At 39.3% G+C, this 222,295-nt stretch overlaps 4 protein-coding genes and 1 pseudogene across 12 annotated transcripts; 3 read left to right on the top strand and 2 right to left on the bottom strand.

The window, feature by feature from the left end:
• Positions 1-34,512: 34,512 nt before the first annotated feature.
• Positions 34,513-36,167, top strand: LOC103562714 (ferritin light chain pseudogene; annotated as a pseudogene).
• Positions 36,168-84,044: 47,877 nt separating this feature from the next.
• OTC (ornithine transcarbamylase) lies at positions 84,045-167,062 on the bottom strand. Of its 3 annotated transcripts, XM_070604720.1 has the most exons (11): positions 166,850-167,059; positions 151,002-151,119; positions 130,789-130,927; positions 129,243-129,324; positions 118,801-118,888; positions 100,873-101,026; positions 98,608-98,730; positions 92,973-93,026; positions 92,743-92,892; positions 90,111-90,248; positions 84,045-84,469 (listed from the first exon to the last, which is right to left on the bottom strand). In XM_070604720.1, exons 3-11 carry the CDS (start codon positions 130,837-130,839, stop codon positions 84,410-84,412), a joined length of 900 nt encoding a protein of 299 aa, XP_070460821.1. In that variant the 5' UTR covers positions 130,840-130,927; positions 151,002-151,119; positions 166,850-167,059; the 3' UTR covers positions 84,045-84,409. The 3 variants fall into 3 exon arrangements, with proteins under 3 accessions (XP_070460821.1, XP_070460820.1, XP_008536076.1); XM_070604719.1 differs by lacking the exon at positions 151,002-151,119 and having other exon boundaries at positions 166,850-167,062; XM_008537854.2 differs by lacking the exons at positions 151,002-151,119; positions 166,850-167,059 and adding an exon at positions 143,027-143,302.
• On the bottom strand, positions 114,881-117,436 carry LOC139081030 (thymosin beta-4-like). The gene has a single exon (XM_070604722.1). The coding sequence runs from the start codon at positions 115,126-115,128 to the stop codon at positions 115,009-115,011; it is 120 nt and encodes a 39-aa protein (XP_070460823.1). The 5' UTR covers positions 115,129-117,436; the 3' UTR covers positions 114,881-115,008.
• Positions 166,857-220,824, top strand: LOC103562717 (X-linked retinitis pigmentosa GTPase regulator). Of its 7 annotated transcripts, none has more exons than XM_070604715.1 (18): positions 166,857-167,067; positions 168,809-168,934; positions 169,398-169,490; positions 170,922-170,984; positions 173,035-173,193; positions 174,549-174,698; positions 177,612-177,770; positions 182,075-182,230; positions 185,231-185,355; positions 186,353-186,538; positions 187,461-187,632; positions 192,474-192,574; positions 192,911-192,976; positions 195,578-196,516; positions 206,420-206,566; positions 208,058-208,115; positions 209,518-209,606; positions 220,652-220,824. In XM_070604715.1, the coding sequence occupies exons 1-18, from the start codon at positions 167,040-167,042 to the stop codon at positions 220,676-220,678; spliced, it is 2,844 nt and encodes a 947-aa protein (XP_070460816.1). In that variant the 5' UTR covers positions 166,857-167,039; the 3' UTR covers positions 220,679-220,824. The 7 variants fall into 7 exon arrangements, with proteins under 7 accessions (XP_070460816.1, XP_070460813.1, XP_070460818.1 ...); XM_070604712.1 differs by lacking the exon at positions 220,652-220,824 and adding an exon at positions 217,909-218,588; XM_070604717.1 differs by lacking the exons at positions 195,578-196,516; positions 220,652-220,824 and adding an exon at positions 217,909-218,588.
• On the top strand, positions 196,523-198,763 carry LOC103562716 (cilia- and flagella-associated protein 251-like). The gene has a single exon (XM_070604721.1). It carries the CDS (start codon positions 196,742-196,744, stop codon positions 197,663-197,665), a length of 924 nt encoding a protein of 307 aa, XP_070460822.1. The 5' UTR covers positions 196,523-196,741; the 3' UTR covers positions 197,666-198,763.
• Positions 220,825-222,295: the final 1,471 nt, after the last annotated feature.

The following is a 222,295-nucleotide window of genomic DNA, read 5'->3' as shown; positions in this document are numbered from 1 at the left end:
TCTTTGTATCGCTCATTGATTGTATGAATATACCACAAAGCTTTTTGTGTATTCATTTTCCTGTTGATGGACATTTGGGATATTTCCAGTTAATGCCTAGTGTGAAGAAAGCTGCTCTGAACATACTTGTACAAATCTTTCTATGCATTCATTGTATGCATTCATTTCTTTTGGTTAATATATATTTAGAAATGGAATTGCTGGGTCATAAGGAAGGAATATATTACATTTTACTGGAAGCAACAAGGGTATACAATTTTACATTCCTATCAGCAATGTTTGAAAGTTCTGGCTACTCCACAGCTTCACCCACACTTGGTGTTTTTGATATTTTCCATTCTGGTGGGTATATAGTTTTATCTCATTGTGGTTTTAACTTGTACGTCTCTCATGACTAATGATGTTGAGCACCTTTTAATATGCTTATTGGCAATTTGGATATCTTTTGTGAAGTGCCTGTTCACCTGTTCAAGTCTTTTGTTTACTTTTTTATTATTGTTAGCTGAGTAGGAAAGCATGCGACACAACACTTGGCCAACCACACAGACAATCTGCATTCTGTACACATGACAGAGATCATAACCACCAACTCAACGACACTCAATATTTACCCAAAGCTGAGTTTTGGTTTTGCTCAGCCTGTGTTTTGCTCAGCCTGTATCTTAACTAATATGACTGCTAATATATTGTCAGGAAATAACTCCTACAAATCTGACTTTACAGCCTTTCTTAAGAAATTGGAAACACTGGGCCTACTTTTCCATCTTGGTAGTATCACCTAAAGCTGAGTAGTGGCTGCTCTCTTAGATGGTACACGTGTTTTGCAGTTTAGCACAGCCCCAGCTCCTCGCACTCCCACTCCTTATTGTCTTATTTCCAATCTGCTTCACTCATTTACATTACCTGCGTAGCCTCTGAAGGTATGGGGGAATTTTCACTCTGGTATCAGAATCAGGCTGGCCTTTTATGAGCAACTGGTTTACTATTTGCTTATGAGTGTTGTGAATTAGATAATTCTTTACATTTCCCTTTTAACTCTACAAATGCACAAATTCGTAACTCAATAGCAAGAGACATGCATTTTCTATTTAATCTTATTCCAGATTTAATCTTTTCCCTATCCTTATCTTTCTTGATCTTGAGTTCCTCATTTACTTAAAATATCTTATTGTAGACAACTTTATTTAAACATTTTTTGGGGCAAAGCAATGAATTCTGCCTCTGCATATCTATTAGAAATGATTTCTAAGAAAGTAAAGCTAGCCATTAGCTACAGACCCCAAGTAACACATTCTCTTCTCCATTTCAGAGATGGTCAAGGGAGAAGAGGTGGTAATGAAAAAAAAAAGAGGCCCCCTCATCATTTGACATGGGTGAGAAGATTCTCAGCAGGCCCTAGGCCTAGAGCCCCTGAAGAAAATAAAACCTCTGGTGTAAAAAAGAAGGTACAGAGTTCATGCACATCTGGTCAAATCATATTACAAAATACATTTTATCTCACTATATCACAGCTATCAGAATGGCTGAAATTCAAAATAGTCATAACACTAGCGAGGATGCAGAGAAACTTGATCATTCATACATTGCTCATGGGGATGTATGGTACAGCCACTCTAGAAAAGAGCATGGCCGTTTCTTAAAAAACTAACCTGTGCCTACCATGCAACCCACTAATTTCACTCCTATGCGTTCGTTCCAGAGAAGTGAAAATTTACACTCACACAAAAAACTGTACATGAATGTTCATAAAGCTTAATCGTAATATCCCCAAACAGGAAACAACCCAATTGTTCTTTAATGAGTGGATGTTTAAACAACTATGGGACATCCATACCGTGAAATACTACTCAGCTAGAAAAAGGAACAAGCTAATGGTATGCACAACTTGGATGGATTTCCAGGGAATTATGCTGAGTAAAAACCATAATCTCAGAAGTTTACATACTGTATAATTTCATTTATATAACATTCTTGAAATGACAAAAGCATAGAATTGGGGAACAGATAAATGGCTGCCAGGGATTGGGGGTAGTGGTGGTGATAGGAGGGAGGTGGGTGGAGCTCTGAAGGGTGCATAAGAGATCCTTGGGATGGAATTGTTCTGTATCTTGACTATAGTAGTTGTCACATGAAACTACACGTGATAAAATTGCATAGAACTAAATACACACACACAAATTATGTAAAAACTGGAGAAACCTGAATTAAATTGGTGAATTGTATCAATGTCAATTTCCTGGTTGTGATACTGTGCTCTAGTTAGACAAGACGTTACCATTGGAGGTGAAGAAACTAGGTGAAGAATATATGTGATCTATTATTTCTTATAATTGCACGCAAATCTACAATTACTTCAAGGAAAGAAGTTGAAAACGTACCATTGTTTATACAAAAGTATTGATTAAAACCATAGCTTCAAGCCTGTGGATCTAATATTACAGCAAAAGGATTTAGGTAATTATGTAGAGTTCAATATAATAATATATATCAGTCATTATATCCCCTATCAGTCTGGCAAAGAGCCTGTTTCAGTTGCTATGGCTGTGTAACAAATTACTCCAACACTTGGTGGCTTGAAATAATGACAACACTTATTTTGCTCACGAATCTGTACTTTGAGCAAGAATCAGTGGGGATGGGTCATCTCTCTGCTCCATTTTGGCATCAATTTTGAGGGTAATACTTGAAGACAGGCATCGTTCTGTCTTCAAGGGGCAGGAATCATTCACAAACTCATTCATATATTTAGTGACTGATGCTATCTGGTTGATGCTGAGTTCTCAGCTGGACATGTCAACTAGAACATGTATATGTGATCTCTCCTTGATGGCTGTGCTTCCTTATAAGATGGGGACTGAGTCAATGATGAGAGTCTCCAGAGAGATAGAGAGCCTGATGGAAATTCAATAACCTTGATAACCTGGCCTCAGAAGTCATGCAGTGTCACTTTTGCCACAGTCATAGTCCTGCCCAGATTTAAGGGGAGTGAACATAGACCACATCTCTTGATACAGGAGTTTCAACGTCACAGTGTAAGATGAACACGCTGGAAGGGATATATTGGTGTGGCTGTCTTTGAAAAATACAATTTAGTACAGGGCCTGACACAGAGTAAATGCTTAATAAACATTTTTAATGAATGAAAGGAGGGAGGGACACTAATCCAATACACACCTTCTTACCTCTCCTTGCAGTACCCTTGCCCTCTTCTCTGCCCTACTGGGCAAAGACCTTCAGTCCCATTTTTTGCGACTCAGAAATCTGTTCACATTTCCCTCCTCTCCCTGAGTATAGTGACTAGTATGGTGGCTTTGCAATGTGTCAGCTTGGCGAGGCTGAACTACATACTCCAGGAATCTCTTCCTTAAATGTTTCTGGTTACAGTGGGCCACAAGAGAGATTCTTCTGTGAGATTTGGAGGGAAGAAGAAAACAGCAGCCATTTTGTAGCTCACACATACTGTCACCAATCTGCTAACTCACCTCCTTGGAGTGAGACAGCAGCTGGACTTTCAACTCTTCCACCTTCCCCTGGCTCCTCCTTCAGCTGCTTCTACTCCTGGGCTAGGTGTGTGGGTTTAGCTATATGATGAAGGGTCCCCAGCTAATACAGGACAACCATTCTACTACGGTCAGAGGCAACAGGAACTCTCATAGGTTTCAGCCCAACCTTGTGGTCTTCAGCTTGTGCTTGTGGGTTCCAACTCATTTTTGCTTTCCCTCACTTCATATTCATCTTCCCTTCCCCCACTGCTTGCTCTGTGGACTTTAACCTCCAGCATCAGAGACAAAGACAGCAACCTTACAGAGAGTGCTTAACTAGCTTTCACAATTGTGTAAGGTCAAATCCCTGTAACAAATCCCTTTTGTGTGTGCGTGTGTGTGTGTGTGTGTGTGTGTGTGTGTGTGTGTGTAGTGGTTTTGCTTCTCTGATTGAACCCTATATGATACAGAATTTGACATCAGAAGTTTCCAGATCAAATATGCAAATTCCTATGAATTTTTTAAACAATTTATTGAGGTTTAATTGACATACATATCAATTTTTCATTCATCCAACATTCAACAAATATTATGTCAAGCCTCTTCGATACCTCTATTCATCTAGTCTTTTTATTTTCAATAAAGACTATTTCTTTAAAAGTATGACTAAGTGTGGTTTAACTTTTGATATTTTTGAAAGACCTTTAAATAAATAGATGTGAAACTAAATTTTTCTGAGAACCTAGATCCCATTTTTCTGTAGGGGGAAAGGTTACCAGAGACATAAGATTTATGTCAGGAATAGTCTTGTTTATCTGGGGACTCTTAAAGACAGAATGGAATGCTGGAATTTCAAGCTGTGGGAGAGCTGTTTTGATCTCAGGTAGGGGCGGGGGAGGAACATTTCTGTACATCCTATTATTTAGCTTTCATGTATGCTGTGTCTCATGTAGTGCCTCCTGAGGAGCTGGAGAGAGGAAAACAGAATGAGAGAACAAAGGGCCTCTTCACACCTCCCTCCCACATTTCTGGGGTTGGGTATTCCTTAGTCCTCTGCTCTGAGGAAGCGGAATTGAGCTGATTAGGTAACTCGTACAAAGTGGTCTCCATCAAACAATCTCGTGATAGTCTTATTGACAAGGGCTACTTAGCTGCTTTTAAACTGAGTAAATCACAATTTAAAATCTGTTGCACAGAGGGAAACATTACTGTGACTCATTTTTCCTTGAAGGTGGATAAGTGTCAGCTCATGCATTTTTAGGGAGCTCACATTTCTGCGTAGATGTGTCTATTTTGCAATTTAAATATTTCATTTATGTGACTGATATTAAAAGGCTGCAGTACTCTAACGCCACTGGATGTGTGAGACCCCTAGACTTTGGTTAATAATGTATAACATTCACAGTACCTGGAAGTTATTTTCTTGAAGCCTAAATTTTGAAAGAAAGCATATCACTTTGCCAGGGACTCTTTCTGACTCTTCACACATCAAAGCATTCCAGTGAAGAAAAAAAAATACCTAAGTGTTGTCTAAATTAGACCAACAACTATATAGACACAAGTTCTAGACAACTGGGACACGCTGGGATGACTGTCCCAGTTGTTAATGTATTGAAATACTTTCCTATTGGTTGGTGAAGAGATGTTGCTCTGAGCTCCACAAGCCCGCCTACCTGCAACCGCAGTCACCTCTGTCCACCCCCCAGAACCCCAAACACCCCTCCTTGACCCAGCAAATAGAGAGCTATTGTTCATCTCAGCAGGGTGCCCTCAGGAGCTACCCCAATACTCTGGTAAGTCTTTAGTCTCGTGCCTGGAGTATATATAGCCATTAAATAGTTTTAATATCTCTCCTGCACACAGATGAAATGGAAAGGGGGCTGGCATGGAAGGTGGGAGATTTAAGTTGCAGTCCTTGCTTAGTCTGAGTCTCAGTTCCCCCATTTATGAAATGGGGGGGGGGGTTGGACAAGATTATATCTAATGACCCTTTGAGTTCTCTTCTGGGATTCTATGATTTAGAAACATCTGAATGTTTTCCATTTTCATCTTGGAAGTCTGGTGTCTTGCAGAAGGAAAAGAATGGCTAAAAGGAGTTGCATAGCTTGTTCTTTAGAACAAGCTATGAGGAAGGGGAATTGAGCTGATTAGGTAACTCGTACAAAGTGGTCTCCATCAACCAATCTCGTGATAGTCTTTTAAGGCTGGCCAAGCAGTGGGACTTGTCAAGAAAGAAAGGCAGTGGAAACACAACAGGGAACGCTGTAGAAAATCCCTGCATAACCATGCTGAGAAAAGCATTTGCAATTCTGATTCTGAAGCCTCTCGAAAAATTCATATTGGCTCTGGAAAGTGCTCAGAGAATGACAGCTAAAACGGCTGGAAAAACAGGGGGTCTCTCTGTTGGAAGGCAGATGAAAAGATTTCATATTCTTCTACCTGGAAGGCAAGGTCGAGTAGGAGATAGAGTCAAAGACTATACATTTTTGAAAGACTTAGAGGGATGAACACCAACTTATTCATCAAATCTTAAAAGCAGCTCTTAAAGATTGAAGGGACTAAATTTACAGGCCTCTCCCCTCTGCATCCCTAACAGGGGTGTGAAGTGGGGATGACAAGCTTATGAAACTTGTTATCCCCAATAAGTACTATGAGCTATTTATGCTGATTCAAATAAGATAGATATTATTTCATGGTGACAAATCCATAACATATGCAGAAACACTGACATTCAGGGCACATGAGGGAAGACAAGTCTGACTTCTTCTGAGTACGGCCACTGTCAACAAGAGGCTCAAATGACACGTTGGTATGCTTCCACAGGGACAATTCATTTTTCTCTTTTTTCTCTTTTTTTGTTTTGAGGAAGATTAGCCCTGAGCTAACATCTGCTGCCAATCCCCCTCTTTTTGCTGAGAAAGACTGGCCCTGAGCTCGCATCCGTGCCCACCTTCCTCTACTTTATATGTGGGATACCTACCACAGCGTGGCTTGCCAAGTGGTGCCATGTCCACACCCGGGATCCAAACCAGCAAACCCCGGGCCGCCGAAGGGGAACTTGCGAACTTAACCACTGTGCCACCAGGCTGGCCCCTCTTTTTTCTCTTTATTTTTCTTTATTTTATTATTATTTTTTTTTTTGAGGAAGATTAGCCCTGAGCTAACTACTGCCAGTCCTCCTCTTTTTGCTGAGGAAGCCTGGCCCTGAGCTAACATCCGTGCCCATCTTCCTCTACTTTATATGTGGGACGCCTACCGCAGTATGGCGTGCCTAGCAGTGCCACGTCCACACCCGGGATCCAAACCAGCAAACCCCAGGCCACCAAGAAGCGGAATGTGCGAACTTAACCACTGTGCCACCAGGCTTGCCCCTGTTATTATTATTTTATAGAAGTAATGAATGGTCACTTCCAAAAGGAATATTTGAACAGTCCATAAGACTATGAAATGAAAAGTAAAATTTTACCCTGCCAACATCCTTCTCCCTGGAGGTAACCACACAAATAGGTGCCTGTCCATTTCTCCTTATAAAAAATATGTGTATCATAGTATACATACAGTTTACTTAATATCTTGAGTACCCTTCTAAATCAATACATATAAATTTACTTAATTCTTTTTAGTGGCTGCATAATATTCCTTTGTATGAATAAGCCACAATTTACTTAACCTACTAATAAATATTTAGGATGTTTCCAGCATTTTTCACTTTTGCAAGGTCACAATGAATATTTTGGTATCTTGCATATATCTTATACCTTGGTTCACTTGTTTGTTAGGGTGCTTCTATACAGTAACTTTCTGGTAAAAGTACTTGCTAGATTAAATTATATCACATGATACATTTTGATAAAATGGCCAAATTTGTCCTCCAAGTTATGCTCTAACCAACTATTTATAAGTGTTCCATTTTCCCTACACTATCACAATATTCTTACATTTCTATGTTTTCATGCATCTTCTCCCAGCCAAACAGAAAAGGATTCAGTTAAATATATTCCTACTCTCCTAAGAGCACAGATGTTATGAGGATAGCAAAGTGATATAAATAAGCTTGGGGACTTGGAGAAATGCCATATAACAATATCTCTACTAGCCAAATGGATAAAATCATGAAGAGTTTGCTGATGAATTTCATTTCCAAGTTCCCAAACAGGGTATTTAATCTGAATCTTATTTTTAAAATTTATTTTATTATCTATCTTATTCTATTATCTATTTAAAAGAGTATACCTTAGAAGGTATAAAGAATGAACAGCTGTGTAGAATCCTCTTTCTTTATGGCAAGGAGAGGTTGGGTTGAATAGAATAATGGCAGTTTTCATTTCCATTGATCTGATCATTATGGAGATCACACACTCTCCCCTTTTGGTATCCTTCTTTGCCTAATCCTCCCCCTACCTGTATTCAGTAAAGTGATTAATAGAGCGCATCCATTTTAATTTTGTGACTGTTTTGAAGGAGTTAATTTCAGTGAACATTGTGGGTTTGTTTGAATTCAAAAGCTAAGGGGTTACAGTTTTATACTTCCCAGGATTATATGCATATTACTAAGAAACAAGGCCTTACATCCAAGGAATAAATTCCTAGTTGTGAACTTTTCAGCATTACAAAGCAGATGGGAATGCATATGATAGAGTGGGCCTGCAGGGAGACCCGGGTGAAGGTGTGTGTGTGTTGGGGAGGTGGGGCAGTGGTCCATATGCTTCTGAAATCCACCTGCTGTTCCAAGTTATGCAAATTGATGAAAAAATGCCAGAGCTAGGAAGCTGGCTGATGGTAAGAAATAGCTCCTTTCTTACCTTCGCCGCAGCCTGCAGCATATGGCCCCAGAAACTGTTATAGGCAGGAAGAAAAGCGGGATGTCCCATACTCGAGCCAGTTCTCTCTCTACTCTACCCTAGCTGCATCCTACTACACCATAGAAACACAGGCCTTCACGGGTCTCATCAAGAAGGGGATGTTTTTCAAGCAAGAATGTGGAGCCTAGGGGAGAAATTTCATCTGGCTTATAGATCTGGGCATTGGTTCGACACTCTTTGGCACTTTGGGTTTTATTACCATGGCTACACTTCCCACACCCTGTGACTGTGAGCATTCACTGGCTTCATGTTGCCTTTTCATTTGAACACCATACAGCATTTTTAAGCCCCAGTAGTCAGAGGCATTTGTTTGCAGAACCTAATTCCCATGCTATATAAATAAATAAGTAAATAAATAAATAAATAAACATCACTTCCTTTTTTGCAAGGCTGCCAATTTTGTTTTCTTCAAGGAGCAATTATGTCACTGCCAAAACCACACTGATAAATAATCTCCCTGTATTTGAATTTCAAAATGAAGCCCTCCAGAGGGTCAGGCTCAGAAAGAACCAGTGATAGCTTACTTTGCTGGACTTGAGCTCAATTTAAAATTCACATCTTAATAAAGAGAACTTCTTTGTTTCTATTTTGGAGTGAAAAAGAGAAAATAATGATGAAAGGGAGTTAAGACTTACCTTAGTAATTAGGGAGTCCCAATAGATTAGACTTGCTAATGGAAACCCAATTAAAACACATTTTTGAAGGATTTTGTTAGAACTTGTAAAGACCCCAGAGCTAGTTCTAGAATGTCAGCCTTTTTTTCCTTTCAAGTTTACAATTATATTTTTGTTGTATGTTGCATACCAAGTAGGACTAGAGGAAATCAGTCCCTATTAACCAATTTTTAGACAATGTTCAAGTACCTAGCACTTTAGAGCCAGATATGGCCTCAAAATTTCCTTGTAGTCCACATGGCATGGCCCATCCTTTTATTAGAGAAAACTATCATTAATAAAAGAATCTACATCGCTTCATTTATGTCTGAAGATCTGAAAATGCTGTACTTAGTAAGTTCACAGCCTCACTGCCAACAGGCAGGCACCTGCCAGGTTGGGAGGGTACAGCCATCTGGAACAGCATAGAACAGGGTGAGGAAAGTTTTTTCAATTTGCTGAGAAAGAAATTACTGAATAAAATGTGCGAGATGGAACTAAAAAATGAAGGCCCCGTCTATCTACCTGCTGTTCTTGAACAAGAAATAATTTAGTCCTTCGGTTATTTTCAGGGAGCTTTGGGAAGGAAACTCATTTCATAAATCCCCATAGCTACAGAGATTGCTGCAATGGTTCTCATCACACCCAATGCCCCTGGATTCCTGTGGACCATCACATGGCTCGGTTGACTCTGACTCACTGATACATGCTGCTGTGAAGCACCTTGATGTCCTCACTGCTGCTAAGCCCAGTGTGTGAGTTTGAGAATGATGGATCCAAGACGAAATGGCTGCCTTGGGCTCATTACAGGTATTAACACTCTCAGTTTTACCTGTGGCGCAAGTCAGAAGACTGGAGTGGTAAAGGTTACACACTGGACCCAGTGTACTGTCAGTCTGAGAATATAATGGCAAGAGCCTTTCATTGAATCTACTCTTAGGATCCTGGATTCTCTATGGGGTCTTCATGATGCCAAAGCAACAAATGTTCAGTTCAGTGATTAATCCGCCAAGCTGGTTGTCTTAGTTTTGCTTCCCCCAGAAGCAGAACTCAAGACAAGTATCCAAGTACAAGTAGCTTATTTGGGAGGTGATTCCCAAGAATACCATTAGGTGAACGGGGAAGCGAGTCAGGGAAGATAAGGAAAGCAGTAAAGGGTGAATTTTCCAGCAAGATACCACTGTGGAATCCCAAGGGAAACTTCGAGAGATAATGTAGAACATGGGTCAGCAAACTACAACTCGTGGGCTGTCTAGTCTGCTTTCATACAGCCCATGAGCTAAGCATGTTTTTTATATTTTTAATAGTTAAAAAAATCAAAAGAAGACTAATATTTCATGACACCTAAAAATTATATGAAATTCAAATTTCAGTGTCCGTAAATAAAATTTATCGGAACACAGTCATGCTCATTCATTTATGAATTGTTTATGGCTGCCTTCACTCTACAACAGCAGAGTCGAATGGCTGCAACAGAGATCATGTGGCCCACAAAGCCTAAAATATTTACTATCTGGCCCTTTACAGAAATAGTTTGCTGACCTGCGATGTAGACATGCACCTCAGAGTTATCCCACTTGAAAGGTTTGAGAGCTGGAGTTCTTATCCAGCAATTTCCATCCATCAGTGTATGAGGGCTGCTCCTGCAGGGCCTTAACTTCCCAGCCCTCACAGCCTGCCCTGCAGAATATTCAAATATTTTGAATCTATGAAAATTCATTCTCAACTCCAAATGATACAATTTCACGTTTTTCCTAATTAAACATGAAAACACACATTTTGTAAATTTCTAGTTTTCTAAAATCCTGAGAAAACTCAGTGCCATTCTGGGCCCAAGAACACAGAATGAATTAAGTGTTTTTGCCCATGTGCCAGTTACGGATTGAATTAAGCAATCTAACAAGTTATATAGAAGAGCATTAGGTTCAAAATACGCTGCCTCTGTGGAGCGGGGCTGGTATGAAGTACATTTTCTCAATCAACAACAATCCATGATAATGGGTAAGTTGAAGCTGAGAATGTCTTAATTTCACATAACTTTACCAAATAGATAGTGAGTTATTTCAGTTAGAATGATATCAAAACCTAAATGGAGATTAAGTGACATATTTAATTCCATAATTAACAATATTTTGCTTTTAAATAACTGAAATTGATGAAACATAAAAGACAGAAGCATTGTCCAAGTAATTATAAAGCAACATTGTCATCTGCCAAGGCAAAACTTGTTCTGGTTCTGGATTTTAGACCCCACTCATTCCCAAGGTTGTATATCTTCTGCACAGGTGCTTTTTAAATGAAGCCTGAATTTAGCCAATTTCATACAGCCTTATGCACTAATTTACTTAAATGGTCAAACACCAGGAAACTCTCTCTCTTTAAAAGTGACAATAGCAGCATAGCTTAAAATTCAAAATGAACAATTCAGAAAAGATTAAATTGCAAACGAAATCATTTTTATATTCAGAAACTATTTCAAGTTCATCTCTGGTCACTAAAACTAAGTACAATTGTTTCCTCCAATAAAGTTGTTAAAGGTTCTGGAGTTTTAGATGTTGTTTATCTCCCAACACACCAGTATATCGTTAAAGAGAAAGAAATCTATTTATCTAAGCCCAGATTCAATGTTAGAACAAACTGTATACTTTCATGATTGTGTGCATGACCCTCTTATTTCATACTGTACATGATAGAGAATTCCAAGATTAAGTGCTGCCAAATTTCATCCTGCCTGCATAAACTTTCCCCGCTAATTTGAAGTTTAGCCTTTCTGTCTTGCGATTCTCCCACCAAAAGACAAGCCTTCTGTGCAAAGCTATCCCAGTTTTCCTGTCTTAGGAGGAGGATGGTTGGTGACAGCAGGATAGGAAACCACTAATCTTATCTACAGAGGCCTGCTTCTATTTTCCTGGCTTGCTATATCTGTTTTTGCAAGCTCAGAAGGCACTTTTCCTCCCACTATTTAAGGTGGTTCCCGAAATTCCACTAATTCATTCAGCTATTTATTCATTTCATGAATCTTTGAGCTCCAATAATATGTCAGGCAATATCCCCCCAAATCCTCCTGCCACTTCCCCCCAACTACCACACACACACACCCCTTTGACTCACCTCAGGTAAAGCAGATAGGAGGCTGGAGGAATACATGCACTGTGCTGGGGTCTGCCACATTACCACAGCCACCAGACCACAGGACAGATCTCCACAACTTAAGATGGTAGAACGGGGATGTGGGTGTTGACTTCAGCCTTGAGAAATTCGGGGTTGAATCCCCTGAAAGAGTTCTTCAGGAAACCAAAGTGATTTTACCAGAATTCTTTACCTTCTGGACCCTGAAGGTGATTAGGCAGTTGAGTAGGCTTGTCAAAAGAAATAAAAGTTATTAAGCATAGCGATGGGTTGGAGTTCCAGCTAAGATTTAGGCAACATGGCTTTATGGTTAACGAGATGGTTCTGGGAATGGATGACAATTGCAGTTCAGCTCTATCCTATAAAATCAGTTTTGTAATCAATATTAGGAGAATATTATCTGTGTCCTCCATTAGCCCAAGCAGTGTGGTATGTGGCCATAACAGTATCGGTTCTGTTTCTTCTCCCCTTTAAATCATACCTAAATATTTTCCTTGGGGTTCTATCTTAGGCTAGTGGATTTGCAAAAAAGTTTCTCTTTTCTTAGTGTACCAGTATTATGTTTTTTCCTCTTCTATTAGATCTTTTTCTTTTGAACAATAACTAGCCCTTTATTTCCGTATTCTTGGAAGGAGTCCATTATATTATGCACCAAATCTCACTGATACCTGTGAGATCATACATACCTCAGAATATTAAAATATTAGATTGCCTTTTTATTGCCTTTAATTATGACTACTCCTTGGGTTGTTATATAGCAGGAGTAGCAAACACCTGGTAAGCAACTCTAATCTCTCCTCCCTGCACAAGGAAGGCATTGCTAATCAGACACAGCCCTCTGAACGTGGCGTCGGAATATTTCTCAACACAAGTTCAGGAAGCCTCTATCAAGATGAAGTGTATTTGCTATTCTTCGTATATTAAGCTATGAATCCTGTTCTTAGGGGTTAATATCAAGAAAATTACTTTGGAGATAGGTTTGAGCTAGTTTTTAATTTAGAAGGGATGAAAAGAAAGAAAGAGAAGAGCAAATAGAGCATTACTCATATAAAGCAATGTTTTTCCGAGGAGAATGCTTATCGGATTTAATTTCCATTCCGGCAGATGGATTCTAACGTTTAAACAGAATCTCTTGGGTTTGAAGAGACCTCTTGTGGGTCATTTAGCTTATATCTCAGTACTACCACAAGATAGATCTCATTATTTTCCTTAAATCCTGTCTTAAAAATAAATGGGTGCCTAATGAGTCTTTAAATAGTGATTTTACTACCTCCTCTGGATGCATGTGCCATAACTTCTGTATTCTAATAGCTTCATTGCTTCCGTATTTTAATAGCTACCAATTATTCTCTAATATTTATCTAAAATTTCCCTGTAGCATCACAAGTCCATTGCTGCATCCTCTATACTCACGCTGCCTTTAAGATTTTAAATGAATCTAGCAGGCAGTCACAACCAGCAGCCATTGAATAAAAAACATGAGCTATGGATGTTATGCATGAACTGGTCACCATAACCCCTTTGGACTTAACAGTTGTTCCTGAACAGTTCCCATTTTGAGCCCCATCTCCCCTAACTCCAAAAGCTTGGAAGATGATTGGCAACCATGCATCTGGCCCTTTGGACTTAATATTGCTATTTTGGGTCTTGGCTTTTCTCACTTGTTTGCTCCTCCATTTCTCCATTTGTTTGCTTCAACCAGGAACCCCTCCAGTGCTTCTCCCTATTATTCAACCCTGACACTCGCCTAGGGGTAATTCAGACAAATTCTTCTAGGCTCTATTTAGAATGTTGACATTAGAGCATGATTATGTCTAGACTGTGCATGCCTGTCTATTAATTAGAGTCCTTATCACCCATAGATGGAGTGGGAAGTTATCTTCATGGTATGATTTGAGTGGGTAGCCTCCATAATCAAAAATTTCTTCCCTACTCAGGAGAAGTGCTGGAAATTCAATCACTAGAGAGCTTTTCTCTTGATTAATCATAAGGCAATCCAAGATTCTCTTTTAAAATGCTGATGACCTAGAAGGGTTAACCCATCAGGTCAAAAACTCTTTAGTATGAATTAGATATTTTTTAGCCCACTTTCTTCCGAAATAGGTGATAGTTGAGCATAAGTAGTATAATAGAGTCCTTGGAAGACGCGGTCCTGAAAAGGAAGAAAAGAGAGCAAAGTCATGTTAGAAAAGCACCAAAAGAAAATTTTGCCTACTTCACCATGTGGTCATGGGCTACCCTGCAGTCAACTCTCATACCCACACAAGTAAGACTTTCTCATTGTGTTTCTTAAGGCTAGGTTCCACATCAATCTCTCTCTTACTTATCAAGTGTTCTTTATTCATTAATCCTACCTTTGGCTGCCATCTTCATGCCATCTTATTATCACGACCTGGGAGGCCTTTCTTCTTTTCCACTGTCCATCAAATCTCAGCTTCTCCTCAAGGCCAAGATCATTAAATAATTTCCATAGAGCCTTCTCCCAGACTTCAAAGCTGACATGCTATCTCCTTACTCTCAATTTCTTTAGCAAAAATTACTCTAGGGAGTGAAAATAAAGAGGAAGCAAACTATGTTCACTGAGTATCCAGTATGTGCCAGGCACTATGCTAAGCATATCTCATAAGGTATTTCATCTTAATATTCACAACAACCATATGACATAGGTGTTATCTCCATTACATAATGTAAGCTGAAATCAGAAAGGATCCGTAACTTTCTAAAATTTAGGAAACCAGATCCAAAATCCCTATCATTTCTTTGCCTGTCATTCTCATGGGAAGTTAGCCTACAAATATAGCTTTGTAGTGATATTTTTTTATGTGTGAGGAAATCCCTCTGTAATAGTATTTCCTACTCTCTTTTACTTAAAAAATGTAAAGTGTTTAAAAAGTGGAAAGGATTAAATACAATTAAGCTGAGGATTATAGAAACTCAAAAGGGAAAGGCACAGGGATTGCTATAGCCCAAAACTTGCATTTTATGCTAAAATAGTTCCCGCCTTCTGATTGGCACACTGTAACTCATTTGTGGAAAGCTATGATGTATGGGTTCCCTACAGCCTTCAGAGTAGCTCAGTGTAGCCTAGAGGAACTAAACCCCTCTGGCCAATTGCCTCTGGCCATGAGAACTTTCCTCTATTTATCCCAGAACGTCATATAAATATTATCACTTTCTACGTGTGCTATGATATAGAAAAGGGATAAAATTATCTTTCTAAAGAACTATTCTTATAGAGAAGGGTTTCAGAGTAGTATCTCCTTACTTGTGGTGGCCATGCATGACTTTCTCAACTGACAAAGGAGACTTAAGGCAAGTGACATTAGTTATATGGCCACCTTGTTTTCTTGTAGCATAAGCTTTGGACTACAGAGGGGCTAAAATGAAAATGGGAAAAAAAGATCCGTTTTTGTTAAAGGAAACTGAGATCTTCCTAGAAAATTGCCCTGCACCTAACTGGGCAAGTTAAGGAGAAAGATGTTATGCCTTGTGTTCTTAAAGTAAACTATTAGACTAGAGCAGTCTGCAAGATTCTATTTCCAAAACTGTCAACATTCACAAAATCTGTCCAGCTAATGCCACTCAGCTTTTTACTATCTGGATGCCTGGAAGGTCTATGGATAAGATGGAGTAAAACTTTCCTGAGAAAAGAATATAAATAATTTATTAAGGAATTATTGGTGACAAGTAGCTTAGATTTAGCATTGTGACACTTTGCCATAGTGTCTATTTTTTTTACTAGAGTCATTCCAGCTTTCCTTTTATTAATATTTGCATAAAAATATCTTTTTTACTTTTATTTTATTTATTTACTTTTTTGAGGAAGATTAGCCCTGAGCTAACTACTACCAATCCTCCTCTTTTTCTTTTGCTGAGGAAGACTGGCCCTGAGCTAACATCCATGCCCATCTTTCTCTACTTTATATGTGGGACGCCTACCACAGCATGGCTTTTGCCAAGCGTTGCCATGTCCACACCTGGGATCCGAACCGGCGAACCCTGGGCCACCAAGAAGTGGAACGTGCGAACTTAACCGCTGCGCCACTGGGCCAGCTCCCTCTTTTTTACTTTTAATATACCCGTATCACTATATTTGAAGTGAGTCTCTCATGGACAGCATATAGTTGGGTCATGTTTTTTTAAATCTATTCCAACAATCTCTGATTTCAACATTTACATTTAATGTAATTACTGATGTTTGTATTTAGCCTTACTATTTAATTATTTGTCTTGTGATCATTCCTTCTTTTTTCTGTTTCCTTTTTTCTACCTCCTTATGGATTATTTGAACATGTTTTAATATTCCATTTTATTTTTCCTATTGTGTTTTTTACTGCCTCTTTGGTATTTTTAGTGTTTGTTTTAGGGATTATAATATACATACTCAACTTTTCAGTCTACTCAGAATTAATGTTTCACTACTATAAGTGGAAAAATATTCCACCATATAGGTCCCTTTCCCCTTCCCCCTTTATATTGTACTTGATTTTTATATAGTAATCTACATAGATCAAAAACTTCATCGGAAAATGTCACAAGTTTTGCTTTCAATAATCAAACATATTTTAAAGAACTCAACAGGAGAGAATATTCTATTTACTCATTTATCTACCATTTTGTTGCTCTTCTTTAATTCCTAATGTTCCAGGTTTCTTTCTGATAACACTTCCCTCCTGTCTGAAGAACTTCCTTTAGCAATTATTTCAGAAAAGTCTGCTGACGAGGGACTTCTGGTTTTCAGTTCTGCATGTAAGGACCTTGGAAGTCACCTACCTGTCCTAACAAGTAAAAAGCTGAACAGACTGAAATATCAACTCTTCTTGGATCCATAAGAAAGAGGAGGACAAAAGGCAAACCATTGTCCTCAAGATTGCAGAGAAAGACAGGTGAATAAAGGGATTCACAGCTTAATGGAGCAGAAACCCACCAGTGGAAATCACTGCGGGAACCAGTGCTGGGGTAGAGAAGCCTGAGCTGTAATTGACAAATTGCTGGAGGCTCAGTGCTGAAAACTGTGAGAGTTAAAAACTCCAGGGGGACCCACTCATAAGGGGGCCCCTACAATATTGTGAGATTTACCTCCAGGACCTCAACCAGGTTCCCACAGTAAATATCAGAGAAAAATCCCTTTGAGTTTCTAGCAGGGGAAGGGAAAAGGAACCATTTTTAAATATATATACCAGAGCACTCTGTTCTTCTTAATAAGGCCTGCTCTCAAGGGAAACTAGTTAACCAGAGCCTAATTTTCTAGAGTATTATCAGAGCCTATCTGACCTGGAGAAGTAAAATACCCAATTCCAGCCCACTCCAGCCATCATGTCCCACCTAAGAGGGGAGGAAAAAAACTGAGAATCACTTGTGAAGTTTATAGTCCAGAGACCTAGGGTCACTAAAACACTGAGACCTAATCAATCATAGGACCATAGTATGCTTCCCCTCCCCCCACACCTCACCACCACATTACTAAAGGCCTATTTACAGCAGTTTCTTTCACCTGGTACATCATATCTGGCTATCAAGAAAAAGTTAGAAGGCATACCAAAAGGCAAAACACATAATTTGAAGAGACAAAGCAAGCATCAGAACCAGACATGGCAGGGATTTGGAATTATCAGACTGGGAATTTAAAACAACTGGGATTAATATGCTAAGGGCCCTAATGGGTAAGGCAGACAGCATGCAAGAACAGATGGGCAATGTAAGCAGAGAAATGGGAATCCTAAGAAGGAACCAAAAATAAATGCAACAGATAAAAGACACCGTGACAGAAATGAAGAAGGCCTTTGATGGGCCTATTAGTAGAATGGACACAATTGAAGAAAGAAATCTCTCATCTAGAGGATATATCAATAGAATGTTTGAAAACTGAAAACCAAACGGAACAAAGACTGAAAAACACAGCAGAATATCCAGAGACTGTGGGACAACTACAAAAAGTGTAACATATGCATAATGGTAATATCAGAAAGAAACAGAAGAAATATTTGAAACAATACTGACTGAGAATTTTCCCAAATTAATGTCAGACACCAAACCACAGATTCAGAAAGCTCAGAGGACACCAAGTAGGACATAAAAAATCCATACAACTTGGCATATCATTTTCAAATTGCAAAAAATCAAAGATAAAGACAAAGGCCTGGAAGAAGCCAGAGGAACAAAATACCTTACCTATAGAGGAACAAAGGTAAGAATTACATCGACTTCTATTCAGAAACCATGCAGCAAGAAGATAGTGGAATGAAATATTTAAAGTGTTGAGAGAAAGAAAACCCCACCAACCTAGAATTCTGTACCCTGCAAAATTACCTTTCAAAAGTGAAGGAGAAATAAAGACTTTCTCAGACAAACAAAAATTGAGGGACTTTGTTGCCAGTAGACCTGCCTTTCAAGAAATATTAAAAGAAGTTCTTTGAAAGAAGGAAAATAATATGAGTCAGAAACTGAGATCTACATAAAGATAGGAAGAGCATTGAAGCAGGAATAAATGAAGGTAAAATGAAAATTTTTATTTTTCTTATTCTTAATTTATCTGACAGATAAGTTTGTTCAAAATAATAACAGCAACACTTTATTTGATTATACATGCTTGTGTGTGTGTGTATATATATATGCATGCTATGTGTGCTTATATATAAGTAAAATGAATGACAGCAATGCTACAAGGTATGAGAGAAAGGAATTAGGATTATTTTTCTTATTATAAGGTATTCCCACTACCAGTGTAGTGGTATAGTGTTATTTGAAAGATTTGGATTAGATGTAAATGTATTAAAAAAAAAAAAAAAGAAAGATCTAAAGTCAATTATCTAAGTTTCTACCTTAGGAAACTGGAAAAAGGAGAGCAAGTTAAATTCAAAGTAAGAAGAAGAAAAGAAATAAGAATTAGAGTTGAAATCAATGATATTGAAAACAGGAAATCAATAGAGAACATTAACAAAACCCAAAGCTAGTTCTTTGAAAAAAAATCAATAAAATCGATAAGACTCTACCAGGCTAACTAAGAGAAAAAGAGAGTGGACACAGATTACTAATATCAGAAATGAAAGAGGGACATTACTACAGATCCCATGGAAATTAAAAGGATAATATGGTAATAATATGAACAACTCTATGCCCACAAATTTGATAACCTAGATGAAATGGACCAATTCCTTGCAAGACACAATCTGCCAAAACTCACACAGGAAGAAACAGATTATCTGAATAGGCCTATACCTGTTAAAGAAATTGAATCAACAATTAACAACCTTCCAAAACATAAAGCACCAGGCCCAGATGGGTTTACTGGTGAGTTCCACCCAAGATTTAAGGAAGAAATAATGTCAATTCTCTACAATCTCTTTCACAGGATAAAAACAGAAGAATTATTTCCTAACTTACTCTATGAGGCCACATTACCCTAACACCAAAACCAGACAAAGACATTACAAGAAAAGAAAACTACAGACTAATCTCTCTCATGAACATAGATGCAAAAATCCTCAACAAAATATTAATAAATCAAATCCAAAAATGCATTTATAGATTCTACACCACAACTAAGTGGGACTTATCCCTGGTATCGAAGGCTGGATCAACATTTGAAAATCTATTAATGTAATCCATCACAACAACAGAATAAAAAAGGAAAGGGCAGATGATTACATCAATAGATAAAGAAAAAGCATTTGACAAAATCTAACACCCATTTATGACTAAAATTCTCAGCAAACTAGGAATAGAGAGGAACTTTCTCAACTTGATAAAGACTCTGTACATAAAATCTACAGCAAACATACATAATGGTGAGAAACTCAAAGCTTTCCCACTAAGATCAGGTACAAGGCAAGGATGTCCCCTCTTACTGTTCCTTTTCAACATCATACTGGAAGTTCTAGCTATGCAATAACACAAGAAAGTGAAATAAAAGGTATGCAGATTGAGAAGGAAAAATAAAACTGTCTTTGTTCACAGATGACATGATCATCTAGGTAGAAAATCCAAAAGAATCAACAAAGAAACTCCTGGAATGAATAAGCAATTACAGCAAGGTTGCAGGATAAAAGGTTAATATATAAAAGTCAATCACCTCCCTATATACCAGCAATGAATAAGTGGAATTTGAAATTAAAAACACAATACCATTTACATTAGCACCCCTCCAAATGAAATACATATAACGCTAATAAAATACGTATATGATCTATATGAGGAAAACTACAAAACTCTGATAAATGAAATTGAAGAAAAACTAAATAAATGGAGAGAGATTCCATGTTCATGAATAGGAACATTCAATATTGTCATGATGTCAGTTCTTCCCAAACTTGATCTATAGATTCAGTGCAATCCCAATCAAAATCCCAGCAAGTTGTTTCATGGATATTGACAAACTGATTCTAAAGTTTATACAGAGAGGCAAAAAACCCAGAATATCCAACAGTATTAAAGTAGAAGAAAGTTGGAGGACTGAGGCTACTCAACTTCAAGACTTACTATAGAGCTACAGTAATCAAGACAGTGCGGTATTGGCTAAAAAATAGACAGATCAATGGAACAGAATAGAGAGCTCAGAAATAGACCCCCACCCATATAGTCAGTTGTTCTTTGACAAAGGAGCAGAGGTAATACAATGGAGCAAAGATAGTCTATTTAACAAATGGTGCTGGAACAACTGAACATCCACATGCAAAAAAAAAAAAAGAATCTAGACACAGACCTTATGCTTGTCACAAAAATCAACTAAAATGGATCACAGACCTACATGTAAAACAAAACTATAAATCTCCTCGAAGATAACATAGGAGAAAATCTAGATGAGCTTGGGTATGGTGATGCTTTTTTAGATAGAACACAAAAGACATGATCTATGAAAGAAATAATTGGTAAGATGGACTTCACCAAAATTAAGAAACTTCTGTGAGAGACAATATCAAGAGAATTAGAAGACAAGCCACAGACTGGGAGAAAATATTTGCAAAAGACACATCTGATGAAGGACTATTATCCAGAATACACAAAGAACTCTTAACAATAACAAACACTCCAATTGGAAACTGGGCCAAAGACCTTAACAGACACCTCACCACAAAAGATATACAGAAGGCAAATAAGCCTATGAAAAGATGCTCCACATAATATGTCATCATGGAAATGCAAATTAAAACAACAATAAGCTACCACAACACACCTATTAGAATGGCCAAAATTGGAACACTGACATCAGATACTGGTGAGGATGTGGAGCAACAGGAATTCTCATACATTGCTGGTGGGAATGCAAAATGGTTCAGCCACCTTGGAAGACAGTTTGGCAGTTTCTCACAAAACGAAGTATATTCTTACCGTACGATCCAGCAGTTGTGCTCCTTAGTATTTATTCAAAGGAGCTGAAAAGTTATATCCACAGAAAAGCCTGCATGTGGATGTTTATAGAAGCTTTGTTCATAATTGCCAAAACTTGGAAGCAACCGGTTTGGTAGCACTGTGGATTCTGGTCTGTCTTTGCCAATCTGCGTGCTACCATCTACTTTGCAGTCCTCAAATGGCTGCTCTCTGCATTCTCTCCAGGTTTTATAGCTGCATCAAGTGGGATAAACAGGGCATAGTTACCCCATTTTACTTAAAACCAGAACCTCTTATTTCTTTTATATCTTGCTAAAAATATATCTCTGTATTTATTTACAGAGTCTCTTTTGTTATTTTTACAACTGTTTTCCTTGAAAAAGCCTCCTCAACTGCTGAGTAACAGTATTACCTTAGGTAGAGTGACCCAGAAGCAGAGAACGAGGCAGGGATTCTTACTGAGGAGTGTTCTCAGGAGGAACCTCAAAGGAAGGAAGTGAAGCGAGCGGGAAAGGCAGGAGAAGCAGCTAAGCAAAGAGGTGGTGTCAGCAGAAGGCTCCCATCAGCTTGATTCCACCGAGAGCTCTAGAGCAAAGATGGCACCACAGAGTTGTCTCCCTTGAGGCAAAGGAGTTGGTCTTTTGCTCTTTCATACCAATCAGTCATTGGCTGTGTTGGCGGGTACATAACCTCTTAGGCATCGCTGGATGAGGTGGCTCCCGTCAGCTGAGAACAATTCTCTAGAGAAGAGTGCAGCTGTGAGCTGTTAGCAGCCAACACTCACAACTGCTAAATAGAAGATAAATAGAGCTGATCTTGGTTCTGGGCAAGATGGAGCCAGCAGCTGGGGGATGGGTGCACTAGACTGGTAAAGAAGCTCCGGGTGGGGCATCAGCACCATCATTATAAGGATTAATCACACATTTCAGTAGTGATAGTCACTGAATGACACCATTTCCTTCCAAAACACAGAGAACCACTAACTAGTGGCGGCATTGCAGGAACCATGCCTAAGCTGAAATAATTAGCCTCTAGAGCAATTGTTCTCAACATTTAGTGTGCATGAGAATCGCTTGGGGAACTTGTTACAGATGCAGATTCCAACACCAATCAGAGATTATTACTCAACAGATCTGCGACGGGAACTGCATTTTAACAAGCACCTCCTCGATTCACTTTGAGATTATGTAAGTGGTCATACAACCCAACCCACTTCAATGATGGCAAACATCACTTTGTTTTAATTTTGTCTCCCCCAATAAATGTGAAGCTCCTGCGTGCAGAGGTTAAACTGCAGTAGTTTCCCCTATAGTGATGTTCCCAACCATAATTTTTTTGTGCTGAATGTTTTTAAAAAGGTCTTATCAATTCACTGTTCCAGTGATCCAAGTAACTATTTAATGGGGGGCCTGAAATGAGATGGTTTTGCACAAAAGCAAAATATCAGAGCATGAGCCGTACAAGTTGTGGAATCCTAGGAGGCAATAGAGGCAGCTAGCCCCGTTAGCAGTGAATCATAATTTTTTAAAAATAATCTTCAGATAGCCCAGGGGTATCAGAGACTGACTGACACAAAATGCCCATCTCTGCCAAGTGCCTAGCACCACAAAGCAAAACATATGGTCAGGATGGGCCTGGGAGAGTAGCATCTGTTTGTACAGCTGTAATTGTCCATACAGATTGGGGTCAGCATCAATCATATCATCTTTCACTATAAAGGACAGAATATTGATCAGTACCTGTGCCTGTCTAACAATACCAGGTTCACTTTGGATGCCGAGACAGTCTAAGATCAGAAATGAAACCATATTTCCAAAGGGACATAATAAAACAAAAATTAAGATGAGAAACCAGCAGACTATCAAGTGTTCTTTTAATTCCTTTGTAAGAATTAGGCTGCATGCTGTGAGAGGAAAGGATTTACTAAGAATATCTACTTAATAAGATAAAGTATCTTCCCACAGAAAATCTTAAAAAATAAGCAGTTATGCTCTTCTGCATTTTTGTTCTTCATGATTTTATTAGCTTATCAAACACACAGTACTGCACACTTAAATAGGGCAGCTATTTTATCTATTCTTGAAGATCAAATGAAAGCTATGAGGTTTGTTCAGTTGCAATTTAGGAAATCTGACATGTAAGGAAGCATGTTCAAATTTTATGGGCCATTAAAAGTACAGATGTTTTAACGATTACTCAGATCAAAATGTCATTTATGGTCATGACAAATAATAAGTGGTTTGGGATTTGTTATTCTGAAAGAGGGTATCATTGAGGCTGACTCTTAGCCAAGGGCATGTTTATAAATATTTCAGCTTTACAAAACGGGTGAAGCACCTAGTTGTTTATATTCCCTTAATGACTGACTCTTTGTCTGCTTCTGACATATAGTTAAATGAGCGTGTTGTTTGCTGATAAATCCTCCCAGGACTCAGGAGGTCAAAGTAAAGAACCAGTGTTGTGTGGCAACCAATGATCATCTGTCTTACTTCCTTGAGGAAAGAGAAGCCCTGAGCTGAGACGATGAACAGTAGGCAAGAAATTGATCACTGGCATTAGGGAAGATAATTTTTCTGGCTTTATTTATGCACTTGTGTAAGCAGGCAGACTAGACTAGTCATGCCTCTGAGAAGAGGTAAAAAATGATTGGGGATGAGTTAGAGAACTGGCCAAGGAACTGTAATCCCGGGAGGCCATTTTGTCTCCTGGATTTAATAGTTTCTGGAGGACTCCAGAGACCATGACAATGAGTGTGAGTGAATTGGACTAGGCCTTGTGTTGTAGGCTTTCTGGGAAACTGACTCTGAGATAGAGCATAGGAGGCAGGATGCTTACTAGAGTGTGCCCTTGGGATCAACACCTGGGGAAAGGAGGGGAAGGAAGTAGGAGTGGGCAATGGGACCTAGGATGCAGACCCAATAACAGCTTCAGCTGACCCACAGGGAGCTCTGGAGCTACAATGGCCCATCAGAGTTGTCCACAGTTGGGCCAAAATGGCTGGGAGTTTATATTCCTGCATTGATCTGTCATTCAACATGGATGACCTCAGCAGGTCATCAAGGAAACCACCTTTTGGTCAAGATGGCTCTCTGCAGCTGAGACAATCTCTGAAGGGGCTAAGAGCTGAGGGTTGTCTACCACCAGGATTCCTAGCAGCTGGGAAAACAAGCACTTCATTGAAGAGGGATCTGAAAGTGGCCACTACACCTGGTCAAATTTGGGCTGTGGCTTATCTGAGTGATTACACCAGGTAATGGGAACCCAAAAGAACTGCAAAGCTAGCTGTCAAAGGCAAGTCATGCCACCTGAATTTTGTTGCTTCTGCCTCTAAAAATCATTTTATTTTGAGATGTGACAGGGAAGGGCAGAAGTGAAGAGTTCTGGACCTGGCCCTAAGTCTGTCTACAGGGGTGAAGCAAGCTAGAGTGTAGTCAAGGGTAGAAGTGACTCAGGCTGAGGCTGTCCATGGAGCATCAGAATGATGAGTGGGTATGTCATCCAAGTCCTTCAGCAAGAGTCAAGCAGTCAATATAGGGCATCTAAAATGAACCAAATGTCAGGTGGGGGTAACATTTGGAAGCCATGCAGTCTGTTGGGCTGTAGGGAAGGCAAGGCACTAGGACACAAATGATAACAACTACCCTTTATTAAGTGCCTATGTGGACCAGGAACCCTGCTAAACACTTTACACACATCACCTCATTTCACGCTTACAACTCTGTGTGGTAGGCATTATTATCTCCTTTTTTATGGGCAAAGAAACCAGTTCAGAGAGAAACATGCTCAAAATTATACAGCTGATAAGTGGCAGAGATTATGGAGACAGACTGCCTGGGTTCAAATTCTGGCTCTTACTAGATGTGTGACCTGGGGAAAATTACTTAAGCTTTCTGCTGCTCAGTATCTTCATCTTTAAAATGGGAATAATAATAATACCTACCTCTTACAGCTGTTATGACCATTAAATGCATTAAGATCATTAAAGTACCAAGAGCAATGCTTAACACAGCTTAAGAGCTATGTAATTGCGAACTAAGTGAATAGTGGGCCTAACTCTAAAGCCTGTGTTCTTGACTATTATGCTACCCTGGCAGGACTCTCATTCTTGGGATGTGCAAGGAGACAGCTAGGCAGCCTAAGTGCTAGGGAGTAGCTAAGATATTAGGCAACTAATCATTCATTCACTTATTCACAAATATTTACTGGGCACCTCTATATACGTGCTAGGCATTTTTCTAGGTACTAGAGATAAAGCAATGAACAAAACAGCTAAAGTGTAAGCCGTCATAGAGCCTATACTCTAGTGGGGAGACAGGCAATAAAGTAAATAATAGATAAAAAATAATGTCAGGTAGTGGCAAGAGCTATGAAGGAAATGAAAACAGGGTAAGGACACAGGGAGCTGTGGGGGTGGGGCTGGAGGGAAGGAGGAGACTGTGTTCTTTCAGAAAATGAGATCAGGAAAGGCCGCTCTGATGAATTGCCATTTGGGCAGAGACCTGAATGAAGTGGGGGAAAGAGTCGGGCAGTAATCTGGAAGACAAGGACAGACAGAGAAAATAGCGAGAAAAGCAGGCCCCCCCGAATTGTCCTGAGTTGGGAGTGGTGTGCTGCCCTTAGGAGATGAGAGCTCGAGGGAGGCGGTCTTCTTCAACGGAGGCAATCTCCAAAGTGGGCTGACAGCTGAAGGCCATTGCAACAGCACTCCCGACAGCTGGGGGAATAAATGTTTCTTTCCCGGAAGGCCATCTGGGTGGCACATCCAGCTTCTACCACCCTGTACGTGCTTCAGTTGCTTGTTCTACTATTTGGCTTACTTGTGGAAAAACATATCTTTGCCACTAACAAATATATGCTAAATATTTTGAAAATTTCATCAAAGTTCTCATACAAAAGCACAAAGGTTGAAATGTGACACTGGGTGAAAGTAGCTAGAAAGACAATGTAAATATTGGAACACTGATTCCTGAATAACACAGGGGAAAGGAGCAAAAGATTAAATCTGAAAGTTCTTTGGAAAGGAGTACTTGGCAGATGGGTGATTTGAAAATGTGATACCGTGGATTCTTCTGCAACTTGATAGCATATCAGCACTGCCCACATGCTCTAGAAACCAAGTGAATGAAGAAGGCTGTCATTAGAGCTGGATATTGCTTTGTGATTCTGGCAACGGTTTGTTCTTAGGCCACGTTCCGATTTCCCGGTTTCTGAATTCTAACCAGTAATTGCCATTACAGTGTGTTTGGGGGGATGGTTACCAGAGATTGTGGCAAGAAGATAGACTTCTCTGCCTTTTAAGGCATCTTAGTCATGATTTTGGCAGCATAGGAGCCTTCAACTTAGTAAAGTGAGCAGCCATTTCCATGGCAGAGAAATAAGCTACTGTTTGACCCAGAGAGGGAGCTTTCGGCTGTTTTTCGTTGACCTGAGCCAAGGGAAACAAGATGACAGATTGGACAAGCAGCATACCATGCAATTTATGCCCTTCACGGACTGTCAAACATTAATTTAATTTAATTTTAATCATTACCATCTGGTGCTTATATAGAGAGGCCCAGATAGATATTTCCTTATCTTGAGCTGGTGAACAGTGCTGTGTTTTGGCCTGCGGCCATGTCCATATACCCTGAGGAGGGGGTAGGGAGACTGTGGGAGGGGACATCTGTACTGACGTCAGACATGCAGCCATCACCAGCCCCAGAGGTTGTAAATGGGACCTGTTGTTCGTGCTGGTCCCACCATGGGTCAGTGGCCCTTTCTCCTGCCCCACTCATGGAGGCATCAATGCCGAGCCGTGTCTTTGTATCCCTGGACACTGGCAAAGAGGACTGGCTGGGGATGGTGTCTGGATGAATTGGGGCATCGGACTCTGTGGCTTAAACCTCTTGAGCAGATAAAGTGACCAGTAGCCACATTTAATCTGTTCATCAGGTAATTGTTAAGCATTGACAATGGGGATAAGGACTGGAATCAAATGACCTTTGAGGTTTCAGCACCCCCGAGCATCTGTGATTCTTTGTGTCGATCACAGTGCCAGGCCCAGCAGGGAATAAAGAAAAGGATAAGGAAGCATCCCTTCCCTATGAGCTAACTTAGTCCTGGAAGGGATTTTCCCTTCTTCCCAGTCCCCAGACTGAAGCTCAGATTATTGGTGGCTGGTAGTGGGTAGAAGGATTGCCAATGAAATCCCAAGGGAGTAAGGGAGGCGGCCTGGAGAGAGAAGCCCTTCATTTTCCTGAATTTTAATTTCTTAATTGCAAAGTAGCTTGGTGCCTACCAGGCTGGAGAATGCCATTCATCAAGCCAGTTCTGGCTTCAGGAGACAAACACTGAGCCATGTTTGTTGCTTTGTGGACCAAGATCATATGACCTACTGGAGAGGAGAGAGCAAGTTTTCCCCTTTTCTTAGAAAATAGAAACAGTTCTCTTTTTTTCCTGATTTTTCCGCAGTAATTTTAGATACATGCTCATTGCCCCCAAAAATTCAGATAATACAGAAAAGTAAAAAGTAACAAATTGGTCAGGCAAAGATACAGACCAATGTTAACTTTTGGTATATGTCTTTGCACACACACGCATACACATATATATTTACAAAAATGGGATCATGTTATAGGTAATGAAAAGCAAAATATCTTGCTGGGTGATTCTCTTCTCCAGCCAGATGTCAGCATGACCAGAAGGAGCATTCAGGGCCTTCAAGCAGGGAAGGGAGAGCGGCGTTGCAAAAGTTGCCACTTCAAATTTCAAGGCTGGATGTTCTTTCCAGCTCAAGCTGTGTCTGTCCAACCCACGTCTTGGCAACCACTAAGGGCAGACTTGCCAGCCCTTCTGAAACATGAGGCCACCTCTATTCAGAATGTGAATCTTGTTTCTTTCTATGAAACATTACATTTTTCCTTTTAAAAAGTAACAGAAAGCACTTTTCATCATGGAGGGCTAAAGGGCAAGTGCGGGTTGGAAGAAACATTTGCAAGAGTTAAAATGGAGTATGGTAAGTAAAAATTATTTTTTGTCTTCTTTTCCTAACTAGACAGATTTTTTCTTTATGTCAAAAGAGAACACTATTCCACACAGAATCCATTTTGATCCACATGCATCAAAATTCACAGGATGTGATCCCCAAGTGTATTTTGTCCCAGGTAACCATGTGGCGGAAGCTGTCTCCTTGGGGGGGACTCCACTTCTGGAGAGTGACCAGAGAGTAGAGGCCCAAAGAGCCAGGCCATGTGAGGAGTGGTGGAGGAAGCCAGGCTCATTTCAGGGAAGATGGGGAGTCTTAGATCAGTGGGAAGGTGGGCTAGGCTTATTTTATATTCTTCTGGAAGTTAGAACCAGAATGAAAGGATCAAACTTATTATGAGGCAGAGAGCTGATACATGAGATTTGGGAGGATGGGGAAGGAAAAAGAGCGAAGGCAACTAATATTTATTTAGCACCTACTATGTGTCAGAAGTTGTGCTAAATTCCTTATACTACTTTATTTAATCTTCACAGTAATCTTAAGAAGTAGATAATATTATTCGTATTTTATAGCTAAAAAAAGTAAGACTCAGAGAGGTTAGGTAACTTGCCCAAAGTTACACAGCCATTAAGTGGAAGAGTCCGGTTCAAACTGAGGTCTGCTTGGCTCCCAAGTGCCTTTCTTTCCCCACATCACACTCTCTGAAAATGGAATGGGTAGCCCTCATGAGCTAATGTGTTCCTGGGAACCTGGGTGTATTTAAGCAAAGACTAGATGATTACTTGTCAGAGATGTGCTTAAGGGGATTGGTGCATTTGTCCGGAGCTGGAACACATGGTTTCTAAGAATCCTTACAACTGCATGTTCTAACAAGGTCTCTCTAACTAAAACATGTCACTTTTGCTTGTCTGCTAGGACACCCACTGTAGTCATGATTAGAATTATGCTTTTGGCTAAGGCACCATCCTCAGGAAAAGCAACTGAAGATATATTCCCATGAATGTTTCCTTGGAGGACCAACTCCAGCACAGATTGTTGGTGCCCTATCTGTACGACCTCAGCACTCATCATTCCCATACATGCCCAGGGGGTCCTGCCACAAGCACCAAAACTCTCCACCTGAGGGGGCTTTCTTTTGGTTCTCAAAGAGCAGGCCAGAAGTGCCAGAAAGTTAACATCCTTGGGAGCAGTCCTCAGCCAATGACAGATGGGATTTGAAGATAAGTATTCCAGCTTCCTTGTCCTTGTTTAGGATAACCCTAAGGCACACCTCATAGTCTCCCAGGGTCCCCTAGTAAGATTGCGTCCTAGTTGCCCATAGGGGTAAGCTGCTCTTTAACACACCCTTTATTGGTTTTCTTCCTCTTCCTTGTCTCATTTACCCTCATGCCTACTGGTTCTTTCAGGGATCACCTCTTAAACTAATTGTACTCAAATGCTTGTCTCAGGGTCTGCCTTTGGGAGAACCCAAACTAAGACACCAACATTATTTACCCATCAGCACAGGGTTTCTCAACCTCAGAACTATTGGCATTTTGGGCTGGAGAATTCTTTGTTTGGGGTGGGGGACACTGTCCTGCACACTGTGGGCTGTTTAGTAGCATCCTTGGCCTCTACTCACGAGACGCCAGTGGTGCCATCCCCCTGTTATGACAACCAGAAATGTCTCTAGGCATTGCCAAACGTCTTCTGGGGAATGAAGTCAGCCCTCATCGAGAACTACTGCCTGTTTGAGGCGCCATGGGAAGCACAGGAATGGTAGGTTTTGCAAGGCAGACCTGTTGGGGTTGGCTGTGGACAAGCTTCTCAGTGAGCCCTGGAGTTTAGTGGACATCACAGGGGGAATGAGGAGACTGCGTGTATGTGTGTGTGTGTGTGTTTTGGGAAAGAGAAATGATGAACCAACTCTTTCTGTTTCATAACTGTGCCTGGTGCCAGGCTGTCCATTGTCCAATACAGTTGAACAGCTCAGAACTAAATTGTACCCCTTACAGTTCCTTCTAGAAAAATGACAAACACACAGAGACCATTTCGCTGTTTGTGTAATATCGGTTTTCAGGTGAGTTCGGTTTGGATGACTGGTCCTTAAGCAGCCATTTCACAGCCTGTCAGTTTCTGGGTTGCTAGAGATGTTTTGACTTTTAAGTACTTGTGTGCAGCTATTAAAAAAAATCAATACTGGGGCCGGCCCGGTGGCACAGCGGTTAAGTGTGCACATTCCGCTTTGGCGGCCCGGGGTTCGCCAGTTCGGATCCCAGGTGGGGACACGGCACCGCTTGGCAAGCCATGCTATGGCAGGCGTCCCACATATAGAGTAGAGGAAGATGGGCACGGATGTTAGCTCAGGGCCAGTCTTCCTCAGCAAAAAGAGGAGGATTGGCAGCAGATGTTAGCTCAGGGCTAATCTTCCTCCGGAAAAAAAAAATCAATACTGTATGTGGTTCCAATATGGGGAATGTGGTCAGAGTAGAGGGTCTGATAAAAGATGCAAATACTTTCTCAGCTGGAGCTTTGGGGCTGATTTGGCTTGGTATATGTGCACATGAGACCCCTGAAGAGAGTTACAGATTTTCAGGGCTGGTAAACGAGATTACAGACGTGGGCTCCAAAACCCCTCTATTCCCTGTAAATAGAAGTAGCAAAGAGGTATAAATATAGGTTAACATCCATGATAAAGTCTTCATTTTATCCCTCGGATTCCTGTTAAGAAGGTACTAATTGAGGTTTCTCATTTCCACTGTACTCCAATACTTTGCGAGGTCAAGTAGGGAAGCAAGCTGCTGATGGATACTGTTCATGCCCCGCTCAAATCCTATCAGATCCCTTTTACCTGTTTGGTGTGCTCAGTACCCAGTTTCAGTGTGCTTTTCTGCTAATGACTAGTACCTGAGACCTTCTTCGGCTTTCCCTTGGGCTGTTGGAGCTGCCACCTGTACACAGAACCTGTGAATTTATATCCCCTGGGGAGGCCCACGGCCAATAGGCGGGAATATGAAAGTCCAGTTCTCTTGCGTCATGTTGAAATAAACTCTAGGTGGTGTCATTTACACTCCAGAGCTACACCTTGGGATGATTATGAAGCTGAGACTTTTCCTGAAATCGCAACTTTGTTTCTTGGTTTCCTCTTTCTCTGTGCTGCTTTCCCCACTCTCTTTTGGTCTTTCCTGGGAGCGCTTTCCCAATAAATCACTTGCACAGGAATCCTTATCTCAGGGTCTCCTTGTGGGGAATCGGATCCAAGATATAAGCATTTCAAAGTCTACATTTGAGTTGGAGAGGAGGTGAATTCTACCATTTACATGGGTTGTTCTGTAATGTTACCCTCTCCTATAAGATAGACATTCATTAGAAGTTTCTTGCTCTAGTGGATGATGATCTTGGGCTGGAGAACTGAGAAAACAAATAGACCCCTGCCACCTATGGACTGCTCCTTCTGCCTCCATAGCCCACAGGGCCACAACGGACCTCAGGAGGTGTTGTTGAATCTCACTTAGCCAAGGGAAGTAGGAGAAGCTGGCTTTGCTCATGTTTTAAACGAATTAGATCTTAGATACCCAAAGCTGTGCCTCTGTGCTTTCCTACTTGAAAGGACATTGTCACAGAGGATACGTGATTCAGCAAAACAGGTCTGCAGTGAGGACACTTGGATTAAAAACATATTGGGGGGGGCCGACTCAGTGGCATAGTGGTTAAGTTCACACATTGGCAGCCCAGGGTTCACAGGCTCGGATCCCAGGAGCGGACCTAGCACCACTCATCAAGCCCCTGAAGCATATTAATTTTAACCAACTTTATTGAGGTGTAATTTACATGCAACAACACACACAGATTTTTAAGTGTATGGTTCAATGCGGCGTCCCACATAAAGTAGAGGAAGTTTGGCACAGATGTTAGCTCAGCAACAATCTTCCTCAAGCAAAAAGAGGAAGATTGGCAACAGATGTTAGCTCGGGGCCAATCTTCCTCACAAAAGAAAAAAGAAAAAAGGAAAACATTGGGCTAAGTCTCTGATACTTACTAGGGTTTGAGAGGGTCTCCACAATTTTATTGCCAAACTGATTGATGATACAGCACTATTTTTTGAGTGCTTTCTACTTGTTTGGCAGTGTTTTCTCATGCATTATATTATTTAATCCTTGTGGTATACTTGTTAGATATTAACATTCCCATTTCACAGGCACGAAAGCTGAGGCTCATGAGGTTATTTAGGCTACCCGCCTAAAGTCACACTCATAGTAAGTGGCAAAGCTGGGATTTGAGCCCACATCGGTCTGATTCCGACAACTATGTACTTAACCACTCACCAGAGTATAGTTAGAACACTGGCTCTCTTCTCTCCAAAGTGATGAGGGAAATATTTGTCAAAAAGGCAGAAAACTATCTCATCTGAGGTTTATATAGACCTTTTTCTTTTCCAAGAAGACTAAGTAAACGTATAGGAAATTGAAATATATTAAATGGGCCTGGCATGCTGCAATACAGATAGTATGTTATATGGTGAAGTTTTCTCTAAGCTTAGCATTTTCTTATTACAAGGTCAATATGATGATTAATGGTTTAGGCACAAGGTAAAAAAATGATCATTTTCTTTGCAGTCATTGGAGGGTATCGCATCTAGTGTAATTTCTCTATTTGGGTATGTGCTAGGATTGTTCTTGGGTTTGAATTTTTGTTTCTGCCCCTCCTCCCCACCCCCAGCCTCTCTTTTGCCCTAGAATCAAGGCCAGAACGGCTGCAGAACTACTCCTGTTTTACCCAATTAATTCCCTCCAGGATTGAAAAATGTGCTATTCCTGAATTCTAATAGTTTTTGCAAAGCTCAGATGCAATATGAGAACACTTTTGGACGACAATCTTCCACGAAAAAAAATTAACAATATATCCTGTATTTAGATACAGGATATGTATTCATATTTTAGCTAATGCAGTGAAGGGAAACTGCAGATCTCTTTGAAATTTTTAAGATGTCAATTTTCAGCAACAGAGAAAATAAAATTTGAAAGTAGCTGCAAAAGAATGGATTTTTATTTTCATTTACAATTAGGTCCAAAGTTTAGAGCAAAACTCTCCTCTCTGGGGTTTCAAATATTGTTTACCCTGAATAGACTATGCCTTCCTGTTTGATAGAAAACACATGAAAGCGTTCTAATTGTGAAGCAGCCCCAGGCAAGTGGTATTTAGAAAAATAAAATGCTAAGCATGGAATCACAAAGCTGGAAGAGACCCTACGAGAACATCTAGTTCTGCCCTCATCTTCCAACTGAGAATGGTTAACTCATCCTGTATGGGTTATTTTTTATTTTGGCAGGATTTATAAATCTACGTTTTAATGTTTAGTGCTTACTCACATGACATGTTTCAGTTAACAGTGGAATATCTGGGTAATCACAAGAAGCCACTAGTACCTAACAAAGCACTTGGCATGTAAACAGTATTCAAGAGAACTTTTATTAGAAGGAATAAATGCATCAACAAATGAAAAAATGAAGGCTGAATAGTCGAAAATTTATGGTGGGATTCTAACTGGTACGATTAATGGAAACGAATTATGTGCGAGTTCTGTGTCTTGCAAACTCTACCCATTTCACATTCCACAGCGTGGATTTTGTCCTTCTCAGTGAGCAAGGTGACCATGTAATGTATATTCCAAACAAAGACCCTTTTGAGCATGAAAGGGGGTGCTATTTTTTAATTGATTAAATTTAGGGGGCACTATTAATAATTACACCAAGACAACAGGACTGCTCTGGGCAAATTGGAATAGTCACCGTCTCAAAGAGGGATTAGGAGCAGGGAAAAACATATTTATACAGGCTCCAAAATAAGAAACAAGGGAGTTTTAAACCGAAATGAAGGTTGGAAGAGTTTCACTCTCAACACTTGACATTCTTACCTTGGACGTTCTTACCTCAGTTTGGCATTATGCTGAGAAGTGGGGCAAAATGACAGATAAAGACTCCTTTCCAATACTTAGGAAAGAGAGAAGAATTAGACTCTTATCAAAAGCTAGACTGAGAGGGAGTGCACCCTGCAGACTCCCAGATCTCTTTCTTGCTTCAACAGTGTTGGAAAGGAACAGACCGGATGCTCCCTCCCTTACCCGTCACTCACCACCCTCTAACCCCACCCCTTCCGCGGCAACTTCCGGCGCCATCTACTTGCCTTCCTCCTGCTTCCGGGACCAGCTCAGGCACCTTATTTTGTGGTGAGCTCCTCATTGCTGACCAGCCATGGGCACCAGAATCCGCCAGACCTATTGTGCCAACGTGGAGGCCGCCGTCAACAGCCTGGTTAACCTGCATCTGCGGGCCTCGCAGACCTACCTCTCTCTGGGCTTTTATTTCGAAGGCGACGATGTGGCTGTGGAGGGCGTGGGCCACTTCTTCCGCAAGTTGGCTGAAGAGAAGCGTGAGGGCGCGCAGCGTCTCTTGAAGTTTCAAAACCAGTGGAGCAGCCTCGCCCTCGTCCAGGATGGGGAGAAGTCGTCCCAAGATCAGTGGAGTGGCAGCGTGGATGCCATGGAAGCCGCCCTCGTCCTGGAGAAGAAGGTGAACGAGGGCATTTTAGATCTGCATGCTCTGGGTTCTGCCAACGCAGACCCCCATCTCTGTGAGTTTCTGAAGAGCCACTTCCTGGAGGAGGAGATGAAAGTCATCAAGAAGATGGGCGACCACCTGACCAACCTCCGTAGGCTGGCCGGCCCGGAGGCCGGGCTGGGCGAGTATCTCTTCCGCCGGCTCACCCACAAGCACAACTAGCAGCTTCCAGAGCCCAGCAGCCTTTGAGTGACTCCTCTGCATTCCCCCGACATCGGGAGTTCTGCCTGAGCCTCTTTCTCCAGCCAGGAGGCAACTTTCTAACCACCTTGAAACCCTCGCCCAAGGCCTGGGACCAAATGGAAACAAATAAGGTTCTTTTCGCAGAGGGGATAAAGGTTCTTTTGCAAAGGTTGCGAGGGGGAAAAAAAAGTATGCAGAATAGCATGAAGCATTTGTAGTCTGTTTAATTCTCTAGATTTTCTAAAGAAGCTGTTCCTGACTTTTGTGAATCACCTGTGTATGTTGAGAATCTGGTAAACTGTGTTTTGTCTGTCACAAAAACTCACGTATTCATAAAATGTTGCGTTCAATTTTAGGGATTTCATAATTTCTCTGAAACCATCCTGGGTACTGGATCAAACTCTATTGTTCTAAAATTTAACTTTGGTTTTGCCTAGCAGAGCAGAGAGCCGAGTACCTTGACCATGTGATGTTGTGTCCCCCCCATCCCGACATTAATGACAAAATTGCTTTTCCTGACTTTCAAGTTGGTGTGATGTCATCTGCCTATGTTAAATATAATAAGAAAGAGCCCTGTGAAATCCATCTTTGTGTCTCCCATTAGGTTACAACTGAGAACACTGATTATTACACCATACACTGACCTCTTTGTGAATCCTCTTGAGAAATTTCTTTCTGGTCTTAGGAATAACAGTGCTTCACTTGGGTAATTGGTTTGCTTTTGTTTCATGGACACCATAAATGATGTAACTAATTAAGTTTCCTTTTCTAACTGCCTGATACAGAGTTTCGAGCGAAATATGTGGTCCACCCAGAGTAAACGAGTAGAATTGTATAAGCATTTTTGTGTAAGCTTCATTCCTGATTCTTCTGTTACTGATTTCTTGGTGTGTTTTGTGGATTCTTTTAAGCCACCTTAAACCCTTTCTGGAACAAGGTTGTGTATAAAGAGATAAATAAAGTAAACTTTAAAAAAATGGCTCTGCAATTCATTTTAGAGAAAAGAGAAGATAACTTTAAGGAAGTGCTAAGGGAGCCGAAGTGATTAGAATGGAGGTGGGTCAGATGGAGGTTAAATTCCAGAAGCCAAGAGGAGAAGCAGTCAAATGTAGCATTCTTTTAAAAATATGCTTCATTTTTCTGGTGAGTTGTTTTCTGCTAAATCCATACGTTTTTGTCCCACAGATATCCTCTTAATAATTGTGTATTCCTTGCACTTTGAAAAGCTGGAGTTATAACTTGTTTTCAAACCACAGAAGTGGAAAAAATCAATTCTTTTCCTACAGCAGCTTTCCTTCCCCGAGCAGGAAGACCAAAAGCATGCTATCATTTCTTTTATCCTACAAGGGTCAGAGGTGTACGAATATTTTACAGAGATTTGGACAACGGTTTTGCTCAGTTAAGCAGGGAAGTTTATCTTCCTGTTTTCATGCAAAGTCTTTTGATAATAAAAAATAATATAGTGGAAAAGTTATTCCTAGAGAAAGAAGTTTTGCCTATTTGCTGGTAGTTGGCAGTAAGAGATAGAAGAAAGCAGTTAACCATGCTGAGATTTGGATTAAAACTCAGATCTCTGTACTTAAATGTATACTTCAAATCAAACTTATTTTCAAATTAGCACTCAAATATAAACATAGAAATCTGAGAAAAAAATCACTTAAAACTATGAGATCAATTGGAAGACTATAATTTGGAGTAGATTATTTGGGAAGAAGGATGCTAACATTTGTTCCCAAGTAATGACATTGTATTTGTCAAACCATTACTAATTAACATCTTTTAATGTCAAGAATGAGCCTGTAGGAGAAAGCTTTATTAAAGTCTCCCAAATAGGCTGAAATGTTCTTTGGTCATCAAATAATTTCTGAAAAACAGCAACTTGCTGGGCATACAATAAATGATTCAAAGACGTGTGGATAAAATATTCGTTTGGCTTTTAAAAACAACTTAAGGTTCTTGGCAAATTTATTTGTGGAAAAAATGGAGATTTGATGACATTAAAATTCTAGAGATTAATTTGGAAACAAGTCCCACAGTGATTTCCTCTATGGCTAACCACTCTGTGTGTGTGTGTGTGTGTGTGTGTGTGTGTGTGTGTGTGCTGTGTCTGTGTCTGTTTGCAAAGAGAATTATGATTAATGATTCCTGTAGGCTATGACTAAATTCTTTATACCAGCCTTCAAGCCTCTCCTTGGTCTACCATGTCTAGTCTACCTTTTAAATTCAATTTCCTACTACTTCCCTATTGTTGGAAGTTTTAGGGGGTACCAATTGCTCATCTTTCCTTTCGTCCAAGTTCAAATCAGAACAGACACAAGAAGCCAAATGGAAATCAAGATAACCTTTATTGGTGGTAAAACCAAATTGGAGAATGTGTTAGGGCTTCCTATTGCCACATCCTGAGTTAAATTCAACCACTCAGTTCCAGGAAGAGAAGCTGAAACAGAGCAGAAACCAGGCTGGGCTGGCCAGAGGCAGGCTCAGCCTTTCCTGGTGGCCCAAGGGAAGTGGGGAGGACACGGCAGGCCCCATTGCCTTGTCATTGCAGTGACCCTGTACTATGGCTAATGTGCACCAAAAGACATCAGGCTCTCAGAATTCTCCACATTCACTCCAATGCCCTCCTGTTAGGGACTAGAGTGGAAGTTTCTTCTCTTTTATATAAGTGTGAGGCCTAGGAGATAAAGGTCTCCTGCAAAAGACCGCAGGAGCCCTCTGCCATAGCCAAAGTGCTCAGTTTGCCGTCCCAGTACCTGCAATTTTCATGTGATTCCTTTCACCTGGAAGGCTCGTTATACTCCTCTTCACCAAATCACTTTTCAGCCTAGTTTCAATCTGCTTGCTTCTGTGAAATCTTCCCTGACCAACCCAACTCAGTCATCTGGCATGGATTCATCTTCTTTTAGTTGTCTTATGGTACCCACTAGACTATAGGCAAGTTGGACTCTGGAAGGCAGTGCAGTAGTTGAATGATGGGCTCTGAGCCAGACTGCCTGTGTTCAAATCCTGCCTCTAACTCATCTTGGTCCAGTCTTTCCACCTTTGTTGGTCCCGGCTTCCTTATCTGAAAAACTGAACACGAGCATAATAAAGATAATACTATCCAACTCATAGATTTTAGGGAGGATTAAATGGGATAAGCCATGTAAAATCCCTAAGTCATGGCCCAGTCAGTACATGCTAAATGCACAATAAATATTAGCTATTTTTATCAACTGACCTTGTATCCAAGCAGAGCTTAATAAAGAGCTATGATGGTAGCATCTCAAAATAAGCTTACTTCTCAGTTTCAGGAAAATAGGTAACTTTAGATTCTAGAATCTTTCTTAATGATCGTTCCTCCCTCTAAACAGGCCCTAGGTATGGAAGTGAAATGCAGGAATTTGCTCATTTCTTGGATGTGATGGTCAGTGAGTAGGAGAAGAAAAAAAAAATGAAGGAGAAACACTCTCTCTTCAGCCAAATAAGTGGAGCCATCTTATTTAGGACCTGGGATTAATTGTTTTAATTACCACACTGCTAAAAGCGGGCATGACGACATTTTAACCTCTCTCAGGAAGGACAAGCCACACAAAGGGGTCATTTCAGAGCCGAAGCTAATTAGCTACTAGCTGCTACTCTTACATAGTTTCCAATTCTTGGGAGTCTTCTCTGCCCACTCTTTTCGCCCACGTGTCCTCCTCCTTCCACTTCGTGGTAGCCTTGGATATGGCAGCGTGAGGGAGCAAGGACTGAATAGGCACAGTGAAGACTCCAGGCATCACTGAGGCCTTGAACTTCTCTTTCACTGTAGGGCCTGTTTAAAGCTCTTGCTTTTGGGGTACTATGTAGTTGGTTTTCCATCTCCAGAAAGATGGACAGTCTTAGAGGGTCGGGTTAAAAATGCTACTTATTTAGAAGAGGGAAATGTTTTTACTACATTCACGTCATGTCATTTATCTCCATAAGCCATTTATCCACCTTGATGAACAATTTATTTTTCACGATAATAATGAAGGAGGTACTAATCCATGGGGGAGTGGCAGGGGGGACACATTAGGAAAGAGTTTTGAATTAATGTAAGGTTTCAGCTGAGTATAAACTCCACAAGAAGCAGCCGTCCTCCTCAGGATTTTAGAAATTCTGATGGCTAAATTAGGGATCATAAGCGGAAGCAGAGAAAAGTCTGGTTTTCACCAGGAGACCTCAAAGGCCCCTGAAGTGCACAAGGTGTCAGGTCAAAGTCAGGGGGACACGGGTAGAGGCAGCTATTCTGGGATTTAAAATCAAGTACATATTCCTGCTAAAAAGTCATACCATGAATCTAATAATAAGAAAACCCCAGACAGATCCAAATTGAGGGCATTCTACAAAATAACTGGCCTGCAATTTTCAAAAGTGCAAAGGTCGAGAAAGGGAGAGGAAGACTAAGGAATTGTCCCAGGTTAAAGAAGACTAAAAGGCATGACAACTAAATGCGTGATCCTGGATTGGACCTGTGTAGCAGGAAAAAAAAAACTTATAAAGGACATTGCAACAATTTATAAAATTTCGACCTGAACCATGGATTGGATAATGGTATTGTATCAACATTAAATTTCCTGATTTGGATAATAACATGGTAGGTAGGTGGGAAAATGTCCTTGCTTTTGGAAGACACACGTTAAAGTATTTAGGAGTAGCTGGGCACAATTTCTCTAACTTGCAAATAGTTAAGAAAAACAATTAGTGAATCTCTATGAAGGGTATACTATTATCGCAACTTTTCTGTAAATTTGAAATTATATCCTAAATAAAATGTTGTCCCCCAGAAATCAATCACAGATAATTTAGACCTGTAATTACTGCAGCTAGTATAATACCTAATTTATACTAAGAGCTCAAAAATAATTTGTTGAATAAGTATTGTAATAGCTTTCAAATGACCCTGTGGACTTGGATTTCCAGTCACAGGGCTTCATAAACAATTTAACTACCAGAAAATTCCAAAGTCTTTGTTTTTTTCCTCAATATAAATTACATGCTTTCAAATTTATCTAACCCTCATCCCCACAAAGGATGTCAACAATTTTTTTTTAAAAAGAGAGGGGCCAGAACAGGGAGGCAAGGAAAAGGAAATCCTATTATTTTATCACTACACAAGTGATACTGCTGCTGGACTAAGTATTTTAATTTTCCAGACTTTATGGTTTTATATCTTCAAAGGAGAATCTGTGCTACTTGCTTTCCTGGTGAAAAACATTCTTTCTTTCACCATTGTATCCTTTTAGTACTATGCAGACCTTTAGGGTTTAAAACTCCTGTCAACCTGAAACATCACAGAGCAGAATAGAAGATCCAGTTTTATTTTCACTTTTATTCCCTTCTTTTCAGCTCTCATTCCACACTCGTGAATGCTATCAGCACCTGTACATATAACCTTTCTTTGGGGCCTTCCTCTCCTCTCATCGTCACAGGAAAAAATCATTCCCTGAGATTCAGAACTTATCTAATGTTCACAACCAGACCTCGATGTTATTACAGACTGGTCAAACCTTCACAGCCAGCCCATTTTGATCTGTTGGACATAAGCCATCTCACAGAACACCAAAGTCAGATAAAGCTACTCTGAGACCATGATACAATGAAACAAAACAAGGTCACTTAATAATTTTGTCTAAGCACAGGCAAAAATCAAAGTCACCGTGCCTCTCACAAAATACCCAATCATAGGATTGCCCCGCTTTCTGATAGCATCTAATCTAGAGCAAATCTCTGCTTCCTTGGTCCCTCCCCCAAATCGTCTATCCAAAGCCCAAATCCTATAATAGTTTCTTTCTAACATACTCTTACTGAGACACCCCACAGTCCCTCATGATGTGTGTTCCTCTCTGCAATGAGTAAAATTCCAACTTGTTTAACTACAAGTGTGTCTTTGGTCATCTTTGGCTGAAGGGCAATGGCACACTATTCTGGGGAATATTCTCCGTTCTATCTACAGATATTTGAGAGGTATTATTAGGGGTATCCAAATCAAGTATGCACAGCCTCTTGTTTCATCTAATCAGGTAGTATTTATTGGTCATGTTCATTTATTCATTCAAAAAATATTTATTGAGCATGTACTCTAAATCAGGCACTGAGCTAAGTGCTGTGGATATAAGACACAGTTTACGTTCTCTGGTGGGCAGGACTAACATATAAAAGTGTAACTTCTGTACAGTATGAAAAATTGTATAGTAGAGGTAAGAGGCAAGTAGTGGTTTGCAAAAGAGGGCAGGATTACTCTGCTTGGAACGTGAAATGCTTTTATGAAAGAAAATTTGCTTAGCTGATCTTGAAAGATGATCAGTGTTGATCAGTTGGACAGGAGAAGACGAGGTATTCTAGGCAGAGAGGCGGCACTTGAGGTAAATGGAATGACTGAAGTGCTTGGAATGAGAAAGTGGACTGGAAAGAAGTCTGGAGGGGAAGTCTGGGCAAGGCCCAGATCACGGTGGGCTTAGTGGATTTAATCTCCCAGCAGCAAGGAACTTGCCAGAATTTATGGAGGAAGCAACACAAATATAAGCTGTGGCCCATGCATTCAAAGAGTTTACATTCCTGTTGGTGATGTGAAACTTACACTAAAAAACAACCAGAAAATAACACAAGCAATATAGAATTATAGCACCCACATCCTCTTCATCTACCCTGGCAATTGCTTGTAAATAGTGCCCATACAACTCTTTGCCAGAGGGCACTCTGGCCAAAGGAGCATGCTTGGTCTGCATGTGGGAGAGTTCAGAAGTGTTAACTTTCGACCTTTCCCTCACGGTGACCTTGAACCAATAAGGGATGGAAATTCATGTATAAATATCTCAGTGTCCTCAGCTCTCAGCAGGACAATTCTGAGGCACGTTTCACACAGCATCTCAGAAAGTGCCCAATGAAATTGAGCCCCAGTTTCCCATAGCAGTAACCCTTTCATTTACACACATTGTACTGATTTTCCTTCCTGCTCTAGGAACTTCTGGAAGAAGCCATTCTTCTCCCTTTTCTCCTCCGTCCAGTATGCCTCACCCTTCTGTCCCCACCACCTTGCTCCATTTATTGCTTATTCCCTTGCCCCTACATAGGTACCAGTCTACCCTCATGGTGTTGATGGCCCCAGGAGAGACCCAGCCTGGAATGCCCGGCTCCCAGGCAAAGCTACTGCTCTTATTCCAGTCTCAGTTAAGCGAGTAAATTGGCTGCTTGTCAACTTTCAAACAAAATCATCACATTTTGGGGGCACTGAGACCGCTGCCAGTCACTGTAGCTTCCTAAATATTCATAAATACAACAGCTGGGGCTTGGTAAACACATTTTTCCAGACAGTGGTCACTTGGAATTCTGTGAGTAATGACAGCCTTAGTACTGGGCTTGGCTGTAAATTTCTTCATCTAGACATCCAGGTCATGGACCCTCTGAGACTTGAGAAGAACATTTGAGCCTATTTCTCTGAAGCGAATCTTAACGAGCCGGATGTCTATTCTTGAGTCAGCTCACATTCCAATTAATATTAGCTGCTTACGTCAGTAAACCTGTATTTAGCATGACACCTGTTGCAAAGAGGATCATGTTTCTTTATGCCTGTAATAACAATTTAAATCTCTGAGTGCAGTCAGAATTTGACATTGACTCTATTCCTCCAGCAGTGTTGACTGGAAAATCTTTTTGGCATGGTGGGATAGGGTGGGAAATAAAACCAGAAAAAGAAAATGGAGTACGATACTTTTTTTTTTTTGGTGAGGAAGGTTGGTCCTGAGCTAATATCTGTTGCCAATCTTCCTCTTATTGATTGAGGAAGATTGTCCCTAAGCTAACATCTATGCCAATCTTCCTCTATTTTGTATGTGGGACACCATCTCAGCATGGCTAGATGAGCAGTGTGTAGGTCCACACCCAGGATCTGAACCAATGAACCCTGGGCCGCCGAAGCAGAGTATGTGCGAACTTAACCACTACACCACTGGGCCACCCCAGAATGTGAGACCTTTTTAAATGACTGGCCAAAAGTTAGTAAGATGTTGAAAGTATATATTAAAAAATAGAATTTAGTAAATAAGCATGCTATAAAATCAACATATAAAAATCAATAATGGAGATTGTGATTAAATGAATATATATTTTTATTAAAATTCATTGAACTGTACACTTAAAAATCTGTGCGTGCTGTTGCATGTAAATTACACCTCAAGAAAGTTGATTAAAATTAATATACTTCAGGGGCCAGCCCTGTGGCCAAGTGGTTACGTTCTTGCACTCAGCTTTGGCAGCCCAGGGTTTCACTGGTTTGGATCCTGGGTGCAGACCTAGCGCCGCTCATCAAGCCATGCTGAGGCAGTGTCCCACATAGCAGAACTAGAAGGACCTTCAACTAGAATACATAACTATGTCCTGGGGGGCCTTGGGGAGAAGAAAAAAAGAAAAGAGGAAGATTGCCAACAGACATTAGCTCAGGGCCAATCTTTAGGAAAAAAAATTAATATACTTCATATACACAAGCAATAACAAGTTAGAAAATATAATGGAAGAGAAGACCTCATTTAAAACAGCAAAGAATAAGCCAAAATAAATAAAATATAATACCTAGGTGAAACTTACTTTTAAAAAGCCCAAAAGCTATGTGAGAAAAACTGTAGCACACTTCTGAAATACGCAAAAATACACATGAACAAATTAAAAGACATACCATGTTCTAGGTTAGGAAAATTTATTATCATTAAGGTGTCAGTTCATCTTAAGTTAATTTTTATGTTTGCATAATGATGAAATATTTAATAGTAATAAACAATTATTGTTAATTTATGATGTGATAATGGTATTGCAATTATATTAAAAAGAATTCTTTTAGAAAAACATTTTGAAATATTTATGAATAAAATAATACAATTATCTGGGATTTGCTTCCAAAAAAAAATCCAGTGGTGGGGAGAGGAGAGAAGTCGTTAAGGGTATAGATGAGTCAAGATTGCCATATGTTGATAACTGTTGAAACTGGGTCATGGTATAAGGGGGTTCATTATACTACTCTCCTTGCTTTTCTATATGTTTTAAATTTTTCATATTAAAGAGTTAAATAAGCAAAGTGTAAAGTGATCTGTTTTTAAATTCTATTTACAGATACCATAGTAATTTTCTATTTTCTCCCCTTATAACAATTGATCAAAGAAACAAAATCTCAAAATGTAAATCAGTATTTCCCAAAACCAAAATGAAAAGAAAGAGATGAAGGAAGGAAGGAAGAGTAAGGAAGGTAGGGAGGCAGGGAGGGAAGAAAGAAGAAAAAAGATATATATGATCAAATAAGGTTAGAAAATATTGCAGAGATTTTCCCAGTCTTGTAAATTCACAGCGCACATTAGCCAGTGATTCTTAACCAGGTGAACATCAGAACTAGCGAGAGAGTGACATTTTTCCTCTTATTCCCTAGATCTGGGTGGGGCCCAGTCATCTGTAGGTTTTAAAACTTCCCCAGGTGATTCTAATGTACATTTTTGAATGAGAGTCACTGGGAGCATATAAAATGCCCAGAAAACGCCTGCAGTCAAGAAACTTGTTTGCTATTGCTTGCCTTGGTACTTCCCAAACTTCTGTGACCAAGGAACCCTTTTATCATATACCACCTTTTAAGATCTCCCCCAAACCAGTGTTCTGTAACAGGCAGCAAAAGGCAAGCTTAAACTTCCTTGAAAGCTGTCTATACAGTAGAGTTTGGATTAGATTACCTCCAAGGTATCTGCTAGCTGTAAAATTTGCAAATTGTAAGGCCCAGATCGCCAGGGATGAAAAGTGATTGCCGACATAATTAACTTGCACCTTTGTATTCAGCCAAATGAGTCCATCAATCAATAACATACCAATAAGAACAATAAATAATAAAATAAAAAATAAAAAACAATAAACAATAATAATAATAATATAAATGTGCTCTTAGTCCATATTTTTGATAATTTTCTGTCTTCCCAACTCACTCCTCTATCTTATCTTCCACCTTTCAGCTCAAATATATCATCTGAGTAACAGCAGTAAAATCTTTCCAATGTATTTTTTACTTTTAATGGAAGAGATAGAATTTATGGCACTACCTTACAAATGAAGCTCCGCCGATAGAGTATTTATAGCTTTCAAAGAGAAAAATTTAAGAAAATACCTATTAATTGACCCCTCCAATTAAAAAGCAAGTCAAAGGGAGCTGAGCCCTTTAGGAGTTAACGGTTGTTGCTAGAGTGACCAACCATTCTGGTTTGCCAGGGACTGAGCTGTTTCCTGGGACACAGGACTTTCAGTGCTAAAACGAGAACAATCTCAGACAAATCAGGACAGTTGTTGCCAACCAGTGTTTGAAAGGGATAAAACAAGGTGTGCGTTTTTCCCTGTGGGTCATCATTAAATTACCTTTATCTTCTGGACTTTCTCTCCTCCTATCATAATAGTGGATGTCTCAATGACCATGGCTCAATGTAATCCATTCCATTATTACCTTTTCTTGCTGTGGAAGTTGGAGGGCTGCATATTTTTTAATATTGCTTCTACCTTCTCTGAGTTTTAATCTGTCATCGCATGGCAACAAGAGGAATAAAGAGTTGTAGAAAGCACTCTTGGCTGATTTCCATTTACATGACAACTGTGCTATATGTGGGTGGGGATACAGGGACAGGGAGAGGCACACGTTGGAAAACATGATGTTAACTGCAAGGCACTGAACATGACTATGCTTATCATTGCGCAATAAGCCAGCTGGTGCCCAATTTGCGTTGTCCCTTATTGATTAATTAATTGATTGAAACAAGCGCAAAGCCAAAGGCTTATTTTGGATGCGTTAAAAAATTCTTTACCCAATCCTCACTCATAATTTATTTATTGTTTACGTGGTTCTAAGGGCACCAAGTACAAATCACGCTGGAAATTTAATGCTTTTCGAGCGGTTTATTGCCATCATTCCAGTTAAGTTTATTGGGCTATAAAATCACTAGAGGTGATAGATTATTGATTAGCATTTCTATTGGTAAGTCACTGAGCCAGAAGTTGCCAGTGTCATACAGAATAACAAGACTGACTCCTTCCTTGCTTTCTGGGCAGCAGTTTTGTTTTTTTTTTAATACCACAAATTTATTACCTCCCAGTTTCTGTGGATCGGGAATCCAGGCACAGCTCAGCTCAGCCCTCTGGCTCAGGATCTCTTCTGGGCTGCAGTCAAGACGTGGACCGTGCCTGTAGTCTCACTGGGGAAGGATTCACTTCCAAGCTCACCCCCGTGGTTGTTGACAGGATTCGGTTTCTTGTAGGTGTTTGGACTGAGGGCCTCAGTTCCTTGCTGGCTCTTGACCGAGGGCCACCCTGAATTCCTTGCCACACAGGCCTCCTCAGCATGGCAGCTTGCTTCCTCAAAGCCAGCAAGATGGTCTGCTAGCAACAGGGAAGCCAGAGTCTTGTATAACTAATCATCGAAGTGTCATCTCATCACTTTTGCCATATTCTATTTGTTAGAGGCAAATCACTAGGTGCAGTTCACACTTAAGGGGAGGAGATTATGTATGGGCGTGAATACCTGGAGGCAGGGAGCATGGGAGGCCATCTGAGATGTCCACCTTCCATTTAGCAGTTTTGGAAGAAGCTTAGCAAAGCGGTTGGCTGAGATGCCTCTGAAGCCTTGTTTGGATCTCTGGCATTGCCACCTACTAGTTATATAGCCTTGAGAAAGTTACTTAACCTCTCTAAACTTCGGTTTCCTCATCAGTTAATTCAGAATAATAATAGTACCTAGCTCTCAGGGTGGTTGTGAGGGTTAAATTTAAATGAAATTAATAATGTGCACATTTAGCATGATGCCTGGCATGTGGTTGGTACTCAAAACTATTACTTTCTTAGCCAGGATTCCCTAGTAGCACGCTGAGAGACGGGCAGATGGGCTAGGGAGCAGGGAAGTAGAGGAAGGCAAGCAAGGGTGGAATCTTGGCAAAAATCCTACAAGGGGTAATGTCAGCCTGATCCTGCAGGGGGCTCTCAGTGTGTTAGCCTTCCAAGTTATCATCTTGAGCTCAGGCAGCTGTGCTTTACACCCCCACACTCTATATCCTCTGGATAACAACCGTCCACCTCAAGGCAGAGTGGGGGGATGGAAACTCCCGGCACTAGCCCTCTGACCTTGTGGGCAAAGCAGCTCCAGTAGCCTGAGGGCAGCTCTCTGAAGAAAAGCCACCACAGGGGCTGGCCTGGCAATTCAAAGGACACTGACATTGGTGGAGGGAGGGCACATATTAGTAGAATGCCAAAAAGGGATCTGAGTGGAGCACTGATATTATCCAATATATTACCCAATTAAAAGATGAAAGTTTCAGGCTGAGTAGTGGGATAAAACAAATTCACATAAAACTGCAATTGGATGCAAAATGTAATAATAGCTGTCACTGAAGTTTCAGATGGGGACTAGGCAGAAGTTTCAACCAGGTCTTTACAGGAGAAGATAGAAGGCATCCAAAACGATACTGAGTATTGGTCAGGATTTTAACAAGCAGAGTGAGGGAAGTGGTACGGAAAAAGACAAGGAGATAGGGGATCTGGGGACAGGTTTAGGGAACAACAAATAATTCAGTTTTCTTGTAGGGTATGGTAAGAGCAGAGGGAGAAAAGCCGAGCATAGATGTGTTGAGGACAGATCACAAAGAAGCTTGAATGTAGGGATGATAAATTTGCACTTAACTGAGAAGGAACTGGGAAGCTAGTGAAGGTTTTTGAGCAAGTAAGAGATCATTGCTCTACTTTAGGAAATTAATTTGACTTTGATAAATTTGATTGTTTGGAATAAGAAAGGAAGTGTAGGGGAAGAGAAATTAGAAGCTTATTACAAAAGACAATATGAGTAATCGTGAGGGTTGGGAGTAGGGCAGCAGTAGTGAGAATGGAATATGGGAGAAGATACAGATGTCGCAAAAGCAGAGAGTTTACAAATTTGGCAATTAATTAGATAGAGTGAGGAACAAAGAAGAGCCTTCCAGCCTCTGAGAAAGGAGATAATTTGTGGAAAAACATAATGAATTTACCTTTGGACCTGTTGAGTTTGAGATGTTGTTGGATTATCCAGGGAGTAATTTCCATCAGGAAGTTGTAAACACAGGAATAGAGCTTGAGAAAATAATTTAATTGTGAGACATAAGTTTGGTAGATGAAATTATGGAATTGATGAACTCACCAAGGTCCAAGTGTGGGAAACATGTAACGACCAATGACAAAGTCTTGGAAAGCCTTTAGGAGCAAGAGGAGGAAGATCAGTGGAGAAGACAGAGAAGGAGCATCCAGAAGTCGAATGAGGAGGCTTCGGTGTCATAAAAGTCAGGAGAAGAGAAAGGCTCAAGGAAAACGACATGAAAAGATGGAGATAGACGAAGAGGAATAGGTAGAAAGGGACAGAATGGGACTGACCATTAGCAGATCATCTGTGACACTGGTGCGTGGTTTCAGTAGGGCAGCAAAAATGGAATCCACACTTTGAGGGAATCAGCAATGAGCAGGTTATAAGACTTTTTTCAAGAAGTTTGCAGTGAGTTTGGCAGCTTGTGGGAGGTAGGATATAATTATTTTTAATACAGAATAGACCTAAAAGGGGGAAGGGACAGTAAAACAGGAGTAATTAAAAATATGAATGGATAGAGTCAGATCTAGAGTGTCACTAGAAGAGCCTGAGGTAAAGAGAATATACGTATTCTTCCTGGCCCTGCTGGCGCTGATCAGGGAAATAAACTCATTCATTACAGCTTCCTGTGGTTGATGTAGCTATCATCCCCCCTTCTTCCCTTTAAGCTTAGAATCTTTCAAATTGTTACTCAAATAGTGTCTTTAGTGAAGTGTCTAATTTCGGATGAAGCTTGGCATTTGAGAGAGTAATTTGCAAAAGATGACTACATCAGGGTGTGGAATAGCGGATGCCTGACGAGCAGTGAAAGCTCGCAAATCCACCCACCACACTCATCATCATGGAGGAGAGCAATCACCCTGAACCAGAATGCAATTTCCACATCTAATTTTTGGTTTCTGTGTTAACTAAAGGTTACAGTAACCAGCACGCAGATAAAATATCCTTCAACTGAACTTCATGTGCCCGGTCACTCTTTATACCTCTAAAGGTAAGGATTTGGGGACAAGTTTGTTAGTCAAAGGCTCTAAATAGAACCAGAAATGAAAGAATCTTAAAACCACTCACTATATTATTTTTATCTTCAGTATATTTTTGTTGTCGTTGTTTGGATTTCTTTTCTCAGACATCAGGAGAAGGGATGTGGGGTTCTAAAGTGGGCCTGGGAATGAAGAAAGTAAAACTATCCCTGTGACATTATTAGTGTTTGCTCAGACTATCATCTCAGATTACAAACAGGCGTTAAGCTTCTTAGATGCAGCAAGACCCTACCTTGTGCAGACAATGACAACGGCAGCTGTGTTCCTGTTAAGGGCTTAGTGGTGGTGCTGGTGACCTTTAAAAGCTGTGCAGAGCCATGCTACCTGTGCAGCCGCTTTCCTGCTGTTAGATTTGTATATGCCATGGTTAAGAAACTGGGAATTAATTTAACCATATGGTATGTGCACGAGGTGGTTTCTTTTCACCAATCTGTAGCCCACAAGAAAAAAACCTAAGGACCAAATGATGGAACAGAAAAAAAGTTCAAAAATACAAATCAAGAAAACATTGCTGAAGTGATAGGAGGCTTGAATCTACAGATGGGAACGGCATACTGTATCCCAGGAAAATCTGATACTGAATGAGCATGCCAATTATTACCCTCTCAGCTTCAAACGTACTTTTCTATACTCTACTTGGTGATGCTGGGCCTGAGACTCTGCAAGTGACGTTTTTCGTTTGCCAGCTGGTTCCTTGTTAGGCTCTGCCAATAGGGGGCACTAGAGAGATGTCAGAAGCCAGGAGGAGAGACCATCCTTTCTTCTGTTTGCTTGATACTCCCCATCAGCATAGACCCAGCAAAAGTACTTTGTTGGTTCCTGTCTCCAGCTTCTTTTGGTATTTGCATAACTGACTGATCTTGCCCCTTCAAGATACAGCAGCAGCCAGAAGTGCACACTCTTCAGAGGTCTGAAGTTCAGCTCTGCAGCATCTCTTCAAGCTTCTAAGGTGACAGCACCAGCCAGGTAGCACCCCTTCCTTGGGAATTGGAGTCCCCTCCTCCAAGCTTCTAGGTTCTGATCATCTCTTCCCTTTGTTTTCCCAGTCTTAGAAGTGATAGATGTTTCCTGCAGGTATTATCTCTGGGTTCCCCTAGTGTTCTCCTTTTGTTTTTCAGTCTTCTCACACCTATGCAAAATTCCCTATATTAAATCTCCTCTGCTGAAAGACCTAGTACATCCATTTTAATGATTGGACCCTGACTGATAGAATGAGCAAGAACAAAACATATCCTAGTAAACTTTCTAGGCTTCAGAAATAAAGAAGGTACCCTGTGGGCATTAAAACATAAAGATAGAGCCACCTACAAGGAAAAAAATCAGGTTGACTTCTGACTTCTACACAGTAATATTCAAATCTCGAAGATAGTAAGTATAGCAATGCCTATAAACTTCTAAGGGAAAAAGAGTCCTAAGAATATTATAACCATCTAAAATGTTGTTCAAGTATTGAGTCAACAGATAAATATTTTCAGATATTCAAGAATTCAGGAAATACATTTCTCTGAAATCTTCTTGATGAAACTAAAATAAGAAATGTTTTCAAACAAAAGATGAATGGAGACTATGGCAAGTGACTTGGCAATAGTCATTAACTTCACTTAAGTATATGCCTAAAGGTAAAGTAAGATGGTAGACTGCAAATGTAAAATATGGCAATGAAACAATAAAATTACTAACAAAACTCAAGAAGTAGAGGAAATACATCTTCTTACAGATTGTTGATCATTTGTAGAAATGCAAGTAACTTTTATACATTGTTTTTTTTAGTTAAGGAAGTCTGCTAAACTCTTCTTAACTCTGATAAGTTATAAACTCTGTGAGATTTTTCTACACAGATAATCACATCATTTGCCATAATGACAATTTTTCTGCTTTTTCAATTCCTATACATTAAAAATGTTTTTCTTGCTTTATTGCACTGGCTAGGAGTCCATACAATGTTGAATAGAAGTGGTTATAGGAGGTCCCCTTGTCTTTTTTTTCTGATCTTAATAGTAATCCTTTCATTTTGTCACCATCAAGTATAATAATTGCTATCAATATTCATAGACGTCCTTTATCAGGTTAGAGAAGGCCTTTTTTATACCTAGTTTGCTGAGTGTTATGATCATGAGTATATATTAAGTTTATCAGACCCATTTTCTGTATCCATATAGATTTTCATCTTTAAATTGTCAATGTAGTGAATTTCATTGATCAATTTTCTAATATTAAATTAATCTTGCATTCCATGGCTAAACATGGCCATATTTTTAAACATTGCTAAATTCAGTTTGTTAATATAGTGTTCAGTGTTCCTATATCTATATTCATCAGTGAGAACAGCCTGTAATTTTTCTTTCTTGTACTATCCTTGATTGGTTTTGGAATCAAGGTTGTGCTAGCCTCATCAAATGAGTTGAGGTATATCTCGTCTTTCTCTGCTTACCTTATGGTCTATCAGATAATTTTTTATAAATGTTCCCTATGTGCTTGAAAAAATGTGTTTTCTCCAGCTTGGGCATGCAGTGTTCCATGGATATGCATTGGACCAAACTTATTGATTGTCATATTCAAATCTTCCATATCTTTGCTGATTTTTCTGCTTAACCTAATTCCTGAGAGAGATGTGTTAAAATTTCCCCATCAAGGTAGTGGATTTGTTTATTTCACCTTGTTTCATATTCTTATATATATTAGGTACATACGAATTTAAAAGTTTTATATTATCTTGATGATATAAAATATGGAAGAAGATAAAAACATCTTTACCTGTCTCCTGAACAACACAAGGGCTCTAGCGTTATCTCTAATGGCCACTCTCCATACTTACATGGTTGTCCAGTATTTTAGTTCCATATTATTTTCACTTTAAATATTAAACACTACTATCTATATATTCACTTGTTTTATTGTTTTATATACTCACTTTGGATTTTATCTATTGTCTTTTCTTCTTGCATTTCACATATTACATCTGAGATTATTTTCTCCTGCTTGAATAACAGCCTTTTAGGATTTACTTTAATGAGTATCTGTTGATAAAGATCTTTAATTTTTGTTTGTCTAAAAAAGTTTTTTATTTCATTTTCGTCCTTGAAATATAGCTTCTGTCGGTAAAAATTTCTAAGTTGACTCAGAATATTAAAGATATTCTGAGATTCTGGCTTCAATTGTGGCTATTGATCTAATAGCCATTCCTTTATAAGCAATTGTTGGTTTCTTCTCTCTGGCTGATTTTGTTATTTTCTCTGTCTTTGTTAATCCACAGTTTCTTTAGGCTATATGAAGGTGTGGATTTCTAATTATTTATCCTGTTTGGGATTCATTACGATTTCATAATGAGATTTAGTGTCTGTTAACAATTCTGGAAAATTCTCATTCATGAGCTCTTTAAATTGTTCCTTTCCTCCATGTCTTTCATAGCTTTTATCTCCTGTCTCTGGACTACATTTTAGGTAGTTTCTTTAGATCTCCCAGCTGGTGCTGCCCCAACACATTCTTCTGATGGCTAAGCCTCTTTCCTCCCATGCTGCAGTGGTGCAGCAGGACTGGAGCTCCCAATTGCATCTTCTCTCTGTTCATGTGGGACCCATCTTCTGTCCCTCTCAGGAAACATGAACCTAACTGAGGTTTGTTCCTGGAACCCTCTCAGCCTGGTAGTCCACCACCTTACCATCGCCTCCCAATTCTCATTTCCCTCCTACACCAGTACAGGGACAGTCCAGCAAGTCTTCCAGCTAAGGAGACATCTAATAAGAGAGTGAAATTACAGTCTCCTTTTCTAGTAGGTGTCCATAACTTTATGAGGAATTCTCTTGAAACCCTCTTCTTCGCTTTGAAAAAGGGGAGCATCCTCCCCAAACCCAATCAGAGAAAGCGTGTATAGTAATGGCGAAGGGTCAAAACAGCTCACTTTACAGATCCTAAAGGGCCATGAGCTGTTCCCTAGTTCTCCCTTTATATTTACTAGGAACAGAATGGAGTAGGGTGGGTGGCAGTGGTGTCTGTCTTTTTGACCTCTGATTCATCTTCCTTGCAGGGAGGCAGCTAGCTCCAACTCTAGCAGGCTTGATGAACTTAGATTTAGGGTACTAATTAGTCTTTTGTCATCAACTTTGGGCCTTAACTGCAATTCCAGGACAACAAGAAAATCCCGCTCAACATCAAAGCATTATTTTTTGAGAAAAGTTGATCAGTCATTGGGCTACTCGACTGATATTGTCAATTGTATTCCTAACCATACTTGTTAGTGCACCGTGCTTAACTCAAATAACTAAATGAGTATGTGTTTAGAAGAATCATAAAATCTTTCTGAGCTCCTAGTTCTGATATAGGAATTTATCTCTCAATTTCTAAAATTAGATCTGCTCTAAAGAATAGTTCGTTGAACACTTTAGGATGTATGAAACTTACAGAACTCAGTACACCCTAGGCTCCTCTTGGGTATTCCCCCCAAACAATAGCAAACAAACAAAAACTTCAACTTCTGGTTAGCTTTTCAAATTAGAGTGAGTACAAGCACAGTCTATCGATTGTCTGGGATGAACACACACTGCCATCATCCATTAACAGCTCTAATTAGGGGAGCCATCAATTAAAGTAAAGCAGGCCTTGGGCTAAGAATAAACATGACAGAAAACAGTCATGATCTGCTAATTATCTATCACTAATGGACGTTAGTGAGTTGAAGGACATTATGACTCTCATAAAAACAATGAAATATTTAAATAAAAAGATACGTGCTTATTGTAAAGCAAGTTAAACAAGGCAGAAAATGATAAAAAAGAATGTAAAAATCTCCACAAATCCCCTGACCTGGGGATAAATGCTATTAACATTTTGGTGAACATCCTTATAGCCATATAGTAACATCCCTTTAAAAGAATTACATTTTGTCATTGTTTGCAGTCTCTGTAAGATACATTTTAGATGCTTCTCCATATTCTTCATGACCTCTTCACATCCTTTCACTTTATAGAAGTAAGATAAATGATTAGCCAGTGTCGTTTGTGGATACATGCTGAGGAGTGGTAGTGGGGGCAATCTCCGGAAACCTGGGATGTGAAAAAGTTGTGGAGAATATTGACAAGCATCCAAAAATTTCGAGAGTTGCCCATAATTTTAGGGAAATTCCCCAACTTTGATAAGGAAGACCATATTTAAAGGCACAACATTAGCAAGTCAGTTTTGCCCTGTTGATCTGATGCTGGTGTTAAATCAGTGGTAACTTCTTTTTGGATTTCATCGGTGTGGATCTTCATGTAATTGTCTTTATGGTGTCTCCTTTAATTGCCTAAGCAGGACTGCCACCTAGCTTCAGTTGCTAAGTTTTCAGAATGTCAGAGCTTCCATCAGATAATAATGAGTGGCCAACTTGAAGGTTCCTTCAATTGCCTTGATCGCTTATCACTTCAAGTGCCTTTATCCCAGGGCAAAGGAGCTCTTCATTTGGACTATTATAGTCCGAGCATTATTATATCATCACTGCAGGCATTGAAGATTTCAGAGGAAAAAGTAGAATGATTTAGAATAGATTAGAGGATAACAAGAATGAGAAGGCCCTTTGGCCACCCAGAGGATGGAGCAAGCGGAAGTATGCCATGGTCCTTGGTTAAGGTGGCAGGCAAGGGCATCCTTCTTCCCCAAGGAGATACTGAGTTTCATACATCACTCAGAACATCAGGTGCCTTGTAGCAGAAATAATTGTTTGATGACTATCAGAATCAGTGGTTCTCCATCCTGGCCGCACATTAGAATTACCCGGGAATCTTTGAGACAATATCAATGACTAGGCCCAACCTCAGAGATACGGATTTAATTAATTGTTCCAAGATGTTTCTCAGGCATCAGTACTTTTAAACTTTTTAATGACTCTCATGAACACGCAGGGTTGCAAATCCTTGGTCAAAATAAATAGAAGGGAGAGAAAGTCTCATTATATCTGTAGTTTAGTTTGTGCAAGATGTCAGTATGAGCATCTTTTGGGGAAGGAGAAATGAAAAAAAAAAGGTAGGAAATTTTCTTATTTTGGTCATTTGTACTTTAGTGCTGTTTTCTTATGTCTAGGATACCCATACAATTTATCATCCAAATCAGGACTCTTGTGAAAGTGAAAGGGGTAGCTATTAACAATTATGCCAGGACAACAGTTGTTAACTGTAACCGTCTAGGCAAACTGGGACCAATTGTCACTGCTTATAGCTATGGCCTGCCTCTCCTCTTGGTCTCAGTAACAGCCCAAAGTTAAGCTATGCGGTTGTTGATGTTTTAATATTTGCCCATTGGAAGACTTTCAAGTTAGTTTTTAAAAACATGTTTTTATTGTGTCAAGTTTTGGCAACTGGTTTTTGGAAAGCCACTTTTTGAGGGATTTAAAAAATCGACTTTCTCGAGATTCTTAGTTCACTTCTTCACCACCACTTTGCAGGAGAGACAGGAAATGAAACCCACATACGTTGCCTCTTTTTTTTTTTGCCACTGTGAATACTTTATAGGACCTCAAGTCAAAGTTTAATGAGAGAAAAGTTAGAAACTACTTGCTCTAATTAAGTTTTTAGTTTGTGTGTGGATTTTGCGTGTACATACCGGGTCCATTTCCCATTAATAAGGATAATTAAATGTTAACTGGACTTACCACATTTGTGAATGCATAGTCTTAATTAATTGCCTTTATTGATTAACTTTGTTCTTCTGGCCAAATGAAATGTCTATGAAAGCTCTCTAAAGAAGTAGAAGTGTCGTATAAGCGGAAGGTACTATTATATCGCTGAAAGTTTGGAAGTTTGTATTTTAAAACAGAGAGAATCCTCGCTTTCCAGGAATGATTTGGCTCCATGGGTTTTCAATGTGTTTTTTAACCTGAGAACCATTTTAGCAAATGAAATGTTACGGGGAAATTCAATAGATAAAACAAATTAAAGACCAGCTGCTTGGTTGAAGTGAGAAGAGGCGATGGGGATGGGATGAGGGGAGGGGCCTGGGCCTCTCCCGTTCAGTCCACCCTCCCCCCTTTTCAGGATAAGGGCACAAGAAGAGAGGAGTAACTTTGGGCTTGGGAAATCTATATTATAGTCCTAGTTTCAGTCCCAGATTTATGCTGCAGTCCAAAATTTAGTTTACTTCCAGAAGTTTCCCTTTCAATTGAGGGAGGATAATTGATTCTGCCATCTGCCTGCCACTCAGGGATGATATGTGAGCCAAAGGTGATAAATATGACATGCTTTGATTTCTGCCAATGACAATTTACATAAATCTAAAGTATTTTATGTTTGTATAGTAAAATTATTACTCATTTAAAAAGCAACAGGCCCAGAGAAAGAAAAGGAGATAGAAGTTTAGCTGTTGAGTTAGACTAAAGAATATTTTAGCAAGAATTCTGCTCCCTTTATATCTTTTGTTATTCATAAAGCCTAAGTGACAGGTCTACAGTTTTTTGGGTTTTTTTTAAAGATTTAATTTTTTTCCTTTTTCTCCCCAAAGCCCTCCAGTACATAGTTGTATATTCTTCGTTGTGGGTCCTTCTAGTTGTGGCATGTGGGACGCTGCCTCAGCATGGTTTGATGAGCAGTGCCATGTCCACGCCCAGGATTTGAACCAATGAAACACTGGGCTGCCTGCAGCAGAGTGTGTGAACTTAACCGCTCGGCCATGGGGCTGGCCCCAACAGGTCTACAGTTTTGTTTTGTTTGTTTCTTTCAAATTTCCTTCTCTTACAGCCATTTGTCCATTAACTGTGAATGGATTAACAAATTGTGGAACATCCACACAGTGGAATATTATCCAGCAATAAAAATAAATGGACTTTGGATACACACAAGAACAGAGCTGAATCTCAACAACGTTATGCTGAAGGAAAGAAGCCTGACACAAAAGACCACACACTCTATGATTCCACTTATGTGACATTTTAGAAAAGACAATCTAATCCATTGTGACAGAAAGCAGATCAGTGGTTGCCTGGGGCTGGAGGTGGGGGGGGGTCAACTAGAATGAGGTGCAAGGGAACATTTAGGGGTTTTGGAAATGTTTGGCATCTTGATTGTGGTAGTTACACAGGTTTTTGAATTTGTAGAAACTCATCAAAATATACACTTAAAATAGATGCATTTTAGTGTATGTAAACAGCATGTCGATTTAGTTGACTAAAAAGTTTTATTTTCTTAGGGCAAACAGTTTTTTCTTGGCACTGATGCCAGTGGAACAAGATGAAATATTATATTGAACTAGTCCTGTGCAAGACGTAGATCAGTTGGTCTGCTTTTATCTCTGAGACACTGTTGTATCTGATTCTAAAAGCTTAAAATCTAGATGTAAATATTATCATTGTATCTACTTCTATGTTTACTCCTTGTTTCACTTTATCTTCCGATTTATTTTATTTTCCCCCATTTTTAATGCTTGCTATATTTTTATGTTGAGTTGCATCCATGCAAGTTATGTGAAATCTTTCTAGTACAGAGTTTAAATTTTTAAAATAAAATAAACTTATTTGGGTTTCTTTTATTATAGACAAAAGTAATGTGTATTTTCCCCTCACTATATTTATACACATACTAGTACACTCACACACAATTACTAACCATTAATATATTTAGAAATCCAATGAAGTTAGTGGATTTGAGAGGCTCTCTCTTAACTGTGATAGGACTAATAAGTGAAATGTTTGTTGTTTTCTATGAATCCTCCCTAAAATAGATATAAACATGATCGAATATGACTAAGAGTAGACACCCGTAGTGGAGAAAGCTGGCAAGAGATAATTCTAGACAACTCACTAGAAAAGTATGGTGTGGATTTAGCTATTGTTTACCATGTTAATGGCGATGGACATTAAGCTCTGCTGTGGTATTTAGAAATACTCAAAATCAGCTGTTCTTTCCTAGAAGCAAAGCTGTCTCATGGCATCAATGAAGTGTGTTGTTCAAAGGAGATTTGCTATTGGGAAATGCGCCCAAAGAAAAGTAAATAAATAAAGTTTTAGATGGGGAGTTGATGAAATAAATCTAGGAAGAAACTTTATTCAGCACTTTCATATCTTATATATGAAATACGTAAGATTTATAAAGAAATATGTACCTGTAAACCAAGAATAAGGAAATCAGGCTAAAAAACACATGATTCCATTCGAAGGTACAGATGGTGCCCATATGTTACTGTAATAGGAAAGGGAAATGCAGATATGTTAATGAAATTAAAATTACCTAAAATATCGAGTTCAAAATTTGTTCAAAATCCAAAAAACAGAGCTAAATAAAAGGCGAATAGTAAAATACAAAAATCTGAATCTAAATCTAAAATGGTATAATATAAAGACAACCATCATCTATAATTTCCGTATCAATTAAAATGTGCTTTGTTGTAAGTTGAGTACTCTTCCTTTAAACTGTTTTTCATAGACACAAATGCACTATTGGCAAGTAAATTAATTTCTTTCTCTTCACTACAGATATTCATAAAGGAATAATATTATCACACAAACACCTTTCTTTCCTTAAGTTAAAAGTAGAGATGAACTAAAATTGTTTCAAATGTTGAAAATTTGCAGCAAAACTATGGCATCAATATTATGCCTGCCCTTGGCCTTGGCCCTTCAAAGTGTGGTCTGTGGAAGCAGCATCAGCATCACCTGGGAAAAGAAATGCAGACCCACAGGCCAATCCTACACCTCTTGAATAGGAATCAGTATGTTAACAAGATATCCAGGGAATTTAGATGACTTTAGTTTGAGGAGACCTGTCCTAAACCATCAATGTCGCCAGAATTATTCAAGAAATTGCTAGGGTGGCCAACCATCCCAATTTGCCCTGGACTGAGAGATTACCCTGAATTTAGGACTTTCAGTGCTAAAAACCAAGAAAGTCCCAGGCAAATCAAGCTGAGTTGGTCACCCTAAAATTGACCAAAGTTCAACTTTAGCATTGAGGAGGAAAAAAATATAAATGTGGGGAAATTACACTCTGGGTCAACGTCCATTAGCGTTAGCTCTTCTCTCATAGTCTGTTTCCACTCACTAATTTTAAGCATTAAGAAAGTAATCAAATGAGGAACAGCTCTCTGCTCCCTGAGATGTTGAGATCTTACTGCACTTTAGGTCCTCCTATGAATCAAAACATGGAGTCCAGGTTCAAAGGCCTGAGAGGTAAAATCTGTTCGCTTTCTCAGTAAACTTCTTGCCACAGGGTTAATACGCTGGATAGTTTCAAGCAAGATATTTTGTTCTATTTCTTTCTTGGTTTCTCATTCAGGATTGTTGAACTGCACCTCTTGCCTGCATGTGATTATCTTATAGTTGCAAAACCTCTAAGGAAGGCCACCTGGGATAAAACTGTTTGCTCTCATTAGCTGGGAAAACAAGGCTCTGTTTATTCCTCATGCTAGTGTCAGGGGGATGCTGGTTTAATTCCAACACAGGTCTAGGTGTTGATTTCACACAAAGGGATTAGCTTAGGCGTCTGTGAAAGTTCCAAGGCAGCCTCGTAGGAGACATCGGACTCAAGACTGTGTGACTAGGGAAAACTGGGTGTACAAAATACGTCGTAATTTTCTTTTAACACACGTGATTAGCAAATACTTATGAAATCAAATCAAGTAAATAAAATGCTGGTGATGCCCTCTAATTTACTATAGACGCTGGTGTTTATTTTGAACTCATGTCTGATAAACGTCCCTTTTGTACAGTGCTCACCTCCGTGAACGTGGGGTGGGTAGTCATTCGCTGAGGCAGATGCTGCCAGTGCTCTGCCCGTAACCCCTCTGATCTCTTTACCATTTTTCTGCTTCCTGGATCTGTGTGGATTTTCATGCCCAACAGCCAGCAGCTACATCTCTTAGTTGGCTGACTGCCCTCAGGTAGTTGGAAGCTTATTTGCCTGGAGACATGGAAAGCTAGAAATGCCTGGGTATATACATCCCCTGAGAACAGCCCTTAACCAGTGACTGACAATGAAGAGAATTAATATTCCTGCTCCTTTGCCCCCTGATGGGGACAATTCTTAGATGTGTTTTACACTGTCTCCATAACTCCCCTATGAGATTGACCCAAAGCAACATTCCTTGGAACTTGGCTTGCTTACACACTTTGGCTTGGCCTCCTTTCTTTCCTTGTCCCATTTCTCCATTTGCCTGCTGCTTTTTCAGGAAATACCTTTAATAACTCACTTTCACCTGAATCCTTGTTTCAAGGTCTGCCTCTTGGGCAACCTAACCTAAGATACTCATGTTACATGATTTGAAGAGAAGCCAACTCTTTTCTGTCTCAAAAACACAGAGGTTTATACAAATAGATATGCAAATATCCCTCAAGCATATGCAAAGATGTTCTGCCTTGATCGTGATAAGAGAAATGAAAATTAAACTTACACTGAGATACTATTTCTCATCTGTCAAAGGGGCAAAAATTTCAAGGTTTGACAACATACTGCATTGGGGAGGCTATGGGGAAACAGGCACTCTCATTCCAGAGCTCCTGGAACTGCAACTCCTTTGGAGAAGAAATTGTAACATCTTTTAAAAATTACGTATGCATTTACCCTTTGAACAAGCAATCCCACTTCTAGAAATCTAGCAAAAATACAAGATGACATATATTTAAAAAAACTACGTGTAATGACTAAAGATTGGAAATAACCCAAATGTCCCTCAATGGGAAACTGCTTGAACAAACTATGGTGTATCTAACCAATGAAGAACTAGTTAGGGTTAGAAAGAAAGAGGAAGATCTCTACGTACTGCTAGAGAATAAACTCCAGGATAAATTGTTAAAAGCAAAATAAAAAAGCAGGGTGAAGTAAAATGTGTATACCTCACTACATTTGGTATAAAAAAGGTCTTGGGAGACACACACACACACACACACACACACATTTGCTTCTCTTTTCAAAAAGAAACAATGAAAGAAAACAAAAAACTAATGAAGAGTATTACTTACAGGAGGAAGGAGGGGATATGTGGGCAGGAAAAATGATGGAAGCTGGAACTCTGAATGTGCCTTTTTCTACAATTTTGACTTTTGAATCACAAATTGTTTTACACAAATCAGAGGCAAAATTAAATTAGAATAAAAAGCAAAGCAACCTTTAAGATATAAAACAAACTTTAATGATGGAGCCTAATTATAGATCAATATAGTGGCATAACCACGGAAGAATTACTTCAAATGAATTTAAAATGCATCCCTTCTATATCCCTTTACATTCTTGGAGGAATATGTGCTAAAGATGAAATAATCTCAAAGAAAGCTTACGCTGCACTCGATAGTCTTATTTTTAATAACAATATTATTCTTGAGACTATGATATGTGAAGTAGGCTACATCACATTATTAATTATGTTAATTTAATTAGGAATAAGTATTTTCACTGTAAGAGAAAAAATATACAAATATAAAATCAAATAAGATTCCCGTAAGCTTAAGTTTGCCTTAGAAATACCAGTATAAAATCATGATTTGTTTTTTCATTTTCTAAAAATGTACATATTTCCTAATTCTGTTCACCAAAAAAATATAGAAGCAATGAAAACCCAGTAGGAACAAGGACTCTTAACATCCCAATTATGGTCTCTGTATAGCATTTGCTACAAAAAGGAATCAGAGCTCCTTAGAGTAATGTTTAGTTCCAAGCCTGGAGCAGGAAATGTATAAAAAGAATTTGAGCTATCATGTTGTTCTAGAAAGCAAGGAAGCTATCAAAGTCTATAGGGTCATAACAAAAAGTTTCCTGCTGGTGAAAGATGGGACAATTTGAGCATCAAAAGGAATAATGAAGCACACCAAATATATAAATATCCATGATTTCACAATATTTGAAAAAAAAAGTGAGTTTCTTTGGAAGTTACTAGAACATTAATTCATTATTCTAAAATTGAAAGAATCAAATATTTATTGTTTCTTGTACAAGCTACATTTTAGAGTAACTACATAGCTGATGTACATTTCTAGCAGCAATCATCAAAAGTTGTCAAAATTATTAGGTGGACGTCAATGGGGACCTTTATAATGGAAAGATCAGGCTGACAATACCTGAACCCCCTGTCATCAGTCAAGTCACAGAAGGAAACAATATGACCTTATTGTCATATAAGCCAAATAAGATAATTGAGGACAATTTAATGAAAGGACTGTTTACCAAAGTATGGGCATGGTTAAGGAAAACCAACATGGAATGATGAAGTAGCCTAGGATTTGCATGAGCTGGGGCCATTAACCCTAGGCCTGAAGGGGTAAAGAGAAGGAGCAGTTATTGGAAGCTAAGAAGAAAACTGTAGCTGTAAGAGAAGGTCCCCTAATGAAAGCTGTGGCCTGTGATAGAGAAATGTAACCACTGACAACCTGTGGCAACCCAGCAGGGAGCAGCCAGGGGAATAAATGCCTTGACTTCACTCTCTTCCCATGGCCCTATGATCCTAGGCTAGGTGTCTACCATTGGATAACCAGGAGCCAGAAGACAAAGGAGTCTGTTGGTGCAGTCTATAAAAGTCAGCTCCTGGGGCAGAGAGCAGGATGGAGAACAGTGGAGAATAGAACTGGAGGGATAAACAAAGAATGTCTGACGCACAGTCTGGATCTTTAGTAGACCTGAACAAGAGACCAGACTTCATAAGGATGCTCCCAGCATTCAGGATTTCTCAATTTCTCCCTTATGTTGAAAACCAATAAGAAGCAGGCTACCGTGGCAATAAATTCCAACAGCGTCCTCAGGAGGAAGGCTGCAGTGACGCTGTTCGTTCGGCCCATTTACCAGCTGGCACTCTAAAACACCTACAGTGAGATTCAAGATTTGGTTAGAATTCGGAGCTCCAGGGACTCTAGAGAAAGATAAAAACTGTAACAAATTCAATCTGTCTGGCCCCCTGCAATTCCTTTCAGTTGATTTTAAACATTAATCCTCTCTGACAAAATCTTGCCAAAACTCCAAATCTTCCTTCCTCTCCAGGAATTATCTTCCAGAGCTCCTGTGCCTTCTAACCATGAAAGGACATAATGATTTTTGTCACTTAATAACTAAGGTGACCATAACATACAGTTGATCCGCATAATTCACAGGTACCGTATTTGTGAATTTGCTTACTCGCTAAAATGTATTTGTAACACCAAAATCAGTGTTAGTGGTTCTTTTGCTGTCATTCACATACACATGTGGAGTGGGGAAAAATTTTAGTTGCTGGCTTGATGTGCCTATTCCTAGCTAAGGTTGAACATGACGATCTTCTGCCTTCTTGTTTCAGCTTTCATACCATAAACAAGTGTCCTTTTGTGGTCTATTTAGTGCCGTGTTTTCCCTGTTTCTGTGGGGTTTTGTTGGTGATTTTGCTGTTTAAAATGACCCTCAAACATGTAGCACTGAAGTGCTCTCTAGTGTTCCTAAGCACGAGAAGGCTGTGATGTGCTTTATGGAGAAAATACCTGTGTTAGATAAGCTTCATTCAGGCGTGAGTTATAATGCTTTTGGCCATTAGTTCAATGTTAATGAACCAACAGTGTATGTGAAATCAGGTATCCTTAAACAGAAACACAAATAAAACAAAGTTACATATTGATCAGTTGATGCAAATATTTTAACTAAAGCCTTGCAGGAACCTAACCTTGTATTTTCCCTAGGAGGGCTGTTTCATTATTTACTAATTCAATGTTTGTGGTGACTTTACAGAACATAACTACTATGAATAACAAGAATAGACTGTATTAAATGAAAGAAAATATAATACGAAGTGAAAGATGGAATGCCTAGTCAACAGGTGAAAACTGGGACTAGTAACACTGTAGTGTGTTGCAGCCAGCTTCCATTAACCAACTCCACATTCATTGACGCCATTTTGGTAGCTTGAAATTGGCCATTGTGGTAGTATTTACACCATGAAAAATGGCAGACTCTACCAATCAGAAAGCCAGTTGTTGAACATTTACTAGCATACCACCGAATATAACTCTTCCTTTCTGTAAATTTCCCCTCAAATGCCTTTTGTTGAAGTATAGGAATCACAGAAAAGCTGCCACCAATGATCTCACCTGCCTGTAGCACTGGAGAGACCAATTCTCAGGTGGATGACTGGAAGTGTGTGGCAAAAATCCTATGATTACTACCTTTGTCTGCTGATACCCATGTGCCTGCCACTGAGGAGTAATAGCTCTCCTTCATTCCACCTTCAATTTCTCTCATAGCAAAATCTAACTGGAACCTTGATGACAAAGGAATCTGGGAAATACGGTTTCCAGGATTTCAGTCCTTGTGGTACAAGAAAGAACTTAGAAGGTAGAGTTGATACTGAGTATCAGTTAACCCTATATGACATGAAGGGAAAATAACTCTGGTATTAGTAAATATCAGTAAACTATTCAATAAATATTTCCTATGTACCAGGCACTGTGCCAGGGGATTTTGAGCAGTATTTTCAAACTATGGGTAAAAATCGATCATAGGTTGTAATATTAATTTATTATGTTGTGTCTAATGTTATTTTTTAATAAAATTGAGCAAAGAAGGATAGATCAGAAATATTGAGGGCACCACACGTAGTGTGAGTAAATACTGTTTGTTAAACTTTTGTCTCAGATGGATACATATGTGTCTACTTGTTTGCAAAGTAAGATGCATTTCTTACTGTTGACTACAGTCTAATCAACTTTAAAAAAGCATAGCTTTAGAGCAAGGATCAGCAAACCTTTTCTTTAAAGGATCAGACAGTAAGTATTTTAAGCTTTGAAAGCCATATGGTCTGCGCTGCAACTACTCAGCTCTGCCTCTGTAGGGTGAAAGCAGCAGAGGTAATAAGTAAATGAGTGGACATGGCTTGTTCCAATAAAACTTTATACACAACAACAGGTAGATGGCCTGTAGGATTTGACTCACAGACCATAGTCTGCCAACTCCTGATTTAGAGCAGTGCTTCTTAAATTATATGTGGTAAAGCACCCGCTTTTTGTTTCTGTTTATTGCTGCACAGGATGTGTATACAGCTCATACCATATGCAAATCATCCAAATGAGTTCAACACCACCCAATCTGGCCTATGCCTTGCTCAAGAAGGTGAGTACAATGATCATGCACTTAATATGGCAATGTTAAATTTCTAGAAAATATTGTAAATACATACTCTCTGTTCGTGTGCTCATCTTGTTGCAGACTGGTAACAAAGAGTTCACAGACCAGAGACCAGCTCCATTCCACGAACTACTTTTTGAGTAGTACTGCTTTGGAGAATACAAAGACATAAAAGACACTGCCGTTGTATTCAAGAAGTTTATGAGCTAATGGAAGCAGACCTGTTAACAAACAATAATACAATGTAGAATACAATATGTGCTCTAATACAAAAACTAGCTCACAGCACATGAACATATTTTTCCCAAACTTGACCTACCTATCTGAAATGGCCAATTGTGCTTGATATATGTGTGTGTGTATATATATGTATACCGTGTCCAAAGAAATTATTTAATGCATACCGACCCTTATTAAGACTTTTCTATTTGATAATAATCTGCATGTATGTATATATAGAGAATTTTCTATCTTTTTGTTTTGAAAGCTGCTCTGTGAAATTTAGAAGGAAAAAGTCGTCTTAGAGACATTATTATGAACAATCCTTGGTGAATGAAGACTTGGGAAACATTCAACTCAATTACTGCTGTAGTGTGGCTGACCAACTAAAGACAGAGGCTATTGTTATTTTCATGTCAAATGGCTTGCTTCTCTCTCCAATGAGAACCATTACTTTTTATATGCTAGTAGTGAAAATCATTAGGAAATATTTTAAGATTTATAAATATGTATTATGGTAGATGAGAGTCAGAGGGAGTGTGATGGAGTAAAAATTCTTGACACTTGAGAGTTTCTGGACATTACTTTTCCCATGCCCTTCAAAATGAACTGTTATATCGCTCTTTCCTTTTTCTGCCCTCCAAGGAGGGACTTCTAATGACAAACTGGTTTGAGAGCTTCTGTGGTGAGAGTCAGAGTAAAATGGTGAAGCAGAGTGTGTTGACAGGTGTTTCATGGGATCATGAGATGCTAGATGTGGACAAGACATCCATGCAAGCATGAGTTGCTAATGTTGAGGTGTTGGTTGGAAGGAGAGAGATGGGGGAGCACCTGTGGTGTGTGATGGGAGTGTGTGGGAGAGAGATAAAAAAGGGAGTTTTAGGGCTTAGTGCTGAAGACTGTGTTTCCCATCATGGATTTGCTAAAATATAAGTAAAAAATGTAACTGATTTAAAATTTACCTTTGGTTGTATGAAATATGCTCTTTTGAAAACAACACATGTGACAATGATTTTACAACACTAATATTGTCATCTTCAAACTACTAATATTAACTAGTAACATTTTATTTTGTCCCTTTCATCCTGAAGATACTCAAAGAATGTTTGAAGCTGCATCTTCAGAGTCTGTCAGAGGTACTAAGTTTTCTTTCGGTGAATGCAAAACCAACATGGATAATATTGAAAGATTCCTGTGAATCAGATTTGACACTTTATTTTGGCCATTATAACCTGATTCAGTTAAAATTGGGAGATATTTATCCTTCATAAGAATCTATGGAATGAGGAAAAGATAAATAACATCATCGTAATTTTACAAATGGGTGAATTGAGGTGCAAGACATTAGATGCTTACTCAAGGGTCACTTGGTGAATTGGACCTTCTGATTAATTAAATTGTAGATCTGGCATGAATGTACAGTATCTTCTTGTCCCTAAGAGAATGCCCAGATGATTTTGGTAACTGGATCAGCTACGGATGTAAGGCTGAGGGGAGGATCCAATCAGCCTACCGCTGTCCCAGCAGTCTCTTCAGCCTAACATCCTGCCATGAACGCCAGGATGCTCCCCAGAGACATCACTCTCTAGGAAGGATCACTTGAGACTTTTTGTGCTTTGAAATAGGCTTCACTCCTACCTATATCCTGGACCTTACCTCCAGGTTCTCCTCTCCCCGCACATTACCCTAGAAGAATCATACCCTCAGCTTTAAGTTGGGCCGACATCGGGGGGATTTCAGACGGTGAAATTTTAGGAAATAAGATTTTTATTTTGCTGTTTTGAGGAGCAAAGGCCCAGGACATATTCTAGGACAAGAGTGGGCCAGAAAGAGAACCGAGTATGAATTTTTCTTGAGTTTACTTGTTTTTTATTATGATGTGAAATAGAAAGCTTAAGATTATTCTTGGTAACATACTCATGAATAAATGGGTCAGGGAGGAATCAGCTCTGCCACTCATAAGAGAGGAGGATATCGCCAGCCTCTGAAACCCTCCCCCATGGGTCACAAATCTGTTAGGTAGATATTGTCCCTCTCCTCGCCCGCAGAACATGATAAATGTCACGGAGAAAGTTCAAGGTGGTTGGGGAGTGCACATTTTATAGAAAAAGTCTGTCTAAAACCTGAAATGTATGTATTTAATTTTCTCCAGAAATGATTTGCAATTGTCTTCCCTCATCACTGCATTTTTCAGGATGGGGAAAGCCATTGTGTTTGTGGTACACTTTTTCTTGGAGTGACTGATAGCATTGCAACTTGGGTGATTCAGGAAGGGTTTTTATTCTCTTTAATATATTATTTTAATAAGTAAATTTAAATCAGACTGTTTCTCCAGCTTAATTGCTTTTATGACATTCTACTGAGCCCCCGCAGTTTATATAATAAGGCTGACTCTCTTGGAAGGGTGACCTGCCTGGCCAGAGGGAAGAGAAATCACTGTTGAGCCTAAACTTGTTCCCAGTGTTGATTCATCTTTCCGGATGCATCAGCACAATCTTATTCGCCTTAATCAAGCATATGGCAAGAATGAGACCATTAATCTGTGTCAAGAGCTCTTCCAAATTCTGTTCCTGGTTCTTCCAAGGCGGGAATGCAAACTCAGCATCTGGTAAATGGGTCACAGGCTTTTTTAGGTCACAGGCCTTTTGAGTGTCTGTTGAAAGCTCTCTTGATCCAGGTCCTCTAAGACAGGATTAGCCGTGCAAGAGAGTTATTGAGAGAAAGGTTTGTGAGGGAAAATGAACGGGGAGGGCAGAATTGGGGAGGCTAGGGAAGCTGTCAGACTGAGAAGGGTATCTGATGTGACCCCCTGTAGAAGAGAGAGGGAAGAAAGGAGGGTTAGGTGGAGTGTCTTAGACTTCAGTGCAGATTTAATAGAGCTTGACAAGGCTCTCGGGGAGTCCTCAAGCCAAAGTTGCCTGTCAGAGGAGTCCCACATCACCCAGGAACACGCCTGCCTTAGTATCCCTGCCATATCGAGTCAGCTGGGAGCTGCTGGAGGTATTGGTTAATTACACTCCCGACAGTCAAAGGTCTAAGAGGGGCACCCCCATGGCCACCAGTTTACTCCTTGCACTGCACAGATCTACTTCACACAAATTCAGGGAACGGATACTCCATGGTTCCCACAGGCCTCTCTTCCTCAGAAAAGGCGGATTAGTGGGACAAATTACACTTGCTACAGTCAGTCTTGGAGCTACAATTGGTACTCATCCTCTGCCTCCTCCACTACCCATTCTAAATTTCTCTCGCCCTTTGTTAGTGTTACTGGCTTTACCTGGTGGTCTAACCCAAACCTTCATTCCTGAGAGGTCCGAGCCCTTGGAAATCATACCCTTCTGAAGCTTGGGGTTGCTACACTCGCCCATGCAGTCATAATTGGGTAAGTGAGTACCAAGAGGTGCCCGAGTGTATCACCTGAGTAACACACACATTTCTCCCTGCTGCCATTATAAAGCAGCCCTACTTCCTTCTGATGATCAGTGTCAATTACTCTTGCCACGATTGTGACTCCTCTTCTTGCCTGCTGGTCCCTAGGCACAAGGAGTCCAAAGTGTCCTGGTGGTAGCCATAGCTTATAGTTCAATGGGACCCTTCCTGTATCACCTGGCAAAAGCGTGCCTTCATTGAGGACCATGACCACCAACCCTGTTGAGCCCAGAGTTAATGGAACTGGAAGCAGAGAGTCCTTCGGTAGTAAGTGGGGCTACCCATGCTTCCACCCCTTGATCCCTGGATCCACATATTATTCCTATTGGGGACACAGCACCAGATAGAGGTTTCTGATTTAATATACACACCATGTCCTGAAGGCCACCCCCTTCTTTCAGAGTGTTGCCTCAAAACCGGCACTTTAGTTACTCCTTTCAAAATTCATTACAGTGTTCTATGAGGCTGGCTGCTCCTGGTTATTGTGGTGTGTGATATGACCGGTGGATCTCGCGGGCATTGGCTCATTCCTCCTTTGCTGTAAAATGGGTCACCTGTTCAGTTGCTATGTTGCACAGGATTCCATGCTTGCGGATCAGGTCTTTCCCTGGATAGTGGTACTGGCTGAGGCTCTACAGGCAAGAGAGGTGAACTCATGCCTAGAATAGGTATGTATCCTTTTGAGGACAAACTGCTGGCCCTGGACACCAAGTGACCAAGAGATAGTGCCATATCTGGGAGTTCAGTATAGGTCTCTGTTGCCAACAGGTTGGACATTCAGAGGCAGCAGTAGCTAGATCAGCTTTCTAAGTGGGAGTCCATTTTATTGGCCTAAATCTAGGCCACTATGGCCACTTCATGAATATTCCCATCGTGATAGTTCTGGGGTGACTGATGACAAAGGCTAGCTGATGTCAACTAGCTGAGTAATTTTGCCTACTTGGTTGTTTGGTGCCTCTTCTGTAGCAGACATTTACACATGATGCAAAGATTTTCACATTTCGTACCCACTCTCATATTTCCATCTGCATGCCTCTACCCCAGAACCCCTTGTTTCTGATCTTCTAGTCTTCCCTTCCAGGCCATTGGCCCATGAATCTAAATATTCTATAAATCTAAATATTCTCACCTCAGACCACTGTTCCTTCCACACAAAGTGGATGACCAGATGCACCACTTCAGCTCCACCCCTTGGGAAGATTTTCCCTCTCATTGTCATTCAGGGCCACTCCTGACTGTGGTGTAATGTAGCCACCATCCATCTTCAGCTTTCACACACACACACACTGAGCCAAGTCATCTGTAAACCAAATAAGAACTTTATTCTCCTCCTTCAACTGTTTGTATGAGAACCCTCCTCCATATGGCTATAGGTTCAAGCCTTGGTGGGGCACTGGTACAACTCTTATGGGTGACATGGGAATCTGGGCTGCCTGCTCTTGCATTTTAAATGTGTCCTCTCGTCTTGTTTGGGTCCTATCCTGGATGTGCCATTTCCATGTTATTATGGACTGATGCTAGTTCTGTCTGATTTTATGACGTGATGATTCAGAAAGAACCCAACTCAGAATGGGTAACTCCAGTTGTATGGCTACTTGGTGCCCATGGTCAAATGTTTTATCTTTGCAAGGGCCCAGTAACATACCAGGATCTATTTCTCAAAAAGCATATCATTTTCAGCTGTGGATGGCTTGCCCTTGCTCCAGAATCCCAAGGCCTACAATGTTTCTCTTCCTCTGGAGCTTGCCACAAGCTCCATACTATATCTTTTTCCATCACTGACATTTGTAACACCATGAGGTCTGCTGGATTGTATGCCTTAAGTGGCAAGGTTGCTTGTGTCATACCCTGGACCTGCTGCAGAACTCTTTCCTGCTTTGACCCTACTTAAAGCTGGCAATCTTCTATGCCAGAGTAATATTCCTGGGAGTGGAATGTGCTGCCTCCAGAACCCAAAGAGGTCTACCACATGCCATGCTTCCTTGTCTGTGGTAGGAGATATAAGACTCAGCACTGCTTCTTATTTTGGAGCGGGTATTCCGGCATGCCCCTGACCCCTAGACTCCTCCAATAGAATCACCACTAATGAAATCTTTAGCAATTAAATCACCACTTTGTGCCGGGGACTATCTGTGCCCCACCTACCAACCAAGACAGTGTCATCTTCACCTGAAGGGCAGTGAATGACCACGTTCCAACTCCACATCTTACTGCCCATATTCTCAGACCACTCCTGGTACCACTTATGTAGTCCAGCTCCTACGAGAAGTAGATGCTATAATGGAACTAGCCATGCAAGAAATTTATTAGGGACAGTGCCAATGAGGGAAAATGGGGAGGGAACTGGAGGAAGCTGGAGACCTCAAAGGAGATCTGACTCTGGGTGAAGGAGAAAGAGAAGGGAGGAAGAAGGTAGGAAGGTTGGGTGGAAGCATCTTAGACTGCAGTGCAGTTCTGAAGGAGTTCTGCAAGGCTGTCAGGGAGTCCTTGAGCCAGAGGTGCTGTCAGAGAAATCCTGTGTCCTTGGCTTGGAGCAGGCTGTGGGAAGCATGGCCTTGGCATCAACACAATGATGGATTTCAGAGTGCAGGAGCTGGGACCATCAGTCATTTATGGTCCTTGCAGTAGGAGATCTGAGACGTCTGTTTTTGTGGCTGCCACAAAAGCTTTGTTTCCCTTCACAGAAAAAATACTAACATACACATGTAAAAATGTGTCACTTCATGGGGTTCATGGACCTTCTCAAGTCCTTTCATTGGATCCCACGGGTGGTTAAGAATACCTGTTTCTGGAATTTATTGCCGATGCCATTTAATGAGAATAGACTGCTCTGGGCTTTTGTCTGAAAGATAACACCTCTTCAAAGGACACTATAAATTCCTTAAGGATGTATTATAGCCTCTTTGTTAAAAAGGAGGGAGCCTATATCCTCTTAATATAATGCACAGTACTATATTCGTTGTAGATCATCTGAATATGTTGGATGGGTACCCAATAAGGATTCCAGCCAAAATAGTCTCATTTGGGGAACAGTTTTAGCAGTAGGATTGGGAAGCAGCCATGGCTTTTCAATCTTGAAGCCCTCTCTTGTTTTGTAGATTCGCAGAGATTTGGTGAGTCTACCAATTGCAGAAGGCCCAGACCTTCATTCTAATAAAGAAGATGCCCAATTTCTTTAATGAAATAAAATGTTTTCAAAATGTAAGCCCTCTTTGGTAAGCAGCGAGGTTAAAGCTGTGCAGTGGAATATATTCCAAATCCAGACAAAGGATGACCTTGGGCAACTCACTTAATGCTGGTGCTTTGGATTCCCTTGCGTTTCTAATGTTTAAACATATCAATACATTTATTTATTTATCATTTTAATTGAGATAAAATTTACATACTTCAAAGTGCACATATATTAAAAGAACAGCTCAATGAATTTTTACATACAGCTATGTGACTGCCAATCATATCAAGATATACAACATTTCCAGGACCCTCAGAAGCCTCCCTCATGCTTCTTCCAGTTAGTACCCACCCACATAAAAGAAACCACTGTTCTGACTTCTATAACTATAGATTAATTTTGCCTGTCTTTGAACTTCGTGAGCTCCTTTGTGTCTTCTTCCGCTCTGCATTATGTCTGTGAGATGCAACCATGTTTTTGTGCATGACTATACTTCATTCATTTTCATTGCTGCATAGTATTCCATTGTGTGACTATATTATCATTTACTGACCCATTTTACTGTTGATGGATATTACGGTTGTTGCCAGTTTGGGGCTATTATGAAAAAGCTGCATGGATTCTTGAACATGTTTTTTGATGGACACAAGCGCTCATTTATCTTGAGTGCATATCCAAGAGTGAAATTGCTGGGTTATGGGACATAGGTATGTTCAGCTTTGCTGGATATTGCCAGTTAGTTCCATAACATGGTTGCACCAGTTTACGCTCCCATCAGCAAAGTGTGAGAGTTTTAGTTGTTCCTTATTCTATCCTAGCCTCACAAACAGTAGGTATTGTAATTCCTTTAAATTTTAGCCATTCTGGTGGAGATTCTCCACTTTTAAGTAAGACTAACTGAGCTATTGTCAATCAGGAAAAAGGCACATCAGTACTCTCAGAACCTCTTAGAGAGCTTGGGATGGTTTTACCCTGCTAGATACACAGGATTGTGACATGGGTTTATTTTACTGACTATTTATTACAGCACTCCCAGTTCTTTGGAAGTGGACCTATAAAAATAACAGAAGAGTTTTATAATTACAAAGGCCCTTAGAAAAGCCACTGGAAATGATTCCTGGAAACTGCAAATCGAGTCTATGGCCTAAATTAAAGTGGTACTAGGAGGGAAATGACCACTTCAGGGACCAGAGAAGTGGCCAGCCTCAGAGGAAGGAATGGATCATTTATTTTACTACTGAGAATAACTATCCACTCTTACTTAAATATGTGTAACTTCTCAATGGCATTTAAAGGATTAATTTAATTATCAAAGAACTTGGACTTAGGTCAGAGAAACAGAGATGTTTACATTCATGAGGCTCTGCTGTTATTGAGCTTTCACTGATGAAAGAGGAAGGACAGGGAGGCCATTTATAATTATAACGAAGAAGTTTCCCCACTTTATTCTACTCTCAGACCCATGAGCAGGAAATATGTCTGTCTGATCTATTAATCTGCAAATCAAGATCTGAAGACAAGAAATATAGATCCAACATCTCCCTTAATCCTTTCCTTTAGCTATTCTTACCCTATAAAACTGCCATGATTTGTCTATGGGGCTCCATTTCTAAAGGCATCAAAAGAATTTAAAATGAACAAGCATTTATTAATTGCTTTCTTTGCACTAGGTAAGGGACTAGGGATCCTTGTATCTGTTATCGTAGTCATGCTTCACACCAAGTATCTTGCTTACGTTCTGCTCATCCCTGGGAAGCTGAGAGATTATATTTATATGCTTTAAAGATAGAAGTATGGAGCAAAGAGGTTAAGTCACTTGCTTTTACATGTTTCCTGATAATTTCAGGTTCAAAGTTTATCCTTTCTCTTTGACTTTTAGATTCAACTGCCAAGTCCTGTCAGTTTTCTCTTGGATCAAGTCTTCCACTTCCACAACTGCTGCTCTAGATCAGGGAACAAGATAGTCACAAGATTTGTTTCTCAAATAAATCTACACAGTATATCACCAGATCAATCTTGATGAAACACTGCTTTCATTATGTCCCTCCCTCACGCCAAAATATTCAACGGCTCCCCAAAGCCTGCAGGAAAAATTGCAAACTTAGTAGCTTATTGCTGAAGGAGCTCCTCAGTTTTGCACCAACATACTTTTCCAAATACCCCTACACACAAATCCTCCATTTCAAACAATATAGACGACTCACTACCGGCCATCCAACAAGATTTCCCATCTCACACTTTTGCTTCCAGTCCTGCCAACCTGAATGCTCTTCTCCTTTTTCCTTGTGTATCCAAATGTTGCCAGTCCTTCGTTGCTGGAGTCATATCATCCACTGACCGGAAGGGTTTCCTTATCAGTCCTACAGGAAATGTTTTCTCCCTTCTCTGAAGTCTTGTGACATTTCACAGTTGTATTAAGCAGACAGCAAATTTCTTACAGAGTAACAACAGAATGAAAGGTGGCATGGTAGATTTGAAAATAAATTATATACTCCTTGAACTGAAAGAACTCAAAATGTGAGATGACAATATAAATGGAAAATTTAATTAGGAAATTAAAGATACATTAGTAACATTTTTGAGTGTGTACTATATAGCAGGCTATGCACTATTTTCCCTGGACTTGCACTTTTATTTCTATAAATAGGCACTATCATTATCTTCTTTTTACAGATGAGGAATCTGAGGCTTAGAGATGCTATGAGAGTTAACCAAGGTCATCCAGCTAATAAGAGGAGAGGTGGGATTTGAATAGGCCATATTCTTATCCCTTAGGTTATAGTGCACTTAAGATGTGATCTCATGTTCCAGTTGCCCCAGGAGGAAGACAGGGAGATTGGGGGCGTGGGGTGTGTGTGTGTGTGTGTGTGTGTGTAACACTTTGAAGGACTAATAGGAAAGTGAATACAAAGAAGCAGAGGAGGGCAGGAATTCACAATGGAGGAATAAAAAGATGGAGTGAAGCCCAAGCCAATAAAATAGAGCTTAGGATCCTGGAGCTAGTTCTGTCAACATTTGTCTCCCAAGTCTTCCTTTCATAAACAGATCTGTTGTACATTCTTTCTTTGTTTTTTTAAGATTTTATTTTTCCTTTTTCTCCCCAAAGCCCCCAGGTACATAGTTACATATATTTTAGCTGTGGGTCTTTCTAGTTGTGGCATGTGGGATGCCTCCTCAGCATGGCTTGATGAGCAGTGCCTTGTCCGCACCCAGGATTCGAACCGGCAAAACCCTGGGCCGCCGAAGCAGAGCGTGAGAACGTAACCACTCAGCCACAGGGCCGGCCCCTGTTATAGATTCTTAAATGGCTCAAATTCAGTCAGATATTTGGTTCTCAGCTTTAAAGCTATGGAAATGCCATTTTATTGGTTTGTCAACAGTTGAGTAGACTTTAAGGACGAACTCATACCAACCAAATATCTAAGATTGTTGGATAAACCAGGTAACTGTATTTACGTATAATGATACTGTTTTACCATACACTCAACTTATAGCTGTCTTACAAAACACTCCTAATGGATATGTCCTATCAATGGCTTCCCATCGCATTTAGAATAAAAACCAAAATTCTTGCCTTGGCCTGAAAGGGCTACATGGGCTAACTCCTGTTGAACTTTCCAGACTTGTCTTATGTGCCTCTTTCGCTTGCTCACTACACTCTAGCTATACTCATCTTCTTCCAGTTCCTTGAAGAAGCCAAGAGCTTTTTCACCTCAGGGACAACCTGTACACTATCCCCTCTAGCCGGAATACTCTTCTCCATTCTTCACTTAATTATATGGAGATCAGAAATTAAATACCTTAATTTCTTTTACTGACCTTAGTTAAAGAAATGTAATTTTTACAATTATATTTAATGAAAAGCCTTGAGGGGAGATAATCTTATTAGCATAAGTACTTTGAGAATTAATTCAAAGTGTCATGTTGTACCAGTTTCAGGAAGATAACGAAGAGAAGTGAGAGGACATTGACATTCCAGTGACCACCTAAAAAGGCACTGTTGAAAAAATACCCAGTAGGGGCAAATGTTTTTAAAGATAAAGATATGTACTCTGTACCTTGTTCATGGGATAAGAAATTCAGAGAGATGCTCTATGACAAGGCTTGTAAATACAAAATGTCTAGGGTAACCACTTCTGCTTATAAAACATGTTTGTTCTAGGAACTTGTAGTAGTTCGCTTAAGTGATAAAATATTTTTGTAATAAGAAAGAGAATGGGCTCACTAAGCAGTAAATGAATTTACCAGCCCTACAGCTCAACCTACAGCTGTTGAAGAACTGGCATCACCTGAGACAAATCTGACCCAAATCCAGTAAAGGCCTGGGTCCCCAGTTATGCTCATCAGTCAGGACTCAGTTTTAAGCTCACCTTCTCTGAGAGGCTTTCTCTGGGCACTGTATTTAAAGCAGCACTACTCAAATTTTGGAAAATCACTTGGTAAAACTACAAAGGCCCAGGCCCTCCCTACTTCAATAAGCCAGGGCCTCTGTAGTCTTTATTAGCTCTCCAGGTGATTCTGATACTCACCAAGGTTTGAGAACAACTGATCCAAATGTGTAGGCTTCCTTTAGTCCCTTTATTCGCTATCAGAGCATCCCATTGGTTTCCTTCACAGCTCTTACCACAATATCTATTTACATGTGGTTATCTGTCTCCACTCCTAGACTATAAGCACCATGAGGACAGGAATCATGCCTTTCTTGTCAATTACGGTATCCTCAGTGCCCAACACAGTGCCTGGCACCACGCTGCGGCTCAAACAATAGATGGCTTGGTTCACATTGAATGAATAAAAAGAGATTTCAAGACGGATTTTAACCACAGTTAGTGCAGCCAAGACTTGCTTTATAGAAGTGAGTCATTAACTTTTTATTTTCTATCAGAATCTTTTTGAGGAATGCTACTAAATATTACACATATAATCAGAGTAGAGTCAGCTGTGCTGGTGTAACCAGGAATGAGTGTTCCAGATTTCTTTCCACTTGGTCTCCCTTGGATCCCTGAAGGCAGTATAGGACCTTGCTTCACAATGGGTGGTCCCTGGACCAGCAGCAGCAGCAGCTGGTACAAGAGGAATGGTGGGTAAAAGTGCTGACACCTTAGCACTAATCAAGGCAGTAGAAGCAAAAGTCATTTTATTCCTCACTGTCACATACAGGCAGTTGTTTAAAAAAGCCAGATTCATTTATGAATATCCTTGATGAAGCAGTAAAAATAATTAACATTACATTTCAACCCTTGAGAACGTTTCTTTAATATTCTGTGTGATGACATGAGAAGTAAGCATTAAGTATTTCTGTTGAATAACGAAATATGATGATTGTCTTGAAGAAAAGCACTTGTGCAATTCTTTGAGTCGTATGTTGAACTAGCTGCCTTTTGCATCGTACCCCTATTTCAATTGAAAACAAAAGGCAACAACTGACAAACTATGGTCATTAGAACTTGGGTATTTGCCAGATATCTTCTTGAAAATGAACAAGAACCTGTCACTTCAAGGAAACTAACTGACAGTATTTGTTGCCAAAGATAAAATTTGAGCTTTCAAGAGAAAATGAGAATTGTATAAAATTTGTATCTGCTTCACAATACTTAAAGATTTTTCTAATGAGATAGGTGGTTATCTAAGTCCATTCGGGCTGCTATAAATGCCACAGGCTGGGTAGCTTATAAACAGCAGACATTTACTTCTCACAGTCCTGGAGGTTGGGAAGTCGAAGACCAAGGTGTCAGCATGGTCGTATTCTGGTGATGACGCCCATCTGGTTTGTAGCCCGCGCTTTCTCACTGTGTCCTTACATGGTGAAGGGGCTGAAGAGCTCTGTGGGATCTCTTTTATAAGGCACTAATCCCATTAATGAGGGCTTCACCCTCATGACTTATGCACTTCCAAAGGCCCTACCTTCTAATGCTATGATCTTTGAGGTTAGGATTTCAACATATGAACTTTGAGAGGGACACAAACATGCAACCAAAGCAGTGGTGATATTAACAAATGTGATTTTTAAATTTTACATAATGTAATGTGCCATCATTTGGAAGATCTGCATAATTCAGTGAACTAATATTTTCCAAATGAGCAATGTGGAATCACATATGGGTAAATGACCTATTCAAATTACAAGATAGACATGAAGTTTAATGTAACAGTGTAGAAAAGCTCATTGCTGTGGTTTCAGGTTTCACATTGCAACTAATCTTTAAGGAACTATCGCTTGTGGAGTTTCAGTGCAACATCAAAGAATATCCAGGATTATTTGAAAAGGCTATTAAAATAGCCCTCCCCTTTCAGCTACTACTTATCTGTGTGAGGCTGGATATTCTTCCTATACTTTCTATACTTCAATATCCTACATAGTGCCACAGATGGAATGCAGAAGCAGATATGAGAATTCAGCTGTCTTCTATCAAGGCAGGCATCAAAGACATGTAAAAATATAAAACAATGTCAGCCACTCTATTCATTAACTTTGTTTTGGAAAATATATCATTTACATTAACCTGTAATAGGTTTACTATTGTTATTTTTAAATGAATGAATCAATCAATATTTCTAAAATTTCTCCGTTTTAATTTCTAATGTGGCATATGCTGATAGATATATCCCACATGAACAAAAGCTCTTTGAGATCTTCATAATTTATGAGAGTATAATGAGGTCCTGAAACCAAATGTTCGAGAACTGCTGCCTTAAGAACAGTTCGAAAACTTCCTTTGGGCAGTTCTAGCCTTAGTCAAAGATGGATAAACCCTGGCAAGTTCTTCCTAATTCCTTTCCCCTTTTATCAGCTAGACACCAAGTTTGACAATTGCCAAATGCCTCTGGTTCATTTCACGTAAATATACATTCTCGTCATGCTTTCCTAAGCAAAGAGTTTATTCAACTTGATTAGATTTTTGCACCTTGGCATCCATGATTTGGTTTGGCAGAGAACCAGGTCACTCACCTGTAGTATATTCACAAACCAGCTCCCAGAGAGGGAGAGCGCAACTGAAGTATCAGCAGCTGGGTTCTGCCAACTGCAGAAGACAAGCTCATTCCTTGCACTCTTTTGGACACCAATTATTCGACTCAATATATTTCTGATGACGAGATATAATTTTGTTATAAAAGGCCAAAGAAAAATATAAAGTGTTAGAAACAACTGATCAAATGAAAGGGGACTAATATTTATTTAGCACTTGGTCTAAGCCAAATACTCTTACATGTTACTTCTTTTAATCCTCCCAACAATGCTATGAGATAGGCATTGTTATTCCCATTTTACAGATGAGGAGAGCAGCGTTAGATAGCTGTTATGCAGCAGAGGAGGGATGAAACCCAGGCCTCAGTGACTCCAAAGACAGATTAATAGTCAGAGGATCTGGGTTGTGTCAAATGCGTTATGATGGTGCTTCACGGATGTGGTGATAAAAACACCTCGAGTAAGTCTTTAGAATTGCCTCAGTCTAATGATTCTCAACGTGTGGCCCCTGGACCAGCAGCATCAGCATCCCTGGAAACTTGTTAAAAATGCAGATTCTCAGGCCCCGATCTAGACCTGCAGAATAAGAAGCTTTGGGAGAAGCCAGGAAGCCAACCAAAAGGGCAGAACAACTAAACGGCTGCCAGGATTGCCAATGTATAAAGGTGCTAAAATATCACAGAAATATATCGGAAATGTTGTGTCAGTTAACTCAGGTCTGCTCTTCTCTGGGGGAAAGTTGATTTCCTATTCCACGCAGCTAATAAATTCCTTGTTACGAATTTGGACATGTGACGGGAAAATAATATTTATGTATAATGTTCTGCTTCCTTCCAAGAAAGGCTAATCCTGGTAACTGGAAATGTTTTTGCTTGCAAAGCACGAGCTCTTCACTATTTGTCTAATGGCCTCTTACCTCCCTACTCCTCCCTTGACTCCTGAAGGATGATCAGTACAGTACAGATCTCCGAAGAATCCTATTCACGGATCATCTTAGAGCAGATCCCCTAGAAGCGGAGCCTGACGTGGGGATTCTTGTGCTAATGATTTATTGAGGAAGCACTCCCGGGAAAAGGGAAGCTGGTTAAGCAGCAGGGGGAGCTAACCAAGAACGTGGTTCAAACAGATATCTGCTCAGTCTGATCCCATGGGCAACTCTGGAACATGAATTTCACCAGAGTCGGTCCTGTCTGGAGGGAAGGGAGCCAAGTTTTTGTAAACCTCTCTACTAGTCACTCACTGGCTGAGGACTGTGGGTGGTGGGGTGAGGATGAGAGTCTAACCTCCTGGGCTAAGTGGTTTCAGGTGGCTGAGCGTAGCTTTTCAGAAAAAGGGACAGCTGTGAGCCATAAGCAGCCAACCCCAACACAGCTGGGGGATGGGCAAACCCAGGTAAAAGGGATCTGAATGGGGCACCAACAGCATCTACTACATGGATGTTTTTTGCATCTCTGTTCATGTCCCTGGATTTCTGTATCCTTCCCTGCCTCAAGTGTGAACTTCCTTCTCTATCCTTTGGCCTCACACAACTATAGTCCTGGATCATCCAGCTTCCTAGTCCTCACTCAGACTAGAAGGTAAATCAAATCAAGTGGCTACATTTGTAGGATCCCAGATGGTTTGCAGAGGGGTGTTGAACACATGCATTATCTCTCCCTATAGAATATATTTCTATCCTAGGAACATTTTGTTGCTATTTCCTATTTTCTTCTTTTGTAAAATGAAGGATAGTCTGGATTACTTCTAAACCTCGTTCTAGTTTAAAAGTTCATTTGCCTAATGATTTTGCTCCAGAAGGCAGTTGCGCTTACATTTCCTCTGGGAATGGGTTTCACCAAAACGTTGATTAGAAAGTGAGCCTGGAGTCATTGATGTAACTCAGACACTATTAAAACTATGAAAAGATTTAGTCCATATCAGAGAATTCACTTTCATTTGCTCTGACCAAGATTCTTTTATCAATACTCGATGTTAAATTTTCTGGACAATTATTAGGGATGAATTTCTTTTTTTTTTAACTTGATTTTTTTTTTTAAAGATTTTATTTTTTTCCTTTTTCTTCCCAAAGCCCCCAGGTAAATAGTTGTATATTCTTCGTTGTGGGTGCTTCTGGTTGTGGCATGTGGGACGCTGCCTCAGCATGGTTTGATGAGCAGTGCCATGTCCGTGCCCAAGATTCAAACCAACGAAACACTGGGCCGCCTGCTGCGGAGCATGCAAACTTAACCACTTGGCCACGGGGCCAGCCCCGGGATGAATTTCTTTAACATATTAAAGAACTTCAGAGTTAATCTCAAATTCCTGCTTCAATGATCTGTGTCGTGTCTTTGCCACACAAAGACGGACAGATACTATCATTTCCATTGTGGAGTCTTAATGAAACTGTGGCAGAAACGCAGGCAAGACACCAAAACCACCACTGAAGTAGCCCTATGTGTCTTATTTTAATCAAGGACAAGGTGATATTGAAAAAACTTCCTGAGTTAAATAGTTGATGGTAGGGCCACCCCTATCAGATACTGGCCCTTTGTGTGACTTAAAACAGAGCACCTATTCAGGTTTATGAAATACTGAAAAGTGTCCCCTCTAGGTGGACAACTTACAAAGAAGTCGTTCTTTCTTCCTGACCGGGAGGCCTGTGAGGAGGCACAAGTGTTGGTTAGTGAAGTGCAGCAGGTTTCAACCCTCACTCACACCTTTCACCTGAGACCTTTGCAGAGAGCACAACTTGCATGTCAGTATATGGTGGCCCTGGTTGTAGGAGTCTGATCATCGTGACTTGACTGGTTTTCCATTCTTTGATATGACCTCTCATGTTTGTCAAAAGACATCAATCCTACAAAATTGATGAGGGGTGCCATGTCTCAAGATGTGCCTCAACCACCTCCATAATCTAGACATTGATGAGTGCTTCCAAGACAAAGAGGCCCAAAAGGATGTATTCTGGATAGCCTCTCTGTCTGTATTCTTCTTTCATTCTTATCACATGAGAAGACTTGCCTTGGAACTTTGGCACTGAACCAAGGGGCCCCTGCCATTTTAACTGAGGTTCTAGGATCACTTGCTTGTGTAGGAGGTCTAAGGTGGCATTACTATGCTAATCTGTGCAAATCTTTCTGCCTGGGGATTTTACAATAGTCAACCCATTAGCACAACATCCGTTAGAAACATCTGACATTGAATTCTGTTTCTAAAATTCCTGGAAACTTATCACTGGAAAAAAAAAACCCAACAACTGATGATTCTTCCCCGACATTGAAATCATTGCAGTGTAATCAGTTAATGTGTTTACTTCCAATGTTATAGTGGAGAAAGCCTGGAAGAAAGGAACTCTTTGGCTAGTTATATTAATTAAGTGGATAGGGTCTGTTATGTACACCAGAGACCCAAGGGTCATAGTTGAAGCTCTTGTTAATCTTTGTCGTTGCAATAATTACATTGGAAAGGGAAGAGGGGGGGGCTAAAAAAAAACCAGGAAAAGATAGAAATAGCTTTGGAAAAATTAGGGCTAAATTTTCCTTCCCTGTTTTCTTTATTCCTGATAATATAAATAATGTCTTCTTAAGATGAAATGCTAAGAAAGCAAATAAATTCCTACAGGTTTGGGTTGAGAAGGACATTAAATGGTGTGTACATAAAAAAGAAAGCTTTGGGCCTTTTTGAGGTAAGGTGACTACATTTTGGCAAGAAAATGATTACACGATCTTTCTGATTGAGGGAAGAAGATTATACCTTCCGGTTGGTTCAAAAAATAACCAGTAAAGAAATGAGAGCTCATTGCCATGGGGGACCATTTAGAAAGTCGGAGGATCCTCAGGATCACGTCCTTTGTGTGTAGGCAGTCTGAGGGACAGCCTCCACAATCCACATGGCACCTCTGGTTGAATTGTTCCTATACTCTCTGATGAAAGAAGAAAGATAATCCACTAAACTCCACTCTTTCTTTCTTAAGTGCTCCCCCAAAATTACCATAGACATGAAAGTCACCTTTGATATTTACTAGAAAAATTATTTTCCTGTAACACTCTGAAACTCTTTTTCCCTACAAAATATGTTTTATTGCATCTTCATTGCAAATCTAACTTGTAATTCATCTCTTACTCACCATTCAAGTCATAGCTATCTGCTGAAGAATATGTCAACCGGCCCGGAAGCATTCTTCTAACAGTAGTGGTGGAATTAAAGGTAATTCCCTATTTTGTCCTCTGTAAAATACATTCTTTTTTTTAAAACTCCACTTATGGGATTTAACATTTTAACCAAAAAATTTCAAATTATACCATAATAATTCAACAATACAAATTTTGGTCACCCACGAGAGACATCTAGCTTTCATTTACATGATAATAATCCAATAACGCAAATTTTTATTATTCTGAAGAAAAATTGGAGGAAAAAATGGGCTAAAATGTGTCCAGTAGTGGATTTATGGAAATATCCAGTGTGCAGTATAAGTAGATGCATGATAAGTACAAACATGGAAAAAGGAAATTGCTCCTGCTGGGGTATTTGAACCTATGAAAATGTCACTCTCTAATGGAGCTTACATTCCTAGCCAGGTGTCTGTGGTTTTACCATTTGCTCACAAAGACTTCTTTAGGCTTGTAACATTAAGTATTCATCACAGAGAAGAGATGTGTGCTTTTGAAGGACCCTTCTTCCCACAAGTGACTGGAAAAACTCTAGAGTTTGGGCGCAGTTAGAGCTATTGTCTAAGAATTTCATCACTTGCCTCCATAGGTGAATGTCTGTCTACCTCATTTGCCTGAAAATTGTACTACATCAGCAAGATGGATCATTTGGCTTCCTTGTTGGTCCTGGGGGATATGAACACAGCCCGCAGATCTACCAGCAGCTGACTGCCTGGTAAATGTTTACTTATAAATTAGCATGGGTGATAATTTATTAAGGTAATAAGCATAGATTACATTTAATGGCTTAGACATTATGCATTATGAACACAGTATTTTATGTTTAGTTGAAGCAAATTTATATGATTATTAATATGATACCCAAATGTAACTCAGAATTATGAATTAGAGAGTTTAAACCAAGTCAAGCCATGAATTACAGTGCATCAGCACTTAAATTAAGGGCTTCAGGAAGGTTTCACGATGGCAAAGTAATATCATATTGTTCACCTATACCATGTATTAGGATGTGTTCATTTCTTAGATTTTCTTCTCCTTCCCCAACAAACTGACTCATTCTGTTACTGAAGAACATCGCTTCTCGACAAGCATCGCAGCATCAAAACTTTGGCTTCTGGAGCTGAGGTGAGTAATCTGTCAGCAGGGACACCATGATAGCCTAGGATGACACAACAAAGAGAGAGAAAGAAAGAAAGAAGTGGACATTAGCAAGAGTCTGCTTAGGGACCTAAGGAAGGGGAACTGGGCTGCAGCTTTGAAGGCCTATGGTTAAAATGTGTTTTCCCAAGGAAATGATAAGGGGACAGTTCCAAACTAATATTTATTTTTATTTGGATAAAGGAAGGTCAGGAGGAATCAGGCTGACCCCAAAACATACACAAACATCTTGCTTACTTGGGCCATGTTCCAGGACTAGTGGGCGAGAGAGTTGAAATGAGACACCACGGTGGTAGCCATGATTGGATTTTCCAGTCATGAGTGAAACCTAGGTATTGGCTGGTTTTAGAGAAATATAATCCCTCCCGTCCTCATGTTTATACTGTGGTTTAGTCACTTGTAACCTAGAGAAGTTTAGAATAAATCAGATGTAGAGTAATGAAAGTAAATTATTTGGGCTAATGAATAATGTCTATTTGAATCTGGGTCGTCGTGAAAGAATATTTATAACCTAGAGTACAACTTCCCATTAGGCTGTCAGCCTCAAATGGTAATTTTCACTTTTACTCTTCCCAACTTCCACAACATGACAATAGTAATTATATCACAAACAATGACGATAAATGTTTATTGAGTGCTTACTATGTACCAGACTAAGTGCCTTATCATGTGTTAGTCAGTTAAGAAATATTTGCCAGGCACTGGGATAGGTAGCGTGGTGAGCTAGAGAGAAATGTTTATGTATTATGTCATTTAATGCAAGAACCTTCTAAGGTAGCTTCTGTTGTTATCATTTATAAATGAAGAAATCAATCCTGGAAACAACAGATAGTACAAAAGTGAGTTTGGACCCAGGTTCCTCCGACTCCATTCGAGAGGTAGTTTTGCTGCCTTTCAGGTGCTTGCTCCTTCCTTTCGACTGTGAAGTACACGCGTTCCTTGCCTGTAGAAGTGCCAGGCTTACATTTCAAAAGTGTTCATTGAATGTATTCATTGAATGTTTACCATGTGCTGGGCCCTGTGCTCAACGCCTTATGTGCATAATAGTGTTTGCTATCCTTTCCTACTGTGTGAGGTGGCAAGAGCTGTAAAATACAGATGAGGAAACTGAGGCAGAGGGATTTCCCTGAGTGCTGCTAGGAAGGGGCGCCTCTGCACCTGCCTGTCCTAGACCTTGACCGCTATGCTCTGATGACTCTCACCTTATTTAATCCTCCCAACCTTATGAAGTTGTTTCTATTTTCATCCCCATTTTCATACGAATAAATTGGGTTTAGAGAAGTTACAGTACTTGCCCAAGATCACAGAGAGAGCCAGAATTTTAATCTTATTTCCAAAGCCTATTTTCTACAACCAATACCCTATATTGCCTTCAGGCTACAAAAATGCATCGAGCACATATTTAGAGTATTTGTCAGGCACCATTCCACTTAAAGCGAAGAACATTATAGACGAGATCAATGCTCTTATGAAGGAGTTTTTAATTATAGTGAGGGAAACAGGCAACAGACAAAAAAGAAAATATCAAGTAGTGATAAATGTCCTTAGAAAAATAAAATATGGGATAAAGGAAGCTGGGGAACTACTTAAGAGTGAGTGGCCAGGGAAGACCTTTCGAACGGAATGACATTTAAGTTGAGATCTGAATGACAAGAAGAAACTAGAAAGGCCAAACTCTGGGATGAGAACATCTTCCAGGTAAAATATTTTAAGCTTTTTATGGGTTCCTGAGACCACATCTCAGGTTTGGTTTTGATTTTAATGGTCATTGCATGTGTCAAATTTATTTTCAAATGTAAAAATCTCAAAAAATCAGCGTGGTGTGAAGTTGCCAGATTTAGTTAAATAAATAAATACAGACAGACAGTTAAATTGGCATTTCAGATCAACAACAATTTTTTTAACTCTAAGTATGTCCTAAATATTGCATGAGACATACCTAAACTAAACAATTACTTGTTGTTTATCCGAAATGCCAATTTAACTGGGTGTCCTGGATCTTATCTGGCACCCCTAACTTGGAGAGAAGAGACAGTAAAATACTGCGAATTGCATTTGTAATTATGTTGTGTCTCTAAAGGTTATCCTGATAGCAGTACTTTTTTCAGGGTCCCTTTCGGTTACTTTCAGTCCACTGTAAAATTTGTAGGCAGAAGCAGAAACCCACTTGACTTTTTGAGTCCTACTGCCTTACTGATTATTGAAAAATACAAAAGCAAGCTTTGTGGAGAGGAGAGGGTATATTTTTTTTTAAACCAAGGGATCCAAAGGTCTGTGCACTATGGAGAGAGTGATGTGATTACTAGAGTGTTCTGAACAGCATTCCTGGAAATCACCAAGCATAGAAGCCTTAAAAAGCTACTCTGAGAGCTAAAAGAATATGCTTTTGCTTTAAAATGTTAAATACTTTTAGAACAAGCCCTTCATCTTATTTAGTTATATACCTTACATCCATCAGTCATTACAGGCATCTCAGAACTTGAGGATAGATTTTTTCCTTTTTAGCCTTCTTCCATCCTAATTTTAAATTAAATTGTGTGTGTGGAAATCATTCCCTAGACAGTGGCACTGTCCAATAGAGCTTTCTGCAATGATGGAAATAATCTATGTATGTGATGTCAAATGCAAATAGTGTAGCTACCAGCCATATGTGGCAACTGAGCACTTAAAATGTGCTTAGTATGTCTGAGGAATTGAGTCTTAAATGTTCTTATATTTTAATTAGTTTAAGTTTACATTGAAATAGCCACATGCGCCTGAAAACAAGCATTGTGCCATGAGGACATCCCAGAAAAATTTATCACAGCGGTGCCGAACCTAAATGCCATTCTAAATAAGCTGTTAAGAAGAATTTATTTGCCTGTAAAATAGGAATTTAGACTGGACAATCTCTAGGGTCTCATCCCACTTGAAACTGCTATGCTTCTATGAATTGTACAGGCCGTGGGGGGACTGCACAATACTCATTTTTTTCATCTCCAATGCCTGGCAGAGGGCCTGGCATACAGTAGATGCTCAGTATACGATGGGTGACATGAACTTAACTCAATGGGACCACCAAATCATCTAGCTCAGGGCCATAAAGAGTGTGGCATGTGTGTCACCACCTCCCTTCCAGAATCCATGTCGGGTATTACTAGTCAATTATGCCACTCTTTCTATCCAAGACCACAGGCAGGCTTAGAACCTTCAGAACATAGGACTCCAAATAGCCTGTTGAGGAGATTGAGGACCTAAGATTAAAACTCATTTGCCATCTATGTAGCTTGATCTGCTTATTTTACATGTGAGCAAACTGGGACCTAGAGAGGTAATGCTTATCCAAGATGACACAGCTGACTAGTATTAAGGACAGTTCTAGAATTCAAGTCTCCTCACTCCCAGCTGAGTATTCTTTTTATTTTAGACTCTTTACCTTCATTTTAACATGGCTACATCTCTTGCTTTCTTTAAAATATATTTTCCCCTAAGAACAGTGAGTACCTGGGGAAGGTGGAAGATAGAGAGATGATGGTAGGACTTAGATGAATGGAAAATGGATGGGCATAAGATTTCACTGAGTGTATGCATGTATATATATATATATATATATATATTTATCATTGTAAACATTTCAACCATGTGAATACATTATGTATTTAATGTTTTAAAGTAAATTCAATTTAAGATATTGTCTAAAAAACTCTTTAAAAATTCATAAATGCAGAACATCTCCATAAATAATATTTTAGAAAGCGTTCTTTTAGCTTTTCCCTCCTGAGTTTCTACAAAGGGCCTATTGTAACAGATTTAGGTTGATTTGTCTTTGTAACTTCAACCGTCTTCTGATAAAGAATAGAGCTCAAGGAAAAGTTTTTGCTGTGGCTTTTCCTGAGGTATATGGTTGGCGAGCTCACATATTCTTTTTTGTCATCTAGATCTTTGCTCTCAAAATGTGGTCCACAGGACAGCAGCATCTGCATGACGTGGGTGCTTATTAGAAATGCCAAATCCTGTGCCCCATCTCAGGCCTACTGAATCTGAATCTGCACTTTAACAAGATCCCTAGGTGATTCAAATGGACATTAAAGCTTCAGGAGCACTGGTCTAAATGACATGGCAACTGCCATTTTGGCCAAAATGAGTGTCCTCAGGTGGCAAGCTGAAAGGTACAGTAAAAAAAAAAAATCATCCCTCTTATTAGGTATGACAAATTTAGGCCTGATATACAACTTTCCATTACAAAGGGAGTCATGATTGGTTTCCAAGCAGTCATAGTGGAGCTCGAACCTCTGCTGGTCACTGTATTAGACCAACAGTGAAGATGATGGTGGTGACAATAATTATAATAACAATATTTACAGTGATTAGATACCACACTAAATGCTTTACATGTATTATTTTAATGCTCACCATGACACTATCTATCCCCACTTATAGATTAATAATTAGCAGATAGTTCTTTCCAGCTTGTTTTTCTCTACTCCAGAGGCTGAAAACTATAAACTACATTTCCCAGACTCCTTTGCAGCTAGGATGCTGGCATGCCACTCAGCTGCCCCTACTCAAGATTTGGAGCCATAAGTGAACAACATGCAGTGGAAGCCATCCTCTGGGAGATTGGATCTTCTGGTCCATATGCAGGTGGCAGTATCGAGTTCAGCTGGAGCAGCTATAATGGAGTATCTGGCATTTAGTTTCAACAACCCTAGGTACAAGGCTATGAGTGGCTGTGTCACTGGTGTTTCAGCTACAAAAGAACCACAGTGTTGTTGGGCAATCTTCCTGCCTGTGTTGTTTCTGAACATGTGGGATCCAAGAATGATTCACTGCACCCTCTTTCCCCGGAGATTCTGGGACCTGCTTAATACCTTTTAATAAATTCCTTTCCATTTATCTACCTAGAGTGGATTCTATTGTTTGCCAGTACCCTGGCTGGTATAGTAATTGAGATCAGTTAAATCACTAAAAGCTAAAAAATGGTGGTACTAACTTAGGGTACTTGAGTATTCAGTTTTCCAAAGGAGAAGGTGACGTTTGAGATATTGTAAAACAGAGACGTGAGGTTAATATTTCCTAAAATAGCAATGATAAAGCTGAAACCAGTGGCATTATATTAAAGGGACCAACAGTCTTTAAGGTTAGTTTTGCTGCAATTCTGGAAATGTTCTACACCTAAAAACAAAGGTGTCTGTATGGCCAAAGTCAAGTAGAGAACCAAAACAATTATCTAGGCAAGTCATGAAAGGAAGAAAGAGAGTAGGAAGGAAATAAGATTTCTGTAAATGCCCATTTTGTGCCAGGCACTAAATTAGGGGCTTCTATAAACATTAGCAATGGGATTGCAAAATAAGAATTATACAACTTAAAATGGCCGGCAGGCAATGGCAGCTGGTGCTCAGGCTGACCGAGAGCAGTAAGAATTTTTATTAAAATGGGTATATTTGGAAGGAGATCAGTTTTACCCCATTAAAAATATATTATAAATGCTAATAAGCAATAATAATCTAGTATGAAGTTTCTGGGAGAAAATAGATGTCATATGAGCAAGTAATGCAGGTGGGTAATCTTGATTGCTTATTACTTACCAAAAGCCATGAATGACCAAGTTGAGGCCACACAGAGAACTCCTTATTATCCTCCATTCCCCATTTCTTGCTTACCATGATTGTCCACTTTCTGTTTTCAGCCTCTGGGAATACTAGTGACCGTGGAGAATAAAATACTTCATCGTCCACTTCTTCCGGCTTTCTGGGCAAGCAGTGTAAAAATGTCCAGTCAGAGGCAGCAAGTTTAGCAGTCTAAAGAAGAGATGGGGATAAGGCTGTGTTTTGACTATTGTATATGGCTATCACATCTGTCTTCTTCAATATTTAAAAATATACATATGGCCTGGAGTGAGAGATCCATGCAAAGGAAGAGACAAAGGGGCAGAGTGAGCATTTAAGGTCAAGGCGCCCAGGGAAAATGTATGTGATACTTTCAACCTACAAAACTTTAGTCATTTTTTTAATTTGAGAGATCATCACTCTAAATTAAGCCACTAACTCAGTTTTCTGGTACTCTGTCTAGTGGGATAGTGGGCATTTCAGTAAAGAACTCTACTAGCATAATATATGGCTGACAGCAAAAGTCACCAATTGTACCTCAATATACTTTAAAAGTCGCTTTTATGTGATTGTGTTATATTTTGAGTTTATCTCCAAATTATGGTTTTTAGCACTTGAAGCATACTTCTTCACTAGTTAAAACCATTTTGAAAAAGAGCACTGAGATAGGAGTGCATTAAATAGGATTATGGGCACTACGCACTAGATGTTTCATTCTTAATGCAAATGTGCTAATGGTTTTAATTTTCTCCAGCAGGTAAGTCCTGAAAGTTACATTTGTCCATCTATTTCCATCATTCACTTACAGATTCAAAACTACATTCCCTCATAATTTCTTACCTCAAAATCACTGCCTTTGTACTAAAATTTTGTTTTACCACCCACCCTAGTTCTCCGTTCAGAACATTTTGAGTTTCTAAAATACTGGCAAAGTGACATAGGAAAGGAATAACATTTGGACCAGTCATGCGTCAGTGAGGTGACCATTCTTCAAGCATACAGCCCCAGCACCAGAAAAACGTCTAAAGTTGTTCAAGGTGAGTAGGAGGTAAGCCACAGGGAATTGAAAATTTCTCCATGCAAATATTGGCCATATATATGACAATGGATTAGCCAAAATAAATAAATAACTCCTATAACCAATAATAAAAGGGCAAAAAATAGAAAATGGGCAAAGGTTATGATAGTGATTTGTAGAAAAAGACATGGAAATGGCCAATAAACATGAAAAGACATTTCATTTCATTAGTAATCAGGGAAATGTAAATTTTAAAAAGCACAAGATACAGATTTTTAAAAATTCAAAATGTAAATAGCAACTAAGAATGGAGAGAGTGTGGAGGGAGTATGAATTGTCAATCCTTTTCGGATGGGCACTTTAGCAGCATTTCCCATATTTTAAAAAGTATATACCATTTCACCCAGAAATAATTCTTCTTGTGATCTATTCTCCAGTAATACTTGCACAAAGAAATATGTATTATAAGGATGTTCATTGCAGCATTGTTTGTAATTGAGATAGTTGGAAATAGCCTAATTTATGAACAGGAAACATTTTAACTATATTATGGTCCACTCATACTTTGGAATTCTATGCAGCCATTAAAAGAATGAAAAATATCTAAGTGAATGGACAAGAAAATCTAAGATTTGTAAAGTGAAAAAAGTAAATCAGAATAATATGTCGAATATACCATTTATGATAAATCAGTAGTTGTGTATATGTGCAGGCATATGTAAATACACAGAAAAGGTCTGCAAAGAGACACATCAAATTGTTAAACAGCGGCTACCCCTGGGAATAATCATCGTTAAGGGGATGGGGTGAAGACATTTTTACTTTTCCCTTTTCAAACTTCATTCTATTGACACGTACGAATAAGGAGCTTGTATTTATATAATACCTTATCAATAAAATATCTATTGCAATCACTTAATTCCTTTCTCCACCAACACAGATTAGTTGCTCTGCTGATGAAATCCCAATGTACACCTGACTTTTAGGGTATTCCTCCAGAACGGTGGTCCTCAAAGTGTGACCCGGGAGCAGCAGCATTGTGTCACTCGGGAACTTGGTAGTATGCAAATTGTTGGGTCTCACCCCTCACCTACTGATTCAGAATCCCTGGGGGTCCGGGGTCCTGCCAGCTGTGTGTTAATAACTCCTCCAGGCAATTCTAAGACCTGCTCAAGATTGAGAAGCACCGCTTCAGATTTTAATTAACGGCATCAGATTAGATGGCACTCCCCTGGGAACGCCCTGGAGGCAGTTAGCAAAACCAAACTGGATTTGAGAGTACTTAGAAGACAGAGGCAAAGACTAGCTAAGGAATGTAATTATGGGGCTTTTCTTAGAGGAGAAATCAGAACAAATTGCATGCAATAGAAGTAACCTAAAGTCCTACACCCACAAAGAGGAAAGCATTCCAATGCCTCCATTGCTGTGAGAGCGAAAAGCTTGCTTCTCTCTTCTGCCTGGGTTTCAAATTCCTTCATCCAGGACAAAAGTGTCTTTCCAAAGGACGCAGCTAATCTTCAGGAGGAGAGAAATCCCTGGGGGATAATCAGCGAGTCCTTTATAGGGAATGAAAGGACAGTCTGCTCTCCCCAAAGTGAATGAGTGATTAGATGGTTCTGGCCTTTCTAAATGGAATTAATGAACCTTCAGAGAGGCATCAATTGGTACCTTCATCGTAACCTGGTAACCTTGGAAAGCCTGGAGCCGCTTTTTCTTCTCCTCTTCTTGTCCCATGCTTATCCAAGTGTCTGTAATTAACACATTGCCTCCACGAGCCGCTTCCAGTGGATCATTCGTCAGCGACAGCTGGGTATTGTTCTGGCATATACAAGCACGCAGGTTAAACAGCTTCATGGGACAGAGAAAGGCAATTATCTCTTTACATACAAAGAGCATACCTCCTTGGCATACTGCTCTGCCAGCTTGGTTATATTGGGATCCGGCTCATAACCCTGGAGGGGGAAGAATTTAACTGTTATTTAGGTAAATTTTATTATATATGCTTTCTTATATATGTATTATTTTCCTTTCAACAATATTCCTGCTCTCCTTCCCTTTTTTGCTTTAAGTTGTAGTCCAACCATACTCAGCAGAATATAATATTTACAGTTAGAATTTCAAACCTTAATAGTGTGTTTTGGAATTTAAGAAGGTAATCAATTGCCCCATTATTCTTTTATTATCTTTGATCTCTAGCCATAAAGACAAACAGGATGTGGTGCTTTCTAGCTGTTGCTGGCACCTCTTCTTGTTTCTCTAAGAGCTTAAGAGGACTACATACATAATTCTATAACCTAATGCATTTTTGTCTCCGAGTTTTTTCACGAGCTTTTTTTTTGTAATGCTTTTGTGTCTGAAACGCTTTTCCCCAGCCACTCTATATGAATAACACTTTCAGGTCTCGGCTTAAATGTTTCCTCCTCAGAAAAACCTTCCTTGACCACCCCAGCTAATTACTACCAGTTCACATGCACACATCTTATTCTTTTGCACACACCAGCAAGTGTTCTGAGTGCAGGGCGCTTGCTTTGAAATGGCATTTACACAGCAAGGACACTGTTTTTGCTAAAATATATTTGTTTGGGATGCTTTGGGGAGGGCAGGGTCGGGACTTGAGTGAGGCAAGCGAGGTGCCTAGGGCACAAAACCTAAGCTGACGCTCACTGTCAGAGTCGTGCAAGCACAAATTTTGCACCACAGTCGCCTTGCTTGCTCCCCCTAGTCTCAACTCTAGGTGAGGAGACGTTATGAGAACAGCTAAAGCTGGCCAAGCTATTCCAGACCCCAGGTAGTCCCTCTGCCTCCATCCTCACCCTCCAATCTGTTCTGTACCCAGCAGCAAGAATTGTTTTCTCTGAAGCCTTCAATGTTTACTACTTGTTTCTTGAGTCGAAGCTAATTAAGAGCATCAAGGCTCCCCGCCGACAGCCCCTGCTTCTGTCTCTTTTAATTCTTCTCAACATCTTGCTGCAGGAAAGCCAATCTTATTATCAGCCCTGTACATGTCTTGCCCTTTTCTGCCATCACAGCCTTTCACTCTTGAACACCTCCCCCTCTGTCCCCTCCTGGGCGTCTTCATTGGAACATGTCAGCTCCTCCTTTGTCAAAACTCTAGCCCAGCCTCGCCTCCAGACCCTCCATATGGAAGTCTTGTCAGTCCAAACGCCATAATTATTCTCACCTTCCTCCATCCTTCTCATTGTCCTGAATTCTTAGCGTTTATTATGAGTTGGTTTTTATAAATTCTCAGCAGGGCATTGTGGTGGACACTGTGATGTGCCACTCAGATCCCCCTTCATGAACAAAGGACTTATTCCCCAGCTGCTGGGCGTGCTCCTGGAAGATGGCTTTCGGCTGTCAGCCCTCTTCGGGCACTGCCTCAGCTGCAGAGAGCCGACTCACGGAAGGTCACGGACCCTTCCATAGTGACCTACATTTAATGACTGATTCACAGGAGGGTATGAAAACCTGACTCCCTCCTCTCAACTCTGGACAGATCTGAATGGCCCTCTCAGATCTAGAACTCTAGAAGGTCAGCCAAGGCAGTTGTTGGGCCTACGTCACAGCTTGGCTTCTCCCTCTGCCCCTCTGCTCTCTCCTGCTTCCGTCTTCTCCCTTCCACAGGTGTTGATCTCAAGGGCATGCCTTAATAAACATCCCGCATGCTAAGCTCTGTCTCAGAGTCGGCTTCCCAGTAAACTCAACCCACAACAGACATGTTCAGGGTTATTCATTTAATATTGTTTATTTGCACATGATTATCTACCATGGGTCCTTTTCTCATTACACAATTCTTAAGGAAAGAAACTCCTCAGATGTTGATGATGATGGCTGCAGACATTTTAGCACAATTACCACCCTCAAATAGCCATAAATTCTGGAGCTTTGTTTATTGGGACTTGGGGAAGGTGGTTAATAAAGGCTTGATAATTTAGTAACTAATGTTGTGACTATTCATCCCGGTAAACATAAATGAAGAGACTTGGCTATTACCCACTGTGCTTCCTGCTCGGAAAATGTAACCTTCCCTTTGGAGAGCAGGCTTTATACTCGCCAGGTATAATCATTCCTAGAGAAGGAATCAATACATACTTAGAGAACCAAGCGAGAGGTTGGGAAATTAGAAAATCATCCGACCTTGCATGCACTGGGCCATGACTGAGCATACAAAGAGGAATTTTTCACTCACAGCTCAGCTTTCCATACTAAATCACTCATTGGCTTTTACGTAAATCTTCAAACCAGACAATAAGGTGATTAACAAACCCAGTTCAGTCTAAATATTCACTTAGAACAATGTTAAAATTATTACCATCAGTAGTTTATGGGGCAATTTTACAATCAAAAACAAAATTATGTTTTCTTGAACATGTAAGTGTTTCTTGGGTAAAGAATGGGGAAATAGATTAATTATGGCCTTGGAAACTTTTCAGTGCTTTTTAAATTTACAATAAATCTCCGAGCTTTATCTTTAAAGGAAATGGGTCTACTTATAAATTTATGGAAAACTTCTGCACTATCAGACTTTCCAGAAGACTTTTTAAAACTTCCTCCCACCAAGATTTAACCAGGTTTTAGTACTCTTTATCATTTAAATGAGTTTCTGCATAAGAACAATAGTGAAATTACTCTGTAATATTGGAATTTTTTCCTTTGACATTAACAAAACATCTTTGACGTGCAATAAAATGTTTAAATCATATATTTTTCCAACAGAATAAAGCCTTACCAAAAATACCTTATAGTAGGGAACAATTATTGTTAATGTATGTTTTATCTGTAAAAACTAAATGCGATAATTGTTTGCATTAATATGGAGCCTTTCATCAAACTAGATTTGTAGTGAGAGTGTGCTAACTCTTTCCATAAAGTGCAAAAGAACCACCTAAAGCACATGTCAGATCCCACACTTTATTTCAGTCCATGTTGAATGAAAGAGAATTATCCGTTGTAAGAATTATCTTGCCGTTGCCGAGTCCCCAAAATTTACATAATAGGGTGGCTTCCAATACATGCTGTTGCCTGTGCCTGCCATTGCTTCTATGACAAATGTATTAGGTAGACTAGTGCTCTCCAAAAATTCCTTCCCAACCAGAACTTCAGATTGTGACCTTATTTAGAAGTAGAGTCTTTGCAGATGTAATTAGTTAAGATAAGGTCATAGTGGATTAGAGTGGGCCTAAATTTAATATGACTGGTGTCCTCATAAGAAGAGGGACGTTCATACTGAGGAACACAGACATAAAGGGAAGAAGATGGAGGCGGAGATTGGAGTGATGCAGCCACGAGCCAAGGAACACCTGGAGCTACCAGAAGTGGGAAGAGACAAGGAAGGATTCTCCCCTAGAACCCTCAGAGGGAGTGTGGCCCTGCCAACACCTTGATTTTGGCCTGCCAGTCTTCGGAACCGTGAAACTATAACTTTCTGTTGTTTTAAGCCACCCACTTGGTGGTAATTTGTTATGGCAGCTGTCGCAAACTCAGGCAGCAAGGTGCATTGACTCAAACTGGTTCAGTGAGAACACTAGGGAAAAGCATTTTGGTTGGTTTGGTTTTGGCAGGATGCAGCAGACAATGCTGCTGCTCTACCCAGATGCCATCAGAGGATCTCCTTCTACAGCTTTGGCTCCCTCTCCCCATTTCAGTGTGCTTTCAACACCTAGCACTCGCAGCTCTTCTTCAGAAGACTCCCCTCTGGCTCCCCTGCTGCTTTCCCTGCCAAAAGTGCCAGGGGGGCCACCACCCCCTTCCCTTTCTGTCCTTGATCAATAACTGGTTCAAAGGATGAAAGCCAACCTTCCTTGCCTCAGGTTGGGACAACTCTGGGGCATAACTTACACTCCAGAGCTTGCCTGTGGGATCAGGCTGAAGCTCCCTTCCATGGGACTGTGCCTGACTTGGCACTATGGTGACAAAGTCATCCTGGTTTGCCTGGGACTCTCCCAGTTTTACCACTGATAGCCCCGTGTCCCGGGCAATCCCTCAGTCCCGGGCAAGCCTGGATGGGCTGGCCCCTGTAAATGGCACTCTTGCTTGGATTCTTCCCTTTCTCTTTCCTGCTCCCCCTATTCCTCTACAGGTCTCCTTTTGGAGTACTTCCTTGATAAATCACTTGTACTCGAATCCTCCTCGAGGGGTCTCTTCGTGGGGAACCTGTCCCAAGACACTGGTGGGATCGGGAGTGAAGAGTGCATGAGAGTCTCAAGGATGTGGTATTTCCTATTGGAGAAATTCATCTATGAAGACACATTGTGTAATTCACGTTCCCAGTGATTGGCAAATAAACATCTCAAACTCAAGAAGTAGAAGCAGGGAGGAAGTTGTAGGCCTCACGTACTCACCTCTGGATGCCTAAGTATATCAGAGTGAACCAAAGCAGTGACTGTTGAGATACATTAAACACACGCTTGGTCAGAAACACACTGGTGCACAATAATTGTGAATAGCTGTCTCTTAATGAGAGGGTCAGTACTATCTTTTACTTTGCTTCTGAAACAGTTTCTATTTAGGGGAGTTTTCTCTTCAAAAGACTCCTGATAGGATATAGTAGCCAATGAGAAACATAAAGGGGAAAATAATTCAGTAGAGATGGGGTATTTAAAAGATTCTGTGGGTATCCTTCAGGACTGGTTAGTGTATGAGTCTCTTGTAGGGTTGATTTTTATCCTCTAAAAGGCCTATTTATTTTGTATGAGCCTGGGGGTATCTTAACTTAGGGCTTCTCCTCAGGGGATCTGCACTTTTCTATTTTGATGTATTTATTTATGTATTTATGTTATTATGTAGGTAAAACATTTACGTCTTAAGAAATTCAAACCACACAAAAGCATATATCATGAAAATAAAGTCTCCCTCCTACCTCTCTCCTTGAACACCCCAGTTCCCCTTCTCAGAGGCAACAGCTATTACCAGTTTCTTGTGTATCAAAAGAGTTGCTGTGGACCTATGAAAGAAGTCATGCTTCTCGTACATTCTGTGAGAGATTAGCAGCAGGGTAGGAAATATGCAGGGTCATCTTCACAGCCATGTGGGACTCAGGTTGAAAAGCTGAAGAGCCCCTGGAGTTGAGTTTTGAAACACTAAGCTGGTGTAGATGCCATCACTGTGACCTTCACATTAGATTATTTTTCTACCAAATTGCAATCTTAGAAAAATGACAGCATCTTCCCCATGCTTTGGGAATTCTATGCTGTCTGGATTTCATTGCTTTCTTCAACCTTGGTGGTAGCAATGCACAAGGATGCCAGTCATCATAATGGCTGGTTTCAGGGCATTCAAAGGGATAATTTAGACATACTTTTAACACAGACTCACAGGATGAAGGCATCAGCCAAGACTATCTCTTATTGTAGAGGTGGGAAATTGGGCACTGAATAGGCCAGACAGCTATAATAGTAGGGCTTGTATCATAACCTAAATTTTTTGGCTTCACCTGTGCTCTCCTTGAATGGAAGAGAGATTTGTTCTCACTGGGTAATTGCATGTGGGGATGATTTAAGAGGGGGTTAGTTTCAAGGCAGAAAGTTTCCCTACCTTTGGAGTAGCCACCTGAAGGTGCATTCCGACTTTTGCTGCACTCATCATGATGGAGTGCAGGATGTTGTTCCCATCCCCAATCCAGCTGAGGGTAAGGCCTTTCAGAGAACCATAATGTTCCTAAAAGGCAAGGGAGGGAGAAGATTACAGCCGGGAGGAAATCCACTTACATGAAACAATTAGTAGGGTTAAAATAAAGGAAACAATGTTCACCTCAATCTTAACGCTTTGTTGGAATGAATAAACTACTGATTTTTTTTTTTTTTTGCATTATACAGAGCAATTCAATAACATGAATGTACAATAAAAAAATAGCAAGATGTCCTAATATCTTAAACCAAGACATCATATGAACTCATACAGAGATTCATATTTTCATATATTTCAAGTCCAAATCTTTGTTGTATTCATTCATTCATTCAACGAATGGAGCACTATTGATGTTCAGACACTTTCCTTGGCCCTGGAGATATGGCAACAAACAAAAGAGACAAAAAGTCACCACGTTTATGGAGCTTACATTCATTGGTATAAGAAAGGGGAAATACAATGCATCTAGAACAGTGTAGCACGGTAGTTGACTATGTTCTCACTTATATAAAGTTGAAAAACATGCCCACTAGTACTCTTGTTTGTTTATGGATATAGAGATGTGTAGTTAAAGTATGAACACATGCCTGAGAATTATAAATTCAAACATCAGGATAATAATTTCTTTGTGGGGTAGGAGGAAATTGGATCAGGGAGAGTTACACGGTGAACTCCAGCTCTATCTGTAATATTGTATTTAAAAACAATAAAACATTCTAAAGTAAGATTTGACAAAACTGTGTACAGGGCACATAGGTGTTTATTTTTCTTGAAGTGTCTATAGATTTCATACATTTTATATATTTATAAAGATAAAATTAAAAAAGAGAAAGGCTAAGCAATTTTGGAACTACTAGGTGGCTAAGCTAGGATTTAAATCCAGGTCCATCTGATTTAGATTCCATACTCTTAATAAACTGCTCTTTATTCACCCATCTCCTACTTTGAGTATTTCCTATATGAAGGCATTGCACCATGTCCTGCAGGGGACAGTATGGTGAATAGGACATTTCGCTGTCCCTCAATGAATTTATAATCCAGTAATGATAAAGCCCGAGGGGGGAGTATTAAAAGATCTGGTGTTTATGTAAAGCCACACCCACAAACAGCCAGTTGGTATCAAACATCGTTGTATCATCCTCTCTGCATGCATCTTATCCTCATCACCAAAGAGTTTCATTTTGAATTTAACCTCATATTTACATATGTGTAGCTTATTCAAATGAGGAGGAATACTGGACCTATCCAGTTTGCCCTGTCTCCCCAGAATAGTCCATAGACACAGAAACCATGGTTGTCAGGATTCCCAGTGGCAAGACCATGTACATTGGCTGTGGCAAACCAAACAAGATGAATTTTCCGAAGTTATTCAAGTTCCTGATTTGGGGGGACATAGCTAAATTTGAGCCTCAATCCTATAAATTCTGCATGTTCCTTTTTTTTTTTTGGAGGAAGCTTAGCCCTGAGCTAACTGCTGCTAATCCTCCTCTTTTTGCTGAGGAAGACTGGCCCTGAGCTAACACCCGTGCCCATCTTCCTCTACTTTATACATGGGACGCCTACCACAGCATGGCTTGCCAAGCAGTGCCATGTCCGCACCCGGGATCTGAACCATTGAACCCCGGGCCACCAAAGCAGAACGTGCGCACTTAACCGCTGCGCCACTGGGCTGGCCCCAAATTCTGCATGTTCTTAACTCCAGTCTTAAACAGTTTATTAAAATGATAGAAAATGGCCTCTTTCTCAGAAAGTGATTTAGTAATTGGCCATTTTGAATATTCAGAGCTCATTCCGCCAGTCTTCATTCCCAAGCCACAGAGCCTGATGTATGTAGGATTACATAAAGCTTTTCCATCCTGTATGCTCCAGCATTCCCTGTTAATCCATGTGTTAAATATGGCACCAAAAAGCAAAGCGATTGAAAGAACGGGGCATGAGAGAGGGCCTAAAAGAGGTTGGGAATAGAGTTGAGAATAGAAGGATCTTATAATCTGTTTTTAACAATGCCCCCTCTTCCTTGAATATCTAGTATGCACACATATGCTATAATTCTTTGCCAAGATGATATTTGAAAACAAAACACCAATATCTTGATTTAAATTGTTCCATTTAGAGCTACCCAGGAACTATTTATTGATTTTGCTCTTGTGTAAGGCAAAGAAATAAGCCAACCTGGAGCGTGAGGTAATCAGCCAGGATCTGAATAGGATGATACAAATCTGACAGCCCGTTGATGATTGGAATGGATGCTTCTTTAGCCAAGACGTCCAGATCTGATTGTTTGTACACTCGAGCCAACACTGCATCTGTCATGCTAGACAACACACTGCAGCAAACCAAGAAAAGATCATCGAATTACGCTTAATAATTCCTTCTTTAATACAAGATCTTAAACAGTAATAAGAAATGCTAATGAATTAAAATTTTTACTGTTACAACTACTATCAACGTGACAGATTTAAATGCTAATATTAAACATATAGTCATTACAGAAACCAGATATTGTTCTACTGATGTCTTATCCAGTGACCACTGATATTACTATTTTTTACAGAGACAAGAAATCAATTGTGGGCCTCACAGTCGCACTGATGAATTATAAGTGATAAGGGGCAGTTGGCAAAGTTCAAATGGACAAGACCAAAAACAAGATATACAGAGAAACATTAATGACCTGGCATGTGGCTAATTTTCTTTTGCATCATCCCACAGACAAATATACAAAATATACACTTCACTATAGAATTGAAAGTACCCATGTGGCAGCCATGGAGGTGCACGCACAGATTGCCTAACAAAAGAGAACCTTCTGGGAGGAGTGCTATTAGTTGACAGCCCCCAGCTGCTATACCACTGGGATCAGCTGCAGTGTTCCCACTGCGGTCACACTCTCCCCAGGCTTTTCCCATCAGTGACTGACCACGGTACCAGAGCTGGGCCATTCTGCCTGAAGTGGTACTTCTCTGATGGGTGGTGTTTGCCATGGAGATCCCCATTGGCCTGGCCAAGACTTGCTCAGAGCTCTGCTGCAGACTGAGGTTCTTTCTATCCTGGCCCTTCCTTCCTCCTCTCCTTTCCCTGGGGTCAGACCTGCACTGTGGTCTGAAGGCTTTCCCTGCCTGCTCTTGCTTCCTCTCTCCTTAATCCTTCACAGTTGTTGCCCCTAATATATATCTTGCATGTCTAACTCCATCTTGGAGTCTGCTTCTCAGTGAACTTGAACTGACAGAGTCAGCAATGAACTCTTTCAGGAGCTGAGCCTGAGAAGGCATTTGGCCCTTGTCCCTGCACTCTGCATAGCTATCAGCATCTCTGAAAAAGACAGGAAGTGCTCAACACCATGCAACAGAAAAAAATCCACCAAGAAAACAAGGCAAATCAAATCACGGCCATGAATTCAAACAACACACAGAAGGAGGAATAGTATTATTCTCGTTTTATGGCTGAAGGACCTAAGACACAGAGAGGTTAATTAACTTGCTCCACATCACACAGCTAATTAAGTGGAGGACCTTATACTCAATTCACAGTCAGTTTAATTCAAAAGTGCATGTTCTTACCATTACAACACATTGTCTCAAATTCACAGATGATAAAAATCTGGAAGGAGAGCCTGGGATCCAGATTTTCAGTTCTCTCCACGTGTCAGAGTGATAGTGGTCCACCAGCTAAAGCTTCAGCTTTACAAAAATAGTAAGGATGGGCTTTTGTTTACAATCTTGGTTTATTCTTGTTATTTAAAAGGAAACCCCCACAGCAGAGGCTTCTAACCATTTCAGTTTTTTTTTTTTTTTAAAGATTTTTTTTATTTTTTCCTTTTTCTCCCCAAAGCCCCCCCGGTACATAGTTGTATATTCTTCGTTGTGGGTCCTTCTAGTTGTGGTATGTGGGACGCTGCCTCAGCGTGGTTTGATGAGCAGTGTCATGTCCGCGCCCAGGATTCGAACCAACGAAACACTGGGCCGCCTGCAGCGGAGCGCGCGAACTTAACCACTCGGCCACGGGGCCAGCCCCATAACCATTTCAGTTTTAAGGAACTCATTTAATAGCAAAAATGTTTGGAAAGCCTCTCATGATAGTAGTATCAAATATATAGTCATGATTATAAGGTATCCAGTTAGTCTTGAGTTCTGATTCTGGCTCTGTAACTTACTACCTCTGCGACCTTGGGCATGTTATTTAATTTCTGTATGACTTAGTTTCGTTATCTGTAAAACAGTAATAGTAATATCCATCCCATTAGATTATTGTGAGGATTACACGAGATAACCTATATAAAATGCATAGTATGGTATCTTGTTTGTAGTAAGAGATCAAAAGGTAGTAGATATTATTACCATGTCAAAAGAGAAAGCACAAAAACTAAAGCTAGTATGTATTCAGTAAGGTCTTCATAAATTTGTATTTTAATCATGTGTATTTGGAAAATTAGTCCCTCTTATATGTCTAAGACATATTATTTACTCAGTCTATAGAAAAGTGTTGGTGCTTATAAAATTGAAGGGCCACTAAAAAAATCTCCTTGCCCCCAGGGATTAGAGGATCAAAGATTGAAAACCATATTTCTATAACAGTATTTTCTAGACTCAGATTTTTTTCAAATTTTCTTAGATTTCTCATTCCCATAGTTCTCAGATTTCCAGATTTCATGGATCAGGAAAATTTCCAAAAGCATGTGGAGATCAACATAAGATTCCCAACTTTTTGTTGAACAAATTAAGGGCATGAGAAACAAGCAAATAAATACATATAATACGTTAATATCTTTATTTAATGAAAGAAAGGACATTTTAACACCAGAAAAGGTGTGAAAGACCTAATCTCAGAGAATGATCCTTGAAATGGAATTAATTTAGCTTTATGAAATTCACTCTATTGTCTTTATTTTTCTTATTTTACCACTTCTGCTGAAAAGTTCTCATGGCAGGGCAACAGTGGAGAGTCAAGATTTGGGAACCAGTGCTCTGAGCTATCTATGCACATTGTATATTATAGCGTGCAAGAGGTGAAGAAGAGAGTCACGTTAGATTTTCTCTTACAAAACAGGTGATGTTTGATGGTTGACTGAGAGGGGTTTTCAAATTTTGCTGCACACGAAAGTCACCTGGGGAGTTTTAAAAACTCTTGCTGCCTACGCCATGATCTCTAACAATTACATCAGAAAAATAGAATCTTTACAGGTGGGACTTAGGGATCAGTAATTTTAAAAACTTTCCAGGAGATTCCAATGTGCAGCCAAGGTTGAGAACCAAAGCTAGCACCTCGCTCCTCAGATCAACAGCATCAGCATCACCTGGGAGCTTGTTAGAACTCCACAATCACAGGTCCCACCTGTATTTTCTGAATCAGAGTCTGCTTTTTTTTTTAGGAAGATTAGCTCTGAGCTAACATCTGCCACGAATCCTCCTCTTTTTGCTGAGGAACCTGGCCCTGAGCTAATATCTGTGCCCATCTTCCTCTACTTTATATGTGGGATGCCTGCCACAGCATGGCTTGCCAAGTGGTGTGTAGGTCTGCACCCAGGATCCGAACCGGCAAACCCCAGGACGCCGAAGCGGAACATGCAAACTTGATCACTGCACCACTGGGCAGGCCCCAAAATCTGCATTTTTAACAAGGTTGCCAGGTGATCTATTTGCCTATTAAAGCTTGAGAGTCCTAATAAAGAGAGAATTGAGGCCACCATATTTTTGAAAGCACCATCCATTCTTTTCTGAGCACCCTAACCAGGCCAAAAAAAGAAAGAAAATCAAGAGACGGCAGCCCACAAGGAGGACCTTGTCCACGATGTCATTGGCAGGGAGTGCTTTCTAGTTCAATTGAAGGAAAAAGGCACCACAAATCTGAGAAATGAATAATAAGGCCCCCTCATTAGAGTGAGCAGCTCCCCTGACCTGTCTGATGCCCTAAGGCAATGGTTCCCAGACTTGAGTGTGTATCACAGCTAAGTGAAAAACCAATAAACTGCAGAGGCCCAGGCTCCTGAAATAGGGTTGAATCTGCGTCATTGTATTTTCACCGCGTTTTCCAAGTAGCTCAGATAACTTTCCAAAGTTTGAAAACCACCGTCCTAAGGCATAGGCTATCATGTTGAAAGAATTTTAAATCTTCTCCCCTTTCTTCAAGATCTTAATACAAGTTCCATTCCCGGTACAGATATACGGATGCTTCATACTACAGAATGCAGGATTTTAACTCTATCACAGGAAAGTAACTTAGATGGAGGTTTTTGTTGCTAGTGCTGTTGAGTCGATTCCAGCTCCTAGCTACACTGTGTACAGCAGACAAGAACCCTGCCGGGTCCTTTTGCCCCATCCTCTGACCTTCTGGTGCTGTATCAGACAATGCTCTGCTGCTATTCACAGGGTTTTCACGGCTAATTTTTTGGGAAGTGGGTGGCCAAGTCCTTGTTCCTAGTCTTAGTCTGGAAGCTCTGCTGAAACCTGTCCACTATGGGTGACCCTACTGGTATTTGAAATACTAGTGGCATAGCTTTCAGCATCACAGCAACACACAGCTGCCACAGTACGACAACTAACAGACAGGTGGTGTGGTTCCCTGACCAGGAAACAACACCAGGCCATGGCACTGAGAGCACTGAATCTTAACCACTAGATCACCAGGGCTGGCTTAGATGGAGGTAGATATCCCAATAAGGTCTAGAATTATAATCAATTATCAATTCCCTATTTCAGGAGAATTGGTTAATTTTATGATACCAAAAATCCTATGAGAGAGAGGTAGAGGGGTTTGACCCCAAAGGACTTCTTTAAATATGTATCATTTCCTAAAGTTTGTACAGATAGGATAAAAAACCTAGATTAACCATTGCAGTTGGCCTTCTGGAATCTCATAGTCAGAAAAACAGATTTGACTTCTTTTGTACCCTCTCAAATAATTTTAGGGAGCCAGGACAATGTGCTGCCAACTTTGTAGGGTTTTCGTGAACTTTACAACGTGTTGTTGAATTTTACTAGATTTCGTGTGTATCACATGTAAATGTTATCTTAACCTCATCGATGAGGAAGCCAAGGCCTTTGAAAACCTTGAAGAAATTAGAGCAAAGTTAGGAGAGAATAAAGAAAGATAAAGCTGAAAGAGGGAAACACTAGGGGAATGAATGGAGAAGTCAATGCCCTATACACACGAGTATCTCAAAAAGATTGAAAAAGGGCAATTGCTGAGGTTCCCTCCCTTCAACAATCCCGAGAGCTCTCGAAGCAAAGCAGTCAAAAGGCAAGCGTACATTTACTTGCCCTGTTTACAATGTGGAGCTGGTATCCCTGAACCTCTATGGTGTAACCTCATGGAACAGTGCCTGGTCTTCTCCACTGAGGTTGCCCAGCATCTCGTAGAACAGAGGTTCTCAGCCTTGGCTGCACATTAGTATCACCTATGGAGCTGTAACAAATCCCGATGCCATATTCTGCCCTTTGGAAGGTTAAATTAGAAGCTATGGTGGGGGATCCACATCCATATTTTTAAAGCTCCCCAAGTTATTCCAATATGAAGACAAGGCTGAGGACCACTGTCCTAGAAAATATAGAGAGAGAAGAGGTGGGAGGGGAGTGAGATACTCTGCTGCTGGGTGGAACAATGGATCAATGTAGGGGAGGAAAGTCTCAGTACTTGTTGGAATCCCATCCTCTAAGAAAAGTTGGGATAACAATATGACATGTTATACTGGGAAAAACGAGCTCTTATCCACTTCTAAAGGAATCATTTTCCTTTCAGCTCAGTCACTATCAAGAGCAGTCCCATGGCAGCAGCAGTAGCTATAATCCACCCCCTCCCAACACTTGTAAGCATCCTTAGTGCCCGTATTTTGATCTTAATATTGTTCTATACAAAAAGGAAACTGGAAACCATTAGAGGAGAGTCAATTCCATGCCCTTGGGCAGGGTAAAAGCAATCTAGGTCTGTAACACCCCGGTGTTGGCAGGAAGCAAAAGTGCTTTTAAAAATGGCAGGGGCAGTGCTAAAAGGAAAAAAAAAAAAAACAACTTAAAGGAGCTCCTATTTGTCAAGTTGTGATGATTTATAGTAATCAAAATCATTAAATTAAACAAGTTGTGTTTGTACAAGGCCATGATGCTTGTAAAAGAAGAGTTAATATAAAGAAAATGTACAAAAATATGATTGTGATGTCAAAGAAGAATGACTATTACCAGTACATTGAAATTTATTTACTTAAGTAGGAAAGTGTTTATATATAACTATAGATACAGATCGAAATTTTGTGGGTTTTTGTTAAATACATTCCTGTTCATAAAGTACAGGCATGTACCACTTTTCATGTGTTTAAACCACAAAGAATTAACATAACTTATAAGCCAAATATCCTAGAAGTAGCAGAAACTATAATATAAATGGAATGGACAGGCCTCATCAGCTTTCATGGTCTTATATAAGGTGAAGTCCAGGAGGAGTCCAGCAGTGAACTAGCCACCAGTTGCCACACACGGTTTCCAATTAGAAAAACAAGACAACCATTTATTCCAAAATAATAACATAGCTACCTGTCCTGAAGAAGAAATCTAAGTTTTCAGATTCACTTTCCTGTCTCTCTGGGAATGAAACCCAGCACTTGATAATCCAACTAATTATAAAACAATGCCAAGAAGAAAGTCATGTATTTTAAAATCTTGAAATCAGGCCAGGTTAATACACCATGAAAATATTACAATGGATCTTGTACTCCTAGAGATTAAAAACAAACAAATAAAACTTAAAGAACACTTCATGTTTTAATTTCCTTAAAATATCAGAATTTATATGAAAAACAGAAATAAAGTTGATATGGTAGACAGAATAATGCCCCCCAAAAGATATCCATGTCCTAATATCCAGAAGCTATGAATACGTTACATTACGTGGCAAAAGGAATTTTTCACATATGATTAAATTAAGCATCTTGAAATAGGCATATTATCTTGGGGTGAGCCTGACGTAATTACAAGAATCCTTATAAGAGAGAGGCAGGAAGTCAGAAATGAGAGAAGATGCTAGCTATGCTGCTGGCTTTGAAGATGTAGGAAGGGAACCCTGAGCCAAAGGATATAGGCAGCCTCTGGAAGCTGAAAAGGGCAAGGAATTGGGTTGTACCCTGGAGCCTCCAGAAGGAACACACCCTGTGGACTCATTTTAGACCTCTGACATCCACAAGTGTGAGATAATGAATTTGCGTTGTCACTAAATTTGTGGTAATTTGTAAAAGCAGCAATAGAAAACCAATATAGACCCCGTGATAAAAAGTGAGACGATGTGATAAAAATATATTCAGCCTAGTGGCCAGCAGCTGTAATTCATCCTGAATTTAGCAACCGTTCCCGTAACTCAACCAAAATTAAATGGTCAGCAATCCAATTAACCCGAATTCCTAGCCTCCTGAGACGATATCTTTTTTTCTTTCCAGTCTGGTGGAATTACTACATAAACCCTGAAAAGGTATAAAAATGGTCTCTTGTCAAATTCCTGACAACCCAGCAATGTACAGAAGTTAAATCCCAGGACCAGGTAAAGATAAGAATAAAACTAGGGATAAGAATGTGAAACCAAAGTAAATCTATGGTATGAACAGCATCGTGCCCAGTTTTGTTGTTAAAATATTAAACAGCTGTGTATCAGTGTGCTATTTTATGCGTATCTTTTCCATCTTAAAATGTTTAGAGCGTTCAAGGAAATCGGAAATGCTAATACTAGGCTTGTGATTACCTTAAATGTTTAAAAGCATTTGATTAAGTTTGCAATCAATGTTTAAGCGGTTGAGGAGACTTGTTTTGTTCATTTGATATGCATTTGATTTATTGGCTGTATAAGTAGTATGTGAATATTTAAAGCAATCGTTCTGAAACTTGAACACGCATCAGAATCACCAGGAGGGCTTGTAAAACACAGCCAGTTGTGTTTCTGATCCAATAGGTCTGGGCTGGGGCCCCAAAGAATTTGCATTGCTAACAGTTCCCAGGTACTGTTTATGCTGCTGGCTTGGAAATCACACTTTGAGACCCACTGAAGAATGTTTGCTATTTTATGTTTAAATATACGCTAAATGTCTGATAAATTCATAAGATTAATATATTGGACTGTAAATAAAGTACAAAGAGTAGGAAATATTTCTATAGGCACAAAAAGCCCCTTGGACATTAAAGCATCTACGGGCTAAAGGGAAGACAACAAAGCTTGATAGAAATGCCGCTTCAATCCTTCAGCCACAAAAGCCAAAGGTGAAGTGGAATCAATGATATGGGGGAAGAAGAGCAGCTCCCAGGTCGTTTTCACACTGGAACCACTTGAGGAAACAAAAAGATATTAAAGACTTTTAAATGGACAATTAGTTCATATTATTTTGTCAATGATGTTGCTTTCTACTTTATGTTTAAAGTTGCTGTAAATCTTAGAGAAATCTCCATTCTTACTTTTCCTCTTCTAGGCTCCTAAAAACCTTTTTAAGAAAAACCTTTTCACTGGCAAACTTGTAACTAGAGCTGGACTTATAGGCCCATTAGCAGTAAACTGGGCTTTGTATAGCTCTCCATCAATTTAAAACCCCAGCTTTAAACACTGTAAGAGCTTTGTTGTATGTGCTGCAAATGAAAGGTTGACAAGTTAAAAATACTCTCTGGCTGTGTAATGACTTTTCATTTTAGTTTCTTTTCATTTCCATTGAATATATAAGAGTTCTGGTTGCCTTCCGGTGGATTCCTGAGGCTTTGCAGACAATCTTAGGCATCTGTCAACAATGGTGGAAAAACAGCTTTTGCAAAATTCAGATTACCTACATTTAAAGTTTCTCACACATATCAGTTTCTTCTGGATATTTAATAGCCAATATTAGGATTTTTAAAAATAATTAACAAGTTAAAATATTCATTCAACATGATTTCGCCTAAATGTTTAAAACGTGGTCTATTTTTCCCTGTCATCTCTTTTCGTACGGTTTAGAAAAAGGAGAAGCATGGCATAGGACTTTAAATGGAAAGATGGTTCGGGAGATAAAATGTTAACACTGATTATTTCTGGATGACAGCAGTATTGGTGATTCTATCTATTTTTTAAATCTCTTTTAGTATTTCCTAGCGTTTTCCACCAAAAGGAGTATTACTGTAATAACCTGAAAAAGTCGCATCATTCAAAAAAGGAAATTTCTCCCAAACCTTATTTAGAAAGTAATTGAAAATGAACTAGGGCTTTTCAGAGCAACGGCTAATTCTTGGTGTTGGTAAAGAAGTGTGCAAGATGAGCCTGGAACATCTTGCCATATCAAAAAGCAAGGGAGTTATCAAAGACTAATAGAGTTATGTCAAAATGACCCAGTAGCCAACTTGAAGACAGATCACATTGGCCAAATATGGGACAATTTGAGCATCAATAAGAATAATAACTTCAGTGAATTGAAATCTTCAAATATATTAAAATACATGAGTTTCTAAAGATCCTGAAAAACAGAAGAACTTTGAGAAGTGTCGTAGCAAGACCAATTTCAACTCAATTTCAAAGAGAACTTTCAGTTAGTTTGTATAAACTCTCACCAGAACAGTCAGGCTGTATAAAAATGGAACAAGATAGCTCAGTATGGAAAGAGTGTCCTGATACTGGATACTCTCACACAGGCTCAAGGATGATTTTGAAAGAATAGTGTAGGGGAGGCAGGAAAAGGATGGTTGATCTAAATAACCCACAAAGACTTTTCTAACATTGAGTTTCTATCATTCTTTGATATTTTTTCCCTTTGGTATAAGATCAAAATTTGTTTAGGAATTAACCAAAACACTCAGAAGGCCAAAACAAAACAAAAAACCCCATAAGCAAAGTTCCCCATGGCCCCAGGAAGGCCTGATGCAGAGTCTGCGTAGTTGGGTGGACAGATATCCCTGCCCCCCCCCCCCCAAAGAAGGCACCAACAGTGCGCCGGACCAGATCTTAAGAGCAAGCATGGATATTGACGAGACGGACAATCACATGGCAATGCTGATGCTTAGAAGGAGTTGAGTTGTTCCTAAACTATTGGAATATAGTGAACACGTTCCAAAAGCCAAAGGTAAACAGAAATTGTATTCTCTTAGGGTCCTGCCATGCATTTTTCCTTTTGTCCTCATCCTGCCTTGAATCAGACTATGTGCCCTCTAAATTCCAGTTTGTTATCAATGATGTCTCCTATCGGTTGAATAGCTGACTGGAAAAAGTGGGAGGGATTTTTGGCTATGCGTAATGACACCATTGAGAACCCTGTAATCATTAAAAAATGGACATTTCCTGTTTTTGTGTTTTTATTGAAGCAAGCCAAGGCCTTAGAGGAGACAGATTTTATCCCCAATGTCAATTACTCAAGGAATAAACTTGCTGACTGAGTCTCCCCCCAGGAAGGAGAATATTCCAGTACTCTGGTATCTCCATCCAGGTTATAATTTTAGTTATATCAATATAAGAATGGTGAGGAAACAAGATAACACCTTCAGCAAACCTTGATGGGCTCCTCTCAAGTGGGCTTGTGTTGGAAGAAGCCCAGAGATGTTGAATGAAATTGCCATATGCGATTTATTCACGAAGGCTTCTATAATGGTTGGATTATTTTGATTTAGATGTTAGTTCCCAGTTTTGAGGACTCCAGAGATCAATGGGTAGGGCATAATGGTATTCAAAATGACCTCTTCAAAATGTGCTGTAGGAATTGCAATGATAGGTCAGTGTATGCTGACTAGGAGACCACAGAGATGGCCAGAATGGGGTCAGAGCTTGTCCTAAGATTGAGTTAGGCCATAACTTGATTTAATCAACATTACTTGAGTTTCTTCTGGGTGCCTGTCCTTTACAAGCATTATGTCATTTATCCTCATATAATTCATTGAGATAAGTATTCACATCTCCATTTTACAGCTGAGGAACCTGGGACTCAGAAGCAACTGGTCCAAACCACAGGGCCAAAGTGGTCTAAGCTGTGACTTGTACTGAGGCCCAACCCTGCTGCGAAGCCCCTGCTCTTTACACTCTGGCAAAATGCCTCTGACCTATGCATATATCACAGCTCATGCTGCAAAGGACTGGATTTTGTTATCATTTATGCAACGACATACAACTGCCATGCCTGCTAGCTTCTTGGTGACCTCTGTAAAGATTCATGGGGATATCATATTTCCTATTAGACACCAATTTATAAGTACCTAATTAGGTATATATTTCCAATTAGATGCCAATATTTTAAAACATTTTACTAAGAAACCTAAGAAAGATTGCCCTTTTTGGGTCTTAATATCATTGGTATAAATACCTTAATAACAGTATTCTAGCTTTTTAAACCATTCCTTTCAATGTGACAATGGTTCACTCCTTCTCTTGAGGACTGTGTCTCATCCACAAATCCCTCTATAGCTTCCATTATTTGAGCTATCAGAATGGCAATGATTTGAAGCCCTTCCATGATGCTGCAGGAGCATGTGGATATAAGGTTGTGTAGTGGTTTGAATGGTGTCCCCCAAATTCATGTCTACCTGAAAACTCAGAATGTGACCTTATTTAAGAGAAGGGTCTTAGCAGATGTAATTAGTTAGAATGAAGTCATACTGGAGTAGGATGGGCCCTAAATCCAATGACTAATGTCCTCATAAGAAGAGGAGAGGATACACAGAGACATACAGAGAAGAAGCCCAGGTGAAGATGGAGGCGGAGTTTGAAGTGATGCAGCTACAAGCCAAGGAATGCCAAGGATTGCTGAGAGGCACCAGAAGCTGGGAAGAGGCAAGGAAGGATTCTTCCTTAGAGCCTTCAAAGGGAGCGTGGCCCTGCTGACACATTGAGTTTGGACTTTTAGCCTCCAGAACTGTGAGAGAATAAATCTGTTGTCTTAAGCCCCCAAGTTTGCGGTAATTTGTATACGGCAGCCTTAAGAAACTAATACAGTGGTTTAGGCTGATTTTCCTTTCTACTAGTTTTATATTGGCAGAACACACTTTGGCAATCACTACCATAAGTACATTACATCTATAGGGAAAGTAATTAGAGTAGAACAACGTTACATTACTTGGTTTTATATGGAGCCTTTCATACACATGGTTCCTGAAGCTGCATTGCTAAGTACTGTATTAAAGTGAAAATGACTGTGAAGCTATTATGTACCTTTCAATAGTGGACTCAGAGCATTAGGCATGAACAGCTGTCATTATGGAAGAAACAGAAAGCTTTGAACCTGGAGTGATAATGTCCCACTGCTGTTGCTAAGTTCCATCCAATTTTAAACTTCCAAAGAATTAGTGATCTAAGTCATGCTAAGGTGTCACTTCTGGTGTCACAACTAAAAGGACAAGCCCAGAGCAAGGAAAAAACTAGAATATCCAACTCTAAACCCTAGTAGAGCACCAGACAATTGACAGAGAAAACACCCTCAAACCTGAAGCAAATTTCACTGAGTATATATGTTCTGTGTTTTCTGATATGGTAGGGGGTAGAAAAGAGTTGCTAAGAGAGACTTCTCAGAAGAAGGATGTGAGCAATGGTTTCTTCTATCTGGTGGGAGCCTGGCCATGTAGGGATTGACACTGAACTGAGGAAACAACTCAAATCCTCCCATGGGTACAGGATATGCTCCTTCACCAGTTAGAGTGTACGTAGGTTAAGGGCATTTAGCAAAATTCAGAAGAGAGATGGGAGCCCAGTTGTGCAGAGAAGAGTTAACACAGCAGTATTGAGATGGCTGTCTTCGAAAGGCCTGCTTACAAGCCCTTGGCTGGCAACCAGGAACTTAGACTTTGGGAGGGCTCCCACCATTCCTAAAACTAATACAGGTGGCCCACTGTGCCTAACTTGTTTGTATAAGCACTATGGATTATGCTGAACACCTGCCATTCTTCTGGAAGTCTGGAATTTGGGTATGTGCCAGGCAGAGGGTACCAAAGTGACCAGCCCCCAATAAAAACCCTCAGCACTGAGTCTCTAATGAGCTTCTCTGGCAGACAACATTTCATGTGTGTTGTCACAACTCATTGCTGGGGGAATTAAATGTGTCCTGTGTGACCCCACCGGGAGAGGACTCTTGGAAGCTCGTGCCTGGTCTCCCCTCGACTAGGCCCCGTGTGCATTTTCCCTGTGCTGGTTTTGGTTTGTGTCCTTTTTTGTGATAAATCTTAGCTGTGAATACAACTACATGCTGAGTCCTGTGAGTGCTAAGGCGTCATCAAACCTGGGGATGATCTTGGGGACTGCAGACCCCCAGCTCCTCCACAATCTCAGCCGACAGCTCCACCTCAGGGCTCCCCTTCACTCCCCACTAGCACCCTCAGATTACACACCACTCAACTCAGAATTAGCTAAGGAGAACTCACCCAAATATTTTGAAGAGTGAACGGGCTTTATTATTGTAAACAAGAAAGAAAAGAGCAATACATTTTATTTTGAATGTGTATTTAGGTTTTTTACTCCCTGATCTGATTTTATTTTTCCTTCCTTTGGTGGCTGAGACAGGACCAATTTGTAAGGGTACTTTTTTTTAATTTTCAGATTTAAAATATGTTTATTTGCAGATTTTAAAACATTGCTGGCTTTCCTTCTGTTTCTGAATACATCAAGCTTGTTCTTGCCTTAAGCTTTTATCCAGCAGTTTTTTTCTGTCTGCAATGCTCTTCCCACAGCTTTGCATAGCGGGCTCTGTCCTCAATGAGTTCTTAACTGTCACCTCCTCAGAGAGGCCTTCCCTGACCACCGATCTAAGGTAGCCCCCGCCCCACACCCCCACAGATCACCGTGCTTTAGCATCCTCATAGCACTTATTTTAACCTGCTATCCTATTTATGCTTTATTCATTTGTTTGGTGTAAGCTTCCTCCCTCCAGAGTATAATTTCCACTTGAACGAGGAGTTTGTTTGATTGGATCAGCATTTGTTATCAGTGCTAAAACAATTCCTGGAAGAAAAACTAGGCATTCAAGAAATAGTTTTGAATAAATGAATAATTAAATCATTTGAATAAATAAGTGACACTTTGGAAATTGCGTGTAACAGCTTTCGGGAGACTGGTCTAATTTTGATTTTTTTCAGTGCGAATGTTGCCACATCCACTGTGTTTCCCCTCGGGTTCTTCTTCCACCAATGTGCAGTCACGTTTTTATCCCACCAGGCCCCCAAAGCAGCCAGAAAGGCAGATGGAGAATCCACGCCGTCAATCAGCGTCAGGTGCGCACTATTCTCTTGATTTGAAAGGGCCAGCAATGTCATTTAAACATCATCCAATCTCTTCGCATCTTACAAAGTTTAACTTCTACAAAAAGCAAGGAGGCAATTGCTCTGGAATGTACGGTGCCTATCGGCAGGGTAGATGTCATTAAGATTCACTTCCTTGCTTCTCCTGTTCAATTGCTTCTGTGAAAAGCAGTGGATTTCTCTTCTTCAATTTAGATTTCTTGAATTTCTGAACCTCTGCCATATCTTGTTTGTCAGACATTTTGGCAGACTAAGTAGTAATGGGGTGCACAGAAGAAAGTCAGATTTCCACAGTAGCTACTCTACCCCCCTTTCTGACATCCCTCATCTCCCATGCCAGCCTTTTCTGATATCACAGTATCCTTATTTTCCTTGTAGCTTGATGATTTCCTCCTGCCCCTCCCTAACTGCACCTGTCCTCAAGGTTTAGCCTTCTGTAATTCTCCCTCAGTGACACCGTGGAGCTCATTTTCTACCACTGAGTTTGTACTTCTGTTTCTCCAGCTCTCAACTTCACTCAAGGTCTTTATCTCCGATGCCTTGTGGTCATTTGTCCTTGGAGATTCAACCTTTAATGCAATATGTCCAATTCCTGATCTATCACCTTCTTCTCAAAGCAGAAACTCCTTTCATTTTCCTGCTTGTGCTAATATATACATGTATATTTTAAGAATGACAAATCTGAAATCATTTTGCCTCCACTATCAATTTATGCTTCACAATTAGTTATTGTGAAACCATATAAATGTCTTATTAGCTGTCCCTTCTTTACCATTTCCTTCACTATGACACTAGCCTAGACTGCCAGCACAACAGCACAGGATTACTATACAACCTCCCAACTCGGGGTCTCTCAAAGTGTGGTCCAGCCACTCTTGAAGCAAAGTCATTTGGGTATCTTGTTAAAATATAGATTCCCAGGCACCATTTGAACCCTAACCTGCAGAATTGGAATTTCTGAGTGTGGAACCCAGAATTCCGCATTTTAACAAGTTCCCCAACATAATTCTCTTACTAGTTTTAGAGCCCTTGAAATTAATCTGTCTACCTCCCATTTCTACCCTGGTCCAAATTACTCTGTATCTGTCTGCATATGGTTTACATTGGGACACACTTCTGTTTAATGACTACAACTTTATATCTAATACCTTTGCATGCCTTTGAGAGTATAAAGTAGATCTTAAGGATCAGAACTCTCTCCCTGTATAGAAAAGGAAACTAAGATTCAGAGACATTTCACCTACGGAGGTCACAGAGTAGGTAAGTGGCAAAGCTTGGACTAGATCTCAAGTCTCATGACTTCCAAGCTGTACAGAAAAGACACAGCAGCCTTGACTTTGAAAGTTCTGCTTGTAAGATTGGCCCTTGGATGGCATCTGGAAACATCTATTTGGGGAGGGGTTCCGCCATTCCCAGGACTTATAAAAGTGGCTCACTGAGTCTAAAATGTTTTTACAAACAATATGGTTTAAAATGAACACCAGCTTTCCTCCTGGGAGTCTGGAATTTGGGTACATATCAGGCAGAGGATGCTATGTGACTGTCCCCCAATATAAACCCTGGGCACTGAGTCTCTAAGGAGCTTCCCTGATTGACAGCTTTTCACATGTGTTGTCACAACCTGTTACCAAGGGAATTATCTGTGTCCTGAGTGACTCCACCAGGAGAAGACTCTTGGAAGCTTGTACCCAGTTTCCCTTAGACTTCACCACATGTGCCTTTTCCCTTTGTTGATTTGTGTGGATTGGTTCCTTTCACTGTTATAAATCATAGCCTTGAGTATGATTATATGCTGAGTCCTGTGAAACCTCCTGGTGAGTCATCAAACATGGGGGTGGTCTTGGGGACCTTGTAACACACGAGCCAATGCTTTCCATAACTTATTTCACTTTCTCTCTCATGAACTATATAGAAGAGGCAGTAGGGGTAGTCAAAACTGCATGATCTTTAAAAAAACAGCATGATTTAAACCCTAATTTAGGTGCTAAGCTCCATTAATTCTCTGAGTCAAGGTTACATTGTCTATAAAATTGGGCCAATAATATTTACTTTGTAAGATTTTTACAATGATTTAGCAGTAATAGTACAAGAGATCCATAGTATACACCTTTTAAGGAGGAGCTTAAATCTTTTTTTGGATAAGAATGAATGATCAGAAGTAATTCTATAGATCCAATTTTATGTATCCATGTAGCAATGGAACAAATTATATGGACTAAGAGGTCCCAATCACGTTAGAGCTTCTGAGCAGATTGTTTTTCTCGGGATCTGTGTAGAGTTCTTGTAACTAAGAACTTGCAGTGGGAATTGTTGTCTGGAGAGTAAGCACAGAAAAAAATATGTTTACACTCGTCTTCAGCTTTCAGTCTAGGCTTGACTATTTTTCTCTTGCTTTTGGGGTCCTGCCCACTCCACTGATTTCTGGGCCCTGACCTCTTTCTGGTTGCCAATCTGCACTCCTTAACTCTTGATTGGATGCCCAGCTGTTCCTCCAACTGTATCCTTTTCCAACCACTAGTTCACACACGACGCATTCACCATCATTCACTTGGTCCTATACGGAGGATCCCCGCTGAAATTTCTCTCCGGGCTATGCCCCTGGCTTCATCCCTTAACCAGATTATAATATCTGCTCTTGAATAAAGTATATTTCACTTTTGTGGAAGCAGAATTATTAGGCAAATATAATCCCAGTCAGTGGCAGCATATTTGGAAGGAAAACTCATTTATGTTTGTTTATTCTTTTTGTCCCTCACGTCTAGAAGATGAACACAACACTTTTTTCTTGGTATTAACATTGTCCCATCTGAAATAATGTAACTAAGTGTTTAAAAATGAGTTATTTGAAATCTCTTCAGCAATTCAAATGAGGCAGATTCTTTAGTATATAATAGGGTAGCTGCCATGAAAAGCAGACAATGTGTGCAAAGAGTTACTTTATGGTGCATCATTTTCAGAAAAAAATCATCAGTCTTTGATATCAAGGGCAAAATATTTAACAAAGACATTTGCTCTGGATTTCTCAACCAGGCATGATACAATGGTGAGAACATTGCACGGGGAGTCAGAGGGCCTATGTTTCAGTCTTTTTCTATAGTATAGTGGTTACGAGCCTTTTCCCACCTCTACTTTCATCTAGGTAGGGGTGAGCTACCAGTACTTGCCAATGGAATGTGAGTGCAAGTAATCGTGGTAATTCTCTGCTAAAGTGGCTTTGAAGGAAGTATCCCTTCTCCATGCTCTCTTCCCCTAGCTCCTGGCTGGGTGTTGACACCCAGGGTGACCTTGGAGGCCACACTTTAAAGACGATAGAGCTACTCTCATCCAGAGTCCCTGAATGGCCACATAAATAAATAAATTACCAATTAGGAACGTCTGCACTATTTCGAGCCATTGAGATTTTGAGATTTTGTGTATAGTAGCTAGTATGTCCCTAATTAAGCTGTTTTACCTCTTTATGCCAATCTGTTTGGGTTGTTATAAGGATTAACTGAGTTATCACCATGACTGACAGATAACAAACGCTCAATAAACGTTAGCTGTTAATGTTATTGCCTGCTTTGGTGCTAACTAGTTGTGAGTCATTGAACATATCCATTTCTCTGGCTCTCCATTTCTTCAATTGTAAAATGTAAGAGTCGTGCTTGATGATTTCCATGTTTTCCTAAGTTTGAAATTTTATAAACAGAAAGCTCTTCAATTTGTTAAGAAAAAAATTATCTTAACCCATAGAAAGTGACCAGAGGATGAGGGAGAAGCATTCAGAACATCAGATAAAGAGGGAAAGAAGGAGAACAGAGAGCAGTACAAGGACACTAAGAGAAAAAACCATATTTAAAGAGAAGCATATTTTCTTTTTGAAATTTATCCTTCAAATCTGAAAGAAGCTTTAGAGAGAAGAAGATTTACAAACCGGGCTGTGTCTGTGAGACTTTCATTCACTCCCAAATGAATATCTTGTGTGGTCAGAAAACAAGGGTGTCCTCCCAGAAGTGCAAATCCTACAATAAAAGAAAGAGAAAAAAATAACTGAAATAGGAAACAAAATGATGAGGAATTGGCACCATCTCAATTGAATAGTCAAAATCTTTAAAGCTCTCCAACCTCTTTGATGGGGAATTTCTACGCAAAGCAAAATGAGGAGCTGAGGGAAGTAGATGGAATTTTTTTGTATAAGCACTCAACTCTCCTCGGATGTGTGCCTGTTTCTCCACCCTCTTGTTCAGAACCTGGCAATAATGGAGCATTGTTCCCTTTTGGAGGCTATGCCTGGTTTCGATTCTTTAAAATATATAAGAATGTCCATGCAGGAAAATGGAAAAATAAACTATAGTGTGGGATACCATAGGTTACAATGCAATGCTAGTCAGTAATAAAAAGGAATGAACAACTAATGTACACAACATGTATGAATCTCACAAACATGAATGAAAGAAGCTGGACACAAAAGAGTAGATGATGTATAATTCCATTTATATGAAGTTCTAGAACAGGAAAAACTAACACAGAGCGGCAAAAATTGAAATAGTAGTTGCTTCTGGAGATGGTGATTGACTGGAAAGGAGCATTGGTGAACTTTCTGAGGTAATGGGAATGCTTTAAAGAACTTGATAGAGTTTGTAGGTTACATGGGTACATGTATTCTTCAACACTGATTGAGCTATACACTTAAGATCTCTGTGTTTTACTATATACACATTATACCTTAACTTTTTTAAAAAATTGAAAATAAAGTAAGCATTGGAATGGCAGTTTTGGGTCACGAAAAGTCAGCAAAGTCAAAGGGTGGTTCTACTGTTTTATTTATCCTCCAACCAAGACAAAGCTAAGCACCGCTCACATATTACCTCACCACTTTCACCCTCCACAGAATGTGAGATTACTGCGGACATCTGAGCAGATAAGGCCTCCTGCCCCACCCTCACAGCACACTCCGTTAGTCTGAGGAGGATGACACAGAGAGCAGTCTGCCCTAAGCTAAACTCTATGGGCACAAGCAGAGCCCTTTTATCACACACCCTGGGGCAAAATTATGGGAAATTGTGACATCCTACCAGAACTTTACTGTCTCATTTGAGACAGGTTCAATAGGCAGGCTTTCTTCAATACACGATGTTAAGGCAAATAAGTATAATTACAAAACTGAGACTTGTTCAAGGAATTTTGCAAACATTATTTTTTTCCTCCTTGTTGTAATATACCTAATTTATCTTTTGGGAAATTTACCACAGTCACAATTTTCTAATCCCGTATGTTTCCCATGAGAAAGGAGAAAATCATCAATTGCGTGATGCCTTGTGGGAGGAGGAATTTTAGACCCATGAAGGGGAATTTGACTCAAAGTCTCATGAAACACCCCACTGAAGTCTTAATGCAATTTGAATAATGCAATTTGAATATGGATGGGCATTAAATGCTATTAAGCAATCATTTCTGTTAAGTGTGATGATATTGTAGCTATATAGGAAAATATCCTTGTTTATTTAAAATATGCATGCTGATGTATTTGGGGATAAAATGTAATTATAGCTTTAATTTACTTTAAAATGCTTCAGCAACAAAAATGAATAGATAAATCAAAGGAGAAGCATATTAACAGTTGTTAGATTGATGTAAGGGGTATTGATGTGCTCATTATGCTAATGTCTCTACTTTCTGTTTATTTGAAATCTTTCTTAATTAAAAGTAAAACTCAAAAAAACCCACAACAAAACAATAGTCCTCATTTCTGTTACCGCCTAAAATGAAATAATTATATTCCACCCATTTTACACTTAAAAGTGTTCTCTTAAGTATTCCCAGACCAAATGGTTTTTAGCTAAAGGCCACTGTGTTCTGACTCTAGCAATGACTATTCACAGAGTGCTACGATGTGCTGGCACTTTATAAACATTCTTCCACTGAATCCTTCACTCTGACAAATAGCACAGTAGATATTATTATAAGAATTTTTAGACAGAGGTTCTGAGAGTCAAAAAAAACTTGTTCAAGATTGTTTTTAAGAACCTACAGCCCTAGGGCTTGCTATAGGGGAGCCATTCCCCCCCCCCCCGCCCCCCCCACCGAGCCAGCTTACATTGGGATCTACAGAGACAGGACAACACAGTGGAACTGGACTCAGTCTTCTTCATCTGGAAAATCAGGCAGTTTGCCTAGCCGTCAGATCAATTGCAGATCCGATGTGCTATACCCCCAGGTAGAATCAGAGAACATGAAACACACTAACACCCTACTTGCCATGGGTTCTGTTCTGTAATAAACCCACTAACATATCAACACTCTACCTGCCATGGGTTCTGTAATAAAGATTCTGACTCCATTTATGATGTTTGACTGCTACCAGCTTTCAAGCCATCACTCTCCCTTCTTCTTCTGCCCTGTATCTGGGCAAGCTGATAAGAAAGTGCAGATGCTCCCTCCTTGGGCACAGCAGGAGGATCAAACTACAAGACTGTGCTTGGGAATCCTCACCCCGGCCCCACTCCCCAACCACAACGAAAGCCCAGGCCAGTATCCTTTCCAGGCTCTCTAATACCACTTTCAGATGAGCTTAGGAGACAGCCCTACTCTTCCCAGAAAGACACATTATGTGAGGAATAAACCTTTTCATACCGTCTTAGTACATGTGTGGCGTCTTCACTGTCAACGATCAAACCAAATTTTGGTGGGAGGCACATCTTGTTTTTGTGGAGTGACCGCAACAGGTCCTGGCCTCACAGCATTGTTCTGAAATTTACTCATTCTAAAATTATGGGGGCCGGCCAGGTGGTGCAGCAGTTAAGTGCGCAGTTCTGCTTCTCAGTAGCCCTGGGTTCGCCGGTTTGGATCCCAGGTGTGGACATGGCGCCTCTTGGCATGCCATGCTGTGGTAGGCATCCCGCATATAAAGTAGAGGAAGATGGGCACAGATGTTAGCTCAGGGCCAGGGTTCCTCAGCAAAAAGAGGAAGATTGGCAATAGTTAGCTCAGGGCTAATCCTCCTCAAAATAAATAAATAAATAAATAAATAAATAAATAAATAAATAAATAAATAAATAAAATTATGCACCTGGTGCTGTTCTAGGCACTGGGAAAGGCATTATAAACAACAAGGTACAAGTCCCTGCTTACACAGAACTTACACTCTAGTCAGGAGAGACAGATAATGAACTGAATGAGTAAATTAAGTATCTTGTGTATTAGATGTTGTTAAGTGTTATAAGAAAAATAGAGCAGGGAGGGCGGATAGGGAGTGTAAGGAATAGGAGCTGTTGCTTTAACTTGGTCAGGGAAGCCACACTGAGACATACTGGGCAGTGGGTAGCGCTTGTTCTGAGGTCCTGAGGAAGGGTCATGACTGGTGGGGACAAGGAGGTTGCTGTGGAAGGTACAGAGTGTGTGAGGAGGAAAGTACTAGAAGGTGAGGCTGCAGAAGGAAGGTGGGGAGTGAGCAACAACTTTGACTTTTGTCTGAGTAGGATGGGAAGCCATTGGAGGGTTGGAGCAGAGGAGTGACATGATTGGACTTCTGTTTTAATAGAACACCTGTGATGGTGCAAGGGCAGAAGAGGGGAGACCAGTCAGGAGACCATGGCGACAATTTGGGTGAGAGTTGATAGCTCGGACGGGGGTGATAGCAGCTGAAGTAATGAGAAAGTGATTGGATTCTTGATGTATTTTCAAAGTAGAGCCAGCGCTCAGCTGATGACCTTGCTTCCTACCTCACTGAAAAAATGGTAGCAATCAGAGAGCTTCCAGATTCTACCACCCCATTTCCCCACCTGTCAGCATCTGTCCCCATATATTCTTCTCTCCTTCCCGTTAAGCGTAGATGAATTTTCCATGCCCATGTATAAACTAGAAGCTATACTCCCTTGCTTACTCAAGGATGTTGCTCTAGCAATTCTTGCCTTTCTCCCTTGCATTACCTACATTTGGAATAGGCTAGTCTCATTTTTTCACTCATTAATAAAAAACAAACGCAAACTTTCTCTTGTCCCTATTTCCCTGCCAGGTATCCCTTTAATTATTTGCTCCCTTTGCAGCAAAACTCTTTGCTTTTTCTTTCTCTCTTTAGTTCCTCTTTTCTCATTTCCCTCAAACCTATTCCCATGAGGCTTTGGCCCTCTGACACTGCACCAAAACTCCTCTCACCAAGGTTACCAATGACCTTCATATTGCTACATCAGGGCCTTTTCAGTTCTCATTTTTCTAGACTCAGCAGCATTTAATAAAGTTGTTCACCACCTTCCCCTTGATCAACTTTCTTCACACATCATCCAGGACACCACCCCTTTTTGCTTTTACATCTACTTTGGTAGTTGCTCCTTCTCAATCTCCATTGCTGGTTCCTTCTCCTTTCCTTGACCTCTTACTGTTGATGTGCCCCAGGACCAGTCGTTGGTCCTCTTTTCTCCATCTACACTCATTCCCTTTATAATTGTATCCACTCCCATGGCCTTAAATACTACCAATATGCTGATGACTCCCAAGTATCTCTAGGCCGAATCTCACTCCCATACTCCAAACTAATATCCAACTGCCTTTGAACATCTTTGCTTGGGTGTCTAGTAGACACCTCAAACTCAATCCTTCTAAAACTGAGCTCCCCATCTTCCCTCCATCTTGCTCTACCTGCTCCATCCTGCTCACAGTTGCTCAGACAGAAGCCTTGAAGTCATCCTTGACATCGCTCTCTCACTCGATACAACGGGAATCTTGTTGGCTCTCCCTTCAAAACATACCCAGAATCTGTCCCTCTTACCCTTTCCACTGCTACCACCCTGGCCCCAGCCTCTATGTCCTAGAGCTACCTATTGACAGTTTTCACTGCTTCTGTCTGGTCTCTACTCCCCACCTCCGCAGTTTATTCTCAGCAGAGCAGTCAGAGAGATCCTTTCAAAATGCAAGCTAGATCACGTCCCTCCTTTACTCAAAACTCTCCAAAGATTCCCCATTTCACTCAGAGTAATAGCCAAGTCCAAATAAGGGAGCACGTGTTTTTTTCCTCAGTGCCAGGCACATTCTTCTCCTTGCTGAGAGCACTTATCACCTTCCAACATACCACATCATCCCCTGATTTATTTTATCTATTGTTTATTGTCTGTCTACCCACTAGCATATATGCTCCCTGAAGGCAGGGATTTTCCTCAGTTCTGTATCACTCTCAAGAATCCAGAACAAACACTGGTACATAGTAAGTGCTTAACAAATACTTGTTGAATGAATATAGGAGGAATTTTGACTCTGGAGAGAGGACCAACTGTTTTACTTGCAAATGTCTCCTAATTTTGTTAACAAAAAGAACAGAATTTTCTGTTTTGTGTGAAGGAAGCTAATGGAATTCGGTGATGATTACAATCACTAATCACTCCAGCATTTAATCTGTTTCTAAACAGGGAAAGTCACCTAAACAAATATAAACACTGCACCTTCATCAAGAAAGTATTTATTGTGTACCTACTGTGTGCCTAGCATAGGCATGAACGTCATTGAGGGGTGGGGACTATGGAGGAGGGTTTCAAACAAAGTTTAAGATCTCTTGGCAGGTCTGCTCCAAGTCATACTCTTACTTTGTTTTTTAATTTATTTTTTTATCGAGGTCACATTGGTTTATAACATTATATAAATTTCAGCTGTACAGCATTATGTTTCGACTTCTGTATAGACCACATCACCTTCACTACCGAAAGTCTGGTTTCCATCCGTCACCGCACAAATGTCCCCCTTTACCCCTTTCGCCCTCCCCCACCCCCCTTCTAGAAGTCATTTTGCTATAACAACCCAGGATTAGTTTGTTGCCTTTTCATTTCTCTCTTTGTGCTATAAAGAAGATTCAGGGCTGGCCCAGTGGCCAAGTGGTTAAGTTCACGCGCTCTGCTGCAGGTGGCCCAGTGTTTCATTGGTTCGAATCCTGGGCGCGGACATGGCACTACTCATCAAACCATGCTGAGGCAGCGTCCCACATGCCACAACTAGAAAGACCCACAACGAAGAATATACAACTATATACCAGGGGTCTTTGGGGAGAAAAAGGAAAAAAATAAAACTTTAAAAAAAAAAAAAGAAGATTCACATCAAGCCTGGGCTTATGAGGTAGGGATAGGAATCGGGGTCACAGAAAGTGTTAAGAAATAGGAGTCAAAGCCTTCAACAGTTCTTGAAGGAGATAAAATGTAAGTTCATTGCCTCTGTAATTTTGGTCACTGATCAAAAGGAAGCCTCAGACCCCAGTCCAAAAGCACAGGTCAAGCATTCGCCAGTTTATCAGACCTGGATGGAGATAAGGGTTTCAGGAGGGTGTCAGAGCTTCTGAGAAGCCACCAGGAGCTGTCATCGCTAAGGAGAGGAGAGCAGAGGGATGGGTCTCTACTCTCTCTTCACCCTTCATCCAGAGAAGTCTGCTTTTGTCTGTTTCATTTGTTTACGCATTCACATCAGATTTTTTTTGAATGAAGGGTTTCTTCTGTTAATATCTTAACTTGCGTCTGGGAAAATAAAAACACATCTTGTTTTTTACTATTTCTTTTTCTCACAGATCCCTGCAAGGTTTGGAAGAAGGAGTAAAATAGAACTCATGCCCTGGAAATATGAGGGCTCTGAGGGCTCTTGCTGGTACAACTAAGGCAGCCATTAACCTCTCTGTGCTTCACTTTCATACCTGCAGAATAGTACCATGATTTTTATATTACCACCTTTGTAAAAATGATGAATTTGAAACAGCTTGGAAAGCACCAGCTTCTATTTCACCTTGAAAGTCAAATACCAATGTTAAATAATGAAAAGAACCATCTCTTAGGATGCTCTGTGCATTTTTCTATCGGCTACTGTGCTCATCGAGATTAATAAATGTATCCTTCTATCTGCTCAATTAATTTGCAATAAAAGAACGTAATCATCAGTAGACACACAGGAGAATTGCACGGTTTGCCAGGCAGGCGTACACAAAGAGTGGGTGAGGAATGAATGTCTACAACTACACACAGTGACATTGATACATCTCACAAACATAATGCTGAGTGAAGGAAGCCAGGCACAAAAGAGCATATGCTGAATGGTTCCATTATAAAAAGTTCGAAAACAGGCAAAATTAATCTATGATGTTAGGAGCCAGGATAATAGTTACCCTTGGGTAGGGGGAGTAGCAACTGGAAGGAAATACAAGGGAGAGCTTCTGGGTGCCATTAACGTCCTGTTTCTCTATCTGGGCATTGGTTAAGAGGACGTGTTCACTCCAAGAATTCATTGAAGTATATACTTAATGATTTGCCCACTTTTCTGTAGGCATGTTACACTTTAATGAAAATATTAAATGAGCAATTAATATAGCTTAAGTTGAGTGGAGAATTGTATTCTGTCCGCTGATTTAAGTAGAAATACTGCTGCATCTCTGCAACTCAGGCTGGGGATGGAAACCTCAAGGACCGTCCTGTGAGGCTCGCCCCATCCCAGAGGCTGGCACAAATCTGGCGCAGTACTAGACAGTTTTAATTACAACCTATTTTCACTCTAAAAATCAAGGTAACAGGTTTTGATGAAAAATTGTGCCAAGGGGCAACTATTAAGATGCACATGTACACAACAGAAATGCCCTGCCATGCTTTTGGTTGATGTTTACCATTTCTGTAAGCATTTAAAGCAGCTACTTATTCTGACTGATTCGCCTCCTGTTGAGTTTGGCAGGATGCCATATGCAATTAGACCCATGGGAATTTATTGAGTATAATGATGACTACTCTGTGAACCGTAACTTTTTATGGTCATATGTTCCTTTTCTCATGTATTTGTTGTTACAGTTTGCAATTTTGTGCAGGTTTCAGAGCACTTCTTTATAGAAAACCATCATTTACCAGAATGCTTAATGTCACCTTTAGAAAAAATTTTACTGGAGTAAAACATGACTATTACATGTCCGAATTAAATTAGATACTTAAAAATACATTTAATAATAGCTTCCAATCCTGGGTCTGCTATTTATTAGCTATGTGTCCGTGGACCATTTGCTAAACCTGTTTCAGCCTAGTTTTCTCAGTGGTCTCACCCTCATAGGGTTGTCATGAGGATTAAGTGAGATAATCCATGTTATTAATGTAGAGCACTTGGCACAGAATCTGCACCCAAAGGCTTATTAAATCTTCACTCTTGGGGCCGGCCCCCGTGGCCAAGTCGTTAAGTTCACACACTGCTTCGGCGGCCCAGGGTTTCCCCGGTTCAAATCCTGGGCACAGACATGGCACTGCTCATCAGGCCATGCTGAGGTAGCATCCCACATGCCACAACTAGAAGGACCCACAACTAAAAATACACAACTATGTACTGGGGGGCTTTGGGGAGAGAAAAAGGAAAAGTAAAATCTTTAAAAAAATAAAAATAAATCTTCACTCTTGGTTTTATTAATAGCTTAACTACCACATATGTGAGTGGTAAAACCAATCACTTATTCAGGGACACTTGATATCAAAAATAACATTTGAACAGAAAAAAGTGGTAGAAAACACCAACAACTACGAAAAATTCAATTTAAAAAACTTAAAATGGAGAAATTTCTATGTATTCATCAATTCTTTTGATGACTTCAGAAAAGAACACCTCTCTTAAGCACTAATGATAAAAAAGAAAATAAAATTCTGCCCAACTCATGGAAGACCAGTGTTGAAAGGGAGCAAAACTTGAGAATTACTGACTGGTTTATGCAAGATTCATTTTTCCTTTCCTGCATGTCAGATGTCAAAACGCTCTCTTAAAGGAGCCAGCTTTAAAGAATAGAATGTTCTCATCTGTTTCCTTTCTAGGACTTTAAAGATTAGATGACACTTATATGTTTCCCCTCTTCCTCCTTCCTTCTCTCACGGGGAAAGAGGAGTACCTTAGTAAGAACAGTGAACTTGAGATCTGAATCCTGGTGCTATTAGTATTAATTGAGTGAACTTAGCAAGTCACTTAATCCCTCTGAACTTCATTTTGTTATGTATTTGATGAACCTCATTACCGATCATTACAAGGCAAGAATTATACGATGTAGTCGTTTGCTTCTAAGTCCTAGGAAGCTCTGATACTTGTAAGTAGGATAAGATATTTGAAAAATCAAACAACGTGTTTTTGTTTGTGGTACCCCCTCCTGGATCCTATCCATTTGCCCATTTGGGCAGTCATATTACTGATTCAAGGGAGGTCTGATAGAGCAGAAATGCGGAGAGAAAGAAAAGAGGCGACGTGTGGCTTATGAGTTTCAAAATAGACTTTTTGAAACTCATTACAGAGATAATAGTTTGAGAAAAAAAGAAATTTTGAGTTTGAACAGCCTAGGCTTCCAGGCACAAACAATTGATTTCAAAGAATACGTGGATAGTCAGAGCCAGTTTTTCTCCCTGCTTTATGACCTGGCCTCCAATACTGGTAACTGGGAGGGAAAGAAGAGGAGCAAGAGAGAAGAGACAACGGAAATAGAAATTGATGGACCTTTCACACTGTACCTGCTGTCTGTCCACCAGGCCAAGCACTGAAAGGTGAGGAAAATGACGGAAATTTCAGATGAGTTTGGGGAACTCCAGAGCTGTGAACATCTGTGTCTTTCTTTTAAGACAGAGCTCCAGGAGATAGCAAATGTTATAGAACTCTCTGGCACCCAGCATGAGGAAGGAACGATAGAGTAGAGAGAAACTTGCAGGATCTTTGTGCCCAGCGTGGCATGGAGAGCTGCCAAAAGGTCAAGAGAGCAAAACCAAGAGATATCTCAGGTCTTGTGATCAGAGTGAAGCAAACCCCACAAGGGATGGGAGACAGCCAAGGTCCAATGGGGATACAGAAGTCCCAGCAGATTCCAGTATGGACATTTGATGATGATGTTCTGATGACCAATGACCAGATCCCCATGGCCCTAGACGTCTAGGCGTCCAGATACTCTCCAGGACTTAACCATGACTGTGGGGAAAGGGAAAGGAGATCCTAAATTGACAAAGTCAACCCTGAAATGACTGAGGATTGCCTAACGTTGCGGAGATTTGGTTTCCACCATGCAGCAAAATTGGCGCAAACAAGAAAAAGTTCTTTACATGTTAGAAAAATACACATTTCTTGCCCACATGAGTTGGAGGCCTTAGAATTTGTGGCCGCTTACATTTTGTACTGACCATACGGAGTTATTTGGGACGTCTACGCAAGTCCTCGTGGAATTCCTACAGATGAAGCTAATCTTTCTGCTTGCAGCTTCTATGAGAATTGGAAAGCGCGTTCAGAGGCTGGTAGGGCTACTCTCAGTGACGATGTTTTCCCTTTGTGGTTACTAAAGAGACAAATCCCCGCACTGGGCTATTCCTCCCAGGTCCTCACCCTCCGGCCCCCTCTTCAACACAAGTGCTGGTTTGGCTGTAGACTCACCTGTTTCTGTGGACAATCGTGTTCGAGTACTTCTTTTTTCAAAAATCATGCCTAGGGACTTCCCTTGCAATAAAGGCAAATACTGAAAATCAAGGACAAGAATACAATTAAAATGAAAAATATATTTTATATCCAATATCAAGGATTATGCTCCAAAACTTATTCTTTGCATTATTAGAAAACATAGAATAATTAATTACTGCTTCCAAGTAAGCATTCAAAATGTTAATTTTGAAAGTGAGTTTCAAGTGTTTTTTCCATGTGCTGTACAAATGGAACAGAAACTCCCATAGCTCACTGACATGTAATTAGAACGCATTATTAGTTGATCTGGGTTCAACCTGAACATTTGCTTCAAAGTACATTCATATTTCATATGGGAACCATCTTCTCACTTAAATCCATGGAAATCCCTATCAATGTTCAGTCACCTTGAAGATGCTTGACTGGGAAGTGTTTTCTCAGCTAGGAACATGCTACTCTATCACAACATGGGGTATTAAGATTCCTAAAGATGAATCCCCAGAGTTTCGGCTACACTTTCATCACGCATCCTCGTGGGAGTGCAAAGGCTTTTCTGGAGGTCATTTGGAAACAATCTGGAGAGTCTGGGTGTGGGGTGGGGCTCTTCCTCCTTCCTCTTTCTGTAGATGGACTTCCTGATAGGATGCCTTCTGGAACAAATAGATTCCTGTCCGCTAACCTCTGTCACATACAAAATGTGAAGAACCAAGGCCTGGGATCTTGGGGGAGCTTTTCTCCACATTTCAGGTCTTCCATAGGAACGTCAACCCATAGTAGTTGGAGTCACTCCTGTTTTCAGTTTGTTCTTAGGAACTTGGAGAGCTAGTGAACCAGATAAGAAAATCAAGGTGGTGTAAAACGTTCTCAACCTGAAACCAACTCTTTAAAATGCTTTTAAACAAGCTTGGAATAGGAAAATGCTTTCACAATTAAGCAGTCTAAATGAAGCTGCTGCATTAATTAAGCGTGTTTCAAACATAAATTGCTCAAAATGCAGAATAATGCTTACAGCTAAGCACCATATCCCATCTCTTCTCCTACTTGGTTACCATTTAATTGTTTCTTGCTAATCTAAATTTTTTTTAACACTGTCACATCATCGTGAATTTTTTGACATTATCCTAATTATTGTAGATCTGATATTCATCCACAATTGAAATTTGTTGCTGGAAAAAAATGTAGCATCCTTATTTTTAACTTGATAGAAAACACAGGGAAAAGAAAGGAGGTATAAAAATAAAATCTTTCCGGAGAAATGATTCCTTTGGTTCTGATCCAGTTAATAATGCATTTCAACATTCCACATGAAAGAAGTGCAATGGCTTGTCATTGAATAACTGATTTTTATGCTTTTTATATTCCTCTACACTCAGTGATAATCAATTACCTTGACTGTGTGGTTTCATTACTTAGCTACTGTTTAGGAATTTTAATGTGTTTTCCTTTCCCTCTTTTTTTGGAAAAGCTGTCTTTAAAAAGGCTGATTGGTAGTAATGGAAGGTAAGATGAAAATGCTACATACCTCTCCTTTCTGTTTAATCCTAAATTTCAGATCTGCTGATAGCCATAGCATATACTTAATTTCTTCTCCTGTAAAGTTCTTCAGCGTGAGGAGGTCACGGCCCTTCAGCTGTACTTTATTTTGTAGTGGTTGTCCACATCTACAAAGAAGTAAAAGCAAGAGACATATATTTAAGGGAAAAAAACCCTTATCCTATGGTGAATCACTGTTTTAGTCTTGAAACAAAACATAGTAAATAACATGTAGCCTCGCGTGTCTCTGCAGTGTTAATGCATGGAAATTGATGAAGCTGTGCTTTACATTTTAGATATCCAGTAGTTTCAGTGTTGAGAGAAAAGAAGAATTTAAGGAAAGAGGTTGAATTCTTACTTGCTGGAATAGCCATATGAGTGCCTTTGCCAGTTACTAGCTATGCAACTTCAGGCAAGCTACTTAACCTCTCTCTGCACCTAAATTTCTCACCTAGAAAATGAGTATAATAATCTTATAGGGTTGTGGCGAGGATGAAATAAATTAATACATGGAAATAAGACAATGTCTGGTGTGTAATAAACATTTGATAAATTTTAGCTATTATTACTGAGATCATTAAATTGTACAATCAGAGTTTGTGCTGTACATACAATAGAAAACAATTTCATTCTTCTTTTCCCCTACTGCCCTTCAAATCTATTCTTAGAGATTTGTTCTTTTTACTTGTCCCTGGTCAAATACAATGGGCCCTGTAGCTTTTCTAGTAACTTTCAGAAAATAAAAAAAAGTCCTCTGCTTATTTTACTCCCTCAAAGAGTCCCAGTAAAATAATGTATAATAATAATAATAATGATTTTTTAAAACTTTAAGAAATGTACTGCAAGTTAACATCTTTTTCCTTGCAGTTCATGCCTAATTCAAGGTGGCCTCCTCTATGGGGACAGCGGAGCCATGAGTCATTTCCTCTGTTGCCCTGCCTTCAGTTCCTCCAAGTAAAGCCAAGGGAAGGTGAGGACGGAAGGGCCAGGCGAAGGCTGGTTCTGTTCTAGCAATCTGGCATTGGTGTAGGTGCTTGAGGCTGACTCTTTCTCTTGGGGGGTGCTTTTGAGGGTCCTTTGGAGAACTCTCTCATCATTTCTCACAGCAGTCCTTGATGGCAGATAATTATATTTCCTCTGCCCTCCAAGGGAACACATCCAGACTCTTTTTGTTGAGATCGCCCATCCCTTCAGGAGGTCTGTTGTTCATGATGTGAAACAGTACCAGGCTAGATCTCTTTCTCATTCCGTATTGGTTCATGGGAAGCCCTTCATGTTCTTTGCTCTGACAAGAGTCAGGTTCATCCCAGTACAGACTCCTCTCTTATTCTGCTGTCAAAACAGCTAGCCAGCCAATTCCTCCTACTTTAGATTTCCCAGGTATAGGCCTGATATCAGTGTACTGTGTCTCCAAGCTCTCCCATCGAAGAGATTGGTGCCTTTGGAGCCACTTTCCCCCGTCTTGAGGTGAGGGATGAGTACCCCTCCATTTGGGACACAGCATACACAATGTTAACTCTTCAAAAATCCTCCTCAAATCTACAACCCATCTCTTGGTTTCTGCAATCCATTTTAGAAACTGGAGGTGATCACCAATGGGTTGCTAAACTGACTTTTGTGTATCTCCTCTGCAAGTCCTGTTTTAGTGGTCTAGCATCTCACTTTGGCATGAGGGAAGAGTTGGCACCTATTGGGCCTGGGCAGAAACTGAAAGAGAAAGAGTCTCATTTTAACATTGTGTTACATTCTGATGACAATAATCGTTATTTGGGGCAATCAGTATAAAATGGACAGCATTTATTCTTTCAGTATTCCCAGTGTTATCCCTATTAACAATAACTGGTATTGTATACCATTAGAAAATGTGAATAACCAAGGGCAAATTGTGGTTCACCACATGTATTAAACATTAATTTTACTAGGAGTAAAACAACTGTCACAAAATGATCACGCTTGAACTCCAGCTTAAGAAGCACACTTGTGCTACTTGAGATGAAGAATAAATTCCCTGGTGGGATTTATATATGTCTTTTTGCAATGATGACAAGATGACAGGTAGGAAAATCACAAATTCACTCAATTTGTTGTTTTCACTGCATGATATCAAATAACGGACAAATGAATGTTTCCCTAAATATCCAACTTACTAGCAGAGTTGATTGCTTCATTTAGTGTTCAGTAGGTGAATAGATCTTTTCAGTAGAACTTTTGTGAGATTAAATCCTTCAGAGAGTCTAGTTAGTAAGGAAAGGAACTTCCATAAAGATCAAGGGTTTGCGGGTTAGTTGGCTAATGGTTGATTGATTGATTTAATGTAAGATACTAACGACATATTCAACTCCAATTGAAATTAGTGTTTTCAGCTTATATGTGGATCGACATCTTGGTCAATATTCCTATTTCAAAGATGTACTATTGTCATCAACTTTTAAAAATATGTGATTCATAGACTCTTCAAATGGAAATTTCTTTAAAGAGGCAGTCCTCAATTTTTTTATTACAGACTTCTAACATTAAAAAATTTTGAACATGGATCAACAATGTATGTTTACTTATTTATAATATATGTGTCACTTTCCTAATAGATTATGTACATAACAAAACGTAAAGAAAAATAAATTAAAAATTTAGACTAAGAAGAACCAAATATTTTAAAAATAAATTATAAATACACAAAAATATTTTGCTGGCTAAAGAAGCTTCTAGAATAGACCTTTTACTGGAGCTGTAGTAAAAAGCTTACAAAACTGTGTCCAAGATCTGGATAGTAGCAGTCAACAATTTGATAACTTTAGAGACATAGCATTTAGGAGGAAATTTGTTTTCAAATATATTTTGGTTAGACTTTTGGTTCTGATAATACTAATTAGTGACAATATTAAGCAATACTTGGAATATACAAGTACTGATATTGTTGGCAAGTAAACCCTTTGAGTGATATTTGTGCATTTTTTGACTGGAAAGTTCATGCATTTTTCAACTCCAGTTCCAGAGTCAACTGGATCCTTCTGGAGATCTGTAAACAGGTTTAACATGTCTGGCCTGGCAGCTTAATCTTTCCCAATTCACATTTAGGGTAGCTTTGAAAATATTTTTTCTTCTGAAATAAGGTCCAAGCAACATCACAGAAGATAAACTCTCTTGACTTAGTGTCTTAAAATAACACATTAATATTCCATGGCTTGAGACTTCTTCCAATATTATTTTAAAAGGGGGAAAAAAATTTGCTGAAAAATCCCATTCCCTAGGATTCAAGGAATTTGGGAAATATCACTATAGTTGTCGAACTCACATCCATCAACAACAGGGAAACAACCATGAGCTAATTTTGAGGCCTTATTTTTTTGCTTAGAGTGTAAGCTCAGACTCCTGGTTATTTTGGAGCCCACAAAAGCTGAGTCTCTAGTCTGCTACACTTAAGGGATTCTTACCCTCCCCTACTCTCAGTTCCTGAAGGCTTTTGTCTACAGTAGTCCCCCCTTATCAGAGGTTGCACTTTCCATGGTGTCAGTTACCAGTGGTCAACCACAGTCTGAAAATATTAAATGGAAAATTCCAGAAATTAAGAATTCTTAAGGTTTGTTTTGTTTTGAGGAAGATTCACCCTGTGCTAACATCTGTTGCCAATTTTCCTCTTTTTGCTTGAGGAAGATTTGCCCTGAGCTAACATCTATGCCAATCTTCTTCTATGTGTATGTGTGTGTGTGTGGGTCACTGCCACAGCATGGCCACCAATGAGTGGTGTGGTCTGCACCTAGGAACCAAACCCAGGCCACCAAAGCAGAGCGTGTTGAATTTAACCACTAGGCCACAGGGCCAGCTCCTAAGATTTCTTAAGTTTTAATTGCATGCCTTTCTGAGTAGTGTGATGAAACCTTGCACCTTCCCACCCCATCCCACCCATGAGAATCATCCCTTTGTCCAATATATCCATGCTTGATACACAACCTGCTGGTCAGTCACTTGTTAGCCATCTAGGTATCAGACCAACTGTGGTGGTATCTCAGTGCTTGTGTTCAGGTAACCCTTATTGTACTTGACAATGGCCCCAAAGAGCAAGAGTAGTGATGCTGGCAATTCAGACATGCCAAAGAGAAGTCATAAAGTGCTTCCTTTTAGTGAAAAGGTAAAAGTTCTCGACTTATTGAGGAAAGAAAAAAATGTATGCTGAGATTGCTAAGAACTACGGTAACTTTTATTACAGTATATTGTTATAATTGTCCTATTTTATTATTAGTTATTGTTAATCTCTTACTGTACCTAATTTATAAATTAAACTTTATCGTAGGTAGGTAGGTAGGTATAGGAAAAAACATAGTATACATAGGATTCAGTACTATTTGTGGTTTCAGGCATCCACTGGGGGTCTTGGAACATATCCCCCACAGATAAGGGGGGACTACTGCACTCCCTTCTAAGTACTCACTTTCATTTAAGAGAATATCATAGATCTTAGAATTGTCGTGTTGTTATTGTTGAATCTCAAGAAAAAGAATTGGAAATAAAAGGGAAATGAAAATTTTTCAGGGAACTAAATTTTTCTCCCTCCTTTCCATGAAAGGAAATAGGAAAATAACAGTGAAAGAGGAGGACCAATGACACCTTTAGCTACTTCAAAAAAGCTCCGACTTCCAGCTTTTATTACCCAAACAGAAGACAGATTGGGAGAGATAGAAGGTCTCTGGAGCTTTCGCAAACTTATCTTTATGTACTTCAAGAAGTTTTTAAGTTGGAGGGGGCAGTTAGGGTTGAGGTTAGGGTTAGAATTAATGTTCTGCTGTTGCGATCACATTGTGAAATGCAGCTTTTCTTATTTCTCCATTGACAGGGTTTAAAGATAAAAAGAAGACATAAACATCCTGCTTGAATCTTCCCTTTTTGTCCAGACCTTTCATTTTAAAATTTATATAGCAACAAAAACCGTATTTCAAATTCTTTTTCTTAGACCGCAATTGATCAGATGAATACCTCTTTGTGACTCCAGTCTCCACATGGCAGCCGCCGACAATGTTGCCCTCACTTGTGTTGCCCTGGGATCACAACTCCAATAAATGTTAGCAGATAAGCTTTTTTTTTTTTTAATACAGAAAGTTCTGGCTTTGCACGGTAGTGTGGGACTGTAAATAACCATTAAATCTGAAATCATGCAAAGCGACCTTAAAAATCAATGGGAAAAATTACAATTGTTCTGTAACTTTTAAATTTTTTTCTCAAAACATTAAAAACTCTATTATTGTCAGCTATAAATGCGTAGGCAAATGAGAAAAATAGTAGAATTGATATATGTCTAGTACACTGTAATTTAAAACATTAGAAATATTGAGAATTATAGTGTTTTATTTCTTTGTAAAAATAGTCCAGTAGTTTGAACAGTGCACGCCATTTTCTTATCATGTAACTTACAACACGGAGCAAACATCTTTTCTATGCTTTGGTGAATTGTCATACTCCTTTCTAAGTATGGATCAACTTCCAACATTTTATCCTTTGCTCTTTCAACATTGTGAAATATCTCTGAGAATTCCTTTAATGAGAAGTGTTTTGCTGGTGCCACTTCCTCTGGACCATTTTCATGTTTTTGTCACAACCGTTTTCCTCATTTATGTCGATAAGTTTGTCTTCACTAAGTTTCTCGAGCTGCATAGCTAAAGCCTTTCAAACAGTAGCAGGGTCAACAATCCCACCAGCTATTTCTTCTATAAATACATTTACATCTGATTCAAATTTAACCGCCATTGTTATTTTTTTATTTCTCTGTTGCACTTTCATCTCTGTTAATTTCCTCTTTCAATTACCCATTTTTATAAAATGTCACATGGGTTTATCACTGGGAGAAAAGAAGGCAGCACAACTATACTCTTTGCTGTCTATGTGAACTGAATAACATGCACAGTGAGCAATCATCAACAGACAGAAAGAAGTGATGCGACTGGTCACTGCTCATGATGTGTATCTCTTATTTACATAGTAATTTGTGGACTGAAGCGCTAGTAATGAAGCTTTTACTTTATGCAACCACCCACAATTGATATACCATGGCAACTGAAACTTGAACTGCCTGCTTGGAAGACTGGCGTTATTTAACTGTGGTAACTGAAATTCCTGCATACTGGGACCATGCAAAGGAAGGACTGCCTATTCTCCAAATGCTTTCCCATTGTAGAACTCTTTCATATACCATTCTCTCTGTGCAGAACACTCTGCCCTCAGCTCTCAAGCCTGGCTCCTTCTCATTCGTAGGCTGGGGACTTAAATATCACCTCCCGTGAGATCCTTTCCCTGACTATACTAAATAGTCTTCACTTTGCCTTCATTTTGTTCATAACACTTTTCACAATTTTTAATATTTATGTGTCTGTTTGTTGCTTACTTTTTAATCTTCCCATTAGATTATATGATCCATAATGATCCTTCCTGTCTTATTCATTAATATAAACTCAGTGTTTATTGTACTGCCTGGGATATAGTAAGCATTGTCTGGGATATAGTAAGCATTCAATAAATATTTCTTAAGTAAATGGATGAATGAATGATAGTATGTCGCTGCGGCAGAAGTAAATCAATTTGTATAAGAAATTCAGCAAATTTCTGGGAATGAATTTAGAGAGATTCATCATGATGGATTTTCAATGTCCTGACCAAGGTCTGCTGACCCAAAAAACATACCAGAAGCCCCCAAAACAGAATTCATGTCGAGGCCAGAGCAAGGATGGGCTGCGGCCCAGGCTGAACACAAGGCCTAAGAGTCATGAAAGAGAATTGATTGTGACCTAATGTGTGGCTAAAGCTGAAATTGCCCAGCGCTCAAAAGCTCTGGTACAGTATTTGCATTACTTGGAACAGTAGTTGGACATATACATGTGAAACAAGAGCGTTATAACATTGGCTCCTAGGCACAGCAGTCTGAGTCAAGTGCAAAACCTGGAAAACTGGTGAGAGGATCTGGTGGGACAAGTTTTTGCTCACAGTACCATGACGGCCAAATCCGAAGTCTGGTAATGGTGACCATACTGATATTTTGGTTCTGTCTTTCCACGAACCCCTTTGGACAGAATAAGTCTCCAGGGTTCTTGGGGACAAAAAGGGTAGAGAGATAGATACTATACATCTGGCCACACTGGCATGTGAGGGCTTGAGTAATTAAGTGGAGCTTTTTCAAAAGATTTCCCGTCAGTTGGTGAAGGGGGTCACACTGTTTACACCACCGAAAAATCATTAGCATCGTCACCACCTTTCTCAATTCTATCCAGAAGGTGGAGCAGGAAATGTTCGCTTGGGAAAGAGGGCTGTTTTTCATAGATATCAAGAGCTAACCAGGAAAATTTATCACTGGAAGGAAAGCAAACACAATGGTTCTAGTTTAAATTCCTATCCTGTTTACTATCTCCTCATAGACCTCCCCTTGGCTTCAAAATGGTGCTGCCACACCTCTTTCCTAAGCTGCTGAAAGTTAGAGAAAAGTAGAACAGCTCCACAATTGTACTATGTTGAAATGCCTCCTCCACAGGCCCCTTTTTTTCTGGTCTGTATCAAGCATTTCTTGCCTTCCTGCGATAGACCCCCACTCGGATTAGCCAGGTCAAACCAGTGGCATAAATGGCTATTAAGTTCTCATAGAGACCGCACGCCTCAGTTAGAGACAGCCTCCTCCTGTTCACGAGCACCCGAACCAGGGCCAGCATCACTATTTTAGTGTTTCCATAAAACTGCTGGGTCTTCTACTCAAGTGTGTCTCCTTAGTAAACCAGACCCAAACCACATTATCGTTCTTTAGCCAATGCATAATAGGGAGGATACAATATTGGAGAAAACACTGGGAACCATGTACAGATTTTCCGTCAAAACTGTCACTGCAGTTTGGTTAAAGCCAAAGCTTTTGAAAAAGGCAAGACTAGTTCCTTACATCAATTTTATCCCTTGAAAAAATAATTACAGAGATTTCTCAACCCCAAATCACTGAATGCTAAGAAGTTAAGCCAAGGTAATAGTAGACCCTTGTGTTAGCTTTACCCAAATATCTTCCTAGCTAGAAAGTGGAAGAGTATTCTCTATTGGCAGAATGAAACCTTTCATTGCTAGAGTCTATGTTTTCCAATTCTGGTAAATTGTTTGGAGTATGAGGGGGGACCTGGATGTGTGCCCTTGTATAACTGTATTTTGTTGGAAGAGGAAGTGCTTGATTCAAGTAAAATGTGGCCAGTTAGAAACAGACTTTGCCAGAGAAGGAAAAAATTCAGTGTTAAATGATATTTTGATCCCCATGGAGAATTCGAGATAAAGAGTTTAGCTTCTGGAGTCATAAGAGAAGGCCAGTGGGCCTTATGGTTGAGATTTTGGTCTTTCTTTAATGTTGCAGATTGATGCAACAGTTAAGGCATATTTTCTTTGTGGTTTTCTTTCATTTACTGAGGTATTTTGGCTATATCTAAAAAAAGGATACTGTGCAAGGGTAGATTGGCAAACTCCATCAATTTGGAAGGATCAAAGTAATCAAAGCAATGGAATGAAAAGAGCAGTGGCTTTACATATTCAAATTCTAGTCCTAGTTCAACTATGACCTTGCGAAGATCATTTTCCATCTTTACCCTCAGTTCTTCATCTGAAAAATTAAGAAAATGCACTAAAAATCACTGATTCTTTGTCTTTGCTTCCACAACACACATGAAGTTTATAAACACAGGATTTCCCTCTCAACAAAACTGGAAAAAAAAAGAGATTTCCCACTGGCCATACTGGAGCCATCTGAATTCTCAGTGGCCTAACTTTAATTTCATCCTTTTCTTTTCATCTCAAGAATGTACATTGCAATGCACGCAAGGGAGAGTGACTTTATTTTCACAAAACTCTTGAATCTGATCCTACTGATTTGAAAAATAAAGCACAAATCATTTCCAAATTTCTTTACATTATTATTAACAACAATAAGAAGAATTTATTAGTAAAAATTTACTTGCAACCTTTCTCACCATTGCCACATAGTACTCATATGTGATATAAATTACTACTGATAACTGGGTGACTAGGTCGTTTCTAAGATAGCTTAGATTGTCAATATTCTAAAATTGTAAAACTTCCCCTCATTTGAAAATTGAAGAGTGAGATGAGGGTTAACTTTGTGCAGACCTACTATTAAAGGGCTGGAAACCCAAAACTATTGAAAATCTGTAGCTGCCTCTATTTCTTTTATCTTAGTTAAATTACTAAATTGCTGAAAATAACAAACTAGAATTAAAACCCAAATTCTACTGTTGGCCAAGGGAAACATCATGATCCCATTCCATTCTGGGTCTCAAGCCTTCTCCAGTTTTCTAAAGTCAAGAAATGTGTTTTTAAAAAGGCATTCATTTTAAGTTATAGCAGAAAATGTGAGTAATCAGAGGACTGTTTTCTCATTTCTATGCAAGAGCGTGGATGGCCTGTAATCACTTTGTCTGTGTGTCCACGTGTGTATAAATGGGCACGTGTGTGGGACGAAGGGAACATAATGAGTTATGTAAGCCCTTGGAGAGGTCTGGAATGAAATACCTGAATACCAGTCACCTCCGGCTCCAATCTATAACCTCCTCAGAATTGGGTGGCTTAGCTCAATATTCTCTGAAGAAATTTCTATTTGTGAGATGAAATTGAACTGCACTTACAAATTGGTCTTCTCTGATAAAGAAAGAGATTTTTTAGTGGTTTCTTTAAAAGCTATAAGTGGTTCCCCTAATAGGCAACAAATCATAGGACACTGTCTATTACCCCAACACAGCCAGGCTCTAGAGCCTTGTTTGTGAGATGAAAAGCCTATGGATTGGGTTTTTTTGGGGCAGTCTTGGTGTCTGATCCTATTGATTTTGTAAAAAAAAAAAAATTGACTAAAAATGAATGATCCAGGAGCCTGCATGAATGGCTTCAGTCTCACTTAAGCTGTTATTTTATCATGTGCATAGCTATCTGGCTGCTCGCTTCAAAACTGTGCAGTCCCTGTTTTGTGGCATTGCCAAACCCTAACCACATATTTCCTATCACTCTCTAGTGTTAAACTCTTGTGGTATGTTTTATAACAAAGATCCTCCACCCTTCCCAAGAGAGGTGGGAAAAAGAAGAACTCAAATCTCTGTGGAAGGCTGAAAATCAAAGTAAAAATACAATACAGACAGAGTTGACAAGGAGCTTTTCTCTATTGTTGAGAGGTTGTCAAAGGCCATAGGTCTGATTGGAGGTCAGCAATTCTGAATTCATCTAGCTGGAAGGTGGTGTGGCTAACTAAAAGAGTGGGAAAGAAAAATACCCATGCCACAGAGAATGACACCATTTCAACGTGATCCATTTCTCAATAGAGACTCACACTCTTAAATTTCTAATAACCCGGGTGATTCAAGGCTTTCATATTTTCAAATAGCAGGCATGGATTTGCACTGATTGAGCTATGCTTTTGCCTCAGCCCCCATTCACTGTGAGAGATGGCTAGTCAGGATTTTCAGAATTGTAGTCTGGCTACTGGGTATAGACAATAGAGTATTAGTAAATACCAAAAAAGCTCAAATATTTGGGAGAGGATTTTCTTGCAAAAATTTAACCTGTAATAATTGTTTTAAAAAGTCAGTCATCACTGTACTTTTCACAGAAGAGTATATGTTTAAGTTCCAAGCTTTGGTTATTCATTCAGTTGATTATTTTCGGCTCAGTGAGGATTCTTTGTTAAAAACTATGGAATAAAATTTCATCACACTTTTATCTGATGTAACTCAGTGGGATGGAATAATAAAATAATTAACATTCGTCTGTCACTTTACAGTTTTCACACACATCGTCTCGCTGATTATCACTAGACTGTGAATTCATGTGTCTGGAATGAAATATCTTATTTACCTTATCTGCCACTGGAACTCCAACACTTGTGTAGGAGGTGGCACAAAGTAGGTGCTTAATAGGTATTTATTAAATGAATGATTGAACCACCTTGTGATGTAGGCAGAGCACAGACTACTCTTTTTCCCATTTTATAGGTGAAGCAACATTACAGAAAATTCTAGTGACTTGCTCAAGGTCACATAGTCAGCAAGTGGTGGTGCCAGAGCTTGCACCTAGTTCTTTGGACTTCAAAACCTGAGCTTTCCTCCAGATTCTTGGTGATGTGGCCTAACTCTGGCACTAATTGGTAAGCCCCATAATATCTCTGGGCCTCATTTACCTTATCTATAAAATAATAGAAGGCATTAATCTGTGGCTTTGAGGTCTGACTGAAGTCAAATACTATGGGCTTAATTTACAGTATCATTTACAATGTCATTCTGGCTTCTGAGAGTCTTATATTCCCAAAAAAGTGATGCTAATAGTGGAGTCCAGAGAGCCTAGGGCTGTCAGGTGGCCCAGAGAAGGGAGGCCCAGGGCCACTGTCACAGGTCTACTTCCTAACAGTGGGAGAAAACTTCAGACTAGAAGCTTCCTCCTTTAGGGAGTCAGTGAGGTTGTTTTGAGGTTGGTTTAGGTTGTAAAGAGGCTCTGCAAAAATTGTCATTGTTAACATGCAACTACTCTAGAAGCTTTCTGGCAATGATGTCAGCATTTGGTGGCTGCTTCCCCGGTTAACTCCCCACCCCTGTCCCCTTTCCCACAGACACACTCCACACCATCTCCCAGCACATGCTCAATGGCTGTAAGCAGGATGTAGCTTTTACAATGAATTCGTTGGAGACAGCCTCCTTTTACATGCTACCAAGAATTTGAGGGGTAGATTTCAAATTTGGGTTTTATTTTTAAAATATCATTATCTTCATCACATATAAGGTTCCTTTGCAGCAGACTTGCAAAGACTTATCTAGTTGTTATTTGGGATCTGCTTTTTAAAGAACTGATGAATGCCCACGCCCTAGGCTGACATATTGTTTTCAAGCAAAACCAAATACAAGCTGAAGGCCTTGTGTAAATTAGTTCCTCTAATTTTCTTCAGCGAGTTGCTCGTTTAGAATGCACACAAACAGAAGATGTCAAGAACATTTAGTCTGTTACACCTGCCGCAGTTATTCCCTCTCCCCCACCCCCAGCCCACAATGAAATCTGATTACAGAGGACTGAGAGATGAAAGCTCAGCTGGAATTAGAGACAGCTGTCTCAAATAAGGGTGGAACCTGGCACTGCACCCTCCGGAAAAAGGCCTTTTGAAGCTGCACTGCCCTGCAGAATAGAATTTCATTTATCACCATGGTTGCTAAGTCAGACTCAAATCTCTGGCCATCACTTACCGAAAATTTCGAACCATGAAATTGGGACCATTTCTAAGAGCTGCATTATTCAACAGGATCCTCAAATTAAACAGCATCTTCTTTTGATAGTGAAAAGGATGACTTTATGTTCTTGAAAACACCTCACCAAGCTAGCCGGTGGGGTCCACCTAAAAGCTGAGAATGCTTTCGATTGCAGTGAGAGAGCAAAGGTAATGTTACCCGTCAACTGCCTTATCAAATGGCCAGAGTACAGGAGTGTTTGGACTTTAAGCCAAGCTCCACCACTGTGTATTTTTTTTTTGAGGAGAAATCCTGACTTTTTTGGTGCCCAGACTCCTCATTTTTCATAATATATTTACACTGTCATGCACTTGTGCAAAATCAATTGACAAGTACTCATTGAGCATATAATATGTGCAAGGCGCTGCCGTGCTGGCTGCTGTGAAGGTGCATAGAAACAATTCATTCAGAAAATGTGACTTGGCAGTGCAATACCCCAGACGTAGACGTGACAGCCCTGAGTATCTCCAGTGAGATCACTTTCTTACCTCCAAGTCCCAGCCTTTCTACAAAAACAAATAGAAAGAAGTGCCCTGGAAGCTATCTTTTGGTGGCAAGAAGTTAGAGAGGGGGTAGAGGTATAGTAAAAAGATCTCAGTACTGGAGCTTCCATTGTGCCTTGCACATAATAGGTCTTAAAAAAAATTGTCACTTATTAATTCTAGCAAGAACCCACAATCAGTAGATGTGGGCAGGGGGGTTCCATATGCTCCCCCACCCCCCGCCGGTAGCCTCTCCAGATCACTAAGGGGCCATCCAAAGCTTCACATTCATTCATCCACAGTTATAAATTGGATATTTTCAAAATCTATTCTGTGTCAGATACTGGGCTAGGCCGGAATTTCAGAGAAATTCAGGTGAGCTCACCTTTGTAGAGTTTACAGTTCAGTAAGGATGATAAGATTTGTGAATAAATATCCATAATACAAGCCCATAGGAGAGGTCCAGATAAAGCGATACCACATCACAGGGAAGGGGGAGTGCTCTAAGCTGGGAAGGTGGGAGGCAGAGGAAGAGGGAACGAGGTGGGGGCTGCCTCTTCTGGTCAATTTATGTGACTTTAGCAAACCCAGGCGCGCACTTGCTAGCAGTTTATGTAACGCAAGAAAAGTGTTATTTAAAAAACAACTTTGGCCACTTCTTGGGCAGGGATGGTTGTGATGTCGTAACTAACATCGGCAGGGAAATAAATCTTGACACTGTTCCTCTACTTATAGAGAATGATGTGAGACAAAGAGAGGGAAAGACTGAAATTTCCAAACCCCTGACAAATCCTCTGTTCCAGAAAGAACATTCCAGGCAGAGACAAGTGTATGCAAAGCCTTGGAAGTAAGAGTGTATAGAGCGAATACTCCAAGTGGGAGAATAGATGGCTGCTTTGTTTGAAAAGAACATAAACCATCCTTGAAGAAGCAAAATAGGCCAGTTGTTGGATAGATCTCAGAGGATGAAATTGTTTTATGTAGTACAGGGAAGAAAATGGAATGTTTGCAGGGAGACTGAGGCAGAGGAGGTCAAATGGCATGCCCGTATCTTTAGTCAAGTGTGCTACCTGTACAAACAACTCGTATGAGTAATGCTTGGGGAGAAACCAAGAAGCATCCCCAGTGTTATGGTAGAGAATGTGGGCAGCACTTCTGAGATGCCAAAGCAACTCATAAACCCTTGTAATTCTATGGAGGTCCTGCAGAGGGGACCAAGAAAGATTGAAACCACCCATAACTCCCAGAAACATTGGAAGAGAGGAGCTACACCATAAGTGAGACGAGGTTAGAGGCAGTTTCACTGAATCACAAAAGACAAGATATCTCACCTGCCATGTGGGTCACATGTGGAAAACCACCTTACGGGGTTTGACATTCATCCTCAGAATTCATCCAGGTGCTCTCATTGACCCACTCCGTGACTCCTAATTCCACTTTGACTGCCTGATTTGGCTCCCTACCTAGCTCCCTTTGTTCACCCAGCCCTCCATTCACTCATTTTTGTCTGCCACCAACAGCAATTGTGCCGGGTGGGCTCTGAGGGATACAGAGATAAACAGGAGTGATGAGTTCCTTCCCACATGGGGCTCACCCTTTGAAACAACTCCAGAGCATGACTTCTGTCTCTGCCCCCTGAGCCTCTGCATTCTAACCTAGGGGAGGGGCTTGTTCCCTGCTCATTTGCTTCACGCCCCAGGGGACATTCAGCATGGCTTACTCCTCATCCAACTTCCATCATCGGGGTTGGGGGTAGGAATTAGATGGGGTTCCTGGAGGAGGTGGCACTGATCCTTGATGAATTGGGGAGAATTAGGGTATTGTCAAAACTGGAGGGAGCTACAAAGGATATTACAGCACAGGAGGGAACTTACGAGTAGACCCCAGAGAGAGGAACAAATAGGGTGTGTCGGGGTAACAACAAATGGTTCACAATTCACCCCATCACTGACCATTTAAATGAAGCCCTGCCACACTAAGCAAATTATGAAAAACATAGAACCATGAGTTTCCAGGTCCTGTTCATATCCCCTTTGCATTCAGTCTTCCCCTATATACCTGTCACTTCTTAATGCAAGCACCCAGAGCTGTCTGCCGGAGGATAACTCCCCTTACTCCTCACCCCTGCGTGGGGGGTAACTATGAGGCATGTTTTACACACTCCCCTAAAGGTCCCCTGAGCCTCGATTGTCCACAGTACTAACCTGCTCATCAATGGACCCTGTATTAAGTGCCTTCCCTACATTGTCTCACTTCCTTCACTTCCTTACCAGTTCTTCCTGGGATCAGATTCCAAATAAATCACTTGACTCAAATCCTTTTCTCAATGTCTGCTTCTGCGGGAACTCAGTCTTGGCCCAGATCTACCTTCTCAACAATTTTTCAATGCTCTGCTTCATGTTGTCTTCCCCCAGGCCCTGCTCTCATCTCTGATTTGGTACCTGGGCTTTCAGTGTCAATGTTGTTGTCTTCCATACCATATGGAACCCTCACTCTCAGATTTAGTCCTGATTACTCTGCAACTGGCGGTGTGCTAGTAAATGTTTAATAATCAGGTCTTCAAAAAAAGAAAGAAGCTCTAATTTGTGGCATTGACCGATTTGTGTGGTGTAAATGTTCCCACCGTGGCCAACTTCAAGCTACTAAAGTGACATCACTGAACACAGAGTTGGGAAGAGAGGTGTAAGACTGGCTCTTGCAAACCATTGCAGGCTGGCTCCAGCACACCACTGCCTACAACTACCACCCAAAAAAGGAGGATTCTCTCAAGGTTTGGACAGAAATATTTGAGGCAGGTTGTTGAGGGCCCTGAAAGCCAGATTATAGAGTTTAGAATTTAATCTATAGTCAAAAGAAGATTATTAAAGTTTTAGAGCTGGGGCAGAGGAGGAGACATATGTCATTATCTGCATTGTGTTTTGAAAACATTAATCCAGCACCATTGTGTAAGTACAGTGGGGAAAAAACAGAGGCAAAGAGACAGAGTTTATTGTGTTATGACAAGGGCATGAGCACATACTGGGGCTGTGGAAATAGAAAACAGTGAATGTATGCAAGAGAGATTTAGGAATTAGAATCTACCTATCAGAACAATTGATAACAATGTTGAGGGAAGGGAGACGGAGAAGTTAATGAGACACCAGGATTTCAAGTTTATGTTGTCACATTTGAGTCTAAAATTCCAAATAGCCAAATGTTACCATTGAGGATATGAAAAATGTTAGTTTCCTGGGCCAGCCCCTATGGCCTAGTGGTTAAATTCAGTGCACTCATCCCACAACTAGAAGGACCTGCAACTAAGATATACAACTGTGTACAGGGGGGGTTTGGGGAGATAAAGCCGAAAAAAAAAATTCAGTGCACTCCACTTTGGCGGCCCAGGTTCTGTTCCCAGGCACAGACCTACTCGTCTCTCAGTGGCCATGCTGTGGTGATGGCTCACATGAAAAATGGAGGAAGATTGGCAACAGCTGTTAGCTCAGGGAAAATCTTCATCAGCAAAAAATAAGAATATTGGCAACAGATGTTAGCTTAGGGCAAATCTTCCTCAGCAAAAAAAAAAAAAAGAAGTTAGTTTCCTGAAATTTAAAGTTTGTAAGCATCATGTATGAACTTGCAATATTTCTTTGAAATTGCTACTGTGCTTCCCTAGTGAAATCCAAACACTGAAGAGGGAATTAATGTGATGGAAAGAATTCTGGGAAGGATGTTTGAATATCAAACGTGACCTCTGTCTGCGTCGCTAACTGATGGTGAATTTGGCCAAGTCGCTTCACTCCCCTAAGACTGTGAGTCCTCATCTGTCCAACTAAAGGTTTTATGAAATGAACTATTACACCACTTTGGAACATTTAGGGTGCTAACCAAACATGAGGTACAGTGTCTAAGAGCCTTGGCATAGCGATTGCCAGAGACCTATTGCAAATTTGAGCTCTGTACAAATAAGACATATGGCTGTTACTGCAGTGAGAAGCTCCGTTTATTTCAGAGTGTTACTAATTACGTAACTACATTTTATAGCTGGTTGTCTGGAATCTTAAAGATCCGAAGAAACCACAGTATTTGCATGCAGTACACACTTTAGTTAAAAGCTCTGCAAGATTGTTGCTGGTGCTCTGTCTTCCCCCAGATATGAACAAAGAAGCATATATCCCTGTTGGAGACCAGTAGTCATCCTGTGACCACGACGAGAAGCAGCCTTAGAATGAAACTATGGTTTGGCCAAGTGGAAGAAGGAAGGAGTCTTGGTCATTTATGACATCATTGAGTTGCAAAATCAACCAACCTCCTGTCTCTCCCCACCACAGACACCTTGTTATGTAAAATAATAAATGTCCTTTTTGTTTAAGTCACTCTGAATTGGGGTTTTTGTTACTCACAACCAAATGTATGCTAACTAATACATAACTTGGCTTACACTTTTGAAGGTTTATTTCTCATGTAGCAACAGGGAAAGAATGATGTCCTTCAAAGATGTGGGTTCTAGTTCAGAACTTATTGTTTATTGGTTGAATGACCTTGGGCAAGTCAGTTTCTTTATCTATAAATGGAAACGATATTCTTTTTTTCTCCTTTATTTTTTTCTTTTGTTTAAATGAATGTACTTGATATGTTTCGTTATCTTTAAATTTTAAAAATTAGCATACAGGAAACTTGACCTTTTTTTTGGTGCACAGCATTATGAGTTTTAACTCATATATGGATATGTGTAACCACCACCACAATCAGGATACAGAACAGTTCCATCTCCTCCCAAAACTCCCCTTTCAGTCCTTTTGTAGTCACACCCTCTTCTCACCCCTAATTCCTGTCATATTGATCTTTTCTTTCTCCTTTATACTTTTGCCATTTCCAGAATGTAACATAAATGGAGTCATACAGTATGTAATCTTTGAGACCGGCTTCTTTCACTCAGCATAATGCCTTTGAGATTCATCTGTATTGTCGTGTTTATCATTAGTTTGTTCCTTTTTATTGCTAAGGAGTAGTCCTTTGTATGCATATATCATACTTTGTTTATCTATTCCGCATTAAAGGACATTTGGGTTGTTTCCTAGTTTTGGAACTTATAAACAGAGCTGCTACAAACGTTGGTGACTAGGTTTTCGTATTAACATAAGTTTTATTTCTCTAGGGTAAATATTAGGGGTAGAATGGCTGGATTATATGGTAGGTATATGTTTGACTTTAGAAGAAACTGCCAGAATATTCCAGAGTGGCTACACATTTTCAGCCCTCTCAGTAACGCAAGAGAACTCCAGTTGCTCTGCATCCTTGTCAGCACTTGAAATTGTCAATATTTTTCCCTGTTGCTGTTCAGATAGGTATATAGTGGTTTTTAATTGTGGTTTTAATTTGCATTTCCCTAAAGGCTAATAACATTGAGCATCTTTCCTTGTGCTTATTTGCCACCCATATATCTTCTTTGGTGAAGTGTCTATCAAATCTTTTGCCTAATCTATTTTTTAATTGACTTATTTGTTTTCTCATTGTTTTGTTTTGAGAGTTCTTTATGTATTCTGGATACAAGACCTTTATTGGATATGTGATTTGCACATATTTTCTCCCAGTCTGTAGCTTGTCTTTTCATTCTCTTGATAGTGCCTTTTGCAGAGCAAAAGTTCTTAATTTTGATAAAATTCAACTTACCATTTTTTTAAATGATTTATACCGTTGGTGCTATATCTCTGAACTCTTTGCCTAACCCAAGGTCACAAAGATTTTCTCCTACTTCTGAAACTTTTATAGCCTTACGAGTTATATTTAGATCTATGATCCATTTTGAGTGAAGTTTTGTCTAAAGTATGAGGTTTAGTTTGAGATTTTGCAGGGAGTGGTATATGGATATCCAATGGCCCTTAAGAACTCTCTATGTCCTAGGTTATATCCAATTTGCTGAAAAATCCAAAAAATCCTTTTGTGTTCATTGTCTTTGGAATGCTTCATAAACTGTAAAGCTGTGTCCTCTTTTAAGAATGTGTTCTTATGTGGCTTGGATCTGAATGAGAATTAGCAAAAGCAAATAAATTAGAATTATGATGGAGAAGTAAATTACCCATCAGCTGGCTACTATTTTTCTCTCCACTTGGGTATATGTCACCCACAGAGCTCCTGCTTTACAGAGAATTTGAAAGTTACTTTTTAATTAACAGATGGTAATGGGACTTTGTCAAAATATTGATTCTTGCTACATCACTAGTAGAGTATTTGTTCAAACACGCAGGCCCTAGGGGAAATTGTGAAATCAGTAAAGATTATCTCTGGTCCCCTTTCCACCCCTTTTCCCACCATACCCTTTCAATTAAGGTATATAAAGAAGGTAGACTGGGTCCCACATGAAGACCAAGTTTCTGAACGAGAGCATGAAATGCTGATCATCAAATTCAAATGCAACCTCTCTTCTCTCTTGTCATAAAAACCACATTTTCATTGAAGTCATTCTTCTGTTAATCATTTACTCTGGCAGTTGTTGATGTTAAGCAAAGCCTAAAAATGTTCAGAGCTTAGACAGGGACAAAAATCTCAAGTTTTCATGCCTGGTGCTTTTTGTTTTGTGATATGGTACATTTCAGCATTAGAAGACAAGATTAGAAAATGCATACACAATTTATGAAGTAGGAAAAGGGTAAATAAATATGGTTAATGATCCAACCTTTATGTCAGAGGCAGATGAGATGCAAAAGGTGAGGTTATCTTTTATGGGTGCCCTTTTGTTTGTTCAAGCTCCCACCCAGAATCCTAGAGCCATCTCTTTCTCCATAGGCTGATTCCAATTCCTCCCCTTGGAAGCACAGAGGTGAAGCTGTGCATAAAGGAGATTTATTGGCAGACCAAAGTCTATCAGGCATTAAGCAAATAGGGAAATCACAGAAGTTCAAAGTTCACCGATGTCTCAACAATCATCCCTGAGGCTCCCTAGAGTTGCCATATACTTCTAGAATTTGAGTGATATGAGAGTCCTGTCAGGCTATTGGCATTGCTTCCTGATGCCCAGCACTTGGTCTAGAAGAACTGTCCCAATAATAATTTCTATAGCAATGTTCTCCCCTTGAGCCCAGGACACGTATCCTGAATGTCCTCCAAAATCACTGCTGGTGAATGCCTTCTCTGTTCATTTCTAGCTTTTGATGAAAGCTGTAATCATCTTTGTGGTTGGCACCTCTCTCCAGACACTATTTGGGAAGTCCTCTTGATCTGCCCATGATTGTCTTATTTGGCCACATCTGCTAAGCAAGAGCTCTGACCTCACTTTAGACTACTAGCTAAACACAGCCTTCTTCCCTTAAGGCTGCTCCACTGGTAACAATTCTGTGACCTGTAAAGCTGGGACTTACCCAGAGTCCAGGACATAAACTATGGGAATTTTGTCTCCAAAACCAGAGAGAAATAAGCCCCTTTTCTGGAGCTTTGTTGATGATTTGGAGCCTGGATCATGGAGATTGGGCACTCACCATTGCCGATTTCATTCTCCAGAATTCTCCAACTGGAGTTCAGTGTCCTTTCTTCCAGAGACCCAGGTCATCCTTGATTGTTACCCAATGTGTTACCTTTAAGGGATAAGCGCTTCATCTGGAAAGCAGTATAAGGAAAATTAATCCAGAGATTTACAATTGGAGAGCTATTTATTGTGAGCAAATTCCTCAGCCTAAGCCTCAGTTTCCTCTTCTGTTGGTGGTACTAGAAGCTCCTATCTCAAGGCTTCGTTGTGAAGATGAAATGTGATAATGGATATAGAGTACCATAGCTTAGTACGTGGCTCAGCATTCAACAAATGTTAGCTTTTATTAGTTACTAGCATCAGTACAGGTGGTGAGAGCCCCATCAACCCCATCACAGTTGTTGGCTTATTGTAGTCACTTTTCTAGAAATAAAAGTACTGAGGTGTTGTGCTTTGCTTCGCCATTGTGCTCTAAACTAATCAAAAATAAGAAATGAAAACAATGTTTCCCAATGAAGACCTACGACGTGTTTTCTTCACTCTTTCCCTTTTCCCCTTAAATGATGGGAAAACCGGGGACTTTGTTCTCCCTCAGTACTTCAACTGCCTAACTTTTCAAGTTTCTAATCTTTTATTGTCTGATAGTGTTTTCCTTGTGTAACCCTGCTAACCAAACTATTCCATTTGAGATAGAAATGAGATAAAGTAATTAATGATTGTTAAGTGCTTTTAAAATACAAAGGACTCTATAAATGCCAAGAGTCATTGTTGCCTTCCAGTACAACCAAACAGTATAATAAAAATGGATCATAAAATCTCTTTGCTACCATGGCCACTACTCTTTTTGCCAGTTAAAATGTACAATTATAGGCTTGTTCAAAGAAATGAGGGACATGAAAACAGTTCAGCCATTTTCTAAAGTAGTCTTCCCCAATCAATGGAACACAGAATGACTCTAGAGACATTAGCAATATATTTTGCAAAGTCCATATGAGTATAACGCATCACGATCACCTTTAGTTTCTAACGATATCACTGATTCTTCTCCGTACCCACAGCTCTTTTCCTGCAATGAATGTGCTGTTGACATCTCTCCTGCATGTATTAGTTAGTTTATATCACTACCCGGTGATTTTTCTTATGCACCATACATCACTGCAGCAGGACACTGGACAGAGATAAATAACCCAGGTAACCTTGCATTAGGTAGATGGGAGAGAGTAAATGCATTGTTGAGTTTAGAAGAAACTGTTTGATCAACTTAAAGTGGCAGCTATTTGCTATTTTTCCTGTTATAATTCCAAATAGGACAGCATTTTAAACTAGCCAGGTATAACTGCCAAACCTGGAAGCCCACCTAGTTCTTTGTATTGGGAAAGCCTGGGGACTTTACTAGGGTTCTACAAATGGTTAAGACATATGCAGGGATGCAAAGAAGTGGGTTTCCATTACAGGGTCTGAACACATGCATGACCAGGATTCAGGGTTGTTTCGGAACCAGACTCATATAAAAGTGTTTAACAATTTTGAAATCGACCACAGTCTTCAGAACATTCTGTGCTGTTTTTTCCTTTTTCATCCCGACACTGCCCTTTGATTTGACAAAGTAACGTTGGCACCTGACACTATTCCTTAACTTTATTAAGCGAGTATAATTAAAAGTTATTTGCGTTCAATTATTTGCTTATCTGTTTCTTTGATTGTGCTTTCTCTTTTCATCAATACCAATTTCAGCTTCATTTAATTAAAGTGGTGAAATAATTAGATAGATAAGAGATTTAAAGTAAAACTGATGCATCAACCTTGATAAGCCCCTAAGGCCTCCTGGAATATTAACTTCCTTTATCACTGTTCTCACTAAGGTTCACCTTGATTTTTAGACGCATTTTAACTTTGGAGGGGTACTGAGGAAGTTATTAAAATCAACATGAAGTGTCAAAAGGCAAGGAAGCTTAAAAAGCTTCAATATCTAATATTATAGGAGGAATTCCATAAATATTATGACTTGCTGACATATGTAGAAGTTTTACATACAAGGAGAAACTTGGTCAAAAATGATCGTTTAAGACTACTCATTGGATAAAAGGAAAGATCTTAGACTATACATTTATTAAACTTTTAATGTAAGCATAGCATCTCCTTTACTAGATTCTTGAGAGGTCTGAGGTCATAGAGTATTAGACATAGGTGGACCCTGAGTATCTTAGTCCAACTCTCTCCTCCAGAGAACCAGAAAATACAATGACTTTCTCAAAATTAGGTGAAGGAGGGAGAAAAAGAGAGAAAGCAAGTGAGAGAGAAATAGAAAAATGGCTTCTAGACTCCTAGTGAAATCTCCTTCCATTACTGATTGACAGAAAGGGAGAGGCTTCCACTACCCAGCATCCAAACTCCCCTCCAGTTCTCCTTGTGTGAGTCTTAGTGTAGAATCTTAGTGTAAAAATCTTCCTTCCCTCTCTCCACCCCCTGCAAAGCCAAGGCATGGGCACATGATCCAGCAGATGCTCTCACCTGGGGCTTTGAATCTTGAAGGACTAAAGAAAAAGAGCCAGGGAGGTGAGATTTACAATGCTTCTACCAGCATTTCTGGCTGCGTCCAGTAGCGTGCACTCTCTTGCCACGGTGACTAGGCCTAGTGGTGGCTGTGGACTACAGCAAAGTCAGCAGCAACATCCTAACCCAATCTCCTGCTGCCTCACCTCCCTAGTTCCCCTGCCCCTTTGTCCAAGCATCTGTCTCTAGACTGTCTGTTAATTCTACGAGTTCCCTGATTATTTCCCACTAAATCCTTTTGTTCTCCCCAAGAACTCTGACCGATTCAGAAATCGGTACCACAAAGTGAGCTGCAGGCAACCAACCCTTGGGGAAAAGTGATAAAATCAGGATTGGTTGACTGACATTAACACTCCTCCTTAGAAATACAGTGGCAAAACAGCTGATGAGACAATTGCTTATGGTCACCTGGAATGCTGACTGAAAGTACGATTTAAGGAAATACGTGAAGGCCACGAGGAGTTCAATGACAACCAATGAGGAAGCTGCTTCTTATTATGAATAGCTTAATGGCGAAAGAAGTCATTTGCCTCAACTGATCTGAGATGGTCAAAGATAAACTCAAACTTTGGTTTCATTCTGCGTGCTGATGAATTACAATAGCACTGGTATCCACAGACCTAACAGGTCTCTTAGGTGCATATTGTGGCATTATCTGGGTTAGACTGAAAGCTGGAAAATTGACGTGGAAATATACGAGAGGATTTAGAGGACCCTAAGAATGCTGAACCCTTAATTTTTATTGACTATCCCTTGCAGCTCAAGAAATCTCTCCTAGCTTGTCTGATGAAACTGTTCTTCCCTTGACTGAAGATGCTCTTTTACTTGAGAGAGTAACCTGGCAAGATGAAGCCAGTTCTCTTCACCTTCCCTTCCCCCCACCAATTCCCAAGGTTGTCAGATTTCTGCGAGACCCTGGGAGGCGGGTGGCAATGACAGTCAAAAGCCAGAGAAGGCCAAAGACTCCTGGATTTCTAGTTTATATTGGAAAACCTCTGGCAAGTGTGTCTGGGAATAGAGTATAAGGATACCTGATCAAGGATAAAAAAATGTAATTTTGGATTGGTCTGGATCCAGCAATTCAAGATTCACTGTAGATGGAGCATCTATATTGAATCCAAGGGGTAAAGAAGGGAAATGCTCCTGATGGACAAAACTTCAAACAGTACACCCCATTGGCATTTTACTTGGAAGGAGAGAAGTCCTGAGACATGGATCTATATCAATTCATGAGCAGTGGTTAATAGTTTTGCCAGATGATTAGGGGCATGGAAAGAACCAGATTAAAGACTGCAGACAACCAGGTTTCAAGAAAAATGTGAGTGGACTTCTCAGAAGGTGGAAATATTGATGTCCCTTGTGAATGAACACCAAAAAGTACACAGTCTGTGAGAGTCTCATGTGTGTCTTATTACTCTATCCATTAAAAAATGTTACACTGCATTTTAGGACATAAATATAAATGTTTCCTGTATGAATAGCAGCTAAAAAAACCAACACTGTATTGAGGAAAACATATTCAATGAAGTTTAGGTATTAACAACCCAAGAGGTTTAGGTGGTCTATCAGGAAAATATTGATTAGGATATTCTATTGGATGAGCTTAGGTATATATTTTTGGCTGCCTAGCATTTGAACCTCCAACTAGATTTGAGGATCTTAGTCCTGCTCTCTTGTCTAAAGATCTAGAGAGATAAAGGGACCTTCCTAAGATCAGGAAATGGGGGAAAGAAGGAAATGAGGGAGAGAAAGAAGCAGAGAACTGGAAATTAAAACCAAATCTCTGGGGGCCAGCCCTGTGGCCGAGTGGTTAAGTTTGCACACTGTGCTTAGGCGGCCCCGGGTTTCACCGGTTCAAATCCTGGGCGCAGACATTGCACCGCTCATCAAGCCATGCTGAGGTGGCATCCCACATGCCACAACTAGAAGGACCCACAACTAAAAATACACAACTATGTACCCGGGGAGCTTTGGGGAGAAAAAGGAAAAGTAAAATCTTAAAAAAAAAAAGCTCTGTATTCTTGTCTGATAGTCTTATGGTTGCAGAGTAATAAAGGAGATTTAGGAAGTCATTTGTTAATGGAGATTTGTCTTTTTTCAGAGAAGACAGAGACCTGCCTTCTTTTTGAGCTCTTTCCAAATATCTACATATCCCCAAATGTGTGAATCTTGAAAGAAGGCAGCAGCCCAGTTCCCACCGGGGAAGCCAAAGGAGGCAATATTCCCTGTTTCCACCCCTTGGCAAAAAGGGTGAACTAGTGAGTGAACTAGCCTCAGCCAGTCGGATGCTCCCACCCAAGACTTTGGTCTCGAGAATGTGACCGAACGACAAAGGGACAATGAGATTAGAAGAATGGAGAAAGTAGTGGCTGCACCCAGCAGTGATGTCCTAGCCAGGTTGCTCCTGCTGGGTAGCCTTCCTTGAGCTCTGCCGTTTTTTTGTGAGCCTCATTCCCAGTTTTCCCACTGATTCTGTGCACTAGCTGATAGCCTCAAGTGCTACATATCTACCCAGGAAAGCTGATTTGCATGGGCAACATCAGTGAGCTCTCAAGTCTTCTGTCTTCTGGTTAGATTTGGTAATTGGAATCCGCAGCTGGAGAACGAGGAAGGGAGTAGAGCGAAGTCGGAATATTTATCCTCCTGGTTTCTCATGAGGTCACCTTGGGTTGGCTGTTCCTCACTAGAAAGTCACTGTTCCTCTCAAAGTGGCCTATTCTACACAGTTTTCTTCTTCCACGTTCTAATAAACTCTCCAATCCCTTCATTTCTTTGGGCCAAGGGATAGTAACAGCTCCACTACTGTTAGCCCTGGGTCCTTGCACTAGGCCTTGTGGTTGCCCCAACCCCCTTCCAACTCTTTGAAATTAGCTCCTTTGTAAATAAACCCTTCTCGGATTATCCTAATAAGAGGGTGCCATCTGTTTGTTGGAAACCTGACTGGTATGCCTTCAAGCACATTCATTTTCCAGTTAACTTTGTGCCAAAGAAATCCAAAAGACAGCATTCTAAGAGGAGGGGAAAGAAGAACAAAAGTCCAGAACTGGAATCAAAGGTGAAATTTTCAGTGAATACTAATAAAAGAGATTGAATGTACCCAAGGGACTCTGTTAGGAAACGTCATTCACGGAAAGGCATAGATGAAAATAGCTCCAAATACACTTAGGGAGTCTGCAAGCTTGATTCCCCATCACAAAGGGCAGCGGCTAGCAGCTGATGTAAAAGGGAGCTTCTGCTCAGACGTACAATTGCTGAACAGTCAGGCCATTCTTCTTTAAGTGTCTGGACAGTCATTAAGTCCTCCTTCCTTCCCTCTCAATTCCTACAGTGTTTTGCACATATTAAAACGCACGTAGGTTCTCCCACATCTCCTGCAGTTTTCTTCGGCGTCAGAGAGACTCAGCTACACGATGTTTGGAATGGTGCGGGATGGAAAACCTGTTAATCTGGCTCCCTCTAGATGCACCAAGTGTAACTGCAGGGCTGCCTCCAGCTTCATTAGAACAGTACGTACGAGGTAATGACATTTTAAAAACACAAACCATGAAACAAATAATGGGGATTAAAATTATTAGGGAAAGTAAATAATATGGAAAGAGCTTACTGAAAGCCAGGCACTACAGGTTTTGTACACATCATCTCATTTAAACTGCACAATCCTGCAAATTAGAAGTTATCATCCTGATTTAACGGACGAAGAATCAGAGGCAAAGAGTTGCCCAGATTACTCAGGTACTATGTGATAAAGCCAGACTTCAAAACTCTGCTATCCTAAGCCTATTTTCTAAATTGAGGTGTGTGTCCCTCGGGAGCTGCTCCAGACAATCCATGTTGGTGGAGGAAATAAAATATTAGAACTTTCACTTACGTTCATTTTTTATCTCATCATTTTCAAACATTTTTGTGTATGTTTTACAATGTACATGATATATCAGTACAGTAGTGTATTTAAAAATATGTAAATACTTATGTACTGCTTCTGCTAGGTAGCTTTTCTTGATCTCTGCCTTTGTTTTGTCTGAGCCTCATTCCTCAACCTTCTCACTGATTCTGTGCATCAGCTGATAGCCTCAAGTGCTCGATATCTACCCAGGAAGCTGATTTGCATGAGTGACATCAGAGCTCTCACGTCTTCTGGCTTCTGGTGGGTTATGAATAAGGATGTGTAATCTAAAAAGTTTGAAGCCCACTGCTCTGTGCTCTTTCAAGAGGCAGTAGAGGGTAATTGTTAGGAGGATCGATTCCGGAACCAGACTGCATGCGTTCAAACGTCAGCCCTACCATGTTTTAGCGGATAGAATTTAACCTCTCGGTACCTCAGTTTTCTCTTCTGTAATATGCAAATTTAAATAATTAATAGATAGAGTGCTTAGACCAGTATCTGGCACATATTAAGAGTATAATAATCTAAGCCATTATCATCACAGTACCTGATCCTTCTAAGTAGTCACCCAGGAAATTACCTAGTCACACACCTACTGCCACAGACCCCTCACAACTCTTCTTTTGGAGCTGTCTCCTGAGTTAGTGAGCCACCCGAGATCATCAGATCCATTTCTTTATAGTCACCCTTTATTTGTCACCCCAAAGGATTTTTTTCTTCTTGAAAATATTTTATATTTTTCATTCATCTTTAAAATTATTCTTGGAAATAAATCTGTTTTCTAAAATTTAATAGAAATGTAAAGATTAAGGAGTTTCACTTCTGCGACTTTGTACAAAAACATACCCCCAAGCTCCAGAGTCTCTCTGAAAGAAGAGGCGAGGCAGGTTCTCAGCAATGCTGGACTAAGTGGCCTCTAAAGAAGGGCAAATGTCTCAGTTATGTCTAGCAAAAATAAGGCTCATATGACTGCAGAAAATAACCATTTTCTTAGAGCATGTTATAATGGAGGGGGTCCAATCATCAGTGTCAATTAAAACGAGGTTTGACTCCTGGTTCAATGTTTGCTAATAGAATCACTTACAGATCATTAACATCTGTAAAGTGACTTAATTCCTTGCTTGCAGGTTTGGGGTGGGAGATGAGCTCAATGAGGTAGAGAGTCAGAGGATGCAAGGTCTTGTAGGCAATTGTTAGGACTTTGGCTTTTACTTTGAGTGAGCTGGGAAACCATTGGAGGGTTTTGAGAAAGGGGAAAGCGTGTCATGCCCTTAAAAGGATTGCTCTGATTCCTGGATTGGGAATGCTGTTAGGATGGTGGCAGGGGCACCAATTAAGAAGTGATGACCGCAGTCCAGGTGAGAGGTGATGTTGTTTCAGAACAGAGAGGTAATAAAGGAGGTAACGAGATATGATGAGTTTACAGATATATTTTGAAGCTAGAACTTTCTGAACATATATTTAAAGGGACAATGTAGGTAAAAGGCCTCGATCAGGTCTCTGGCATACAATGAAAACAATAAAGGGACACAATTGTTACTACTTTATGCTCAAAACTTGTATAGTAATCAATGGATAACAAGTTTGTTCAGAATTGGTATGAACTAGGATCTTCTAAAATAATTTTTTCCTTCCACATGTATTTTAATTTTTCCTCGATAAGCAGGTGGCATAGCCCTAAGAGCTAGGGTTCTGTAGACAGACAGATATGGGTTCAAATCTTGGCTCCACGTCTTACTGTTTGACCTTGGACAAGTTACTTAATTCTCTGTACCTCAGTGTCTTCATCTGTGAAATGGAGAGACTCAATAAAATATACCCTAGACAGTTTTATGAGGATTCAATAAGTTAATGGATGTGAAGTACTTAGAACTGTGCCTGCCAGATAGTAAATGCTCATTAAACGTTAGCTATTATGATTGTCAGCTTCTATTAGTTCTTGGTTTATTATTTTACATTTTGAAACTTTAGTTTTGGTTGAATAAGCAAATTGTGTTCATTGTAAAAGATTAAAACCATACAGATATGTATGACTTAGAAATTAGAAGGCCTCTCTAATTCCACACCCCAGAAGGAACTATTATTAAGCAGTATAGTAAATATTGGTCCAAATTTTTACCTATGCATATAGCACACCAATCCATATATGCATATATGATAATTTATTTTTTATAAAATGCGATAGTACTCTACGTATTATTTTGCAACTTGTTTTTATCACTTAAAATTTGATATTATATATCTTTCCATATAAGTATACATAAAACTATTATACTGATTTTTGTGGTTGCATTGTATTCCATTGTATGGAAGCCCAATAATTTACTTATTCATTAGCTTATTGAAGTCATTTAGGTGTCTTTAAATTTTTTACTCTAAGAAACAGTGCTGCAATAAACATCCTTGCATATATTTTTGGTGTAAATTTGTATATTTCTATAGAAAAAATTCTGGAAGAACTTATCTACAGAAGTGGTTATAATGAGTAAGAATTTTATGCCTTTTTGATAAAAATTATAATTTGTATTGCCAAATTGCCTTTTGAAAAGGTCATACCTTTTTGAATTCCCACAAACTGTGAATGAAGGTGCTTATTTCTCCTGCTAACTGGATCTTGGCAATCTTTTTAATCCTTGCCAATATTATAGGTGAAATAAATAAATTTTATTTGCACTTTTAATAGTAGATTTGATTGTCTTTTCAAATGTTTGAAATTTGGATTCTTTTTGCATAAACTCCCTATTTTTGTCCATTGATCTTTTTTGGTTGGATTCTTTTTATTTATTTTTCCTTTTCTCCTCCTTAAATTTGAAAAAAGCAAGCCATTGGCTGGAAGAAAATATTCACAGTACATAAACTGACCAAGGACGCCAGGGCCTTATTCAAAAGAAATTTAAACATTTATGCACAAAAAACCCGTGAATATCCATAGCAGTTTTATTTATTAGAGCCCAACACTGGAAATGATCCAAATGTTTATCAACAGCTAAATGAATAAATAAATTAAGGTATATCTATAAAAAGGAACAAATTATTAATATACATAGTAACATGGCATAATCTCCAAAATATTTTGCTGAGTGAAATAAGCCAGACACAAAAGAAATTGTACAAAAGACAAAACTAATCTATGACTGAAGAAAAACCAGAATGGTGGATTTTGCCTAGAGAGTGAGAGTGGGAGAGGAAAATGTTTATCTGGCTTAGGGTAGTGATTACATGGTATAATGATATATACATCTGTCAAAGCTCATTAAAGTATACACTTTAATGGGTGCATTTATTTTATTTAAATTGTGTCTCAATTAAGTTGACTTAAAAAGAAAAAATGTTTTGCTTCTAATTAAAAATATTTCAATTGAGTGTTAGAATATAGAAAACAATCCAGGCATGTGTTGCTTAATGAATGGGATGTTCTGAGAAGTGTGTCATTAGGCGATTTTATTGTTGTGCAAACATAATAGAGTGTACTGAAGGGGAACAAAATTTTCCACTCCAACATGTGTCTCTTTAACATGAGGATTATTTTAGGCTGATTATTTTTAAGAAATAAAAGACTTAGAAAGTTTTCCTTGTTACCTCCCCCATAACTTTCTAAAAGAATTCAGATTAAAACCCATCTCAGGAAGTGAGCTATCACCTTAGCATAACATGAACTGGGTGGTAGATAGGGAGGAACCTAGAAAAGCCTGTTTTTTGGGCTTCCCTCTGAGTTATTCTGTTTCCGTGTGGCCAAACACTTGTTTTCCAAATATTTGCTCCTTTTCACCTACTGTGAATTGCCTTTCTTCCCTTTGAGCTCCCTGACCCTCCCATCCCGAACATCTTCTTTTGTCTTTAGCTGAGGACAGTGTTTAAGGTGATGGCTTTGGCCATTTTGGTGAGTTACTCGATTTTCCTGAGTTTCTTCCACGTGTACATGTTATTAAACTTTTGTTTGTTTTTTTCCTGTTAATCTGTCTCATGTCAATTTAATTCTCAGAGCAGCCAGAAGAACCTAGAAGGGTAGAGGGAAATTTCTGCATCCCTTACAGTACTTACACAAACCTAGATGGTATAGCCTCCTACACTCCTAGGCTATATGGTACTAATCTTATGGGACCACCGTTGTGGTCCCATCATTGACCAAAACATCGTCATTCAGCAAATGACTATATAACAGTCGCTCCTGTATCCACCACTCTGATTGAAAAGATGTTAACAGTTTGCCATACTTGTTTTAGATCTCTGTTCTTCTTAAAGAAGCAAACCATTACAGATACTTTTGAGGTTTCACCATTCATCCCTCACCCTTCCTTCCTGTCCCAGAGGAAATGACTCTCCTTAACATGGTGTACACTATTCCCATGAATGATCATATTCTATATATGTATATCTCTATACAAATAGTCTTCTTTTCATGTGCTTAAATTTTTTTAGACAAAACAGCATCATACAGAACATGCCATTTTATAATTTTATTTTTCTCAACATTAAGTTTTTGAGAATTTCTCATTTCCATACATGTAAATCTGATTCATTTATGATAACTGCCGTATGATATTCCTCTGTGTGAATAAACAGTCCATCCATTCCTCTACTGCTGGACATGTAGGCTATTTCCACTTTTTCCTAGGATAAACAATGCTGCGATGAATATCCTCATGTATGGCTCTTTGGGCACAGGTAGTTTTGGCAAATTGTTTTCTAACTGTTGCACTAATTTATACTTTCTCCAGGAAGCTTCCTGTATTCCTAAATACTCAAATACACTTAAAGTTATTAATGTTATTATTTTTGCCAATCATACGAGTATAAATTGTCATCTCATCATTACTTATTTTGCATTTTCCTTATTTCCAGTGAGGTTAAACATCATATGTTTATCGGCCTTTTGGATTTTCATCTCTGTGAATGCAATACCTTTTGCCCACTTTTTATCTTATACTTTCGTGTTTTTCTTATTGATTTGTTGGTATTCTATACATATTCTGAGTGCTAGATCCTTTATCCATTAAATTGCCTATAATCACATTTACCAGCCTTTTCCTTAATCCTTCCACAAACTAGTTCTTATGCTTTTCCACAAGTTAAGCCCTTGCTACATAAAGTGTAATCCATCAACCAGTAGCATCAGCATCATCTGGGAACTTGTTGAAAATGCAAATTCCTTGGTCCCACCCTAGATCTACAGAATCAGAATCTGAATTTTAACAAGACCACTAGATGATTTGTATGCACGTTAAAGACTGAAAAATACTGGATTAAATGATTAAGAAAGGTGAAAAATTTCTTCCCTGGGGATAATAGCTCAGAGGTCCCCACCTACCCTCTTTTTCTTCTTTATAAATAAAACTCCCTGGCTTTGGATCTGTGCGTCCTCAGTTCACATATCCCGGAGGCACACTATAAAATTTCAGAAATCAACGAAGCCATTAGAATCGGATTTGTGAATTTGGATATTTATGGGATTTTATAGTGGAGTTTTCGAAGTGGAGACACATCTGTTTATCTGATTCCAAATAGAGAAATAAACATCGATGGCAGCTGCATTGTAATGCAACTCCAAATACAGGCCTTGGAAGTTTTGTTGAAGGCTGTCAAGGAACTAGCTAGGAAGCATAATCCATCAAATGTCTCCCTTGTTCATACATGCCTCTATTTTTAGTTGACATAAAATGCTCCAGAAATGAATAACAACTAGAATTAATAGAGGGAATTGCCAAGAGTTGCACATGTTGTCAGATGGGTGATGACTTCTGTATATCAACATGATTTCCTGAGACGTATATGAGTGGTTGGCCATGTATGAAGGGGACACTGAAAGAGCACACAACTATAAGCTCAGAGGCATAAAATTATACCTTAGAACTCTCTGCCTTCTCCAACACGAGGGAGGGGACACCACAGGCTGAAACCATCTAGCAACAGGGATTGTGGCGAAGTATTTACTACTCACTGAGTGTCACGGGAGCTCCCACATTTCCCAGCCCCTCTGCAGCGCACAGGGGCACAGAACACTGGATCTGGCCAATGGGTTGTGAGTAAGAGAAACGTGCCGCCTCTGCCCTGAAACATTTAATTTCCTGCCCCCTCTCTCTCTTGCCCTGCTACAGCAACCAAAGGGGTCCGGAGTCACATACAGTGTAGCTACAAGATTGTTGAACCTCTATCAGTTAGCCTGGGCCCCTGAGTGACCAGGTGGAGCAGATACCCCCACTGACCCACACTGGACATGTAGCATGAGTGAGAAAGAAACTGGTTTGCCTTAAGTCACTGCAATTGGGCTCTTGTTTGCGTTGCAGCATAACCTGGGTTATGCTGACTACTACAATGAGCATAGCCAACTCTGCCTTATTAACAAGAGCTAACACAGTTGAGTGCTGCTCTATTCCAGTCACCAAGCTGTAGATTCTAATGCATTATCTACTATCTCACAACAACCTTCTGAGACAGACAATAGTATTATCATATATTACATATATGATATATATTTATATCATATATTACATATATGATATATATTTATATCATATATTACATATATGATATATATTTATATCATATATATCAATAGTGTATAGATATATCATATATATCAGTAGTATATTGTGAAAGGAGACTTTCTTCCTTTCTTCTTTTTATGCTAGAAGAGTGTCTCTCCTTCTAGCCAAGGCCAATCCCTCTACATGAGATCTGGTTGCTGTTTTTTCCTCCCTAACATTATTGATTATTCCTTCACTCTTCTAAATCTATGCTTTCTTCCCTTCTATTCAGTTTGCCCTTCGGCATCCTCAAGTTTCTCCAAGCTTAACAAAAGCCCTCCAGCCACCTTCTGTCCTCCAACTACTATCTCCCCTCCTCTCCTGTCCCCTCTCTATCTCCTGTCTGTAAAGCATTCATCCTCACTTCTTTCGCTCAGCTCCTCCCACTCTCTAACTACTCCAATATTGTTTCTTCCTCCATCACTCCACCAAACGGCTCTTTTCAACACCATTAATGATCTCCTCATTGCTAAATTCAGTGGGCATTTAGTTTTCAACTTACTTCGGTTCTCAGTATCACGTGACCCAACTGACCACACCCTCCTGTTGAAACCCCATTCCATAGGCTCTCTCTCTCTGGTCATTCTCTCTCCTTTTCAGCTTCATCATCTGTTGCTGGGTCATTAAAATTTGGGCTTTGCCATGACTCTTCCTAGCCTCTCTTTTCTGCTCATTCTATGGTCACTTTCCAGGCTTTTCCCTGGTAGTTTTTCCCAAGGCCACCGTCACTACATAGACCTAGGCATCCTCCAAATATGTGCCTCCAACTGGGGCTTCTGCTCCCCCATTACGTGCTCAGCTCATCACCTCCACTTTGGTGCCTTAGTCTGCTCAAGGGTGAACTGTCATGTTCTCTCACCCAACCTGCCTAACTCCAACCTCTCCTGCTCCTTCCTCAGTGTTCCCCATCTCAGTAAATGGTGCCACCTTCCCCCTGTTGGCTTATCTCGGAAACGTGGGAGTAGGCTGCATCAATACCATACCTTGGGGTGTGCTAAGCACCAAAATGTGCTTTACTCTATTTTGAAATAAAAAACAAACTAAAGCATATCACAACTAAAGTAAGTCTTCAGAGATTCTGATTTTCCCATAGTGACTATAATGATGCTTTAAAAAGAATATCCAATCCTTTTGAAGATCATTTAGGACCCCTTCTTTGATGTTGCCCTAAGAGCTATTTGGTAGTCCTACCCTGCCTAGGAGTCAACAGTCAGACACTGTTTGCTGTTGATTCTACCTCCTAAAACGTTTTCAGACTTGCCCGCTCCTCTCTGGTACCAGTACACTGTATTCCAAGCCAGCGTGACTGCTTGTCTGAATTTCTGCAATCGCCTCTGAACCCTCCTCTCTGCTCCAATTTATTCTCCACAAAGCAGCCAGGCAGAATGATTCCAGGAATACACATTACTGATCCTGTCAATCCACTGCTTAAAAAGTCTCAGTGGCTTCCCATTGTCCTCAGGATAAAACCTCAGGTCCTTGACAGGCCCAAGACCCTGCCACCTTGCCATGAGCCAGTGACACCTCCTTGAGCTCTGGAAAGAGCAAAGCTCCTTAGGAGCCTTTGCTCATAAGGATCTACTCTCTGTCCAGAGTTCTCTCACCCTCCCGGTTTCCCCTTCTTAAGTTCTTAGCTTTAATGTCCTTTCTTCTGATAAGCTTTTCTTTTTTCTTTTTTTTTTTTTTGAGGAAGATTAGCCCTGAGCTAACATCTGCTGCCAATCCTCCTCTTTTTGCTGAAGAAGACTGGCCCTGAGCTAACATCTCTGCCCATCTTCCTCTACTTTATATATGGGACTCCTACCACAGCATGGCTTGCCCAGCGGCGCCATGTCCACACCCATGATCCAAACCAGCGAAGCCGGGGCGCAGAAGCTGAACGCGCGAACTCAACCACTGGGCCACCGGGGGGGTCCCCCATAAGCTTTTCTTAACCCCTCACACCAGGTCAATGTTCCTTGTTAGATACTTTCTTAGTACCCCCCACTTTGTTTTGTAAGCAAATGATTATTTGTATATTGGATAGTTTAATCTCCCCTCCAAATTTTAATGCTAACTCCCTGAAAATGTCGGTAACATGCTCTAGTACACAGGAATTCAGGGATCCTTGAATCCAGCTTTCATTCTAGAGCCCATGCCCACAACTACCACATGTACATAAATCTACTCATCCTAGAAGATGGCTTTTTGCCTGTTTGTTTTATGATTGCCAAGTGTTGATGCACGGGACACTAGGGTTCATCTCTGGGCAAATTCTAGAGCAATAATGTTCTGCTGTTGGTGAATCTCTTTGTGCATGTTCTGTCAGTAGTAGATTGTATACCTCATCCTTCTTCTGTGGGAGGACACAGCGGGGCTGATCAGATTACAGGCGGGACTGGCTAAACAGGACTCCAGCTCTCCCCCTGTATAATTTCCCCTTACAGGGCTGTAGTAGGACTCATTCATTCAATAAATATTTAATGAGCATCTAGCATATTGCCCGGTGTTGGTTTAGATGTTGCGGATACAAATGTGATTTACACGTTTAGCAGAGTACCTACCTCATTTAGAATTATAGATGGTCACTATTACTAGGATTATCACAGTTGTGTGTCTACGTTTGCCTGTGCCAAACAACTTGAGTGCCAGAGTATGTGGCATTTGTGACGTTTGTCACTATTCGGACCCAGTCTCTGCCGGGCCGGGACAGCCACCAATGTACGCGTGCGCATTAAGGGGCATCACGGACCCGCCTGGCCGCCCCTCCCCTCCGGGCCACCAGAGGGCGCGCGGCTTCTAACGCTCCGCTCGCTGCGTCTGCGCCTGCGCCGCGCCTGCCGCCCGGCCTCCCCTCCCCCCACCTGCGCGCGCCCCGCCCCGCCCCCCACCCCACCCCCCCCGCCGCGCGCACTAACGCACCGCCTCCGTTGCCCCTAGCGGCCGTTTGTTGACGTCCTGAAACGCGGTCGTCGCCGACGCCGGAGTGTAGCTATGAGGGCTGAGGGGGCTTTCGCGGCCCGCGTCGGGGCTGAGGCGCTGCCTTAGGCCCCGCCGATTCGACCCGGCTGTCTTCCCGGCCCAGGCGCAGGTTTCCCTCGCCGTCCTCGGCATGGAGGAACAGGAGAAGGTGGTGCCCGGTGAGTCGCGGCGGTGGCGGTGGCGGCGGGCCGGGAGGGAGGGTCCGCGGGCGGGCGGGCGGCCAGGCCCCGCCTCCGGGCCAGCCCCGTCGAGGGACAGGCTCGGGCCGCGGCCGCCGGGCTGAGGCTGGAGCTCGGGCCGCGCCCCCGCGAAAGACGGAGGGGAGAGAGGGGAAGGGGGACAAGAAGGGAGGGGGTGCCTTTCTTCTTCATTTTAAATAAACTTTCGGTGAACTTTCTCGAAGGCAGGGGCGGTTTTTACCTCCCTATAAACTCCCCAAAGTGCCTCCTTTGAAGTCCCTAGTTATGTACTGAAGGCTGTAAAGAGTGGGTGCCCGGGGCGCGTGAGGTAAAAGAAGGTGGGGAACCGACTTGCAGAAAAGGCGAGAAGAGGGTCGGTTAGCGACGGTTAAGACTCTTTCCCTTGCGCTCCAGAAATACGTTTGACATTGTGACCCGGTACCGCCTCCATACTGTGTAACAGAAATAGACATTTCACGAAGCAGTAACTAACTCTAGCTACTTGGGATGCGCTCAGATCTTTTCTATAGTATGTTCCTTTAGAAATGGTAATCTTGACCCACTAAATTGATTTTCTGACCCGCTAATGGGTCTCGCCCAACGGTCGTGGATTAGAGCAGAATCATGCGTTCGCTGAAATACCTGTTCCGTTTTCTGCCATGCTCTTGGCTCAAACATGATTAGATTCCTGCCTCCTGGAGTTCAAAGCTTAGTGAGAGATATAAGAAAGTAAACAACGTGAAAATGCGGTTGATAGTTGATTCGGGGTCGGGGTGGGGAGGTGTGGCGGGGGTGGGCCCAGAGCAGAGACGCCAAACACTGGCTTGGGGTGAGGTTATCAGGGAAGGCTTCCTGTGGAGGAGCAGGACAAAACAGTTAAAATTATTCATTCTAGAAAAGTTCAGAGCCTCTTCTGGCCTCCTGGATCTCAATTATCAGTTTGAACTGACATGCCTCACAATTGTTCTCAAAAGTTTTCCATAGTGACTAGTTTTTTGCACCTTAATATTTGTTATTAATACTTATGTTTGCTGTGTTTTCCCTTCTCCTAACCCATTCCTTTATTTACACGTGATCATCCTCCTTGAGATTTCCTCAAAAGCTGGCTCTGGTCTCCTGTTTGGTGATGGGGGTGGGGGGAGAGTTTAAATGGTTATTGGGAACTGGCCGGGGTTTTGGTATCTCTCCAAAATGGTATGGGACCAAAACAGTTTGTGAATACTACTCAGATCAAGTAGTATTTAATGACTTAATCTAAGAATGTTGAGTCTCCGCATCCTGCATCCTCATGGTGCTAATGATGAAACTCACTACTGTGCTGTTTCTGTATGTGGAGTAAAGCCCTCAGTCAGGGGCTAGACCCTGAGGTGTTAACCTGCGGGAGTGGGCACTGATTCTAACAGCTCATTCAAGGGAGCAGATGGTCTCCCTGGTGACAGCAGCACTATTGATAATCAAGGACTTCCTTCCTTGTGATAATATATTTCTTACTTTACTCTGGTAAATGAATAATACGTGTTTATTAGATTTCATTAATCTAGAAAGAAGTCTGAGCAGTAAGACTGAATTAAGATGGAAGAAGGAAGGCGTAAACGGTGCTAGAGCAGAGACAAAGGTGTCACGAGACATGGAATCTGTATAGATAAATGACTTGAAAAAATATTTGAGTAACAGGCAACATGGTAAAAGTTGTAAAATAGAAACTGTTGTATATTTGCAGATTCGGGTGCTGTGTTTACATTTGGAAAAACTAGATTTGCTGAAAATATTCCCAGCAAATTCTGGTTTAAAAATGATATACCTATATGTCTTGCATGTGGAGATGAACATACTGCTGTTGTTACAGGTTAGTATTAAAATCCTAAACGATGTTAGTAATACTTAAAGAATCCTAAATATTGTAGATGTACTGTGTTTGAAACATGTTGAAAATATACAGAAAGTGTTTTCTTTACTTTGCCAGAGAATTCTTGACAAATTGATTTATCAAGAGAGTCTCTTAAATTTTAAGTTCCCTTAGTAAATATACTAGTTCCCTTAGTAAATATAAATTGTTTTCTATACACCTTACTTTCTTGGAGTAAATCTATTTTAATATATCTGTGTAACAAAAAAAACCTGTCCTTGTATAATCTTAGAAACTTTTTACACCTAACAGAATCTGGCTACACATGGATGGACAAGGTAGCTTGTTTCAACATGGAAAACCAATGACAGCTTTTAAGTATAGTTTTTTTATTGCTTTGTGATGGCTTCATCTCACATTATGTTGAAAATGCTTCAATTTATTATTTTTTTCTTCCCACCAGGAAATAATAAACTTTACATGTTTGGCAGTAACAACTGGGGCCAGTTAGGATTAGGATCAGAATCACCTGTGAGCAAGCCAACATGTATCAAAGGTTTGGGGTCTTTTCTTTATCACTTTAAATACTTAAACTATATAAAGTACTTTTATATTAATTGTGTGGTTCTTTATTATCATATTATAAATAATAAATCCTTCAGTTCTTTATTTGCTGATATTTACTTGAATATTATTGACGTTTAACTCTATTGTTTATGATATTCAAAACTACTTTTATGTTAGAGAGTAAAAATCACGCTGATTTTAAACTCAGACACCACAAAGGAGGTAATGGTTCTATGGTATTGCACTTGGACATCCTTTTTTTGTTGTTGGCCTGTTTGTAAACCTTCTTAAATATTACTGTTATTGTATATCAAAGAACAAACAATATAATATGTTAGAATTTTGAGCTCTGTGTCATTTATTAGACTTGTGGACATCATGCTTCTGTGTAGTTGCTAGTTTTATAAAACACATTTTGCCTTGCTGTAATGTAGTGAGTAGATGTGCTGAACAAAACATTGGGACTAGGGGTTGATTAGTACTAGTGTTCTTACAAGAACAACGGGACAAAATATTTTAAATCAGAACTATCCCAGAAAATATGGGACGTACAGTACCTTTACAAAGCTTTCTCACTATTATGTGCGAAACTTCTGTTTGGTTGTGACCTATGAACATTAACTAAACTTGAATGGCGATGGAGATTCCTTAGGATGTAGCAAGAACAGTGTTTTTTTATTTTCCTAGCCAAACCCTTAATTTCAGCTCAGAATTTCAGTGTAATTTATCATGTCCATGCTAATTATAGATGTTGTTATGGAACTTTTGAAGTATTTCACTTGGTCAAAAAGTATTTATTGAGCACAGTCTACTAATCCCTTGGGTTTATTCACAGCTCCTATGATTCTTACTCTCCAGTATCTAATAGGTGAGCTAACTGGATTGTCTAGACTATGGGATCCCTGAGACCAGGGACTCTGTCTTAGTGATCTTTGCAGCCCCTTTGCTAAGCACTTAGGAGATGTTCTGTGAATGTTTCCTGAATATGTAAATGAATGAATGAAGAACTTTAACATAGATGTATGCCTATGAATACTGGCCTTACAGTGTTTCACTGCATAAAGTAGCAGACTAGGAAAAAAATCAGATTGATGAGGAGGCAGCATAACAATGCAGTGGATCTCAGCACATATCAATTACCTCTGGAGTTTTTAAAAATATATAGATGCCTATGTCTTACTTCAGGTCTACTGACGTAGATTCTCCAGGGGTGGGGCTGAACTATCTATATTTTTCTCAAAGCTGCACTGCTTATGATGTATCACTAGTTCTGAAAACTTTTGATTTATTAGTTGAGCATTGACTTTGAGGTCTGACAGGACTGGATTTAAATCTCAGTGCTACCACCTAGTTAATATTTGACCTGATTATCATTTTCATAACCATAAAATATTTTAATTGTCATATTTTATATTTTTAGCTTTAAAACCTGAAAAAGTGAAATTTGTTGCCTGTGGAAGGACCCACACCATAGTGGCAACAGGTATAGTACTCAATCTGTATGACTTTCTGCCACATTTGAAGACTGAGGTCTCACTCCACTAACATTTGCGGCTTTGTCAAATTGATAGAAATAGTACCTTGGCGATGGTAAGATTAGGATTTTTTAAAATGTAAATGGTTAGAACACTTGTTTTCCTTTGAAAATATGCAGACAAATGTTAAATGGCTGAAGAAAAAGCTTCTTTTCTTGGATTATGTTGAGGGACAGCATCTCCTTATCTGTGCTCACACCTCTTGATCTTACTCTTCCCTCATCTTTTCTGAGGATAAGTGGAAGCCACCCCCAGAAGGCTATTGATGTGGATTAGCACAGTTCCAATCAAAATCCAAATAGGCTTTGTGTGTGTAGAAATTGACAAGGTGATTCTAGAGATTATATGGAAAAGCAAGGGATTCAGAATAGCCAAAACAGTTGTGAAACTAACAAAATTGGAGGACTAGTACTGTCTGATTTCAAGACCTACTGAAAAGCTGCAGTAATCAAGACAGTGTGCTCTTCAGCAAAAAGACAGACAAAGACTAATGGAACAGACTAGAGTCCAGAAGTAGACCCACACGTGTATGCCCAACTACTGTTTGACACAGCTGCCAAAGCAATTCAATGGAGAAAAAGTAGTCTTTTCAACAAATGGTGCTGGAGCAGTTAGACATCCAGGCCCTGACCACCAAGCACTCTTCCCCACTTCCTTTGCCACACACACAGCTGCTTCTGGCTTCAGGCTGTTCTCACTGCCTGGGCTCCTCTTCTCCTTTCTGCCCTCACTCCTACTTTTTCCTTGCTGAAATGTCTCCTCTTTGTATTCAGATTCTTTTCTTTTAGGATCCAAGATGTGTCTTACTTCTTCCTTGGAGCTTTTTCTTCTATTCAACTTTTTACTAAACTTTTTACTACTTTTTGTTCTAAAACTATTCAACTTTTTACTCATGTAGTTCTGTGAACTGCTTTAGCATTCCACCAACTGTGGTTTGCTCTGTATGTGTTAAATTGTGCGGTCCAATTCCTCATGGCTTGTAGTATCTTCCATTTGAAAGCTAGTCTTGTTTCCTCAATTAGGTTTCATTTTTTTCTAAAGTGTTTACTTATTCAAGTTGATTTTGCCCTCAGTTTCCCCTATAATTTAGCTAGGCTTTAACTTCATGTGCATTTTTATGACAGATATAACTAATTTTTAATATGTGTGTATTTATTAAAATATTCATTACTTTAGAGCCTACTGGCAATGTTTATTATCTAAGTATGATATACTTCTTATTTGATTAAGAAAGTACTTAACAAATGTTTATATAGTGCTTACAGTGAGCCAAATGCTGTTCTAAGAATTTATAATGTTAACTAATTTAATCATCATAACAATTATATGAAGTAGGCACTATTATTATCCCTGTTTTACAGATGAGGAAAATGAGACACTGGGAGGTTAAGTACAGCTCATTCAAGGTCACACAGCTGATAAGTGGCAAGCCAGAATTTGCACCCAGGAAGTCTGGCTCTGGAGTCCTCTCTCCTAAACACAATGCTATACTGCCTTCCTATTTAGCTAGAAAATTAAAATAATTATACAACATAGAATTTTTGTGTTTCTAATTATATTCTTCTTGAATTTGCCTTATTTTACTTATTAGTTACCTATTGTATCTTAGTTTTAATGGGTATTGAATTTAAAATTAATGAACCACATCTCTTTTTAAATAGTTTGATTTGGATTATAAACTAATTTGGAAATTACTTTCATCTTTTTTGCTCTGAATTAATAAAGTGCTGCATGAGCAAGAAAATATATTCCACACATTCTGTAGATTCCAATTGCTACTTAAACTCTAGCGTGTTTTATAAAAATCTCACAAAAATGTATAGCCTTGCTTGTTTTGCTTTATTTTTGACACTGAAATGAAATTGTTCATCAAATTATAGGATAATGCCAGCTTTCAACTTTCTTCGCTGTTAATAGAGGAAATACCTGGTATACACTGGCCTGTCTCATAAAGATGGTGACTACAGTATACTGATGTTTTCTTTTTTCTGTGTGCAGAAGGAGGCAAAGTATATGCAACTGGAGGAAATAGTGAGGGACAGCTGGGACTTGGCGATGATGAAGATAGAAATACCTTTCATCGAATTAAATTTTTTACATCCCAGCATAAGATTAAACAGCTCTCTGCTGGATCTAGTAGTTCAGCTGCATTAACTGGTGAGACTTTTCTCTATCTCAAGCTGGGACACATCTCTTTCCTTTAGACTAGGGTATACCAACTCAGGAAATTGAAGATGGCGTTGATGTTTAGTTTTCTTTCATTGACTATGTGTTTTCAGAAGACATTTAAAATAGAACTTTAAATCATGACATATACTTCAATTTTATTCTTATTTAGAGTTAGAGGTAAACATACATTTAGAAGGTAATTTTTAAATAAATTCTGACTTACACTGTCCATCTATTCCTTTAGATATTCTTAAATATTATCTTCACCGTGTGTTCTGAAAGTTATGCTTACTTTAATGAAGTTGCTATCAGAAACACCATAGCAATCTGTTGGATATATGTTGTTAAAATATAATTTATAATGGTCTTCACATCTCTCTACCCTCTCTATCAAAAGCCCATATCAGTAATTTCTTTAAAATTTGGAGCCAAGGTAAAGCTGGTCTCACTGAAGAAGCTGCTGGTGTGCTTCTTTGTTCCAGTCGGGAGAGCTGTGTAACTTTCGGTGTTGCTCTAGCTGTCGGGAGAGCCAGAGTTGGAGCTACAGCTCTCTCCCTTAAGTTCTGTCAGCCATACAGTTAGCATTTTCACATCCTTCTTTGGGTTCTTATTTTTAATTTTCCTTTTATTTGCCTTATCATTAAACCACTTCAAAGATTAAAAATTTTAAATTAATTAAAAGATATAAGTCTTGATAATTTCTTTCTAAAATATTTTTCCTAATTTGACTTTTTCTGACATTGAAACTCTTATCAGAAAGAACATAAGTTAGCCTATTTTTGAGATGATATATATTTTAATTACCTCCTGTTCTCTGAAGCTAAATTATGTGTTTTCAAGAGTAAATTGTCAAAAAAAAGCTAGTGAGAGGCGTTTATGTTTTTCTTCCTTTAAAGCATCGTTTCCACGGTGTTCCCAGAGCAAGGTCTTCTAGGCTGTTTTGGCCTGGAACTTGCCCAGGAGATGTCCAGTGTGACTCATGCTGTCCTTCAGTTCAGTTGCAGGCAGCCTGCTCGAAAGGAGGAAACCATTTTCTGTTTAGAGACATTACAATAAGAAAAGGTTATCATAGGAAAAGATATTCTGTCTTTGCTATTGAGATAAAAATATGGACATGACTAAAGTGATTTACATCAAGGTATTCTCTGTCCTTTATCATTATCGAAGCATTTCATAATAGAAATTGAACTCTTAAGTAGCTAGCTGGTATAAATGACTTAGTAATACTTTTCTTTCAAGACACACAGTTTTTCTAAATTAAAAAATAGTCTGTTGGAAATATAATAACCTGATAGCCCTGCCACTTTTTAAAAGCTTTTTTCCTCCTTGTGTTTTCTTTATAGAAGATGGAGAGCTTTTTATGTGGGGTGACAATTCTGAAGGACAAATTGGTTTAAAAAATATAGATAATGTGTGCGTCCCTCATCAAGTGACCATTGGGAAACCTATCTCCTGGGTCTCTTGTGGATATTACCATTCAGCTTTTATAACAAGTAAGGCAGAACATTTTGGATTCATCATGTTATCTCCCATTTCTAAGTTATTACTAAATTAATAATAAAATGTTATAAGATTCTACAGTTCTATAGAAATAATGCCATAATGGTCCATGTAATGAAATAATTTTGGTCTGCTTTAGGTCACAACATTTCTTCATTTCAATGAGAGTTTAGAATTTCCACCTCTCTGACATGTCACCTTTTTTAGTGAATATTAAGTCTGTTAGAAAAACAAAATTTATATGTTAAAAACCCTTCTAAATTTTGGTTCTCAAACTTCTTAGACTCTTTGGCATTAAAAACAAGACCTATGGGCTACTTTCTCCTGGATCCACTTGCCTCGGTACTTTGACCTACTCTACTCTTGTCCTGCTAATTTGCTTTTACTGTTTCTATAAGTCATAGACTTTAATTGTGGGAACAGGGATGAAGATTAGATGGAAAAGGAAGAGAATTCAGTATGGGATATAATTTCCTTTGTTGGGACTTTTCTCAACATCTCCAATTTCTCCCTTTCCTGGAGTCACTGGCAACCTTTTCTACATTAGTTAAGATATTTGAAATGTTGTACTCTTAACTGTTATAGTCTACATCTACACTAGTAACAATAGGAGAAGTATGATCATGGCTTTTTATCTCATTGATGGTTTTTCTAACAGTAAAAACACCTAGGGGAAATAGCTTTGTGGCCCCTCTTAGATATCTCTGTAAATCTTTGTTTTATATATTTACTCCTTATTCTGTACACCTCAGATTCAGGTTTAGAAAGTGCTGATTGACCCATTCCAGTGCTCCTAGCTTTACCAATGAATTGGTAGCAGCTTGGTACCAAGAGAAGGCATACTCCGACTTGGCTGGTATTGTTCACCCCTGTATCACTTTGTGCCTTGAACAAACTGATAATCAGTATTGTCAAATGAGGGAGTAGGTGAATGAGTGATCAGTTGGTTGTGTTCCTTGGAGCAATAGCACCCTACCAACTTATTGACAACTTTCAGGCTGCTGGGGTTGGTGTGGTCTGTGCTTACTTTGTTTATAAAACAAAAAAGAAAAAAACACAAATGGAAGAACAAAAAAACCAAAAAAGGTCTCAAGCAAAATCATTGTCTTATATTTGGATTTTAATAAAACTATTAGAATCAATTTTATGACTAAACTCTGCTTTAGCCGGTAGAGAAACAGGTAGAATTGTCCATCTTAACCAACAGGTGTTACATTGAGCTTTTTTGTTTTTATGCCTTTTAAAAACAGTTAAAAAACAGCTTTATTGACATATGGCTCACATGCCATACAGTTCACCCATGTTAAGGTGTGAGGAGTAGCAGGAATTTACAGACAGTAGTGGAAAGAGACTCATCTGGACTTAGTAACTCTCTTCATATGAAAGTCAAGAAACATTAGAAAAAAGGCAAAGGGTGCTGACTTACTGAGCGCCTCTTCTGTGCCAGTGTTTTCTAAACACTTCATAGAAAACTGTGGTTCAGAAAACTTTATTTTCTGTGCTGATCAATTCAGAAAATCAGTACAGCTGTGTTTGCAGTATTTGACCAAGTTTTAAGTGGCACATACCATGTGTGTTAGATGTCCCACAGCTTCCCTAAGTTCTGATTTGCTAAAAGGACTCTCAAACTTCAATAGCAGGTTATATTCATAGCTAAGATTTATTACAGCAAAGGATACAGAGCAAAACCAACAGGAAAATTATGTTTATCTTCCAGAGAGGTCCAGCATAAACTTCCTAGTCTTTCCTCTTCTGAGGCCGCACAGGACGTGCCTTCTCTTTGGCAGTGAAGTACAGGGATGTGTGTACAATGGCTCTGCCTAGGGAAGCCCACTCTATCCTCAGGGTCTGAGGCTTTTATGCAGGGGGCTGGACACCTCCAGCTAGCAACTAGTCACAGAAACTGAAACTCAGGTCCCTCAACAATGAAACCAGGTGTACATCATCAATGTTGATGTTTGTACAAAGCCACTGTAAGAACCGAAGCTGGCATAATTCATTGTTCCAGGTGTGCATAACAAAATCATCAATCACCAACATAAAAAACACTCCAAGGGCCACATTCCCAGGGGTTGGTCAACGGTCAACCATGGTTCTCTTAGAGACATGCAAACAATAAGCAGCGAGATATGCTGTGTTACCTCTTTCTTCACACCAATGGTGATATATTCTGTGTCATTCTTTATTTTAGGTTATATATTTACAAAAGTTTTAAGTTCCTGCTTTATAGAACTCATAGAAATGAATTAAAAAGTTCCTGCTTTGAAGAAGCTCATAGTCATAGGGTGATAAATGTAGTAACAGAAGCAAATCAATAGCGTTAGTATGGACAAAGCAGTGACTAAATGTCACAAGTTCCTTGATAAAATCTTTCTGTAGGAAGTGCCATCTAACTGAGTAAAATCTGCTATCTTAAGGCTCTCTCAGCATGTTTACTTCACATGTAAATGAGTTTTCTAAAACAAGTTACATAAAAGCAATTATTCAACAAGTATTCATTAAATGTTTAATGTACTAGACACACTGCTAGGTTCTTGCAGTACTGTAGTGAGCAGGACAAAATCCATGTCTGCATGGGGGCTTAATGTCTAGTCATTTTTCTTTATTAAAAGTAAGTAGGAGTAAGATCATCTTCCCTATGTATTGTGAGACAGCTAAAATAATTTTTTAGCTGTTAGTAGTGATAGTTGTGAATTCTTCATGAAGATTTTGGATTAGAATAATCAAGGGGAAAAGAAAATCTAGCTTTATTTCCTTACCATACAGTAAAAATATCTCAAGAAAGCTCACATTTATTAAGTTGTCATTGTCTATATTTTTTATTGAATGTACGAACATATACCAAAAAGACCAGTATTTTGTTCCTGTTTATGTGGTCATTGATCACTGTTCTTTTCCTTCAATAGCGGAGGGAGAATTGTATACATTTGGAGAACCCGAAAGTGGGAAGTTAGGTCTTCCCAGTAAGCTGCTGATCAATCACAGAATTCCCCAGCTGGTGCCCGGAATTCCCGAGAAGGTGATCCAAGTAGCTTGTGGTGGAGGGCATACAGTGGTTCTCACAGGTACGTGTGAGCCTTGCTGCTCTGTTCCTGCTTCCTGTGGTGGCTACTGACAAAATTTTTTTTATATTCTTTTTTTTTATTGTGGTAAGAACATTTGACGTCTGATTCACCCTCTTAACAGATTTTTAAGTGTGCAATACAATATTGTTATCTCTAGGCACAGTGTTATTATGTGGCAGATCTCTAGAACTTAGCTTGTGTGACTGAAACATTTGCCTGTTGATTAGCACCTCCCCTCTCCCCCATTCCAGCCCCTGGCAACCACCATTCTAGTCTCTGCTTCTATGAGTTTGACTGTTTTAGATATGCCATATAAGTTGGCCTTGCATCCTTTTCCATTAAAAACCCCACTTTATATTCCTGTAGTTAATATACATTTCTTGCCTATGGAAGAAATTTTTAAGTAGGAAAAAGATGAATCTTGTTGAATTGTTTTTGCTAACGTAGTTGACATTTTCGTGATCTTAACATGTTCAAGTGCCAGAGAATAACATTTTTTTAGCTCATTTTCAAGAACAAACTGTTTTCCTCATAGATATGTATTTCATATTTATCTAGAATTGACATTTTTTCTGAAATACTTTCTTTTGGAGAAGTTCCCTGTTGGTACTGTTTTCTACACGTCATTGATAATTTTTTCTTTGTGATATTTACAACGTCTAACTTGGTGATTTCTTTGTGATTTTTTATATTTCATCATAGTAATTCATTAAAAAATGTTAAGATCTTAAATTACAGATAATAAAAGAAAGAACCTTAATAGTAATGTCACTTTTGGCTTCTGAATTTTGTATTTGGTATGACATGTCATTTTCAGGATTCTAGTCAATATATTACAATACACTTACTACTTGAAAATATGCTTGCTAAATTGAGGCTCCCAAATTTGTTCAGCATTGGATTTATTTTAGATGAATAGTGTCGAGGTGATGCAGTTAGGTAGTGGATTATTATGATTTTTTTGGTCAAAAAGAAATTAACAGTTTCTGAAGTCACCACTTAATCTTTAGTAACCCAAAGCTAGAAGTGTTCTAGACAAATTTTTAATAATATCCAATTCTCAGATGATAATCCTTGCAAGGTGATTGAGCAATATTTTATCTTTCAATTTTCCTCTCTTACATAACTTTTCCTTAACTTCTTGTTCTAGTCCCAGTCATGCTTATTGACCTGTGGTTTCCCAGAATTACAGTTTCCAGATGGAATCTTTTTGAAGTTAGAAATAATTTTTTCAAAGCCTTCACTCTAAATTTTGAAATAATTCTGAGGTTTAAGATTTTTAAAAATTTCTTCTAATAAAATAATTTTTCATATAATTTCAAAAAGATTTATTCTAGGAAGTAAACTTTAAAATTAATCTTTATAAATTATCTGAAAATTCATTCTGTAGGCAGAAATGCAACTTATTCTTTATGTGCTATGTATTTTCTATAGTTTATACAAAGATTATAGAAAATTATTAGATGACTGGAGGTTATTTTGAAGGACACAAATGTTATATAATAATAATGTCATTCAACTACACATTATAAAATATTTTCATAGAAATAGGCTCCAAGATAATCCATGATACTTTTAATTATACTTAAAAAATGCACCTGAGTGATATTTTCTTGTAATATTATAGACATTTAGCTTACTGCAAACTTTGTTTTGAGATTGAAAACTGTGTTGCCAGAAATTGATTGTTTTCTCCAGATTTTTGCAGCCTTTGGGATCTTGCAGACTAGTAAAGTTTTTATATTTTAAGTCTTTAATTTTGTAAAAAGAATATGAGGACCAAAAGATGGTTGCCAACTTCCACTTTGCATTTGATGGACATTACAGAAAAAAGTGCAATCTGTTTTCACCATTATATCATAAAATAAGGGGCATCTTCAAAACAAAAATTAAAAAGCTCTTGGTTTTATAATAAAAGACACACCTTCAAATTGTATAAATTTATCTGTATGGAAAATTCACCACTTTGCCTATTTTTCACATTTCTCCATGGATCTGTGAGAGCTTTATTATGAGCCAGCCCTGGTGAGAAACCTGTGTTCTGGAGCACAGTGTGGACAGAAATATTAAATGTTTAGTCCTAACTGATGAAGAAATGGACCTGAAGAGTGCATTGATCATCAGTTTGGCTAAGTACTAAATTGAATACCTAAGAGTTATAGACTACTTTGCAAGACCTTAAAGGAAAGAATAGCTAATCATCTGCTAATCATCTGTTCTAGACATCCCCTTCACTAAAGGAAAGGACTTGGATTAGATGATTCTATGGAGGCCCTCCCCAGCTTTGTTTTTCCTTATGTCTGTAACTCTGGTCTTAAAATCTGTTTGGGTATCATTCATTAAAATACTTTAAAGATAAAATTAGTTAATTGCTGATGAATTTATTTAAAACATAATATTTACACTTGACTGTGTTACGTTCGAAAATACAACTACTGGTTGTAGTGATGGTTGAGGAAACAATGGACTGCTGTTGAGAAAAGCCAAACTAGAACTTAGCACACACTAACTGAGGCAGAGTGATAGTCGTAATTTTGTATGTCATCCACGGCAGTTACCAAAAGGCAAGAAAGTCTGGTCATGAGTTGGAGTCCACAAAGAAATCTGCATCCCAAGGAAAATAAGAATTTATCTTTTCCAGATTATGTCTGGACAAACTTAAGGTCTCCATGGGGCAAGAGATTATAATTGTGAAATCAAACGTATTCTGTGAAATTAGAGCAATATTGATCTGACGCCAGCTAATAAATCTGTTTTCCTAATACAGTATTATTTATTAACATTGAATTGCATTGTTAAATGTTAAAAAGGCGATATGATGAAAAATTATATTAGTTGATATGTGTAATGTCCTTAGATAAATGAGTCTTAGGTCATTTTAAAAAAAAGAAGCTGTTATTACCAATTAGCTAAGCACCTGAAAGCGAACCTAACAAGATAAGGAGCAAAACTTTTGTAACAGGATTCAGGCTGCCTAAAGGGCCTAATTTCACAGGCTAATATAAGACAGCCCAAGAAACTTAGAGTAGTTGTTGGCCAGCAAGCGATAGACAGTTGTTTTAATTCATTCAACATTCTACTGTTAAGACTGAACATTCAGAACTTGAGATATGCTGTGTGATTATTAAACTAAGAGAGGTAGTTTTTACACCAAAAGAAGGATCTGTTTTACCATTGCCTCAGTGTGGTTTCATATCCTTGACACAGCATATTTTCTTTAAGAAGTAATATCTATGTGTCTTATTTATGAAATATTCTTTAGACAGAAAAAATGTAAAATTATATGACAACAGATAGTTATGTGTTCATCAGTATCCTCCATTGTCAGAATAAGATGAGTTGATTAATTACTTTTTAGAAAAATGTTCTTTACAACTGAATGTTCTATTATGTTTTAAAATCTGCCTGAATGTTTTCTCATTTAGTCTTCACAGCAACTCTGTTAGATGGGAATTATAACATCAGAGAATTTAAGTAACTTACATACTTGCCGCAACTATTAATAGTGAAGGTTTGGGCTCCTGCCTGAATCCAAAGCTTTTGCTCTTCCCTCTGTAGCAGGAGAGGCAATGTATTCAATTATTGAGAAGTAGACTAATAAATACTGTGCTTCCTAATGCAGGGGCCAGCAAGAGTTGTGTGTCTGAAAGAACCCCTTCATCACTACTCATTTATCCTGTTGTAGTGCCTTTCCATTTCTCAAGAATACAGGAGCTAATATTTATAAGTTATTGGAGGTCCTTTGGAATCATTTAAAAAAATAGTAATATAGAGGAAAGCTTCTTTCCCGCCTTTCATTATTATTGCATTTCCTAGTAAAAATTCTAGCATATCTAGTGTAGGTTTTAATTCTCATGCAAATGCTCCTCTGAAATTGTTCTATAAAATAAATTATTCTGTTAAACTACTTTTAAAAGTAAGGAGTTTTTCTGTAGGAAGCACTATTCATTTTTTTTATTTAAGGCAGTGAAAGGAATTAGCTTAATGACAATTGATACTTTTTAAAGAGCTGAGTGATATTTTAGGTAGTTCACTGACTTACCTGTCTTTAGCAATTCCTTTTATGGTTATATGTAAAAGATAAAATCAGACCCATGCCTTAATTCTTACAATTGTGTGCCTTGTCATTTTTCTCTCATTCTGGAGAAATGTGTACCTAAATATTAGGTATTCTTACATGGGTATTTCTTTCAGAGGCACTTAACCCTCATTTTAAAGGTTGAGTATCAAGTTTTTCTAGATATGCAGGTGACAGCGTTTGCTTCCCCACAATGCTTCTATTCTGTTTGCCCATTCCCTTGCAGAGAACGCCGTGTACACCTTTGGGCTGGGACAATTCGGTCAGCTGGGGCTTGGCACTTTTATTTTTGAAACTTCAGAACCCACAGTCATTGAGCATATTAAGGATCAGAAAATAAGCTATATTTCCTGTGGAGAGAATCACACAGCGTTAATAACAGGTACAGATCAGAATCTCTATTATATGTTTATAGAATTGGGTATATTTTATTACAAAATAAATACTATATGGAATGAATGTATCTAAATTAAGCAAAAGAATTAATAATAGAGAAAATGGAATTTCTTGTCTAATATGCCAAAATATAAAGTTGTAAACCCCTTTTTAATATTTTAATTCAATTTAAAATCAGTGTAAGTGATCCAAATATTTAGAACCTCAAAATATGTCAATACTGTCAGAGGTAAGACCATAGTAGTATACTTTGGCAGAAAGCTGGAATCTTTCTGAAATTGTATCATTTTGTAAGCTCTTACCTTTGCTAAGGCCAGAGAGAAAAGTCTTACAAGAAAGAGCTTACTTTAAAACAGTCTCCCTTTTCAATCTGACAGAGCTACATTCCAGCTGAGTAAATTCTTATGATGCTTTTGCCACCAGGAGGCGTTTTCAGGAGTGACTCTTTCTTACTTTCTCCACAGTGATAGAAAGGCACCTCAAAGACCACTAAGTGAATACCTGGGTCCTCTAGATCTTCCATTCTGTAGTTTCTCCTTTATCCAGGAAGATGCTACTCTGGGCCTACTTCTCAACCTCAGAAACTAGGTGGCCCAATATAGGACTCAATAAAGATTCTCCCCTAAAAATGACTCACTCACTTACCTGTAGGTAATTGATACACTCCACAATTTTGATTGCTTCAAAATGAAAGGCTCTGTAATTTCACTATTTCTTGCTTATATTTTCTATCTAAAAATGAAGTAAGGCATTAAAAAGTCAGAAATCATATAGTATTTTGAAATAATCCAGATACTGATATTTCTACATTTTTTTTTCCTTCTTTCTAAAAAAGCTACTGCTACGATGTAGCTCATCTCTAATGGTATCTGGTTAGGGGAACTAGGAATAAGCAAATATAAGGTATTACCATACACTGTTCCTTTTTCACCAAAGAACCTTTCAGAGAGAACTACTTGCCCGTTTTCAAGTATTGATGTCCTTGTAGCATGAAATAGAACTATAAAGAATTATTATTCATTCACAGTCCCAGAAGAGTTGTTGATATGTATCCCTTACTACAGAGTCTTAATCTCAGTTTTTCTGTTCTTACTGCCATTTTTTCACAAACTCTAAATTGCCATTGATGGTAAATATGTACTTTTTATGGATCATAAAAAATACAGTTAGATTATTTGGTTAAACTTTCATAGTACCTTTCCTCCTGATGAAAGAAGTTATAGCACAAATAATTGAACATTAACTTTGTTTGCCTTATTTCTCATGAATTCTCTCCAGAGGACAGATGTTATGAATTTTGTTTTCCTCCAGGCCTAGTGAGAGGCATGTAGCAAGTTATCTGTAAGTTCTTGCCGGTTTCCCATTATAGCCAGTGGCTTGTTTTAAAAAGCTCTCTGAGGTTGGAAGTACAGTCAGGTAGCTTGGATCAGAGTTTATTTTTTCTAGTTAAAGGTAATCCAGTTAAAAGACAAACCTTAAAAACCATTTTAGATGAAGAAATCAGGGTCAGAAGGAGGAAGAAGGGGAAAAGGTGATAAGGAGTATGTATAAAGAAAGGAAATAAATACCTAATAGTAGGAATTATGAATCTAAATTTGGTGTCTAAACATTGGTTATTGCTTATTTATAGGGAATCTATTTATTTTTGAATATTAATTTTTGAACTTGCCACTTTACTGAATTGTTAGTATTTCTAATCATTTTTCAGTCAATTCTCTTGGATTTCCTTAGTATGCAGTACTTTGCCATCTTAAACTCTTAAGTCCCCAAATGTGATCTTATCATTTCTCAACTTAAAACCATTCATTTAGCTTATTATTTCCATTAAGATAGAGTTGAAAAATCCTTCATATGAACTAATAGGATCCTCTCTGGTGTGGTTCCTTCTTACCTGTTCAGACTCATCTCATACCTTTCTCCCCTTTGCCCTCCAGGCACATTGGTTGCCTTTCAACTTGACTGTACTGTATTTTCTCTTGATTCAGAGCCTTTGTATGTACTGCTGACTCTGCCTGGAAAATTCTTTCCTCCCTTCTTCATGTAGCTAAACTGTAATCATCCTTTAGGCTTCAGTTTGAAAGCCTTCCTTAATCCCTGGACTAGAGGGAGATCCCCTCCTCTGCACTCAGACTGGCACCCTTTCCTTTACTTCTCCTTACGTGGCACTTACCCAGCTTGAGATGGAGGGTATGAAGGAAGGGTTTGAGGAGTGAAGGTTCAGAGGAGTTCTTATGGCTGTGGGCAAAAGGGTTGACTGGAGAAAAGCAACAAGATTACTCATCTTGATCATGGGCCCAGGTGTACAGCAGACCCCAGTATTGATATAGGGACTAGTCAGCATGGTTGATTTATGGCATTTCCTTCAGCAGCATTCCACAGCCCAGGAGCAGAATTAGTAAAAGAGACAGTTGGATTGATCTAAGTCAGTACCTCATCACCAGTTGTGACTTTGTCCCCCCCAGGGGACACATCGCAGTGTCTGAAAACATTTTGATTGTTATAACTGCAGAGGCAGGGGATTCTATGGGTATTTAGTAGGTAGAGGCCAAAGATACTGCTAAACATTCTACAATGCGCAGGACAGACCCACACAACCAAGAATTATCTGGCCCCAAGTGTTAATAGTGCCAAGGATGAGAAACCCTGATTTAATCAATGACCTGAGGAAAAAAGAAAGTAGATTGTTTTGGGAAGTAAGGGGTCAGAATACAAAGATCTCCTTCCCCTTGAGAAGAATGTGTGTATCATGAGATCTCATGCTGGATTGCTGCTGTTCCACACACTGCTCACACGACTACGTTTCAACTTCACAAACCACCAGTGTGGGATTGCAGAGACCGTAGAGAGTATGGAAACATCCATGGATCAGGGTATATTCAATGAAGAATTTGAGGGGAAAATTACTGTGTAAGTTATATATTTGTCTATTTACAAATAGATCCATACAAGTGATACTTTAATAATTCTTTTCTTTTTTGCATTTTAGATACAGGTCTTATATATACTTTTGGAGATGGTCGACATGGAAAATTAGGACTTGGACTGGAGAATTTTACCAATCAGTTCGTTCCCACTTTGTGCTGTAGTTCTAGGAGGTTTATAGTTCAATTGGTAAGGGCATCGCATTCCCCTGTTTACATTTTCATATTCCTATATTTGAGTCTTTCAGTATTCCGAGAAAATAAGTACTTTTATGTTTGTATGAAAGAATATTATGGCTATGTCTAATAATTATACTCGTTTCCTAAGAGCCAAATGTTAGACATCATGCCACTCTGAAAGTTTGTCCCTTTCCTAATTTTCTTCCTTTAACATCTTTCTTTGTTCCCTAAACTTCACTCTTCTGCTTCGTTCTCATATGTCTCTTGAGAGCCAGGACTGCGTCCTGCCTGGAAACTTTGTGTCTCCTGTAGCACCCAGCAGAGTGCCTTACTCACAGTAGTTGTCTATAAATATTTGTTGAATTAGATACTGCTGAGACTCTCAAATCCTGTACAAGAGAAAATGTGATACTAAAGAGTTTTGAAAATATGTTTTATTGGCTAAATGTTATTTGGATAAGAAGGTATTGTTTCAGTGTCAGCCCCATCAGGCATTGTATCTCTATTGTTTCTAACACTTTTGCCAGTTAAGAACTATAGACTTGAAAATTTTGTTTACTTGGTGATGATAATATCACTTGAAATTTGTTCTCCAAAGACTCAGTGCCTCGTACTATGGAACGCTTCCAGTCCTTCATTTGCCATCCATTTAATGAATCCTTGCTCTGCACGAGATACTGGGCTGAGTATGAGGAATACAAAGCATACAGTGATGAACAAAATGACCAAATCCTCATTCACTAAGCTTATAGTCTCATGGAGAAGATCATTTTAAAAAGTGCTATACCAAAAATAATATGTTTTAATCATAGTGTTTAAAGAATATATATTGTAATTCGTATATGTGTGTGTCTATGTATAGAGAGGGAGAGGGAGAAAGAGACACACACACAGAATCAGTCTATCAGTCTAGGAAGTCTACTAAATAAATGTAGCTGAAAACTGTTAAAAACCCACTTGTGTTTGAAGCTGATGTGGATTAATTTATCTGTGGATTTATGCTACAGGTTGCTTGTGGTGGCTGTCACATGCTGGTTTTTGCCACTCCACGACTTGGTGTGGTAGAAGAACTTGAGTTAGATGAAATAGAAGATCCTTACTTACCTGCAGCGGCTTCTCTACCCATCAGTGATCTGACCTCAGGAGACACACTTGAGAGAACTTTATCAGCCCGCGTGCGGCGAAGAGAGAGGGTACAGTTGTGGCCTATGCTCTATAATAGTACTGTCTAGCACTGCAAAGAAAACTGAAGGAGAACATCCATTTTCTTTTTAAATCAAGGAAGAGTCTTCTCATGAATTTACTAAATGACTAGAGTTGTGGGCTTATAAACTTTTAAAGCAAACTCAGAGTTAAGCTGTTAAACACACAAATTAGAAAATTCAAATTATGGCGAACCTTCACTTATAGACAGTGGTACTTATCTCTATCTTATCACCTCAGGTTAAATGCTGAGTTGCTTTCTCAACTGTATGTGGATTGACCTCTTTGCTTTTATCTGTTAGTTATACCTCATGTGCAGTGGAAGGCTATATACTATAAACAATGAAACGTGGAAAACAAAGAAATAAGGACTTCAGTTTGAGGGAGGGAATGTTTTTTCTCAGTTAAATTTAGAGATTCTCATTATGTATTTTAAAATTATTATTTCAATGACACATTTTTTAAACAAGAAAATACCAAATAATTTTTAAAGGAGACATTCCTTTTTTAAAAAATTCTAAAATTTATTCCTTTTGAGGTAAAGGTTAAGTTTAGCTTTTTATTATGAAAAAATGTATATGGAATGATTGAGAAATATCCCATAGGTATTTTGTAGTTGTTTGTTTGTGTCTCATGGGTAATTTTTTATCAGGGGAGGTAGAGAAAATACACACACTTTTCCCCACCATGTGAAAAACAGGCTTCCAAATTGACAATTTAGAGCAACTTAGATATAGAGACAACAGAACAAAACATTTTTGAGCCTGTGGGGATTATTAAAAAGTGAATGTTGTGGGATATTAGCCGACTTTGAAGTGTTTCTCTCAGTATTTTTAGCAAGTGCAGGGTAGTTTATGTCAATATTAAATATATAACATCATCTAACAATTTATTTAACCTGTTTATTTTAAGGAGAAATCCCCAGATTCTATTCAAATGACACGAACACTATCTACAGTGGAAAGGACTCCTGTACCACCTGTTTGTGTTTCCCCCCATCCAATTCCTTTCCATATGTCTGCAAAAAATCTGCCAGAGAAAATGATACCTGCAAAGGCGTGCCTCTTGCAGCCAGTGGAACCAGGTAACATTTGCTACTCTGCCTGATCTTAGGAGAAGTGTACCTTTTATTCCTGTTATTTTCATGTTTATCTTAAGATGTTTTCTCCAATTTATTAAATTGTTCCCTTCCTGGTTAGAGACTGACATCTCTCATTTGAACTCAAATCCAGGAATACTCTTAGAAATAGAAAGCATCATCAGTGACCCTAAAAATCCCATATAACACCAGCAGTGTATCTTTACAGAGCAGTGCATGGCATACATAGTACCTTCTCTTACATTATCTCCTTTAAACCCTGAAGCAACTCCATGAAATAGCTGGGAGTTATAGTCTTCATTTTTATAGACGAGAAAATCAAGGCTTGAAGAGATTGAGAGACTTACCCAAGGTCACTCAGCTTATAAATAAAGTGAACAGGACTCGAATGCAGATTTTCTGGACCCATGTGAAGTTCTGCATTTATGTATAAGGCAGTACAACATAGTGGTTAAGAGCACAGGATATGGAGTTAAATTGGTCTGAGCTCAGATGCCAGCTCTGACATTTGTTAACTATGTGACTGACTTTGGGAAAGTTAATTTCTCTGAGACTCAGTTTCCCTATCTTTGAAACAAGTTTAATAATACCTATTTTAGAAAATGTTTGTGACAATTAAATGAGGTAAAGCGTATAAAATACTTAGCATTGAGACTAGCACCTCTAGAAACCCCTTAATAAACATGGTCATGGTTATTATTAACACCTCTACCTCACTTCCTACTTAGACATAGATTTCATATTTTAAATTGTAATCACAGCTCTTTAGCTATTATACACCTCTTCTAAATAATTTTGTTTACAGACATTTGTGTATCTTAGGAGTGTATAGATGTTACTGCAGGGCATGTGCTCAGATGATAGGGTCAGGACAAGAAGCCAGGACCAGGAGATCAGAATAAGCAGTAGGTTTGGAGTTAAGAAGCTATCTGGGCATCTGAGATTAAGAACCATGGCACAGATAAGTTTTGTATCTTTGGGATTAGGAACCTGGACAAAAAGTTGTAACAATAAAGGATCAGGAATTCAGGCAAGAATTGTGGGCCATGGGAATGAAATATTATCTACAACCAGGACCTTCATAATGAGCCAGTTTCCTGCATCTCACCCACAACTTTTGTATGTTTCCTTCTGAGATAAAAATCACTGGCCCTCTTCAGCCCAGTATGCAGGAAAAGTAGATTCTGACAACAGTGTGTACAAGGAAAAGAGAAGTTTATGGGTTGGGGGAAGTTGTTTCCCACTTCAAGAGATTTGAATGTGAAGATATACAGAATTTTGTAGCTAGATCAAAAGGAAAAGCCATCTCCTGTCTTTTTGTGACTTCTAAAACCATCTTAATAAAAAGTAATTTGAAAGTTATAGCCAACATATAATGTGACTTTTTCTAAATTCTTTGCAGACCTCAGTGTTTATCTTGGAGGGAAGGAGGTCAGGGAAGACCTTGCTGAGAAGATGACATTTAAGCTAAAACAAAGGATAAGAAAGATAGTTACACAAAGAGAAAGGATACATGCATTCCAGGCAGAGAAAATAATATAGACAAACACTTGGAGGCAGTTTATAAGAAAAGGAAAGAAGACCATTGGGGCTAGAGAGTGAGAGAAAAGGCAGGACAAGTTGATGTTGAAGAAAGAGACAGTGAAAAATTATTCACGGTTTTATAGGCTGTGAGAAGCCTATCTGATTTGTTTTTCTTAAGTGCAATAGAAAGTCATTAAAGAGTTTTAAACTGTGAAGAGATGTGCTCCAATCCAATTTACATTTTAAAATGATCACTTTGCCTCTGTGTGGATTGTAGGGAGGCCAGACTAGAGGTAGGAAGAATACTTAGGAGCCTTTCACAAGAGATGATGGTGTATGGACCAAAGTGTTGAGATGGAGAGAAAGGGGCAGATTTTAAATACATTTTAGACATAGAACCAACTGAACTTGCTAACTCTGTTAATGGATTACACATAGATGTGAAGGAAAGGGAACAATCAAGGATGATCCCTAGGCAGGAAGATGGTTGACTGGTTTGAGGGAAAAAATTAAAAAGTGAGCTTGAGATAGCTGTGAGACATCTGAGCAGAAATATCAAGCAGACAGTTGAAAATGCAAGCTTAAAGTTCAGAAGAGTGGTCTGCATTAGAGATATAAATTTGGAAATCATCAGCATAGAGATGATAGTTACAATCCATGGAAGTTGGTAAGATCACCTATTAGAGAGTAGAGTAGGAAGAGAAGAGAGCCCAGGATTTAGCCCTGAGAACATCTAACATTTAGAGGAGAGGGAAGGAAGAGCCAGCAAAGAAGCCTTCCTCAGGGTTAGCCAGTAGGGTAGGAGGAGGGAAATTAGGAGAGAGTAGGGTCATGAATTCAAAGTACTACTCAAAGTTCAAGGAAAAAGAGCTCAAAGAAGCATCCCAGTGATTTGGCGTCATGGGGATTACTGGAGATTTTGACAAGAGTAGTTCCAGGGGAAGATCAAGGCAGAAGCCAGTGTTAAGAGTTGAGATGTGAATGGGAAGTGAGGAAGTGAAGAAGAGAGAGGGTGTGTAGATAATTCTTTTGCATATTTTGGTCATGAAGAGGAGCAGAGAAGTGGGCAAGCAGCTAGAGGGAGATGTGGGCTCAATGGGAAATATTAGAGCTTATTTGCATGCTAATAGACATGACCCAGTAGTCCTAGAGAGGTTGATAGCATATGAGAGTGTATACCTAGAGGTGTAAAACTCTTGAGGAGACAGGAGGGGCTAGCATATAGAGCGTCTTTGGTAAGAGGAAAGATGCATCCTACATTTTAACAGGAAAATGTAGGTAAATACATACATTCGTTGATGAGAAGATAAAGCAGATCAGGTCTGATGACTTCTGTTTTCTCAGTCAAGTATAAGGCAAGGCCATGAGCTTAAATGATCTAATTTCTGTTTTCCAAACCTCCATTCTCTGCCCTCTCCAATCTATCATGCTTAGCACTGTGTTAATCTTCCTCAGGTACAGCTTAGTTCCCGTCTGCTCCAGTGTCTTCAGAGGATCCCTAATTTTTTGAAAATAAGTATAAATTTCCCCATATAACTCCCACCTGCTTTTCTGACTTTGTCTCTCGATAGTCTTTTTCTTATAAACTTAATTTAGGTTACAGGTCTGCAAACCATGGCCCGTGGTCCAAATCTTGCCCAGATGTCTGTTTTTGTAAATAAAGTTTTATTGGAACCCAGTCATGCACATTCCTTTATGTATTGTCTCTGGCTGCTTTCACACTACAGTCACAGTTTGAGTAGTTAGGACAGAGACCATATGGCCACAACGCCTAAAATGTTTGCTGTATGGCCTTTTACCGAAAAAGTTTGCTGACCCCTGATTTTGATCAAACTGAGCTCTTCACAGTCAAACATAGTAGAGAGCCTGTGAAGTCAAGACAGACCTGAGTTTGATACTTGGTGCCAAAAGGGTCACTGAACCTTAATTTATTCATTTGTGAAATGGAAATGTAATACTTACGTCTCTTGTCATGGGGTTAACCCCACATGTATAAAAAATATATTTCTAGCACGTGGTAAGCCTTCAATACACGCTATTCTGCTGCTTCCCTTAATACTGGGCTTCATTTTCTTCCCCATCTGCCTCCATCTCTGCCTCTCAGAATTCTACTCATCCTTCCCTGCACCTCCTTAGGGAAACATTTCCTAATTCCCGACATTCAGATGTGATTTCTCATTCCTCTATATCATGTATTTTATATTCCCTTCTAGAATATAAGTTCATTAAGAATTAGCGTCACTTAAGTTGATATCTCCTGCATAGTACCTCACATGGAATAAATGCAAACTGATGATTTGCTCATTTGAATTGAATGAATTTACAAGGGAGAGATCAGTGTGGACAGGCATTTTTAGCAAAGACTTCATTAAGGAGCTCCTCTAAAATAAATATATGGCTGCTAAACGGGGGAGTATAGTAATTGAGAAAAATGTAAGGTCAAGTAGAGCTTACAACTCTTAGTTATCTGCTTTATGATGTAATAGTTTGGCAGTTTTCCCTGAAAGTTTCTGAGTGCTTGTGCTCATTATCTGTTGCTAGATAACAAATGACCCTAAAACTTAGCAGGTAAAAACAACAAACACTTATTATCTCAGTTTCTGAGGGTCAAGAGTCCAGGAGCAGCCTAGCTGAGTGGTTCTGGCTCAGGGTGTGGCATGTAGTTGTAGTAAAACTCTCAGATGCAGCTGCAGTCATCTGAAGGCTCCACTGGGGCTGGAGGATCCTCTTCTGTGTTCACTCACACGGTCATTGCCAGGAGGCTTCTCTTTTTCAGCATATGGCTTCTCCCTAGGGATGCTGACAACATGGCTTCCCCCAGAGCAAGTGATCCAAGAAAAAAAGAGAGAGTGTGTGTGGGGACCAAGACATAAGCCACAATAATATCACAATTATGTTTGCTTTATTTTATTGGCCATACAGACCAAACTGATAAAATATGGAAGGGAACTACACAAGGGTATGCATACCAGGAGGATGTGGGTCATTGGGGTCCTTTTTGGGGACTGCCTATCACAACGTTTGATACCTGGGTAGTATTTATCCCAAAGTAGTGTTTCCCTGTTCATATGAATAAAGTAGTTATCTCATCAGCATCAAAATCTGTAAACTTTCAAAAAGAGATTTTAAAACCCATTGTCATTGTGAATGAATTCTGTTCAATTCCCTTAACATGAGGTTAAAGGACCTTTAGTAAAATTATATCTGTACTTTATATTACAGAATAATTTCTGTTTATTGCCCAGTTGTCTTTCACTTTTCCACTGAAATCTCATTTTCTCTTTTCCCTTTTAATCATTCAGATTATTTTCAAGATAAAATGACCAAAGGGAAACAGACAGACAATTCTTCACCAGCAGTGGATTTGGGAGGCCTTGGAGAAACTACTGATATCCTAAATATGGTAATTGTTTTCCTATTTGTCTGTCTAGATATAAGTTTGCATTTTAGTTCATCATGTATTTGTGTGTGTCTATGTGTATATGTACTTCCTATACTGCTATATGCATAAAAAAGCTTTTTTTTGTTTTGGTTTCATTTTTTTATTATTTTAAAATCAGCTTTGTTGAGGTATAGGTTACATACAATAACATTTATTTTGATCCTCACATCAGAAGTATCCAATTAAGAGTTGATTATATTACTACCTGAACTGTTTAAATGTTTAGAATGCATAAATATGTAATCTCATATATAGTCTTTATTCCTTTTAGAACATAATTTTTTTTATTTATTTCAGACACATATGATGAGCCTGAATTCCAATAACAAGTCATTAAAATTATTGCCAATTCAGAAACAAAAGGTATATTGAGAGTAATTTTCATTATGGTGGGTAAGAACAGTTTAAATTGTTTTGTTTTCTTGAAAGGTTTCTGGAAAGAACATAAGAAAGGTAAGCATTCACTTACTTTAGAATTTAGAAGACAGAGGAATACAAGGTAGATAGCCTCCATTTGGGCTTGTTTGGTTGGTATGTATTTTCCGTGATGCAACTAGAGTGACAGAATTTCATTGCTGAAATTTGCTCTTTGGAGTCACTAACAAGTCATAATAGCCATGCTTTCTTACCATCAAGGCAAAAGATTATTATTACAGTTCGTAAGTATTGTTAGAGGCTACTGTTTATCGTAAGAGTGGCTCTCAGACTTCGGTTGAGTATGACTTTGGGTAAGTTACTTTGCTGACCTTACAGGATGATATTAACATCTTTTCTAGCTCTAAAATTTTGTGAGAATATTTGATAGTTGCTTTTCCAATGTTTAGAATGAGCTTTAATTTGTCAAGGAATTGATAGCATAAAAACAAGATTAAACGTTTGGAAGAAGTTAGTTGGAAACTGCAGGGGTGATAAAGAGAGACTTGAATAACAAATGAATAGCAAGAGGAAGGAATAGTCTGTGGTTTTCACGACCCTGGAGAGATAAAGGCCTGCCTGCCCTAAAATTCTTTGCTTTTCCTGGCTTTAACACCAGTAGGGTGAAAGGATGAGGGGTTTGGGGGTTAGAAAAATAAATTGGAGAAACGTAAATTAAAGGAAGAAGGCTATAGAAAACATTGTTTATTTTTCTAGTGCCTTTGCCACATTGTTAAGCTAAAATATCCTTAAAATCAAAGTCACTGAAATGTGAGAGAATCTTTCTAAATTATAAAAATTTAGTTCCAATCCTCATTAGTCCTATCTATATTTTACTGAGAGGCATGGTGAATAACAGTATTCCTTTTGAATATAGGAGAGCTGTTTTCCTAACACAGTTGTGGAAGTTCAGTGAATGCTGAGTGACTTATTGACTGGCTATACTTACAAGCAGACATCTTTCCTCTGTCTTTCCTTCCTCTCGTCTTAGACTCTGCCTCTTCTGTGCTTCCTTATTGTGCTAGGGAAATAAAGGCACGTACTTAGAAATCATTTTTGGCAACTGGGCCTCTGTCTCTCCTAGGGCTCTTGAAAGAATCATGACTTTTTAAAGAATAGGACCTAGAACAAACAGAAAAGGAACACCACTTCCTTTTATTCATTTTTTATTTTATTTTTTAATTTTAATAATACATCTTATTATTATTAACCCACAGTAGGTAAAATATTATCATTTCATATAATCAGTATGAAAATTATTAATGAGATATTTTGCATTCTATTTTTGGTAAAAAGTCTTTGAAATCTGGTATGTATTTTATTTATAGCATATCTCAGTGGGAACCAGACACATTTCAAGTGCTCAATAGCCACAAGTGGCTAGTAGGTACCATATTGGATAATTTCAGTCTAAACTACCACTCTTGTTCATATGGAATGCACTTCCTTTTAAACTGATATGTATTTTATACTTCACATGGTCCTTTTAGGTAGAAGCCCTACCAGGCCTACTTTAGCAAATAAAAAAAGATTTATTATACTATTTTTATATATTTTTAACTTATGCTCTTTTCGTAATTTCTTCAGCAAAAAATGACCTCTTCCCAGGCCTGGCGCTCATCACAATTTATAAAACTTGAGTTAGTGAGGTTTTCCTATCCAGAAACCCAAAGTCATTAAATAGTTCAACCCATTAGCTTGTAGAATTTAGGTCAACAATTTGATTTTTGCCTTATTTTGTCCAGCAGGCAATTATTTTCATATTCTTAATGTAGCATTCAAATCTCAATGTTTAATTTCATAGTTTTTATGAAGACCTTACATTTTACCTTAAGTATTTTTTCCTCATAGTGATTTTTTTCATGTATGCAAATTATTATAATTAAAGAATATAATGGATAAAAGAGGGTCAACTCAAAGATTTTGTTTTGAAAAGACAAATATATTATTATTTAGTATACCAATAAAAAGATTTCATTTGTAGTTTTCATTTCAGACTTTTTCCCTAGAAATAAGCTATTCATTTTTTCCAATTTTTAAAAATTTGATATTTTCATTTATTTTCTTCAATTTTGTAAATTTTATGGAATCAAAAGACCAATCAAAATTTGACAATCAAAACAATAGAGAAGATAGAAAAAATTAAACTGGACTGCACTGCATGCAAGGGAAGTGTACATTTTTTAGCAGTATTTTGCAAAATCAGTTGGGAATGTATTATATTTAGGAATTGATTCAGATTAAGAAAAGAGGCAGAGAATAAATATTGATGGTACTGTGAGTAATGGCAAATTTAAGGCAGGTAGTAAGAATTTGTAAGTTAAACACAGGTACCTGTTACTAAATCAAAATTAGATGTACCATAGACTGAGAGAGTGGCATAAATTATCCCCAAAGAAAACAAAATCTGAGCAAAATGTCTGGTAAAACTGGATAGTATTATTCTCCTAGTGAAACTTATAATAATGCAAAATATTGGCAGTATTTTGTAGTAGATAAGTTACCTTTGTCAACTAATAGTAGTATGACGATTACTTCAAAAATTTACAGAAACAAGAAAAACTTGAGGAACTGAAGCATGATACAGCACATACTGAAACTGATGATAGTAATGAATCTGAAAGTGAAGCGATACCCAAAAAAGTGCAAGAAGGGAGACCATATAGACAGTTTTTGGCAAGAGGAACATACATGATTCAAACAACTATGAGTATGGAAGCATTTCCAGATGAGGACCTAAGTGATGACTCAGACCAGGCTGGACCTCAGTCCAACACCAGTGCACAGGGTTTGCAGGGAGAGATATGTAGGCGTGAAAGTAAGCATAGTCTTTATCCATGTGGTGGTAAGAAAATAAAGAAAAGTTATGGAGGACACAGTCAGAAGGATTCAAAAGCAGAAGAAGTAGTCCCTGAAAAGGAAACTAACCTGGCTAAAATGTCAGGACTGAAGAATATAAGAAAAAGTGAAGAGAATATTAAAAATATTAATGCATTCTTTGATAACATACCAAATAGAGACTTTAATGTTGAGGATGAAGAAAAATATTTTATTAAGAAAAGTAAAAGGAACAAGCAAGATGTGGTTTGTTACAGTGAATCTTTAGAGGAGTCAGACAGTTACTTGGAAGGTGAAAGTGAAAGTCAGCAGGGTGATGGCTTCGATCAGCCTGAGTCGGTAGAATTTAGTAGTGGAGAGGAAGAGGATGATGAAGTGGAAACTGACCAAAACTTGTGGTATAGCAGAAAATTTATTGAACAAGGACATGAGGAAGAGACTGAACACAAAATATGCAGATTCATGGAAAAATATGATTTTAAGTGTGACCGCTTGTCAGAGATCCCAGAAGAACAGGAAGGAGCAGAGGATTCAGATGGGAGTGAAGTAGAGGAGGAAGAAGTAGAGGCAAGTAAGGAAAACGTGAAGGTGCCTCGAGGAAAGGAGGAGGAAGCAGAGATCCTGTCAGATGACCTTTCAGACAGCCCAGAGGTGAGTGAAGGCAAGGGAGAGTCAGGGGAAGAAGCAGAGGATGTGCCTGAAGGTGGAGGACATAATTCAGGAGTGGAGCAGAGGCAAAGGGAGGATGGGGAGGAGGAGAAGGACAAGAGAGGAGAAGGTGAGAGCCCGGGTAAGGAAGAGAAAGACCTAGAAGAGGAGGAGGAACAGGAGCAAAAGGAGAGGGAACAAGGCCATCAGGTGGAAAGAAACAAAAGGATGGAGGAAGAGGAAGGGGAGGAACAAGGAGAGGGGGAAGGAGAGGAGGAGGAAGGTGAGGAGGAAGAAGGAGGAAAAGAGGGAGAAGAGGAAGAGGAGAAGGGAAAGGGAAAAAAGGAAGAAGGAGAAGAGAAAGGAGAGGCGGAGGAGGAGCAAGAAGGAGACGGGGAGGGGGAGGAGGAAGGAGAGGGAGGTGGGGAGGAGGAGGAGGAAGGGGAGGGGGAGGAAGAGGGCGAGCAGGAAGGAGAGGGGGAAGAAGAGCAGGAAGGAGAGGAGGAGGAGGAAGGAGAGGGGGAGGGGGAAGAGGAAGCAGAAGGGGAAGAGGAAAGAGAGGGAGAGAGGGAGGAAGAAGAGGGTAAAGAGGAAGAAGGAGAGGAGGAGGAGGAAGGAGAGGGGGAAGAGGAGGAAAGAATGGAGGAGGGAGAGGAGGAAGGAGAGGAGGAAGGGGAGGAAGAAGAGGGGGATGGGGAGGAAGGAGAAGGGGAAGGGGAGGAAGGGGAGGTGGAGGAAGAGGGGGAGGAGGAAGGAGAAGGGGAAGGCAAGGAAAAGGAAAAGGAGGAGGCAGAAGTAGGGGAGAGGGAAGAGGAAGAAAATGGGAGGAGAGGAGAAGAGGAGGAGGAAGAGGAGGGCAATGAGGAAGAGGGGAAATACCAGGAGACAGGCGATGAAGAGAGTGAAAGACAGGGAAGACAGGGTGAAGGAAAAGAGTCTAACAAAGTGAGCAGAATCAAAGGATCTGTGAAATATGACAAAGATAAAACGTATCCAAAAAAGTTTACTACTAACACAGAGGGAAAGGGGAAAGAGTGTGAAGTACAGAGGTTCAAAACGCCAGTGCAGTCAAAACAACTTTTAGAAAATGGGCCACCAGGTTCAAAACAATTCTGGAATAATGTATTACCACATTATTTGGAATTGAAGTAACAAACTTTAAACTTGACCTGATTATGTGCAGCCAAACAATTTGAACGCCTTACACATAAGAGGCACTCAATACATGTTATTAAATTGATTTTATGTCATGGTTACTTTACATGTGGTACAATAACGACTGATAAAGACAACACAAGACACTGGTAAATTTTGGCTCCTCTTAAACTAATATTTTGGTGTATTTTTCCTCCAAATTATAAATCATAAGTACAAAATATCAAAAGATCATAGCAGATAATTAACATATGTTTCTCATTAAAGACATTTAGGAAACAGGAGTGCACTATAAGAGTATATTGTTTGTGTGTACAAATCGGTCCCTTTAAAAATGGCACAGATCCTTAAGGGCTATAAAAACATCTAATTTCTTATAAATATGTTAGCACAATATTTTTCAGTCTATGATTACAATTTTCCTACCACATAAAATAATTTTATAAGAATGGATAGTATTCTAAAGTTAAAATAAGGAATTCACATTAAAAAAAATAGTGCTGTCTTTTTAACTTTTATGTGTCCTTTTTACGACAATCTACCAAGTGACAGCTGGATTCAGAGCTTAGATCCTAATAATGTGATCTCTTTTAGTTGTTGTCTAGGCAAATGGCAGTATATCTATGACATAGAGATTAACTTAAATGTATGTTCTGGAAGTATGTAAAACTTTAAGTATTTATTGGCTAGGCACAGTTACTCATTGGGCCTTAGTTTCCTCATCTGTAAAATGAAGTGGATCAGATGATATAACTATAGTCTCTTGTAACTCTTAGATTCTTTCATTCTAACAGACTGATTTACTCTATCATGTTTGTTATGTGTATAAGAAATGTTTTTAAGGAAGAAAAACTGCACTAAAATTTAGCTTTTTATAAAATATTGTTCTTAACTCTTAAAAAGTTATGATAGCTTTCATGTCTTTTGTCTTCTGTACTTCTGTATTTCTAAACTCTTAATTTCCGAGCTTTAACTATACTGTCAGAACCTTCCTTCCCAGTATCTCTTGTGTGCCTTCAATGTATTCTTCATGACTATTCTGTAATTCTTTTTTTGCTTGTCAGAATGTTTCAAGTAAAATAAAAATTAAATGTATACAGTCATTGATTGTGAAAAAGAGAAACTAATATTAGATATTGAATTTTAGAGAGACTAGATTTCCACCAGAGTAATTTCAGTTTTTCCTTAAAATTTTCATTGTACATAATGCAGCTAGTTTGATTGTCATTTATTCATAGCTCCCTTTTCAACTGAGTTCCTTCCCCAGTCTGTTCCATATCTTGGACACGAAGGATTTCTTATACTGTCTTTTATCAAGGAGGATTTTGATGGTAAATTTCCTGTGAATTTTATATTGTTGAATTCTTTACACATTTGATTCTCCATGAGTGAGAAGGAATATGAGGAGAAAGACTAGAATATGAAGTGGAGAAATCCCTAGGAGCAATTGTCAGTTCTGTGCTTGCTGCAAGGATCTCTGGTAGCTTCCCTCAACTAAGCAAATATGCTGATTTGGGCGTTGCAGTGTTCTACCAAATTCTACCACATTCATTAGTGTCAGTAGAATTGAACTAATATTTTTTTGTTAATTCTTGTGCAAAACGTGCTTGTTTAAAAAGTAGACCTAAGATGATTAAATAAAATGGATGACTGAGGGCTAAAAGGGAGAACTTCCAAGGAGATGAGAAACTCTTAAATTCAAGTTATTAATCTTAAAGGTGTGGGCGTACATCTTCCACTGAAGAGGTAATTAGCCAGCAATACTGAAATGATGTTCTTAAAATATGCCCATCTGGGTATTTGAACTGGTCTAGACAATCGTTTTTAAACAGCATTTCTTCACATTTCCCTGGCCAAAAGTTTTTTGTGCTCTTTTGAAAGCAGTAATTCCTGCAGGCGTAGTGTTCTGATCAAAAGAACACTGGCCTAGTCATTTTGAGGCCTGAATTAATACTTGGTTAAATAGATTGGAAGAACTGGTTCCTTCTTTATAGTCCCCATCTGCCGATTGATCAGGCTTTTACTGTAGTTTATCAGTGATCATTTCTGAGGCAAGTGTGAGTAGTGTATGTAGAATCCATTGAGTTACAGTTCCGAATGAGGACTCTGGCAGAAAAATACTTTAAGGTAAGCTACAAAGGAGTACCACAGAAGCATCTACTGCTGCTGAACAGCAGCACTCGAGGTGAGTGCAATTGAAATGTTTTCTGTTATTTCACTATAGAAATAAACTTTCTGTACACGTGTATATTAAAAATAAAATGCCACCATGGAGGAAGGTGCTGTAATTCTTTCCTTCTTTCTTTCCATTGTGAAAATTAAATGTGATATGATATGCCTAGTACCCAACACCTTAATATTTGGTACATATTCATTCAACAAATATTTGTGTACCAAGCACCAAAAAGAGAACAGAAGCTTCCTCAAATCAGATGAATCTCAAGAAGTGGGGGCTGCTTACGGTCAACCTCCTGTGACCCTCTTACCTGTCAGGGGTATTAGGTAGGTCTAGATTTCTTGAAAGAATACCAAGTAAAGAGAGTTCCTGTGACTCTGCCTTAACTAGTGCTTAACAATGCCCTATTGTTTCTTGATACCCCAAGTTCTTAGCCAGGACTGCCCAAAGATAAAAATGTAATCTGAAAACAAATTTGTGTCTTTCCTCCATTAAATCCTTTAATTAATAAGAAGAAAATGATTTTGTGCTTTGGGTATGCAGAGAGTAAGATATGGTTCCTGATGTCAAGAAACTCTTGGCTATTTCTATAGGCTGACCAGAAAACTTAACAGTGCCATAGAGTGCTTCAGAAGTGGCGCTTCAGCTGCCACAGAGAAACACTAGGAAAAGGCTTCTAAGGAGTGATGATGAAACGTGAACTGAGTCATGAAAAGTAAAACCTAACCAGGCAAAGGGGCAGCAGGCTTTTCAGGCTGATGGGCGCCATGAGAGTGGTTTCCTGTGACTGCAGCCTAGAGTATTCTTTGGTCCTGGATAGAGAGGCAAAGGGCCTTAGCTGTTTGTAAACAATGTTACACAACAAGAGTAAGATGATCACACTTGGGCTTTTGAAACATCATTCTGGCAGCAATAGAAAAGGTAGACTGGAAGGGAGTGGGAGCAGAATGAGGGACACCAATTAGGAGGCAGTTATAGTAGGCCAGGTAGAGCCTGAAGAGGGGCTGGACTCGGACACTGGGGATGGAGAGTTGGGGACGTGTATTGATTTAGGGATAGAACTGGAGGGCTTAATAAAGAGATGTAACTTGGAGGGAGGGAAAAGGCCAAGCCTTTCTTCTCTATGGCCTGGAGAACTGGGTGGAAAGAGTGCCATTCATCAAGACTGAAAACAGAGGAGTAGGGGCAGGTTTGGGAGACTGCTTGGCGCTTGTTGATCCAGGCGATGTTCTGCAGGCAGGAGATACACGTCTGGGTCTGGAGCTCAGGAGAGACTGCTGAGTATCACCAGCTTATGTGTGTAGTTAAAGCCGTGGAGTTGAATGAGAGGCAGCATTCATAGTGTGACGAGAGAAGAGGACTAAGGACAGAATTCAGGGAAACCAGTAGGTAAGGGGAGGTTGAGAAAGGGAAGCCTGAGAAGCAGGTGGAGTAGGAACACTTTCTAGGAAAGAGAGGTGCTGCCCAAGCCAAGGGAGGAGCAGCGAAGGGCTGCAGAGAGGACCTGGGAGAGACCCAGCAGAGGGCCTAGACAGAGCCCACTTTGCCAGCAAAGAGTGAGCTCCAGGAAGTCTGCTTTGCAGAGAAATAGAATCAGAACTAGACTTTGAAAAGTAAATATCAGACAAAGAGTGCTGCTGGCATATTTCTCGATTTAGCAAGGGAGATGTATATTCTAGAGACTTTGGTGCTCTGGGGGAAAAAATCCTCAATTTTTATTTGCTATTAATATGCACAGTGGTACATAAGAATAGGATGTTATTGAAGTGAGCTTATCAACAAAAAAGAAATCTGCAATGCTTTAAATATCAGTGCGGGGAGTGGGGGGGTGTCAGGGGTGGGGAGGGGACTCTGTGGGCAGCCATTATGGTCTTCAAATTATTTGGGCAGAGTTGGGAAAGCACGTGGGCTCTGGAGTCCAGTAGGCCTGAGTTCAAGTTCTAGCCCTTCACTGATAAACTGTGTGGAAACTTGGAAAAGGTGTTTTTTTGTTTTTTTTTTTTTCAGTTTCTGAGTCTTATTTCCCTCTTTTAGTAAAGGAAGGGGTCTCCTGATAATTAAACTAGTTAGCACATGAAACACATCAGGGGAACTCAGCAAATGGTAACCTGTGAGACTAATTATCCTCTCTGATCATATTAAGTCAGGTGCAGTGTTACCCTCATGACTCTCCAAGTCACTGGCTGATGTGCATGAGTTTAGTCCTGTGAACCTGACTTTTGTTTAAATACAACATAGCAACCCCCCAAAAATTGGCGTATGGAAATAGATCTGTGGGAATGAAATGAATTACAATAACGCAATAACCCTTCAATAGGAGGTAGAGTGAAACTCTACTACTACACACCATACATGAGCCAAATACTGCCCCTCCACATTTGAAGTGTGATGCAAGGCTGATCGCAGTCACATGGTTAGCCTAAAATTTAGATGTTAGTGCTCTCATGGGACCACAGATTTCCCCTCTGTGTGCTAATGTTTTTATCAAAATAGTTTAAAAGTTCACACATAAAGTGTAGTCATGGATCATACATTTGTTTAAGGTAAGGAAGAAAATTAATTTTCTAAGGGAAAATAATAGAGTTAAAACAGAAAATGAGAATAAAACTGTATGCCAGCAAGATACTCTGTACCCTGATCATTACATTCATTTTTGCAGGCATGCTTATCAGAGTCAAACTGGAATGTATTTAGTGGTGAAAAGACAGGATTAGGAATGAAGTAAGGGACTGGTGCCTAGAAAGAAGGAAAAATTTAGAGATTGTAGAGTAGTGTCATTAGAAGCCAAGAACTGGGAAGTCACAACTGGCAGCCCATGGGTGCAATCTGGCCTGCAGATTTATTTTGTTTGGTATATATCGTGGTTTTCTAAACATTTGAATCAGTTGCCAACATTGAAATATCAGGAGATTTTACATTGAAAAACTGTTTTTCAAACTTCTCTGGGAAAACCTGAGAGTCTGGGAGCATCGTGCCCTGTGGCATCACTGGCCTGCAGCCCAGCCAGGTCACCCCTCCACTTCCCTACCATCCCAGGGCTGCTCCTGACAGGCATCTTCCCTCGCTTGCTCTGGCTACTGGGCTCCTGGCAGAGAATAAAGGAATGTGTACAAGAGGGTAGAACAAATAAGTGAACACTTTAAATGAGCCATTTTTAGTGATAAGATGTGGGACAATATGGCAAAAAGTGTCCAAGCTTCTTTTTTCACAGTCCTCAAAGCACACCAGGGATTCTATCTTACTTTTTATGGAGAGGCCTTTACAAAATCACTTATATTTATATACATATACTTATTGTTTGCTCACGTTATTGTCTCTGTAAATAATCTTTTTAATCTTGATGTAAACCCTCCAAGGTAGGTGTTGCTAATGTCCTTTTCCCATTTTACAGGTAGACGGTAAAGTAGATTAATTAGATGCCTTGCTGAGGCCATGAGTAATGGAGCAGTGCTTAGGTCTTTGAGTTTAACGCCCTTCCCACTCTCTACTCCTGCCTCGCTCATTTCTAGTGTAGTCAAAACATGAACTTACATATTAACTCTTCTTGTCCTAAAAATAAACCTTCAAATTGAGATTTAAAAATATATATTTTCCCACCTGATATGACTTAGATAAATGTTTTATGCTCTATTAACCTATTTGGAAAACATTCTCTACCCTATATGATATTGAGGTATGTCATGAATCCAGATTTGTAGCACAAAATTTTATACTTTATAGTCTTTTTTTTAACTTTTAAAAACTCTAAGTTAATACGCACACAGAAAAGTGTATATCTCATACATGTATAGCTCATTGTATTTTCCGCAAACTGAACACATCCATAGAGTCAACATCCAGATGAAGGAAAAGCACAGTGTCAGCTCCCCAGACGCTCTCCTTCAACCCCCTTCCAGCCATTTCCCATCCCCCCCTTGGTGACCACTAGGCTAACTTGTGATAGCAATCTAGTTTTTAAAGTATGCAGTATAGTTGCATTCTTAAGCAAACTGAAACCTCACGAGGAATTTTCGGTTTCTTGATGTCTCCCATAAGAAATTTAAAAAGTGTTCCCTGGGCCAGACCAAGGACTGCAGCTCCCTGTGCTGTGTCTGGCCAATGAAACAAGGGTCCTTTTGTGGGAGCCTGGCCCATTCACTTCTTTGCTGTGGTCCTAACCTAAGATGCATTTCCACGGACCACTCCAGACTGCCTTTTTACATCTTTTGTGGTTCTGGTGATGAGAATGTATTTAAACTTTATCCTTTCTTTTTATAAAATGACAGTATTCTGCCAGTCTCTCCTAAACTGTTTTGGTTTGAAGGTAAGTTCTATATGTGATTTAAAGTAGTTGTCCAGCTGTGTATAGGTTAATTTTAAGTGTGCTTAATTAGTGCAAAGTCATGCAGTTGATGTGATTGCTAGTGAAAAATGTCATTTTTCTAAGAGCTTTCTCAAATTTAGAATATGATACAGTTCCAACAGTTCTTCATTGTTATAGATTTTCCTAAAGTTAATGAGTAAAATTGTAGTTCATTATAAAAGAGATGAGTGTTTTGCTTATTTCTAAAATAAGATAAAACTCCATGTTCCTTTTTACAATAACATGATATCCTATGAATACTTTAATACCTTAGTTAACTAGCATGATCAGAATTGACCCAAGTGCTAGATTAGCCAAACTCTCCAAGTAATGACTTTTCCAGAACACAGCTCATTGATGCTCCCTCTGGGAGATAGATAGACGGAGTCTGTAATTCTGTGTCTCAGGAGCACTGTTCTTTCTAGTTGGTCTTCATTTATGTGCATTTATTAATATATCAACATCAGGCATAAGTCTTGAATCTAGTAATCTTGCTTCCCATTCCCTTCCAAAGTAAAGTTGTCTCTGATCATTTTAGCTACCTATAATGTGCATCTGGCTAGGCATAATGTACAATATAAGTCACTTAAAGGGGAAATCATGCAGAAAAAAAGAAAGCTTTAGAAGTTCTTGATAGTCGCTACCTTGTAGTTAACCCTACCCAAACTAAACATGCAACACATCCTTTAATATAGCTGTCTACCCTGCTACCTGTTCCCCTCTTGTGCTTTCCCCTCCCACGTGCACTGTCTCATGACCTTTGATTGACCTAAGTCAAGCCCTCCCAGAATAACTTCTGAAACCCTTTTCTAAATCTCAAGGCTTCACTTCTGCATTGCTTGTCCTCAGTGGGAATGCTATTAGGCCACACCCTTAGTGCTACTGGCCTGAGGATGACACTTCACGTCTGTTAACTAAGGTGTGAAATACAAACGTATTCTCTCTCTAGCCTAAACTCTCACATTTTGTATTTTTGCCAGAAGAAGGTGAGTTAATTAGTAGAGGCATTGTTTTCAAATCACCCACTAAAGATTCTGTTGGATGTTAGGCTTATCCTTACACAGACAGTCACTAGGAAGGTGACCACGAGAAGCCAGTTACAGTATTGAAGCGGTATAAAGGGCATATATGGTCTGAGGCAAATATGGCCAAGGCGAACTTTGTAAAAACGTTCCTCAAGGGAGTGAATGGCACTGATTACTTACTGTCTCACCTATTTTAGGGGCCATTATACCTTTAGTGAAGCACATAAATGAAAAGCATAGGAAAAAGTCCAATAAGGAGCCTAATTTCTTAATGACAAAAAAATAAGCAATATTCCACCCCAAATATGAAACTTCAAAATAATCTTAGTATAGAATACAGGATTAAACTAATTTTTTTCTGCTTATTCTTAGTAAGCATTACATGATTTGCTATCACTTTATCAAATCGGTAGACTGGTTGTTATGTAATTTGTATTAGCTGGACAGGAGCCAGATGGACTAAGTTCTGCCTCTGTTTGGTTTTCCCTCTGCTTTAAATAACCAAGAGCAGACCACTTAAACTGCCTATATCCCTTTATCTTTTTCCTGGAATGTAAGTAATTATACTTTCCTCTCTCTTGTGAATATCAGTGAATTGTACTTCTGAAGTGATTCTAAATCCCTGTGTTTTGGAAATGAACATAATATCTAGATATGATTATGTTATAATGCTACAATAGATAGAAAGCTTTTTAACTTTTAAGTTTAAAAGCATTCTTTTTTTATTTTTTTTTAAAGATTGGCACCTGGGCTAACAACTGTTGCCAATCTTTTTTTTTTGTTGTTCTGCTTTATCTGACGAGCGGTGCCATGTCCGCACCCAGGATCCGAACCCTGGGCCACCGCAGCAGAGCACGCGAACTTAACCACTCGGCCACGGAGCCGGCCCCTAAAAGCGTTCTTTTGAGGCAGCCCAGAAAGCATATTTAATTTTTTTTCCATTTTAACCTTGACATAGATGCTAATAGAATTTTGTGAATCCTCATCATTGAGAATGTTGAAATAGAGCAACATGCATAAAGTCCTTGGTAATATAGTAAGTTGATATGTGGCATGGACTATGCAATATTTTATTTCCTTAACTTCAGTATTTGAATTCATATTCTGTGTGTTCTTCGAGATGGTATAAATTATTTATGTCAGCAATATCAAATCTGTTTTTTAAAAAAGAAAATCTTAACTCTTCCCTGATATCGATTTTGTCACAGAGTTGTGAATTTTCAGAAAATGAGGACCTAGAAGACGTGGATGAGGGAATTGGTGAATGTGCGGAAGGTGGGAAGGAAGCTGAGAGAGAGAATAAAAATGTTCCTGCAGACGACCCCAGTGAAACCAGCGACAGCTCGGCTGAAAAGGTATGGGCAACCGCTGAACAGGTATGAGGACTTGTACTTGAATCCTGAGATCCTGCGTAAGAGCAAGTGTCTGAGCCCCCTGGTCCCTGCAGAGGGCAGACTCTAACTTCCTTTGGGAGCAGAAACACTTCTGTGACTGACTGTTCATGTGCTGTAGAGAAAGCTTAGGTAAACTTAGGAATCAGGCACACTTTGTTTCTAGCACCCTTTCTACACTTCTTGGTAGCATTCCGTTCCCCAAAAGTGAAAATCAACTGATAGGGGGCAGAATAGTACACTGTTGAGAGGTTAACCGAGAAGGTCAGCACTGGGTCCTTGCAATGATGAAATTACAAAGTTAGCAGCCCTTCCTGGTGACAGAAATGGGATATATAGGGGCCCGCATACATGTGTATATTTACACGCACTCGGATAATGAAAATTGTTCACAGCAGTATTTGAGGTTGTGATCAGTTCTGCACAGATGCAGTCTAGAAGAAAGTACAGGAGGAATAACAAGAGGTATCACTGAGGAAGAGAGAGTCATCCTGAAAGTGGAGCTATGGGTACCAAAAACATCATCTCTATTTGGCAGTTTTGCCTAAGAGTGAGCCTGCTAGGGGACAATTGGTAGGCTTGAAATCACTTATTTGCTAACACTGCTCTGGGTTAATTGCAGAGGTATGGAATTCAGAAACCCAAACTGAATGACACTGCATTGATTCATTTCTGTTTTCATTTTTTGAACCTTTTGCTCAGAACACTAAGTTAATCATACCTTCTTGTTGGTGAAACACTATCATCATAGGTCTGTGCAAGTCTCCTCTCTTTATTTAAATTGATTCTCTCTTAGTCCCATTCCCCTTTTCCGTAATATAGACAACCATTGAAACATACTTGTCTCTTTTTTGGATGTGTACTTATAAAACATGTATTGTTTTGTGTGCATATAGTTTTGATTTACAAAATGGTGTTGTGCTATAGAGTTCATTCTCCTCCTTGATTCCTTCTTTATCCAAGACTCCTTCCTCTCACTGAGAAGAAAAATGTTCTGGCAGTTACTGTTTTCTTTCAGACGGAGAGGAAGATTCTGTTTATAAACAACGTTTATGAGTTCCGGTTAAGGTGGTCCCTAAATTCTTTAACATAGAATTCATTAAACTCTAATTTGACATTGTAAAATGTTGGGCTAATTCATATACCAGTTAATGTTCCTGAATCTTCTTTGAGTAGAATTCTTGAGTCACACAATTTTTTTAAATCATACAATTTTAAGTTAGGAGGGACATTAGCAATCACTCAGCATCTAGGCAAGAGCCCAGCTAAGTGAAGTAATTGTCACGTGTTTGTGTTGTCAGCTAGAGGCCAGCTCTGGAACCATGCTTAAAACCAAAACTGGGTTTTCTACCACAGCACAAAGATGTTTCTTAATATATTATATAATTATATTGTATTTATCTACAATTACAATACAAAATATTTATTATATTGTATATTGTTTATTGTTTATAGGACAAAAAATCCAACCAACAGAAACGGGCCCTTTATGAATACAACGAAAATCCAAAAGGTGTGAGCACATTCAACTTTAAAAGTATACGTTTAAAAAGGCTAGATACATAGCGTGCATACGTATGTACATACATATGTGTATATATATGCTGTAATCAAGTAATTATAGCTTACACACGTATTCTCTCTTATACTTTCTGCTGTCACATGACCCTTATAACAAGCTATAAAATATGCAACATAGGCTTATTTGTTTTCATTGATAACCACCACAGCTTCTTCACGTCAAAATATTCGCATTACTCGTGCTGCTCCTGTGTCAGTGTTAAGTGGTTTAGGACAGCCTTTTTACTACCTTTTTTCTTCTTTTAATCAGTAGTGTTAAGTTGGACTTTTGCCCCAAATCTCAATTTGTATATCTCGTAAGCACTGCGAGACCCCAGTGCTGGTGACCAAGCTGGCCTGGAGCCACAGTGGGCCATCCAGGTATTTCCCTTGGAGCCCAGACCTGAGTTTTTGATCTTACCTCAGGCATTTAAGAGGAGTCCTGTCAGAGAACAGGTGCCACAGAATAGAGGAGACTGTGCTTGCCCTCGAGACCTACATTTTCTACACCCAAATATCTATATTTTTGCTGTATGACCCCTGTATTATGTCTCCACATCACCACATCACAGTGTGCTTTTTACTGTGTTCTCATTAAAAATAGCTATCACGGGGGCTGGCCCCGTGGCCGAGTGGTTAAGGACCCACAACTAAGAATATACAACTATGTACCATGGGGGGCTTTGGGTAGAAAAAAGGAAAAATAAATAAAATCTTTAAAAAAAAATAGCTATCATGATAGTGGATATCTGATCCGAACTTAAGCAGAAGAAGGAATAGTTCCCTTAATCCTTTTTCCTTATAACTTCTGCAGAAAGAGTAGTGAGTTTTAGACTATGTTAAGCAAAATGTTAAAATATTTATCATCTCTATTCTTAGCATATAGCCTAAAGTGTTAAAATTAAGTATTGGATGATAGAAAATTTAAAAAGTGCATATGCTTCATGAGTATACTTTAAAGATCATTATTTGACTATATAACATGTGGGTTAATTTGAAACACCAAAAAATAACATGTCCATTTGAGTAGAAAGAACTTAGTTATAACTAGGTTAATTTTTAAAAAAAGGTCATTTATGTTTTACAGAAGTCTTCCCTAACGTTTACTGTTACCTTTATAGCTCTATTTGGATGTTGGTTGTCTAAATATTTACGACATTGGTCAGGTCATTCTGGGCTTTTTGCCTTAACTCAGCCCTTCAGGAAGTATGCAATGTAGACCTTGTCCACTACCCGAGTGGTATGTTCTTTTAGTATTACCCTGTGATCAGGGTTGAGATAGTTTCACGGAAGCATCAGGACTTTTCTGTTTCTCATTAGTTAGAAAATATATTTCTAAATATATCCTATTGTAGGAAGCATGTGTAGCCATGCAAAGAGCAGTTCTTCGGAAGTCCTGGGATATAGTGTAGCAACACCCAGTAAAGAAGTAAAAAAATCAAAGGTAAGTGAAATGAATTTTTCATTTTAATGTTTAGACCAAAGTATTGAATTACTCCTTCTACTTTTTATATGGTGATCCACATAATTTAATCCCCTTAATATGGGTTTTTATGTCCTAAAATGTGAAGAATTTCAGGTGATGTTTCACATTTTTAGGGTACATATTTATTTATTTATTGGACTTTAAGATTACGAGTCACGTTGCTCTGCCAAAATTTAATAGCATGTTCCTTTCAATCATCCTGTTTATGCTGATTCAACATATAATACCAGATACGTAAAAGAACTGTTGCTTAAATTATGAGTATAATAATCATGAGAGTCTAAAAGAGAGTAGAGCAAAGCCAAGAAATAGGATGAATTAAAAAATAGAGACGATTGTGCTTAGAAAATCCACTTTAGAAACTATTTTCTATTTTGCTTTCCAGTGTATCCTTGGTACTTAGCATAGTTCCTGGTACATGGTAAATGCTCAGAAATATTTTTGGTTGACAATGAGTTGCAGAATGTAAGGGAATAAGAAAGGGGAAAGGATGAAGGTAAAACCAGGAGCCACCCTTCAAGTAGTAAACAGCCTGTCTTTGCCATCTTTGGAGGTATATGCCACTCTGAGATTTCTTTCAGAATTACTTCAGAAATTTCAAAAGTTATTTTGGCCTAGATCCCCATATTGTTATCTTTTACTAAAAGTTATTTCATGACCATTTTTATCTTTATAAAAATTGTCTTATAACTTTGGATTATTATACCCCAAAGATAGTTGTGACCTGGCTCAAAGGATACTTTAGAATTATTATCCTTCTTAGAGTTTTAACATATGTATTGTCAGAACATTTGATCAAGGTTTAGGAACTTTTTAGATTCTCTGTCTAGTAGAACAGAACATTTAACGGGTATCTACTATGCTTCATAGCATTCCCGTGAATAGTTTTTCCAATTATAAGAGCTCAAAAAAGGCTCTAGAAAAAAAAATCAGACGTGAGGGAGAAAGATGAATAGTAAAGGAGTCAGGAGACGTAAGAACCTAAGGAGAGAAAAAGTGAAGCGAAGCAAACACACCTCTGACCAAATGAAAATGCGTATTCTAGAATACGTGGTCAAGTTTCAGGACCTTCTCAGGCTCTCCTGTCTTCAGCATTGCCCACAGGTGTTAGCATTTAGAAACACAGGACAGGAGAGAGGGCTGAACCGAGGGAAGGAATGCCGTGTGGGAGGCAGAGTGGCAAGCGCCTGTAGGAGCAGGCCAAGCCAGGAGCCCGAGTGCCAGTGCTAGTGGATGGGACACAGATGAGGTTGGGCCAGCATACAGAGGGCTGCAAGTGCCAGGCTGAAGAATTTGCTCTTAAACTTTGATTCTGCTTGAATCCTCATTTATACCTAATGTAAAAACGTATTTCAGTAAATACACATTTCATTTGTTAAAGATGAGAAACAAAAAGTAATGGAAATTATATTTAAAAAGTCCAGCAGTAATCAGTGTATTTCCTACTTAAAGAATATGCTATTATTCTACATATTTTAAAAATGAAATAGATGACTTGGATGAGTTTTTTTCCAAGCATTCACACATGACACTTTTTTATCTACAGTGTCTCTAACCTATTTATACCTCCAAGCCAAACAAGTCAGACTGTTTTTAAATCTTGGAAAATAAAGGATGCATTAACTCATATCAAAGTAAACACAGGTTTAAGATTTTGTATCGCCCCCCCCCCCCAAGTTAGACAGTCACTCCAAAGATAATCTGAAAAAAAAAGAAAAGAAAGAATTGCACTCTTGGTGTCTACAAGACAGAATTCACCATTCACTTTTGTTTTGGTGATTTTAAATGTTTCAGAGAGCCAGGTTAGGACCTGTGATTTTAGTTGGCAGCAGAAATCTTTTGAGAGATGATTGTTGTATATGGAAATTACCAAATATTGCTTTTCCAAACTATAGTCAAAGCTGATTATTTGAATCCACAGTTAGTGACTAAGAAAAATGTGTTATTGGCTTAAATTCTACCTAAGTAAGCTAATGAAAAAAGCAGTAAGCTTTTCAGCTATTAAAAATAACTTCTTTCCATCATGGAATTAGTTCATTCATGTATTTATTTAGCATACATTAATTGAGTATCTCTTATGTGCCAGGCATAAGGCTAGAAGCTGCAGATACCGAGGTTAAAGATCCATTGCCTTCCCTCAGAAACTAGCTGGAACATGGCTGATTCCCTGGATAGTTCCCCATGTCAGTTCACAGTTCATAGATTCTTATCATTGCCACTGCCATAAATAAACGAGGCTGAGATGAGAATTTCTCCACCAAAAAGTATGCCTGTGGATTCTTGCCTTTCCTCATGACTACCTTTTCTCTGATGCTACGCTTTGTTCACCCTTGCAGCCACAACTCAGCACATTCGCCTCAAGTACACAGTTAGCTTTACTCTATATTGTGAGGTAGATTACATATATGCTCTCCTGTCACTGGCGCTTTTTCCCAGGCTTCAGACCTGAGACAATCTCTTTCAGGCCCACCCAATAATTACTCCCCTGCTTTTTAAAAATAGCTTTTTTGAGGTATACTTGAACTATAATAAACTGCACATGCTTAAAGTATATCATCTGATTAGTTTTGACATATGTATACACTTACACAACCGTAATCACAATCAAGAGAGTGAACAGTGCCATTATTAGCGGAAGGTTCTTTGTGCCTCTTTGTGATCCCTGTCAACATTCCCCACCCTCCTGCCATCCTCAGCAAACCACTGATCTGCTTTCTGTCATCATACATTATTTTGCAAGTTCTAGATTTTTATATAAATGAAATCTTACACTATGTACTCTTTTTTTTTTTTTTTTGGTTTGGCTTCCTTCATTCAGCATAATTATTTTGGGATCCATCTATGCATGTATCAATGGTTCATTCCTTTATATTGCTGAGTAATATTCTATTTTGAGTTAATGTTTTAAGGTACGGATTAAGGTTCTTTTTTTTTTTTTGCATATGGACATCCAATTGTTCTGGCACCATTTGTTGAAAGAAAGACTACCCTTTCTCTACTGACTTGCCTTCACACCTTGGTCAGAAATCAGTTAACTTTTCATGTGTGGGCCTATTTCTGGATTCTGGATTCTGTTCCTTTGATCTGTCTGTCTTGTGCCAGTACCACACTGTCTTGATTACTGTAGCTTTGTAATAAGTCTTGAAATCAGCAAGTGTTAGTCCTCCAACTTTGTTCTTTTTCAAACTTATTTTGGCTATTCTAGACCTTTTGCATTTCCAAAAAATTTCTGAAGTTTTAGAATCAGTTTGTCAATTAACTGAAAAAAAAGTACCTGCTGGGAGTTTGATTGGGATTGCTGTGAATCTACAGATTAGTTTGGGAAGAATTAATGTCTTTACCATAGTAAGTCTCTTAACTCATGAAGGTGATATTTCTCTCCATTCATTGGTATCTTCTTAAATTTCTAGCAATGTTTTATAGTTTTCAGTGTACAGGTCTTGCACATATTTTGTCAGATTTATTTTATGTCTTCTGGTTTTTATTCCCTGATTAACTGGTTAGAAGTTTATCAATTTTATTGATCTTTTCAAAGAATCAATTTTTGGTTTCATTGATTTTTCTGTATTTTCTATTTTATTTATGTCCACTCTGATCTTTATAGTTTCCTTTCTTCTACTTACTTTGGGTTTAATTTGCTTTTCTTTTTCTAGTTTTTTAACATGAAAGTTGAGGTCACTGACTTGAGATCTTTCTTATTCTCTAGTAGAGGTTTTTCATGCTATAAATTTCCTCTGACGTACTTGATATATTGTTTTTTTCATTTTAATTTAGTTCAAAATACTTTCTGATTTCCCTCTTTGATTTTTTTTAAGGTATGCTTTTTGGTGGGGAAGATTGGCCCTGAGCTAACATCTATTGCCTATCTTCCTGTTTGTTTTTTCCTCCCCAAAGCCCTATACATAGTTGTATATCCTAGTTATGTGATTTCTTTTTTGACTAATGAGTTATTTAATTCCAACATATTTGGAGATTTTCCAGAGATCTTTCTGCTGTTAATTTCTAATTTAATTATATTGTGATTGGAGAACATACTTATTATGACTTGAGTCCTTTTACATTTATTGTGATGTGTTTTATGGCCCAGAATCAAGTCTCTCTTGCTAAGTGTTCCATGTGCACTTCAGAGGAAGGTAGAGAAGAATGCTGCTGCTAGGTGGAGTGTCCTGTCAATGTCATTTAGGTCAAGTTGGTTGATAGTGTTGGAAGTCTTCTCTATCCTTCCTGATTTTCTCTCTGCTTATTCTATTATTCTATCTGTTATTGAGAGAGGAGTGTTAAAATTCCTAACTATAATTGTAGATTTGTCTGTTTCTCCTTGTACTTCTATTAGTTTTTGCTTCATGTATTTTAAAGCTGTTATTAGGTTCTGTAATGTTTAGGATGGTTATATTCTCTTAATTGACCCCTTTATCATTATAAAATTATCCTCGATAATATTCTTTGCTCTGAAATCTACTTGGTTTGATATTAAATAACCACTCTAGCTTTCTTTTGATTAGAGTTATCATGGCATATCTTTTTCCATCCTTTTAACCTATTTGTGATTTTATATTTGAGGTGCATTTGATAGTACCTCATATAGCTGGGTCTTGCTATTTTGTCAAACCTGAAAATCTGTGCCTTTTAATTGGAACATTTAGACCATTTATATTATATTTAATTTAATTATTGATGCAGTTAGGTTTAAATTTATCATGTTACTATTTATAGTATTCTTCTTTATACCTAAAAAATGCTAAAGTTTATTTTTTCTGATATTACTATAGCTGTACTAGCTTTCCTTTGGTTAGCATTTGCCTGATATATCTTTTTTCCTTCTTATACAGTATCTCTTATAAGTGGCCTATAAGCTGGATTTTTAACATGCATAGCTAAAATCTAAAGCTTATCAATGTTCCTATCTTTTTTCCCCAAAAATACCAGGATCTTAGAAGAAGTTTCTCTCCTATCATCCCTTCCTTCCCATTTTACATGTTATTGTATCCAGTATATTAAGTTTTTTAACCTCACCAATCAAATGTTATTATTATTTGTTATACCACTTTCTTTACTCACTGTTCCTTTTTAAGTTTCAAATATCCTTTCTGGGATCCTTTCTCTTCTTCCTGATGAAATCCTTTGGAAGTTCCTGTCAGAGATTTCTTTTGTAGTTAACTTGTTCACTTTCTGTTCACTTGAAAGTGAATGATAGGATAGTATGGCTGGTTGATGGTTATTTTCTCTTACTATCTGTTCCCATTGTTGCTATTAATAAATTTGCTTTACTATAATTACTGATAACTTTGTGTATAATCTGTCATTTCTCTCTGGCTGCTTTTTACATTGTTTGTCTTTGTGTACTTCAGTTCACTATGAGATGCCTAGGTGTGAATTTTTTATTTTAACTTTCTTCTAATTTATTATCACTTTTTTTATGAGGAAGATTGGCCCTGAGCTAACATCTATTGCCAGACTTCCTCTTTTTGCTTGAGAGAGATGGTCCTTGAACTAACATCTGTGCCAGTCTTCCTCTACTTTGTATATGGGAGGCAGCCATAGCATGGCTTGATGAATGGTGTGTAGGTCCATGCCCAGGATCCGAACCTGCACACCCTAGGCCACCAAAGTGGAGCATGGGAACTTAACCACTATGCCACTGGGCCAGCCCCTATCCTCTTCGTTTTTGCTTGAGGAAGATTAGCCCTGAGCTAACATCTGTGCCAGTCCTCCTCTACTTTGCATGTGGGATGCCGCCACAGCATGTCTGATGAGTGGAGTAGGTTCACATCCAGGATCCGAACCTGCAAACCCAGGCAGCCAAAGCGGGATGCGTGGAATTTTAACCACTCAGCCATGGGGCCAGCCCCTATTATGACTATTGAATCTGAGAATTCATGTCATTCATCATTTTAAGAAAATTCTCATTTATTATATATTTGAATCTTTCCTCTCTCCTCTTTGGACCTCTGATATAATAAAACTTTTCATTCTGTTGTCCACATCTTTTAATATTACTTTCATATTTTCCATGTCTAAGTGATATTCGGGGGAATTTCAGAGCTTTCATCTATTTCAGTTTCTTTTCAGCTGAGACTAATGTTTTTAAGCTACCTATTTTTTAATTTCAATGATTATACCTTTCACATTTAGAAGTGAAATTCTATTTTTATTCTTTTTCAAATCAATCTGATCTTTTAAAAGCTAATACCTTGTTTTGTGCTCATGTTTTTTATTCTAGTCCTTTAAATAATTTAGGCATATGTATTTTATATTCTGTATTTAGTTATTCCAATGTCAGACACCCTTAGGAGTCTAAATCTGTTTGTTGGTTTGGCTGACTTGCTAATACTGTCTTGTTTCCGTATGTGTTTTGAAAATCGAATTGTGAGTTCATGTTCCACAGGGACATTTTGTGGAAATCCTTTAAGGCTTAGATGAGGGTAAGTCCATTCACAGAAAATTTATATTAGCCTCTCTTAGCTCCCTGGTGTGTTACCATTCCAGGATCACTTTCAGTTAATTTCTCAGTTAAGGCTGTCCCACCCCCACCAGTAATAAAATGTGAACCCTAAACTCACATTAGGAAAACATTGTTCTCCTTCCCTCAAAGCCTAGGCTGAGAGAGGCATGTGATTTTGTTATCTCCCAATGTTTATAGGTGGACTTACATTAAGGGCATAGTCCTTAGAGGGTCCCCACTTGATATAGGGGTCTCAGTTCTAATTCTCCACATGTCATGAGACCAAATCTGTTACAATCCAAGGGTTTAAGTTATGACATCAATAAATGCCATTTCAGTGCTCACTCACCTCTGAGGCTTCCTATTCCCTCTTCATTTTTTTGGCCCACAGGGATTTCCTGTCATTTTTTGTGAGCTTACCTACACATTATAAAATTATAGTTTTTACGCTTATTCAGCATTTCTTGATATTTTGTAGTGGCAGAGTTTTTCACGATAGGTATTCCTCCACAATAGCAGGAACAAGAGTTCTCCCATTTTAGTCCATAGACCGTTTTTCTAGGCTCTGACTTTTTCGGTTACAACTTTTCACCTCAATTCTTCCATTCTTTAAAGATAAATTAAGGTAAACTATTATTATTAGTACCATTTTGATTTCTGAAGGAGCCAAGTTCTCACCTGTTTTTTGTTTTTGGCATCTTGTCAAAATCGTTGTCAGTCTTTAAGAATCCTATTTTATTGCTGGCTGAATCCTCAGAGGGCTTAAATCAAATGGAACTTTTTTGGGCCAGCCCCCTGGCACAGCTGTTAAGTGCACATGTTCCACTTCAGCGGCCTGGGGTTCGCCGGTTCGGATCCCGGGTGCAGACATGGCACTGCTTGGCAAGCAATGCTGTGGCAGGCGTCCCACATATAAAGTAGAGGAAGATGGGCACAGATGTTAGCTCAGGGCCAGTCTTCCTCAGCAAAAAGAGGAGGATTGGCAGCAGATGTTAGCTCAGGGCTAATCTTCCTCAACAAAACAAAACAAAACAAAACAAAACAAACAAGCAAATGGAACTCTTTAGTCATCATCTTCCTTGATCTCTCCTGCATGTGCCCTGTTGGCCACTCCCTTCCTGATGTATTTTTCTTCCCTGACTTCTGAGCTAGCTGCCTCTTTTTCCCAATTTTGTTTCTAAAAGCTCAGTTCCCAATGCTGGCTTCCCATGCTCTGCCTGCCTCTCACACTTGCCTCTTCCTCAGTCTCGTGTCTTCTGTTCTCTCTTCCACTCTCCTGGAATCCCTAGGTTATGGGGTCTCCTTTCTTCTCTTCACCTATTATCTATACTCTACCTATTGCAGCCCTGGCCTCCCCCAAGCAGCAGACCCATATATCCAGCTACCTACTGAGACCCCTGGGGTTCACACTGCCATCGTTTGGCAGCACTTCCTGAGAAGTTTTGATGTAGAGGAATGGGAAGTATGTTGTCCTCTGCCAGAGTATGGTAGTTTTCATCTTTTTTCCTCTTATAACACAACAAAGTGGAATACTAAATTTGTTCTTTGAAGAAAAAATGATGATATATTACCAAGACAGTGACAGTGTTGAAGATTAAACCCTAAAAGATCTTGTTTTAGGAAAGAATCATGATTGCTGTTGGTAAAAGATAAAAGGCTGACAGATGCTAAGAATGTACCATTGTACTTGTGGTTCCCCATAAAGATGTGATGAAATGAAGTTAAGACTTGTTGGAAATTATACCCCCTAAATACTATTAAGTGAATATTTCACTTACTGAAATGAATTGTTTGTGTGTGTGGTTTTTTTTTTTTTAGATTTTCTTCTTTAAAAGGATGTCATTGACGTGTCAGAAAAGTATGCAGAATAATAATGAGCCACTCCCAGTGATAAAACCAATAGGAGATCAAATAGCTTTTAAATCCAATACCAGAGATGCCCAACAGAACGACATGGGGCAAAATCACCCGGATACTTCACCCCCAAATGGGGCAAGAAGATCAAAATCTTGTACAATACTCTAAATATATATTTATGTTTTCATGGTCACCAAGCACATTGTACCAAGCATGTTGTAATTTATACTTGAAAAACATTATGACTTCTGAAGGAAAGTTTCTGACAAACTTTTAAAGATATAAGTTAATAATATGTTTTATTTGATTTGAATATTACGACCAGTTTTGATATTTATTTATGCTAATATATTTTTGACAAACAATTTCAAAATATGTGTATCTCAAACTTTCCTTCAAGTGTTGTGGCCTTAACTGTTCAGTGTTGCAGTAAAAAAATATATTTTTATATGTGAAAGTTAAATTAAGATACTTCATAGCTTTTACTAAACAATTTTACTTCTTTGTAATTTCAGAAGACAATATTTGCAATTTCATGACACTAACAGTTTTTATGTATTTGCAACTTTTAAAAACTGAGTCAAAATTGTTTTGATGAACATATTTTAATAAACTATATCTGGTCGGTTCTACTGTTTAAATGGGTGAATATGAATAAAATTTGGAGGTACTTGGAGTTATCAGTTGACAAAATGGGGGCAAAAAAATCTTATTTCAAAATATTGAAAGATGCGAAATACATTTACCTCTGAGTAAAGAAAATATCAGTGCAGCTGTGTACACAGTATATCTTTGTGGGGAAACTGTGTTGAAATTTCTTGACTTCCCGCTCCTTTTTTAGGGAGGTGATTTGGCATGAAAACATTGCAGATTATATGGCATGATCTGGAGTGTTTGACCATGCCACAGATCATCACTATAGGAGAACCAGACACAGCCAGGCTTGCTCATTTCAGACGTCCCTAGCATTGGCAGTGATAACCAAGGTTGGCTCCATCACACAAGGCTCTGCCACAAAGAATAGGAAGGGTAAAGCTGTTAAGTCTACTCTGATAGAAACATTGCTTTTCTATGCTCTCACATACTAATTTAATGGCACATAATACCTTCATTTTCCCCATTCTAGCTTCTGACTAAAACATTTTATTCTTCAATCACAGCAACCATTGCTCCATTTAAACAAAGAAAAAGAAACTCCATCTGTGTGTTTCATGCCCAGGGGTTGTAAGGATGTTAGTCTAGAGTAGATGTGATTTTGAAATCGTACAAAATAGCCTTCTAAATATTACATTTAGTGGAATTCTAATTTTATTAAAAGTAAATTCAATGAAAGTTTTTACTATTGCCACTATAGCACTGGTACAATATTGCAAAAATACTTTGCCAAAATTTAAACTACAGGAGCTAAGTGGAAGTAAGCTCACAAATAGTACTAAGACATGCCAGTTGTGGTAGGCAGAATTCTAAAATGGCCCCCAAAGTTCCCACCTGCTGGTACCTGCCCTGAATAATCCCTTCTTCTTGAGTGTGGGTGGGACCAGTGAACATGATGACATATCACTCCATCGCTTAGGTTACATTATATGGAAAAGGTGAAGGATTTTGCAGATGTAATTAAAATTCCTAATCAGCTAAATTTGAGCAAAAGGAAAGTAATCCTAGGTAGGCCTGCACTAATCAGGTGAGTTCTTTCAAAGAGGCTCTGGAATCAGAGATGGAAGAAGTCAGAGTGGTTCAAAGAAGTAGAGATAGTCTCCTGTTGGCCTGAAGAAGCAAACTGCCATGTTATAGAGAGGGCCGTGTGCCAGGGAATGGTGGGAAGTCTCTAGGATCTGAGGGCCTCCATCCTGCAGCTGCATGGCACTGAATTCTGCCAACAACCAGTGAGCCTGGAAGAGGAACCCAGTCCTCAGATTAGACCGTTATCCTGGCTGATGACTTGATTGCAGCCTTGTGAGGCCCTGAGCAGAGGACCCAGCTAAGCAGTGCCTCAGCTCCTGACCCATGAAAACTGTGAGATGATAAATATATGTAGTTTTAATCCACTAAGTTTATGGTAATTTGTTATGCTGTGATAGAAAGTGATACCAGTTTTCTTCTGGGTAAGGGCCTTTCTATGTGGCAGCTTCCTTCATCAGAGCCAGCAAGGGAGAGAGTCAGTAGAGTTGGCTAGCAAGACAGGGGTCATAGTCTTAGGTAACATAATCATGGAGGTGACATCCCGTTACTTTTGACATGTGTTGGTTAAAAGCAAGTCACAGGCCCCATCCACACTCAAGATGAGAGCATGACACAAGGGCGTGAAGACCAGGAGGCCAGGATCACAGGGGCCATCTTGGAGCCTACTTGCCATACCAGTCCTTTGGCCAGTCATTGAAAAAGAAAAAGGGACAGATTAGAGAACAAAGAAAGGATTAAGTCAAAGCACTTGGAAGAGGTGAAAATGAGACAAGCGTAACCAAACTGATAAAGTATTACTGCTTAGTCAGAGATGTCAGAGCAAGTCGAGCTTTTCAATAGGGTGGCTTGTTGAGGATCATCAACACCAAGAGTCAATTTTAGAGGCACAAGTAAATACTTTTATAAAACATTATACCAGCCATCTGCCCTTGGGCTATGAATGCTTGTATTTATTTTCTAAATTTGGTTTTATATTTGGCTTTTACGTTGAAGATGTACTTACTGAGAACTTCATATGTTCCAGATACTGTGCCGGAAACTAAGAAAATAGAAGTCACGGTTATGTGGGAGTAAAATGAAGAAAATACATTATCAGTTGGCGATATTAGGGCAATTTAAAAACCCAAGTTTCCTAATTGGATGGAAAGGTGATTACTGGACCCTAAACTTAAACGAATAAAAAACTAAGCCAACATATTTGAGAACTCTAAAAAAAATGGTCATTGATAGAATTGAATAGAAAGATCAATTTGTACTAGTTTCAAAAATAAAAGGAGTTACATTTACTGATAACCTTATAGCTTTAAAAAAAAAAAGGTGAAATGATTTCTTTTAATCCCAAAACTACCTATCTTCATTATCTTTTCCATTAATTCCTCTTTCCTTTCTATAATACTGTTGCTTTGGACATTTTTTGCTGATCTTTATGGCACCTGAAAATAGAATGTGTTGACTTGAACATTAGGGGTCATTGACATTGTTCAGATTATTATGGATCAAACATTAAATGAATATTAATTTACAAAACATCAGTAGTGATAGGATTTTCAGATATTATGAAAGAGCATACAAATCCATGTCAAAACATTAAAGATAAAGGAAGAATTGGTAGTCACTAAGACCCTCCTATATGTGAAGAAGAACCTGTACGGTTCTGGAAAGGTGCTTTTATTAGTTTCCTAGAGCTTCTGTAACAAAGTACCATAAACTGGGTGGCTGAAAAACAACAGAAATTTATTGTCTCACAGTTCCGGAGGCCAGAAGTCCAAAATCAAGGTGTTGGCAGGGTCATGCTCCCTCTGAAGGCACTAGAGATGTTCTGTGCCTCTCTCCTAACTTCTGGTAGCCTCAAGCATTCCTTGGCTTGTAGATGCATCACTCCAGTCCTGTGTCCTCACATGACATTCTCTTTATGTGTCTTCACATTGTCCTCCTCCTCTGCATATCTGTCTCCATTTCTGAACTTCCCCCTTTTATAAGGACACCAATCATATTGGATTAGAACCAACCCTGATGACCTCATTTTAACTTGACTACCTTCTTAAAGACCCTATTTCCAAATAGTATCGCATTTTGAGGTACTAGGGCTTAGGACTTCAACATATGTTTTAGGAGAGACAATTCAACCCGTAACAGTGCTTCAGTTTGAGAGCTACAGCTCACACAAGAAATAGCCTCAATTGTTTATAGTCTCTAGTCTCTTACATTCTTACTATTGCTCTCCAAAAATGTAGAGACTCTTGCTAAATGCTAGATCTTTAATGATAAAATATCTTTCGTGGAGATACTTTGTGATGTTGAAACTTCCATTTAATGTATCATCAGTTACATCAAAGCAGGAATTGTAGTGGGGTTATCTTTTCCAGGATCCCAGACACAGTGGGCACATATTAAATGTTAAATGATTATCAAATAAATTATCATATTTGCCATTGTAGAATTTGGACAAGGATTTTTTTCTTAGAAATTTTGTACACACATACTCTTAAGTTTAAACTCATTTTTTGAGGTATTTACCATATGGTTCATTACAGTACAATTCTACTACCCATAGGCTATTATAAAACCATAGAGGGAAAGAAAGTCTTTCTGTGAGCAGGAAGGAATCTTCCAACAGAAATAGTGTACACCATCAGAAGCATCCCAAAGGGGGGAAATTAGGCCAACT

The sequence above is a fragment of the Equus przewalskii genome, chromosome X (assembly GCF_037783145.1).
Source record: "Equus przewalskii isolate Varuska chromosome X, EquPr2, whole genome shotgun sequence".
Lineage (NCBI taxonomy): Eukaryota > Metazoa > Chordata > Mammalia > Perissodactyla > Equidae > Equus > Equus przewalskii.
This window is presented reverse-complemented; position numbering and strand designations above follow the sequence as displayed.

Bases quoted from the DNA above. Each gene is read 5' to 3' on its own strand.
- LOC139081030 (XM_070604722.1), bottom strand. From the start codon at position 115,128: ATGTCTGACAAACAAGATATGGCAGAGGTTCAGAAATTCAAGAAATCT.
- OTC (XM_008537854.2), bottom strand. From the start codon at position 143,103: ATGCTGTTTAATTTGAGGATCCTGTTGAATAATGCAGCTCTTAGAAAT. The intron at 90,249-92,742 runs GTACCAATTGAT...TCTCTTCTTTAG, and splicing joins GTTACCAGGTTACGATGAAG to ACTGCTAAACTTGCTGCCTC. The intron at 84,470-90,110 runs GTAAGCAAGAAA...GTGTCATCCTAG, and splicing joins ACAGAAAGTGGACAATCATG to GCTATCATGGTGTCCCTGCT.
- LOC103562716 (XM_070604721.1), top strand. From the start codon at position 196,742: ATGGAGGAAGAGGAAGGGGAGGAACAAGGAGAGGGGGAAGGAGAGGAG.
- LOC103562717 (XM_070604712.1), top strand. From the start codon at position 167,040: ATGGAGGAACAGGAGAAGGTGGTGCCCG. The intron at 167,068-168,808 runs GTGAGTCGCGGC...GTATATTTGCAG, and splicing joins ACAGGAGAAGGTGGTGCCCG to ATTCGGGTGCTGTGTTTACA. The intron at 185,356-186,352 runs GTAAGGGCATCG...TTTATGCTACAG, and splicing joins GGAGGTTTATAGTTCAATTG to GTTGCTTGTGGTGGCTGTCA.